This window comes from Misgurnus anguillicaudatus, chromosome 20, assembly GCF_027580225.2.
Source record: "Misgurnus anguillicaudatus chromosome 20, ASM2758022v2, whole genome shotgun sequence".
NCBI lineage: Eukaryota > Metazoa > Chordata > Actinopteri > Cypriniformes > Cobitidae > Misgurnus > Misgurnus anguillicaudatus.
This window is the reverse complement of record NC_073356.2, coordinates 8859567-9147924: the sequence shown is the minus strand read 5'-3', so window position 1 is coordinate 9147924 and position 288358 is coordinate 8859567. Positions and strand designations below refer to the sequence as shown.

Here is a 288358-nt window from a genome sequence, read left to right as displayed (position 1 = left end):
CGTGAGGCCGTGTCTTCGCAAAACTTTATTGTATCGACACGAAACTTGGTATATGTCATTACAGTCATGACATGAGGGTGCCTGCAACGTTTCGTCACAGCGCCACCTAGTGGTCACGAGATTCGAAAAATGCTTATTTTCACTTATAACTACTTCAAAGTTGAGTCTAAAATTATGAAGATGGTCTTGTTAGATTCCTTGAGGCATGCCGAGTCAAACGATACCAAACGGTTTTCGGTCGGCCATTTTGGGTGTCGGCCATTTTGAATTTTCTCATTAAGGTCAGTATTTCACAAACCGAATGGCGTATGGCTACGAAATTTGGCATGGTTCATGGGTGACATGTTCTGAGCGCACCTATAAATCTTTAGGACGGCGCCACCTAGTGGTCAGGATATGTAAATAAATTGTTTAAAATCTTTATATCATTTGATTAAATTGCCACTATGACATAAGACTTCACTCTATTGATTCCTTGGCTCATGCCGAGTCCGACTGTACCAAATATGTCTGAGTCAAACCTACTTCCTGTCGGCCATTTTGAATTATATTGAACACCTACTTTTTCGAACTCCTCCTAGAGCGCTCGTGTGATTGGCTTGATTTTTGGTATGCATCATCTAGAGACACTCTAGACAAAAAGTTATCAAAAGCTTTTCGGTAGACCTATTCGTTGTCGTATAACGCATCAAAGAATGTGAGGGCGAGCACGCCAAAATCTGTTTGAGCCTGTATCTTCGCAAAACTTTTGCGTATTAATATAGCTTGAGTGACCGGATGGAATTCAAGCGTAGTTCAGGCAGAACACTGATCGCTAACTACTCCAGCTGACGCTCAGCTGCTTAATCACTCTCACCTGCTTTAATCAACAGTATTAAAGCAGTCAATCAGACGCTCTGTAGCTACTCTGTCGCACAGACAATTTCACCGAGTCTGTCGCACAGACAGAGTCTGTCGCACAGACATTTGCATAGCAGATTGTAGACTGAGCAGTACTCATGCGATTGATATAATTTTATTCCTTACCCTTTCCGGCGTTACCATGGCTTGCTCGGATTCGGAAGATGTTGCAATACTCTCTGTGGAAGTGCCGGAAGACATCCATTCCGTACAGGTATTAAGATAATTTGTGCGTATATCTCCTGTCAAGCCCAAAGAACTTATGTTTCCGTGATCTTTGAACGCGCTTTCAGTGCGTGAGCTTTGAGTTTGTGCACGTATGCGCACTGGAAAAGTTCACTTTAGTATCTTTGTCGCTCAAATAGTCTAAAATCGCTATGTCACTGTAAACAATAACTTTCTTATCAACAGTATAGCAGGATGTTCTATTAACAGCATTTCATGCAATATTTAGCAGTTTTACCATATTTACATTTATGTATTTACAGCAGTAGGTCAGTAACGTTAGACCAATATGTGACTACAAGCAAGGAGTATGTCCGTCATTCGTTCCAATTCATTTCGATATAAAATCGTTCAGGTCACCTTGCAGTGTCAGTGTATATATGTTGTTTTAATTGATTGCCTCAAAATTCGACAGTTATAGTTTTACAGCATTTCGTGTCTTTTACTTGATTTAACGTCCCGAAGGCAGTCGCTCTACGCATCTTCAACAAGCATGTAAAGCATAAGAAACCAGTGTTGCCAACTATTTTCAATGGAAAGTAGCTAAAGCTTGCTTGGAAGTCGCTAAATGTCGCTAGAGTACGTCATCGCGTCATTTGCATAACAGTGACGTCATCACGTCACATTTGCATTTTTACTACACTGGCTTACTACATTATTTCACGTTTCTCTTTCTCTCTGAACTGTCAAAAATGTTATTTTAAGACACATGAATGCTTGGGAATGTTTTCTCGTTGTTTATCTGCTTATGTTCTCATAAAACGAAATGTGTGTATGTTCATGTTTATATGGCCAAACAGTCCAGTTTCAAACATACACCGATAAATGATGGGAAACGTGGTTTTGTAGGTAAATAGCCCATAACGCGTCAGCTCCGTACAGTTTGTCTGTTCTAATGCGCTGCTGCTCAGCTCCCTCAAGTACATTTATTTTATGTACAGTGATTCATTTTATTCAAAGACCATTTTATATTTATATCTCGCCATTAATGTAAGCCATCGCGGGATCCGCCTGCTCCGGCTTCCCGCATTGCACGATTATGCCGTCTGGACGCGGATAGATAACCACTTCTCCTGCCCTGATTGCAACTGGGAGAGAGACTCTGCTCTGCTGCGCAAGGACTAGACCGCCTGTGAATGCTTTGGGTCGGGGGTGGAGCCCACAGAAGCAGCGGTAGCTGCTCATTGAGAAGAGTGAATGTCACGTTAAAAGTCTCCAACAATGCCAAGATGTAAGAAACATCTTGCACGCGTTATCTTGTGTTGGGGGTCCGTTAATTAATGATTAACTAATGTCAGCCTCAGCTGTCCTTCATTTTATTTCTCTCCTCTGAACCTGCCTGTTCCAAATCTGATGAATATCAGGGAACCGCGTTCCCTTTTGAGGTATGCGACCCAACATGCCAGGAGCCGCGTACTCCGAGACAAGCAGTCTCTAGAAGTTATGCACTCAACTACGTTGTTGTGTTTGGGGGATACATGCAAAGGATGCATCTTAAAGGTGCAGTATGACAACCAAGCCCCTTGATTCCTCAGCCTTTGGCCAAATTCAGATATTTGTTATAATATATAATATATTATATAATTTGGTATTCTTAAGTGGTCCTGACTGAAATATAGCTTGAGTGACCGGATGGAATTCAAGCGTAGTTCAGGCAGAACACTGATCGCTAACTACTCCAGCTGACGCTCAGCTGCTTAATCACTCTCACCTGCTTTAATCAACAGTATTTAAGCAGTCAATCAGACGCTCTGTAGCTACTCTGTCGCACAGACAATTTCACCCACCACCTCCCCTTCACCTCCAATATCTCAGTTTTCACAACCATTGCACCCCTTTTTAATTATTGTATTTGTAGCATACTAAAATGTTGGTTATGCGAGGCTGGGGGATACATGCAAAGGATGCATCTTAAAGGTGCAGTATGACAACCAAGCCCCTTGATTCCTCAGCCTTTGGCCAAATTCAGATATTTGTTATAATATATAATATATTATATAATTTGGTATTCTTAAGTGGTCCTGACTGAAATATGAGACTTGGTATATGTCATAACAGTGATGACCTGAGGGTGCATGCACCATTTCGTCACACTGCCCCCTACTGGTCACGAGATATAAAATATGTCTATTTTTGCTTATAACTACTGCAAACCTGAATGTAAAATTATGAGACTAGTTTTGTTAGATTTCGTGAGGCATGCCGAGTCAAACGATACCAAATGGTTTTGGTCGGCCATTTTGTGTGTCGGACATTTTGAATTTTTTCTTTAAATTCAAGTATTTCAGAAACGCAATTGCGTATTGTTATGAAACTTGGTATGGTTCATCAGCAACATGTTCTGAGAGGACTTGTAAACTTTTCGGCGCCCCCTAGTGGTCAAGAGATTTGAAGCTATATCTCTTCATCTCTTTATCGTATTTACACCAAATTTGGTGGGTGTCATCACAATCAAGACCTGAGTCACAATTTATTGTTTGGTCAGTGCCCCCTAGTGGTCAAGTCATTTAAGGCTATATTTCCGTATCGCTTTATTGTATTTACACTAAATTTGGTATGTGTCATCACAGTCATGACCTGAGGTACCATCTATTGTTTCGGCACAGCGCCACCTAGTGGTCTCAAGATACGAAAAAATTGCTATTTTTTTCCTACAACTAATGCAAACTTAGATCTTAAATCATGACAGTCATCACGTATGAATCATTTTTTGCCAGGTTTGGCTTGACCCCGGTATCGCTGCTTGCAGCTATATTTAGGGGTCAAGCCCCGAAGGGGCGTAGAACCCTATTGTTATTGTTAGTTTTCTTATTATTATTTATCTTCCTCGTTCTTCCACCCAAAAGTCAATGGCAGCCCATAGAACCGTACATAGGAAAGTTATGAAATTTGGCACACATGTAGAGGACAGTCTCAGAAGTTACTATAGCAACATTGGTGTGTCTGACTCAAACCCTCTAGCGCCACCAACAGTCCAAAAATCCACTAATGTTCATGCTCATAACTTCTGACTCGTGAGTCCTAGAAACTAAATTCTTGTTTCCTCTGAATCCTTGGCTGATGATGATTCAATTGCACACATTGATGTCATTTGTGTCATGCACATCTTTCCACCATTTTGAATTTTTCGTAAAACCTACTTTTTCGAACTCCTCCTAGACCGTTTGTCCGATTTGCATGTCCTTTGGTATGTAGCATCTAGAGACACCCAAGACAAAAAGTTATCAAAAGCTTTTTGATAGACCAATGCGTTCTCATATAAATTGACAACATATATGGCGGCGAGCACGCCAAAACGGACGTGAGGCCGTATCTTCGCAAAACTTTTGTGTATCGACACGAAACTTGGTATATGTCATAACAGTCATGACCTGAGGGTGCCTGCAACGTTTCGTCACAGCGCCACCTAGTGGTCACGAGATTCGAAAAATGCCTATGTTCGCTTATAACTACTTCAAACTTGAGTCTAAAATCATGAAGGAGGTCTTGTTAGATTCCTTGAGGCATGCCGAGTCAAACGATACCAAACCGTTTTCGGTCGGCCATTTTGGGTGTCGGCCATTTTGAATTTTTTTATTAAGTTCAGTATTTCACAAACCGAATGGCGTATCGCTACGAAATTTGGCATGGTTCATCGGTGACATGTTCTGAGCGCACCTATAAATCTTTAGGACGGCGCCACCTAGTGGTCAGGATATGTAAATAAATTGTTTAAAATCTTTATATCATTTGATTAAATGCCACTATGACATAAGACTTCACTCTATTGATTCCTTGGCTCATGCTGAGTCCGACGGTATCAAATATGTCTGAGTCAAACCTACTTCCTGTCGGCCATTTTGAATTATATTGAACATCTACTTTTTCGAACTCCTCCTAGAGCGCTCGTGTGATTGGCTTGATTTTTGGTATGCATCATCTAGAGACACTCTAGACAAAAAGTTATCAAAAGATTTTCGGTAGACCTATCCGTTGTCGTATAACGCATCAAAGAATGCGAGGGCGAGCACGCCAAAATGTGTTTGAGCCTGTATCTTCGCAAAACTTTTGCGTATTAATATGAGACTTGGTATATGTCATAACAGTGATGTCCTGAGGGTGCATGCACCATTTCGTCACACTGCCCCCTACTGGTCACGAGATATAAAAAATGTCTATTTTTGCTTATAACTACTGCAAATTTGAATGTAAAATTATGAGACTGGTCTTGTTAGATTTCGTGAGGCATGGCGAGTCAAACGATACCAAATGGTTTTTGGTCGGCCATTTTGTGTGTCGGCCATTTTGAATTTTTTTTTAAGTTCAAGTATTTCAGAAACGCAATTGCGTATTGTTATGAAACTTGGTATGGTTCATCAGCAACATGTTCTGAGAGGACTTGTAAACTTTTCGGCGCCCCCTAGTGGTCAAGAGATTTGAAGCTATATCTCTGCATCTCTTTATCGTATTTACACCAAATTTGGTGGGTGTCATCACAATCAAGGCCTGAGTTACAATTTATTGTTTGGTCAGTGCCCCCTAGTGGTCAAGTCATTTAAGGCTATATCTCCGTATCGGTTTATCGTATTTACACTTAATTTGGTATGTGTCATCACAGTCATGACCTGAGGCACCATCTATTGTTTCGGCACAGCGCCACCTAGTGGTCTCAAGATACGAAAAAATTGCTATTTTTTCATAAAACTAATGCAAACTTAGATCTTAAATCATGACAGTCATCACGTATGAATCATTTTTTGCCATGTTTGGCTTGACCCCGGTATCGCTGCTTGCAGCTATATTTATTATTGTTATTCTTGTTCCTCGTTCTTCCACCCAAAAGTCAATGGCAGCCCATAGAACCGCACGTAGGAAAGTTATGAAATTTGGCACACATGTAGAGGACAGTCTCAGAAGTTACTATAGCAACTTTGGTGTGTCTGACTCTAACCCTCTAGCGCCACCAACAGTCCAAAAATCCACTTATGTTCATGCTCATAACTTCTGACCCGTGAGTCCTAGAAACTAAATTCTTGATTCCTCTGAATCCTTGGCTCATGATGATTCAAATGCACACATTGATGTCATTTGTGTCATGCACATCTTTCCGCCATTTTGAATTTTCCGTAAAACCTACTTTTTCGAACTCCTCCTAGAGCGTTTGTCCGATTTGCATGTCCTTTGGTATCTAGCATCTATAGACACCCCTGACAAAAAGTTATCAAAAGCTTTTTGATAGACCAATGCGTTCTCGTATACCGTGACAACATATACGGCGGCGAGCACGCCAAAACGGACGTGAGGCCGTATCTTCGCAACACTTTGGTGTATCGACACGAAACTTGGTATATGTCATTACAGTCATGACCTGAGGGTGCCTGCAACGTTTCGTCACAGCGCCACCTAGTGGTCACGAGATTCGAAAAATGCCTATTTTCGCTTATAACTACTTCAAACTTGAGTCTAAAATCATGAAGGTGGTCTTGTTAGATTCCTTGAGGCATGCCGAGTCAAACGATACCAAACGGTTTTCGGTCGGCCATTTTGGGTGTCGGCCATTTTGAATTTTCTCATTAAGTTCAGTATTTCACAAACAGAATGGCGTATCGCTACGAAATTTGGCATGGTTCATCAGTGACATGTTCTGAGCGCACCTATAAATCTTTAGGATGGCGCCACCTAGTGGTCAGGATATGTAAATAAATTGTTTAAAATCTTTATTTCATTTGATTAAATTGCCACTATGACATAAGACTTCACTCTATTGATTCCTTGGCTCATGCTGAGTCCGACTGTACCAAGTATGTCTGAGTCAAACCTACTTCCTGTCGGCCATTTTGAATTATATTGAAGACCTACTTTTTCGAACTCCTCCTAGAGCGCTTCTTTGATTGGCTTGAATTTTGGTAGGCATCATCTAGAGACACTCTAGACAAAAAGTTATCAAAAGATTTTCGTTAGACCTATCCGTTGTCGTATAATGCATCAAAGAATGCGAGGGCGAGCACGCCAAAATGTGTTTGAGCCTGTATCTTCGCAAAACTTTTGCGTATTAATATGAGACTTGGTATATGTCATAACAGTGATGACCTGAGGGTGCATGCACCATTTCGTCACACTGCCCCCTAATGGTCACGAGATATAAAATATGTCTATTTTTGCTTATAACTACTGCAAACTTGAATGTAAAATTATGAGACTAGTATTTTTAGATTTCGTGAGGCATGCCGAGTCAAACGATACCAAATGGTTTTTGGTCGGCCATTTTGTGTGTCGGCCATTTTGAATTTGTTCTTTAAATTGAAGTATTTCAGAAACACAATTGCGTATTGTTATGAAACTTGGTATGGTTCATCAGCAACATGTTCTGGGAGGACTTGTAAACTTTTCGGCGCCCCCTAGTGGTCAAAAGATTTGAAGCTATATCTCTTCATCTCTTTATCGTATTAACACCAAATTTGGTGGGTGTCATCACAATCAAGACCTGAGTCACAAATTATTGTTTGGTCAGTGCCCCCTAGTGGTCAAGTCATTTAAGGCTATATTTCCATATCGCTTTATTGTATTTACACTAAATTTGGTATGTGTCATCACAGTCATGACCTGAGGTACCATCTATTGTTTCGGCACAACGCCACCTAGTGGTCTCAAGATACGAAAAAATTGCTATTTTTTCATAAAACTAATGCAAACTTAGATCTTAAATCATGACAGTCATCACATATTAATAATTTTTTGCCATGTTTGGCTTGACCCCGGTATCGCTGCTTGCAGCTATATTTAGGGGTCAAGCCCCGAAGGGGCGTAGAACCCTATTGTTATTGTTAGTTTTCTTATTATTATTGTTATTCTTGTTCCTCGTTCTTCCACCCAAAAGTCAATGGCAGCCCATAGAACCGTACGTAGGAAAGTTATGAAATTTGGCACACATGTAGAGGACAGTCTCAGAAGTTACTATAGCAACATTGGTGTGTCTGACTCAAACCCTCTAGCGCCACCAACAGTCCAAAAATCCACTTATGTTCATGCTCATAACTTCTGACCCGTGAGTCCTAGAAACTAAATTATTGTTTCCTCTGAATCCTTGGCTCATGATGATTCAAATGCACACATTGATGTCATTTGTGTCATGCACATCTGTCCGCCATTTTGAATTTTCCGTAAAACCTACTTTTTCGAACTCCTCCTAGACCGTTCGTCCGATTTGCATGTCCTTTGGTATGTAGCATCTAGAGACACCCCAGACAAAAAGTTATCAAAAGCTTTTTGATAGACCAATGCGTTCTCGTATACAGTGACAACATATATGGCGGCGAACACGCCAAAACGGACGTGAGGCCGTATCTTCGCAAAACTTTATTGTATCGACACGAAACTTGGTATATGTCATTACAGTTATGACCTGAGGGTGCCTGCAACGTTTCGTCACAGCGCCACCTAGTGGTCACGAGATTCGAAAAATGCCTATTTTCGCTTATAACTACTTCAAACTTGAGTCTAAAATCATGAAGGTGGTCTTGTTAGATTCCTTGAGGCATGCCGAGTCAAACGATAACAAACGGTTTTCGGTCGGCCATTTTGGGTGTCGGCCATTTTGAATTTTCTCATTAAGTTCAGTATTTCACAAACAGAATGACGTATCGCTACGAAATTTGGCATGGTTCATCAGTGACATGTTCTGAGCGCACCTTTAAATCTTTAGGACAGCGCCACCTAGTGGTCAGGATATATAAATAAATTGTTTAAAATCTTTATAGCATTTGATTCATTTGCCACACTGAAATGAGACTTCACTCTATTGATTCCTTGGCTCGTGCTGAGTCCGACTGTACCAAATATGTCAGAGTCAAACCTACTTCCTGTCGGCCATTTTGAATTATATTGAACATCTATTTTTTCGAACTCCTCCTAGAGCGCTCGTGTGATTGGCTTGATTTTTGGTATGCATCATCTAGAGACACTCTAGACAAAAAGTTATCAAAAGATTTTCGGTAGACCTATCCGTTGTCGTATAACGCATCAAAGAATGCGAGGGCGAGCACGTCAAAATGTGTTTGAGCCTGTATCTTCGCAAAACTTTTGCGTATTAATATGAGACTTGGTAAATGTCATAACAGTGATGACCTGAGGGTGCATGCACCATTTTGTCACACTGCCCCCTACTGGTCACGAGATATAAAAAATGTCTATTTTTGCTTATAACTACTGCAAATTTGAATGTAAAATTATGAGACTGGTCTTGTTAGATTTCGTGAGGCATGCCGAGTCAAACGATACCAAATGGTTTTTGGTCGGCCATTTTGTGTGTCGGCCATTTTGAATTTTTTCTTTAAGTTCAAGTATTTCAGAAACGCAATTGCGTATTGTTATGAAACTTGGTATGGTTCATCAGCAACATGTTCTGGGAGGACTTGTAAACTTTTTGGCGCCCCCTAGTGGTCAAGAGATTTGAAGCTATATCTCTGCATCTCTTTATCGTATTTACAACAAATTTGGTGGGTGTCATCACAATCAAGGCCTGAGTTACAATTTATTCTTTGGTCAGTGCCCCCTAGTGGTCAAGTCATTTAAAGCTATATCTCCGTATCGGTTTATCGTATTTACACTAAATTTGGTATGTGTCATCACAGTCATGACCTGAGGCACCATCTATTGTTTCGGCACAGCGCCACCTAGTGGTCTCAAGATACGAAAAAATTGCTTTTTTTCATAAAACTAATGCAAACTTAGATCTTAAATCATGACAGTCATCACGTATGAATAATTTTTTGCCATGTTTGGCTTGACCCCGGTATCGCTGCTTGCAGCTATATTTTTCTTATTATTATTATTCAGTTTCTTGTTCTTCCGCCATTGAAGTCAATGGCAGCCCATAGAACCGTACATAGGAAAGTTATGAAATTTGGCACACATGTAGAGGACAGTCTCAGAAGTTACTATAGCAACATTGGTGTGTCTGACTCAAACCCTCTAGCGCCACCAACAGTCCAAATATGCACTTATGTTCATGCTCACAACTTCTGACCCGTGAGTCCTAGAAACTAAATTCTTGTTTCCTCTGAATCCTTGGCTCATGATGATTCAAATGCACACATTGATGTCATTTGTGTCATGCACATCTTTCCGCCATTTTGAATTTTTTGTAAAACCTACTTTTTCGAACTCCTCCTAGACCGTTTGTCTGATTTGCATGTCCTTTGGAATGTAGCATCTAGAGACACCCATGACAAAAAGTTATCAAAAGCTTTTTGATAGACCAATGCGTTCTCATATAAATTGACAACATAAATGGCGGCGAGCACGCCAAAACGGACGTGAGGCCTTATCTTCGCAAAACTTTATTGTATCGACACGAAACTTGGTATATGTCATAACAGTCATGACCTGAGGGTGCCTGCAACGTTTCGTCACAGCGCCACCTAGTGGTCACGAGATTCGAAAAATGCCTATTTTCGCTTATAACTACTTCAAACTTCAGTCTAAAATCATGAAGGTGGTCTTGTTAGATTCCTTGAGGCATGCCGAGTCAAACGATACCAAACGGTTTTCGGTCGGCCATTTTGGGTGTCGGCCATTTTGAATTTTCTCATTAAGTTCAATATTTCACAAACAGAATGGCGTATCGCTACGAAATTTGGCTTGGTTCATCAGTGACATGTTCTGAGCGCACTTATAAATCTTTAGGACGGCGCCACCTAGTGGTCAGGATATGTAAAAACAATTTTTTAAATCTTTATATCATTTGATTAAATTGCCACTATGACATAAGACTTCACTCTATTGATTCCTTGGCTCATGCTGAGTCCGACTGTACCAAATATGTCTGAGTCAAACCTACTTCCTGTCGGCCATTTTGAATTATATTGAACACATACTTTTTCGAACTCCTCCTAGAGCGCTCGTGTGATTGGCTTGATTTTTGGTATGCATCATCTAGAGACACTCTAGACAAAAAGTTATCAAAAGATTTTCGGTAGACCTATCCGTTGTCGTATAACGTATCAAAGAGTGCGAGGGCGAGCACGCCAAAATGTGTTTGAGCCTGTATCTTTGCAAAACTTTTGCGTATTAATATGAGACTTGGGATATGTCATAACAGTGATGACCTGAAGGCGCATGCACCATTTCGTCACACTGCCCCCTACTGGTCACGAGATATAAAAAATGTCTATTTTTGCTTATAACTACTGCAAATTTGAATGTAAAATTATGAGACTGGTCTTATTAGATTTCGTGAGGCATGCCGAGTCAAACGATACCAAATGGTTTTTGGTCGGCCATTTTGTGTGTCGGCCATTTTGAATTTTTCTTTAAGTTCAAGTATTTCAGAAACGCAATTGCGTATTGTTATGAAACTTGGTATGGTTCATCAGCAACATGTTCTGGGAGGACTTGTAAACGTTTCTGTGCCCCCTAGTGGTCAAGAGATTTGAAGCTATATCTCTGCATCTCATTATCGTATTTACACCAAATTTGGTGGGTGTCATCACAATCAAGACCTAAGTCACCTTCTATTGTTTTGGTCAGTGCCCCCTAGTGGTCAAGTCATTTAAGGCTATATCTCCGTATCGCTTTATCGTATTTACATTAAATTTGGTATGTGTCATCACAGTCATGACCTGAGGCACCATCTATTGTTTCGGCACAGCGCCACCTAGTGGTCTCAATATACGAAAAAATTGCTTTTTTTTCATAAAACTAATGCAAACTTAGATCTTAAATCATGACAGTCATCACGTATGAATAATTTTTTGCCATGTTTGGCTTGACCCCGGTATCGCTGCTTGCAGCTATATTTATTATTATTATTCATCTTCTTGTTCTTCCGCCATTGAAGTCAATGGCAGCCCATAGAACCGTACATAGGAAAGTTATGAAATTTGGCACACATGTAGAGGACAGTCTTAGAAGTTACTATAGCAACATTGGTGTGTCTGACTCAAACCCTCTAGCGCCACCAACAGTCCAAAAATCCACTTATGTTCATGCTCATAACTTCTGACCCGTGAGTCCTAGAAACTAAATTCTTGTTTCCTCTGAATCCTTTGCTCATGATGATTCAATTGCACACATTGATGTCATTTCTGTCATGCACATCGTTCCGCCATTTCGAATTTTCCGTAAAACCTACTTTTTCGAACTCCTCCTAGACCGTCCGTCCGATTTGCATGTCCTTTGGTATGTAGCATCTAGAGACACCCAAGACAAAAAGTTATCAAAAGCTTTTTGATAGACCAATGCGTTCTCGTATAAATTGACAATATATATGGCGGCGAGCACGCCAAAACGGACGTGAGGCCGTATCTTCGCAAAACTTTATTGTATCGACACGAAACTTGGTATATGTCATTACAGTCATGACCTGAGGGTGCCTGCAACGTTTCGTCACAGCGCCACCTAGTGGTCACGAAATTCAAAAAATGCTTATTTTTGCTTATAACTACTTCAAACTTGAGTCTAAAATCATGAAGGTGGTCTTGTTAGATTCCTTGAGGCATGCCGAGTCAAACGATACCAAGCGGTTTTCGGTCGGCCATTTTGGGTGTCGGCCATTTTGAATTTTCTCATTAAGTTCAGTATTTCACAAACAGAATGGCGTATCGCTACAAAATTTGGCATGGTTCATCAGTTACATGTTCTGAGCGCACCTATAAATCTTTAGGACAGCGCCACCTAGTGGTCAGGATATGTAAATAAATTGTTTTAAATCTTTATATCATTTGATTAAATTGCCACTATGACATAAGACTTCACTCTATTGATTTCTTGGCTGATGCTGAGTCCGACTGTACCAAATATGTCTGAGTCAAACCTACTTCCTGTCAGCCATTTTGAATTGAATTGAACACCTACTTTTTCGAACTCCTCCTAGAGCGCTCGTGTGATTGGCTTGATTTTTGGTATGCATCATCTAGAGACACTCCAGACAAAAAGTTATCAAAAGCTTTTCGGTAGACCTATCCGTTGTCGTATAACGCATCAAAGAATGCGAGGGCGAGCACGCCAAAATGTGTTTGAGCCTGTATCTTCGCAAAACGTTTGCGTATTAATATGAGACTTGGTATATGTCATAACAGTGATGACCTGAGGGTGCATGCAACATTTCGTCACACTGCCCCCTACTGGTCACGAGATATAAAAAATGTCTATTTTTGCTTATAACTACTGCAAACTTGAATGTAAAATTATGAGAGTGGTCTTGTTAGATTTCTTGAGGCATACCGAGTCAAACGATACCAAATGGTTTTTGGTCGGCCATTTTGTGTGTCGGCCATTTTGAATTTTTTCTTTAAGTTCAGGTATTTCAGAAACGCAATTGGGTATTGTTATGAAACTTGGTATGGTTCATCAGCAACATGTTTTGGGAGGACTTGTAAACTTTTTGGCGCCCCCTAGTGGTCAAGAGATTTGAAGCTATATCTCTGCATGTCTTTATCGTATTTACACCAAATTTGGTGGGTGTCATCACAACCAAGACCTGAGTCACAATTTATTGTTTGGTCAGTGCCTCCTAGTGGTCAAGTCATTTAAGGCTATATCTCCATATCGGTTTATCGTATTTACACTAAATTTGGTATGTGTCATCACAGTCATGACCTGAGGCACCATCTATTGTTTCGGCACAGCGCCACCTAGTGGTCTCAAGATACGAAAAAAGTGCTATTTTTTTTCATAAAACTAATGCAAACTTAGATCTTAAATCATGACAGTCATCACGTATGAATCATTTTTTGCCATGTTTGGCTTGACCCCGGTATCGCTGCTTGCAGCTATATTTAGGGGTCAAGCCACGAAGTGGCGTAGACACCTATTGTTTCTGTTAGTTTTCTTATTATTATTTATCTTCCTCGTTCTTCCACCCAAAAGTCAATGGCAGCCCATAGAACCGTACATAGGAAAGTTATGAAATTTGGCACACATGTAGAGGACAGTCTCAGAAGTTACTATAGCAACATTGGTGTGTCTGACTCAAACCCTCTAGCGCCACCAACAGTCCAAAAATCCACTTATGTTCATGCTCATAACTTCTGACCCGTGAGTCCTAGAAACTAAATTCTTGTTTCCTCTGCATCCTTGGCTCATGATGATTCAAATGCACACATTGATGTCATTTGTGTCATGCAAATCTTTCCGCCATTTTGAATTTTTCGTAAAACCTACTTTTTCTAACTCCTCCTAGACCGTTTGTCCGATTTGCATGTCCTTTGGTATGTAGCATCTAGAGACACCCAAGACAAAAAGTTATCAAAAGCTTTTTGATAGACCAATGCGTTCTCATATAAATTGACAAAATATATGGCGGCGAGCACGCCAAAACAGACGTGAGGCCGTATCTTCGCAACACTTTGGTGTATCGACACGAAACTTGGTATATGTCATTACAGTCATGACTTGAGGGTGCCTGCAACGTTTCGTCACAGCGCCACCTAGTGGTCACGAGATTCAAAAAATGCCTATTTTTGCTTATAACTACTTCAAACTTGAGTCTAAAATCACGAAGGTGGTCTTGTTAGATTCCTTGAGGCATGCAGAGTCAAACAATACCAAACGGTTTTCGGTCGGCCATTTTGGGTGTCGGCCATTTTGAATTTTCTCATTAAGTTCAGTATTTCACAAACAGAATGGCGTATTGCTACGAAATTTGGCATGGTTCATCGGTGACATGTTCTGAGCGCACCTATAAATCTTTAGGACGGCGCCACCTAGTGGTCAGGATATGTAAATAAATTGTTTAAAATCTTTATATCATTTGATTAAATTGCCACTATGACATAAGACTTCACTCTATTGATTCCTTGGCTCATGCTGAGTCCGACGGTATCAAATATGTCTGAGTTAAACCTACTTCCTGTCAGCCATTTTGAATTATATTGAACACCTACTTTTTCGAACTCCTCCTAGAGCGCTCGTGTGATTGGCTTGATTTTTGGTATGCATCATCTAGAGACACTCTAGACAAAAAGTTATCAAAAGATTTTCGGTAGACCTATCCGTTGTCGTATAACGCATCAAAGAATGCGAGGGCGAGCACGCCAAAATGTGTTTGAGCCTGTATCTTCGCAAAACTTTTGTGTATTAATATGAGACTTGGTATATGTCATAACAGTGATGACCTGAGGGTGCATGCAACATTTCGTCACACTGCCCCCTACTGGTCACGAGATATAAAAAATGTCTATTTTTGTTTATAACTACTGCAAACTTGAATGTAAAATTATGAGACTGGTCTTGTTAGATTTCGTGAGGCATGCCGAGTCAAACGATACCAAATGGTTTTTGGTCGGCCATTTTGTGTGTCGGCCATTTTGAATTTTTTCTTGAAGTTCAAGTATTTCAGAAACGCAATTGCGTATTGTTATGAAACTTGGTATGGTTCATTAGCAACATGTTCGGGGAGGACTTGTAAACTTTTCGGCGCCCCCTAGTGGTCAAGAGATTTGAAGCTATATCTCTGCATCTCTTTATTATATTTACACCAAATTTGGTGGGTGTCATCACAATCAAGACCTGAGTCACAATTTATTGTTTGGTGAGTGCCCCCTAGTGGTCAAGTCATTTAAGGCTATATCTCCGTATCGCTTTATTGTATTTACACTAAATTTGGTATGTGTCATCACAGTCATGACCTGAGGCACCATCTATTGTTTTGGCACAGCGCCACCTAGTGGTCTCAAGATACAAAGAAATTGCTATTTTTTTCATAAAACTAATGCAAAATTAGATCTTAAATCATGACAGTCATCACGTATGAATCATTTTTGCCATTTTTGGCTTGACCCCGGTATCGCTGCTTGCAGCTATATTTATATATTATTCTTCTTCTTGTTCTTCCGCCATTGAAGTCAATGGCAGCCCATAGAACCGTACATAGGAAAGTTATGAAATTTGGCACACATGTAGAGGACGGTCTCAGAAGTTACTGTAGCAACATTGGTGTGTCTGACTCAAACCCTCTAGCGCCACCAACAGTCCAAAAATCCACTTATGTTCATGCTCATAACTTCTGACCCGTGAGTCCTAGAAACTAAATTCTTGTTTCCTCTGAATCCTTGGCTCATGATGATTCAAATGCACACATTGATGTCATTTGTGTCATGCACATCTTTCCGCCATTTTGAATTTTTCGTAAAACCTACTTTTTCGAACTCCTTTTAGACCGTTTGTCCGATTTGCATGTCCTTTGGTATGTAGCATCTAGAGACACCCAAGACAAAAAGTTATCAAAAGCTTTTTGATAGACCAATGCGTTCTCATATAAATTGACAACATATATGGCGGCGAGCACGCCAAAACGGACGTGAGGCCTTATCTTCGCAAAACTTTATTGTATCGACACGAAAGTTGGTATATGTCATAACAGTCATGACCTGAGGGTGCCTGCAACGTTTCGTCACACTGCCCCCTAATGGTCACGAGATATAAAATATGTTATTGTTATTCTTGTTCCTCGTTCTTCCACCCAAAAGTCAATGGCAGCCCATAGAACCGTACGTAGGAAAGTTATGAAATTTGGCACACATGTAGAGGACAGTCTCAGAAGTTACTATAGCAACATTGGTGTGTCTGACTCAAACCCTCTAGCGCCACCAACAGTCCAAAAATCCACTTATGTTCATGCTCATAACTTCTGACCCGTGAGTCCTAGAAACTAAATTATTGTTTCCTCTGAATCCTTGGCTCATGATGATTCAAATGCACACATTGATGTCATTTGTGTCATGCACATCTGTCCGCCATTTTGAATTTTCCGTAAAACCTACTTTTTCGAACTCCTCCTAGACCGTTCGTCCGATTTGCATGTCCTTTGGTATGTAGCATCTAGAGACACCCCAGACAAAAAGTTATCAAAAGCTTTTTGATAGACCAATGCGTTCTCGTATACAGTGACAACATATATGGCGGCGAACACGCCAAAACGGACGTGAGGCCGTATCTTCGCAAAACTTTATTGTATCGACACGAAACTTGGTATATGTCATTACAGTTATGACCTGAGGGTGCCTGCAACGTTTCGTCACAGCGCCACCTAGTGGTCACGAGATTCGAAAAATGCCTATTTTCGCTTATAACTACTTCAAACTTGAGTCTAAAATCATGAAGGTGGTCTTGTTAGATTCCTTGAGGCATGCCGAGTCAAACGATAACAAACGGTTTTCGGTCGGCCATTTTGGGTGTCGGCCATTTTGAATTTTCTCATTAAGTTCAGTATTTCACAAACAGAATGACGTATCGCTACGAAATTTGGCATGGTTCATCAGTGACATGTTCTGAGCGCACCTTTAAATCTTTAGGACAGCGCCACCTAGTGGTCAGGATATATAAATAAATTGTTTAAAATCTTTATAGCATTTGATTCATTTGCCACACTGAAATGAGACTTCACTCTATTGATTCCTTGGCTCGTGCTGAGTCCGACTGTACCAAATATGTCAGAGTCAAACCTACTTCCTGTCGGCCATTTTGAATTATATTGAACATCTATTTTTTCGAACTCCTCCTAGAGCGCTCGTGTGATTGGCTTGATTTTTGGTATGCATCATCTAGAGACACTCTAGACAAAAAGTTATCAAAAGATTTTCGGTAGACCTATCCGTTGTCGTATAACGCATCAAAGAATGCGAGGGCGAGCACGTCAAAATGTGTTTGAGCCTGTATCTTCGCAAAACTTTTGCGTATTAATATGAGACTTGGTAAATGTCATAACAGTGATGACCTGAGGGTGCATGCACCATTTTGTCACACTGCCCCCTACTGGTCACGAGATATAAAAAATGTCTATTTTTGCTTATAACTACTGCAAATTTGAATGTAAAATTATGAGACTGGTCTTGTTAGATTTCGTGAGGCATGCCGAGTCAAACGATACCAAATGGTTTTTGGTCGGCCATTTTGTGTGTCGGCCATTTTGAATTTTTTCTTTAAGTTCAAGTATTTCAGAAACGCAATTGCGTATTGTTATGAAACTTGGTATGGTTCATCAGCAACATGTTCTGGGAGGACTTGTAAACTTTTTGGCGCCCCCTAGTGGTCAAGAGATTTGAAGCTATATCTCTGCATCTCTTTATCGTATTTACAACAAATTTGGTGGGTGTCATCACAATCAAGGCCTGAGTTACAATTTATTCTTTGGTCAGTGCCCCCTAGTGGTCAAGTCATTTAAAGCTATATCTCCGTATCGGTTTATCGTATTTACACTAAATTTGGTATGTGTCATCACAGTCATGACCTGAGGCACCATCTATTGTTTCGGCACAGCGCCACCTAGTGGTCTCAAGATACGAAAAAATTGCTTTTTTTCATAAAACTAATGCAAACTTAGATCTTAAATCATGACAGTCATCACGTATGAATAATTTTTTGCCATGTTTGGCTTGACCCCGGTATCGCTGCTTGCAGCTATATTTTTCTTATTATTATTATTCAGTTTCTTGTTCTTCCGCCATTGAAGTCAATGGCAGCCCATAGAACCGTACATAGGAAAGTTATGAAATTTGGCACACATGTAGAGGACAGTCTCAGAAGTTACTATAGCAACATTGGTGTGTCTGACTCAAACCCTCTAGCGCCACCAACAGTCCAAATATGCACTTATGTTCATGCTCACAACTTCTGACCCGTGAGTCCTAGAAACTAAATTCTTGTTTCCTCTGAATCCTTGGCTCATGATGATTCAAATGCACACATTGATGTCATTTGTGTCATGCACATCTTTCCGCCATTTTGAATTTTTTGTAAAACCTACTTTTTCGAACTCCTCCTAGACCGTTTGTCTGATTTGCATGTCCTTTGGAATGTAGCATCTAGAGACACCCATGACAAAAAGTTATCAAAAGCTTTTTGATAGACCAATGCGTTCTCATATAAATTGACAACATAAATGGCGGCGAGCACGCCAAAACGGACGTGAGGCCTTATCTTCGCAAAACTTTATTGTATCGACACGAAACTTGGTATATGTCATAACAGTCATGACCTGAGGGTGCCTGCAACGTTTCGTCACAGCGCCACCTAGTGGTCACGAGATTCGAAAAATGCCTATTTTCGCTTATAACTACTTCAAACTTCAGTCTAAAATCATGAAGGTGGTCTTGTTAGATTCCTTGAGGCATGCCGAGTCAAACGATACCAAACGGTTTTCGGTCGGCCATTTTGGGTGTCGGCCATTTTGAATTTTCTCATTAAGTTCAATATTTCACAAACAGAATGGCGTATCGCTACGAAATTTGGCTTGGTTCATCAGTGACATGTTCTGAGCGCACTTATAAATCTTTAGGACGGCGCCACCTAGTGGTCAGGATATGTAAAAACAATTTTTTAAATCTTTATATCATTTGATTAAATTGCCACTATGACATAAGACTTCACTCTATTGATTCCTTGGCTCATGCTGAGTCCGACTGTACCAAATATGTCTGAGTCAAACCTACTTCCTGTCGGCCATTTTGAATTATATTGAACACATACTTTTTCGAACTCCTCCTAGAGCGCTCGTGTGATTGGCTTGATTTTTGGTATGCATCATCTAGAGACACTCTAGACAAAAAGTTATCAAAAGATTTTCGGTAGACCTATCCGTTGTCGTATAACGTATCAAAGAGTGCGAGGGCGAGCACGCCAAAATGTGTTTGAGCCTGTATCTTTGCAAAACTTTTGCGTATTAATATGAGACTTGGGATATGTCATAACAGTGATGACCTGAAGGCGCATGCACCATTTCGTCACACTGCCCCCTACTGGTCACGAGATATAAAAAATGTCTATTTTTGCTTATAACTACTGCAAATTTGAATGTAAAATTATGAGACTGGTCTTATTAGATTTCGTGAGGCATGCCGAGTCAAACGATACCAAATGGTTTTTGGTCGGCCATTTTGTGTGTCGGCCATTTTGAATTTTTCTTTAAGTTCAAGTATTTCAGAAACGCAATTGCGTATTGTTATGAAACTTGGTATGGTTCATCAGCAACATGTTCTGGGAGGACTTGTAAACGTTTCTGTGCCCCCTAGTGGTCAAGAGATTTGAAGCTATATCTCTGCATCTCATTATCGTATTTACACCAAATTTGGTGGGTGTCATCACAATCAAGACCTAAGTCACCTTCTATTGTTTTGGTCAGTGCCCCCTAGTGGTCAAGTCATTTAAGGCTATATCTCCGTATCGCTTTATCGTATTTACATTAAATTTGGTATGTGTCATCACAGTCATGACCTGAGGCACCATCTATTGTTTCGGCACAGCGCCACCTAGTGGTCTCAATATACGAAAAAATTGCTTTTTTTTCATAAAACTAATGCAAACTTAGATCTTAAATCATGACAGTCATCACGTATGAATAATTTTTTGCCATGTTTGGCTTGACCCCGGTATCGCTGCTTGCAGCTATATTTATTATTATTATTCATCTTCTTGTTCTTCCGCCATTGAAGTCAATGGCAGCCCATAGAACCGTACATAGGAAAGTTATGAAATTTGGCACACATGTAGAGGACAGTCTTAGAAGTTACTATAGCAACATTGGTGTGTCTGACTCAAACCCTCTAGCGCCACCAACAGTCCAAAAATCCACTTATGTTCATGCTCATAACTTCTGACCCGTGAGTCCTAGAAACTAAATTCTTGTTTCCTCTGAATCCTTTGCTCATGATGATTCAATTGCACACATTGATGTCATTTCTGTCATGCACATCGTTCCGCCATTTCGAATTTTCCGTAAAACCTACTTTTTCGAACTCCTCCTAGACCGTCCGTCCGATTTGCATGTCCTTTGGTATGTAGCATCTAGAGACACCCAAGACAAAAAGTTATCAAAAGCTTTTTGATAGACCAATGCGTTCTCGTATAAATTGACAATATATATGGCGGCGAGCACGCCAAAACGGACGTGAGGCCGTATCTTCGCAAAACTTTATTGTATCGACACGAAACTTGGTATATGTCATTACAGTCATGACCTGAGGGTGCCTGCAACGTTTCGTCACAGCGCCACCTAGTGGTCACGAAATTCAAAAAATGCTTATTTTTGCTTATAACTACTTCAAACTTGAGTCTAAAATCATGAAGGTGGTCTTGTTAGATTCCTTGAGGCATGCCGAGTCAAACGATACCAAGCGGTTTTCGGTCGGCCATTTTGGGTGTCGGCCATTTTGAATTTTCTCATTAAGTTCAGTATTTCACAAACAGAATGGCGTATCGCTACAAAATTTGGCATGGTTCATCAGTTACATGTTCTGAGCGCACCTATAAATCTTTAGGACAGCGCCACCTAGTGGTCAGGATATGTAAATAAATTGTTTTAAATCTTTATATCATTTGATTAAATTGCCACTATGACATAAGACTTCACTCTATTGATTTCTTGGCTGATGCTGAGTCCGACTGTACCAAAAATGTCTGAGTCAAACCTACTTCCTGTCAGCCATTTTGAATTGAATTGAACACCTACTTTTTCGAACTCCTCCTAGAGCGCTCGTGTGATTGGCTTGATTTTTGGTATGCATCATCTAGAGACACTCCAGACAAAAAGTTATCAAAAGCTTTTCGGTAGACCTATCCGTTGTCGTATAACGCATCAAAGAATGCGAGGGCGAGCACGCCAAAATGTGTTTGAGCCTGTATCTTCGCAAAACGTTTGCGTATTAATATGAGACTTGGTATATGTCATAACAGTGATGACCTGAGGGTGCATGCAACATTTCGTCACACTGCCCCCTACTGGTCACGAGATATAAAAAATGTCTATTTTTGCTTATAACTACTGCAAACTTGAATGTAAAATTATGAGAGTGGTCTTGTTAGATTTCTTGAGGCATACCGAGTCAAACGATACCAAATGGTTTTTGGTCGGCCATTTTGTGTGTCGGCCATTTTGAATTTTTTCTTTAAGTTCAGGTATTTCAGAAACGCAATTGGGTATTGTTATGAAACTTGGTATGGTTCATCAGCAACATGTTTTGGGAGGACTTGTAAACTTTTTGGCGCCCCCTAGTGGTCAAGAGATTTGAAGCTATATCTCTGCATGTCTTTATCGTATTTACACCAAATTTGGTGGGTGTCATCACAACCAAGACCTGAGTCACAATTTATTGTTTGGTCAGTGCCTCCTAGTGGTCAAGTCATTTAAGGCTATATCTCCATATCGGTTTATCGTATTTACACTAAATTTGGTATGTGTCATCACAGTCATGACCTGAGGCACCATCTATTGTTTCGGCACAGCGCCACCTAGTGGTCTCAAGATACGAAAAAAGTGCTATTTTTTTTCATAAAACTAATGCAAACTTAGATCTTAAATCATGACAGTCATCACGTATGAATCATTTTTTGCCATGTTTGGCTTGACCCCGGTATCGCTGCTTGCAGCTATATTTAGGGGTCAAGCCACGAAGTGGCGTAGACACCTATTGTTTCTGTTAGTTTTCTTATTATTATTTATCTTCCTCGTTCTTCCACCCAAAAGTCAATGGCAGCCCATAGAACCGTACATAGGAAAGTTATGAAATTTGGCACACATGTAGAGGACAGTCTCAGAAGTTACTATAGCAACATTGGTGTGTCTGACTCAAACCCTCTAGCGCCACCAACAGTCCAAAAATCCACTTATGTTCATGCTCATAACTTCTGACCCGTGAGTCCTAGAAACTAAATTCTTGTTTCCTCTGCATCCTTGGCTCATGATGATTCAAATGCACACATTGATGTCATTTGTGTCATGCAAATCTTTCCGCCATTTTGAATTTTTCGTAAAACCTACTTTTTCGAACTCCTCCTAGACCGTTTGTCCGATTTGCATGTCCTTTGGTATGTAGCATCTAGAGACACCCAAGACAAAAAGTTATCAAAAGCTTTTTGATAGACCAATGCGTTCTCATATAAATTGACAAAATATATGGCGGCGAGCACGCCAAAACAGACGTGAGGCCGTATCTTCGCAACACTTTGGTGTATCGACACGAAACTTGGTATATGTCATTACAGTCATGACTTGAGGGTGCCTGCAACGTTTCGTCACAGCGCCACCTAGTGGTCACGAGATTCAAAAAATGCCTATTTTTGCTTATAACTACTTCAAACTTGAGTCTAAAATCACGAAGGTGGTCTTGTTAGATTCCTTGAGGCATGCAGAGTCAAACAATACCAAACGGTTTTCGGTCGGCCATTTTGGGTGTCGGCCATTTTGAATTTTCTCATTAAGTTCAGTATTTCACAAACAGAATGGCGTATTGCTACGAAATTTGGCATGGTTCATCGGTGACATGTTCTGAGCGCACCTATAAATCTTTAGGACGGCGCCACCTAGTGGTCAGGATATGTAAATAAATTGTTTAAAATCTTTATATCATTTGATTAAATTGCCACTATGACATAAGACTTCACTCTATTGATTCCTTGGCTCATGCTGAGTCCGACGGTATCAAATATGTCTGAGTTAAACCTACTTCCTGTCAGCCATTTTGAATTATATTGAACACCTACTTTTTCGAACTCCTCCTAGAGCGCTCGTGTGATTGGCTTGATTTTTGGTATGCATCATCTAGAGACACTCTAGACAAAAAGTTATCAAAAGATTTTCGGTAGACCTATCCGTTGTCGTATAACGCATCAAAGAATGCGAGGGCGAGCACGGCAAAATGTGTTTGAGCCTGTATCTTCGCAAAACTTTTGTGTATTAATATGAGACTTGGTATATGTCATAACAGTGATGACCTGAGGGTGCATGCAACATTTCGTCACACTGCCCCCTACTGGTCACGAGATATAAAAAATGTCTATTTTTGTTTATAACTACTGCAAACTTGAATGTAAAATTATGAGACTGGTCTTGTTAGATTTCGTGAGGCATGCCGAGTCAAACGATACCAAATGGTTTTTGGTCGGCCATTTTGTGTGTCGGCCATTTTGAATTTTTTCTTGAAGTTCAAGTATTTCAGAAACGCAATTGCGTATTGTTATGAAACTTGGTATGGTTCATTAGCAACATGTTCGGGGAGGACTTGTAAACTTTTCGGCGCCCCCTAGTGGTCAAGAGATTTGAAGCTATATCTCTGCATCTCTTTATTATATTTACACCAAATTTGGTGGGTGTCATCACAATCAAGACCTGAGTCACAATTTATTGTTTGGTGAGTGCCCCCTAGTGGTCAAGTCATTTAAGGCTATATCTCCGTATCGCTTTATTGTATTTACACTAAATTTGGTATGTGTCATCACAGTCATGACCTGAGGCACCATCTATTGTTTTGGCACAGCGCCACCTAGTGGTCTCAAGATACAAAGAAATTGCTATTTTTTTCATAAAACTAATGCAAAATTAGATCTTAAATCATGACAGTCATCACGTATGAATCATTTTTGCCATTTTTGGCTTGACCCCGGTATCGCTGCTTGCAGCTATATTTATATATTATTCTTCTTCTTGTTCTTCCGCCATTGAAGTCAATGGCAGCCCATAGAACCGTACATAGGAAAGTTATGAAATTTGGCACACATGTAGAGGACGGTCTCAGAAGTTACTGTAGCAACATTGGTGTGTCTGACTCAAACCCTCTAGCGCCACCAACAGTCCAAAAATCCACTTATGTTCATGCTCATAACTTCTGACCCGTGAGTCCTAGAAACTAAATTCTTGTTTCCTCTGAATCCTTGGCTCATGATGATTCAAATGCACACATTGATGTCATTTGTGTCATGCACATCTTTCCGCCATTTTGAATTTTTCGTAAAACCTACTTTTTCGAACTCCTTTTAGACCGTTTGTCCGATTTGCATGTCCTTTGGTATGTAGCATCTAGAGACACCCAAGACAAAAAGTTATCAAAAGCTTTTTGATAGACCAATGCGTTCTCATATAAATTGACAACATATATGGCGGCGAGCACGCCAAAACGGACGTGAGGCCTTATCTTCGCAAAACTTTATTGTATCGACACGAAAGTTGGTATATGTCATAACAGTCATGACCTGAGGGTGCCTGCAACGTTTCGTCACAGCGCCACCTAGTGGTCACGAGATTCGAAAAATGCCTATTTTCGCTTATAACTACTTCAAACTTGAGTCTAAAATCATGAAGGTGGTCTTGTTAGATTCCTTGAGGCATGCCGAGTCAAACGATACCAAACGGTTTTCGGTCGGCCATTTTGGGTGTCGGCCATTTTGAATTTTCTCTTAAGTTTAGTATTTCACAAACAGAATGGCGTATCGCTACGAAATTTGGCATGGTTCATCAGTGACATGTTCTGAGCGCACCTATAAATCTTTAGGACGGCGCCACCTAGTGGTCAGGATATGTAAAAAAATTTTTTTAAATCTTTATGTCATTTGATTAAATTGCCAGTATGACATAAGACTTCACTCTATTGATTCCTTGGCTCATGCTGAGTCCGACTGTATCAAATATGTCTGAGTCAAACCTACTTCCTGTCGGCCATTTTGAATTATATTGAACACCTACTTTTTCGAACTCCTCCTAGAGCGCTCGTGTGATTGGCTTGATTTTTGGTATGCATCATCTAGAGACACTCTAGACAAAAAGTTATCAAAAGATTTTCGGTAGACCTATCCGTTGTCGTATAACGCATCAAAGAATGCGAGGGCGAGCACGCCAAAATGTGTTTGAGCCTGTATCTTCGCAAAACTTTTGCGTATTAATATGAGACTTGGTATATGTCATACCAGTGATGACCTGAGGGTGCATGCACCATTTCGTCACACTGCCCCCTACTGGTCACGAGATATAAAAAATGTCTACTTTTGCTTATAACTATTGCAAACTTGAATGTAAAATTATGAGACTGGTCTTGTTAGATTTCTTGAGGCATGCTGAGTCAAATGATACCAAATGGTTTTTGGTCGGCCATTTTGTGTGTCGGCCATTTTGAATTTTTTCTTTAAGTTCAAGTATTTCAGAAACGCAATTGCGTATTGTTATGAAACTTGGTATGGTTCATCAGCAACATGTTCAGAGAGGACTTGTAAACTTTTCGGCGCCCCCTAGTGGTCAAGAGATTTGAAGCTATATCTCTGCATCTCTTTATTGTATTTACACCAAATTTGGTAGGTGTCATCACAATCAAGACCTGAGTCATAATTTATTGTTTGGTCAGTGCCCCCTAGTGGTCAAGTCATTTAAGGCTATATCTCCGTATCGCTTTATTGTATTTACACTAAATTTGGTATGTGTCATCACAGTCATGACCTGAGTCACCATCTATTCTTTCGGCACAGTGCCACCTAGTGGTCTCAAGATACGAAAAAATTGCTTTTTTTCATAAAACTAATGCAAACTTAGATGTTAAATCATGGCAGTCATCACGTATGAATCATTTTTTGCCATGTTTGGCTTGACCCCGGTATCGCTGCTTGCAGCTATATTTAGGGGTCAAGCCCCGAAGGGGCGTAGAACCCTATTGTTATTGTTAGTTTTCTTATTATTAGGGGTCAAGCCCCGAAGGGGCGTAGAACCCTATTGTTATTGTTAGTTTTCTTATTATTATTATTAGGGGTCAAGCCCCGAAGGGGCGTAGAACCCTATTGTTATTGTTAGTTTTCTTATTATTATTTTTCTTCCTCGTTCTTCCGCCGAAAGTCAATGGCAGCCCATAGAACCGTACGTAGGAAAGTTATGAAATTTGGCACACATGTAGAGGACAGTCTCAGAAGTTACTATAGCAACATTGGTGTGTCTGACTCAAACCCTCTAGCGCCACCAACAGTCCAAAAATCCACTTATGTTCATGCTCATAACTTCTGACCCATGAGTCCTAGAAACTAAATTCTTGTTTCCTCTGAATCCTTGGCTCATGATGATTAAAATGCACACATTGATGTCATGTGTGTCATGCACATCTGTCCGCCATTTTGAATTTTTCGTAAAACCTACTTTTTCGAACTCCTCCTAGACCGTTTGTCCGATTTGCATGTCCTTTGGTATGTAGCATCTAGAGACACCCAAGACAAAAAGTTATCAAGAGCTTTTTAATAGATCAATGCGTTCTCATATAAATTGACAACATATATGGCGGCGAGCACGCCAAAACGGACGTGAGGCCGTATCTTCGCAAAACTTTCTTGTATCAACACGAAACTTGGTATATGTCATAACAGTCATGACCTGAGGGTGCCTGCAACGTTTCGTCACAGCGCCACCTAGTGGTCACGAGATTCGAAAAATGCCTATTTTCGCTTATAACTACTTCAAACTTGAGTCTAAAATCATGAAGGTGGTCTTGTTAGATTCCTTGAGGCATGCCGAGTCAAACGATACCAAACGGTTTTCGGTCGGCCATTTTGGGTGTCGGCCATTTTGAATTTTCTCATTAAGTTCAATATTTCACAAACAGAATGGCGTATCGCTACGAAATTTGGCATGGTTCATCAGTGACATGTTCTGAGCGCACTTATAAATCTTTAGGACGGCGCCACCTAGGGGTCAGGATATGTAAAAACAATTTTTTAAATCTTTATATCATTTGATTAAATTGCCACTATGACATAAGACTTCACTCTATTGATTCCTTGGCTCATGCTGAGTCCGACTGTACCAAATATGTCTGAGTCAAACCTACTTCCTGTCGGCCATTTTGAATTATATTGAACACCTACTTTTTCTAACTCCTCCTAGAGCGCTTGTGTGATTGGCTTGATTTTTGGTATGCACCATCTAGAGACACTCTAGACAAAAAGTTATCAAAAGATTTTCCGTAGACCTATCCGTTGTCGTATAACGCATCAAAGAATGCGAGGGCGAGCACGCCAAAATGTGTTTGAGCCTGTATCTTCGCAAAACTTTTGCGTATTAATATGAGACTTGGGATATGTCATAACGGTGATGACCTGAGGGTGCATGCACCATTTCGTCACACTGCCCCCTACTGGTCACGAGATATAAAAAATGTTTATTTTTGCTTATAACTACTGCAAATGTGAATGTAAAATTATGAAACTGGTCTTGTTAGATTTCGTGAGGCATGCCGAGTCAAACGATACCAAATGGTTTTTGGTCGGCCATTTTGAATTTTTTTTTTAAGTTTAAGTATTTCAGAAACGCAATTGCGTATTGTTATGAAACTTGGTATGGATCATCAGCAACATGTTCTGAGAGGACTTGTAAACTTTTCGGCGCCCCCTAGTGGTCAAGAGATTTGAAGCTATATCTCTGCATCTCTTTATCGTATTTACACCAAATTTGGTGGGTGTCATCACAATCAAGGCCTGAGTCACAATTTATTCTTTGGTCAGTGCCCCCTAGTGGTCCAGTCATTTAAGGCTATATCTTCGTATCGCTTTATCGTATATACACTAAATTTGGTATGTGTCATCACAGTCATGACCTGAGGCACCATCTATTGTTTCGGCACAACGCCACCTAGTGGTTTCAAGATACGAAAAAATTTCTATTTTTTTCATAAAACTAATGCAAACTTAGATCTTAAATCATGACAGTCATCACGTATGAATCATTTTTTGCCATGTTTGGCTTGACCCCGGTATCGCTGCTTGCAGCTATATTTTTCTTATTATTATTATTCAGTTTCTTGTTCTTCCGCCATTGAAGTCAATGGCAGCCCATAGAACCGTACGTAGGAAAGTTATGAAATTTGGCACACATGTAGAGAACAGTCTCAGAAGTTACTATAGCAACATTGGTGTGTCTGACTCAAACCCTCTAGCGCCACCAACAGTCCAAAAATCCACTTATGTTCATGCTCATAACTTCTGACCCGTGAGTCCTAGCAACTAAATTCTTGTTTCCTCTGAATCATTTGCTCATGATGATTCAATTGCACACATTGATGTCATTTTTGTCATGCACATCTTTCCGCCATTTTGAATTTTCCGTAAAACCTACTTTTTCGAACTCCTCCTAGACCGTTTGTCCGATTTGCATGTCCTTTGGTATGTAGCGTCTAGAGACACCCCAGACAAAAAGTTATCAAAAGCTTTTTGATAGACCAATGCGTTCTCGTATAAATTGACAACATATATGGCGGCGAGCACGCCAAAACGGACGTGAGGCTGTATCTTCGCAAAACTTTATTGTATCGACACGAAACTTGTTATATGTCATTACAGTCATAACCTGAGGGTGCCTGCAACGTTTCGTCACAGCGCCACCTAGTGGTCACGAGATTCGAAAAATGCCTATTTTCGCTTATAACTACGTCAAACTTGAGTCTAAAATCATGAAGGTGGTCTTGTTTGATTCCTTGAGGCATGCCGAGTCAAACGATACCAAACGGTTTTCGGTCGGCCATTTTGGGTGTCGGCCATTTTGAATTTTCTCATTAAGTTCAGTATTTCACAAACATATGGGCGTGTCGCTACGAAATTTGGCATGGTTCATCAGTGACATGTTCTGAGCGCACCTATAAATCTTTAGGATGGCGCCACCTAGTGGTCAGGATATGTAAATAAATTGTTTAAAATCTTGATATCTTTTGAATAAATTGCCACACTGACATAAGTCTTCACTCTATTGATTCCTTGGCTCATGCTGAGTCTGACTGTACCAAATATGTCTAAGTCAAACCTACTTCCTGTCGGCCATTTTGAATTATATTGAACACCTACTTTTTCGAACTCCTCCTAGAGCACTCCTGTGATCGGCTTGATTTTTGGTATGCATCATCTAGAGACACTCCAGACAAAAAGTTATCAAAAGTTTTTCGGTAGGCCAATCCGTTGTCGTATAACGCATCAAAGAATGCGAGGGCGAGCACGCCAAAATGTGGTTGAGCCTCTATCTTCGCAAAACTTTTGCGTATTGATATGAGACTTGGTATATGTTACAAAAGTAATGATGTAAGGGTGCATGCACCGTTTCGTCACACTGCCCCCTAGTGGTCATGAGATATAAATAATGTCTATTTTCGCTTATAACTACTGCAAACTTGAATGTAAAATTAGGAGAATAGTCTTGTTAGATTTCGTGAGGCATGCCGAATCAAACGATACCAAATGGTTTTTGGTCGGCCATTTTGTGTGTCGGCCATTTTGAATTTTTTCTTTAAGTTCAAGTATTTCAGAAACGCAATTGCGTATTGTTATGAAACTTGGTATGGTTCATCAGCAACATATTCTGAGAGGACTTGTAAACTTTTCGGCGCCCCCTAGTGGTCAAGAGATTTGAAGCTATATCTCTGCATCTCTTTGTCGTATTTACACCAAATTTGGTGGGTGTCACCACAATCATGACATGAGTCACAATTTATTGTTTGGTTAGTGCCCCCTAGTGGTCAAGTCATTTAAGGCTATATCTCCGTATCGCTTTATCGTATTAACACTAAATTTTGTATTTGTCATCACAGTCATGACCTGAGACACCATCTATTGTTTCGGCACAGCGCCACCTAGTGGTCTCAAGATACAAAAATTGCAATTTTTTCATAAAACTAATACAAACTTAGATCTTAAATCATGAAAGTCATCACGTTTGAATAATTTTTTGCCATGTTTGGCTTGACCCCGGTATCGCTGCTTGCAGCTATATTTAGGGGTCAAGCCCCGAAGGGGCGTAGAACCCTATTGTTATTGTTAGTTTTCTTATTATTAGGGGTCAAGCCCCGAAGGGGCGTAGAACCCTATTGTTATTGTTAGTTTTCTTATTATTATTATTATTAGGGGTCAAGCCACGAAGTGGCGTAGACACCTATTGTTTCTGTTAGTTTTCTTATTAGGGGTCAAGCCCCGAAGGGGCGTAGAACCCTATTGTTATTGTTAGTTTTCTTATTATTATTATTATTATTCTTGTTCCGCGTTCTTCCACCCAAAAGTCAATGGCAGCCCATAGAACCGTACGTAGGAAAGTTATGAAACTTGGCACACATGTAGAGGACAGTCTCAGAAGTTACTATAGCAACATTGGTGTGTCTGACTCAAACCCTCTAGCGCCACCAACAGTCCAAAAATCCACTTATGTTCATGCTCATAACTTCTGACCCGTGAGTCCTAGAAACTAAATTATTGTTTCCTCTGAATCCTTTGCTCATGATGATTCAATTGCACACATTGATGTCATTTGTGTCATGCACATCTTTCCGCCATTTTGAATTTTCCGTAAAACCTACTTTTTCGAACTCCTCCTAGACCGTTCGTCCGATTTGCATGTCCTTTGGTATGTAGCATCTAGAGACACCCCAGACAAAAAGTTATCAAAAGCTTTTTGATAGACCAATGCGTTCTTGTATAAATTGACAACATATATGGTGGCGAGCACGCCAAAACGGACGTGAGGCTGTATCTTCGCAAAACTTTATTGTATCGACACGAAACTTGGTATATGTCATTACAGTCATGACCTGAGGGTGCCTGCAACGTTTCGTCACAGCGCCACCTAGTGGTCACGAGATTCGAAAAATGCCTATTTTCGCTTATAACTACTTCAAACTTGAGTCTAAAATCATGAAGGTGGTCTTGTTAGATTCCTTGAGGCATGCCGAGTCAAACGATAACAAACGGTTTTCGGTCGGCCATTTTGGGTGTCGGCCATTTTGAATTTTCTCATTAAGTTCAGTATTTCACAAACAGAATGACGTATCGCTACGAAATTTGGCATGGTTCATCAGTGACATGTTCTGAGCGCACCTATAAATCTTTAGGACAGCGCCACCTAGTGGTCAGGATATATAAATAAATTGTTTAAAATCTTTATAGCATTTGATTCATTTGCCACACTGAAATGAGACTTCACTCTATTGATTCCTTGGCTCGTGCTGAGTCCGACTGTACCAAATATGTCAGAGTCAAACCTACTTCCTGTCGGCCATTTTGAATTATATTGAACACCTACTTTTTCGAACTCCTCCTAGAGCGCTCGTGTGATTGGCTTGATTTTTGGTATGCATCATCTAGAGACACTCTAGACAAAAAGTTATCAAAAGATTTTCGGTAGACCTATCCGTTGTCGTATAACGCATCAAAGAATGCGAGGGCGAGCACGCCAAAATGTGTTTGAGCCTGTATCTTCGCAAAACTTTTGCGTATTAATATGAGACTTGGTAAATGTCATAACAGTGATGACCTGAGGGTGCATGCACCATTTTGTCACACTGCCCCCTACTGGTCACGAGATATAAAAAATGTCTATTTTTGCTTATAACTACTGCAAATTTGAATGTAAAATTATGAGACTGGTCTTGTTAGATTTCGTGAGGCATGCTGAGTCAAACGATAACAAATGGTTTTTGGTCGGCCATTTTGTGTGTCGGCCATTTTGAATTTTTTCTTTAAATTCAAGTATTTCAGAAACGCAATTGCGTATAGTTATGAAACTTGGTACGGTTCATCAGCAACATGTTCTGGAAGAACTTGTAAACTTTTCGGCACCCCCTAGTGGTCAAGAGATTTGAAGCTATATCTCTGCATGTCTTTATCGTATTTACACCAAATTTGGTGGGTGTCATCACAATCAAGACCTGAGTCATAATTTATGGTTTGGTCAGTGCCCCCTAGTGGTCAAGTCATTTAAGGCTATATCTCCGTATCGCTTTATCGTATTTACACCAAATTTGGTGGGTGTCATCACAATCAAGACCTGAGTCATAATTTATTGTTTGGTCAGTGCCCCCTAGTGGTCAAGTCATTTAAGGCTATATCTCCATATCGCTTTATCGTATTTACACTAAATTTGGTATGTGTCATCACAGTCATGACCTGAGGCACCATCTATTGTTTCGGCACAGCGCCACCTAGTGGTCTCAAGATACAAAAAAATTGCTATTTTTTCATAAAAATATTGCAAACTTAGATGTGAAATCATGACAGTCATCACGTATGAATCATTTTTTGCCATGTTTGGCTTGACCCCGGTATCGCTGCTTGCAGCTATATTTATTATTTATCTTCCTCGTTCTTCCACCCAAAAGTCAATGGCAGCCCATAGAACCGTACATAGGAAAGTTATGAAATTTGGCACACATGTAGAGGACAGTCTCAGAAGTTACTATAGCAACATTGGTGTGTCTGACTCAAACCCTCTAGCGCCACCAACAGTCCAAAAATCCACTTATGTTCATGCTCATAACTTCTGACCCGTGATTCCTAGAAACTAAATTCTTGTTTCCTCTGCATCCTTGGCTCATGATGATTCAAATGCACACATTGATGTCATTTGTGTCATGCAAATCTTTCCGCCATTTTGAATTTTTCGTAAAACCTACTTTTTCGAACTCCTCCTAGACCGTTTGTCCGATTTGCATGTCCTTTGGTATGTAGCATCTAGAGACACCCAAGACAAAAAGTTATCAAAAGCTTTTTGATAGACCAATGCGTTCTCATATAAATTGACAAAATATATGGCGGCGAGCACGCCAAAACAGACGTGAGGCCGTATCTTCGCAACACTTTGGTGTATCGACACGAAACTTGGTATATGTCATTACAGTCATGACTTGAGGGTGCCTGCAACGTTTCGTCACAGCACCACCTAGTGGTCACGAGATTCAAAAAATGCCTATTTTTGCTTATAACTACTTCAAACTTGAGTCTAAAATCACGAAGGTGGTCTTGTTAGATTCCTTGAGGCATGCCGAGTCAAACGATACCAAACGGTTTTCGGTCAGCCATTTTGGGTGTCGGCCATTTTGAATTTTCTCATTAAGTTCAGTATTTCACAAAAAGAATGGCGTATCGCTACGAAATTTGGCATGGTTCATCAGTGACATGTTCTGAGCGCAACTATAAATCTTTAGGACAGCGCCACCTAGTGGTCAGGATATGTAAATAAATTGTTTAAAATCTTTATATCATTTGATTAAATTGCCACACAGACATGAGACAACACTCTATTGATTCCTTGGCTCATGCTGAGTCCGACTGTACCAAATATGTCTGAGTCAAACCTACTTCCTGTCGGCCATTTTGAATTATATTGAACACCTACTTTTTCGAACTCCTCCTAGAGCGCTCGTGTGATTGGCTTGATTTTTGGTATGCATCATCTAGAGACACTCTAGACAAAAAGTTATCAAAAGCTTTTCGGTAGACCTATCCGTTGTCGTATAACGCATCAAAGAATGCGAGGGCGAGCACGCCAAAATGTGTTTGAGCCTGTATCTTCGCAAAACTTTTGTGTATTAATATGAGACTTGGTATATGTCATAACAGTGATGACCTGAGGGTGCATGCAACATTTCGTCACACTGCCCCCTACTGGTCACGAGATATAAAAAATTTCTATTTTTGTTTATAACTACTGCAAACTTGAATGTAAAATTATGAGACTGGTCTTGTTAGATTTCGTGAGGCATGCCGAGTCAAACGATACCAAATGGTTTTTGGTCAGCCATTTTGTGTGACGGCCATTTTGAATTTTTTCTTGAAGTTCAAGTATTTCAGAAACGCAATTGCGTATTGTTATGAAACTTGGTATGGTTCATTAGCAACATGTTCGGGGAGGACTTGTAAACTTTTCGGCGCCCCCTAGTGGTCAAGAGATTTGAAGCTATATCTCTGCATCTCTTTATCATATTTACACCAAATTTGGTGGGTGTCATCACAATCAAGACCTGAGTCACAATTTATTGTTTGGTGAGTGCCCCCTAGTGGTCAAGTCATTTAAGGCTATATCTCCGTATCGCTTTATTGTATTTACACTAAATTTGGTATGTGTCATCACAGTCATGACCTGAGGCACCATCTATTGTTTTGGCACAGCGCCACCTAGTGGTCTCAAGATACAAAGAAATTGCTATTTTTTTCATAAAACTAATGCAAAATTAGATCTTAAATCATGACAGTCATCACGTATGAATCATTTTTGCCATTTTTGGCTTGACCCCGGTATCGCTGCTTGCAGCTATATTTCATCTTCTTGTTCTTCCGCCATTGAGGTCAATGGCAGCCCATAGAACCGTACATAGGAAAGTTATGAAATTTGGCACACATGTAGAGGACAGTCTCAGAAGTTACTATAGCAACATTGGTGTGTCTGACTCAAACCCTCTAGCGCCACCAACAGTCCAAAAATCCACTTATGTTCATGCTCATAACTTCTGACCCGTGAGTCCTAGAAACTAAATTCTTGTTTCCTCTGAATCCTTTGCTTATGATGATTCAATTGCACACATTGATGTCATTTCTGTCATGCACATCTTTCCGCCATTTTGAATTTTCCTTAAAACCTACTTTTTCGAACTCCTCCTAGAGCGTTCGTCCGATTTGCATGTCCTTTGGTATGTAGCATCTAGAGACACCCCAGACAAAAAGTTATCAAAAGCTTTTTGATAGACCAATGTGTTCTCGTATAAATTGACAACATATATGGCGGCGAGCACGCCAAAACGGACGTGAGGCTGTATCTTCGCAAAACATTATTGTATCGACACGAAACTTGGTATATGTCATTACAGTCATGACTTGAGGTTGCCTGCAACGTTTCGTCACAGCGCCACCTAGTGGTCACGAAATTCGAAAAATGCCTATTTTTGCTTATAACTACTTCACACTTGAGTCTAAAATCATGAATGAGGTCTTGTTAGATTCCTTGAGGCATGCCGAGTCAAACGATACCAAACCGTTTTTGGTCGGCCATTTTGGTTGTCGGCCATTTTGAATTTTCTCATTAAGTTCAGTATTTCACAAACCGAATGGCGTATCGCTACGAAATTTGGCATGGTTCATCGGTGACATGTTCTGAGCGCACCTATAAATCTTTAGGACGGCGCCACCTAGTGGTCAGTATATGTAAATAAATTGTTTAAAATCTTTATATCATTTGATTAAATTGCCACTATGACATAAGACTTCACTCTATTGATTCCTTGACTCATGCTGAGTCCGACGGTATCAAATATGTCTGAGTCAAACCTACTTCCTGTCGGCCATTTTGAATTATATTGAACACCTACTTTTTTGAACTCCTCCTAGAGCGCTCGTGTGATTGGCTTGATTTTTGGTATGCATCATCTAGAGACACTCTAGACAAAAAGTTATCAAAAGATTTTCGGTAGACCTATCCGTTGTCGTATAACGCATCAAAGAATGCGAGGGCGAGCACGCCAAAATGTGTTTGAGCCTGTATCTTCGCAAAACTTTTGCGTATTAATATGAGACTTGGTATATGTCATAACAGTGATGACCTGAGGGTGCATGCACCATTTCGTCACACTGCCCCCTACTGGTCACGAGATATAAAAAATGTCTATTTTTGCTTATAACTACTGCAAATTTGAATGTAAAATTATGAGACTGGTCTTGTTAGATTTCGTGAGGCATGGCGAGTCAAACGATACCAAATGGTTTTTGGTCGGCCATTTTGTGTGTCGGCCATTTTGAATTTTTCTTTAAGTTCAAGTATTTCAGAAACGCAACTGTGTATTGTTATGAAACTTGGTATGGTTCATCAGCAACATGTTCTGGGAGGACTTGTAAACTTTTCGGTGCCCCCTAGTGGTTAAGAGATTTGAAGCTATATCTCTGCATCTCTTTATCGTATTTACACCAAATTTGGTGGGTGTCATCACAATCAAGACCTGAGTCACAATTTATTTTTTGGTCAGTGCCCCCTAGTGGTCAAGTCATTTAAGGCTATATCTCTGCATCTCTTTATTGTATTTACACCAAATTTGGTGGGTGTCATCACAATCAAGACCTGAGTCACAATTTATTGTTTGGTTAGTGCCCCCTAGTGGTCAAGTCATTTAAGGCTATATCTCTGCATCTCTTTATTGAATTTACACCAAATTTGGTGGGTGTCATCACAATCAAGACCTGAGTCACAATTTATTGTTTGGTTAGTGCCCCCTAGTGGTCAAGTCATTTAAGGCTATATCTCTGTATTGCTTTATCATATTTACACTAAATTTGGTATGTGTCATCACAGTCATGACCTGAGGCACCATCTATTGTTTCTGCACCACGCCACCTAGTGGTCTCAAGATACAAAAAATTGCTATTTTTTTCATAAAACTAATGCAAACTTAGATCTTAAATCATGACAGTCATCACGTATGAATCATTTTTTGCCATGTTTGGCTTGACCCCGGTATCGCTGCTTGCAGCTATATTTATTATTATTTATCTTCCTCGTTCTTCCGCCGAAAGTCAATGGCAGCCCATAGAACCGTACATAGGAAAGTTATGAAATTTGGCACACATGTAGAGGACAGTCTCAGAAGTTACTATAGCAACATTGGTGTGTCTGACTCAAACCCTCTAGCGCCACCAACAGTCCAAAAATCCACTTATGTTCATGCTCATAACTTCTGACCCATGAGTCCTAGAAACTAAATTCTTGTTACCCCTGAATCCTTGGCTCATGATGATTCAAATGCACACATTGATGTCATTTGTGTCATGCACATCTTTCCGCCATTTTGAATTTTTCGTAAAACCTACTTTTTCGAACTCCTCCTAGACCGTTTGTCCGATTTGCATGTCCTTTGGTATGTAGCATCTAGAGACATCCAAGACAAAAAGTTATCAAAAGCTTTTTGATAGACCAATGCGTTCTCGTATACAGTGACAACATACAAGGCGGCGAGCACGCCAAAACAGACGTGAGGCCGTATCTTCGCAAAACTTTATTGTATCGACATGAAACTTGGTATATGTCATTACAGTCATGACCTGAGGGTGCCTGCAACGTTTCGTCACAGCGCCACCTAGTGGTCACGAGATTCGAAAAATGCCTATTTTCGCTTATAACTACTTAAAACTTAAGTCTAAAATCATGAAGGTGGTCTTGTTAGATTCCTTGAGGCATGCCGAGTCAAACGATACCAAACGGTTTTCGGTCGGCCATTTTGGGTGTCGGCCATTTTGAATTTTCTCATTAAGTTCAGTATTTCACAAACAGATTGGCGTATCGCTACGAAATTTGTCATGGTTCATCAGTGACATGTTCTGAGCGCACCTATAAATCTTTAGGACTGCGCCACCTAGTGGTCAGGATATGTACATAAATTGTTTAAAATCTTTCTATCATTTGATTAAATTGCCACACTGACATAAGACTTCACTCTATTGATTCCTTGGCTCGTGCTGAGTCCGACTGTACCAAATATGTCTGAGTCAAACCTACTTCCTGTCGGCCATTTTGAATTATATTGAACACCTACTTTTTCGAACTCCTCCTAGAGCGCTCATGTGATTGGCTTGATTTTTGGTATGCATCATCTAGAGACACTCTAGACAAAAAGTTATCAATAGCGTTTCGGTAGACCTATTTGTTGTCGTATAACGCATCAAAGAATGCGAGGGTGAGCACGCCAAAATGTGTTTGAGCCTGTATCTTCGCAAAAATTTTGTGTATTAATATGAGACTTGGTATATGTCATAACAGTGATGACCTGAGGGTGCATGCACCATTTCGTCACACTGCCCCCTACTGGTCACTAGATATAAAAAATGTCTATTTTTGCTTATAACTACTGCAAACTTGAATGTAAAATTATGAGAGTGGTCTTGTTAGATTTCGTGAGGCATGCCAAATCAAACGATACCAAATGGTTTTTGGTCGGCCATTTTATGTGTCAGCCATTTTGAATTTTTCTTTAAGTTCAAGTATTTCAGAAACGCAATTGCGTATTGTTATGAAACTTGGTATGGTTCATCAGCAACATGTTCTGGGAGGACTTGTAAACTTTCCGGTGCCCCCTAGTGGTCAAGAGATTTGAAGCTATATCTCTGCATCTCTTTATCGTATTTACACCAAATTTGGTGGGTGTCATCACAATCAAGACCTGAGTCACAATTTATTTTTTGGTCAGTGCCCCCTAGTGGTCAAGTTATTTAAGGCTATATCTCTGCATCTCTTTATTGTATTTACACCAAATTTGGTGGGTGTCATCACAATCAAGACCTGAGTCACAATTTATTTTTTGGTCAGTGCCCCCTAGTGGTCAAGTCATTTAAGGCTATATCTCCGTATCGCCTTATTGTATTTACACTAAATTTGGTATGTGTCATCACAGTTATGACCTGAGGCACCATCTATCCTTTTGGCACAGTGCCACCTAGTGGTCTCAAGATAGAAAAAAAATGTTTTTTTCATAAAACTAATGCAAACTTAGATGTTAAATCATGACAGTCATCACGTATGAATCATTTTTTGCCATGTTTGGCTTGACCCCGGAATCGCTGCTTGCAGCTATATTTAGGGGTCAAGCCACGAAGTGGCGTAGACACCTATTGTTATTGTTAGTTTTCTTATTATTATTTTTCTTCCTCGTTCTTCCGCCGAAATTCAATGGCAGCCCATAGAACCGTACATAGGAAAGTTATGAAATTTGGCACACATGTAGAGGACAGTCTCAGAAGTTACTATAGCAACTTTGGTGTGTCTGACTCAAACCCTCTAGCGCCACCAACAGTCCAAAAATCCACTTATGTTCATGCTCATAACTTCTGACCCATGAGTCCTAGAAACTAAATTCTTGTTTCCTCTGAATCCTTGGCTCATGATGATTCAATTGCACACATTGATGTCATTTGTGTCATGCACATCTGTCCGCCATTTTGAATTTTTCGTAAAACCTACTTTTTCGAACTCCTCCTAGACCGTTTGTCCGATTTGCATGTCCTTTGGTATCTAGCACCTATAGACACCCCTGACAAAAAGTTATCAAAAGCTTTTTGATAGACCAATGCGTTCTTGTATACCGTGACAACATATACGGCGGCGAGCACGCCAAAACGGACGTGAGGCCGTATCTTCGCAACACTTTGGTGTATCGACACGAAACTTGGTATATGTCATTACAGTCATGACCTGAGGGTGCCTGCAACGTTTCGTCACAGCGCCACCTAGTGGTCACGAGATTCGAAAAATGCCTATTTTCGCTTATAACTACTTCAAACTTGAGTCTAAAATCATGAAGGTGGTCTTGTTAGATTCCTTGAGGCATGCCGAGTCAAACGATATCAAACGGTTTTCGGTCGGCCATTTTGGGTGTCGGCCATTTTGAATTTTCTCATTAAGTTCAGTATTTCACAAACAGAATGGCGTATCGCTACGAAATTTGGCATGGTTCATCAGTGACATGTTCTGAGCGCACCTATAAATCTTTAGGACGGCGCCACCTAGTGGTCAGGATATGTAAATAAATTGTTTAAAATCTTTGTATCATTTGATTAAATTGCCACTATGACATAAGACTTCACTCTATTGATTCCTTGGCTCATGCTGAGTCCGACTGTACCAAATATGTCTGAGTCAAACCTACTTCCTGTCGGCCATTTTGAATTATATTGAACACCTACTTTTTCGAACTCCTCCTAGAGCGCTCGTGTGATTGGCTTGATTTTTGGTATGCATCATCTAGAGACACTCTAGACAAAAAGTTATCAAAAGCTTTTCGGTAGACCTATCCGTTGTCGTATAACGCATCAAAGAATGCGAGGGCGAGCACGCCAAAATGTGTTTGAGCCTGTATCTTCGCAAAACTTTTGCGTATTAATATGAGACTTGGTATATGTCATAACAGTGATGACCTGAGGGTGCATGCACCATTTCGTCACACTGCCCCCTACTGGTCATGAGATATAAAATATGTCTATTTTTGCTCATAACTACTGCAAACTTGAATGTAAAATTATGAGACTAGTCTTTTTAGATTTCGTGAGGCATGCCGAGTCAAACGATACCAAATGGTTTTTGGTCGGCCATTTTGTGTGTCGGCCATTTTGAATTTTTTCTTTAAATTGAAGTATTTCAGAAACGCAATTGCGTATATTTATGAAACTTGGTATGGTTCGTCAGCAACATGTTCTGGGAGGACTTGTAAACTTTTCGGCGCCCCCTAGTGGTCAAAAGAATTGAAGCTATATCTCTTCATCTCTTTATCGTATTAACACCAAATTTGGTGTGTGTCATCACAATCAAGACCTGAGTCACAATTTATTGTTTGGTCAGTGCCCCCTAGTGGTCAAGTCATTTAAGGCTATATCTCCATATCGCTTTATTGTATTTACATTAAATTTGGTATGTGTCATCACAGTCATGACCTGAGGTACCATCTATTGTTTCGGCACAGCGCCACCTAGTGGTCTCAAGATACGAAAAAATTGCTATTTTTTCATAAAACTAATGCAAACTTAGATCTTAAATCATGACAGTCATCACGTATGAATCATTTTTTGCCATGTTTGGCTTGACCCCGGTATCGCTGCTTGCAGCTATATTTATTATTGTTATTCTTGTTCCTCGTTCTTCCACCCAAAAGTCAATGGCAGCCCATAGAACCGTACGTAGGAAAGTTATGAAATTTGGCACACATGTAGAGGACAGTCTCAGAAGTTACTATAGCAACTTTGGTGTGTCTGACTCAAACCCTCTAGCGCCACCAACAGTCCAAACATCCACTTATGTTCATGCTCATAACTTCTGACCCGTGAGTCCTAGAAACTAAATTCTTGTTCCCTCTGAATCCTTGGCTCATGATGATTCAATTGCACATGTTGATGTCATTTGTGTCATGCACATCTTTCCGCCATTTTGAATTTTCCGTAAAACCTACTTTTTCGAACTCCTCCTAGAGTGTTTGTCCGATTTGCATGTCCTTTGGTATCTAGCATCTATAGACACCCCTGACAAAAAGTTATCAAAAGCTTTTTGATAAACCAATGCGTTCTCGTATACCGTGACAACATATACGGCGGCGAGCACGCCAAAACGGACGTGAGGCCGTATCTTCGCAACACTTTGGTGTATCGACACGAAACTTGGTATATGTCATTACAGTCATGACCTGAGGGTGCCTGCAACGTTTCGTCACAGCGCCACCTAGTGGTCACGAGATTCGAAAAATGCCTATTTTTGCTTATAACTACTTCAAACTTGAGTCTAAAATCATGAAGGTAGTCTTGTTAGATTCCTTGAGGCATGCCGAGTCAAACGATACCAAACGGTTTTCGGGCGGCCATTTTGGGTGTCGGCCATTTTGAATTTTCTCATTAAGTTCAGTATTTCACAAACAGAATGGCGTATCGCTATGAAATTTGACATGGTTCATCTGTGACATGTTCTGAGCGCACCTATAAATCTTTAGGACAGCGCCACCTAGTGGTCAGGATATGTAAATAAATTGTTTAAAATATTTATAGCATTTGATTCATTTGCCACACTGAAATGAGACTTCAATCCTTTGATTCCTTGGCACGTGCCGAGTCCGACTGTACCAAATATGTCTGAGTCAAACCTACTTCCTGTCGGCCATTTTGAATTATATAGAACACCTACTTTTTCGAACTCCTCCTAGAGCGCTCGTGTGATTGGCTTGATTTTTGGTATGCATCATCTAGAGACACTCCAGACAAAAAGTTATCAAAAGCTTTTCGGTAGACCTATCCGTTGTCGTATAACGCATCAAAGAATGCGAGGGCGAGCACGCCAAAATGTGTTTGAGACTGTATCTTCACAAAACTTTTGCGTATTGATATGAGACTTGGTATATGTCATAACAGTGATGACCTTAGGGTGCATGCACCGTTTCGTCACACTGCCCCCTACTGGTCATGAGATATAAAAAATTTCTATTTTTGCTTATAACTACTTTAAAATTGAATGTAAAATTATGAGATTAGTCTTGTTAGATTATGTGAGGCATGCCGAGTCAAACGATACCAAATGGTTTTCAGTCGGCCATTTTGTGTTTCGGCCATTTTGAATATTTTCTTTAAGTTCAAGTATTTCAAAAACGCAATTGCGTATTGTTATGAAACTTGGTATGGTTCATCAGCAACATGTTCTGAGAGGGCTTGTAAACTTTTCGGCGCCCCCTAGTGGTCAAGAGATTTGAAGCTATATCTCTGCATCTCTTTATCGTATTTACACTAAATTTGGTATGTGTCATCACAATCATGACCTGAGTCACCATCTATTGTTTTGGTCAGTGCCCCCTAGTGGTCAAGTCATTTTAGGCTATATCTCCGTATCGCTTTATCGTATTTACACTAAATTTGGTATGTGTCATCACAGTCATGACCTGAGGCACCATCTCTTGTTTCGGCACATTGCCTCCTAGTGGTCACAAGATACAAAAAATTGCTATTTTTTCCTAAAACTAATGCAAACTTAGATCTTAAATCATGACAGTCATCACGTATGAATTATTTTTGCCATGTTTGGCTTGACCCCGGTATCGCTGCTTGCAGCTATATTTATTAGGGGTCAAGCCACGAAGTGGCGTAGACACCTATTGTTTCTGTTAGTTTTCTTATTAGGGGTCAAGCCCCGAAGGGGCGAAGACCCCTATTGTATTTGTTAGTTTTCTTTTTATAATAATTATTATTATTATTAGTTATTCTTCTTCCGCCATTGCGGTCTATGGCAGCCCATAGAACCGTACGTAGGAAAGTTATGAAATTTGGCACACTGATAAAGGACAGTCCAATGTGTCCCCACAGCAAATTTGGAGTCCCTATGTCTAACCCGCTAGCGCCACCAACAGTCCAAAGTTGCACTTATGTTTTTGTTTATAACTTCTGAACCGTAAGCCCTAGAAACAAAAATCTTGCTTCATCTGATTCCTTGGCTCAAGACGATTCGATTGGACCCTATGACGTCATTTTCCGTTATGATAATTTTCCGCCATTTTGAATTATTAAGAAAACCTACTTTTTCGAACTCGTCCTAGAGCTTTTGTCCGATTGCTAAGAAAATTGGTATGCATCATCTTGAGACACTCATGGCAAAAAGTTATCAAAAGAATTTCGATACAGCAATCCGTTGTCGTATACCGCCTTAACGAATTTTACGTAGAGCGAAAAAAAACAGATTTTAGGCTGTATCTTCGTCAAACTTAGGCCTATTAACACGACACATGGTACTTGTGATGCCAGTCTGGAACTATGGATGCATGCAGAGTTTCGTCACAGCGCCACCTAGTGGTCAGACTTATGCTTTACACGCCTATAACTTTGGCTCCGATTGACGTATTTTCACGGGACTTGTTTCTTTGGAGTTCTGAATAGTTGCCGAGTCCAACGATACCAAACATGCCAGAATTCGCCTTACTGTTAACCCTGCGCAGCAAAATAGCGCTTAAAAAACACGCGTGAATATCTCCGCGAGGGTTTTTCCGATCGACTCGAAAACACCATAGAAAGAAACTAACCTTACCTTCTGAACAAAAAGTTCTATTGGCATTATATTAAAATTTTCATCAGAAATGGCCGAAAATTGCAAAAAACGAAAAATTACCCTCAAATTTTGTGTTTTTTGCACATAAATGGTTGTAACTTCGTAACGAAAATATATTTTTTCACCAGAATTGAAACGCTGATGCATGAGCACATTCTGAGGCTACACAAAAAAAATTGTATTCTTGCACCACTAGATGGCCTTATAATTGAACAAAACCTTTGATAACAAGCCAGCCCTATGGTCATACAACTGTTTCTTCACTAAACTAAAGTGTATAGACATAAAACTAGCTAGATGTAACACAATCATGACCTGATGTTGCATGCACAATTTTGTCATTGAGCCACCTAATGGTTCTGAGATGGAAATATGGCATTTTTGCCTAAAACTACTGCAACAACACATCTAAAACCATGAGTCATCATGGATTATTCCTTTCATGGCTTTGACTATGATCACTGGTGGTTGCCAATTCACTCCCTAGCAACCATTGAGAATACCTTATTAACCGTTTTTGCAAAAGCTATATCTCTGCATCAGAACATTGTAAAGACACGGGGATGGTCTCTTTTGACTAATTAAACTTGTTATAACATGATGTGACCCATGTTTTGCCACTGCAAACACCACTCACATGTCCTTCAGTGCACTAATGTTCCATGATTGTCAATAACAGAAGGACGATTGCAGTAGACAAGAACTTAGATTATTTTTGTGGATAACTTTTTTGTTTTTTCATCTAAAATTATTAGGTTTACTTAGGTTCTTCAATCTGCTTATCCAATCTCAATTTTACATCCTTTTGTGCCCTTTTCGGCTTGACCCCGGCATTGCTGCTTGCAGCTATATTTAGGGGTCAAGCCCCGAAGGGGCGTAGAACCCTATTGTTATTGTTAGTTTTCTTATTATTATTATTATTATTCTTGTTCCGCGTTCTTCCACCCAAAAGTCAATGGCAGCCCATAGAACCGTACGTAGGAAAGTTATGAAATTTGGCACACATGTAGAGGACAGTCTCAGAAGTTACTATAGCAACATTGGTGTGTCTGACTCAAACCCTCTAGCGCCACCAACAGTCCAAAAATCCACTTATGTTCATGCTCATAACTTCTGACCCGTGAGACCTAGAAACTAAATTCTTCTTTCCTCTGAATCCTTTGCTCATGATGATTCAATTGCACACATTGATGTCATTTGTGTCATGCACATCTTTCCGCCATTTTGAATTTTCCGTAAAACCTACTTTTTCGAACTCCTCCTAGACCGTTCGTCCGATTTGCATGTCCTTTGGTATGTAGCATCTAGAGACACCCCAGACAAAAAGTTATCAAAAGCTTTTTGATAGACCAATGCGTTCTCGTATACAGTGACAACATATATGGCGGCGAGCACGCCAAAACGGACGTGAGGCCGTATCTTCTCAAAACTTTATTGTATCGCCACGAAACTTGGTATATGTCATTACAGTCATGACCTGAGGGTGCCTGCAACGTTTCGTCACAGCGCCACCTAGTGGTCACGAGATTCGAAAAATGCCTATTTTCGCTTATAACTACTTCAAACTTGAGTCTAAAATCACGAAGGTGGTCTTGTAAGATTCCTTGAGGCATGCCGAGTCAAACGATAACAAACGGTTTTCGGTCGGCCATTTTGGGTGTCGGCCATTTTGAATTTTCTCATTAAGTTCAGTATTTCACAAACAGAATGACGTATCGCTACGAAATTTGGCATGGTTCATCAGTGACATGTTCTGAGCGCACCTATAAATCTTTAGGACAGCGCCACCTAGTGGTCAGGATATATAAATAAATTGTTTAAAATCTTTATAGCATTTGATTCATTTGCCACACTGAAATGAGACTTCACTCTATTGATTCCTTGGCTCGTGCTGAGTCCGACTGTACCAAATATGATAGAGTCAAACCTACTTCCTGTCGGCCATTTTGAATTATATTGAACACCTACTTTTTCGAACTCCTCCTAGAGCGCTCGTGTGATTGGCTTGATTTTTGGTATGCATCATCTAGAGACACTCTAGACAAAAAGTTATCAAAAGATTTTCGGTAGACCTATTTGTTGTCGTATAACGCATCAAAGAATGCGAGGGCGAGCACGCCAAAATGTGTTTGAGCCTGTATCTTTGCAAAACTTTTGCGTATTAATATGAGACTTGGTATATGTCATAACAGTGATGACCTGAGGGTGCATGCACCATTTCGTCACACTGCCCCCTACTGGTCACGAGATATAAAAATTTCTATTTTTGCTTATAACTACTGCAAATTTGAATGTAAAATTATGAGACTGGTCTTGTAAGATTTCGTGAGGCATACCGAGTCAAACGATACCAAATGGTTTTTGGTCGGCCATTTTGTGTGTCGGCCATTTTGAATTTTTTCTTTAAATTCAAGTATTTCAGAAACGCAATTGCGTATAGTTATGAAACTTGGTACGGTTCATCAGCAACATGTTCTGGCAGAACTTGTAAACCTTTTGGCACCCCCTAGTGGTCAAGAGATTTGAAGCTATATCTCTGCATGTCTTTATCGTATTTACACCAAATTTGGTGGGTGTCATCACAATCAAGACCTGAGTCATAATTTATGGTTTGGTCAGTGCCCCCTAGTGGTCAAGTCATTTAAGGCTATATCTCCGTATCGCTTTATCGTATTTACACCAAATTTGGTGGGTGTCATCACAATCAAGACCTGAGTCATAATTTATGGTTTGGTCAGTGTCCCCTAGTGGTCAAGTCATTTAAGGCTATATCTCCATATCGCTTTATCGTATTTACACCAAATTTGGTATGTGTCATCACAGTCATGACCTGAGGCACCATCTATTGTTTCGGCACAGCGCCACCTAGTGGTTTCAAGATACAAACAAATTGCTATTTTTTCATAAAAATATTGCAAACTTAGATGTGAAATCATGACAGTCATCACGTATGAATCATTTTTTGCCATGTTTGGCTTGACCCCGGTATCGCTGCTTGCAGCTATATTTAGGGGTCAAGCCCCGAAGGGGCGTAGAACCCTATTGTTATTGTTAGTTTTCTTATTATTATTATTATTATTATTATTATTATGTTTCCTCTTCCGCCATTGAAGTCAATGGCAGCCCATAGAACCGTACATAGGAAAGTTATGAAATTTGGCACACATGTAGAGGACAGTCTCAGAAGTTACTATAGCAACTTTGGTGTGTCTGACTCAAACCCTCTAGCGCCACCAACAGTCCAAAAATCCACTTATGTTCATGCTCATAACTTCTGACCCATGAGTCCTAGAAACTAAATTCTTGTTTCATCTGAATCCTTGGCTCATGATGATTCAAATGCACACATTGATGTCATTGGTGTCATGCAAATCTTTCCGCCATTTTGAATTTTTTGTAAAACCTACTTTTTCGAACTCCTCCTAGACCGTTTGTCCGATTTGCATGTCCTTTGGTATGTAGCATCTAGAGACACCCACGACAAAAAGTTATCAAAAGCTTTTTGATAGACCAATGCGTTCTCATATAAATTGACAACATATATAGCGGCGAGCACGCCAAAACGGACGTGAGGCCTTATCTTCGCAAAACTTTATTGTATCGACACGAAACTTGGTATATGTCATTACAGTCATGACCTGAGGGTGCCTGCAACGTTTCGTCACAGCGCCACCTAGTGGTCACGAGATTCGAAAAATGCCTATTTTCGCTTATAACTACTTCAAACTTTGGCCTAAAATCACAAAGGTGGTCTTGTTAGATTCCTTGAGGCATGCCGAGTCAAACGATTTCAAACGGTTTTCGGTCGGCCATTTTGTGTGTCGGCCATTTTGAATTTTCTCCTTAAGTTCAGTATTTCACAAACAGAATAACGTATCGCTACGAAATTTGGCATGGTTCATCAGTGACATGTTCTGAGCGCACCTATAAATCTTTAGGACAGCGCCACCTAGTGGTCAGGATATGTAAATACATTTTTTAAAATCTTTATATCATTTGATTAAATTGCCATTATGACATAAGACTTCACTCTATTGATTCCTTGGCTCATGCTGAGTCCGACTGTACCAAATATGTCTGAGTCAAACCTACTTCCTATCGGCCATTTTGAATTATATTGAACACCCACTTTTTCGAACTCCTCCTAGAGCGCTTGTGTGATTGGCTTGATTTTTGGTATGCATCATCTAGAGACACTCTAGACAAAAAGTTATCAAAAGATTTTCGGTAGACCTATCCGTTGTCGTATAACGTATCAAAGAATGCGAGGGCGAGCACGCCAAAATGTGTTTGAGCCTGTATCTTCGCAAAACTTTTGCGTATTAATATGAGACTTGGGCTATGTCATAACAGTGATGACCTGAGGGTGCATGCACCATTTCGTCACACTGCCCCCTACTGGTCACGAGATATAAAAAATGTCTATTTTTGCTTATAACTACTGCAAACTTGAATGTAAAATTATGAGACTGGTCTTGTTAGATTTCGTGAGGCATGGCGAGTCAAACGATACCAAATGGTTTTTGGTCGGCCATTTTGTGTGTCGGCCATTTTGAATTTTTCTTTAAGTTCAAGTATTTCAGAAACGCAATTGCGTATTGTTATGAAACTTGGTATGGTTCATCAGCAACATGTTCTGGGAGGACTTGTAAACTTTCCGGTGCCCCCTAGTGGTCAAGAGATTTGAAGCTATATCTCTGCATCTCTTTATCGTATTTACACCAAATTTGGTGGGTGTCATCACAATCAAGACCTGAGTCACAATTTATTTTTTGGTCAGTGCCCCCTAGTGGTCAAGTCATTTAAGGCTATATCTCTGCATCTCTTTATTGTATTTACACCAAATTTGGTGGGTGTCATCACAATCAAGACCTGAGTCACAATTTATTTTTTGGTCAGTGCCCCCTAGTGGTCAAGTCATTTAAGGCTATATCTCCGTATCGCTTTATTGTATTTACACTAAATTTGGTATGTGTCATCACAGTCATGACCTGAGGCACCATCTATTCTTTCAGCACAGTGCCACCTAGTGGTCTCAAGATACAAAAAATTGCTTTTTTTCATAAAACTAATGCAAACTTAGATCTTAAATCATGACAGTCATCACGTATGAATCATTTTTTGCCATGTTTGGCTTGACCCCGGTATCGCTGCTTGCAGCTATATTTATTAGTTATTCTTCTTCCGCCATTGCGGTCTATGGCAGCCCATAGAACCGTACATAGGAAAGTTATGAAATTTGGCACACTGATAAAGGACAGTCCAATGTGTCCCCACAGCAAATTTGGAGTCTCTATGTCTAACCCACTAGCGCCACCAACAGTCCAAAGTTGCACTTATGTTTTTGCCTATAACTTCTTATCCGTAAGCCCTAGAAACAAAATTCTTGGTTCCTCTAATTCCTTGGCTCAAGACGATTCCATTGGACCCTATGTCGTTATTTTCCGTCATGAAAATGTGTCCGCCATTTTGAATTATTCGTAAAACCTACTTTTTCGAACTCGTCCTAGAGCTTTTGTCCGATTGCCACCAAAATTGGTATGTATCATCTTGAGACACTCATGGCAAAAAGTTATCAAAAGAATTTCGATACATCAATCCGTTCTTGTATACCGCCTTAACGAATTTAACGTAGAGCACAAAAAAACAGATTTTAGGCTGTATCTTCGTAAAACTTAGCCCTATTGACACGACACTTGATACTTGTGATGCCAGTCAGGAACTTAGGGTGCATGCACAGTTTCGTCGCAGCGCCACCTAGTGGCCAGAAAAATGATTTATACACCTATAACTTTGGCTCCGATTGATGTATTTTCACAGGACTTGTTTGTTTGGAGTTCTGAATAGTTGCCGAGTCCAACGATACCAAACATGCCAGAATTCGCCTTACGGTTAACCCTGTGCAGCAAAATAGCGCTTAAAAAACACGCGTGAATATCTCCACGAGCGTTTTTCCGATCGACTCGAAAACACCATAGGAAGAAACTAACCTTACCTTCTGAACAAAAAGTTCTATTGGCGTTATATTAAATTTTTTATCAGAAATGGCCGAAAATTGCAAAAAACGAAAAAATACCTTCAAATTCTGTGTTTTTTACACATAAATGGTTGTAACTTTGTAACGAAAATATATTTTTCCACCAGATTTGATACGCTGATGCATGAGCACATTCTGAGCCTACACAAAAAAAATTGTATGCTTGCACCACTAGATGGCCTTATAATTGAACAAAACCTTTGATAACAAGCCAGCCCTATGGTCATACAACTGTTTCTTCACTAAACTAAAGTGTATAGACATAAAACTAGCTAGATATAACACAATCATGACCTGTTGTTGCATGCACAATTTTGTCATTGCGCCACCTACTGGTTTTGAGATAGAATATGGTATTTTTACCTAAAACTACTGCAACAACACATCTAAAACCATGAGTCATTATGGATTATTCCTTTCATGGCTTTGACTATAATCACTGGTGGTTGCCAATTCACTCCCTAGCAACCATTGAGAATACCTTATCAACCGTTTTTGCAAAAGCTATATCTCTGCATCAGAACATCGTAGAGACACAGGGATGGTCTCTTTTGACTAATTAAACTTGTTGTGACATGATGTGACCCATAATTTGCCACTGCAAACACCACTCACATGTCCTTCAGTGCTCTAATGTTCCATGCTTGTCAATAACAGAAAGACGATTGCATTAGACAAGAACATAGATCATGTTTGTTGATAACTTTTTGTTTTTTCATCTAAAATTATTAGGTTTACCTAGGTTCTTCATTCTGCTTATCCAATCTCAATTTTGCATCCTTTTGTGCCCTTTTCGGCTTGACCCCGGCATTGCTGCTTGCAGCTATATTTATTATTAGTTATTCTTCTTCCGCCATTGCGGTCTATGGCAGCCCATAGAACCGTACGTAGGAAAGTTATGAAATTTGGCATACTGATAAAGGACACTCCAATGTGTCCACACAGCCAATTTGGAGTCTCTATGTCTAACCCACTAGCGCCACCAACAGTCCAAAGTTGGACTTATGTTTTTGCTTATAACTTCTGATCTGTAAGCCCTAGAAACAAAATTCTTGATTCTTCTGATTCCTTGGCTCAAGACGATTCGATTGGACCCTATGACATCATTTTCCGTCATGAAATTTTTTCGCCATTTTGAATTATTCGTAAAACCTACTTTTGCGAACTCGTCCTAGAGCTTTTCCCCGATTTCCACGAAAATTGGTATGCAGCATCTAGAGACACTCAAGGCAAAAAGTTATTAAAAGAATTTCGATAAACCAATCCGTTGTCGTATAGCGCGTCAACAAATTTTACATAGAGCGCAAAAAAACAGATTTTAGGCTGTATCTTCTCCAAACTTAGGCCTATTGACACAAATCTTGGTACTTGAGATGCCAGTCAGGAACTGAGGGAGCATGCACAGTTTCGTTGCAGCGCCACCTAGTGGCCAGACGAATGTTTTATAGGCCTATAACTTTGGCTATGATCATCATATTTACAAGGGACTTGTTTCCTTGGAGTTTTGAATAGTTGCCGAGTCCAACGATACCAAACATGCCAGGATTCGCCTTACGGTTAACCCTGTGCGGCAAAATAGTGCTTAAAAAACACGCGCGAATATCTCCGCGGCATAATTCTGATCGACTCAAAAACACCATAGGAAGAAACTAACCTTACCTTCTGAACAAAAAGTTCTATTGGCGTTATATTAAAATTTTCATCAGAAATGACCGAAAAATGCAAAAAACGAAAAATTACCTTTTAAATTTTGTATTTTTTACACATAAATGGTTATAACTTCGCAACGAAAAGAGATTTTTTCACCAGATTTGATACGCTGATGTACGACCACAGTCTGAGGCTACACAAAAAAAATTGCTTGCTTGCACCACTAGTTGGCGTTATAATTGAACAAAACCTGTGATATCAAGCCAGCCCTATGGTCATACAACTGAAGTTGCATGCACAATTTTGTCACAGCGCCACCTAGTGGTTATGAGATAGAAAATTGAAAATTTTGCCTAAAACTACTGCAACAACACATCTAAAACCACAAGTCATCATGGATTATTCATTTCATGGCTTGGATTATAATCACTGGTGGATGTCAATTTACTGTCTAGCAACCAATGAGAATACCTTATCAACTGTTTTTGCAAGAGCTATATCTCTTCATCAGAACAGCGTAGAGACATGGGGGTGGGCTCTTTTGACTCATTAACACCACAGTAACATTTTGTGAGCTAAGTATTACCACTGTAAGCACCACTCACATTTCCTTCAGTGTTCTAGTTGTCAATGCTCCTCAAGACGTGAGGGAGAGATTTCACTGAATAAGAACACAGCTTTTTTGCTGATTACTGTTAGATTAATTTGTCTGAAATCAGGAGGTTTTGCTAGGTTTTTTAAACTGCTCATCCGGACTCAAGTTTACCTTCTTCTGTGCCCTTTTTGGCTTGACCCCGGCATTGCTGCTTGCAGCTATATTTATTATTAGGGGTCAAGCCCCGAAGGGGCGAAGACCCCTATTGTATCCGTTAGTTTTCTTAATTTTATTATTAGGGTTTCGAGCACGAAGTGCTGAAAACCTATTGTATTTGTCTGTTTTATTATTATTATTTTTCCACGGTAAAACGCGTTGCCCAGCCCAAACCGTAAGTCGTAGAAACTTGCCACTTGGTCAACCGGTTGTATATTAGCAGGCTACTCAGATACAGTGAATCAGCCAAATCGGCCCATAGGTGGCGCTATTGCAATGCCCGACGCGTTGGTGCTCATAACTCCTAAACCGGACATCAGACAGTCAAGTGTTTGGTATCATTGTAATCCCTGGTTCCAAACTTAAAAAATGTATATCTCCGATTTTATTTCCGTCATAACAATTTTTCTGTATTTTCGATTTTGTCGAAAAAAATAAAAACGAACTAGTCCTAGGTTTTTCGCTCGATCAGAATCGTTCCAGTGCTAAAATGTTCCTTGGAGTTCGAATATCAATAATTATTAAAAAAAAGTTGAACTTTCGACTCACGGTCGATATGCCAAGCCCAAACGCCCAAAAGTGTGCGCAGCCAATTGGACTTTTTTGGCTATAACTGGGGACAGAAATGAAGTATCAACACGACACTTGGTATTTGTGATGACAGTCATGGCTTGAGGTTGCGTGCCTCGTTTCGTCACAGCGCCACCTAGTGGCCAGACAAATCATGTAAATGCTTATAACTTAGGCTGAGTTTGACGTATTTTCATGCGACTTTTTTACTATGAGTTTTGAATTGTTGCCGAGTCCAATGATACCAAACATGCCAGGTTTCGCCTTACGGTTAGCCCTGCACAGCAAAATAGCGCTTAAAAAACATGCGCGAATAACTCCGCGAGGGTTATTCCGATCGACTTGAAATAACCATAGGAAGAAATTATCTTGAACTTCTGAACAAAAAGTTCTATTGGTGTTATGTTAAAATTTCCATCAGAAATGGCCGAAAATTGCAAAAAACTAAAAATTACATTCATTTTTTGTGTTTTTTAGATATAAATGCTTATAACTGCAACGAAATGACATTTTTTCACCAAATTTGATACGCTGATGTCTGAGCAGAGTCTGAGGCAATACAAAAAAATTGTATGCCTGCACCACTAGTTGGCCTCATAATTGAACAAAATCTTAAGTAAGCCCAATGGTCATACAACTGTTTCTTTACTAAACTAAAGTGAATAGCCGTGATTCTAGCTACAAGTAACACAGTCATGACCTGAGGTTGCATGCACGAGTCTGTCATAGCGCCACCTAGTGGTTATTTGTTTTTTTCACTTAAAAATACTGCAACCTTACATCTAAAATCATGAGTCATCATGGATAATGTCTTTCATGGCTTTGAGTATAATCATTGGTGGATTGCAATTCAGTCACTAGCAACCAATGAGAATACCCTAGCAACCATTTAACAAGAGCTGTATCTCTGAATCAGAACATCGTAGAGACATGGGGTTCGGCTCTTTTGACTCATTAACACTATTTTAACATTTTGTGACCCAAGTTTTACCACTGCAAGCACCACAAACATTTCCTTCAGTGTTCTGTTTGTCAATGTTCCGTGACAAGAGAGGGAGACATTTCACTGAATGATAACACCTTTTTTGCTGACAACTTTGAACACGTGTGTCTGGTAGCTGCGAATGACTTCACATTAAGGACGTGACATGTTTGTCCTATAGGTGCACGCGTGTTTAAGCATACATAGTCTGTATGAACCGTTTCTGACCACCTCTTTTGTTTTTGTGGATGCTGGATCAGCCTGGTCGACGATGTCTGACGTCTTTGACGTGCTTTAATGCTCGAAACCCGGTAAATGCTGCTTGCAGCACGCTGAAAACCTATTGTATTTGTCTGTTTTATTATTATTATTATTTTTCCACGCTAAAACGCGTTGCCCAGCCCAAACTGTAAGTCGTAGAAACTTGCCACTTGGTCAACTGGTTGTATATCAGCTCGCTACTCAGATACAGTGATCCAGCTCAATCGGCACATAGGTGGCGCTATAGCAATGCCCGACGCGTTGGGGCTCATAACTCCTAATCCGGACATCATACACTCAAGTGTTTGGTATCATTGTAATCCCTTGCTCCAAACTTAAAAAATGTATATCTCCGATTTCATTTCCGGTATGCAAATTTTTTCGCTAATTTGCATAATATACATTTCAAGCCAAAATGAACTAGTCCTAGGTTTTTCGCCCGATCGGAACCGTTCCAATGCAGGAGAAATCTGTGAAGTGAGTAGGTAAATAATTATCGAACAGAAGTTGAAATTTCGCTTTAGGGTCACTAGGGGGCGCCAAAACTCCATACAGGAAGTAGCCTATCGTCACTGAAATGGCTATAATTGGTGAACGGTTTGAGATATCTTATCAAGGTTTGGTACACATGTGTACTAGCTCACTCCGGGGTCACAGTACAAAAGATGACGATTTTAGCCACTAGGTGGCGCTATAATAGGCTTGAGTTCGGGAATGGCTGTTATTACACAACCGTTAGCCCGATACACGTAATATTTGGTATGGTGTGTCTTTGTGTAATGTACCATGAGGGTCTAGAAGGACATTGGCATATCCCCAAAAACATGGTCGTCATCAGCCAAGGAAGGTTGAGGACCGATTTGACAGGGTTAACGGAGGTCGATCGGAACGAAACGCACTGTGCTTCTTTGTGTACTGCTCCTGACGGCTTGTAAGAATTATGGTGTCATTTGGCCACTAGGGGGGCGTTATATCGTATTTTGGTGCCTGCATCATGTGACGTTTGACATACACACACAAACATGACATCATATGATAGATCATCTCATGATGAAAAACTTTGCCACTTGAAGCATTGCTGTCAATCAAACGGTTCGTTAGTTATTGACGATAACATTCAAACATACTTTTGCGAACTAGTCCTTGGTTTTTCGCCCGATCTGAACCTAACCAAGGCAGATTGATTCTGTGGAGTGTGACTATAAATAATTATCAAAAAAAAATTGAAATTTGCATTCAATCACGCAAGGAGTGGCCAAAAACCGAACTGGGCGGAGCTTAAAACATTTAAACGGCCATAACTCGAGAGTCGTTTGAGATATCATCACGGGGCTTGAATCATATTTGTAGGCCATCGGTCTAAGGCCGTGATATAAAAAGCTCGCCGATCGGACACTAGATGGCGCTATAACGGGGAAAATGGCACTAAATACTGTGATTATGCAATGGTTACAACTTTCACGCCTATAATTTTATCTGTGGTCAAGAGATTTTCATGGGAGTTGTTTTTTTTATCATCCTGAATTGTTTCCAAGTCCTACGATACCAAACATACCAGGTTTTGCCTTACAGTTAGTTCTGCACTGCAAAAATTGTGCTTACAAAACATGCGTGAATAACTCCGCGAGGGTTATTCCGATCGACTCGAAAAGACCATAGGAAGAAATTTACTTTACCTTCTGAACAAAAAACTCTATTGGCGTTATGTTAAAATTTCCATCAGAAATGGCCGAAAATTGCAAAAAACGACACATAAATGTGTCTACACATAAATGGTTATAACTCCGCAATGAAATGACATTTTTTCACCAGATTTGATACACTGATGTCTGAGCAGAGTCTGAGGCAATACCTAAAAAATAATATGCCTGCACCACTAGTTGGCCTCATAATTGAACAAAACCTGTGACATTGAGCGAGCCCAATGGTCTTACAACTATTTTTTTAATAATCTAAAGTGTTTAGCCATGATACTAGCTAAATGTAACAAAGTCATAACCTGAGGTTGCATGCACAATTTTGTCGTAGCGCCACGCTGTGGTTATTTGTTATTTTCACTTAAAAGTGAGTAGAGAGCGGAGAGATTTCAATGAATGAGAGCCGCTTTTTTGCTGATAACTAAATGTATTAAAGCTGTGTTTGCTGTCCACTGTAGGTCCTTGCGGTCTGCTGTGCTGCTGTGTGTGTGTGTGTGTGTGTGTGTGTGTGTGTGTGTGTGTGTGTGTGTGTGTGTGTCATGTGCACGTGTGCAGTCTGTTTGCACCATTGCACCATACCACGACTCCATGGCCTTGTAGTTCAACTAAACACGGCCATTTCTGAATTGTATGTTATGGTATAAATCTGAAAAACTAAGTCTCGTTAACAAATTATCAGAAAGGGCATGTGACATGTTTGTCCTATAGGTGCACCTGTGTGTAAGCATACATAGTCTGTCTGAACCGTTTCTGACCAGCTCTTTCGTTTTTTCTGAATGCAATGTGGTGTATTAGCCTGGTCGACGACGTCTGACATCTTTTACGTGCTTTAATGCTCGAAACCCGGTAAATGCTGCTTGCAGCTTTAATTAGGGGTCAAGCCCCGAAGGGGCGTAGAACCCTATTGTATTTGTTAGTTTTCTTAATTTTATTATTAGGGGTCAAGCCCCGAAGGGGCGTAGAACCCTATTGTATTTGTTAGTTTTCTTTTTATAATAATTATTATTATTAGTTATTCTTCTTCCGCCATTGCGGTCTATGGCAGCCCATAGAACCGTACGTAGGAAAGTTATGAAATTTGGCACACTGATAGAGGACAGTCCAATGTGTCCCCACAGCAAATTTGGAGTCTCTATGTCTAACCCGCTAGCGCCACCAACAGTCCAAAGTTGCACTTATGTTTTTGCTTATAACTTCTGATCCGTAAGGCCAAGAAACAAAATTCTTGTTTCCTCTGATTCCTTGGCTCGAGGCGATTCGATTGGACCATATGACGTCATTTTCCGTCATGAAAATTTTTCCGCCATTTTGAATTATTCGTAAAACCTACTTTTGCGAACTCGTCCTAGAGTTTTTACCCGATGGCCATGAAAATCGGTATGCAGCATCTAGAGATACACAAGGCAAAAAGTTATTAAAAGAATTTCGATAAACCAATCCGTTGTCGTATAGCACGTCAACGAATTTTACGTAGAGTGCAAAAAAACACATTTTAGGCTGTATCTTCGCCAAACTTAAGCCTATTGACACGACACTTGGTACGTGAGATGCCAGTCAGGAACTGAGGGTGTATGCACAGTTTCGTCGCAGCGCCACCTAGTGGCCAGACGAATGTTTTATATGCCTATAACTTTGGCTGTGATTGACGTATTTTCATGGGACTTGTTTCTTTGGAGTTCTGAATAGATGCCGAGTCCAACGATACCAAACATGCCAGAATTCGCCTTACGGTTAACCCTGCGCAGTAAAATAGCGCTTAAAAAACACGCGTGAATATCTCCGCGAGCGTTTTTCCGATCGACTCGAAAACACCATAGGAAGAAACTAACCTTACCTTCTGAACAAAAAGTTCTATTGGCGTTATATTAAAATTTTCATCAGAAATGGCCGAAAATTGCATAAAACGAAAAATTACATTCAAATTTTGTGTTTTTTTACACATAAATGGTTGTAACTTCGTAACGAAAATATATTTCTTCACCAGATTTGATACGCTGATGCATGAGCACATTCTGAGGCTACACAAAAAAAAATTGTGTGCTTGCACCACTAGATGGCCTTATAATTGAACAAAACCTTTGATAACAAGCCAGCCTTATGGTCATACAACTGTTTATTAACTAAACTAAAGTGTATTGTCATAAAACTAGCTAGATGTAACACAATCATGACCTGATGTTGCATGCACAATTTTGTCTTTGCGCCACCTACTGGTTTTGAGATAGAATATGGTATTTTTGCCTAAAACTACTGCAACAACACATCTAAAACCAGGAGTCATCATGGATTATTCCTTTCATGGCTTTGACTATAATCACTGGTGGTTGCCAATTCACTCCCTAGCAACCATTGAGAATACCTTATCAACCGTTTTTGCAAAAGCTATATCTCTGTATCAGAACATCGTAGAGACACGGGGATGGTCACTTTTGACTAATTAAACTTGTTATAACATGATGTGACCCAGGTTTTGCCACTGCAAACACCACTCACATGTCCTTCAGTGCTCTAATGTTCCATGATTGTCAATAACAGAAGGACGATTGCAGTAGACAAGAACTTAGACTATTTTTGTTGATAACTTTTTTGTTTTTTCATCTAAAATTATTAGGTTTACCTAGGTTCTTCAATCTGCTTATCCAATCTCAATTTTACATCCTTTTGTGCCCTTTTCGGCTTGACCCCGGCATTGCTGCTTGCAGCTATATTTATTATTAGTTATTCTTCTTCCGCCATTGCGGTCTATGGCAGCCCATAGAACCGTACGTAAGAAAGTTATGAAATTTGGCACACTGATAAAGGACAGTCCAATGTGTCCCCACAGCAAATTTGGAGTCTCTATGTCTAACCCACTAGCGCCACCAACAGTCCAAAGTTGCACTTATGTTTTTGCATATAACTTCTTATCCGTAAGCCCTAGAAACAAAATTCTTGGTTCCTCTGATTCCTTGGCTCAAGACGATTCCATTGGACCCTATGTCGTTATTTTCCGTCATGAAAATTTGTCCGCCATTTTGAATTATTCGTAAAACCTACTTTTGCGAACTTGTCCTAGAGTTTTTACCCGATTGCCACGAAAATTGGTATGTAGCATCAAGAGACCCTCACGGCAAAAAGTTATTAAAAGAATTTTGATAAACCAATCCGTTGTCGTATAGCGCATCAACGAATTTTACATAGAGCGCAAAAAAACAGATTTTAGGCTGTATCTTTGCCAAACTTAGACCTATTGACACAAATCTTGGTACTTGAGATGCCAGTCAGGAACTGAAAAAGCATGCACAGTTTCGTTGCAGCGCCACCTAGTGGCCAGACGAATGTTTTATAGGCCTATAACTTTGGCTATGATCAACGTATTTTACAAGGGACTTGTTTCTTTGGAGTTTTGAATAGTTGCCGAGTCCAACGATACCAAACATGCCAGGATTCGCCTTACGGTTAACCCTGTGCGGCAAAATAGCGCTTAAAAAACATGCGCGAATATCTCCGCGAGCGTAATTCTGATCGACTCAAAAACACCATAGGAAGAAACTAACCTTACCTTCTGAACAAAAAGTTCTATTGGCGTTATATTAAAATTTTCATCAGAAATGGCCGAAAAATGCAAAAAACGAAAAATTACCTTTAAATTTTGTATTTTTTACACATAAATGGTTATAACTTCGCAAGGAAAAGAGATTTTTTCACCAGATTTGATACGCTGATGTACGACCACAGTCTGAGGCTACACAAAAAAAATTGCTTGCTTGCACCACTAGTTGGCGTTATATTTGAACAAAACCTGTGATATCAAGCCAGCCCTATGGTCATACAACTGTTTCTTCACTAAACTAAAGTGTATAGTCATAAAACTAGCTCGATGTAACGTAATCATGACCTGAAGTTGCATGCACAATTTTGTCACAGCGCCACCTAGTGGTTTTGAGATAGAAAATGGTAATTTTTGCCTAAAACTACTGCAACAAACACATCTAAAACCATAAGTCATCATGGATTATTCATTTCATGGCTTGGATTATAATCACTGGTGGATGTCAATTTACTCCCTAGCAACCATTGAGAATACCTTATTAACCGTTTTTGCAAAAGCTATATCTCTGCATCAGAAAATCATAGAGACATGGGGATGGTCTCTTTTGACTAATTAAACTTGTTATAACATGATGTGACCCATGTTTTGCCACTGCAAAACACCACTCACATGTCAATAACAGAAGGACGATTGCAGTAGACAAGAACTTAGATTATTTTTGTTGATAACTTTTTTGTTTTTTTATTTAAAATTATTAGGTCTACCTAGGTTCTTCAATCTGCTTATCCAATCTCAATTTTACATCCTTTTGTGCCCTTTTCGGCTTGACCCCGGCATTGCTGCTTGCAGCTATATTTATTATTAGTTATTCTTCTTCCGCCATTGCGGTCTATGGCAGCCCATAGAAGCGTTCTTAGGAAAGTTATGAATTTTGTAACACTGATTAAGGTCAGTCCAATGTGTCCCCACAGCAAATTTGGAGTCTCTATGTCTAACCCACTAGCGCCACCAACTGTCCAAAGTTGCACTTATGTTTTTGCCTATAACTTCTTATCCGTAAGCCCTAGAAACAAAATTCTTGGTTCCTCTGATTCCTTGGCTCAAGACGATTCCATTGGACCCTATGTCGTTATTTTCCGTCATGAAAATGTGTCCGCCATTTTGAATTATTCGTAAAACCTACTTTTTCGAACTCGTCCTAGAGCTTTTGTCCGATTGCCACCAAAATTGGTATGTATCATCTTGAGACACTCATGGCAAAAAGTTATCAAAAGAATTTCGATACAGCAATCCGTTGTTGAATACCGCCTTAACGAATTTTACATAGAGCGCAAAAAAACAGATTTTAGGCTGTATCTTCGTCAAACTTAGGCCTATTGACACGACACTTGGTACTTGTGATGCCAGTCAGGAACTGAGGGTGCATGCACAGTTTCGTCGCAGCGCCACCTAGTGGCCAGAAAAATGATTTATACACCTATAACTTTGGCTCCGATTGATGTATTTTCACAGGACTTGTTTGTTTGGAGTTCTGAATAGTTGCCGAGTCCAACGATACCAAACATGCCAGAATTCGCCTTACGGTTAACCCTGTGCAGCAAAATAGCGCTTAAAAAACACGCGTGAATATCTCCACGAGCGTTTTTCCGATTGACTCGAAAACACCATAGGAAGAAACTAACCTTACCTTCTGAACAAAAAGTTTTATTGGCGTTATATTAAAATTTTTATCAGAAATGGCCGAAAATTGCAAAAAACGAAAAAATACCTTCAAATTCTATGTTTTTTACACATAAATGGTTGTAACTTTGTAACGAAAATATATTTTTCCACCAGATTTGATACGCTGATGTATGAGCACATTCTGAGCCTACACAAAAAAAATTGTATGCTTGCACCACTAGATGGCCTTATAATTGAACAAAACCTTTGATAACAAGCCAGCCCTATGGTCATACAACTGTTTCTTCACTAAACTAAAGTGTATAGACATAAAACTAGCTAGATATAACACAATCATGACCTGTTGTTGCATGCACAATTTTGTCATTGCGCCACCTACTGGTTTTGAGATAGAATATGGTATTTTTACCTAAAACTACTGCAACAACACATCTAAAACCATGAGTCATTATGGATTATTCCTTTCATGGCTTTGACTATAATCACTGGTGGTTGCCAATTCACTCCCTAGCAACCATTGAGAATACCTTATCAACCGTTTTTGCAAAAGCTATATCTCTGCATCAGAACATCGTAGAGACACAGGGATGGTCTCTTTTGACTAATTAAACTTGTTGTGACATGATGTGACCCATAATTTGCCACTGCAAACACCACTCACATGTCCTTCAGTGCTCTAATGTTCCATGCTTGTCAATAACAGAAAGACGATTGCATTAGACAAGAACATAGATCATGTTTGTTGATAACTTTTTGTTTTTTCATCTAAAATTATTAGGTTTACCTAGGTTCTTCAATCTGCTTATCCAATCTCAATTTTGCATCCTTTTGTGCCCTTTTCGGCTTGACCCCGGCATTGCTGCTTGCAGCTATATTTAGGGGTCAAGCCCCGAAGGGGCGTAGAACCCTATTGTTATTGTTAGTTTTCTTATTATTATTATTATTATTATTATTATTATTGTTATTCTTGTTCCTCGTTCTTCCACCCAAAAGTCAATGGCAGCCCATAGAACCGTACATAGGAAAGTTATGAAATTTGGCACACATGTAGAGGACAGTCTCAGAAGTTACTATAGCAACATTGGTGTGTCTGACTCAAACCCTCTAGCGCCACCAACAGTCCAAATATGCACTTATGTTCATGCTCACAACTTCTGACCCGTGAGTCCTAGAAACTAAATTCTTGTTTCCTCTGAATCCTTGGCTCATGATGATTCAAATGCACACATTGATGTCATTTGTGTCATGCACATCTTTCCGCCATTTTGAATTTTCCGTAAAACCTACTTTTTCGAACTCCTCCTGGAGCGTTCGTCCGATTTGCATGTCCTTTGGTATGTAGCATCTAGAGACACCCAAGACAAAAAGTTATCAAAAGCTTTTTGATAGACCAATGCGTTCTCATATAAATTGACAACATATATGGCGGCGAGCACGCCAAAACGGACGTGAGGCCTTATCTTCGCAAAACTTTATTGTATCGACACGAAAGTTGGTATATGTCATAACAGTCATGACCTGAGAGTGCCTGCAACGTTTCGTCACAGCGCCACCTAGTGGTCACGAGATTCGAAAAATGCCTATTTTCGCTTATAACTACTTCAAACTTGAGTCTAAAATCATGAAGTTGGTCTTGTTAGATTCCTTGAGGCATGCAGAGTCAAACGATACCAAACGGTTTTCGGTCGGCCATTTTGGGTGTCGGCCATTTTGAATTTTCTCATTAAGTTCAGTATTTCACAAACAGAATGGCGTATCGCTACGAAATTTGGCATGGTTCATCAGTGACATGTTCTGAGCGCACCTATAAATCTTTAGGACGGCGCCACCTAGTGGTCAGGATATGTAAAGAAATTGTTTAAAATCTTTATATAATTTGATTCATTTGCCACACTGACATGAGACTTCACTCTATTGATTTCTTGGCTCGTGCCGAGTCCGACTGCACCAAATATGTCTGAGTCAAACCTACTTCCTGTCGGCCATTTTGAATTATATTGAACACTTACTTTTTCGAACTCCTCCTAGAGCGCTCGTGTGATTGGCTTGATTTTTGGTATGCATCATCTAGAGACACTCTAGACAAAAAGTTATCAAAAGCTTTTCGGTAGACCTATCCGTTGTCGTATAACGCATCAAAGAATGCGAGGGCGAGCACGCCAAAATGTGTTTGAGCCTGTATCTTCGCAAAACTTTTGCGTATTGATATGAGACTTGGTATATGTCATAACAGTGATGACCTGAGGGTGCATGCACCATTTTGTCACACTGCCCCCTACTGGTCACGAGATATAAAAAATGTCTATTTTTGCTTATAACTACTGCAAATTTGAATGTAAAATTATGAGACTGGTCTTGTTAGATTTCGTGAGGCATGCCGAGTCAAACGATACCAAATGGTTTTTGGTCGGCCATTTTGTGTGTCGGCCATTTTGAATTTTTCTTTAAGTTCAAGTATTTTAGAAACGCAATTGCGTATTGTTATTAAACTTGGTATGGTTCATCAGCAACATGTTCTGGGAGGACTTGTAAACGTTTCGGCGCCCCCTAGTGGTCAAGAGATTTGAAGCTATATCTCTGCATGTCTTTATCGTATTTACACCAAATTTGGTGGGTGTCATCACAATCAAGACCTGAGTCACAATTTATTTTTTGGTCAGTGCCCCCTAGTGGTCAAGTCATTTAAGGCTATATCTCTGCATCTCTTTATTGTATTTACACCAAATTTGGTGGGTGTCATCACAATCAAGACCTGAGTCACAATTTATGGTTTGGTCAGTGCCCCCTAGTGGTCAAGTCATTTAAGGCTATATCTCCGTATCGCTTTATCGTATTTACACCAAATTTGGTGGGTGTCATCACAATCAAGACCTGAGTCATAATTTATTGTTTGGTCAGTGCCCCCTAGTGGTCAAGTCATTTAAGGCTATATCTCCATATCGCTTTATCGTATTTACACTAAATTTGGTATGTGTCATCACAGTCATGACCTGAGGCACCATCTATTGTTTCGGCACAGCGCCACCTAGTGGTCTCAAGATACAAAAAAATTGCTATTTTTTCATAAAAATATTGCAAACTTAGATGTGAAATCATGACAGTCATCACGTATGAATCATTTTTTGCCATGTTTGGCTTGACCCCGGTATCGCTGCTTGCAGCTATATTTATTATTATTATTAGGGGTCAAGCCCCGAAGGGGCGTAGAACCCTATTGTTATTGTTAGTTTTCTTATTATTATTATTATTATTTATCTTCCTCGTTCTTCCGCCGAAAGTCAATGGCAGCCCATAGAACCGTACATAGGAAAGTTATGAAATTTGGCACACATGTAGAGGACAGTCTCAGAAGTTACTATAGCAACATTGGTGTGTCTGACTCAAACCCTCTAGCGCCACCAACAGTCCAAAAATCCACTTATGTTCATGCTCATAACTTCTGACCCATGAGTCCTAGAAACTAAATTCTTGTTTCCTCTGAATCCTTGGCTCATGATGATTCAAATGCACACATTGATGTCATTTGTGTCATGCACATCTTTCCGCCATTTTGAATTTTTCGTAAAACCTACTTTTTCGAACTCCTCCTAGACCGTTTGTCCGATTTGCATGTCCTTTGGTATGTAGCATCTAGAGACATCCAAGACAAAAAGTTATCAAAAGCTTTTTGATAGACCAATGCGTTCTCGTATACAGTGACAACATACAAGGCGGCGAGCACGCCAAAACAGACGTGAGGCCGTATCTTCGCAAAACTTTATTGTATCGACATGAAACTTGGTATATGTCATTACAGTCATGACCTGAGGGTGCCTGCAACGTTTCGTCACAGCGCCACCTAGTGGTCACGAGATTCGAAAAATGCCTATTTTCGCTTATAACTACTTAAAACTTAAGTCTAAAATCATGAAGGTGGTCTTGTTAGATTCCTTGAGGCATGCCGAGTCAAACGATACCAAACGGTTTTCGGTCGGCCATTTTGGGTGTCGGCCATTTTGAATTTTCTCATTAAGTTCAGTATTTCACAAACAGATTGGCGTATCGCTACAAAATTTGGCATGGTTCATCAGTGACATGTTCTGAGCGCACCTATAAATCTTTAGGACGGCGCCACCTAGTGGTCAGGATATGTAAATAAATTGTTTAAAATCTTTATATCATTTGATTAAATTGCCACACTGACATAAGTCTTCACTCTATTGATTCCTTGGCTCATGTTGAGTCTGACTGTACCAATTATGTCCGAGTCAAACCTACTTCCTGTCGGCCATTTTGAATTATATTGAACACCTTCTTTTTCGAACTCCTCCTAGAGCGCTCATGTGATTGGCTTGATTTTTGGTATGCATCATCTAGAGACACTCTAGACAAAAAGTTATCAAAAGCTTTTCGGTAGACCTATCCGTTGTCGTATAACGCATCAAAGAATGCGAGGGCGAGCACGCCAAAATGTGTTTGAGCCTGTATCTTCGCAAAACGTTTGCGTATTAATATGAGATTTGGTATATGTCATAACAGTGATGACCTGAGGATGCATGCACCATTTCGTCACACTGCCCCCTACTGGTCACGAGATATAAAAAATGTCTATTTTTGCTTATAACTACTCCAAACTTGAATGTAAAATTATGAGACTGGTCTTGTTAGATTTCGTGAGGCATGCAGAGTCAAACGATACCACATGGTTTTTGGTCGGCCATTTTGTGTGTCGGCCATTTTGAATTTTTTCTTTAAGTTCAAGTATTTCATAAACGCAATTGCGTATTGTTATGAAACTAGGTATGGTTCATCAGCAACATGTTCTGAGAGGGCTTGTAAACTTTTCGGCGCCCCCTAGTGGTCAAGAAATTTGAAGCTATATCTCTGCATCTCTTTATCGTATATACACCAAATTTGGTGGGTGTCATCACAATCAAGACCTGAGTCACAATTTATTGTTTGGTCAGTGCCTCCTAGTGGTCAAGTCATTTAAGGCTATATCTCTGTATCGCTTTATCGTATTTACACTAAATTTGGTATGTGTCATCACAGTCATGACCTGAAGCACCATCTATTGTTTCGGCACAGCGCCACCTAGTGGTCTCAAGATACGAAAAAATTGCTATTTTTTTCATAAAACTAATGCAAACTTAGATCTTAAATCATGACAGTCATCATGTATGAATCATTTTTTGCCATGTTTGGCTTGACCCCGGTATCGCTGCTTGCAGCTATATTTAGGGGTCAAGCCCCGAAGGGGCGAAGACCCCTATTGTATTTGTTAGTTTTCTTTTTACAATTATTATTAGTTATTCTTCTTCCGCCATTGCGGTCTATGGCAGCCCATAGAACCGTACGTAGGAAAGTTATGAAATTTGGCACACTGATAAAGGACACTCCAGTGTGTCCCCACAGCAAATTTGGAGTCTCTATGTCTAACCCGCTAGCGCCACCAACAGTCCAAAGTTGCACTTATGTTTTTGCTTATAACTTCTGGTTCGTATGTCCTAGAAACACAATTTTCATTTCCTCTGATTCCTTGGCTCAAGACGATTCGAAAGGACTCTATGACGTCATTTTCCGTCATGAAAATTTTTCCACTATTTTGAATTATTCGTAAAACCTACTTTTTCGAACTTGTCCTAGAGCTTTTGTCCGATTGCCACGAAAATCGGCACGTAGCATCTAGAGACACTCATGGCAAAAAGTTATCAAAAGAATTTCAATACACCAATCCGTTGTCGTATACCGCCTTAACAAATTTTATGTAGAGTGCAAAAAAACTGATTTTAGGCTGTATCTTCGTCAAACTTAGGCCTATTGACACGAAACTTGGTACTTGTGATGCCAGTCAGGAACTGAGGGTGCATGCACAGTTTCGTCGCAGCGCCACCTAGTGGTCAGATTAATGTATTACACGCTTATAACTTTGGCTGCGGTCAATGTATTGTCACGGGACTTGTTTCCTTGGAGTTTTGAATAGTTGCCGAGTCCAACGATACCAAACTTGCCAGAATTCGCCTTACGGTTAACCATGCGCAGCAAAATAGCGCTTAAAAAACACGCGCGAATATCTCCGCGAGCGTAATTCTGATCGACTCAAAAACACCATAGGAAGAAACTAACCTTACCTTCTGAACAAAAAGTTCTATTGGCGTTATATTAAAATTTTCATCAGAAATGGCCGAAAAATGCAAAAAACGAAAAATTACCTTTAAATTTTGTATTTTTTACACATAAATGGTTATAACTTCACAACGAAAAGAGATTTTTTCACCAGATTTGATACGCTGATGTACGACCACAGTCTGAGGCTACACAAAAAAAATTGCTTGCTTGCACCACTAGTTGGCGTTATAATTGAACAAAACCTGTGATATCAAGCCAGCCCTATGGTCATACAACTGTTTCTTCACTAAACTAAAGTGTATAGACATAAAACTAGCTCAATGTAACGTAATCATGACCTGAAGTTGCATGCACAATTTTGTCACAGCGCCACCTAGTGGTTTTGACATAGAAAATGGTAATTTTTGCCTAAAACTACTGCAACAAACACATCTAAAACCATAAATCATCATGGATTATTCATTTCATGGCTTGGATTATAATCACTGGTGGATGTCAATTTACTGTCTAGCAACCAATGAGAATACCTTATCAACCCTTTTTGCAAAAGCTATATCTCTGCATCAGAACATCGTAGAGACACGGGGATGGTCTCTTTTGACTAATTAAACTTGTTGTAACATGATGTGACCCATGTTTTGCCACTGCAAACACCACTCACATGTCTTTCAGTGCTCTAATGTTCCATGATTGTCAATAACAGAAGGACGATTGCAGTAGACAAGAACATAGATTATTTTTGTTGATTACTTTTGCATTTTTTCATCTGAAATCATAAGGTTTACCTAGGTTCTTTAATCTGCTTATCCAATCTCAATTTTACATCCTTTTGTGCCCTTTTCGGCTTGACCCCGGCATTGCTGCTTGCAGCTATATTTAGGGGTCAAGCCCCGAAGGGGCGTAGAACCCTATTGTTATTGTTAGTTTTCTTATTATTATTATTATTATTCTTGTTCCGCGTTCTTCCACCCAAAAGTCAATGGCAGCCCATAGAACCGTACGTAGGAAAGTTATGAAATTTGGCACACATGTAGAGGACAGTCTCAGAAATTACTATAGCAACATTGGTGTGTCTGACTCAAACCCTCTAGCGCCACCAACAGTCCAAAAATCCACTTATGTTCATGCTCATAACTTCTGACCCGTGAGTCCTAGAAACTAAATTATTGTTTCCTCTGAATCCTTTGCTCATGATGATTCAATTGCACACATTGATGTCATTTGTGTCATGCACATCTTTCCGCCATTTTGAATTTTCCGTAAAACCTACTTTTTCGAACTCCTCCTAGACCGTTCGTCCGATTTGCATGTCCTTTGGTATGTAGCATCTAGAGACACCCCAGACAAAAAGCTATCAAAAGCTTTTTGATAGACCAATGCGTTCTCGTATACAGTGACAACATATATGGCGGCGAGCACGCCAAAACGGACGTGAGGCCGTATCTTCGCAAAACTTTATTGTATCGACACGAAACTTGGTATATGTCATTACAGTCATGACCTGAGGGTGCCTGCAACGTTTCGTCACAGCGCCACCTAGTGGTCACGAGATTCGAAAAATGCCTATTTTCGCTTATAACTACTTCAAACTTGAGTCTAAAATCATGAAGGTGGTCTTGTTAGATTCCTTGAGGCATGCCGAGTCAAACGATAACAAACGGTTTTCGGTCGGCCATTTTGGGTGTCGGCCATTTTGAATTTTCTCATTAAGTTCAGTATTTCACAAACAGAATGACGTATCGCTACGAAATTTGGCATGGTTCATCAGTGACATGTTCTGAGCGCACCTATAAATCTTTAGGAGAGCACCACCTAGTGGTCAGGATATGTAAATAAATTGTTTAAAATCTTTATATCATTTGATTAAATTGCCACTATGACATAAGACTTCACTTTATTGATTCCTTGGCTCATGCTGAGTCCGACTGTACCAAATATGTCTGAGTCAAACCTACTTCCTGTCGGCCATTTTGAATTATATTGAACACCTACTTTTTCGAACTCCTCCTAGAGCGCTCGTGTGATTGGCTTGATTTTTGGTATGCATCATCTAGAGACACTCCAGACAAAAAGTTATCAAAAGCTTTTCGGTAGACCTATCTGTTGTCGTATAACGCATCAAAGAATGCGAGGGCGAGCACGCCAAAATGTGTTTGAGCCTGTATCTTCGCAAAACTTTTGCGTATTGATATGAGACTTGGTATATTTCATAACAGTGATGAGCTGAGGGTGCATGCATCATTTCGTCACACTGCCCCCTACTGGTCACGAGATATAAAAAATGTCTATTTTTGCTTATAACTACTGCAAACTTGAATGTAAAATTATGAGAGTGGTCTTGTTAGATTTCGTGAGACATGCCGAGTCAAACGATACCACATGGTTTTTGGTCGGCCATTTTGTGTGTCGGCCATTTTGAATTTTTTCTTTAAGTTCAAGTATTTCATAAACGCAATTGCTTATTGTTATGAAACTTGATATGGTTTATCAGCAACATGTTCTGGGAGGACTTGTAAACTTTTCGGCGCCCCCTAGTGGTCAAGAGATTTGAAGCTATATCTCTGCATCTTTTTATCGTATATACACCAAATTTGGTGGGTGTCATCACAATCAAGACCTGAGTCACAATTTATTGTTTGGTCAGTGCCCCCTAGTGGTCAAGTCATTTAAGGCTGTATCTCTGTATCGCTTTATCGTATTTACATTAAATTTGGTATGTGTCATCACAGTCATGACCTGAGGCACCATCTATTGTTTCGGCACAGCGCCACCTAGTGGTCTCAAGATATGAAAAAATTGCTATTTTTTTCATAAAACTAATGCAAACTTAGATCTTAAATCATGACAGTCATCACGTATGAATCATTTTTTGCCATGTTTGGCTTGACCCCGGTATCGCTGCTTGCAGCTATATTGGCAATTGTTTCTGTTAGTCAATTTTTCTTCTTCCGCCATTGCGGTCTATGGCAGCCCATAGAACCGTACGTAGGAAAGTTATGAAATTTGGCACACTGATAGAGGACAGTCCAAATAATATCCATAGCAATTTTGGAGTCTGTATCTCAAACCCGCTAGCGCCACCAACAGTCCAAATTTGCACTTACGTTTTTGCTTATAACTTCTGATCCGTAAGTCCTAGAAACGAAAATCTTGTTTCTTCTGATTCCTTGGCTCAAGACGATTCGATTAGACTACATTACGTCATTTTCCGTGATGAAAAGTTTTCAGCCATTTTTAATTATTCGTAAAACCTACTTTTGCGAACTCGTCCTAGAGTTTTTACCCGATTGCCACGAAAATCGGTATGCAGCATCTAGAGACCCACGTGGCAAAAAGTTATCAAAAGAATTTCGATACAGCAATCCGTTGTCATATACCAACTTAACGAATTTTACGTAGAGCTCAAAATAACAGATTTTAGCCTGTATCTTTATTAAACTGAGGACTATTGACACGACACTTGGTACTTGTGATGCCAGTTAAGAACTGAGGGTGCATGCACAGTTTCGTTGCAGCGCCACCTAGTGGCCAGACGAATGTTTTATACGCCTATAACTTTGGCTGTGAGCAACTTTTTTTCACGGGACTTGTTTCTTTGGAGTTCTGAATAGTTGCTGAGTCCAACGATACCAAACATGCCAGAATTCGCCTTACGGTTAACCCTGCGCAGCAAAATAGCGCTTAAAAAACACAAGTGAATATCTTCGCGAGCGTTTTTCCGATCGACTCGAAAACACCATAGGAAGAAACTAACCTTACCTTCTGAACAAAAAGTTCTATTGACGTTATATTAAAATTTTCATCAGAAATGGCCGAAAATTGCAAAAAACGAAAAATTACCTTTAAATTTTGTGTTTTTTACACATAAATGTAACTTCGTAACGAAAATATATTTTTTCACCAGATTTGATATGCTGATGCATGAGCACATTCTATGGCTACAAAAAAAATTGTATGCTTGCACCACTAGATGGCCTTATAATTGAACAAAACCTTTGATAACAAGCCAGCCCTATGGTCATACAACTGTTTCTTCACTAAACTAAAGTGTATAGACATAAAACTAGCTAGATGTAACACAATCATGACCTGATGTTGCATGCCCAATTTTGTCATTGCGCCACCTAGTGGTTTTGAGATAGAATATGGTATTTTGCCTAAATCTACTGCAACAATACATCTAAAACCATGAGTAATCATAGATTATTCCTTTCATGGCTTTGACTATAATCACTGGTGGTTGCCAATTCACTCCCTAGCAACCATTGAAAATACCTTATCAACCGTTTTGCAAAAGCTATATCTCTGCATCAGAACATCGTAGAGACATTGGGATGGTCTCTTTTGACTAATTAAACTTGTTGTAACATGATGTGACCCATGTTTTGCAACTGCAAACACCACTCACATGTCCTTTAGTGCTCTAATGTTCCATGATTGTCAATAACAGAAGGATGATTGCAGTAGACAAGAACTTACATTATTTATGTTGATAACTTTTTGTTTTTTCATCTAAAATTATTAGGTTTACCTAGGTTCTTCAATCTGCTTATCCAATCTCAATTTTACATCCTTTTGTGCCCTTTTCGGCTTGACCCCGGCATTGCTGCTTGCAGCTATATTTAGGGGTCAAGCCACGAAGTGGCGTAGACACCTATTGTTTCTGTTAGTTTTCTTATTATTATTTATCTTCCTCGTTCTTCCACCCAAAAGTCAATGGCAGCCCATAGAACCGTACGTAGGAAAGTTATGAAATTTGGCACACATGTAGAGGACAGTCTCAGAAGTTACTATAGCAACAAAGGTGTGTCTGACTCAAACCCTCTAGCGCCACCAACAGTCCAAAAATCCACTAATGTTCATGCTCATAACTTCTGACCCGTGAGTCCTAGAAACTAAATTCTTGTTTCCACTGAATCCTTTGCTCATGATGATTCAATTGCACACATTGATGTCATTTGTGTCATGCATATCTTTCCGCCATTTTGAATTTTCCGTAAAACCTACTTTTTCGAACTCCTCCTAGAGCGTTCGTCCGATTTGCATGTCCTTTGGTATGTAGCATCTAGAGACACTACAGACAAAAAGTTATCAAAAGCTTTTTGATAGACCAATGCATTCTCGTATAAATTGACAACATATATGGCGGCGAGCACGCCAAAACGGACGTGAGGCCGTATCTTCGCAAAACTTTATTGTATTGACACGAAACTTGGTATATGTCATTACAGTCATGACCTGAGGGTGCCTGCAACGTTTCGTCACAGCGCCACCTAGTGGTCATGAGATTCGAAAAATGCCTATTTTCGCTTATAACTACTTCAAACTTGAGTCTAAAATCACGAAGGTGGTCTTGTTAGATTCCTTGAGGCATGCCGAGTCAAATGATACGAAACGGTTTTCGGTCGGCCATTTTGGGTGTTGGCCATTTTGAATTTTCTCATTAAGTTCAGTATTTCACAAACAGAATGGCGTATCGCTACGAAATTTGGCATGGTTCATCAGTGACATGTTCTGAGCGTACCTATAAATCTTTAGGACAGCGCCACCTAGTGGTCAGGATATGTAAATAAATAGTTTAAAATCTTTATATCATTTGATTAAATTACCACACTGACATGAGACTTCACTCTATTGATTCCTTGGCTCATGCTGAGTCCGACTGTACCAAATATGTCTGAGTCAAACCTACTTCCTGTCGGCCATTTTGAATTATATTGAAGACCTACTTTTTCGAACTCCTCCTAGAGCGCTTTTTTGATTGGCTTGAATTTTGGTAGGCATCATCTAGAGACACTCTAGACAAAAAGTTATCAAAAGCTTTTCAGTAGACCTATCCGTTGTCGTATAACGCATCAAAGAATGCGAAGGCGAGCACGCCAAAATGTGTTTGAGCCTGTATCTTCGCAAAACTTTTGCGTATTAATATGAGACTTGGTATATGTCATAACAGTGATGACCTGAGGGTGCATGCACCATTTCGTCACACTGCCCCCTACTGGTCACGAGATATAAAAAATGTCTATTTTTGTTTATAACTACTGCAAACTTGAATGTAAAATTATGAGACTGGTCTTGTTAGATTTCTTGAGGCATACCGAGTCAAACGATACCAAATGGTTTTTGGTCGGCCATTTTGTGTGTCGGCCATTTTGAATTTTTCTTTAAGTTCAAGTATTTCAGAAACGCAATTGCGTATTGTTATGAAACTTGGTATGGTTCATCAGCAACATGTTCTGGGAGGACTTGTCAACTTTTTGGCACCCCCTAGTGGTCAAGAGATTTGAAGCTATATCTCTGCATCTCTTTATCGTATTTACAACAAATTTGGTGGGTGTCATCACAATCAAGGCCTGAGTTATAATTTATTGTTTGGTCAGTGCCCCCTAGTGGTCAAGTCATTTAAGGCTATATCTCCCTATCGGTTTATCGTATTTACACTAAATTTGGTATGTGTCATCACAGTTATGACCTAAGGCACCATCTATTGTTTCGGCACAGCGCCACCTAGTGGTCTCAAGATACGAAAAAATTGCTATATTTTTCATAAAACTAATGCAAACTTAGATCTTAAATCATGACAGTCATCACGTATGAATCATTTTTTGCCATGTTTGGCTTGACCCCGGTATCGCTGCTTGCAGCTATATTTAGGGGTCAAGCCCCGAAGGGGCGTAGAACCCTATTGTTATTGTTAGTTTTCTTATTATTATTATTATTATTAGGGGTCAAGCCCCGAAGGGGCGTAGAACCCTATTGTTATTGTTAGTTTTCTTATTATTATTATTATTATTATTGTTATTCTTGTTCCTCGTTCTTCCACCCAAAAGTCAATGGCAGCCCATAGAACCGTACATAGGAAAGTTATGAAATTTGGCACACATGTAGAGGACAGTCACAGAAGTTACTATAGCAACATTGGTGTGTCTGACTCAAACCCTCTAGCGCCACCAACAGTCCAAAAATCCACTTATGTTCATGCTCACAACTTCTGACCCGTGAGTCCAAGAAAATAAATTCTTGTTTCCTCTGAATCCTTTGCTCATGATGATTCAATTGCACATGTTGATGTCATTTGTGTCATGCACATCTTTCCGCCATTTTGAATTTTCCGTAAAACCTACTTTTTCGAACTCCTCCTAGACCGTCCGTCGGATTTGCATGTCCTTTGGTATGTAGCATCTAGAGACACCCCTGACAAAAAGTTATCAAAAGCTTTTTGATAGACCAATGCGTTCTCGTATAAATTGACAACATATATGGCGGCGAGCACGCCAAAACGGACGTGAGGCCGTATCTTCGCAAAACTTTATTGTATCGACACGAATCTTGGTATATGTCATTACAGTCATGACCTGAGGGTGCCTGCAACGTTTCGTCACAGCGCCACCTAGTGGTCACGAGATTCGAAAAATGCCTATTCTCGCTTATAACTACTTCTAACTTGAGCCTAAAATCACGAAGGTGGTCTTGTTAGATTCCTTGAGGCATGCCGAGTCAAACGATACCAAACGGTTTTCGGTCGGCCATTTTGGGTGTCGGCCATTTTGAATTTTCTCATTAAGTTCAGTATTTCACAAACAGAATGGCGTATCGCTGCAAAATTTGGCATGGTTCATCAGTGACATGTTCTGAGCGCACCTATAAATCTTTAGGACGGCGCCACCTAGTGGTCAGGATATGTAAATAAATTGTTTAAAATCTTTATTTCATTTGATTAAATTGCCACTATGACATAAGACTTCACTCTATTGATTCCTTGGCTCATGCTGAGTCCGACTGTACCAAGTATGTCTGAGTCAAACCTACTTCCTGTCGGCCATTTTGAATTATATTGAAGACCTACTTTTTCGAACTCCTCCTAGAGCGCTTGTTTGATTGGCTTGAATTTTGGTAGGCATCATCTAGAGTCACTCTAGACATAAAGTTATCAAAAGCTTTTCGGTAGACCTATCCGTTGTCGTATAACACATCAAAGAATGCGAGGGCGAGCACGCCAAAATGTGTTTGAGCCTGTATCTTCGCAAAACTTTTGCGTATTAATATGAGACTTGGTATATGTCATAACAGTGATGACCTGAGGGTGCATGCACCATTTCGTCACACTGCCCCCTACTGGTCATGAGATATAAAATATGTCTATTTTTGCTTATAACTACTGCAAACTTGAATGTAAAATTATGAGACTAGTCTTTTTAGATTTCGTGAGGCATGCCGAGTCAAACGATACCAAATGGTTTTTGGTCGGCCATTTTGTGTGTCGGCCATTTTGAATTTTTTCTTTAAATTGAAGTATTTCAGAAACACAATTGCGTATTGTTATGAAACTTGGTATGGTTCATCAGCAACATGTTCTGGGAGGACTTGTAAACTTTTCGGCACCCCCTAGTGGTCAAAAGATTTGAAGCTATATCTCTTCATCTCTTTATCGTATTAACACCAAATTTGGTGGGTGTCATCACAATCAAGACCTGAGTCACAATTTATTGTTTGGTCAGTGCCCCCTAGTGGTCAAGTCATTTAAGGCTATATCTCCATATCGCTTTATTGTATTTACACTAAATTTGGTATGTGTCATCACAGTCATGACCTGAGGTACCATCTATTGTTTCGGCACAGTGCCACCTAGTGGTCTCAAGATACGAAAAAATGGCTATTTTTCATAAAACTAATGCAAACTTAGATCTTAAATCATGACAGTCATCACGTATGAATCATTTTTTGCCATGTTTGGCTTGACCCCGGTATCGCTGCTTGCAGCTATATTTAGGGGTCAAGCCACGAAGTGGCGTAGACACCTATTGTTTCTGTTAGTTTTCTTATTATTATTTATCTTCCTCGTTCTTCCACCCAAAAGTCAATGGCAGCCCATAGAACCGTACGTAGGAAAGTTATGAAATTTGGCACACATGTAGAGGACAGTCTCAGAAGTTACTATAGCAACAAAGGTGTGTCTGACTCAAACCCTCTAGCGCCACCAACAGTCCAAAAATCCACTAATGTTCATGCTCATAACTTCTGACCCGTGAGTCCTAGAAACTACATTCTTGTTTCCACTGAATCCTTTGCTCATGATGATTCAATTGCACACATTGATGTCATTTGTGTCATGCAAATCTTTCCGCCATTTTGAATTTTCCGTAAAACCTACTTTTTCGAACTCCTCCTAGAGCGTTCGTCCGATTCGCATGTCCTTTGGTATGTAGCATCTAGAGACACCACAGACAAAAAGTTATCAAAAGCTTTTTGATAGACCAATGCGTTCTCATATAAATTGACAACATATATGGCGGCGAGCACGCCAAAACGGACGTGAGGCCGTATCTTCGCAAAACTTTATTGTATTGACACGAAACTTGGTATATGTCATTACAGTCATGACCTGAGGGTGCCTGCAACGTTTCGTCACAGCGCCACCTAGTGGTCACGAGATTCGAAAAATGCCTATTTTTGCTTATAACTACTTCAAACTTGAGTCTAAAATCATGAAGGTGGTTTTGTTAGGTTCCTTGAGGCATGCCGAGTCAAACGATACCAAACGGTTTTCGGTCGGCCATTTTGGGTGTCGGCCATTTTGAATTTTCTCATTAAGTTCAGTATTTCACAAACAGAATGGCGTATCGCTACGAAATTTGGCATGGTTCATCAGTGACATGTTCTGAGCGCACTTATAAATCTTTAGGACAGCGCCACCTAGTGGTCAGGATATGTAAATAAATTGTTTAAAATCTTTATTTCATTTGATTAAATTGCCACTATGACATAAGACTTCACTCTATTGATTCCTTGGCTCATGCTGAGTCCGACTGTACCAAATATGTCTGAGTCAAACCTACTTCCTGTCGGCCATTTTGAATTATATTGAACACCTACTTTTTCGAACTCCTCCTAGAGCGCTCGTGTGATTGGCTTGATTTTTGGTATGCATCATCTAGAGACACTCCAGACAAAAAGTTATCAAAAGCTTTTCGGTAGACCTATCCGTTGTCGTATCACGCATCAAAGAATGCGAGGGCGAGCACGCCAAAATGTGTTTGAGCCTGTATCTTCGCAAAACTTTTGCGTATTAATATGAGACTTGGTATATGTCATAACAGTGATGACCTGAGGGTGCATGCAACATTTCATCACACTGCCCCCTACTGGTCACGAGATATAAAAAAAATTCTTTTTTTGCTTATATCTACTGCAAACTTGAATGTAAAATTATGAGATTGGTCTTGTTAGATTTCGTGAGGCATGCCGAGTCAAACGATACCAAATGGTTTTTGGTCGGCCATTTTGTGTGTCGGCCATTTTGAATTTTTTCTTTAAGTTCAAGTATTTCAGAAACGCAATTGCGTATTGTTATGAAACTTGGTATGGTTCATCAGCAACATGTTCTGGGAGGACTTGTAAACTTTTTGGCGCCCCCTAGTGGTCAAGAGATTTGAAGCTATATCTCTGCATCTCTTTATCGTATTTACAACAAATTTGGTGGGTGTCATCACAATCAAGGCCTGAGTTACAATTTATTGTTTGGTCAGTGCCCCCTAGTGGTCAAGTCATTTAAGGCTATATCTCCGTATCGGTTTATCGTATTTACACTAAATTTGGTATGTGTCATCACAGTCATGACCTGAGGCACCATCTATTGTTTCGGCACAGCGCCACCTAGTGGTCTCAAGATACGAAAAAATTGCTTTTTTTCATAAAACTAATGCAAACTTAGATCTTAAATCATGACAGTCATCACGTATGAATAATTTTTTGCCATGTTTGGCTTGACCCCGGTATCGCTGCTTGCAGCTATATTTATTATTGTTATTCTTGTTCCTCGTTCTTCCACCCAAAAGTCAATGGCAGCCCATAGAACCGTACATAGGAAAGTTATGAAATTTGGCACACATGTAGAGGACAGTCACAGAAGTTACTATAGCAACATTGGTGTGTCTGACTCAAACCCTCTAGCGCCACCAACAGTCCAAAAATCCACTTATGTTCATGCTCACAACTTCTGACCCGTGAGTCCTAGAAAATAAATTCTTGTTTCCTCTAAATCCTTGGCTCATGATGATTCAATTGCACATGTTGATGTCATTTGTGTCATGCACATCTTTCCGCCATTTTGAATTTTCCGTAAAACCTACTTTTTCGAACTCCTCCTAGACCGTCCGTCGGATTTGCATGTCCTTTGGTATGTAGCATCTAGAGACACCCCTGACAAAAAGTTATCAAAAGCTTTTTGATAGACCAATGCGTTCTCGTATAAATTGACAACATATATGGCGGCGAGCACGCCAAAACGGACGTGAGGCCGTATCTTCGCAAAACTTTATTGTATCGACACGAAACTTGGTATATGTCATTACAGTCATGACCTGAGGGTGCCTGCAACGTTTCGTCACAGCGCCACCTAGTGGTCACGAGATTCGAAAAATGCCTATTCTCGCTTATAACTACTTCAAACTTGAGCCTAAAATCACGAAGGTGGGCTTGTTAGATTCCTTGAGGCATGCCGAGTCAAACGATACCAAACGGTTTTCGGTCGGCCATTTTGGGTGTCGGCCATTTTGAATTTTCTCATTAAGTTCAGTATTTTTACAAACAGAATGGTGTATCGCTACGAAATTTGGCATGGTTTATCAGTGACATGTTCTGAGCGCACCTATAAATCTTTAGGACAGCGCCACCTAGTGGTCAGGATATGTAAATAAATTGTTTAAAATCTTTATATCATTTGATTAAATTGCCACTATGACATAAGACTTCACTCTATTGATTCCTTGGCTCATGCTGAGTCCGACTGTACCAAATATGTCTGAGTCAAACCTACTTCCTGTCGGCCATTTTGAATTATATTGAACACCTACTTTTTCGAACTCCTCCTAGAGCGCTCGTGTGATTGGCTTGATTTTTGGTATGCATCATCTAGAGACACTCCAGACAAAAAGTTATCAAAAGCTTTTCGGTAGACCTATCCGTTGTCGTATAACGCATCAAAGAATGCGAGGGCGAGCACGCCAAAATGTGTTTGAGCCTGTATCTTCGCAAAACTTTTGCGTATTAATATGAGACTTGGTATATGTCATAACAGTGATGACCTGAGGGGGCATGCAACATTTCGTCACACTGCCCCCTACTGGTCAGGAGATATAAAAAATGTCTATTTTTGCTTATAACTACTGCAAACTTGAATGTAAAATTATGAGACTGGTCTTGTTAGATTTCTTGAGGCATGCCGAGTCAAACCATACCAAATGGTTTTTGGTCGGCCATTTTGTGTGTCGGCCATTTTGAATTTTTTCTTTAAGTTCAAGTATTTCAGAAACGCAATTGCGTATTGTTATGAAACTTGGTATGGTTCATCAGCAACATGTTCTGGGAGGACTTGTAAACTTTTCGGTGCCCCCTAGTGGTCAAGAGATTTGAAGCTATATCTCTGCATCTCTTTATCGTATTTACACCAAATTTGGTTGGTGTCATCACAATCAAGGCCTGAGTTACAATTTATTGTTTGGTCAGTGCCCCCTAGTGGTCAAGTCATTTAAGGCTATATCTCCGTATCGGTTTATCGTATTTACACTTAATTTGGTATGTGTCATCACAGTAATGACCTGAGGCACCATCTATTGTTTCGGCACAGCACCACCTAGTGGTCTCAAGATACGAAAAAATTGCAATTTTTTTCATAAAACTAATGCAAACTTAGATCTTAAATCATGACAGTCATCACGTATGAATCATTTTTTGCCATGTTTGGCTTGACCCCGGTATCGCTGCTTGCAGCTATATTTAGGGGTCAAGCCACGAAGTGGCGTAGACACCTATTGTTATTGTCAGTTTTCTTATTATTATTATTCATCCTTGTTCTTCCGCCATTGAAGTCAATGGCAGCCCATAGAACCGTACGTAGGAAAGTTATGAAATTTGGCACACATGTAGAGGACAGTCTCAGAAGTTACTATAGCAACATTGGTGTGTCTGACTCAAACCCTCTAGCGCCACCAACAGTCCAAAAATCCACTTATGTTCATGCTCACAACTTCTGACCCGTGAGTCCTAGAAACTAAATTTGTGTGTCCTCTGAATCCTTTGCTCATGATGATTCAATTGCACACATTGATGTCATTTGTGTCATGCACATCTTTCCGCCATTTTGAATTTTCCGTAAAACCTACTTTTTCGAACTCCTCCTAGACCGTTTGTCCGATTTGCATGTCCTTTGGTATGTAGCATCTAGAGACACCCCAGACAAAAAGTTATCAAAAGCTTTTTGATAGACCATTGCGTTCTCATATAAATTGACAACATATATGGCGGCGAGCACGCCAAAACGGACATGAGGCCGTATCTTCGCAAAACTTTATTGTATCGACACGAAACTTGGTATATGTCATTACAGTCATGACCTGAGGGTGCCTGCCACGTTTCGTCACAGCGCCACCTAGTGGTCACGAAATTCGAAAAATGCATATTTTTGCTTATAACTACTTAAAACTTGAGTCTAAACTCATGAAGGTGGTCTTGTTAGATTCCTTGAGGCATGCCGAGTCAAACGATACCAAACGGTTTTCGGTCGGCCATTTTGGGTGTCGGCCATTTTGAATTTTCTCATTAAGGTCAGTATTTCACAAACAGAATGGCGTATCGCTACGAAATTTGGCATGGTTCATCAGTGACATGTTCTGAGTGCACCTATAAATCTTTAGGACGGTGCCACCTAGTGGTCAGGATATGTAAAAAAAAATTTTTTAAATCTTTATATCATTTGATTAAATTGCCACTATGACATAAGACTTCACTCTATTGATTCCTTGGCTCATGCTGAGTCCGACTGTACCAAATATGTCTGAGTCAAACCTACTTCCTGTCAGCCATTTTGAATTATATTGAACACCTACTTTTTCGAACTCCTCCTAGAGCGCTCGTGTGATTGGCTTGATTTTTGGTATGCATCATCTAGAGACACTCTAGACAAAAAGTTATCAAAAGCTTTTCGGTAGACCTATCCGTTGTCGTATAACGCATCAAAGAATGCGAGGGCGAGCACGCCAAAATGTGTTTGAGCCTGTATCTTCGCAGAACTTTTGCGTATTAATATGAGACTTGGTATATGTCATAACAGTGATGACCTGAGGGTTTATGCACCATTTCGTCACACTGCCCCCTACTGGTCACGAGATATAAAAAATGTCTATTTTTGCTTATAACTACTGCAAATTTGAATGTAAAATTATGAGACGGGTCTTGTTAGATTTCGTGAGGCATGGCGAGTCAAACGATACCAAATGGTTTTTGGTCGGCCATTTTGTGTGTCGCCATTTTGAATTTTTCTTTAAGTTCAAGCATTTCAGAAACGCAATTGCGTATTGTTATGAAACTTGGTATGGTTCATCAGCAACATGTTCTGGGAGGACTTGTAAACTTTTCGGTGCCCCCTAGTGGTCAAGAGATTTGAAGCTATATCTCTGCATCTCTTTATCGTATTTACACCAAATTTGGTGGGTGTCATCACAATCAAGACCTGAGTCACAATTTATTATTTTTTGGTCAGTGCCCCCTAGTGGTCAAATTATTTAAGGCTATATCTCTGCATCTCTTTATTGTATTTACACCAAATTTGGTGGGTGTCATCACAATCAAGACCTGAGTCACAATTTATTTTTTGGTCAGTGCCCCCTAGTGGTCAAGTCATTTAAGGCTATATCTCTGCATCTCTTTATTGTATTTACACCAAATTTGGTGGGTGTCATCACAATCAAGACCTGAGTCACAATTAATTTTTTGGTCAGTGCCCCCTAGTGGTCAAGTCATTTAAGGCTATATCTCCGTATCGCCTTATTGTATTTACACTAAATTTGGTATGTGTCATCACAGTTATGACCTGAGGCACCATCTATTCTTTTGGCACAGTGCCACCTAGTGATCTCAAGATAGGAAAAAAATGCTTTTTTTCATAAAACTAATGCAAACTTAGATGTTAAATCATGGCAGTCATCACGTATGAATCATTTTTTGCCATGTTCGGCTTGACCCCGGTATCGCTGCTTGCAGCTATATTTAGGGGTCAAGCCACGAAGTGGCGTAGACACCTATTGTATCTGTTAGTTTTCTTATTATTATTCTTCTTCCTTCTTCCTCCATTGAAGTCAATGGCAGCCCATAGAACCGTACGTAGGAAAGTTATGAAATTTGGCACACATGTAGAGGACGGTCTCAGAAGTTACTATAGCAACATTGGTGTGTCTGACTCAAACCCTCTAGCGCCACCAAAAGGCCAAAAATCCACTTATGTTCATGCTCATAACTTCTGACCCGTGAGTTCTAGAAACTAAATTGTTGTTTCCTCTGAATCCTTGGCTCATGATGATTCAATTGCACACTTTGATGTCATTTGTGTCATGCATATCTTTCCGCCATTTTGAATTTTCCGTAAAACCTACTTTTTCGAACTCCTCCTAGAGCGTTTGTCTGATTTGCATGTCCTTTGGTATGTAGCATCTAGAGACACCCCAGACAAAAAGTTATCAAAAGCTTTTTGATAGACCAATGCATTCTCATATAAAGGGACCACATATTCGGCGTATCTTCACAAAACGTATGTGTATCGACACGAAACTTGTTATATGTCATTACAGTCATGACCTGAGGGTGCCTTTCGTCACAGCACCACCTAGTGGTCACGAGATTCGAAAAATGCCTATTTTCACTTATAACTATTACAAACTTGAGTCTAAATTCATGAAGGTGGTCTTGTTAGATTCCTTGAGGCATGCCGAGTCAAACGATACCAAACCGTTTTCGGTCGGCCATTTTGGGTGTCGGCCATTTTGAATTTTCTCATTAAGTTCAGTATTTCACAAACCGAATGGCGTATCGCTACGAAATTTGGCATGGTTCATCGGTGACATGTTCTGAGCGCACCTATAAATCTTTAGGACGGCGCCACCTAGTGGTCAGGATATGTAAATAAATTGTTTAAAATCTTTATATCATTTGATTAAATTGCCACTATGACATAAGACTTCACTCTATTGATTCCTTGGCTCATGCTGAGTCCGACGGTATCAAATATGTCTGAGTCAAACCTACTTCCTGTCGGCCATTTTGAATTATATTGAACACCTACTTTTTCGAACTCCTCCTAGAGCGCTCGTGTGATTGGCTTGATTTTTGGTATGCATCATCTAGAGACACTCTAGACAAAAAGTTATCAAAAGATTTTCGGTAGACCAATCCGTTGTCGTATAACGCATCAAAGAATGCGAGGGCGAGCACGCCAAAATGTGTTTGAGCCTGTATCTTCGCAAAACTTTTGCGTATTAATATGAGACTTGGTATATGTCATAACAGTGATGACCTGAGGGTGCATGCACCATTTCGTCACACTGCCCCCTACTGGTCACGAGATATAAAAAATGTCTATTTTTGCTTATAACTACTGCAAATTTGAATGTAAAATTATGAGACTGGTCTTGTTAGATTTCGTGAGGCATGGCGAGTCAAACGATACCAAATGGTTTTTGGTCGGCCATTTTGTGTGTCGGCCATTTTGAATTTTCTTTAAGTTCAAGTATTTCAGAAACGCAACTGTGTATTGTTATGAAACTTGGTATGGTTCATCAGCAACATGTTCTGGGAGGACTTGTAAACTTTTCGGTGCCCCCTAGTGGTCAAGAGATTTGAAGCTATATCTCTGCATCTCTTTATCGTATTTACACCAAATTTGGTGGGTGTCATCACAATCAAGACCTGAGTCACAATTTATTTTCTGGTCAGTGCCCCCTAGTGGTCAAGTCATTTAGGGCTATATCTCTGCATCTCTTTATTGTATTTACACCAAATTTGGTGGGTGTCATCACAATCAAGACCTGAGTCACAATTTATTGTTTGGTTAGTGCCCCCTAGTGGTCAAGTCATTTAAGGCTATATCTCTGCATCTCTTTATTGTATTTACACCAAATTTGGTGGGTGTCATCACAATCAAGACCTGAGTCACAATTTATTGTTTGGTTAGTGCCCCCTAGTGGTCAAGTCATTTAAGGCTATATCTCTGTATTGCTTTATCGTATTTACACTAAATTTGGTATGTGTCATCACAGTCATGACCTGAGGCACCATCTATTGTTTCTGCACCGCGCCACCTAGTGGTCTCAAGATACAAAAAATTGCAATTTTTTTCATAAAACTAATGCAAACTTAGATCTTAAATCATGACAGTCATCACGTATGAATCATTTTTTGCCATGTTTGGCTTGACCCCGGTATCGCTGCTTGCAGCTATATTTATTATTATTCTTCTTCCTCGTTCTTCCACCCAAAAGTCAATGGCAGCCCATAGAACCGTACATAGGAAAGTTATGAAATTTGGCACACATGTAAAGGACAGTCTCAGAAGTTACTATAGCAACATTGGTGTGTCTGACTCAAACCCTCTAGCGCCACCAACAGTCCAAAAATCCACTTATGTTCATGCTCATAACTTATGACCCGTGAGTCCTAGAAACTAAATTCTTGTTTCCTCTGAATCCTTTGCTCATGATGATTCAATTGCACACATTGATGTCATTTGTGTCATGCACATCTTTCCGCCATTTTGAATTTTCCGTAAAACCTACTTTTTCGAACTCCTCCTAGACCGTTTGTCCGATTTTCATGTCCTTTGGTATGTAGCATCTAGAGGCACCCCAGACAAAAAGTTATCAAAAGCTTTTTGATAGACCAATGCGTTCTCGTACAAATTGCCAACATATATGGCGGCGAGCACGCCAAAACAGACGTGAGGCCGTATCTTCGCAAAACTTTATTGTATCGACACGAAACTTGGTATATGTCATTACAGTCATGACCTGAGGGTGCCTGCAACGTTTCGTCACAGCGCCACCTAGTGGTCACGAGATTCGAAAAATGCCTATTTTCGCCTATAACTACTTCAAAGTTGAGTCTAAAATCATGAAGTTGGTCTTGTTAGATTCCTTGAGGCATGCCGAGTCAAACGATACCAAACGGTTTTCGGTCGGCCATTTTGGGTGTCGGCCATTTTGAATTTTCTGATTAAGTTCAGTATTTCACAAACAGAATGGCGTATCGCTACGAAATTTGGCATGGTTCATCAGTGACATGTTCTGAGCGCACCTATAAATCTTTGGGACGGCGCCACCTAGTGGTCAGGATATGTAAATAAATTGTTTAAAATCTTTATATCATTTGATTAAATTGCCACTATGACATAAGACTTCACTCTATTGATTCCTTGGCTCATGCTGAGTCCGACTGTACCAAATATGTCTGAGTCAAACCTACTTCCTGTCGGCCATTTTGAATTATATTGAACACCTACTTTTTCGAACTCCTCCTAGAGCACTCGTGTGATTGGCTAGATTTTTGGTATGCATCATCTAGAGACACTCTAGACAAAAAGTTATCAAAAGCTTTTCGGTAGACCTATTTGTTGTCTTATAACGCATCAAAGAATGCGAGGGCGAGCACGCCAAAATGTGTTTGAGCCTGTATCTTCGCAAAACTTTTGCGTATTAATATGAGACTTGGTATATGTCATAACAGTGATGACCTGAGGGTGCATGCACCATTTCGTCACACTGCCCCCTACTGGTCACGAGATATAAAAAATGTCTATTTTTGCTTATAACTACTGCAAACTTGAATGTAAAATTATGATAGTGGTCTTGTTAGATTTCGTGAGGCATGCCGAGTCAAACGATACCAAATGGTTTTTGGTCGGCCATTTTGTGTGTCGGCCATTTTGAATTTTTCTTTAAGTTCAAGTATTTCAGAAACGCAATTACGTATTGTTATGAAACTTGGTATGGTTCATCAGCAACATGTTCTGGGAGGACTTGTAAACTTTCCGGTGCCCCCTAGTGGTCAAGAGATTTGAAGCTATATCTCTGCATCTCTTTATCGTATTTACACCAAATTTGGTGGGTGTCATCACAATCAAGACCTGAGTCACAATTTATTTTTTGGTCAGTGCCCCCTAGTGGTCAAGTTATTTAAGGCTATATCTCTGAATCTCTTTATTGTATTTACACCAAATTTGGTGGGTGTCATCACAATCAAGACCTGAGTCACAATTTATTATTTGGTCAGTGCCCCCTAGTGGTCAAGTCATTTAAGGCTATATCTCCGTATCGCTTTATTGTATTTACACCATATTTGGTGGGTGTCATCACAATCAAGACCCGAGTCACAATTTATTGTTTGGTCAGTGCCCCCTAGTGGTCAAGTCATTTAAGGCTATATCTCCGTATCGCTTTATTGTATTTACACTAAATTTGGTATGTGTCATCACAGTCATGACCTGAGGCACCATCTATTGTTTCGGCAAAGCGCCACCTAGTGGTCTCAAGATACAAAAAATTGCTATTTTTTCATAAAACTAATGCAAACTTAGATCTTGAATTATGACAGTCATCACGTAGGAATCGATTTTGGCCATGTTTGGCTTGACCCCGGTATCGCTGCTTGCAGCTATATTTATTATTATGTTTCCTCTTCCGCCATTGAAGTCAATGGCAGCCCATAGAACCGTACGTAGGAAAGTTATGAAATTTGGCACACATGTAGAGGACAGTCTCAGAAGTTACTATAGCAACATTGGTGTGTCTGACTCAAACCCTCTAGCGCCACCAACAGTCCAAAAATCCACTTATGTTCATGCTCATAACTTCTGACCAGTGAGTCCTAGAAACTAAATTCTTGTTTCCTCTGAATCCTTTGCTCATGATGATTCAAATGCACACATTGATGCCATTTGTGTCATGCAAATCTTTCCGCCATTTTGAATTTTCCGTAAAACCTACTTTTTCGAACTCCTCCTAGAGCGTTCGTACGATTTGCATGTCCTTTGGTATATAGCATCTAGAGACACCCCAGACAAAAAGTTATCAAAAGCTTTTTGATAGACCAATGCGTTCTCGTATAAATTGACAACATATATGGCGGCGAGCACGCCAAAATGGACGTGAGGCCGTATCTTCGCAAAACTTTATTGTATCGACACGAAACTTGGTATATGTCATTACAGTCATGACCTGAGGGTGCCTGCAACGTTTCGTCACAGCGCCACCTAGTGGTCACGAGATTCGAAAAATGCTTATTTTCACTTATAACTACTTCAAACTTGAGTCTAAAATCATGAAGGTGGTCTTGTTAGATTCCGTGAGGCATGCCGAGTCAAACAATACCAAACGGTTTTCGGTCTGCCATTTTGGGTGTCGGCCATTTTGAATTTTCTCATTAAGTTCAGTATTTCACAAACAGAATGGCGTATCGCTACGAAATTTGGCATGGTTCATCAGTGACATGTTCTGAGGGCACCTATAAATCTTTAGGACGGCACCACCTAGTGGTCAGGATATGTAAATAAATTGTTTAAAATCTTTATATCATTTGATTAAATTGCCACTATGACATAAGACTTCACTCTATTGATTCCTTGGCTCATGCTGAGTCCGACTGTACCAAATATGTCTGAGTCAAACCTACTTCCTGTCGGCCATTTTGAATTATATTGAACACCTACTTTTTCGAACTCCTCCTAGAGCGCTCATGTGATTGGCTTGATTTTTGGTATGTATCATCTACAGACCCTCTAGACAAAAAGTTATCAAAAGCTTTTCGTTAGACTTATCCGTTGTCGTATAACGCATCAAAGACTGCGAGGGCGAGCAAGCCAAAATGTGTTTGAGCCTGTATCTTCGCAAAACTTTTGCGTATTAATATGAGACTTGGTATATGTCATAACAGTGATGACCTGAGGGTGCATGCACCATTTCGTCACACTGCCCCCTACTGGTCACGAGATATAAAATATGTCTATTTTTGCTTATAACTACTGCAAACTTGAATGTAAAATTATGAGACCGGTCTTGTTTGATTTCGTGAGGCATGCCGAGTCAAACGATACCAAATGGTTTTTGGTCGGCCATTTTGTGTGTCGGCCATTTTGAATTTTTTCTTTAAATTCAAGTATTTCAGAAACGCAATTGCGTATTGTTATGAAACTTGGTATGGTTCATCAGCAACATGTTCTGGGAGGACTTGTAAACTTTTCGGCGCCCCCTAGTGGTCAAGAGATTTAAAGCTATATCTCTGCATCTCTTTATCGTATTTACACCAAATTTGGTGGGTGTCATCACAATCAAGACCTGAGTCACAATTTATTGTTTGGTCAGTGCCCCCTAGTGGTCAAGTCATTTAAGGCTATATCTCCGTATCGCTTTATTGTATTTACACTAAATTTGGTATGTGTCATCACAGTCATGACCTGAGGCACCATCTATTGTTTCGGCAAAGCGCCACCTAGTGGTCTCAAGATACAAGAAAATTACTATTTTTTTCATAAAACTAATGCAAACTTAGATCTTAAATCATGACAGTCATCACGTATGATTCATTTTTTGCCATGTTTGGCTTGACCCCGGTATCGCTGCTTGCAGCTATATTTAGGGGTCAAGCCACGAAGTGGCGTAGACACCTATTGTTTCTGTTAGTTTTCTTATTATTATTTATCTTCCTCGTTCTTCCACCCAAAAGTCAATGGCAGCCCATAGAACCGTACGTAGGAAAGTTATGAAATTTGGCACACATGTAGAGGACAGTCTCAGAAGTTACTATAGCAACAAAGGTGTGTCTGACTCAAACCCTCTAGCGCCACCAACAGTCCAAAAATCCACTAATGTTCATGCTCATAACTTCTGACCCGTGAGTCCTAGAAACTAAATTCTTGTTTCCACTGAATCCTTTGCTCATGATGATTCAATTGCACACATTGATGTCATTTGTGTCATGCAAATCTTTCCGCCATTTTGAATTTTCCGTAAAACCTACTTTTTCGAACTCCTCCTAGAGCGTTCGTCCGATTTGCATGTCCTTTGGTATGTAGCATCTAGAGACACCACAGACAAAAAGTTATCAAAAGCTTTTTGATAGACCAATGTGTTCTCGTATAAATTGACAACATATATGGCGGCGAGCACGCCAAAACGGACGTGAGGCCGTATCTTCGCAAAACTTTATTGTATTGACACGAAACTTGGTATATGTCATTACAGTCATGACCTGAGGGTGCCTGCAACGTTTCGTCACAGCGCCACCTAGTGGTCACGAGATTCGAAAAATGCCTATTTTTGCTTATACCTACTTCAAACTTGAGTCTAAAATCATGAAGGTGGTTTTGTTAGGTTCCTTGAGGCATGCCGAGTCAAACGATACCAAACGGTTTTCGGTCGGCCATTTTGGGTGTCGGCCATTTTGAATTTTCTCATTAAGTTCAGTATTTCACAAACAGAATGGCGTATCGCTACGAAATTTGGCATGGTTCATCAGTGACATGTTCTGAGCGCACTTATAAATCTTTAGGACAGCGCCACCTAGTGGTCAGGATATGTAAATAAATTGTTTAAAATCTTTATATCATTTGATTAAATTGCCACTATGACATAAGACTTCACTCTATTGATTCCTTGGCTCATGCTGAGTCCGACTGTACCAAATATGTCTGAGTCAAACCTACTTCCTGTCGGCCATTTTGAATTATATTGAACAACTACTTTTTCGAACTCCTCCTAGAGCGCTCGTGTGATTGGCTTGATTTTTGGTATGCATCATCTAGAGACACTCCAGACAAAAAGTTATCAAAAGCTTTTCGGTAGACCAATCCGTTGTCGTATCACGCATCAAAGAATGAGAGGGCGAGCACGCCAAAATGTGTTTGAGCCTGTATCTTCGCAAAACTTTTGCGTAATAATATGAGACTTGGTATATGTCATAACAGTGATGACCTGAGGGTGCATGCAACATTTCATCACACTGCCCCCTACTGGTCACGAGATATAAAAACATTCTTTTTTTGCTTATATCTACTGCAAACTTGAATGTAAAATTATGAGATTGGTCTTGTTAGATTTCGTGAGGCATGCCGAGTCAAACGATACCAAATGGTTTTTGGTCGGCCATTTTGTGTGTCGGCCATTTTGAATTTTTTCTTTAAATTCAAGTATTTCAGAAACGCAATTGCGTATTGTTATGAAACTTGGTATGGTTCATCAGCAACATGTTCTGGGAGGACTTGTAAACTTTTTGGCGCCCCCTAGTGGTCAAGAGATTTGAAGCTATATCTCTGCATCTCTTTATCGTATTTACAACAAATTTGGTGGGTGTCATCACAATCAAGGCCTGAGTTACAATTTATTGTTTGGTCAGTGCCCCCTAGTGGTCAAGTCATTTAAGGCTATATCTCCGTATCAGTTTATCGTATTTACACTAAATTTGATATGTGTCATCACAGTCATGACCTGAGGCACCATCTATTGTTTCGGCACAGCGCCACCTAGTGGTCTCAAGATACGAAAAAATTGCTTTTTTTTCATAAAACTAATGCAAACTTAGATCTTAAATCATGACAGTCATCACGTATGAATCATTTTTTGCCATGTTTGGCTTGACCCCGGTATCGCTGCTTGCAGCTATATTTATTATTCTTCCTCTTCCGCCATTGAAGTCAATGGCAGCCCATAGAACCGTACGTAGGAAAGTTATGAAATTTGGCACACATGTAGAGGACAGTCTCAGAAGTTACTATAGCAACATTGGTGTGTCTGACTCAAACCCTCTAGCGCCACCAACAGTCCAAAAATCCACTTATGTTCATGCTCACAACTTCTGACCCGTGAGTCCTAGAAACTAAATTCTTGTTTCCTCTGAATCCTTTGCTCATGATGATTCAATTGCACACATTGATGTCATTTGTGTCATGCACATCTTACCGCCATTTTGAATTTTCCGTAAAACCTACTTTTTCGAACTCCTCCTAGAGCGTCCATCCGATTTGCATGTCCTTTGGTATGTAGCATCTAGAGACACCCCAGACAAAAAGTTATCAAAAGCTTTTTGATAGACCAATGCGTTCTCATATAAATTGCCAACATATATGGCGGCGAGCACGCCAAAACGGACGTGAGGCCTTATCTTCGCAAAACTTTATTGTATTGACACGAAACTTGGTATATGTCATTACAGTCATGACCTGAGGGTGCCTGCAACGTTTCGTGATGGCGCCACCTAGTGGTCACGAGATTCGAAAAATGACTATTTTCGCTTATAACTACTTCAAACTTGAGTCTAAAATCATGAAGGTGGTCTTGTTAGATTCCTTGAGGCATGCCGAGTCAAACGATACCAAACGGTTTTCGGTCGGCCATTTTGGGTGTCGGCCATTTTGAATTTTCTCATTAAGTTCAGTATTTCACAAACAGAATGGCGTATCGCTACGAAATTTGGCATGGTTCATCAGTGACATGTTCTGAGCACACCTATAAATCTTTAGGACGGCGCCACCTAGTGGTCAGGATATGTAAAGAAATTGTTTAAAATCTTTATATCATTTGATTAAATTGCCACAATGACATAAGACTTTACTCTATTGATTCCTTGGCTCATGCCGAGTTCGATTGTACCAAATATGTCTCAGTCAAACCTACTTCCTGTCGGCCATTTTGAATTATATTGAACACCTACTTTTTCGAACTCCTCCTAGAGCGCTCATGTGATTGGCTTGATTTTTGGTACGCATCATCTAGAGACACTCTAGACAAAAAGTTATCAAAAGCTTTTCGGTAGACCTATCCGTTGTCGTATAACGCATCAAAGAATGCGAGGGCGAGCACGCCAAAATGTGTTTGAGCCTGTATCTTTGCAAAACTTTTGCGTATTAATATGAGACTTGGTATATGTCATAACAGTGGTGACCTGAGGGTGCATGCACCATTTCGTCACACTGCCCCCTACTGGTCACGAGATATAAAAAATGTCTATTTTTGCTTATAACTACTGCAAACTTGAATGTAAAATTATGAGACTGGTCTTGTTAGATTTCTTGAGGCATGCCGAGTCAAAGGATACCAAATGTTTTTTGGTCGACCATTTTGTGTGTCGGCCATTTTGATTTTTTTCTTTAAGTTCAAGTATTTCAGAAACGCAATTGCGTATTGTTATGAAACTTGGTATGGTTCATCAGCAACATGTTCTGGGAGGACTTATAAACTTTTCGGCTCCCCCTAGTGGTCAAGAGATTTGAAGCTATATCTCTGCATCTCCTAATCGTATTTACACCATATTTGGTGGGTGTCATCACAATCAAGACCTGAGTCACAATTTATTGTTTGGTCAGTGCCCCCTAGGGGTCAAGTCATTTAAGGCTATATCTCCGTATTGCTTTATTGTATTTACACTAAATTTGGTATGTGTCGTCACAGTCATGCCCTGAGGCACCATCTATTGTTTTGGCACAGCGCCACCTAGTGGTCTCAAGATATGAAAAAAATTGCAATTTTTTTCATAAAACTAATGCAAACTTTGATCTTAAATCATGACAGTCATCACGTATGATTCATTTTTTGCCATGTTTGGCTTGACCCCGGTATCGCTGCTTGCAGCTATATTTAGGGGTCAAGCCCCGTAGGGGCGTAGAACCCTATTGTTATTGTTAGTTTTCTTATTATTAGGGGTCAAGCCCCGAAGGGGCGTAGAACCCTATTGTTATTGTTAGTTTTCTTATTATTATTATGTTTCCTCTTCCGCCATTGAAGTCAATGGCAGCCCATAGAACCGTACGTAGGAAAGTTATGAAATTTGGCACACATGTAGAGGACAGTCTCAGAAGTTACTATAGCAACATTGGTGTTTCTGACTCAAACCCTCTAGCGCCACCAACAGTCCAAAAATCCACTTATGCTCATGCTCATAACTTCTGACCCGTGAGTCCTAGAAACTAAATTCTTGTTTCCTCTGAATCCTTTGCTCATGATGATTCAAAAGCACACATTGATGCCATTTGTGTCATGCAAATCTTTCCGCCATTTTGAATTTTCCGTAAAACCTACTTTTTCGAACTCCTCCTAGAGCGTTTGTCCGATTTGCATGTCCTTTGGTATATAGCATCTAGAGACACCCCTGACAAAAAGTTATCAAAAGCTTTTTGATAGACCAATGCGTTCTCGTATACAGTGACAACATACAAGGCGGCGAGCACGCAAAAACGGACGTGAGGCCGTATCTTCGCAAAACTTTAATGTATCGACACGAAACTTGGTATATGTCATTACAGTCATGACCTGAGGGTGCCTGCAACGTTTCGTCACAGCGCCACCTAGTGGTCACGAGATTCGAAAAATGCCTATTTTTGCTTATAACTACTTCAAACTTGAGTCTAAAATCATGAAGGTGGTCTTGTTAGATTCCTTGAGGCATGCCGAGTCAAACGATACCAAACGGTTTTCGGTCGGCCATTTTGGGTGTCGGCCATTTTGAATTTTCTCATTAAGTTCAGTATTTCACAAACAGAATGGCGTATCGCTACGAAATTTGGCATGGTTCATCAGTGACATGTTCTGAGCGCACCTATAAATCTTTAAGACAGCGCCACCTAGTGGTCAGGATGTGTAAATAAATTGTTTAAAATCTTTATTTCATTTGATTAAATTGCCACTATGACATAAGAATTCACTTTATTGATTCCTGGGCTCATGCTGAGTCCGACTGTACCAAATATGTCTGAGTCAAACCTACTTCCTGTCGGCCATTTTGAATTATATTGAACACCTACTTTTTCGAACTCCTCCTAGAGCGCTCGTGTGATTGGCTTGATTTTTGGTATGCATCATCTAGAGACACTCTAGACAAAAAGTTATCAAAAGCTTTTCGGTAGACCTATCCGTTGTCGTATAACGCATCAAAGAATGCGAGGGCGAGCACGCCAATATGTGTTTGAGCCTGTATCTTCGCAAAACTTTTGTGTATTAATATGAGACTTGGTATATGTCATAACAGTGATGACCTGAGGGTGCATGCACCATTTCGTCACACTGCCCCCTACTGGTCACGAGATATAAAAAATGTCTATTTTTGCTTATAACTACTGCAAACTTGAATGTAAAATTATGAGACTGGTCTTGTTAGATTTATTGAGGCATGCCGAGTCAAACGATACCAAATGGTTTTTGGTCGGCCATTTTGTGTGTCGGCCATTTTGAATTTTTTCTTTAAGTTCAAGTATTTCAGAAACGCAATTGGTTATTGTTATGAAACTTGATATGGTTCATCAGCAACATGTTCTGGGAGGACTTGTAAACTTTTCGGTGCCACCTAGTGGTCAAGAGATTTGAAGCTGTATCTCTGCATCTCTTTATCGTATTTACACCAAATTTGGTGGGTGTCATCACAATCAAGACCTGAATCACAATTTATTTTTTGGTCAGTGCCCCCTAGTGGTCAAGTCATTTAAGGCTATATCTCTGCATCTCTTTATTGTATTTACACCAAATTTGGTGGGTGTCATCACAATCAAGACCTGAGTCACAATTTATTGTTTGGTTAGTGCCCCCTAGTGGTCAAGTAATTTAAGGCTATATCTCTGTATTGCTTTATCATATTTACACTAAATTTGGTATGTGTCATCACAGTCATGACCTGAGGCACCATCTATTGTTTCGGCGCCGCCCCACCTAGTGGTCTCAAGATACAAAAAATTGCTATTTTTTTCATAAAACTAATGCAAACTTAGATCTTAAATCATGACAGTCATCACGTATGAATCATTTTTTGCAATGTTTGGCTTGACCCCGGTATCGCTGCTTGCAGCTATATTTATTATTTATCTTCCTCGTTCTTCCGCCGAAAGTCAATGGCAGCCCATAGAACCGTACATAGGAAAGTTATGAAATTTGGCACACATGTAGAGGACAGTCTCAGAAGTTACTATAGCAACATTGGCGTGTCTGACTCAAACCCTCTAGCGCCACCAACAGTCCAAAAATCCACTTATGTTCATGCTCACAACTTCTGACCCGTGAGTCCTAGAAACTAAATTCTTGTTTCCTCTGAATCCTTGGCTCATGATGATTCAATTGCACACATTGATGTCATTTGTGTCATGCACATCTTTCCGCCATTTTGAATTTTTCGTAAAACCTACTTTTTCGAACTCCTCCTAGACCGTTTGTCCGATTTGCATGTCCTTTGGTATGTAGCATCTAGAGACACCCAAGACAAAAAGTTATCAAAAGCTTTTCGGTAGACCTATCCGTTCTCGTATAAATTGACAACATATATGGCGGCGAGCACGCCAAAACGGACGTGAGGCCGTATCTTCGCAACACTTTGGTGTATCGACACGAAACTTGGTATATGTCATTACAGTCATGACCTGAGGGTGCCTGCAACGTTTCGTCACAGCGCCACCTAGTGGTCACGAGATTCGAAAAATGCCTATTTTCGCTTATAACTACTTCAAACTTGAGTCTAAAATCATGAAGGTGGTCTTGTTAGATTCCTTGAGGCATGCCGAGTCAAACGATACCAAACGGTTTTCGGTCGGCCATTTTGGGTGTCGGCCATTTTGAATTTTCTCATTAAGTTCAGTATTTCACAAACAGAATGGCGTATCGCTACGAAATTTGGCATGGTTCATCAGTGACATGTTCTGAGCGCACCTATAAATCTTTAGGACAGCGCCACCTAGTGGTCAGGATATGTAAATAAATTGTTTAAAATCTTTATATCATTTGATTAAATTGCCACTATGACATAAGACTTCACTCTATTGATTCCTTGGCTCATGCTGAGTCCGACTGTACCAAATATGTCTGAGTCAAACCTACTTCCTGTCGGCCATTTTGAATTATATTGAACACCTACTTTTTCGAACTCCTCCTAGAGCGCTCGTGTGATTGGCTTGATTTTTGGTATGCATCATCTAGAGACACTCCAGACAAAAAGTTATCAAAAGCTTTTCGGTAGACCTATCTGTTGTCGTATAACGCATCAAAGAATGCGAGGGCGAGCACGCCAAAATGTGTTTGAGCCTGTATCTTCGCAAAACTTTTGCGTATTAATATGAGACTTGGTATATGTCATAACAGTGATGACCTGAGGGTGCATGCACCATTTCGTCACACTGCCCCCTACTGGTCACGAGATATAAAAAATGTCTATTTTTGCTTATGACTACTGCAAATTTGAATGTAAAATTATGAGACTGGTCTTGTTAGATTTTGTGAGGCATGGCGAGTCAAACGATACCAAATGGTTTTTGGTCGGCCATTTTGTGTGTCGGCCATTTTGAATTTTTCTTTAAGTTCAAGTATTTCAGAAACGCAACTGTGTATTGTTATGAAACTTGGTATGGTTCATTACCTACATGTTCTGGGAGGACTTGTAAACTTTTCGGTGCCCCCTAGTGGTCAAGAGATTTGAAGCTATATCTCTGCATCTCTTTATCGTATTTACACCAAATTTGGTGGGAGTCATCACAATCAAGACCTGAGTCACAATTTATTTTTTGGTCAGTGCCCCCTAGTGGTCAAGTCATTTAAGGCTATATCTCTGCATCTCTTTATTGTATTTACACCAAATTTGGTGGGTGTCATCACAATCAAGACCTGAGTCACAATTTATTGTTTGGTTAGTGCCCCCTAGTGGTCAAGTCATTTAAGGCTATATCTCTGCATCTCTTTATTGTATTTACAACAAATTTGGTGGGTGTCATCACAATCAAGACCTGAGTCACAATTTATTGTTTGGTTAGTGCCCCCTAGTGGTCAAGTCATTTTAAGGCTATATCTCTGTATTGCTTTATCGTATTTACACTAAATTTGGTATGTGTCATCACAGTCATGACCTGAGGCACCATCTATTGTTTCTGCACCGCGCCACCTAGTGGTCTCAAGATACAAAAAATTGCTATTTTTTTCATAAAACTAATGCAAACTTAGATCTTAAATCATGACAGTCATCACGTATGAATCATTTTTTGCCATGTTTGGCTTGACCCCGGTATCGCTGCTTGCAGCTATATTTATTATTATTATTATTATTATCTATTATTCTTCTTCTTCCGCCATTGCGTCTATGGCAGTCCATAGAACCGTACGTAGGAAAGTTATGAAATTTGGCACACTCATAGAGGACATTCCAAATAGTCACCACACCAAATTTGGAGTGTCTATGTCAAACCCAATAGCGCCACCAACAGTCCAAATTTTCACTTACATTTTTGGTTATAACTGCTGACCCGTACGTCATAGAAACGCAATTCTGGTTTCTTCTGATTCCTTGGCTCATGCCGATTCGATTGAACCATATGACGTCATTTCCGTTATGCTAATTATTTCGATATTTTGAATTGTTTGTAAAACCTACTTTTTCGAACTCGTCCTAGAGCTTTTGTCCAATTTGCGTAAAGAATGGGTGTGTAGCATCTAGAGACACTCATGGCAAAAAGTTATGGAATTCGTGTCGATTCACCAATCCGTTACCGTATAACGCGTCAATGAATTTTACGTAGAGCGCGAAAAAAACGGATTTGAGGCTGTATCTTCACCAAAGTTAAGAGTATTCATACGAAACTTGGTAGTTTTGATGGCAGTCATGACCTGAGGGTCCATGCCCAGTTTCGTCACAGCGCCACCTAGTGTTCACGAGATTTGAAAAATGGCTATTTTTGCTTATAACTACTGCAAACTTGAGTCTAAAATTATAAAAGTGCTATTGTTAGATTCCTTGAGGCATGCCGAGTCAAACGATACCAAAAGGTTTTCGGTCGGCCATTTTGGGGGTCGGCCATTTTGAATTTTAACTTTTTTTGTAGGAAAGTTATGAAATTTGGCACACCCAAAGAGGACATTCCAAATAGTCCCCACACCAAATTTGGAGTGTCTATGTCAAACCCGATAGCGCCACCAACAGTCCAAATTTTCACTTACATTTTTGGTTATAACTGCTGACCCGTACGTCATAGAAACGCAATTCTTGTTTCTTCTGATTCCTTGGCTCATGTCAATTCGACTGCACCATATGACATCATTTCCGTCATGCTAATTATTTCGATATTTTGAATTGTTTGTAAAACCTACTTTTTCGAACTCGTCCTAGAGCTTTTGTCCAATTTGCGTAAAGAATGGGTGTGTAGCATCTAGAGACACTCATGGCAAAAAGTTATGGAATTCGTGTCGATTCGCCAATCCGTTTCCGTACACCGCGTCAACAAATTTTACGCAGAGTGGGAACAAACGGATTTGAGGCAGTATCTTTGCCAAAGTTAAACATATTCACATGAGATTTGGAAGTTTTGATGGCAGTCATGACCTGAGGGTGCGTGCACAGTTTCGGTACAGCGCCACCTAGTTTGAACATGTTGATGAGCATGCCGCAATGGATTTGCGGCTATATCTTCGCAAAAGTTTTGCACATTGGCAGTGGTTCAGTGGTTCAGGGGTTAGTGGTGGTTGTCTACAAATCGGAAGATTGGTGGTTCAAACCCCAGCTCCACCTGACCAAGTGTCAAAATGTCCATGAGTTATATGTCATAAAAGTCATTGAAAAGTGATTTCTTTTGCTTATAACTACTGCAAAATTGAGTTTAAATTCATGAAAGTGCTATTGTTAGATTCCTTGAGGCATGCCGAGTCAAATGATATCAAAACGTTTTCTGTCTGCCATTTTCAATAACAAAGCATACCAACTTTTTCAAAACTCATCCTACAGCGTTCGTTTGATTGGCTTGGATTTGGTACACACAATCTAGACTCTAGAGAAAAAGTTTTTGTCAGTTGTTGTATAGCACATCAACAAATATAATGGCGAGTACGAAAATGGATTTGAGGCTATATCTTCGCAAAGGTTTTGCACATTGATGTGTGTATTGGCAGTGGTTCAGTGGTTAGTGTAGGTTGTCCACAAATTGGAAGGTTGGTGGTTCAAACCCCAGCTCCACCTGACCAAGTGATGAGGTGTCCATGAGTGAGACATCTAAGCCCAAATGCTCCCGATGAGCTGGATGGCTCTTGTGTGGCTGACACTGTATGAATAGGTGAATGTTTCACAACTTGTAAATGTCATGAACTGAGGGTGTATGGAATGTTTTGTTACAGCACCACCTAGTTCATCAGTGACATTTTTTGAAAGCCCTTGTAAACTTTTTTTAGTGCCCCTACTGGTTAAGAGTTTTGAGGCTTTATCTCCAGATCACCTCATCGTATGTACACAAAATTTGGCACCATATTGTTTCGGTGCAGTGCCCCCAGTGGTCAAGTCATTTGAGGCTATATTTCAACATTGCTTAATCATATGTATATCAAATTTTGTGGGTGTCATCACAATCATGACCCAAGGCATCATCTATTGTTTCGGTGCAGTGCCACCTAGTGGTCAAGTCATTTGAGGCCATATCTCCACATTGCTTAATCGTATGTACACCAAATTTGGTGGTTTTCATCACAATCATGACCTGATGCACCATCTATTGTATCGGTGCAGTGCCTCCTAGTGGTCAAGTCATTTGAGGCTATATATCAACATTGCTTAATTGTATGTATATCAAATTTGGTGGGTGTCATCACAATCATGACCTGAGGCACCATCTGTTGTATCGGTGCAGTGCCTCCTAGTGGTCAAGTCATTTGAGGCTATATATCAACATTGCTTAATTGTATGTATATCAAATTTGGTGGGTGTCATCACAATCATGACCTGAGGCACCATCTGTTGTATCGGTGCAGTTCCCTTCTAGTGGTCAAGTCATTTGAGGCTATATATCAACATTGCTTAATTGTATGTATATCAAATTTGGTGGGTGTCATCACAATCATGACCTGATGCACCATCTATTGTATCGGTGCAGTGCCTCCTAGTGGTCAAGTCATTTGAGGCTATATATCAACATTGCTTAATTGTATGTATATCAAATTTGGTGGGTGTCATCACAATCATGACCTGAGGCACCATCTGTTGTTTCGGGGCAGTGCCCCCTCGTGGTCAAGTCATTTGAGGCTATATCTCAACATTGCTTAATCGTATGTATATCAAATTTGGTGGATGTCATCACAATCATGACCTGAGGAACCATCTATTGTTTCGATGCAGTGCCCCCTAGTGGTCAAGTCATTTGAGGCTATATCTCCACATTGCTTAATCGTATGTACACCAAATTTGGTGGGTGTCTTCACAATTGTGACCTGAGGCACCATCTATTGTTTTAGTGCAGTGCCCCCTAGTGGTCAAGTCATTTGAGGCTATATCTCAACATTGCTTAATCATATGTATATTAAATTTGGTGGGTGTCATCACAAACATGACCTGAGGCAAAACCCATTGTTTCTACACAGCACTCAAGATTTGAAAAATTGCTATATTTGCCTTAATCTACTGAAAACTTCTTAAATCTTAAATCATGACGGTCATCAACCAATACTTCATTCTGTGCCCTTTTCGGCTTGACCCCGGCATCGCTGCTTGCAGCTATATTTACTTTAGTTACTCTAATTGCAATGTTGAATGGGAAAATATTTGGAATTAGGGCTGTCAATTGATTAAAATATTTAATCTAGATTAATCACATAATTGTCATGTGTTAACTTGTGATTAATCACAACTTCATCACACATTTTTATCTGTTCTATAACTAAATTTAACACTTTTCAAGTTTTTCAAACTCTAATCAATATGGACAGCATAGACAAATATGGATGCTTTATGCAAATATGTGTTTATTATGAGAAAGTTAGGAAAATAAATTCAGTTAAAGATTTTTTTAAGGTTTAAAAACAAAATCAGAGCATCCATACCTTAAAATTACTGGTAAAAATAGATTTGGCATACACAAAATAAAAAAACTATATTAATATATGATAATTAAAAATATTAAAGTTAAAGTAACAAAAATATATGTTGATTTTACAAAAAGGCTGTATGTAATTGAATTAAAAATAAATGGAATAATAAAATGAAAGAGGCTTTTCAATTAAATAAAAAAACAGAGATTTTGAATGTATATGGGTGTTTTTATGAAATCTGAGCAAACACGGCCCAATCAATGAGAAAAACAAGTTTAACATTTCTATCAAACATATCTTGGATAAATCAGGGAAAGAGTTGAGACAATAAAAATAAACACTGAACTTTTGTGACCTAAGAGGACGAGGAGGCAATCCCGCCCTCCTGTGCTTCCCAGGCCAACCCTCCTGCGGCCTTACCTCAGTCCGTTTTCCTTGACGTGTCTGAGCGTGCGGCCACACGGCTCAAAATCGAGTGGCCGGCTCCACAGAGCGCCAACGACCAGGAGAGGGACATTTATGATGGGAAAGTGCTGGGACCCCCTCCCGGCCTGAGGAAACAACTCTTTCCTGTTCATTCTTCGTGCGCTAAGCACACAAGACATTATTGGAACGACCCGCTAGACTTGAAACAAGGTATCGCAGGGCTCGAGTTCAAGGACATGGTGGCTCTCGGCTTGGGCGACCCACCCGCGATCGAGCCGTCGATCGCCAGACACCTCAACCCGTCCAGGGTGGGCTGCTTGCCCCCCAAAGCCGGTCTTGCCTAGCTAGATGGACTGCTTTTCTCCCTCGGTTCTACAGGCCTCATATAAGTCCTCGACTTTGGCGGTAAGGGCTCTTAATGTTTCCTCGCTCCTTTCCGCCTACCAGGCAGAGAATTTGGATGACTTGGGGGCTCAGCTGGTGAGCTGGACAAGGGGGCCCCCTCGCCGACTTTGTGAAAGGAGATCCTTACGGTAAACGACCTGGTTTTACGCAATGCTCGACAGGCCGTCCAGGTTTGCGGGCCTTCGATGGCGCTTTCTGTGGCGGGGGAGCGTGCGCTTTGACTCAACCTGTCGGGCCTTCTAACCCTCCTAACCCGACCCCCAAGATCCCGAAACGTAATAAGCATGCCACCTCGTTTGTCCACTAGATGGTGCCATTGCTAGCCTGGTTAGCCAGACCTACATCAAGATGTAAGGTCTGGCAACTCTTCACACAAACGGCTCAATGCAAGGGGCGGGATATAAGGTTGTCCCTCAAAATGCCTCTGTACGCAATAGGATAGCGCTATGACCAATCAGAGCAACGAAGAAGGTGACGTATGAGTCCCCTGCGTTTCCCCACCGGTGGAGCTAATTGGTATATCAAACTTTTACCGTAACCAGTCGGCAAAACTCCAAACACATCTTTCTTGCTTAAAAAGGACTTCAGTAGGGTTATTTGCTCTTCTCTCAAAGAAAAACATAAGTCTAAGTCCTCCAGAGTCGCGGCCAAAGCCGCTTCAAAAGAAAGCTGTTCGCCAGCAGCAGCAGCCATTCTTTGTTTTCAAGTAGGAACCGTCGCAGGCAGCTCTGTCGTCATCATGTTAAGCCCGCCCCACAGACGCTACACACGATGTGATTGGCCTGACCAAATTTTGGTTTTTGGAGCTGTTAAGTGTATTGTGAGTGCCTAGACTAAACCCTGGCAGCAAATATATTTTGCGGCCGCTAGGGTGCGTCTAGATTTCTAGGCTATGCCATTGCATCATAAATGAGTCAACCGGACGCCCCCGAGTTGAGCTCCGCGTCCCCTCTCGCAAGTCACGAGCCAGCCTGGCAGACTGTAGCAGCGCCCGATTGGGTCATGCGAACAATCACGCAGGGCTACAGACTACATTTTGTCAGAAAACCCCCGCTTTTCAATGGTACTCTCTTCTCTCACACAGAGGAGAATTCCGCTCACATTCTGAAAGAGGAAATCTCCTCTCTCCTAATAAAGGGAGTGATTCAGGTGGTGCCCCCCGATCTGATAAATCAGGGGTTTTATTCACGTTATTTACTGGTTCCAAAGAAGGACAGCTCTCTTCGCCCCATCTTAGTCTTCCAAGTGTTGAACTAACATAAGGAAATTCAATTTCAGAATGTTAACCCACGGCTCTCTGGCCCGAGCCATAAAACAGAATGACTGGTTAACCTCAGTCGATCTGAAGGATGCACATAAGGATTTATCCGCCTCACAGGAAGTTTTTGCGTTTCTCGAATCAGAACATATGTTACGAATTCAAAGTTCTTCCTTTCGGTCTCTCTCTCAGCCCACGGACATTCTCTTTGTGCACGGAAGTGGCCCTTGCACCTCTAAAGCCGAAAGTATACTAGGGACGTCCGCGTATGCGCGCCGTCCGCATGACGTCATTTTCGTCATCAGGAGGGTCCGCGGCCGGCCGCGCGGACCGTCCGCGTGCCGCCCCAAAATTGAGACCGCGCGGACAGTGCGCGTACAGTCCGCGTACGACAGCGCATGCGCGTGAAAATATTTAGACAGGACACTCCACTATAAACAATTATACAAAGGAAATAGACAGCATTTGCACACACACACTATCGTTTTTCTTCTTTAACTTTTACTTCTTCCAAGAACAGAAAGCTGTGGAGCATGTTTGTTTGATTCCTGTTCTTTGTTGTCTTGTTGTTTGTTCTAAACTGTGTTTGCAATTGTGGATCAGTTACTTTTCTTCACCTATCCTAATGTTTTAATTTACTGTAAATGTCTCCAAATCAGTGCTGCCCTGACAGCCTGTTAGACTAATAATTTGAATAAGAAATCATTTGTATTGCGTATAGTGTCGAACGCGGCCATCCGCGTGTAGTCGCGGGGACTATACTCGGAAAGCTGCGCAGACGCGGAAAAAAGTATACCCGGGCCTTAAGAATGTCAGGTCTACGGATTTTGACATACATGGACGATTGGCTCATCATAGCCAAGTCGAAAGAGAAAGTGCTGCGGGAAACCCACAATATGCTTTCTCATATCACGTCCCTTGGTTTGAGTGAATGTGAACAAAAGCAATTTTACACCCAGACAGAGTGTGATTTTTCTGGGGTTGGAACTGAACTCGGTCTCCATGCGAGGGCGTCTTTCTCAGGAGCGCGTCTGCGCTTTAATGAATTGTGTGTCACAGTTCAGAGGGGTGTGGGGGGGGGCGTGGAGTATCATTCATGCCTCAGATTACAGGGTCTTATGGCCTCAGCTATTCAGGTTTTGTCCCTTTTTTGTACTGGCTGTCATACCTCACTGCGAGTGTGCTGTGCAATCGGGGAGCTGTCCATGTCTGTCCCATAGGTGGATCTCGAACACAAGATGATGAAAGAGAACAATAGGTTACTTTCACAACCCCGGTTCTCTGAAACATCGAGTGGAGAGATCCACCAGCTTTGCCCCACTTACTGAGGAGCAGCAGTGCGGATTGGCCTTATATGGAATCAGGTAAGAAGGTGTGATCCTACCTGGCATTGGCTGCACACTTATGTCTGTCTAGCCAGACTTTGTGCAATTGGATGCTTCTGTAGAGGTCAGGTAAGGATGCCCTTCCCGTAGGTGGATCTCTCCACTTGATGTTTCAGAGAACCGGGGTTATTAAAGTAACCTTTTGCTTTGTCCATGTGCGCATGTCTCCGCGTGTGAAAGATAAACGTCAGACGCGGAAGCGCAAAGTAATGCATAAAAATAATTTTTTTGGGGAAAGCCCATAAACGGCTTAAGCAAGTTTTTTGCTCATTACCCCGCTTTCACGTGGCATGCAAACAACTTAACCGTCTTTCTCGCGGTTTTGTCCATGTGCGCATGTCTCCAAGTGTAAATGATAAACGTCACACGCGTAAGTAAGCGCAAAGTAATGCATAAAATCTCCGCTCAACTGAAGCAGTTGGCAGAGAAATTGGGAAAATAGAAACTTGTGTTATATTAACAGATTCTGCAGACACGAGAGGAGATACAACAGTACAGCTTGAGACAGATATGCCATTGGCTTTTTGAACGACTATTATGTACTATAGGCTGTGACATCACTGCCTGCGAGAAACCTGACAAATCGTCAAGTCCCGTGTAAATGCAGTTGTCTGCATAGACGGTTTATTGATTTGCATGTAAACGCATGAAAACAGTTTTTTATAATAAGCAGATTTTTGATAGATATCCGCTTATTCTGTGCATGTAAACATACTCAGTAATTCTCGCTAGCAATCAGCTAACGCATTACACTCCTGTTTGCTGCAACTATATGTCAGTTGACCAATCACAGCATTAGTACGCTACTGTAAGGTGGGGTTAAGGTAGACTGAATCTTTGAACAGCTTCGCACGAAAAAGTTTAGGGATCTCTGAGAAATTGGGCAATATAAAAAATATATATTTTGAGAATATTACAGTGTTTTTTGACCTTTCTTATTTATTAAGGTTACACAAGGTCAAAAACAACAAATATAGAATAGGCCTTTTTCGAGATGTCACTGAAAATTCTGACTGGGCAAGTAAAATCAGATTTTTTTTAACAAAATTTTTTTCTTATTTTCTGAGCGGTCTGACTAAACCACATATACTGTTACAAGTTTGCAACTTTTCAGGTTATGGGATTGCCATGGAAAACAATGTTCCTGAATCATTATGTGTAACAAAGTGCCCTGTATTTTGTGCATAAAACTGTTAATATAAGAAAGCTTTCTTCCTCACTTTTTACAAGCGCGAATGCAGCCTACATCACACGATTAGCGAGTGAACAAAACCAATGAAGCAACATGGCGAAACTCAAGAAAAGTTAACAATGTGAGTCACAAAGATGGGACACATCTACCGTTTGTGCACCACAAATAGCTCTATTTTAAAGAATGTGTTTCTTGAAAATAAATCTTGATTAGAAATATATTTTAGCAGCACTTCAGGTCAATTTGTACACAAGCGACAAGACTTTGTCAGGGAGTGTATTACTGTTATTTAACTTCTTACACTCTGAGGCTATTTTGGGGATTTCCGCCTGGATTTGGCCTACCCAATTTCAAAAGCTTCCCATACCCACAAGCAGAGGTGCACATACAAAAGTTTGGTATCATTTTACAGGAAATCCTTTGAAATTAAATAAAACACTGTTAAAAGTGCTCAACATGGTTGTATGTGTTGTCAGTCCTATAAGTAGGCGCTTTTTGATGTTTTTTTCCTAAAGTCTGTATTTAAAAGTGTATAACTCTGGCCCTGTTTGGTAACGAAACCTGCAGTTTTGTTTGATTCCAGCAATTGCCAGCTAACAGAGGAAAAAGGAATTTTTTCTCTAATCATAATAAATGCAAAAGTTATTTTACTCCAACTGATGGGAGGAATAATACCCTTTTTGTATTTAATTTCCGCCTAAAATATTTGAAGTGGTCCCATAACTACATACAGTGGAATAAATGCAAAATCTTTCAAAAAACCCTTTGAAGTTACATAAAAGCTGCTGTTTGTGACAAATATTGTTATTTATGTTGTTTTTCATATGATGAAACACCAAATTGCAGACAGTTCTGGTTGTTAGCAGCAGCAGACAGTAAACGAATGAAAAAGAATGAACTCTTTAGCATGTCGCATTCAAAAGTTATTCTTATTTTACTGAAGTGTGTGAAAATAAATTTTTCATATAAATATAATTTTTTTTGTTTTGCACATAAAATAAATAGCAAGGGATTATTCATGCACACAACAAAAGAAAATGCCGTGAATGGACTAATTTTTTTAGAGTATGATCTAAGATAAAAGATGGTGCTATCTGAGGCAGTTCACACTCAAGTTTCCCATATGTTTACATAAGACGATTTTTTATTCATTATTCATTCGACGATTGTTGGATTTGTGATGACAATAGAACAAAAATGTAGCCGTATTCCTGAGAGTGAGAGCTTTCATTTGATATAAGACTTGTCCATGTTTGTCATACTTGAAAAATATGAAATATGTGAATATTAAATCATATAAAAAATTGTGTGGGGGGTGATAGTGTAAATTAAGTGTAAATAACTTTCTTACAGTAAAACATATCTCAAAGTGATGCATATCTGCAGAGAGTCTACGCTTTCAAACAGTATCTCATATGTGGTACTGGGTCCATGACAGACCATTAAAAATTAAAGGAATATTTTATATTAAGTCAAAATAAGATAATTCTGGACCCGGTACAGGGTCCACAGAGTCAAACAATTTAAAGACAGATATTGTGAACAGATATTGAATTGATTAAATGCTGTTTTATTGACAATTTTAAATATACTGCTTATGTTTAATTTTTTATAAAGAAATATATTTAAAAATATTTTAAGCTGTGCTTATTAACCTTTTCATTTATCTGTTTTTGGCTTACTTCCTGCTTTGCTACTGTTCAGGCACTTTTACTTGCGCTTTGTGCTTTTCCGCTGTTATCTTTTTAACTACCAGCAGTTCAGCAGTTCAGTTTATATCTGTTTGAAAGACGGGGAAGTGCACCTGTCAATCAGCACTATTAGATAACAGAGCAAGGCCAGAGACGAACGTGCTCATATTTCTTTGAATATATTTTTTGTTATATAAAGTTTTGAGAGATAATAATGTTTTTTTTCACTGTTATTGAGCTATTTAGACTTGTTAGTGCGTTAAACAGCGTGTTTGGCGCATTTAGACTACCTCAGAGTTTATTTTAGTAATATTGCTGTTTTTCCAATTATAATAATACAATTTGCATGTCAATCCTGCTGCCTTTTCTGTTTATTCATGTCATTATGCTGTAATGTTAAGTTATGTGAGGATATTTATAGCCATATGAGATGTTTATTGCCATTGAATACTGTTGTCTTTGCAAATCATATATACTTAGTAAGAAATTGAAGAGTTTGGTTCCAAAACGCAATAAATCCATTTTGACAAATTTCGGTAAAAACTTGTTTTCTATACCAAGAAAGTGACAAGATGAAAACAACTATTTTCTGTTACAAACTTTCACATAGCATCGTTAGGTTATAAAAACATAAAAAATCAAATCCATATCTTGATTTCCAAAGATTTATTATAAAAACGAATTATTTTTTCCACAAAATGCAATAAATCCATTACAAGGTTTTTTTCATGCTATAGATCTATTCAATCAATGTATAAATGTGCATTCATCTTTACCATGTTATACTCATTTAGTTGACTAGTGGTATACACTTATTAAAAAAATAAACATTAATGTCATTAATCAAAACACTTACTTTGTCATATTAAGAACACTGTAATTGCTGCGGTTATACTTGACGTCGTTGCTTAGCATTGTTTACAGCGATCAGCTGTAAAATGTTTTTGGTCCTGCTCGATTTTCGTTGACTTTGAGTAAAATAATGGAAAGTTTTTCAAAAGATCCCCTGGGGTCAATGTGTTAGCATGAGAGAAACTTGAAGCTGTCGGGAGAACAAGCACCCGTCTCCCGAGTGCCTCTCACATAAATTATTAGATGTTGATGTCTTACATTTCTTTCCCGAAAACCACCACAGGTTTATCAATGCCATTAAAGTATTATTTTGTTTTTGTTTGTTTGTTGATCATGAAGTACAAAGTAGATGAGGAAAACTAGGACTCTGTGTACTCAACACGCTGCCATTGTTTGTTTACAATGCGTGGAATGGTGCGCTGTGATTTGTGGAGCGGATTTATTGCATTCTGTAAAAAAGGAGGAGTGTTGTTTATCGCGTTTCGGGGAAAAAGGGAGAAAAGATGACAGAATAACACGGCGGATATTGGATTTTGCTTAAAATTAAGAATTTACTTTAAATATTGACCTGATATGATAATAATTTTGGCAGTAACTCTTTTTTTTAAATGCCGTTTATCGCGTTTTGGAACCAAACTCTTCATATATTATAATCTAGTATACTGCAAAACCTTATACAACCCTGCCTGTCACCTACATTTTCTCTTCAGCAAGTAATCCTGCTAATTTATATTTATGATATATGTCCAGATAAATTGCAAAACTTTAAGGCACTAAGGCACAATGATGATTTCAATGTCCTTGTGTTTCTTCTGATGATACTGAAGACTTCCATGATGAGTGAATCTCTCTCCACAGATCAAGCAGACGTAAGGTTTCTCTCCTGTATGAAGTCTCTCATGGGCTTTTAAGTTACTTGACTTATTAAACGTTTTGTCACACTTTGAGCATTTGTAAGGTTTGTCACCTGTATGAGTATTCTGGTGCATTACGAAACTATAACGCCGCCCAAAACTCCTCCCACAGAGACTACAGTGATAAGGTTTCTCTCCGGTGTGAATTCTCTCATGGACTTTTAAATTACTTGACTGAGTAAACGTCTTTTCACACTGAGAGCATTTGTAAGGTTTTCCAGTGTGAATCCTCTTGTGGCATATAAGATTAGAGTTATGACAGAAACGTTTATCACAGTGTGAACATTGATAAAGTTTCTCTTCAGAATGATATTTCTGGTGTAAATTTAATGAAGCTGAATTCTTAAAGGCCTTGTCACATTTACTGCACTGATACGGTCTCTCATTGGTGTGTATAAACACATGTCTCTTCAGATTGCTTTTATCTCTGAATCTCATCTCACAATGAGGACACTCGTATGGTTTTTCTCCTGTGTGAATTCTCTGATGAGCATCAAGACTTTGTTTGGTGGTGAAGTTATTTCCACATTCAGTGCAGGAGAAAGACTTTTCACCACTGTGTGACCTCATGTGAACTTTCAGCTGAGATAAGAAGTCAAAATTCTTCCCACACTGCTCACAGTGAAACAACTTCTTTTTCTTCTTCTTCTTCTCTTTTGAATGATGAAGTTTCTTCTCTTGTAAGGTAGTAAAGCTGAGTTTCTGTTCTGTGTGTTTTCTCTCATGTGTCTCTAAATGTCTCTGTGAGCTGAATGTCTTTCCACAGGTGATGCAGGAAAGAGTTTGTGCTGTCAGTCGCTCTTCTGATGTTGAGGACATTTCTCCATCACATGGTTCACTCTTCACATCTGAAAGAAACATGATAGAGTTTAATTCTCATTACTCTTATTTACACAAAGCAGCATGAATTGAGATTCTGTATCTTTTTCTATATTCACACAGAGACAGAAGACAGATGTCAGTGCTGTTATTAAAGCTGAGTCACTGCACATTAGAAAACAAATCTAATTTTGGAAACGACCACATCTAATTTTTTTTATAACTTTGCTAATATCTTATTAGAAGAATAAAGACAAACATAACTATTGATCAAAGACAAAATATTAAATGCAATGGAGTGAGCGTTTAATAAAAATTCACTAGCTGTGTCTCATTTAAATTAATTTAGAAAGTTGTATCCTCACGAGGACTAGGGATGTCCCGATCCCACTTTTTCATTTCCGATCCGATTCCGATACCAGAATTCCGTATATCAGCCGATACCAATATCTGCCCGATACTTTTGTAATTAAATGTGTATAGCGCTTTCTGCTACATCTAGTATCATTTTAAGTGTTAAAATCAATCATTTAAAATGATTTACAAGTAGGGATGTGCAAAAATATCGATACAGCTAACTATCGTGATACTTTTTCCCCACGATAGTGTGCCAGTATTTCAATCCAGGCCCGGATTGGCCATAGGGAGAACCGGGAGGATTCCCGGTGGGCCGGTCTGTTTTTTTTGGCCACGAGGGCCGGTGTTGTCATGCCACCGGGATGACGCGTATTTGCGGGTGAGAGATGTCCCCGCCGCTTTATGCACAAGTTGATTGTGTCCCGAGTCCCGACCACTTATTGGAAGAATTCTTGCATTAGGGTTCATTGACATCTAAAACGCATGGGAAACGCAGGACGTGCCGCTGTCTTCTGGTTTTCAAAGCGCTTACTTGGACACGAGTTTTGTTTCAGACGCATATTGATTGCGCTTGCCGGCCGCGCGTCTATTTAAAATAAACTTGAGCCCGTCTTTTGAGTGCGCTTGCCGGCCGCGCGTCTATATTTTAAATAAACTTGAGCGCGTCTTTTGAGTGCGCTTGCCGGTGTTGTGTCGAACTCAGTTCCCCCTATGTTTCCCTTTAGTGTAGTGCTTTTATAGCGTTTTCATCACGTTACATTTAGAAAGATTAAAGATTTGAATTGGTTATACTAAAAAGGCATAATATCATGTATTTTATAATTGAATTTATTAAATATTTCATGCATTTGACAGTTTTCTATTAGGGTATTTCTTTTAAAATATAGCCTGTCTTTTTCTTTTTTTTTTCCTTTACTGGTTGTTTTAAAAATGTAATGTTTGCATACATAATTAAATAAATATTATACATATAATATGATTCATACTGTAAAAATAATTGACTTACCATTAAGAACAATACAGATACATTACAGAAATGCACACATATACATCTCAGTAGCCATTAAAACTTTAAATATATAAATAATAAAACCTATAACGTGATAAAAACGCCATAAAAACACTACACTGAAGGGAAAAATAGGGGGAACAGACTTCGACAAAACACCGCGCGTCTATTATATTTTAAATAAACTTGAGCGCGTCTTTGGAGTGCGCTTGCCGGCCGCGCGTCTATTATATTTTAAATAACTTGAGCGCGTCTTTTGAGTGCGCTTGCCGGCCGCGCGTCTATTATATTTTAAATAAACTTGAGCGAGTCTTTTGAGTGCGCTTGCCGGACGCGCGTCTATTATATTTTAAATAACTTGAGCGCGTCTTTTGGGTGCGCTTGCCGGCCGCGCGTCTATTATATTTTAAATAAACTTGAGCGGGTCTTAATACAAACGGGCTGGCCTCTTAAAGGAAAAGAATTTACAAAACGTATTTTTTATCCAAGTCAGATGAATTCTCTATGAATAGTCTATGAATTATTGCAAGAGGAACAAACATCTATTTGATGCAAAACTCATTAGTTTATTTGAAAAAAGTAGTTTTAAAAGTATATCCATGATGTTTTCTTTTTTTTACCACAATGTAGGCCTACGTTATTTAGCAATAGACATGATCTAAGTACTAAAATACTTTTTTTCCATTTGTTTCCAATGCATACTTGATAAATCTTGCTTGTGTATTGTATATCAGGGGTTTCCAAACGTTATCAACCCAACAGTTAATCTCAAGACTCACCATTTTTTAGAAATAGAAATATAGAGGAAAACACAAACCCATTTGTTTCCTTTAGTTTTTGAATAAGTTTACTTTAGTAATATTATGGTGTTATGGTAGGGCTGCATGATTATGGCAAAAATTATAATTGTTTACTGCATTTGCACGGAATATGAAATTATATATTTGAAAAATACAGTGAATTGCAAGGCTGCAGAGAACAGTGCACTACTGCAGACTTATACTAGTACTGAGGGTTTAAAGATATTATTTTAATAGTCAGTCGTGAACTAAAGTGGGCCGGTCTAAGGCATGAAACTCCAGGGCTGAAAATGAGTCCCACTCCGGCCCTGTTTCAATCTCTACTGTCAATATTTTTTGGGGGGTAATAATTCCTCTGTGTGCGTCAAACGACCTCCTCCGCCGCTGTCTCAGAAGTTAGCAAGAGTGAAAATAAGCAGAAAATTTAAAAACACCTGCAGCTTTTGTGTGGACACACTTTGGCTTTAAACATTTTTTTTTTTAAATCAGCTCTATTTTTTACATTTTTAATAAAAAATGTTTATTTTGGAAATTATGCGTTTGACCTGACTTTTTATGCACATTCCGGGTGCAGAATTGATGCACCTAAGTCATAACACGCTACGTTCATGCATTTCTGGGCGCAGAATTGATGCCCTTGAAGCATCCTCTCATGGGAATCCTCGCATCTCAATGGAAAGTTTATAACTGTTAAAACACAAAGAGAATAGATGCATCGTGTGCTCAGCACAAAGGGAATTGCATCCATCCAACGGCTTACTGAAACTTTATAAAATCAGATCTTTAAAATAGCCTACAGTTATCTTGTGTGTGCATGTGTAAATGACGTGTTTCATCCGTCTGCTTCACCAGTGGATTAACCCAGTTTGCGAGTAAGTTACAGTGTTTCTGTGAACTAAAATAAGTTTAAATGTGCATTGTTCCACATGAAGCAATTGAGTGTATTAAAAGACTTTGAATATAGTGCATAAAACATTTATGGTGCTTTTATAATACGTTGTCATTTTCCTTTTAATAGCTTGTCAGTAACAACCACGGCTATTGCACATATCGGAATTGGATCGGTCATGTTGTTGGTCCTCGATCCGATGTCCGATCCAGCCAAAAAGCCTGGATCGGTTTTTTTTAAATACATTTTTTTAATATAAATTTTGAAAAAAATTTCACACGAAATTGTGTTTGCTTGAGGAGTTGAGGCAAATGCACAACAGATATCTGTTACAGAGGAATATAATTATTATAACTTACATTTATTTTTCAAATAAACGGTTATTGACATCAACGCAAAGAATTGTGGGCTGTCTGCAACAGCAAAGGATACACCTCATGTATCCTCTGAATTCCTGTGAAAAAACAGCACTTTCAAAGTCGCCTTCAACTCCCCTACTTACATTTCTGAAATGAGACAATCTCAATGACGTATGCAACCTTAGAATGCGACCTCTAAAGGGCACAACCTGTGAAACAAGACACTATTTTGTGGAAGGGTAGTTTGTATTTTGCAGATGAACCATTTTTATTTGTACAAAGACTTTCACAATCCTTGTAGCTTTGAATGGCTTGTAAGTGGAAAAATTATTTCACCCATCCATCCGTTGGCCCAAATGGCGGAAACCAGCGGCATGGTGAAGGATTCGCGTTCAGTCTTTTCCGACACTTGCAGATGACTCCAAGGATAAAGATCTCATTTCTATTATAATAAAAATCAGATTGATTATTACTTTACAGAATTAGATGGATGTTTGTTTATTCCGATTAAGCTCTGGTATTACACTTGTTCATTCGGTTCTCATGGTCGCACTTGATTCTAGTATGGGCCTTATAATTAATATACTGGTCAACGGTCATAAGTGAATCAGTGTTGGTTGTTGCCAGAGGTTGGACTATACCCTTAAGCGGCCGCTCTATGCTTGCTCAACTTTAAAACTTACTTTATTTAGTCCCCTTAGAGGTGACACCATTTATTTTTATTGACTACTTTATTGTCTGGCACCTTATTGATCGTGAGTGCGGTGTAACTCTTCTTATTATTCTTATTATTATTTGTTTATTGTACATTGAATAAGCAGTGTTGTAACAGTTGTGTTTTTGCCATTCATTTATTAGCTATAAGAAATACTTAAAGAGCCACACAGATCCAAAATCAAAACTAACCTTTATTGCAGTGTGTCATGTAGCTGTTCATCAATGTAAACAACGTGTAAAGTAGTTGAACCAAAAAGTGCACGATTAATAAAGTTATTGGCTTCTAAAGCAGGAAGTCGGCTCTGAATCGCTGAAACGAGTCGTTATAGGGAGTGAGTCTTCTTCCTGATATTTGCCTCGTCACACGAACGCATCCACGTCACATGAGATATAATCTCCGCCTACAGCCTTGCCCGCGGGAGAAACGAAAACTATGACCCGCCCACACCTAGTTAGTGTTTGTAAACGTCAGCTCACGCTGTGCTTTTAGTTTGTGTTGTTTTCACTACCAAAGGAGACTTTTTCAAGGAGGGATATACTAAACGTGTCTGGCTGTGAAGAATCAGTGGTTAAAATTAATTTTTAGACGTTTGGCAATGAAAGATGGTTCAGTACCCACTTTATTTGGAACAACATGCGTCTCCTAACCACAACCTGTAAGTATGATTATAGCTACATACTTGCTTAAATGAGTTTAAAATGTCTATCATCATTTTTATTGCTTGGATTAATGATGAATGATGTTGTTGTCAGAGAGTCACGTTAGCAAGCGGTTAACGCATGCTGCACTTTCAGTTTTGCTATGACCCGGTTATTTTACATAAATGATTAAATGAGTGTAAAATGTCTATAGTCATTTTTATTGCTTGGATTAATGATGAATGATGTTGTTGTCATAGAGTCACGTTAGCAAGCGGTTAACGCATGCTGCACTTTCGGTTTTGCTATGACCCGGTTATTTTACATAAATGATTAAATGAGTGTAAAATGTCTATAGTCATTTTTATTGCTTGGATTAATGATTAATGATATCGTTGTTTAAACTCTATATGTTGTCAGAGTCACGATAGCAAGCGGTTAACGTAACTCATGCGCACTAAGGGTTTTGCTATGACCCGGTTACTTTACATAAATGCTTAAATGAGTGTAAAATTGTTAGTTTCGATCATCGTTTGAATTGCTTGGATTAATGATGAATGATGTTGTGTGTTTAAACTGTTAATTTACTGTCAGAGAGTCACATTAGCAAACGGCTAACGAATGCTCACTTACGGTTTTGCTATGACCTGGTTAGTTTACATAAATGCTTAAATGAGTGTAAAATGTTAGTTTCAATCGTCGTTGTTATTGCCTTGATTAATGATGAATGATGTGTATTGATGTTGACAATGTCTTCTCAATAAATCATGTTAGCACGAGGTCAATACATGTTGCACTATTGTTGGTCTGTGCCACTGATCTGTGCGACGGATCTGTGATCTGTGCAAAGACACTCTGTCAGTTGACCAATCAGAGCAGAGTAGGCTACTGAAAGGTGGGGTTTAGGGCAGACTTGAGTCGTTGAACGGCTTCACACGAATCGTTTGGGGATCTTTGAGAAATGGGGTAATTTTAAATTTATATTTTGAGGAAATTACAGTGTTTTTTGACCTTGCATGCATTTAAACCTGTTGTCCGGGACTTATAAACAGTGATAGGATGCTTAAAATTATCATCTTAATGGCTCTTTAAAATCCCAGAGTTAGTACTTAAAGCTCCACTGTGTAGGATCTACTCCCATCTAGCGGTGAAATTCTATATGACAACCAACTGAATATTACTTTCTAGCCCCCCCCACCATTCGGAGCGCGTTTTAACTTGTACGGTGGCCGTGTCATGCCAAGGTTAACATGGCTTCCAGTACAAAGCAAAAGCAATGAAAAAAATTAACAATTTGCAATGTCCATTGCCTGTGATCCGTCATAGCACACAGATTTATGTTAAACATGGAAAAAGTCAGATTGTCATGATATGTCCGCTTTAAATCACAAACAAAAAGCAACCATAAACGTATGTAACACTGTAACACTGTACAAAGAAGAATAACTGAATTTGTACTCAAGAGTTCAAAGGTAAATTAGGTTCGACTCAAGGAGGATAGAATGACACTGAGCCAAGTTATAAATGAAATTTAACAGCCGGCATTTTAATTGAAAATTCAAAAAAACCTTAGAAATAACTATACCCACAATTTAAACAGATACTCTTAATACCACAATTAAGAGTGGGAGAAAGTGCTTGATATTGAGCTCAAGATAGAATAAAGAGGAAATAAAAATAAAATAAAATGTCCCAAAGTCTCTTGTATCCTGTGTATATATACGGTCCTCAGATATCCATGTGTGTTGAAACAGTTCTCAAGTATCCATGTGTGTAAATATAGTTCTCAATGTGAATGTGTGTAAAGGCCTTTTTGTATATTTTTTCTACCCGGGTAGTGTGTACAAAGTGTGTGAGATCACAGCTTAGCTGTTATATCCCGTAAATCCACAAGGGGGCCTGGGTTCACTCCACGTGTGTAGATCAAAAAGGGCTCTGGCTCGCCAATCAAAAGTAGGTCACGATGCAGAATCAAAATCCACTCATAAAACCCAATCTGCACAAAATAATGCAGATAACATTAAGCAGATCTCTTCATATTAACATTTAAACACATATGTTTACCTTAAGCAACATGAAATGCTCACCAGTACAAATATAAACGCAATGTATGACAATGTGAACACTTAAAACAGCCAAAAGTATACAAATATGTGAAAATATTGTTATATAACAACTTTCTTTCTCTCATTTCCATGTATATACTCATAAATGATGAAATCATTTAACCAACAAAGACTTATTAGCTTCGTTCACAAATTAACTCTCTTAATATACATAAAAATGCTTCTCAAACTTCATAGGTAACTCTAATTGGGTTTTAAAACACATATAGAGAAGGATTGATATTAGATTAACTAAAATAGTTAATAAACAACAAACTCACCAGAGTTCTCATAAAGAAACACGGTAAATCAACCGAAAAAATCAAATCTTTTATCAGATCTGGGATGCATCTCCAACCTGAATGATTTATAACATCATTAAGTAGAGAATTAACACATTTTAACATAAAAAATATTAAGATTACCGTAAATCCTCTAATATTGGCCTGTATTCCATTAGCGGCCAGGTCTCTAACATTGGCCAGTCTCGTTGTCAGCGGAGGTAAATAAAGGCCGGTCTCTAATAGTGGCCGGGGCTATTATTAGAAGTAACATTTTTCTGGGCAGGTCACAACATTATGCTTGTCATACATGCAAATACCACAGGGGGGCAATGTTTGCTCACGAATGCAAGCCATCGCTACGGTAGCCTGGTCATGTCAATCAATCAATCACTTCGCTTTTGACTCGCACGTGAGACTTCAGTCACCATTATTTACCATGGCAGCTGTGGAGCCAAAGAGGAGACGGAAATTTGACATTAAGTTCAAGGACGACGTGCTGGAATATGCTGCAGCGCACTCAGGGGAGCAAGCTGCTAAACATTTTAACATTGACCCGAAAAGAATAAGATACTGGAAAAAACAGAAAATGGATCTAGCCGCAGCAAACAAAAAGAGAGCAAGATTGCCAGGAGGAGGGAGAAAAAAGGTTAGTGAGGAGTTGGACACAAAACTCTCTGAGTGGATTCATTCAATGAGGGACAGTCATAACCGAGTGTCGAGGAAAATGATCCGAAACAAGGCTCTGGAAATCTACCCTACAGTGAGTGATAGAGGGGCGCGATTTGTGGCTAGCAGGGGTTGGCTGCAAAAGTTTTTAAACCGAAATGGCTTCGCATTGCGACGTCGCACCACAATGGCTCAGAAGGACCCAGATCTCCTCACAGAGAAACTTGTCTCATTCGTCGACTACGTGAGCAAGACTGTCGTCTCGAAATTAATTTCAGAGAACGATATAATTGCAATGGATGAGACAGCCGTCTGGTTTGATATGGTGTCTCCCAGTACTATTGACGTAAGAGGGACGAAGAGTGTTGCGCTCAAAACAACAGGCCACGAAAAAAGCCACCTCACTGTTGTCCTTGCTGCCAAGGCTGATGGCACTAAACTCAAGCCTTTTGTAGTCTTCCGGGGGGCCATACGTGAAGTAAAGGCAATGCAGCAAGAGATCTCAAGAGCAGTCATTGCCACATCTGCCAACGGCTGGATGAATGACGACTTGACCACGGCATGGCTCAGATCAGTGGTAGGCAAATTCAGTTTTCGCCCGCGCCTCCTGGTGTGGGACGCCTACCGCTGTCACATCAGCACCTCTACCAAACAGGAATTGAGGTCGTACAACATCACAACCGCGGTGATCCCAGGAGGCTGCACTAAGTATGTCCAAGCCCCCGATGTCATGTGGAACCAGCCCTTCAAAGCGAGCTTACATGCTTCTTATGATGAGTGGATGGCTGGGGACGCAGACAAGCAATACACAAGTGGAGGGAACCTAAAAGCACCATCTCGCCGTCTGCTTGTGGAATGGGTTCTCGCTGCTTGGGACAAGCTGGACAAAGACCTGATCATTAAGTCCTTTAAAGTGTGTGGGCAGTCTGTGAAACCCGACGGGAGTGAGGACGACCTCATACTGTGCTTCCGAGAGGGACAGGTATGTTGAAATTAGCACTCAAATTTATCGCTATCACTCGCTCTCTCTTTCGCTTTTCCTGTCGCTCTCTACTATTAGATAAATTCCATTTGTGAGTGAGCCTGTCCACTGTATATATAACGGCCAAACGAATTAATTAATGTATTGTTTATTAATGTATCGTTTTTTACAGCCCTGCGCTGCTGGACGAGAGGCTCTGACTGCTGCCCGCCTGCGTGAGGAAGAGAACAGACGCGCAGCGGAACATGAGGAGGACGAAGAGGAACTGTATAATAATGAACTTGTTGTAGAGGCTAGCGCAAGTGATGAGGAAATTACAGGGAGAGATGAAGAGGAGGAAACTGAGGAGGAGGAGTATTAAACAGGAGTATTAAACAGAATTGTTTTTTTTTTTTTACTTTAAACCAAACGAAACCGGACACACAACAACACGACATAGGACTATAATTGAACAATCTGAGGATGGTTAAACTTTGGAGTGGTAAGGTGTCTAAACCAGTAAGTTGCCTTTTGTTATGAATAGCCTACGGTAATTATCACAGTGTATGGTTAAATGTTTAAAATGCACTACCGTTATGTTTGCTATGTCTTCTGCCCACTGGGAATGGTACTGCACCAATTACATGAGTCTCTTTCAAAATGTACAAATCAAAAATGTTTCACAAATTAAATTACACATGAAAGTAGTGTTCAATTTAAAGGGGTTACACGTAGCTTTGACACTACTGTTTCATCGACGCGAGGAAAAATATCACAGGGGCTGTTAAACTTGGTATTTTCGTCAATCGGATCACAAGTGGATGAGAGAGACACATCACGTTTACACTTGGTATTTAAATCCGTCTCTTTTTGTCCATTTTCGACCGCTTCTCTCCAGATTACTGAGGAGATGGTCTGTGGACGAGTCCCTCTCCTGTGATTTAATCATGAGCGGGAGTAATGACGGGTTTAAATGGACGCAAACTAATATTATGTCAGAGTCCAATGCTTATGTTTTAAGTAAACATGTTACATGTCCGTGTATATGTAAGAGCTTTAATCTCTGATATTGGTGAAAAAAAGATCGCGCAACTTTCACACGCTTGTAAAATGAAACGAAAGACGCGCAGATCAAGCACTTTTATCAATGAAAGGCTAAAAATAGTGCTGTACACCGTGTTTTTGTGCTGGAGGTCAGAAAAGAGGAAAAACATTTATCTCAGTACCTCAGATTACATAAATGGGCAGAGAGACGGCGTGTGGCTGATCGAACACATTAAACCACATGCGTGTTTACACTAACAAGAGTTATGCATAACCATGCTATAGTTACACAAGCAACTATAAAACTTCGAGTTTACACCACTGTATAGATTTAAACAAATATGCTGAATTACCTGTGGAGAAGATAACTTCGGTGTCCCGTGAGCCTCATGATCTTGGAAAACTAACATTACTCCAATATTGACTTTGGTCTTGTTGTTTTCCTGTTGCGTTGTCATTTTAAATCCCCTTTTCGCTTCCTTGCCGACTTGTTTTAATGTCCTAGATAATAGGTCTTCAACAGGCTTTCAAATCTGCCTCAAATCAAGGCATTAGATCGCGGGATCATCACGTTATGCGGCTGTTGTAAAATCCGAAGGATTCAGTCTACACAGGTCGCATATCCGGGCTGCATACGTCATCAAACCCTGGTTTATTTACGTTAACTGAGCATTACATTAACAAGTCATAAGCAGATTACATACATTTACAATTAACTAAGAATAATTATCAGCTTTATAATTGTTAATATTCTGAAATAAGACTGTCTCTATGACTTATACCGCCTACACATGCAACGGGAGGCTTCAGCAAGCGGCCAGCGTGAGTGTAGTCTGAAAGCGCGAAAGACGGAGCTTGAATTTCAGGAATGTCCCTCGTCGGCGAATGTATTTCAAAGATGGAGGCACAACATGGATGCGCCAGTCGAGCGACTCGAATGTATGTATTTTAAATAGCAGATTCTACACTTACGAGAATACTTTGATTAGTGGGGTGGAAGTAATTACACATGAATGAGTACATACTTTTGAAAGAACACATGGATTTTTGCTAAGAATTAATTCAAAAAAGTACACAGTGGAGCTTTAACTTATGTTTTTTAAAAGCAGTTTTACAAAGATGGTGCCTTACTCTTGTCTCTCATTATTCTACATCTATGAATATATCTATAAACATGCAGTCAGACTTCATACTATTTAATAGAAATCTGATTATTATGTGACAGTTATAGTTTGAAGTAGCTCGTATCTCTTCTCTAGACCTACACTTTTCATCTTTGTCGCGTTTCTTCTCAAATGCGTTAGTACTGTTTTATAAGAGTGTGGCTAATAAAGCCCTTGCAGTAGTATAGGCTAAGATATCTGCGCTTTCATACTGAACTCATTGACATTAATGCGCGCGCGCGAGAGAGAGCACGAGTACGCGGCTCACTAGTGCAGACACGTGCGCCAGCGAGACAGACACGCAAAGTGAAAGTATACCCCGCTACCTTTAACTCTATGTACTCCACGGGACACATGCGTCCTTTCCATTTGGATCACAGATCAACAGCAATTCGTCACGTTACTTTCAAAAGTGCATCTGAATCGATACGGAAGGTGCTGTATCGATGCGCGCATCGTCAGGCGTCCATGACGATGTATCGTCGTATCGATATTTTGAACAAAGCACTAGCTATAACGGCAATATATTTTTTAAATAATATGGGGAAAAGAACTATTAATTAGTTAATTTTTGGAACTGTGAACTTGATCAAAATTTGAAGTATGAACTATAAACTGAACTAGTTAATTTTAAAATTTGTGAACTGAACTTTGAACTAGTTCATGTAGAAAGTGAACTTTCCCAACACTGGTAGTCTCCACACTTCTAAGTACACTTAAACTAATGCCAAGTGCTAGTCGTATCTCTCAAATCCTCAGCTGATGTATTATTCACTATCTAACTTGGATTTAGGCCGACCCTAGCCTGATTTCAGTCCTTACGGTAACTACGGATACATCGTTATTACTAGTCTCAACATTACCGAGCAACACAGAATAAAATCAAACATAACAATTTATAAACCAGGTAGGAAAAAACATAATTCTGAAGCCAATTTACATTCCAATTCAAATACGAAACAATCAAACAAAAAACCATTGCATACCTGGTAAGGATGAAGATCTGGTTACAGATTCCTCAAAATAAAATAAAATACATGATGCTGTATCATGGGGTGTATTTCCAAGTACAGAAAATCCCCCTGAAACCATTTACAACATTTCCTTAAATATCCAGAGAGAACAAAGCATATAGGAATTTGGTACTGATTAGTTGTTGTAAAACTCAGGGATGTCCTTAACTTGCATACAGTGGGTGATTGGTTTATGTTTAAGATGGGAGGTATCTATCAACATTGAGTGAAGTTTGCTTAAACTTTTAACATTGAATTCTGTTTTCATATGAGTAAGACGATTGTAGCCACTTGCATTTAGTGAAAACAAATAAGATCAGTTTCAATTTTGTTTTGCATGTAATGTAGCATTTCATATACAGTTTGCTTTGAGAGAATGGAAATACAGATGTATGACACTCTAAAGGTGTGATCTTTGAAAACCAAATGTGTCTCATGATAAGTCCACTGTGAATCATAGAGAGTTGTTTTCCCGGGCACTCACTGTGCGCCAATGCTTGCATGGCTTAAATATGGACAAAAACATGGAGAAACCTGTATATTAAATAACCTCATTAAGCAAATCTAAAATCTAACCCTAAACCCAAGCGAAAATGGTTTAAAAAACAGAAAAAATTGAGAAACCAATAAATAAAACGACAAAAAAAAGATACACCGTTTAAGTGAATGGGAAGGGACTGGCATATCATATGCACGCCAAAGTGGAATTTGGCGTATGTATTGCACGAGTTGTACACTTCGTGCTATTTATACGCATCCTCAGGAGACTGGGTAGGTCAATCAGACACTTAAAGCCAGGTAAAAAAAATCACAGCTTTTTTGCAAAGAGGTGAAATGAGTGCAGGTATATGTGTCTAATAAATGCATATTGTGGTGGAGATTGTAAAACTCTTTATCTAAAAATGCCTCTAATTTTCTTACCTGCACAATGAAGGATAACAGAACATTTTGAGTGTAGGGGAGACCGGGGTTGGTTGTCACAATTTTTACTCATGCATGAATTGCTCATCTTCAAAAAATCTTTCAGCAGTAATTCCTACATGAAATGAAACTTTGGAGTCTTGGCTTTAAATGTGTATACTTTTTACTTTTCAATTGTATTGTAACAGGAAGTAATTAACCATCAAAGACACTCTAACACAATGTGACAACCAACCCCATCACGGGGTTGGTTGTCACGGGGTATGGGGTTGGTTGTCCCTATAGAGGTTCAATAGGACTTCATTGATAAATTGGGATCTGAAAAGATAATGTGTAACTTTTTAGTTTTTTAAGCTAGAAACTCCAAATAAGTTTTAATATGAATCCACCCCTATGATAGTTGTTATTAATGCCCCTCATGTTTAAACAATGAGATTAAAGTGAGTGATCAGTTACTTGAACAGGCTTTATGCCCAGCTGCACTATGAACTCCAGCCAGCTCCTTGTTTCCTGTCTGCCATTATTGGACAAACTGATTAATCCAGGTGTGTCTGATTATTGTTGTTGTGACTACTGAGGTCAGGCACACCTGGATTAATCAGTTTGTCCAATAATGGCAGACAGGAAACAAGAAGCTGGCTGAAGTTTAGGAAGTAGTGCAACTGGGCATAAAGCCTATTGTCTACTGTGTTGAGAAATAAAAAGAAAAATTTTTTGTGTTAAAACCTCTTTATTTAATGTTTTATTTATTGTATTTTAACAGCAAACAAAAACAAACAAACAGACAAACAGTCTTAAAAGGTCTACATGTCCAATTCTTATGTGACAACCATCCCCAACTGACTTCTTGACAAACATGATAAGCTAGCTGCCACACGGCTTTAACTTGATCGCTAAAAGATGACTCAAAATAAAGCTACTACTTTTAGCTTTTAATGAGTGTTTTGTTTTTGAATGACTAATATCCTACAAGATCTCAACACAAAAACAACACCAACATGAAAATTTACTCTGACCCATAAAAATAAAAAATTGTCTCCTAACCTCAATGTTTTCTGTCTGCTCAGCAAAATTTCCAGTGCAAATGAGTAAGCTATTAAAGGCTAACAAATTGATATCAAAATTGTACCACAGTGCCATGTAGTATGTCTGGAATAAGCAGTGTGACAACCAACCCGTGAGACCAGCCCCGGTCTCCCCTACTCACATACAACCCAGCCAACATTGACATGTGGGCCCCACGTGGGTCCCATCTGGGCAGCATGGGTTACATGTGGGCATGGGCTTCACATGGGCAATATATGTGGGTCCCATGTGGGTTTCCTATGTGGGCCCCATACGGGTTTGCCCATGTGGGATAATAATGTGGGCCCCTCATGGCATATGTGGGCAAAACATTTTTATGCTTGAAATACATCTTTATACATTTACAATCTTAAAATAATAACTTTTGGTTGATTGTCACTTTTAAACAAATAGCAAATAATATAACAGATATGATTTGATCAGTATAAAACATTTTAAATAAAAATGCATTACTTTTTACATTTAATTAACATTGATATGTGGGCCCCACATGGGTCCCATATGGGCAACATGGGTTTCATGTGGCCATGGGCTTAACATGGGCCATATATATGGGTCCCATGTGGGTTGACTATGTGGGTCCCATGTGGGTTTCCCTATGTGGGCCCCATATAGGTTTGCCCATGTGGGATAATAATGTGGGGCCCTCATGGCACCTATGTGGGCAAAACATTTTTATGCTTGAAATATATCTTTATACATTAACAATCTTAAAATAATAACTTTTGGTTGATTGTCACTTTTAAACAAATAGCAAATAATATAACAGATATGATTTGATCAGTATAAAACATTTTAAATAAAAATGCATTATTTTTTACATTTAATTAACATTGATATGTGGGCCCCACATGGGTCCCATATGGGCAACATGGGTTTCATGTGGCCATGGGCTTAACATGGGCAATATTATGGGTCCCATGTGGGTTGACTATGTGGGTCCCATGTGGGTTTCCCTATGTGGGCCCTATATAGGTTTGCCCATGTGGGATAATAATGTGGGGCCCTCATGGCACCTATGTGGGCAAAACATTTTATGCTTAAAATACATTTTATATACATTTAAACTCTTAAAATTATTACTTTTTGTTTATAGTCACTTTTATACAAAAAACAAATAATACCACAGATAGGATATGATCAGTATAAAACATTTTAAATAAAAATGCATTATTGTTAACATTTATTTGTGATATTTGTAATGTTTACCTGCCAATTATTAATTTTAATTTGCACAGCTATGCATGATTGAAAATAAGAAATTTCAGAAAGTTCATCAGTTTGATAAGTGTGTTAATTAAAGAAATGTTTCAAACATTCTGAAAGGAGTCTGATTAGTGGAGTCAGGTGTTTCATATAAGGAGACCTCATTACGATCTGCTCACTGCAACGACACATTACGCTTGACAAAGCAGTCCTGCTTCAAATGTTTTTAATTGTGATTTTTATCACATAATATAATATCATATTTTAAATAATCTTTGCTAAAATAGGCAGACTTTTAAAATTACAACTACAAAGATGATAAACATTTAAACTACAAGAATTTCCGCTCAGGCGCAAGGATACGGTTTCTATCAGAGCAGCAGGAGTCTCTCACAACTGTTACACTTGTAATTTATCCTGAGTTGTGTTTTTAGAAAATGTAATACTACGGTACAAGTTCACGGAGTGCACAGGGATGAATCAAAGCAAACGTGCAAGGACATTTAATGAGTTTGGCTGTGGATGCTTTGGAAGTTCTTCATAAAATGTTTGAGCAAAGATTAATTGATGATCAGAAGACCATCTCCAGAAGAGTGAGCAATGTTTGTGTTGTTTTTGAGTTTGAAGTATTTTAAGAGTTTGACTTCTTTCAATGCTTATTTTAAGTATTATGTTAAATTGTTAGTCATTACCTGCCTTAGCAGTTTTGAAATGTTCATGATTATTTTAGCATTGTATTGTTATAAATTGACAATAAAGTATTTTGATATATTGAACCTTTACAGTTTTTTAATTTGATTTCTCATGTTGCACCTCCTTCATGTTTTGTGATGTTACAGATGAATGAACTGTTGAATATTTATGCTGAAATCTGATATTTACTGAACTGAAATGATTGGCTTTTATCGGTTTTCAATTTAAAACAAATATATTATTTAAGTAAATTACAATTAAGCATTAAAAGTATAATTATTTCATAATAAGGGACCAGTCCAGTACCCATTAAGAATCCATTCTGGGCCCTGATATGTAACGTGGGCTTCCTTACGTGGGTGCAATATGGGCCCTATGTGTGTTGCCCACGTGGGCCCCACATAGGCCCCACTCAGTTACTATATCAAATTCATGTGGGCAACCCAGGTGGGGCCACAGTGGAACCCATGGACAAACCCATGTACAGCCCACATTGGAAGCCCATATGGGGCCCATATAGGGCCCACATATGCCCCATGTGTGTTGCCCAGCTGGGCCCCACATAAGCCCCACTCAGTTTCTATATCAAATTCATGTGGGCAACCCACGTGGGGCCATAGTGGAACCCAAGGACAAACCCATATAGGCAGGGGCGGACTGGCCATCGGGAGTTCCGGGAGCAATCCCGAACGGCCGGTCCATTTCAGGCCGAACCGGCCGGAGGTCAAAAAGTTTTTTTTTTTAATGCCTGACCAGGCGCTCAGCTGCAGCGGAACGCTGTGTCTGTTTCAGACCGGGCCAAACCAATTCTTCAAATCTTGAGGGGAGATAAGAGCGGCCCCTCCCAACTTGGACTGATCCTCGGTTTTCCTCACATCCGATTGGCTCAAAGGCGCCGATCAAAAGAGTTTACTTTTGGTCAGGTTTGGATTCGTGTGAATGCAACATAGACAAGACGGTAAAAATTGTGAAAAGAAGAGAAAGAAATGGGTGGGGCCTAAAACATAAAAATGTTGGCACAAGAGGCAGCTAAATGCGCCAAATTAACAGACCTTTTTCGCAGTCAAAAGGATGCTGTGGCAGGAGGTGCAGATGAGGAAGGACCAGCAGCATGGACAGGACAGGTGCACAATTAGTGATGCATCTATTATACACTGAAATCATTTATATTTGCATTTAAATATAGGCATATATAAGGGATAATGTAGAGCGAGGCGGTTGTTATAGCGAATTCAACCCCGACAGGCTTATCAGGACCCCACGCAAAGCGGAGCTTGGCTGTATTCGCTATAAGAACCGCCTCGCTCTACATTATCCCGCTTATGAAATTGATGAAATAGCCTGCGTGCGTATTTTGGCAACAGAAGTGGTGTTGTTCCCCAGTGGTTTTAACGTGTTAGCAACTCAGTAAGTTTATCAAAACAGTTTCCCAGCATCAAAATGTCTGGTAATTGCGTTTGGTTGCACTAATAATATACTAATACGTATATATGGTCACTTTATATTTGGCCATCTGCTAACGTCTTCTATTCATTCCACTATAGTACACGGATCTGGTAGCTGTGTTGAAAAACTTGATAAAGTCAACTTTTAAATATATATTTCTCTGTCTGTGTTGCTTCACTGCTGATTCTTGCCATACTTCCATTGCCAACATGCACGTGCATACGTTTCCACGTCATCATTGTGTTCAAACAGTAAAATGGTCTAAGGAATCCCTGTATGTCTATATATTAGCTGTTAAGGTCACTGATGGAGAGAGACAGGTTGATGATGACTCTTGCAGTCATATTGATGAGGAGGAGGAAGGAAAGCAGAACAAGAGGAGGAGGAGAATGGAACCAGTACAAAAACAGTGATGGGTCAGTGTGCAGGGCAGGGTAGGCAATCATATTACCCTGCTGGAAAAACCAGCATACCAGCAAGACCAGCATATGTTGTGTTTTGGTGCTGGTATGCTGGTGACCACCAGCTAATCCAGCATCAACCAGTATAGACCAGCATAATTCTCATGCTGGTTTGATGCTGTTTTATTTTCAGCAGGGTAGGCATATCAATCAATCAAAGCTTTATTAAGGACACACAAATAGAACAATACAGCACAATATTACATATTTACATATAGGATAAAATGCAATAGTCCATTTACTAGATTATAACCTGACTAAAGCACAGATTGAATTAAAAAAAGGAATTATTATTAGTCATATTTATGACTGATGTTCTTCTCATGCATATGTAGCTGTACAATCAGTAAGCAGAGGCAGGGTCCAGCACAGGGGAAGTGGAGCCTGGGAGAGTTGAAAGTGAGTACGTACACACACAATCTCTATTTTATAGGACTGTATTGTAGTTTTTGATTATCTGAGTGGGTATGTGTGAGTAATTGTAACAATTTTATCACTCCAACTGACTGTACACATGACATGCTGGTAGTTAGCAGTATACTGTGACTTATGTGTTCGAGATTAGGTTTTGCTGACCTGGTTGTGTTTAGTGCAGTGGTGACTTGCTTATACAACCTGAGGAGGCAGGTGTTATCCTAAAGTTTCTTTTAGGTCTTCAGCATAATCTGATTCTCTTCATACCATAAAAACACTACTAGAATTAAAATAACTGCAAAAAATCCTGCTCGTGCACTCGCGTAAAAGGCCTCTCCATCTTAAAGTCCCGGGCTGAATTTCAGTCCCAGTACGTCCCTGCATATAGGGCCCACATAGGAAGCCCATATGGGGCCCACATGGGCCCCACCTTGCAATGTTGGCTGGGAACATGTGTTTTTGTCACCACAATTATTTTTAAAATAATCTGTAGAATAGTTGTACTCTATACCAGGGGTTTTCAAACCTGTCCTGGAGGACCACTAGTAGTGCACAATTTGCATGTCTCCCTCATTAGACACACCTGGTTTAAATCTTCAGCTCATTAGTAGAGACTGCAAGACCTGAACTGGGTGTCTAAGGTAACTGAATGAGGTGTGTCACAAAAGGCAAACATGCAAAATGTGTAGTACTAGTGGTCCTCCAGGACAGGTTTGAAAACCCCTGCTCTATACAATTTGTAATTATTTCTACTTTCAAAGCTAGGTATTAATTTAGTTATTAACAAAACCAATAGTAATCAAATGCAGAGAGAATTATGCAATGTACAGTAATAATACATTCATATAGTCGTTCAAATACAACCGGCCCTTTGAGAGAAACCGTAATGCTGATGTGGCACGGGATGAAATTGAGTTTGACACCTCTGGTCTAGAGGGTGTTCGGGTATATATTGATGATATTGTGGTGTGGGGGTCCACCCTTTAACAACATAATCAGCGACTAGTAAAAGTGATGGAAAGAATTCGGGCACATGATTTAAAGCTCAATCAGAAAAAGTGTCAATTTGGAGTCACCGAGATCATGTTCTTAGGTGACAAGCTATCTGCAAAAGGTGTGGAGCCACATCCAGCAAAAGTACAAGCTTTTTGATCACACATGACCAACTAAGATCTCCACAGGATGGATAGGGAGCGGTGCTTCTTCAGGCTTTTGAGGATTCCTGGAGACCTGTGGCCTATGCTTCTCGATCTATGACAGAGACTGAAAGACGATATTCACAAATAGAAAGGGAGACCTTGGGTTTAGTATTTGGCTAAATTTCATGGATATGTATATGGATTACCTACTTTTAGAGTAGAGACAGATCACAAACCATTAATCTCTATCATTCAAAAGAACTTAAATGATATGTCACCTCGAAGTCAACGCATGATTATGAAATTACAAAGATATGATCTGAATCTAGTTTATACACCTGAAAAGTATATCATTGTGGCTGATGCACTGTCTCGAGCACCAGTAGCTTCGGAGACCAGCAAAATGGACGAAATTGAGAGACATGCGAGTATGGTGTATTCAGCTTTACCAGTTTCAGATGAGATGCTAAAGTTTATCGCAGAGGAAACCGCAAAGGATACTGAACTACAGAAGGTTATTGCATACCTTCAACATGGATGGATCAAAGGCAAGTGTCCACAATACTTTCCTTTAAGGGCAGAATTGAGTGTGGTTGAGGGCATGCTGTTGAGAAAAAACAGAATTGTCATTCCAGTATCAATGCGTCAAGACATGTTTCGTCAAATTCAAATTCAAATAAATCATCATTATACACAGGCTAAAGAACTATGATGACAGTTGCTCATCCTACTGAACCTTGGCAAAAAGTAGGAACTGATCTTTTGACAAGATGGCGCAGGTGTATAGGGCATGCCGTCGGTCTCTGAGCCTTTTATTTGTTTTGGGTATGTTATGTGGTTTTATGTTAAAGGTAACGCAATGCGCAAGATTTGTCTATGATAAATCAACTCTCTTAAACCTTCGGACCTGTCCGAACAATCTGCTGAACTATGATTCAAATGGTTCATATTATCCACCTCCTCCTTTTTTATCATCGATACCTGTCTTTCTCCAGCGATGGCCTTGCTCGTTGCCAGTTGAGAGACGGAGCAGGAGACGTGGAAAACGTGGCGGCTCGGCGGTTAGGCTGAAGTTTTGCCTGGCTTTGCAGTCTGGTGTGCAATCCCCGTGTCGTCGAGAGAGATGGTTTGCCGGTGACCATTTTGTCCGCAGGCGTTACTTGGATCTTCTATATGAGCGGAGTGCTCCCCTGGTTCTAGGGTGGCCATTCGTGGCAGTTCCGCTGGACACGTCCCGAACATGTTTTCGGGTTCGTTCTCCGGAAGTTGCGTTGCTCGACCGCATACGTCATCGAGGTTCTCACATTTCAGTTAATGGAATAGTCTACTCATTTTCAATATTAAAATATGTTATGACCCCAACCAAAAATTGCCGATACATCCCTCCACCATCTGTGCGCGCGCACGCAAGCGCCGGAGCGCGCCGCGACGCCTCGACAGCATTTAGCTTAGCCCCATTCATTCAATAAACATCTTGGATTTGGAAAGCACGTCCTGGCTGCTACCTTAATTCATTCACATGTGTATAGCGAAGCCAGAAAGTATAATAAATTGGCACTCAAGACGCAACGGAGCCTCGCACTAATAATCACCATCTGCCTTTTGTTGTCCGGGGACATCCACCAATGCCCCGGTCCGATAAATGGTTCAACATCAGATAACCACCATATCATCACATCTAACTATTGTGGGAGTATTCAGAGAAACTTGCAGGGATCGGTGTTTGAAATGGATGTTGTCGCCGGCTGGGCGGATCCATTGGGGATTGGCGGTGGCGGATTTACTGGCTTTGATGTGCTGTCCCCTCCGTCGTATGGGATGCCCCCGTCGGCTGGGTGTTTGTGTCACAAGCCAGGGGCTGGCTACTAGTGGTTAAGCCACGCCCCTTCTCAATTTCCACCTCGAGGAGGTCCCCAAGACCAACCCAATGACCAAACAACAACGAGGAACAGGTAAGTATAAAAATTTCTTTATTTATTTAAATATTTAAAAAGTACTGGGGAATGGGGAAAGGGAAATTTAAAACTAATGTCCGGCTCTGCCCTCCAGGGGGGCCACGAGCAAGTGAGTGACAGGAGGTGGGGGTAACGTCGGGGAACGGGCTCCCGCCTCGGATTCCCTCTGCCCGTGGCGCGCTCCTCTTCCTTCCTGGAGGCAGAAATAAATCAAAGTCAGTGTTGGTATAAACTTGTTCGTATCCGTGTACCTGTAGTTAGCTCGAGGCGGTTCGCCGCCTGTCTCACACAGCTCCTCGCTGGTCGACTCAACTCTCCTTCCCTGTTCTCTCTTTCTCCACAGACTACAGCCGGGGCACGAGGACACGATGGATCGGCCTCTAAGGGTTCTCTCACCTCCTCACCGACTACGGCTTTTGGTAAGTATGGATTTCTTTCCTTACTCGCTCCTTCTACACTCACACTGGTTCTCTCTACTTCTCCACAGGTGACTGCTGGGACACAAAGGCACAATGAATCGGTCTCCAATGGTTCTCTCACCTCTGCGCTGACTACAGCGTTTGGTAGGTAAGGCTCTCTTCACAGTTCGGTATCTCAGTGCTCACGCTGGCTCTCTCTCTCTTTCCACAGATGACTGCTGGGACACAAAGGCACAATGAATCGATCTCCAATGGTTCTCTCACCTCTGCGCTGACTACAGCGTTTGGTAGGTAAGACTCTCTTCACAGTTTGGTCTCTCAGTGCTCACGCTGTCTCTCTCTCTCTTTCCACAGATGACTGCTGGGACACAAAGGCACAATGAATCGGTCTCCAATGGTTCTCTCACCTCTGCGCTGACTACAGCGTTTGGTAGGTAAGGCTCTCTTCACAGTTCGGTATCTCAGTGCTCACGCTGGCTCTCTCTCTCTTTCCACAGATGTCTCTGCGCTGACTACAGCGTTTGGTAGGTAAGACTCTCTTCACAGTTTGGTCTCTCAGTGCTCACGCTGTCTCTCTCTCTCTTTCCACAGATGACTGCTGACTACCGCTTCGAGGTAGGTATGGCTCTCTGCACAGCTCTCACAACACACTCCTCTTCCCTGTTGATTTAGCAGGTTTTAACAGATCATGCTTTACTTAACAGGGTGGCGGACTTACGATGGCTGGCTATGCGATGCGTCAACTGGACAGTGGTTTCCTAGGTGGCGCCGGGGGCCAAAACCCTCTCGGCGAGCTCGTTTGTATACAGAGGGGTGAGAACGTCACGCCGGCACACCGGGTCGAGCGCTGCCCTTTCCTCGAGACCCTTTGGTCGATCGAAAACTGGACCGGGGCGCCCTTTCGTCGAGACCTCGGGGCGGCGGATCTCCTTCGCCTCAAGCTCTGCGATGATAAGAAGACACAAGTAAGGTAGCAATATTGTAGATAATACTCACGCACCGTCAATAGCACAGTTCTTCACCGCCACTCCTAAACTCAAGTCCGCCGAGCGTTTAGCTGGGAAAATACTTCGAGATGCCACTTCGTGATTTTAAGACTGAAACACACTCACAGCATAATCATGTACAGGTCTTACTCTATGACCGTTTTTCTCTTCGTCGTCTCTGGAGCGAGTGACTGGAGGCGGGGGTACGTCAGACACGACCACAGCAATCCCACTGCAATACACAGCATTACACAGCACCACTTCAAGTGAATATTTCTACATCCAAGACTCACCCACCACTCAGTGCACACAATAGACGCCCGTCTTCCTTTCCTTCGCTCTGGACGGAGAGATAGAGATGGCAACTCGGCCTAGTGTTTGCTTTCCGTCACTGGAGCTGTTTCACAAAGACCCTTCGGCTCACCCACCGCGCTGGCTCAGGGGTAGGGCCGCCCACTCTCTTTTGAAAGACACTCAAAGAGATATACGGGTCAAACATATGCACAATACTTCTATAAGAAGACTTCGTTACTCACAACTGTTGTGCTTTCTTTGTCCTAGGTTGACTTCACGCTGTGATAATTCCAAATGCACAGACAGGGCGTTTCTTCCAGCCGCCAACACTACTTTTCCACAGTCATGTACTCACAACGTGCGTCTTTCCTTCCTTCGTTGCTTTCATCCAAGGTCAGTATTCGTTTACCTCTTCTACCTTTAAGGTCTTCGGTATTTCCCTCCACGTAAGTCTATAATCCAGACGAGAGAGAGAGCAGTACAGCAATCCAAAATAGCGTACCCGGTGAGCCCAACTCAGCGCTACGACACACACCAACAACAGGAATAATCGACGTCAAACTGTGTTTCAAACTGATCTAAAATACTCTCCTGAGTGTTCTCCTCGCCCAATCACCCGGCGCTCCTCTTAATAACTCTCAGCTGCATATAATTCGGCTGATTACAGCGTTCGCGGCGCTACCGGATGTCCGGTGTTTTCTCTTACCGGTCCGGGCGGAAACATCCGGGCGGAACCAAACTTGCCCAATTTTTGGTTCCGCCTAAAAGATCGTCACTCCTGTGACATCCTCCCCCGCCAATGCATTCTAGTCCCTGGAATGCCTCGGCGTCGCCCACTCACCGTACCGGGTAGGGGGGCGTCCTCGGCTCTCCCGTTGGGAGCGTCTCACGGGTGAATTGGGTTCGACTGGTTCGGGTACTACCTCTGGTTGCATCTGGGCCGCCGGGGGTTCAACCGGCTCAGGTACCAACTCAGGCGGTATCTGGGCCACTGGGGGTTCAGCTGGCTCGGGTGCTATTTCTGGCTGCCTCTGGGCGGCCGGGGGTAGCGCCGCCACGGGTCGACCTGGTACCACAGCCCATCCTTCCATCCAGGGGGCCGCCGGTACTGGCTCTGTGGGCCCTTCTATCACAGCCTCGGGGTAATTCGGACAGGGGCGGAGCATGTTCCGATGTACTACCCGCTCGGGGCCAGGTTTTCCCTCGGGCCGGATGGTGTACACCGGCTGTCCCGGTCTCTGCTGCTTGCAAACCACATACGGGATAGCCTCCCAGCGGTCGCTTAGCTTTCCCTTTCCTTGCCGCCGGTTATCCCTCGCCAGGACCCTCTCACCTGGTAACAGGGGGGCATCTCGAGCAGTCCGATCATACAATCGTTTGTTCCTTTCTCCTGCCGTCTGTATCTTCCTAGAAACTTGTTCGTACGCGAAGTGTAAGCGCTGGTGATGGCGCCCCACCCACTCCGTCACACTCACTTCTTCCCGGTCTGCTGCTACTCCCAGGACCAGGTCAGTGGGCATCCGTACGTGCCTGCCGAACATCAGGTAAGTAGGGGCATACCCCGTCGTGCTATGAACACTGTTGTTATATGCTTGCAAAAGGTTTGGTAATGCACTCACCCAATCGCTCTGCTGTCGTTGATCTAGGGTCCCCAGTAGCCCCAGTAGGGTTTGGTTGAACCTCTCACAGCTTCCGTTCCCCTGGGGGTGATACGACGTGGTGTGGGTCTTGGTACATCCATACAACTGGCATAACTCACGGATTACCTTGGATTCAAAATTTGCCCCCTGGTCGGAGTGCAGAAACTCGGGACATCCAAATGTCTGGAACACATTTCGCCATAGAGCTGCGGCGGTAGTGTTGGCGGTCTGATCGAGCGTCGGGACTGCCCAGGCGTATTTAGTAAATAGGTCAGTGATTACCAGAATGTTTTGATAACGGTCCTGAGGGCGGCCCAGCGTCAGGAAGTCCATTGCCATTATGTGGAGGGGGGCTTTCGCGTGGATGGGTACCATCGGTGCTCGGGCCTCTCGTCTAGATTTAAACAGCGTGCATCGGGGGCAAGCTTGAATTAAGTTGTGCACAGACGCCTCCAATCCCGGCCAGTAGAAGAATCTACGCAGTAGGGATACGGTCCTCTCCTGTCCCTGGTGTCCCAACTGGTCATGATAGGCCGAGACCAATGCGTTTACCTGGTTGGCAGGCACCACGATCTGGCACACTTCCTCGCCCTCTTTTGGATCGCAGGTCTTCCTGCAGAGCACTCCCTCCTGTATCTCCAGCTTCTCCCACTGTCCCAATAACTTCTTCTCCGTCTCTGTCTGGGCTAGCCTTTCCGCTGGCATGGGCCGTCGGCCCTGTTCTACCCACGTCCTCACCTGACACACGTCCCGGTCCTGGGCCTGCCTCTCTATCCAACGGCGGGGGTCCCACCCCCAGTTCCCCGGTACAGCTTCCTGCTGGCCTCCTGGCGCCTCCACGGCCCCTATCATGTAGCCCTCCTCACGGCTATCCTCCCTTCGATACCCCCGGTGTCTGGGGCTCTTTCCCTCTGGCAGTCTTGAGAGGACGTCCGCGTTCGTATGTTCTCGTCCAGGCCGATACTGCAGCTTATAATCGAAGTTGGCCAGCTGAGCCACCCATCGCTGTTCCACGGCCCCCAGTTTCGCCGTCTGTAAATGTACTAGAGGGTTGTTATCTGTGATGACTGTTACCTTAGCTCCCCAAAGGTAGTCCTTGAACTTTTCGCTCAAGGCCCACTTCAGGGCCAGCAGTTCCAGCTTGAAAGAGCTGTAGTTCGCGTCGTTCCTCTCTGCCGGATGGAGACTCCGGCTCGCATAAGCGATCACCCGCTCTATTCCTTCTTGCCGTTGGGCCAATACTGCCCCCAATCCCAGGTTGCTCGCGTCTGTATATAAGACAAAAGGTTCAGAAAAGTCAGCATACGCCAAGATGGGGGCCTGTAACAACTCCTGCTTCAACCTCTGAAAAGCCATCTCACACTCATTGTCCCAATTAATAGGGGGCGACCCACGGCCCCGGCTTCGTCCCGTGCCAACCAGCAACTGGTTAAGGGGCTTGGCAATCTTCGAGAAATCTTTAATAAATCTCCTATAATATCCCACGAACCCCAGAAAGGATCGTACTTGCCTCACAGTCTTAGGCGCGTCCCAATCTTTCACTGCCGAGACTTTCTCGGGGTCCACGGCCACCCCTGCTGCGCTGACCACATGGCCCAGGAACTTCACTTCCCGCCGCAGCAGGTGGCATTTGTCCGGCTGCAGCTTCAGCCCGTACCTTTCCATGGCTCGGAAGACTTCCTCTAGGTGCCGGAGGTGGGAATCGAAATCTGGGGAATACACAATCACATCATCCAAATATACCAATACTGACTCCATCAACTGACCTCCAAGGCAGCGTTGCATCAAGCGTTGGAAGGTGGCCGGAGCGTTGCATAGCCCGAAAGGCATCCGGTCCCACTCAAACAGTCCAAACGGGGTCGTGAAGGCGGTCTTCTCCCGGTCCGCCTCGGCTACTTGCACCTGCCAATATCCACTGGCCAGATCTAAGGTGGAATACCAGGCCGACTGCGTGAGGCTAGCAAGGGAGTCTTCGATTCGTGGTAAGGGGAAGGCGTCTTTCTTAGTTACCAGGTTCAGCTTGCGATAGTCCACACAGAACCTCCAGGCTCCCGTCTTCTTTTGTACGAGCACGATGGGGGCCGCCCAGGGACTGCTACTCTCTCGGACAATGCCCCGGCCCAACATGCCCTGCAGGAGTGTACGCACTTCCGCATACAAGGTAGGTGGGATCGGTCGATATCTCTCCCTGCTTGGCCCTGCGTCCCCAGTGGGGATGTGGTGTTCCACCACCCTGGTGCACCCGTAGTCCTCATCGTGCCTTGCAAACACATGTTGCCACTTCCGAAGGAGTGCCTGCAGTTTTTGTGTCTGTACCTGACCCAGGTCGTCTCCTTGCAGTGACTCACCCACTAGGTGTTTTGGCACACCTCTCCCCTGGTTACTCGCCGGGGCATCCATTTGGGTCAGGGCCACCTCGATCACAGTGGGGCACACCTGACGGAAACTGACGTCCCTCTCTTCCCTCACCTGGTGGGGTGTGACCGTCGTCAGTCGGGCCAGTCGCTGATGCCGGTATAACTGTACTGCATAGGGGTGCTCGTTTCGTACCCTCACTGGGACTCTCCCCCGGCGGACCGCCGCTAGTCCCCGTGCTATTTCCACTTGTGGGCAATCTGTATGTGGCTCTACCAACACCCACTCCTCTGGGCTCGCTTCCCGAAGGGGCACTCTCGCCCATACGATAGCCTCACTCCTAGGGGGAATAGACAAGGCAAAACGACACATTACTCTTCCCACTTCCTCCCGATCTCTACGAACCTGGTTCATTTGGACCCGGCGGCAGTCGGCCACTACACGCTCCCACTTGGGTCTCTCAGTAGGTGAGATCCTCGAACCAGGCCTAGCCTGGAATATCTCCTCCCAGCATTCAGAGAGGACATTCATGCCCAATAGGGCTCGGTGGGCACCCAAACACCTATCTTCGACAATGATCACACCTTTTTGGGGGACGACTACCCCATGCACTTCAAGATCCGCCAGGCGATAGCCAATGTAGGGGATTTCTAGGCCGTTAGCACCCTTCAACGTCAGCCAGGGGGCCTCTGTTCCTCGTGTTCCTTCCTGTCCGAATATCTCCTTAGAGAGGCTTTCTGCGAACATCGTTACCTGTGAGCCCGTGTCTACCAGGCACTGAATCCATTTGCCACACACTCTTACTTCCGCCACCGGGCTATGCCCGACCATCTGTTGCCTAGAGCTGTCCCTTCTTCCCGGGTCTTCTCGAGGGGTCCCGGCCACACGACCCACTGTGGCCGGTCGTCCTAAAAACCCCCTTCAGATGCCCTGCGGGGCCCACACTGACGGCTGTAATGTCCTGGCTCACCACACCGGTTGCAGATCGGCCGTCCCTGGTCATCCCATTCGAAACGAGGCCGAATATAACGGTTTGGACGTCCAGGTGGCTCTCGGCTCCTCTCCGAGTATACTCGCTCTCGGGGTGCCGGCCTTGGTTCCTCCCGCGCCCTACCTTGGCGCAGCTCTCCCAACAGAGTTTTAGATAATTCTGACATCTGCTCCCGGACATCCTTCAAAAGTTCGGCTTTCAGAGCCTGCTTCCAATCCGTGCGTTCTGGTTGTGTCGGCACATTCTCACTTACAGCTGCGCATACTGGGGTCTCACTTACTTCCACCTCATCGCCCTCCAGAGCTAGTGCCTCCTTCCTTAGATCTTCAAATGTGAGGTCAGGGTCCCTCCGAAACTGTACCCTCAGACTCTGTCTCACGGGGCCCTCTTTCATCCCCAGAAGGAATTGGTCACGCAGCAAAGTCTCTCCGTCGCCTAGCCCATGATCGCGGCGGGTCTGTAGCCGGGTGAACTGCTCACGCAGTCTCAGGGCAAATGCTCTAATAGGTTGTCGGGGGCCTTGTTTAATGTTAAAAAATTGGGAACGGAGGACGGCTACGGGGGTGTGGTCACCGTATTGCTCGGTGAGAAACTGGAATATCGTTTGGGCATTGGTTCTGACAGCTTCCGGGGCGGCCTGTACTTCTCGCCGCGCTTCTCCCTCTAGGGAGTTCAGCACGAACTGGAGCCGCTGGGCTACACTAAGGCCTTGTAGGTCGGCTAGATACTCTAACTGGGCCTTCCATTCTGTTAGCCGTATTCCTGACTCGGTCCCTCCATACTTTTGGACCCAAGGGCTGCCCATAAAGACAGGCACCGCACGGGGTTGGGCTGCGGGCCCCGCGTTGTCGGTCATTGGGCTAGTCTGGTTACTCAACTCGAGGTGGAACCCTGCCGACTACGCCAAAATCTGTCACAAGCCAGGGGCTGGCTGCTAGTGGTTAAGCCACGCCCCTTCTCAATTTCCACCTCGAGGAGGTCCCCACGACCAACCCAATGACCAAACAACAACGAGGAACAGGTAAGTATAAAAATTTATTTATTTATTTAAATATTTAAAAAGTACTGGGGAATGGGGAAAGGGAAATTTAAAACTAATGTCCGGCTCTGCCCTCCAGGGGGGCCACGAGCAAGTGAGTGACAGGAGGTGGGGGTAACGTCGGGGAACGGGCTCCCGCCTCGGATTCCCTCTGCCCGTGGCGCGCTCCTCTTCCTTCCTGGAGGCAGAAATAAATCAAAGTCAGTGTTGGTATAAACTTGTTCGTATCCGTGTACCTGTAGTTAGCTCGAGGCGGTTCGCCGCCTGTCTCACACAGCTCCTCGCTGGTCGACTCACTCTCCTTCTCTGTTCTCTCTCTCTCCACAGACTACAGCCGGGGCACGAGGACACGATGGATCGGCCTCTAAGGGTTCTCTCACCTCCTCACCGACTACGGCTTTTGGTAAGTATGGATTTCTTTCCTTACTCGCTCCTTCTACACTCACACTGGTTCTCTCTACTTCTCCACAGGTGACTGCTGGGACACAAAGGCACAATGAATCGGTCTCCAATGGTTCTCTCACCTCTGCGCTGACTACAGCGTTTGGTAGGTAAGGCTCTCTTCACAGTTCGGTATCTCAGTGCTCACGCTGGCTACCTCTCTCTTTCCACAGATGACTGCTGGGACACAAAGGCACAATGAATCGGTCTCCAATGGTTCTCTCACCTCTGCGCTGACTACAGCATGTGGTAGGTAAGGCTCTCTTCACAGTTTGGTCTCTCAGTGCTCACGCTGGCTCTCTCTCTCTTTCCACAGATGACTGCTGGGACCCAAAGGCACAATGAATCGGTCTCCAATGGTTCTCTCACCTCTGCGCTGACTACAGCGTTTGGTAGGTAAGGCTCTCTTCACAGTTCGGTATCTCAGTGCTCACGCTGGCTCTCTCTCTCTTTCCACAGATGTCTCTGCGCTGACTACAGCATTTGGTAGGTAAGGCTCTCTTCACAGTTTGGTCTCTCAGTGCTCACGCTGGCTCTCTCTCTCTCTTTCCACAGAGGACTGCTGACTACCGCTTCGGGGTAGGTATGGCTCTCTGCACAGCTCTCACACACTCCTCTTCCCTGTTGATTTAGCAGGTTTTAACAGGTTATGCTTTACTTAACAGGGTGGCGGACTTACGATGGCTGGCTATGCGCTGCGTCAACTGGACGGTGGTTTCCTAGGTGGCGCCGGGGGCCAAACCCCTCTCGGCGAGCTCGTTTGTATACAGAGGGGTGAGAACGTCACGCCGGCACACCGGGTCGAGCGCTGCCCTTTCCTCGAGACCCTTTGGTCGATCGAAAACTGGACCGGGGCGCCCTTTCGTCGGGACCTCGGGGCGGCGGATCTCCTTCGCCTCAAGTTCTGCGATGATAAGAAGACACAAGTAAGGTAGCAATATTGTAGATAATACTCACGCACCGTCAATAGCACAGTTCTTCACCGCCACTCCTAAACTCAAGTCCGCCGAGCGTTTAGCTGGGAAAATACTTCGAGATGCCACTTCGTGATTTTAAGACTGAAACACACTCACAGCATAATCATGTACAGGTCTTACTCTATGACCGTTTTTCTCTTCGTCGTCTCTGGAGCGAGTGACTGGAGGCGGGGGTACGTCAGACAAGACCACAGCAATCCCACTGCAATACACAGCATTACACAGCACCACTTCAAGTGAATATTTCTACATCCAAGACTCACCCACCACTCAGTGCACACAATAGACGCCCGTCTTCCTTTCCTTCGCTCTGGACGGAGAGATAGAGATGGCAACTCGGCCTAGTGTTTGCTTTTCGTCACTGGAGCTGTTTCACAAAGACCCTTCGGCTCACCCACCGCGCTGGCTCAGGGGTAGGGCCGCCCACTCTTTTTTGAAAGACACTCAAAGAGATATACAGGTCAAACATATGCACAATACTTCTATAAGAAGACTTCGTTACTCACAACTGTTGTACTTCCTTTGTCCTAGGTTGACTTCACGCTATGATAATTCCAAATGCACAGACAGGGCGTTTTTCCAGCCGCCAACACTACTTTTCCACAGTCATGTACTCACAACGTGCGTCTTTCCTTCCTTCGTTGCTTTCATCCAAGGTCAGTATTCGTTTACCTCTTCTACCTTTAAGGTCTTCGGTATTTCCCTCCACGTAAATCTATAATCCAGACGAGAGAGAGAGCAGTACAGCAAATCCAAAATAGCGTACCCGGTGAGCCCAACTCAGCGCTACGACACACACCAACAACAGGAATAATCGACACTAACTGTGTTTCAAGCTGATCTAAAATACTCTCCTGAGTGTTGTCCTCGCCCAATCACCCGGCGCTCCTCTTAATAACTCTCAGCTGCATATAATTCGGCTGATTACAGCGTTCGCGGCGCTACCGGATGTCCGGTGTTTTCTCTTACCGGTCCGGGCGGAAACATCCGGGCGGAACCAAACTTGCCCAATTTTTGGTTCCGCCTAAAAGATCGTCACTCCTGTGACATTTGGACGAGGACGGACTCCGGGTTGGCCGGGGAGCGTCGTTTTACCGGAGTCCACAAGTTGACACGGATCTTGCCGGAGCGGCTGGCTCGCTGGTCTCTACCAGCGGCTGTCAGACACTATCTGCATTGGCAAGTAAGGTTCAGGTTCCATCTTTTCTTTCGGTTGGGAGCCGTGTAACGGGTGAGAGTGCAGAAGTTGGGGAGTTAACTGCGATTAACGTCAACAATGGAAACAGGAAACTGCCAAATCCAGCGATAATAAAACACCGGAAACTTGGAGTATTTCAGACAGTTAATAATTCCAAATTAATTTGGGACTCAAGATTTAAACCGAAAGGCATTCTGTGTGCACATTTGAATATACGAAGTATTACGTTAAAAAGTGATCAAGTCCGCCACCTACTTATTGATTCTAATATTGACTTCTTATGCCTTTCTGAGACATGGCTTAAAGAAACTTCACCCTCTGCAATTATATCTATACCTGGTTATGATTTATGCTAAGGACACTTTTAACTGTAATGAAATTTATGTCACAGATGAGAATGATTTGGAATTTATTGGTCTGAATGTAACTTTGTCACCGCAAATGTCTTTTATTCTTGTGGTTATTTATAGACCTCCTTCATCTAATGCAGATTTTTATGAAAAGCTGGATAGTTTATTAAACCAACTTAATCCTGCAAAAGAACTTATAATGTTAGGTGACCTGAATGTTAATTGGGAAGTCAAGCAAATCAGGAAAAACTTGAAAAAGGTAATGGATAAAATGGATATGTCTCAGGTGATTAATGGTGCTACGAGAATTACAAATTCTACGAGCACTCAAATTGATTTAGCTTTTACAAACAGGCCAGAAAGAATTTTGAAATCATATAATATGCTTACTGGATTGTCTGATCACAATCTCATAATGGTCACAAGAAAATTAAATAACAAGCGTTTTAAACCTTTGCCAGCCACAGAATCCTTTAGGATACCAAAACAGGAACAACAAAATTTCATAGATTCAATTGATGATGTAAATTGGGATGAACTACTCTCTGGCATAAACTTGGAAAAGGATTGTTTTCTTTTTTCTAATAAAATACAGCAAATTGTTTATCAATTTACACGGAAAATTAGATTAAGAGCTAAAAAAAATGTCTTTCCATGGCTAAATGAATCTGTTCTAAAATTGATGAAAGAACGAGATCATTCTTTGAAGTTGGCTGTAAAATCAGGATATAATAGGCATCATTTTATCTCTTTAAGAAATAGAGTAGTGAGAGAAATAAGGAGATCTAAAGCTGACTTCTTTATAACTGCTTTGAATAGTGCACGTGGGAATTCTAAAATGACCTGGCATTATATAAAAAAATTGACAGGTGAGTCCCATAAAAGTAAGACAAAACAAATACAAATTGAATTAAATGGAGACATTTTGGTAGAACCCAAGGTATTAGCTGATGCTTTTTAACAACTATTTTATTAAATCGGTGGCAGAAATTTCTAAGAATTTTATAATAAACAAAAAAAAAAGAACACTTAGTGTCTGCAACACAGTCTTTCTCCATAGCAAACATCACTGAGACTAAAGTCACTGATATAATTAAAACACTAAAACCATCTAAGGCCAGGGATGTATTTGGTATGGATACGAACATGCTTAAAGATTTAGGATCTGGTCTGGCTACTCCCATTGCTTCTATTATTAATCTATCTATTTCCAGTGGTCACTTTCCAAAGGCCTGGAAATCTGCTATTGTTACGCCAGTTTTTAAGTCTGGATTGTCTACCTCCATGAATAACTATCAACCAATAAGTATTCTTCCGGCCATTTCTAAAATTGCAGAAAAATGGGTGGCTGAGCAGATTGTCAAGTATTTAAACAGTAGCTCCCCCTCTTTTCACACCATGCAGTTTGGTTTTAGATCAAAACATTCTACTGAAACGGCGGCGTGCCTTTTTATTGAGAAAATAAAATTTTCTCTTGACAAGGGGGGAGTAGTAGGGGCGGTATTCTTGGATCTCAAGAAAGCCTTTGATACAGTGAACCACTCAGTTCTACTTAACAAGCTTCCACTGTTTAAATTTTCTTGTGACACTATAAGTTGGTTTGAATCTTATTTGCATGATCGTACACAATCTGTACTAATTAACAACTGTAATTCTGAGTCGCTTAGGCTAACTACTGGGGTTCCTCAAGGCTCAATATTAGGGCCCCTTTTATTTAGCCTTTATATCAATGACTTGCCTAATGTTTGTTCTGAAGTAGAATGTTTAATGTATGCAGACGATACCGTTCTATTTGTTCATGGTCGGTCTAAAGACATTGTTGCAGATAAACTAACAAAAGCAATGACTTGTGTTACATCTTGGCTGCAGGAGAACTGCCTGCAGTTAAATATTTCAAAAACTGTAGGTATGTTCTTCAGCAAAACTAATAGAGCTTCATTTAATCCTGACATAATAGTTAATGGAGAAAAATTACAAATCGTAAATAACTATAAATATCTTGGCTTAATAATAGATTCAACTCTTTCATTTAAAGCCCATATTGAAAAATTATGTAAAATAATCAAGTTTAATCTTGCCAATTTCCACTCAATTCGAAATGATATGTCAACTGAAGCTGCACAATTTTTTTTACATTCAATGATTTTCAGCCATTTTAATTATTGCTTTACAAGTTGGTCTCAAGCAAGTCAGAGCGTAAAAAGACCATTGGAATCATTATACAAACAAGCCATTAAAATTATGGATAAAAAACCAAGGCACTATCATCACTGTGCAATTTTAGAAAAATATAGCCTTTTAAACTGGGACAGTCTTCATAAGTTTTTAAATCTAAATCTTATATATAAAGTGACACATGATTTGGCTCCAGCTCCTCTGGCTGAGTTCGTCAGCCAATGAAACAGATCTGAGCGCGTTACTCGAGGCTCTGCCAGAGGGGACTGTGTCATCCCTCTGCGCAGGAGCGCTTTCAGTCGCTCGGCCTGGTCAGTGAGGGGTGCCACTGAATGGAATTTTATACCTGAGGAGGTTAGACAGCTCAACACTTATAAGGCTTTTGCAAAACAACTGAAAATTTGGCTTATTAACAATTATGTCTGTCATCATTAATAGCCGAGCCCATTGAGATGTACTACATATTTGAAATATTATAGTTTTTTTGAAAAATGTGTATTACGTGTGTCTTACTACTGTAATAGGTACAGTGTACCTTATGTTATTTTATCGTGTAATTACAATTGTAGTTAGTCAATTTCCCATATATTTGTAATGTATTTTCTTGTTTGTATTTTAATGCCTTTTTTACATCTTGGCCAGGGGACTACAGATGAAAAATAGCCTTTTGGCTAATTCTGGCTTTTTTTAACCATGTCTGTACATGTGTTTTATGAAATTGCGCTGTCCCCTTTTAAATAAACCATTAAATCAAATCAAATCAAATCAATGGTACCATTTAGAGATAAAGTTAGAAGTGACCAAACACATCTACGTTTTTCCTATTTAAGACGAGTAGTTATACGAGCAAGTTTGGTGGTACAAAATAAAACGTAGCGCTTTTCTAAGCGGATTTAAAAGAGGAGCTACATTTTATGACGTAAAAGCACTTTTGGGAGTACTTTGACTCGGCGCAGTAACACCCTCCCCTCTCCCATTATGAGAGGGAGAAGGGGAGCGGACTTTTCAGGTGAGTCGAAGTACTCCCAAAAGTGCTAGTACGCCATAAAATATAGTTCCTCTTTTAAATCCGCTTAGAAAAGTGCTACGTTTTATTTTGTACCACCAAACTTGCTCGTATAACTACTTGTCTTAAATAGGAAAAACGTTGATGTGTTTGGTCACTTCTAACTTTATCTCTAAATGGTACCATTGAATGAATGGGGCTAATGCTATCGAAGCGTCGCAGCGCGCTCCAGCGCTTACGTGCACGCACACAGATGATAGAGGGATGTATCAACAATTCTTAGTTAAGGTAATAACATATTTTAATATTGAAAATAGACTATTCCTTTAAAATACATTAGAAAATTAAGATTTATTTCTTTTAAGACATACAATCATTGTAGTTTCATTCTTACCTTGAAATGTAACGGTTGTTTTTCTGAAATTAAACCCGAAATATTAAACATTGATGATGTCGACCAACGCGACTTCCGGAGAACGAACCCGAAAACATGTTCGGGACGTGTCCGGCGGAACTGGCACGAACGGCCACCCTACCTGGTTCCAGCAACTGTGATTTCTGGTGTGACGGAGTTGTATAGCCCGCGTTTATTCAAGCTGGGTCTTTTCGAGATAGGTGGTAAACAAGACTTTTATTATAAATTACTTTTATTACTTCGCGTGAACTGGACTGCCTATTTATTACTGAAACCTGGCTTACCGTTGAGGATTTAAGCCCTCTGTCGGAACTTTTGCCTTCAAACTGTTTGTTTTTAAATTTGCCTCGGTTGATTGGCAGGGGTGGCGGATTACTCTCTATTTTTAAAGATATTTTCTCATATCACCAAATAGTACAAAATGACTATAGAAGTTTTGAGCTACAATTATTTGTAATTCAATTAAGTAGTCAATTGTTGATTGCTTTGATATACCGCCCAAACACAATGCAGATTTTTTAAATGAACTTGCAGATTTTTTGGGTCAGTTTGTACCAAAATATGATAAATTGCTAATTTTAGGAGATTTTAATGTGCATGTGTGTTGCCCAACAGACTCCTTAGCTAAAGAGTTTATTACCTTGATAAATGCCTTTGATTTAGATCAGCATGTTAATGATCCTATAAGGGTGGACATACACTAGATCTTGTGTTATCATATGGTATCTCTTTGTCTACTCTGGAGATAGTGGAAAATGGGTTTTCAGATCATAAATGTGTTTTATTTTCAATGCCCACAACTTCAAGTTCTTTGAACCCCAAAAGACAAGTACGTAAATCGCGATTAAATAATTCAGATACTTGTACAATTTTTTCATCAGCCTTCTGTGATACTAATCACATTATGAATACTAACCAGTATGCATTAAGTGCAGAGAAGCTTTTGTATGAGTTTAATTCTAAATGTGTGGATGTTTAAAATACAGTAGCTCCAGTGAAGACTTTAAAATCTAAACCAAGAGTCGACCCGTGGGTTGACGATAATATACGCTCCTTGAGACAGTCTTGCAGGAAAGCGGAGCGCAGATGGAAGAAGGATAAACTTCATGTTTCTTTTGAAATGCTAAGTGATTCGTTGTTAAACTACCAAAAGGCCTTGAGAACAGCAAGATCTGACTATTTCACAAAACTAACTACAATTACCACAGACCAAGAACACTTTTTACTGTTTTTAATTCTGTTATTAATCCACCTGTTTATGAGTATTCTAATGTATCAAGGACCCTGTGTGATGACTTTCTGATATTCTTTGTGAATAAGATCAATGACATAAGAATGGGGATCTGTTGTCCGTCCTTTGATCCGTCGACCTTGGTGGCTTGTTCAGCGGAGCTGAACAAATTTGAACCTGTCTCTCTTTCTCATCTGCAGGATATAGTGAGCCAGTTAAAGCCATCGGGCTCCTCTATGGATGCCATCCCGCCCCTGCTGTTGAAAAAAGCTATGGAGACTTCAGGGCCCTACTTGTTAATTATTATAAATCAATGTCTGGAAACCTGTGTGGTACCAGACTCATTGAAACATGCTGTAGTTCAGCCGCTGTTAAAGAAACCCAACCTAGATTTAAATGTTGTGGACAATTTTAGACCTGTTTCAAATTTGCCTTTTATTTCAAAGATTTTAGAGAAGATAGTTTTGAAACAATTGCAGAGTTTTTTAGATGAAAATAAGATATTTGAGTGTTTTCAATCTGGTTTTAAAAAATATCACTGGACAGAGACTGCACTTTTGAAAGTTTTAAACGATGTGTTGATAGCTGCTGATTCTGGGGTTTCTACTGTATTATTATTACTAGATTTGAGTGCGGCTATCAATACAGTAGATCATTTTATTCTTCTTGCCCGTTTGGAGCATTGGGTAGGTATTAAAGGTCCTGCCTTAGAATGGTTTAGGTCTTATTTGTCAAACAGGACGTTTAGTGTTAACATTGGGGAACATATGTCGAAGGCTGCTTCTCTGTTCTGTGGTGTTCCGCAAGGATCCATTTTAGCTCCAATTCTTTTTACATTATACATGCTTCCATTAGGGTCTATTCTCAGGAAACATGGGTTGTTGTTTCACTGCTATGCAGGCAACACTCAAGTTTATTTACCCCTAAAACCAAACTGTAATGGACTGGAACAAATTAAGGCGTGTATATCTGATGTGAAAGCTTGGTTAGCCCTAAATTTTCTTAATTTTAATGAAAATAAAACCGAAATTATAGTGTGTCACAGGGTGACTATTGTAGGGCGGAATCAAAAGTGGCAGAGATTGGTTCCGCCTGAAGATGGTTTCCTGCCAGACCTTCCTTCACAAACACCTCTCTACTTCCTGGTTTCCCGGGGCAACACAATCGGGGCTTATGAGAAACAGGTGTGCGGATTGGGAAGTGGCAATCTGTGATTGAAGCATGCATGAAGAGAAGACATATAAATAGGCCCAGAGAAACACAGTATGGTGGCGATCAACTGAGAGTTGAATTTCGGGGCAAGCTCCGCTCCGCCAAGGGCGGATTAAACACCCCCTCCTTAGAAGGCGCCGTTGATCCGGGGATCGCTAAAGCGAGCGGAAAGAAGATGGCTGGAGCCAAAAGAAAGGAGTGGAGGTCGTTTTCATTAAAGGAGCACCACAGACGAGGACACGAGAACCAAAGGTTGATTTTTGCCCATCGGGTTTGTGGTGTTGACTGGGTTCCTGGTTTACGGTAGTGAAGCGGATGCTGTGTTGTGGTGGTGTGTAAACGGAGGATTAAAGGAGAAAACGAGTTGGAAACGGAAGAAGAGGAAATCGGCGGCTGAGTATATTGGAAGTTTATTGATGCTGTGAGAAGTTTGAAATGCATGTCTTCAATATAGTAGTCGGATGAATGCGATCTGAATACGCACACCAAGAATGAAACTAGCCCGTGTGGATATCACGGAGGCTTGAACGAGAGAGTGACAACGTATCGTGAGTACAAGGAATTTACAGTTGGATGTATTATCTGGAAGTGCATTGTTTCATGTGTGTGTAAGCCCAGGTGAGTGAAGATAGCGGCCCTGTCACGGAGCAGAGTGGTAGGCGAGCCGGCCGTGTAGCATCGTAAGGAAAGAGGATCATTGTACCAATTCAATTCAATTCAATTTTATTTATATAGCGCTTTTCACAATTTGGTAATTGTATCAAAGCAGCTTTACATAATAGATGCAGTGAAAAGCACAGAAAATCGACAGATAGCACAACATAATAAACAATAGCACAAGCAGTTAAATTTGCTACGGCTATAAATCAACATTATAAACAAACGTATTACTAATGTAACGTATAGAAGTTAAGCCCAAAAAGGCTGCCTCCCCGGGTTGAAAAACCCCCTAGGAGAAAAAAACCCCGGAATTTTAGCCGGGGAAGTAAAAAAAGTCATAGGAGGAAAAAACCCTTGGGAGGTATATATATATATATATCTACACATTGAAACGGAAGGAGATTGAGCGGAGATTAAGCGGAGATTAAGCGGAGATTAAGCGGGTTCTGCCGGTGGTCTTTGGTCAGGCATCAGCTGGACATCACGTTGAAGAACAGCTAGTAGATCAGTTGTGTGACGACTTTCACATGTACCGGAACTGGATCTGTTTGTCTCGTCCTCGGGATCAAGGACGAGACAGGGAGAGAGACACAAAATCTTATTAGCGTAGGGGCCGTTCACATAGAAAACAAGTGTCACACAGTAATGTGGTTTTAGTCAGCTCGGTTCCGGACAGGCTAACTATTGCTGGTTAAGTGTATTACATATAGTTAATGATTTTAGAAACGGAAACAGAACTCGTTTGACTAAGGCCAGAGGCCCCACTGCCGTCGTTAATGCTAACGTACAGTGGCAAACGGTTCTGTATGACATACTATTTTAAGGTCATGGGAAAAGGCCAAAATTGCAAGCCGGCCATATTTGGCAGTTAAGACTCAGTCGAAAACCAATTCAAAGTTTCAGCATATTACTAAAGAGTATTAATGAGATTTACCATGCTTTGAAGTGTTGACGAAAAAAAAAAGGTTTTAATTTATTCATTAATTAATTTATTTATTAGGTTGTACAAGCTAGCTATTAGGAGATAAGTACCATTGTTAAAACAACTATTTGAAAGCCTTGTTAAAGAGAAAAGTTTTAAGTCTAGATTTAAAGTTATCTACTGTCTCTGATTTTCGGACGTCGGTTGGTAAATCATTCCATAGCTTAGGGGCTAAGTAGGAAAAGGATCTGCCACCTTAAGACACTTTTGATATTTTAGGGATAATTAAGAGGCCAGAATTTTGTGACCGCAATGCACGTGATGGATTGTATTCTGATAAGCGCTCCACCCACCGCACGCTCCACCCACCGTACCAGCCAGCTTCAACTATCAGCCTTCATTACAATGCCCCGCCAGCCCATCGCTGACTCCGGGAAGATCTTGGCCTGACCTTAATAATTGTCACTAGAAGTGTCGTGGGTGAGTCTTGACTTGTTGAGTGTGTACACTTGATGTCGTGCAGTGTCGTGCTGTGTATCCGTTGTCAGGAGCCATTACAGTGAGTCGGCCGTAAGAGAAGACGCTGTGCGGTGGGTGGAGCGCTTATAAAATCATACGCTGTGCAGTGGAAACCGAATGGAGACGGGTGTGGTGTCCAGAGCCCCTGTTGTGTAGACGGTGAAGTCGGTGGTGGGTTGTACAGAAGATCCAGACCTAGGTGTGAGTAGAGATTTAATGCTCATGTCCCTGTAAACAAAGTCACAGTGTGTTGTGGAAGTCTAGAGTGTAGTAACATGTCTGTCTGTCACGGAGCCTCTTCAAAGGTGCTCCCCTGTCCAGATCTCTGGAGCTACACATACGGAGAGGAGAGGGCAGCGTTCGGCTTGGCGGTGACAGTACTCCATCCCCAGGGCGGTGAAGAGGCCTAGGGAGCAAAGATCACAATTAACCATCTCATCACAAAAGGTCTGTGAGTTACACCCATTCACTGCACACCCCATAGGATATCGAAAGGTCTATGCTAACACGAACCCCATACCAGTATCTGCTGAAGCCAGTCCACCTGTAAGAAAGAGAGAGGAATCCACAGTGAGTTGTGAAAGCGTTGATTCTGTGTTATAGCCCCGAACCTCTAAAGGAGGAGAAAACCACGAACCAGCGACCTGAAGTGACTGCAGTTAAAGGTGAAGTGTGAAACTGTAAAAAGGCAAAGAGACCCTAAAGCCGAAAGTATACTAGGGACGTCCGCGTATGCGCGCCGTCCGAATGACGTCATTTTCGTCATCAGGAGGGTCCGCGGCCGGCCGCGCGGACCGTCCGCGTGCAGCCCAAAATTTGAGACCGCGCGGACAGTGCGCGTACAGTCTGCGTACGACAGCGCATGCGCGTGAAAATATTTAGACAGGACACTCCACTATAAACAATTATACAAAAGGAAATAGACAGCATTTGCACAAACACTATCGTTTTTCTTCTTTAACTTTTACTTCTTCCATGAACAGAAAGCTGTGGAGCATGTTTGTTTGATTCCTGTTCTTTGTTGTCTTGTTGTTTGTTCTAAACTGTGTTTGCAATGGTGGATCAGTTACTTTTCTTCACCTATCCTAATGTTTTAATGTACTGTAAATGTCTCCAAATCAGTGCTGCCCTGACGGCCTGTTAGACTAATAATTTGAATAAGAAATCATTTGTATTGCGTATAGTGTCGAACGCGGCCATCCGCGTGTAGCCGCGGAGACTATACTCGGAAAGCTGCGCGGACGCGTGCGCGCGCGAGCCGGACGCGGAAAGAAAGTATACCCGGGCCTTAAGAGCCCCCTTCCCTTACTGCAGCATCTGTCGAGGCCAGAAGAGGCCCTTATTTTAAGTCCCCCTTCCCTTCCCTTGTTGCAACGTCTGTCCAGGCCAGAGGAGGCCCTTCTTTTTAAGTTCCCCTCCCCCTTCCTGACTATTCTTTTTAAATAATTTAAATAAAGTTTCATTTTAATTTACTTGTACCATGTGTGTCTGGTCATTGGGGTGGCTTTGGGAACCTCCTCGAGGTGAAAATTAGAAAGGGGCGTGACCTCATAGCATCTGGGTCCGCCCCGACCTGTGACAAGTGTTTGGCTCATCAAATTCTCCAACTCAAATAACCCTAGGTAATTTAACCCTACCTGCAAAGACTTGGGTTAAGAATTTGGGTGTTGTTTTTGATGATGGCCTGAAATTCGACAAGCAGATAAGTTCAGTAGTCAAATCCTGCTTTTTCCAGCTTCGTCTTTTAGCCAGAGTAAAACTAATTTTATCCTTTAATAATTTCGAAAGATTAATACATCGACTATTGCAACTCACTGTACTACGGGATCAGCCAGTCAGCTTTATCCCGGCTACAAATTGTTCAAAATGCAGCAGCAAGACTCCTAACAGGCACTAGAAAATGGGACCACATTACTCCAGTGTTACGTCAGTTGCACTTGCTGCCTGTACGATATCGTGTAGATTTTAAAATTCTTCTTTTGGTTTTTAAATCTTTAAATGGGTTGGCCCCTACTTATCTTTCAGATCTATTGATAGAACACTGTCCAGTTATGTCTCTAGGGTCTTCAAACCAGAAATTATTATTTATACCGAAATCGAAGTTGAAAAGTAGGGGTGATCTCACTTTTTCAAATGTGGGGGATGATTGTGGAATGCGTTACCTTTTACTATTAGATCGGCTCCATCCTTGTCTGTTTTTAAATCTAGGTTAAAAACCTATCTTTTTGATTTGGCATACGCCTAAGGGATGAAATGTATTGTAGGTATTGTGTATTAATGTATTTTTATTGTTGTTATTTATGTAAAGCACACTGTTCAACTGGTGTTGTGTTTAGTAGTGCTATAGAAATAAATTGACATTGACATCTTTTCCAGTTGAATGGTAAGGCTTATTTGGTGGTTATATAGATTATTATTCAAATTATCCTGAAGTTGAACAGCTCCATCACACAACATCGAATTACGTGATTCAATGCATGAAAAGCATCTTTGCAAGGCATGGAATTCCTCATATTGTGCAAAGTGACAATGGTCCTCAGTACACTAGTCGTGAATTCCAACTGTTTGCAGAACAGTATGGCTTTAAACATACTACTTTAAGCCCCCTTTGTCCAAAGGCAAATGGCAAAGCAGAAAAAGGGGTACAAATTGTAAAAAGACTTTTGAAAAAAAGCTGCAGCAAGCAGTTCTGATGTAAATCTGTCTCTCTTGAGTTACCGTTCTTCTCCACTCAGTTGTGGATTATCTCCTGGTGAGTTGTTGATGAACCGAAAACTGCGTGACACATTGCCAAAGTTATCCTTGAAAACAGAAAACAACAGTCTATCATTGAAAGAGATGCAACATTTTAAAGAGAAGCAGAAAGAACATTATGACAAGGGAGCTCGACATCTGACATCTCTTTCTGAATGAGATACAGTTAGAATTGAGGAGCCTACTGGATGGAGAAAGAAAGCTACAGTCCTAAAAGAGGTAAATCCAAGATCATATCTGGTTCAAACAGAAGATGGACAGACATTGCGGAGAAATCGACAGAGCTTGCTTAAGACTCCAGAGTAGGGCTGCACGATTAATCGTATTTTTATCATGATAACGATATGCGTGCTCCGCGATTAATTAATGACAATCGTCGCGATTAATGTGCAAAGACCAAGCACAAAACACACGTCTAGAATCAAGCAATGTGTTTGTTATAGGCGGAGTCAGAGTAAACGGAGTGTTTCTTTGCAAGTTCAGTCTGTGTTAAGGTAGAAATACGTTAGCATCACGAGATTTACAGTTATTCGAACATAATGGCAGAGCAACAAGAAGAAAGTGCAGAAATATGTATGTTTAATTCCCAAAAAGGGTCATATAGGCCTACTCCATTGTTTTGATAATTCGGATTTGAGGAAAGTGATGTTGATCAAGTCATGAGTCTTGTGCAAACTGTGCTCCTGTTCCATCCAAACGTGAAATATCAAGAGTTTCAAAAGCTGAAGACACAAATCCCCAACCATCCACGACACAGACAACAATAACGGATCGCGTATCATGTAAGTTATAGCCAAAGATATGTGTCCAATAAGCACCGTGAGCAGCAAGGTGCTTAAAAAAAATATTGCCACATAAAAGGCATATCATAGGCATTTTTTTATTAAAAAATGTTTTGTTTTTATTTTAGTTTAATTCTAATTTGATATAAATATATATTAGAGCCCTGCATTTCAGCCTTTTTACGCCCATTGGGTCGGGTTTCGGACCAATTTTAACATCATAGTTGATATGCGGCCAGGCCTCTGGATTTTTAGGCTTCTCCACCTTTATATATAATAATTTAATTAAAAGAAATGTTGAGACATTGATAAATTGTAAAAGAAATACGTTTAACCTATTGCACGAGTCCACTACGCACATTTACAACGCACCTGTTGCAACGGTGTTTAGCGTCTCCGCCAGCAGCAGGACCTTCAGCGCATCGGGGAATATGGAGAACTGAATAAAAACCTTAAATACTGTGCATAATCTATAAAAGACTTCTTTCGGTAGTCATGTAAAAAATGCGCTGTAAAGCCTTGAATTTTAATTGATGCATAGCGTACGTGTAAGGTAAGGCAACCTGCATGTTTATTTCGTTTCATGTTTATTTCGTTTTGTTTTGATTCATTATTTTTCTGCACCCCGCCGCGACTGCGAGCAACAGAGCAGCCCCCCTCCGCTTTTTAAAAATAGTGTGCTGATAATAAACATTTAAACTAACATTGTTATATGCTGAAAATATACATATTACATAGACTTTATTGTAGGCAAGTGAATTGTTGATTTGAGAGGCTCATTTGATCAAACAAGTCGTCAACATGACGTTAGCTGTCTGCCGCTAACCGCTTGGTCATTATCAAAAACCTTAATTTAACAAACAAAAAAGGCTCTAAAATAAATAAAAGATATTTTATAATTTTGACAGTTAAAACTGAACTGCTTTAATTGCTGCAATAGTCGTACAGCTGTAAGGAATCTGTGTAAGGAGTTATTTTTGTTATTTCTGCGGATTTCTTTTTGCGGAATTATTTTAAATGTTTTAAAAAGATCTAAGAGAATTGGAGCTGTGGATATTACAAAACAATAAAATATTTTATAATATAGGAATATAAAATGTATATAATATTATATACATGGCTGTAAAGTGTAATAAAAATACTGAAGTAAATAGAAGTTCTTCACTAAAAGAATGATCGTATTTTTAATCGTGATCAAAAGTTTGAGCAAAACAATCGTGATCATCATTTTTCCTGGAATCGTGCAGCCCTACTCCAGAGAAATGTCCTCTTGTTTATGAGCCAACCCTGTCTGCAGAACTGCAGTCTTGTGAAATGCCTCTTATTGATCTGCAATGTCATGAAATGCTAACTCCGGGTATGTTAAATTCTGCTGAACAAATTCCTGAACTCAAGTTATCTGTACCAAAGACTGACATGCCTCTATTACGGATAACTAATCGAATTTCGAAAAGTTCCTGTTTGAATGGACTTATGATAATGAACTGATTGTAGATTTTTTACATATATTGATGAATTGATTGCTGATTTTTTTTACAGTTGGGCTGATGTGAATTATTAGTAATTGTGAATCTAATGTGTTGTTAAAAAAGGAAGATGTAATAAGTATCTATTGTGATGAGTACTGATTGATGCCTGCAGGTGGCAGTAATGTGATATAAGATGACGTGCATTCCCTAGAGGGAGGTTGTTGTAATGGAGACATGCATTGTGTGCTGGACTAAATAAAGACGCCAGTACCATATATTCTCATTATCTTTATTTGTTATCTCTGGAACAATAAAACTGATATGTGTTGGGTCCCCGCTACGAAAGCAGTAACAACTAGAAAATGCATTTCCGGAGGAACTGCAAAAGTGTGCTTGCTCTGGTGCCGCAGATTTAGTTTGTGCATCCTCATATTGGAGTCCCAAGTTCATGTACGAAGTTTGGTTTCAATACGTGAAAGCGTTCTTGAGATATAAACTACTTCCTGTTTGGCGGCGTAAAATTTTAGAAAAAATGTTTTTTCTTTTGATGTTGTTCATCCTCACATTGGAGACCCAAATTAATGTACAAAGTTTGGTTTCAATACTTGAAAGCATTCATGAGATATAAACTACTTCCTGTTTGGCGGCGTAAAATTTTAGAAAAAAAAATTTCTTTTGATGTTGTGCATCCTCACATTGGAGACCCAAATTCATTTACAAAGTTTGGTTTTAATATATGAAAGCGTTCCTGAGATATAAACTACTTCCTGTTTGGCGGCGTAAAATTTTTAGAAAACAAAATGTTCTTTTGATGTTGTGCATCCTCACATTGGAAACCCAAATTCATGTACAAAGTTTGGTTTCAATACATGAAAGCGTTCCTGAGATATAAACTACTTCCTGTTTGGCGGCGTAAAATTTTAGAAAAAAAATGTTATTTTCATGTTGTGCATCCTCACATTGGAAACCCAAATTCATGTACAAAGTTTGGTTTCAATACATGAAAGCGTTCCTGAGATATAAACTACTTCCTGTTTGGCGGCGTAAAATTTTTGAAAAAAAAAAGTTCTTTTCATGTTGTGCATCCTCACATTGGAAACCCAAATTCATGTACAAAGTTTGGTTTCAATACATGAAAGCGTTCCTGAGATATAAACTACTTCCTGTTTGGCGGCGTAAAATTTTAGAAAAAAAATGTTATTTTCATGTTGTGCATCCTCACATTTGAGACCCAAATTCATGTACAAAGTTTAGTTTCAATACGTGAAAGCGTTCCTAAGATATAAACTACTTCCTGTTTTGGCGGCGTCGACGCACATTTAGTTTGAGCTGTGACGGGCAAACGCTTCCGAAAATCAAAAATCCTTCTAGTAACTTTTGTGAGGCTTGGTCCAAGGATCGTGTACGTGGATTTTCGTAAAGTTTGGACAAAATTTGTGACCTGTGAACCTTTTTTAAGGTTTTGTGTTCTATCCAATATGGCGGAAGAACGACATTGATCTGTGACCTTATCTTCTCAAGCAACTTACACCGGTACTGCCCGAACATTTTAAAGTTTGAACGGTGTCTCTGTGTCAAACGGTCTAATCGCTAGAGCTGGCCAAAAAAATCTACCCGGGAAAAATAATAATAAAACTTAAGAAGAACAATAAGTGTGCTTTTGCAAGCACACTTAATCATAGTTATTTACAGAACAAGCGGGAGCCCAATGTCCCTTTAGCTTTTCCTATCTCTGTCCTGACATGTGATAGAATTGCTGTGTGGCTGGAGAGTGCCGCCTTCTTTCTAATCTACTGCCTATTTGACGTCATTCTGAGATTGACACAGGGCCAAAACCAGTTACTGTTAAGTTAGCACTTCTGAACATCCGTTCACTAAAGAACAAATCAATGTGAAGTAATTCATAGAAATGCATTGTTTTTGTTCTAGCATATTATCAAGGCGAACATTCAGGTGGAATATACGCAGTCAGTGTGTAAAGCGTTTAAGGCACTGTGACAATTTCAGTGTAGTTTGTTCTTCAGTGTGTTTCTTCTGATGATACTGAAGACTTCCAGACTGAGTGAATCTATCTCCACAGATCAAGCAGACATAAGGTTTCTCTCCTGTGTGAACTCTCTCATGGATTTTTAAGTGACTTGACTGATTAAATGTCTTATCACAATGAGAGCATTTGAAAGGTTTTTCACCTGTATGAGTTCTCTGGTGCATTACAAAATTATCACGCCGCCCAAAACTCCTCCCACAGACACTACAGTGATAAGGTTTCTCTCCAGTATGAATTCTCTCATGGGCTTTTAAGTTACTTGACTGATTAAACGTCTTCTCACACTGAGAGCATTTGTAAGGTCTTTCAACTGTATGACTTCTATGATGCCTTACTAAACTATTATGCCGCCCATAACTCTTCCCACAAACACTACAGTGATGAGATTTCTCTGCAGTGTGAACTTTCTGATGAACTCTGACATTAGATAGATAAGCGAATCTCTTTCCACATTCAGAGCAGGCGTAAGGTTTCTCTCCAGTGTGAAGTCTCTCATGGATTTTTAAGTGACCTGACTGAGTAAACGTCTTCTCACACTGAGAGCATTTGTAAGGTTTTTCAGTGTGAATCCTCTTGTGGCATATAAGATTAGATTTATGACAGAAATGTTTATCACAGAATGAACATTGATAAAGTTTCTCTTCAGAGTGATTTTTCTGGTGTGATTTTAATGAAGCTGAAAACTTGTAGGCCTTGTCACATTTACTGCACTGATACGGTCTCTCATTGGTGTGTTTAAACACATGTCTTTTCAGATTGCTTTTTTGTCTGAATCTCATCTCACAGTGAGGACACTCGTATGGTTTTTCTCCTGTGTGAATTCTCTGATGAGCATCAAGACTTTGTTTGGTGCTGAAGTAATTTCCACATTCAGTGCAGCAGAAAGATTTTTCACCACTGTGTGTCCTCATGTGAACTTTCAGCTGAGATAAGAAGTCAAAATTCTTCCCACAATGCTCGCAGTGAAACTTCTTTTTCTTCTTCTTTTCTCCGTGCACTTTTGAACGATGAAGTTTCTTCTCTTGTAAGGTAGTAAAGCTGAGTTTCTGTTCTGTGTGTTTTCTCTCATGTGTGTCTAAATGTCTCTGTGAGCTGAATGTCTTTCCACAGGTGATGCAGGAAAGAGTTTGTGCTGTCAGTCGATCTTCTGATGTTGAGGACGTTTCTCCATCACATGGTTCACTCTTCACATCTGAAAGAAACATGATACAATTTTATTCTCATTACTTTTATTAACACAAAGCAGCATAAATTTAGATTCTGTATCTTTATCTATATTCACACAGATACAAAAGACAGCTCTCAGTGCTGTTATTATAGCTGGGTCATTGCACATTAGAAAAAATAACATTTTGGAAACGACTCCATCTAATTTTTATATCATTTTGTTAATATCTTATTAGAAGAATAAAGAAAAACATAAACATAGTGATCAAAGACAAAATATGAAATGCAATGCAGTGAGTAATTCACTAGCTGTGTCTCATTTCATTTAATTTCGAAGGTTGCATCCTCATGAGGACTCATCCTCTGAAAGATGTGGTCTACAGAGAGTCCTTAACCAGAATTAAACGAGACGTCTTTCAGAGGACACACGGGCAGGAAATGAAACAGGAAGTATCACGTTGCTATGCCAACATGTTTACAGCAGTATTGTTGAGCTGTAAATGAATAAGTAAATAATTTTTTTATATAAATTTGGAAAGAAATTTCACACGAAAATGTGTTTGCTTGTTTTATTTGGGCTAATGCTTGAGGAGTTGAGGCGAATGCACAACAGATATCTGTTACAGAGGAAAATGAGGAGGATATTAAGAAGAACCAAATTTATCAGTTTTTAATCTGAGATTTAAGGCGATAATTATTATAATTTACATTTATTTATTTATTTTTCAAATAAACGGTTGTTGACATCAACGCAAAGAATTGTGGGCTATCTGCAGCAGCAAAGGATACACCTCATGTATCCTCCGAATTCCTGTGAAAAAAGAGCGCATTCGAAGGTCGCCTTCAGAGTCCCCTACTTACATTACTGAAATGAGACGGCCTCAATGACGTATGCAACCTTAGAATGCGACCTCTAAAGGGCGCAACCTGTGAAACGAGACACAGACACTATTTTGTGGAAGGGTAGTTTGTATTTTGCAGATGAACCATTTTTATTTGTACAAAGACTTTCACAATCCTTGTAGCATTGAATGGCTTGTAAGGGGGAAAATTATGTCACCCATCCATCCGTTGGCCCACATGGCGGAAACCAGCGGCATGGTGAAGGATTTAAGCGTGTTCGGTCATTTCCGGCTCTTGCAGATGACGTTTTGGCGTTACGTAATTTAGGCAGATTTATCTGACTCCAAAGATAAAGATTTAGTTTATATTATAATACAAATCGGATTGATTATTACTTTTAACACTTACAGAATTTGGATGGATGTTTGTTTATTCTGATTAAGCTCTGGTATTACACTCGTTCATTCAGTTCTCATAGTCGCACATGATTCTAGTATGGGCATTGGGCCTTATAATTAATATTATGGTCAATGGTCATAAGCAAATCAGTGTTGGTCGTTGCCAGAGGTTGGACTATACGCTTAATCGGCCGCTCTCTGCGTGCTTAACTTTAAACATAATTTATTTAGCCCCCTTAGAGGTGACACTTAATTATTACAATAATTATTTCTAACCAGAGGTAATGAATAGAATAATATTGAAATAATCAGAGGTTGAGGCTGACCCTATTTAGAGTGATCAGAAATGTTACTCTAAACGGAATTACGTATTGTAGCCTCCACGCTTTTAAGTACACTTAAACTAACACCAAGTGCTAGTCGTATCTCTCAAATCAAAGATACAGCATCATGGGGTGAATTTCCAAGTACAGAAAATCCCCTAAACCATTTACAACATTTCCTTAAATATCCAGAGAGACAAAGCATAAAGGAATTTGGTACTGATTGGTTGTTGTAAAACTCAGGGATGTCCTTAATTTGCATACAGTGGGTGACTGGTTTATGTCTATGATGGGAGGTATCTATCAACATTGAGTGAAGTTTGCTTACACTTTAACATTGAATTCTGTTGTCATATGAGTGAGACGATTGTAACCACTTGCATTGAGTGAAAACAAATAAGATCAGTTTCAAATTCTTTTTGCATGTATAATGTAGCATTTCATATACAGTTTGCTTTGAGAGAATGAGAATACAGATGTATGACACCCTAAGGGGCTGGACACACCAAAACTTTTAAACGCGGCTGAAAACGCCTTGAGGATGCTGAATGCCAGCTGTTTTTCAGCTGAGTGCCAGCTTTCTTCAGCTCAGCGCTTTGGTAGCTGTGATACTTCAGCTGTGAGCCTTGTTGTTGCTAGAGGTCAGAAGAGAATGGGCCGACTGATTCAAGCTGATAGAAGAGCATAATAACTGCTCATTACAACCGAGGTATGCAGCAAAGCATTTGTGAAGGCACATTACGCACAACCTTGAGGTGGATGGGCTACAACAAATAGGAAAAAGAGGCTACAATTTGCACAAGCTCACCAAAATTGGACAGCTGAAGAGTGAAAAAATGTTGCCTGGTCTGATGAGTCTCGATTTCTGTTGAGACATTCAGATGGTAGAGTCAGAATTTGAAGTAAACAGAATGAGAACATGGATCCATTATGCCTTGTTACCACTGTGCAGGCTGGTGGTGATGGTGTAATGATGTGGGGGATGTTTTGTTAGCACACTTTAGGCCCCCTAGCGCCAATTGGGCATCGTTTAAATGCCACGGCCTACCTGAGCATTGTTTCTGACTGTGTCCATCCCTTTATGACCACCATGTACCCATCCTCTGATGGCTACTTCCAGCAGGATAATGCACCATTTCACAAAGCTTGAATCATTTCAAATTGGTTTCTTGAACATGACAATGAGTTCACTGTACTAAAATCGCCCCCACAGTCACCAGATCTCAACCCAATAGAGCATCTTTGGGATGTGGTGGAACAGGAGCTTTGTGCCCTGGATGTGCATCCCACAAATCTCCATCAACTGCAAGATGCTATTCTATCAATATGGGCCAACATTTTTAAAGAATGCTTTCAGCACCTTGTTGAATCCGTGCCACATAGATAGGGATGCACCGATCCGATATTCTGGATCGGTATCGGACTAACCGATACCGATCCAGACTAACAGGACCGATCCAATTCCGATACTGCACGTTACCCATGGTTGTCACTGACAAGCGATTAAAACGACAAAGTATTATAAAAGCACCATAAACGTTTTTATGCACTATAATCAAAGTCATCTTACACTCAATAGCTTCATGTGAAGGAACAAATGCACATTTAAAGATATTAATGTTCACAGAAACACTGTAACTTACTTGTAAACTGAGTTAATCCACTGATGAGAAGCGGATGGATGAAAACGCGTCATTCAACACACGCACACACACAATAATTGTAACGTTAGGCTTTATTAAAGATCTGATTTTATAAAGTCTCAGTAAGCTGTTGGATGGATGCAATTCAGTATGTGCTGAGCACACGATGCATGAAATCTCTTTGTGTTTTAATAGTTATGAACGTAACTTTCCATTGCGGAGCGAGGATTCCCATGTGAGTGTGAGGACGCTTCTAGAGCATCAATGCTGCACCTAGGAAGCACAGTATTGCGCAGAATGCGCACTCAATATGATTTAGGCGCATCAACTCTGCACCCGAAATGTGCATAAAAGGTCCGGTTAAGTGCATAATTCCCAAAATAACCATCTGCACACTAAAGCTTTTTTACTGTGACTTTTTGCGCAATTAAGGAAAATATATTTAGCATTCTTATTTGATCAAACGTGCCTATTTTATTTTCTCCTAAACACTGCCATGATAAATAATTACTAATGTTCTTGTAACTTGTAAATCATTTTTAATTATTGGTTTTTAATATTATAATTATGTATTATATAATTATATTATGCTAGATTTAGCAGAAAGCACTATACACATTTATATATAGTGTGCGTGTGTCTGTGTGTGTGTGTCTGGGTGTAATTTAAATTGCTCAAAAAAAAATACATGGTATCGGTGCATCCCTACCCCAGAGTGTTAAACGGATGAGTTACAAAAAAATGAACCCCCTCACTTTTGTCATGAAGGGCAAAATTAAACAAATAAAAATGTCACTTAACTTGTAATTGTAACAATGAGCACTCAAATGGTATAAATACAATAATAGTTAAGGAGACTTACCTGATGGATTTAAATCATCTGCACGATTGTCTTCATCTTTTTCAGTGTGATCTTCCTCTTCTGTGGGTTCTGTTTTAATCTTCATCATCAGGTTCCTGCAGTCGATCAGTTTGACTGAACACATCTTCAGTGTGGTCTGCAGGATCTGCTGCTGTTCTCCAGCGTTACAGACAGAATCCAGAGACTCTGTGGAGGTTTGATCAGTAGATTCCTCATCCTGTAAGCCCTGATTACTGTCACACACAGTGTCCTGAGCGTCTGTGGGCTTTGACTCAGTATAAGAGAGTAAAGTGAGACTGAGCTCTGAGTCCTGTGTGTGTCTGGATTTCTCTTCAGAGAGTTTAGAGTCCAGCAGTGGCTGTGGTGTGCGGCTCTGATCTCTGCTCATCCACACTGAATCCAGACATCCATCAGTCACATACACTGAAGATTCACAACAAACCACATCCACATCCTGACAATACAACACAACACACTCAGTGTAAGATTATAAATGATTTAATGTTGTCAAACAGACAGAGTGATTCATGTAAAGGATGTTTAAGCTGTACAAACCTCTCTCTTCACTCCTTCATCTCCTCTTGACCTCAGCTTTGTCTCCAGTAACGCCACCTCTTTCTTCAGCTGAGAGATTTCTGTGATGAAATCATCAATATCCAGCATGGACAGATCAGTTCCTACTGATTTACAGCACATCTCATCTGTCATCATCAACATCTCAACACTAAAATACACAGAGACAAGACTCTGTTTACACTCAATAAAACACTAAAGAAGAGAGAAAACACTGATACACAAACACATCACACGTGAGCTCTTTCTTTCTTTCTTTCTCTCTCTCTCTCTCTCTCTCTCTCTCCCTCTTTCTTTCTTTCTTTAGTGGGTTTATCGGCGGACTAAAGAGCTGCAGAGCGCCTCCTGCTGTACTGGAGAGAGAAAAATCATGACAATAGAAAAGCAATATTAAAGAATGGCAATATCAGTGCGATTTATAATTAAAAGGAAGACACTGAGTGAGGAAAATCTATCTATCTATCTATCTATCTATCTATCTATCTATCTATCTATCTATCTATCTATCTATCTATCTATCTATCTATCTATCTATCTATCTATCTATCTATCTATCTATCTATCTATCTATCTAAAACACATTTCCATATAATAAGGATTAAATCAATTAAAAATCTCTATGATAATAAAAATTTTCTATGAATGTATTATAACAGGTTATTTTTTATAAAATACATCATCACAAATTTATTATATAAAGTTTAAACAATGACTTCAACACAATATAAAATTTAAAACAGATATTTATTGAAAACTTAATAAACATTTAATTCATCTTAGGTGTTAAATTTGACAAAACTTTAAGACATGTTTTATGATTAAAAGTTTAAATGTCTAACAAAAGTATAAAGGGATGCAAACATTCATTATTATATTATTGTCCATGTGAAGAGACAATAATTATTAAATTAACTGTTTTTAATATATTAGGCATATAAGATTAAGAATGATGTGAGCATATTATTAAAAAGTAAATAACCTGGTTACTTGATGTTCGTGATGTTAGGACATTTATTTTTAATTAATAGTATTTTAATTTTTTTTACAGTTAAAATTTTTGGTGGAAAAACTAAATATCTGCAAAATAATTACTTTAGTTACTCTAATTGCAATGTTGAATGGGAAAATATTTGGAATAAGGGCTGTCAATCGATTAAAATATTTAATCTAGATTTATTGCAGGATTGTCATGTGTTAACTTGTGATTAATCACAACTTAATCACACATTTTTATCTGTTCTATAACTTAATTTAAAACTTTTCAAGTTTTTAAAACTCTAATCTATATGGACAGCATAGACAAATATGGATGCTTTATGCAAATATGTGTTTATTATGAGAAAGTTAGGAAAAGAAATTCAGTTAAAGATTTTTTTAAGGTTTAAAAACAAAATCACAGCATCCACACCTTAAAATTACTGGTAAAAATAGATTTGGCATACACAAAATAAAAAAAACTATATTAATATATGATAATTAAAAATATTTTTATAAGTTAAAGTAACATAAAAATATATGTTGATTTTACAAAAAGGCTGTATGTAATTGAATTAAAAATAAATGGAATAATAAAATGAAAGAGGCTTTTCAATTAAATGAAACACAGAGTTTTTATGAAATCTGAGCAAACACGGCCCAATCAATGAGAAAAACAAGTTTAACATTTCTGTCAAACATATCTTGGATAAATCAGGTAAAGAGTTGAGACAATAAAAATAAACACTGAACTTTTGTGCCCTAAGAGGACGAGGAGGCAATCCCGCCCACATGTGCTTCCCAGGTCAACCCTCCCGCGGCCTTACCTCAGTCCGTTTTCCTTGACGTGTCTGAGCGTGCGGCCACACGGCTCAAAATCGAGTGGCCGGCTCCACAGAGCGCCAACGACCAGGAGAGGGGCATTTATGATGGGAAAGTGCTGGGACCCCCTCCCGGCCTGAGAAAACAACTCTTTCCTGTTTATTCTTCGTGCGCTAAGCACACGAGGCATTATTGGAACGACCCGCTAGACCTTAAACAAGGTCTCGCAGGCCTTGAGGTCAAGGACATGGTGGCTCTCAGCTTGGGCGACCCACCCGCGATTGAGCTATCGATCGCCAGACACCTCAACCCGTCCAGGGCTGCTTGCCCCCCAAAGCCGGTCTTGCCTAGCTAGATGGACTGCTTTTCTGCCTCGGTTCTACAGGCCTCATATAAGTCCTCGACTTTGGCGGTAAGGGCTCTTAATGTTTCCTCGCTCCCTTCCGCCCACCAGGCAGTAAATTTGGACGACTTGGGGGCTCAGCTGGACAAGGGGGCCCCTTCGCCGACTTTGTGAAAGGAGATCCTTACGGTAAACGACCTGGTTTTCTGCAATGCTCGACAGGCCGTTTGCGGCGCTTTCTGTGGCGGGGGAGCGTGCGCTTTGACTAAACCTGTCGGGCCTTCCCGACAGCGAGAAGAGGCAAATCACTGGTGCTCCAGTTGAGCCTGGTCAGGCTCTTTTCGGTGTGACAATAAGAGGAAAGAGAATGAGGCTTTCAAGCTCTGCCTTCCCAGGAAGCCAAACCCACGTCAGGTGCCCCCTGTATGTTTGCCTAACCCCCCTGCCTGGGTTGGAACCCGCATCACAGCAAGGAGAGACCCCGCCACAAACCCCCTCCATTGCAGGTTAACCCACCGCCTGCTAAACCCTGGGGGAAACCGCCCCTGCCGCGACTGCAGCAAGAAAACCTCCTAACCCGACCCCCAACATCCCGAAACGTAATAAGCATGTCACCTCTTGTTTGTCCACTAGATGGCGCCATTGCATCATAAATGAGTCAACCGGCCTCTCACGAGTCACGAGCCAGCCTGGCAGACTGTAGCAGTGCCCGTTTGGGTCATGCGAACAATCACGCAGGGCTACAGACTACAATTTGTCAGAAAACCCACGCTTTTAAATGGTACTCTCTTCTCTCACACAGAGGAGAATTCCACTCACATTCTGACAGAGGAAATCTTCTCTCTCCTAATAAAGGGAGTGATTCAGGTGGTGCCCCCTGATCTGATAAATCAGGGGTTTTATTCTCATTATTTCCTGGTTCCAAAGAAGGACGGCTCTCTCCGCCACATCTTAGACCTCCAAGTGTTGAACAAACATTTAAGGAAATACAATTTTTAGAATGTTAACCCACGGCTCTCTGGCCTGAGCCATAAAACAGAATGAATGGTTAACCTCAGTCGATCTGAAGGATGCTTTTTTTCCACATAAGCATTTATCTGCCTCACAGGAAGTTTTTGCGTTTCGCATATCAGAACATATATTACGAATTCAAAGTTCTTCCTTTCGGTCTCTCACTCAGCCCTAGGACATTCTCTCTGTGTACTGAAGTGGCCCTTGCCCCTCTAAGAATGTCAGGTCTACGAATTTTGACATACATGGATGATTGGCTCATCATAACCGAGTCGAAAGTGCTGCGGGAAACCCACCGTGTGCTCTCTCATATCACGTCCCTTGGTTTGAGTGAACAAAAGCGATTTTACACCCAGTCAGAGTGTGATTTTTCTGGGGTTGGAACTGAACTCGGTCTCCATGCGAGGGCGTCTTTCTCAGGAGCGTGGGGGGAGTGGAGTATCGTTCATGCCTCAGATTACAGGGTCTTATGGCCTCAGCTATTCAGGTTTTGTCCCTTTTTTGTACTGGCTGTCATACCTCACTGCGAGTGTGCTGTGCAATTGGGGAGCTGTACATGTCTCTCCCATAGGTGGATCTCGAACACGAGGTGATGAAAGAGAACAATAGGTTACTTTCGTAACCCCGGTTCTCTGAAACATTGAGTGGAGAGATCCACCAGCTTTGCCCCGCTTGAAGCACGAGAAGCGAATACACTTACTGAGGAGCAGCAGCGCGGATTGGCCTTATATGCCATCAGGTAAGAGGGTGTGGTCCTACCTGGCATTGGCTGCACGCTTCTGTCTGTCTAGCCAGACTTTGTTTTATGTTAAAATTTAATTACAAATTATGCAAAACCACATGTGTTAATAATTTTAAGACAGGTCAAATTTGTTGTGGATGCAGTAATTTATTTAAAACGTCGCATTTTTGTGATAACACATCAAAACACAAACACAACACTAAGACAACACATTGCAAAAACCCTAACTGTAAAAAACTACAGATAAACACCTCCTAGAAAACGTTTTTTTTTTTTAGCGGGGTATGAAGAGGACTTCCCCTCTTACTGAACCAATATATAAAGTTATCTATTAGACTATGGATATATTTCTATGTCAATACCTTTTTATACCATCATGTGCTGCACTGTCTTTGCATGCTGCTTTTGCTAAGCAGGAATCAAAGGACAAGATAACCACTTTCAGCGTCACGCAAAGTCGGTCAGCTGCAGAGATTTGAATGCTGTTCATCTAGGCTTCTTTAACTTTATGAGGTACTCCAAGAACCGACAGTGGATGATATCAAAACACTGCGAGAGCGAATCAAGAAATCATATAGAAGAGTCTGCTTATCAGTTGTTCTCTTGATGTCATCTGCCTGCGGTTCCTGCAGCGGATGCTCCGCATAAAGTCGAACTCACCTTAAAACTTTATTTAATGCTGTCAGTAGTGACAAGCGCACATGGATTTAGCAGTTATGGAGGCCCCCTTCCAAACTTGAGGCCCTAGGCATTTGCCTACTCTGCCTATAGGTAGCGCTGGCCCTGGTTGTAAAACATTATTTTTCTCATCCATTCTTGTTTTCAACAGGTTAAAACTTGGGATCAAAATGGTTGTGTTGCAGACTGGGGTGGATAAACCCTTCATGTCCGTATCAACCCTTTGTTATTGTTCTTCTTCCTCTTTATTTTATTTTGTAAGCCTTATTTTTGTAGCCTTATATTAATATAGTGCTGAAACATATTTACACTCCCTGACAAAATCTTGTCGCCCTGCAATTAACCTGACTTTTAATTAATCAATTGGTGTTAGAAATAGCTCATATGAAAAGCTAAAACCCTCCCAAATGATGTTTAATGCACTAAAATAAATTAATTTCACTGAAAAAAAAATGTATCATTTAATCAAGACAGAAAGGTAAAATTTTGGTGCCTATACAGAAATTGAACAAATTTACTGCAAATTCAAAAATATGTCAGCAAATTCAGTAGTGGTGCTGTTAGAATCAAATGTAATATCTTGTATGACTTCCATGAGCTTGAAGGACTGCATCCATGCGGTTTGACAAGGATTCATACAATGCATAGATGAAGTCATCAGGAATAGCAAAGAAAGCAGTCTTGCATACCTCCCAGAGTTCATCAATATTCTTTGGTTTCATCTTCCATGCTTCCTCTTTCATCCTACCCCACATATGCTCAATGATGTTCCTGTCTCGTGACTGGGCTGGCCAATCCTGGAGCATCTTGATCTTCTTCCCCTTGAGGAACTTTGATGTGGAGATGGAAGTATGCGATGGAGCACCATCCTGCTGCAGAATTTTGCCTCTTTTATGGTTTGGAATATAAGAGGTAGCTAAGATTTCTTGGAATTTTGGACTATTGATGTTGCCTTCCACCCATCAGATCTCTCGCACAACCCCATACTGGATGTAACCAGACCATGGTTTTTCCGCCACCAAACTTCACTGTTTTCTGGGTAAATCCTCAATCCATGCAGGCTCCAGTAGGTCTCCTACAATATTTGTGGTGACTGTGGTGTAATTCAACAGAAGATTTATCTGAAAAATCCACCTTCTGCTTTTTCAGCATCCATCCTTTTAGCAGGCTGTGGGCCTTGGCAAATGCCCATGCGGGTAATTTGCACGGGGGTTACGGGGGTCATGACCCCCTCAAAAATCAAATACAGCTAATTTAACCCCCCCCCCCCAATATCATCACATCATTCAGATTAAATATGAAATGTTCCGAATAAACACTTTTGTTTGTTTTCTTTATTAAATTTCATTTACCAGCTAGAAAGATTATATTTTAAATACTCTATAACGTGCCCCCCCCTCGCCAACCGCACCGACTACTTGGTATGACCCAGTGCTGTAGTCCAGGGTATACGCAGGTATACAGCATATTCCCACTTATTTTTCAGTCGGATTTGCGTATACCCACTTCTTAACAGTAGTGCAGGGTATACGCAGGTATACGGCGTATTTCCACTTCTCTTGTATCTTATCCAATCACATGATGTGAATAAACGGAATTATACCCTAAAACACTCAGGGGCGGTTTCCCGGACAGGGATTAGACTAGTCCTAGAGTAAAACATTTTTAAGAGCTGTGCAAACTGAAAACAACTTGCACTGACATATCTTAAAATACATCAGGGCCCTTTGTTTGCCTCACAATGCACACAGGTAATGTTTTTAGTAAGGCATGTTTGTTAAAACTAGTTATATTTCCCAAGTAAACTAAGGCCTAGTCCTGGATTAAGCTAATCCCTGTCCGGGAAACCGCCCCTAAGTAAAATAAGTTACTATGCGATAGGAGGACAGAGGCAACGGATTCCTTTGAAATATGATTCGCCTAAACGCCATTGGGCTAGGTTGCCGTCAATCTGACAATGCCCAATGCAATTGAATTAGAGAATGGTCAATCACTACCTGGTTCACTGCCTGCCATCATTAGAGAAGCGAACTACTGAAACCATTTTTTTCAGATTTACAAAGAACCTTGCAATGCTACATCCCCGTTTTTAGCTAGCAGTTCAAGCTAACGATAGTAATCAACATCAGTGTTGTTAGCCAGCAGCTCAGCTAACGATTGCCAAGCGCCCTTGTCCGCTCCATTATGAATAGTCATTATGCTGTCCGCTCCAGTCATTATGCTGTAATGTTAGGTTATTTGAGGATATTTATAGCCATATGAGATGTTTATTGCCATTGAATACTATTGTCTTTGCAAATCATATATACATAGTAGGAAATATGAAGAGTTTGGTTCCAAAACGCAATAAATCCATTCTGACAACGTGTTTTCTATCCCAAGTGACAAGATGAAAACCACTATTTCCTGTTACAAACTTTCACATAGCATCTTTTATGTTATAAAAACATAACAAATTCAAATCCATAACTTGATTTTCAAAGATTTACTATAAAAACGAATTATTTTTTCCACAAAATGCAATAAATCCATGACTTTTTTAAATCCAAGTTTTTTTCATGCTATAAATCTATTCAATCAATGTATTAATGTGCATTTATCTTTGCCATTTTATATTCATTTATTTGACTAGTGGTATACACTTATTAAAAAATAAACATTAATGTCATTAATCAAAACACTTACTTTGTCATATTAAGAACACAGTCATTGCTGCGGTTATACTTGACGTCGTCGCTTAGCATTGTTTACAGCGATCAGCTGTAAAATGTTTTGGTCCTGCTCGATTTTTGTTGACTTTGAGTAAAATAATGGGAAGTTTTTTAAAAGATCCCCTGGAATCAATGTGTTGGCATGAGAGAAACTTGAAGCTGTCAGGAGAACAAGCAACTGTCTTCCGAGTGCCTCTCAAATAAATTATTAGACGTTGATGGCTTACATTTCTTTCCCGAAAACCACCACAGGTTTATCAATGCCATTAAAGTATAATTTTGTTTTTGTTTGTTTATTGATCACAAAGTACAAAATAGATGAGGAAAACTAGGACTCTGTGTACTCAACGCACCGCCATTGTTTGTTTACAATGTGTGGAATGGTGCGCTGTAATTTGTGGAGCGGATTTATTGCATTCTGTAAAAAAGGAGGACTGGCGTTTATCGCGTTTCGGGAAAAAAGGGAGAAAAGATGACAGAATAACACGGTGGATATTGGATTTTGCTTAAAATTAAGAATTTACTTTTAAATATTGACCTGATATAATACTGATATTGGCAGTAACTATTTTATTTTTCAAAAATGGTGTTTATCGCGTTTTGGAACCAAACTCTTCATATATTATAATCTAGTATACTCCAAAACCTTATACAACCCTGCCTGTCACCTACATTTTCTCTTCAGCAAGTGATCCTGCTAATTTATAGTTATGATATATGTAAGGGATAATGTAGAGGCAGCCGGTAGTTATTGGGAAATAAGCCCCGACAGTGTGATCAGGACCCGACGCGAAGCGGAGGGTCTTGTATCACACTGAAGGGGCTTATTTCCCAATAACTACCGGCTGCCTCTACATTATCCCGCTTATAACACGGCTACTTGCCACATAAGAAAAAAAACTGGACATGAATATGAATTTGAAACATTTTATTAGCATATTTTTTTTATTCACATGTTTATCCTTCCGCGAAACGATATAGTACCACCACCTGACTAACATTCAAAGGAATTACATAAAAAGACAGAAAATACAGAAGGACTATTTATAAACATCAACATATGAATATATATATATATTTGAGTATGTTATTTATTTACAAGTATTAAATTGCACATTTCCATTAATTGTGAACTGTGACATTGTAAATGTGGTCCCGGTGGGATGTTGAAGTTGATGTTTTTGGTAGAGTCAGCGGAAGTTTCCTCTATGGACGTTGTGTTGATTGCACCTAAAATCACACTCATCATTAAAATATGTTGGTGATTGCATTTTATGATAAAGGTATATATTTAATACGAACACTTACTGCTTGCCAAGCTGTTGTGAGGATTTGATGAGAGTATACTGCTCCATTTCTGTCTGTCAGCGGTGGTCGGAGTCCAGTAAGTCTTTAGACTGCTTTCACATCTATGTCCGGTCACAGTCATAATCTCTCTTGTTTCCAATCCGGCACGCGAGAGAAGTTGCACAGCCGTGCTTCTTAAACTGTGGTTTGTGTATCTTCGTGAGAGGCCAGCTGCTTCGCTGATTGTGGGCATCATCTTGGCAAGGTAGTTATGTCCCATCGGCTCTTTAGAGTACCAGACTGTTCTTTTGTTCAGTGTTTCCTGGTTTTGTCGTAGTGGATGAAGATAAAATGCGTCTGCGTCTGACGGACAGAGTGCCAGGTATTTTTTGAAAGTAGCAACAGGACACTTGGGGTTGTTGGGTTCAGCGAAGATGCAGCCTCTGTAATTTTCTTTACATGGATCTTTCGGGTCTTTGTGGTTTTTAGTCTCTGCATTGTGGGCCAGAGTAATGTATTCGGTGCCATTGTCGTCCCATTTCATGGTAAAAGAATCCCTTCTTAAATCTCGGTTCCCTTCTCTGCCTCGTCTTGCTAGATGTAGCTGTACATCAAACCACACTTTCCGAACTAGACCAGTTGCTGTGTCTGGCGACAGCACATCAGAGTTTCGTATTAGATGCATGTCTGCTGGCGAGATCGGTGGATGATGGTGACTAGTGTCTTTATCAGCTTTACGAATGGCTTTAATTGTAGATTTAAAAACTGCATTGCTGGAGTTTAAGGTTGGACTTTTCAGGATATCAAACTTTTTAAAATATCTGGCAATGCCAGTCCTGATGGCCATATAGCTGGCTATTGAATAAGTCTGACCGTTCGCACTTTGCACAGATGCATAAAATGATCTTAACACCTTATTTAGATCCTCTGCTTCATACTTGTCTGACTCGGTCTCCATTTTTTTTCTCTTTTAGCCAGTCTTCGAGAAGTTTTATTGCCCATTCTGTATTTTTTTTGTGTTTGCTTCATAGCTGTCATGCTCTATTTGGTCAAGTTCCGTCTCAGAAAGCTCTCTGTGTCTTGTCGTTGTTTGTTCTTCGTAGTTACATTTTCGTTTTTTCTTCTTAATAGGGGAGCCATCTGAATCGTCATCTATCCACTGTTCAAACGTTTTGTTTTTACCGTACATGTTAAAATTAATGTCGAAATTTTCCATTGTGGTTGTCAATGTCCAGTGTTTGTCAGAAGATGGCGCCAGACGGTAATCTTTGTTGGCGCGGAGGGATTTTACGCGTGCAAGTAGTGCCGGCTATGCGTTATTATTTTGGAGCGGTTATTATTTGAAAAGAACGAACCTGCAAATGTCTCAACTGACCAATCAGAATCAAGCATTCAAGAGAGCCGTGTAATAAGTCCAGATAAATTGCAAAACTTTAAGGCACTAAGGCACAATGATGATTTCAATGTCCTTGTGTTTCTTCTGATGATACTGAAGACTTCCATGATGAGTGAATCTCTCTCCACAGATCAAGCAGATGTAAGGTTTCTCTCCTGTATGAAGTCTCTCATGGGCTTTTAAGTTACTTGACTTATTAAACGTTTTGTCACACTTTGAGCATTTGTAAGGTTTTTCACCTGTATGAATTCTCTGGTGCATTACGAAACTATTATGCTGTCCAAAACTCCTCCCACAGAGACTACAGTGATAAGGTTTCTCTCCGGTGTGAATTCTCTCATGGACTTTTAAATTACTTGACTGAGTAAACGTCTTTTCACACTGAGAGCATTTGTAAGGTTTTCCAGTGTGAATCCTCTTGTGGCATATAAGATTAGAGTTCTGACAGAAACTTTTATCACAGAATGAACATTGATAAAGTTTCTCTTCAGAATGATATTTCTGGTGTAAATTTAATGAAGCTGAATTCTTAAAGGCTTTGTCACATTTACTGCACTGATACGGTCTCTCATTGGTGTGTTTAAACACATGTCTTTTCAGATTGCTTTTTTGTCTGAATCTCATCTCACAGTGAGGACACTCGTATGGTTTTTCTCCTGTGTGAATTCTCTGATGAGCATCAAGACTTTGTTTGGTGGTGAAGTAATTTCCACATTCAGTGCAGTAGAAAGGCTTTTCACCACTGTGTGTCCTCATGTGAACTTTCAGCTGAGATAAGAAGTCAAAATTCTTCCCACACTGCTCACAGTAAAACTTCTTCTTCTTCTTCTTCTTCTCTCCGTGCACTTTTGAATGATGAAGTTTCTTCTCTTGTAAGGTAGTAAAGCTGAGTTTCTGTTCTGTGTGTTTTCTCTCATGTGTCTCTAAATGTCTCTGTGAGCTGAATGTCTTTCCACAGGTGATGCAGGAAAGAGTTTGTGCTGTCAGTCGCTCTTCTGATGTTGAGGACGTTTCTCCATCACAACATGATTCACTCTTCACATCTGAAAGAAACATGATTGAGTTAAATTCTCATTACTCTTATTTACACAAAGCAGCATGAATTGAGATTCTGTATCTTTTTCTATATTCACACAGAGACAGAAGACAGATGTCAATGCTGTTATTAAAGCTGAGTCATTGCACATTAGAAAACAAATCTAATTTTGGAAACAACCACATCTTTTTCTTTTATAACTTTGTTAATATCTTATTAGAAGAATAAAGACAAACATAACTATTGATCAAAGACAAAATATTAAATGCAATGGAGTGAGCATTTAATAAAAATTCACTAGCTGTGTCTCATTTAAATTAATTTCAAAAGTTGTATCCTCACGAGGACTAGGGATGTCCCGATCCCACTTTTTCATTCCCGATCCGATTCCGATACCAGAATTCCGTATATCAGCCGATACCAATATCTGCCCGATACTTTTGTAATTAAATGTGTATAGCGGTTTCTGCTACATCTAGTATCATTTTAAGTGTTAAAATCAATAATTTAAAATGATTTACAAGTAGGGATGTGCAAAAATATCGATACAGCTAACTATCGTGATATTTTTTCCCACGATAGTGTGCCAGTATTTCAATCTCTACTGTTGATATTTTTTGGGGGGTAATAATTCCTCTGTGTGCGTCAAACGACCTCCTCCGCCGCTGTCTCAGAAGTTAGCAGGAGTGAAAATAAGCAGAAAATTTAAAAACACCTGCAGCTTTTGTGTGGACACAGTAAAAAAAGTAAAAAAAAATTAGCTCTATTTTTTACATTTTTAAAAAAAATGTTTATTTTGGAAATTATGCGTTTGACCCACTGGTCTATATAAATGACTGGATTGCGCATAGAACGCTTAACGTAACAGCGTGAGGTGAAGCCAGCGCAGAGTTCGAGCCGCCATCTTGGTATACCCAACCGGCAGACGGCGTCATTGACTTCCATTCAAAATCATGTTTTAAATTCACCCGCTTTACAGCGTATCAGTCACGCAAGATTATTTTTAGGATATGTGTACGTAAATTAACTGTTAATTTACGAGTTCGCCTCACTGACAATAAAGTGGGACTGCTAATATGCGTGAGTGGCGTGCTGTCCCGGGGCGAAGGTTCCGAGCTCAGGAAATACCCCCCGAGTTCGGAACGTTCGTCCCTTGACCGGGGAAGGAGCCCCGGGCCTGGGGCGTGCCCTGACCCGGGTTATCCCCGGTGCTGAGCTAAATGTACGTAGTGAGGCAAAGGGGTGGAGGTGGGTTTGCAATAATTTCCCAGAGAATTGAGGGTAAGGACTCTATAATTATTTATAGAGCTGGTACTAAGTTGTTGTGTTGATTAGTGATTGATAACCAGCCGTGTTCATTGCTTAATCATCGAGAGCCAGCCGTGTTCATTGATTAGTGATTGAGAGCCAGCCAAGTTCATTGATTAGTGATTAAGAGCCAGCCATGTTCATTGATTAATGATTGAAAGCCAGCCGAGTTCATTGACTGATCAGCTCCTCCCAAACCTTGTTTATATAAAACATCATTTTACGAGTTCGCCTCACTGACAATAAAGTGGGACTGCTAATATGCGTGAGTGGCGTGCTGTCCCGGGGCGAAGGTTCCGAGCTCAGGAAATACCCCCCGAGTTCGGAACGTTCGTCTCTTGACCGGGGAAGGAGCCCCGGGCCTGGGGCGTGCCCTGACCCGGGTTATCCCCAAAAAGAGCAGGTGGTGCAGGACAGCCGCCTGAACAACAATTCCCCAAAGAAGGCTGGCTTGAGAAGGCGAGGTGCTGGCCCTCATTGGGGAAAATGCTGAAGTAGAGGGTAGAATTGAAAAAGGCAGCTCTGGAGAGCGGGCACTGTTGAGAAGTGCTGTGAAGAGGTTGAGAAGGATAGTATGAGGTGGGGCAGAGGCCTGGACCCAAAGGCTGTAGTTTGAAGAATATAGGGGGCTCCGGGGGAGCAAAATCTGCTGCTGCCAATATGTAGGGATGGGAGAAAATTGTGCTCTGAAGAAGAGCGGGGAGTTTTTAAAGGTAATAGGGGAGGTAGTGCTGTAAGGAGCAAGGTAGGACTCCAGGGGAGCGAAGGAAGCAGTTTGTGCCCTGAGATGGGCTGTGCTCTAGAGGAGCCAGACATGAGGTAGTTGGGGAAGAAGAAAACTCCAGAGGGAGCAGTACTGCTTAGGCAGCGATAGATGCATAGATTCTGCTCGGCAGAAAATGTGAAGGAAGCACGGGCCCCTGTGGGGGCGGTCGCGCTGCGCTACGGGCTTCGAGGTTGAAATAATCTGCTGCGGCAGATCGAGGAAAGGCACGGGCCCCTGCGGGGGCGGTCGCTGCTGCGATACTGGCCTGAGTTGGAAAGGGAAGGTTTTATTGGCAGAGCATGTGAAAGAAGCACGGGCCCCTGCGGGGGCGGTCGCTGCTGCGATACTGGCCTGAGTTGGAAAGGGAAGGTTTTATTGGCAGAGCATGTGAAAGAAGCACGGGCCCCTGTGGGGGCGGTCGCTGCTGCGATACTGGCTTAAAAAGGCATCTGCTGTGGCAGAGAGTGAAATAAAAGCTTGGGCTTCTGCAAGAGCGGTCGCGCTGCGACAGTTGTTGTTATCTGAGAAGGAATCTGTTGCGGTAGGGCTGTGTAAGATTTTGATGAGGGTGTCAGCTTGAGTTGCCGGTATTAGCTTCTGCGGAGGCAGGGAAGTGGATCGAGGGTGATGATGGGTTTATGTGTGACGGTGTGATCTTATGTCCGTTTGCTGGGCCGTGAGTGTTTGGTGGGCTTTTTTTGATGGAAGCACGGTCTGCCCTGATGTAATCTTTGAATGCTTCCGAAGACCAGCGGCCTAGGGTTTGTATCTGGGAGTCAGGGAGTCCGTTTTTTGGCAGCTGTTATGGCTGCTCCAATGCGTAAGGAATGACTTGAAAATTCATGGGGGGGGACCCGGATGTTAGCAGAACTTGTTTTAGGTGCTTCTGAAACCAAAAGCGGGTTAATTTGCGGTTGAATTCATCCCCAAAAAGTGGGTCGGAAGAGGATTTGATCTGGTGGCAACGGAAGGAAGTGTAGGCTTTGAGAACTTGGTATGGTTGGATGGGAGTTTGAATTTTGAAAATGTATATGTGGTGTCCTTTTCTCATTTGGTCCGTCTTGCTGTGTTTGATAAAAAATGAGATGGTTTCGTCATCTATTATGGCTAGATCAGAGATGGTTGGGTGTAGGTTTGGGTCAAAGGTGGCTGAAGCAGTGAATTCTGAACAGCGGAGGAAACCTAAAAAGCCTAACATGAACATGGCGTCTAGGGTTCGGGCAGTATGTACTGAGGAGTAGCCTTTGCGAAGAGTGGCTAGACATTTTGAAAGGGTTTCTATGGTTATGGGTAACCTGGGATCTGGACTCTTGGGTTGGGTTTTTTCAATACCTTTTAAAAGCATGGCGGTCTGGGGATTAGTGATAGCAGTTGAGGGTGAACCTAACATTAGTTTGTGAAAAAAAATTGGATTCCGCTCATATACCCTTTAATTGTGCTGATTCGAAGGTGTTTGACTTTATGCAGGTACGATATGAATGATGTTATGGTAAGTGGCTAAAGGGATCTGGTGTAAATGATGGAAAGTTCTGAAGCTTCTCCAAGCTGTCAGATAGGTTTGAAGAGTTCCCATTGAGACTGCTTGGAGTATAGTATCTAGAGAGGCGGTAAGAAGGTCTTTGAGTGGATGATTTAAGGGAATATTATAGTTGAATAGGGAGGCACTAGTGTTGGGTGAAGATCCGCTTCTGATGCCGGCTGCCTCAATTTCTGCGAGGATCTGTTGCCTGATGGAATTGATGACAGGGGGAGGTTCCAAGGCCAATGCGTTGGGTGGGATGGGCATTGGTGCTGCGGTAGCCAGCGTGAAAGGCTGACGGGTCTGGGGAACAGAATCAACAGAAAAAGAAGCCGCTGGGGCCGCTTGCGGAGGCAGCCTCACGCTTTGGGTCGATCCGTGGGCGAAAATATCAGGTTGAAAAGTCATAGAGGGTGCCGGGGCCTGACTCGTTAGCGGAGGCATCCTCACGCTCGTGTCGGCTCCTGCGGCAAAAACCGGGGCCTGACTCGTTAGCGGAGGCATCCTCACGCTCGTGTTGGCTCCTGCAGCGAAAACCGGGGCCTGACTCGTTAGCGGAGGCATCCTCACGCTCGATTCGGCTCCTGCTGCAAAAGTGGGAGAAATGTGAGAAAGAAAAATAGATGTGGCCGGCGCTGCTGCTGAACGCAACCCCGTGTGATAGAGAGACGGAGGGGCAGCAGGCCATTGGCCGGGAGAAGGAAGCAGCAGAGGTAGGAGCGAAGACGTTGCCGCGCTCGGGTCAGCTCCTGCGGAAACAATGTGATAAATGTGAGAATGAAAAATAGATGCGGCTGGCGCTGCTGCTGAACGCAACCCCATGTGATAGAGAGACGGAGGGGCAGCAGGCCATTGGCCGGGAGAAAGAAGCGGCAGTGGGAGGAGCGAAGCCGTTGCCGTGAGCGGAAGCATGTTCGCGCTGTCTGGCTGGCTTGCTAGCTGACTCGCTTGTGAGCTGGCTGCTGGAGACATCGGCGGGCGACCCAGGCTAGCTGATGGCTTCATGCGGTGTCTTTGAGACCTCCGTGTTTTCTCTGGTGTCTTTCGGGAGTACGGTGTACTCCGTGCTTGCAGAGACGAGGAGTCAGAGCTTGCTGTCACGGCTGTTTGCGGGGGTTGAGTAGCCCTCCGGCTATCGCGGAGTAGGCTGAACAGTTGCGCCTTTGTTTGTTTACGTGAGAATGGAATATCTGCATTTTCAAGAGCTAGTTCGAGGCCTAGGGTGGACCATTTATTGATGTCGGGGATTCCTGGAGAAGCAGAAGCGTATGAAGATGCCTGTGATGGTGGGGAGCGCCTCTGCGGGGTGCGAGGAGACGGTTCTTTTCTCCTCGGGATTCGTGTAGCAATGCGGGAAGATCGCCCGGCCTGTGGGGAGGCCTCGGGCTTGATTGAAACATCCCGACCGCTGTCGGAAGGCCCGAGATAATCCTGTGTGGTATGGTGAATTTCCTGTGCTGGGTTTGTTTGACTGGACATCTTGCAATAATGTCCCAGAGAATTGAGGGTAAGGACTCTATGATTATTTATAGAGCTGGTACTAAGTTGTTGTGTTGATTAGTGATTGATAACCAGCCGTGTTCATTGCTTAATCATCGAGAGCCAGCCGTGTTCATTGATTAGTGATTGAGAGCCAGCCAAGTTCATTGATTAGTGATTAAGAGCCAGCCATGTTCATTGATTAATGATTGAAAGCCAGCCGAGTTCATTGACTGATCAGCTCCTCCCAAACCTTGTATATATAAAACATCATTTCTGTTGTTATTTGAAATGTTTATGCTTTAATCGGGCAGGAAAATGGATTTATAAAAAAACGTTAAGGTGAGTGGGTCTGCTGCGTTCTGTTAATGACACGGGTATAAATAACGTTTTTTTTTGACATTCAGCTAAACGGTCAGTGTTATTTCTCTTAATAAGTTTAGCTAACTTGTAAGTTTAGATAACATAAAACCAGCAAATTATTGCATGCACATACGGGTCAAAGTATGATCATTTATTTAGATTTCAGAATGAGCACGTTTGTCATTAATTCTAAATATGCTGCGGTCTGTCTGCTGATCTATTACCGTAATGAAGATGAATGTATAATTACTGATTAAAAACTAAAATGTACAACTTTCAGTAAATAACTATGTACATGCTTAGGACGTTTGTGTTGTAATAATGTACAGGGTAACTTCAGATATAAAAACGAAGACTATTAAAGTGGTGTTTTATCATTAAAATCTGATCGCGTCCATTGATTTAATAGAACGTTTGGGTATACCAACATGGCGGCGCGGTGGCTTCACAGTTGTGACGTCATGCGCAGTCCAGTCATTTATATAGATCAGTGGTTTGACCGGACTTTTTATGCACATTCCGGGTGCAGAATTGATGCACCTAAGTCATAACACGCTATGTTCATGCATTTCTGGGCGCAGAATTGATGCCCTTGAAGCATCCTCTCATGGGAATCCTTGCATCTCAATGGAAAGTTTATAACTGTTAAAACACAAAGAGAATAGATGTATCGTGTGCTCAGCACAAAGTGAATTGCATCCATCCAACGGCTTACTGCAACTTTATAAAATCAGATCTTTAAAATAGCCTACAGTTATCTTGTGTGTGCATGTGTGAATGACGCGTTGTTTCATCCGTCCGCTTTACCAGTGGATTAACCCAGTTTGCGAGTAAGTAACAGTGTTTCTGTGAACTAAAATAACTTTAAATGTGCATTGTTCCACATGAAGCTATTCAGTGTATTAAAAGACTTTGCATAAAACATTTATGGTGCTTTTATAATACGTTGTCCTTTTCCTTTTAATAGCTTGTCAGTAACAACCACCGCTATTGCACATATCGGAATTGGATCGGTCATCTTGTGGATCGGCTTTTTTTAAATACATTTTTTTAATATAAATTTGGAAAGAAATTTCACACGAAATTGTGTTTGCTTGAGGAGTTGAGGCAAATGCACAACAGATATCTGTTACAGAGGAAAAGGAGGAGGATATATTAAGAAGAACCAAATTTATCAGTTTTTATCTGAGATTTAAGGCGATAATTATTATAACTTACATTTATTTTTCAAATAAACGGTTGTTGACATCAACGCAAAGAATTGTGGGCTGTCTGCAACAGCAAAGGATACACCTCATGTGTCCTCTGAATTCCTGTGAAAAAACAGCACTTTCAAAGTCGCCTTCAACTCCCCAACTTACATTTCTGAAATGAGACAATCTTAATGACGTATGCAACCTTAGAATGCGACCTGTGAAACAAGACACTATTTTGTGGAAGGGTAGTTTGTATTTTGCAGATAAACCATTTTTATTTGTACAAAGACTTTCACAATCCTTGTAGCTTTGAATTGCTTGTAAGGGGAAAAATTATTTCACCCATCCATCCGTTGGCCCAAATGGCGGAAACCATCGGCATGGTGAAGGATTCTAGCGCGTTCAGTCTTTTCCGACACTTGCAGATGACTCCAAGGATAAAGATCTCATTTCTATTATAATAAAAATCAGATTGATTATTACTTTACATAATTAGATGGATGTTTGTTTATTCCGATTAAGCTCTGGTATTACACTTGTTCATTCGGTTCTCATGGTCGCACTTGATCCTAGTATGGGCCTTATAATTAATATACTGGTCAACGGTCATAAGTGAATCAGTGTTGGTTGTTGCCAGAGGTTGGACTTTACGCTTAAGCGGCCGCTCTATGCTTGCTCAACTTTAAAACTTACTTTATTTAGTCCCCTTAGAGGTGACAACATTTATTTTCATTGACTACTTTATTGTCTGGCACCTTATTGATCGTGAGTGCGGTGTAACTCTTCTTATTATTCTTCTTATTATTTGTTTATTGTACATTGAATAAGCAGTGTTGTAACAGTTGTGTTTTTGCCAATCATTTATTAGCTATTAGAAATACTTAAAGAGCCACACAGATCCAAAATCAAAACTAACCTTTATTGCAGTGTGTCATGTAGCTGTCCATCAATGTAAACAACTTGTAAAGTAGTTGAACCAAAAAGTGCACGATTAGTAAAGTTTTTGGCTTCTAAAGCAGGAAGTCGGCTCTGAATCGCTGAAACGAGTCATTATAGGGAGTGAGTCTTCTTCCTGATATTGGCCTCGTCACACAAACACATCCACGTCACATGAGATATAATCTCCGCCTACAGCCTTGCCCGCGGGAGAAACGAAAACTATGACCCGCCCACAGCTAGTTAGTGTTTGTAAACATCAGCTCACGCTTTGTTTTCAGTTTGTGATGTTTTCACTACCAAAGGAGACTTTTTCAAGGAGAGATATACTAAACGTGTCTGGCTGTGAAGAATCAGTGGTTAAAATTAATTTTTAGACGTTTGGCAATGAAAGATGGTTCAGTACTAGGGCTGTCACTTTTGTAAAAAAATCATTTTCGATTTTTAATATATAAGTGTTCATTGAATCGATTGTAAAATCGATTTTCCATGTCTAAAAAAGACGTTTCCATTTAACGCCAAATAACAGACAAATGTAAAGAGAGCGCCTGAAACGCACAAGTCAGCAATATTTCTTATTCATTGTCATTAAGTTTCGTGCAGAATAAAAAACAGCAACAGTAGTGCAACATTCTCTAAAAAATATGCAGAGCGGACTGCTGCCATAAATGAAAAACATTACTGCAGGTTCAACCGGCTGCTTTTATGATTTAGGCAATTCAAAATATATTTTAAATAATGATTCGATCCATTTCAAACAACTGTTCAAAAATGAAACTTTAAATAGACTTACTTGAAGTTGAGAACATGCTGTGTATTTTTTTATTAAACGTAACCGACACTTAGGCGGCACTAGGCAGGCATAATGAAATGCGCAAAAAGACTAGGGCCATTACAAATTATTGGTGAGGAAAACAAGTCGATCAATATTTTAGGGGTCAAGAACAGAGCGCTTTTCATTTACTATATGTCCATCTGTTCAGAAGACGCACTCCGACCGCACTGATGTCCCAGGGAAACTCGGGTGCTTCGTTGCCAGCTGCATATTTCGTACTGCCAATCTTCCATCTCAAAAGCGGGTCTCTGTCAGCTCGCAAGGGTGGCTCCGTGTCATAACTCATCATCTCCTGTAAGGTCACAATTACGACGCTCTCTCGTGTTGCACAGGTTTATTGACGTTGTCCTCCATTTTCTTTGCAAAACACTAGATGCAGCGATTGAAAGCGTGAACATATAGGTGCGTAAAATTGCTGGGTATTTTCTGTCTAGCTTTCGCACATCTACTGCACTTTCGGAATTCTTTATTTTCTTTTTCTGCTTGTTTGTGAGTTTTGTTACATCTATATTTTTTACTGTTTAATTATTTTAAAATTAATAGTGTACATATTTGGTTAAAATCGATTGCCTATTTTCGTTTTCGAAACTTTTTTTGGTTGGTCCGATCGATTGTGCAATCGATTTTCGAACGAAAAGTGACAGCCCTATTCAGTACCCACTTTATTTAGAACAACATGCGTCTCCTAACCACAACCTGTAAGTATGATTATAGCTACATACTTGCTTAAATGAGTTTAAAATGTCTATCATTATTTTTATTGCTTGGATTAATGATGAATGATGTTGTTGTCATAGAGTCACGTTAGCAAGCGGTTAACGCATGCTGCACTTTCGGTTTTGCTTTGACCCGGTTATTTTACATAAATGATTAAATGAGTGTAAAATGTCTATAGTCATTTTTATTGCTTGGATTAATGATGAATGATATCGTTGTTTAAACTCTATATGCTGTCAGAGTCACGATAGCAAGCAGTTAACGTAACTCATGCTCACTAAGGGTTTTGCTATGACCCGGTTAGTTTACATAAATGCTTAAGTAAGTGTAAAATTGTTAGTTTCGATCATCGTTTGTATTGCTTGGATTAATGATGAATGATGTTGTGTGTTTAAACAGTTAATTTACTGTCAGAGAGTCACGTTAGCAAACGGCTAATGCATACTCACGGTTTTGCTATGACCCGGTTAGTTTACATAAATGCTTAAATGAGTGTAAAATTGTTAGTTTCGATCGTCGTTTATATTGCTTGGATTAATGATGAATGATGTTGTGTGTTTAAACTGTTAATTTACTGTCAGAGAGTCATGTTAGCAAACGGCTAATGCATACTCACTTACGGTTTTGCTATGACCTGGTTAGTTTACATAAATGCTTAAATGAGTGTAAAATGTTAGTTTCAATCGTCGTTGTTATTGCCTTGATTAATGATGAATGTTGTGTATTGATGTTGACAATGTCTTCTCAATAAATCATGTTAGCACGAGGTCAATACATGTTGCACTATTGTTGGTCTGTGCCACTGATCTGTGCGACTGATCTGTGATCTGTGCAAAGACACTCTGTCAGTTGACCAATCAGAGCAGAGTAGGCTACTGAACGGTGGGGTTTAGGCAGACTTGAGTCGTTGAACGGCTTCACACGAATCGTTTGGGGATCTTTGAGAAATGGGGTAATTTTACATTTATATTTTGAGGAAATTACAGTGTTTTTTGACCTTGCATGCATTTAAACCTGTTGTCCGGAACTTATAAACAGTGATAGGATGCTTAAAATTGTCATCTTAATGGCTCTTTAAAATCCCAGAGTTAGTACTTAAAGCTCCACTGCGTAGGATCTACTCCCATCTAGCGGTGAAATTCTATATGACAACCAACTGAATATTACTTTCTAGCCCCCCCCCCCCATTCGGAGCCTTAGGTTAACATGGCTTCCAGTACAAAGCAAAAGCAATCAAAAATAATGAACAATTTGCAATGTCCTTTGCCTGTGATCCGTCATAGCACACAGATTTATGTTAAACATGGAAAAAGTCTGATAGTCATGATATGTCCGCTTTAAATCACAAACAAAAAGCAACCATAAACGTAGCTTTGACACTACTTTTTCATCGACGCAAGGAAAAATATCACAGGGGTTGTTAAACTTGGTATTAAGATGTATTTTCGTCAATCGGATCACAATTGGATGAGAGAGACACATCACGTTTACACTTGGTATTTTAATCCGTCTATTTTTGTCCATTTTCGACCTCTTCTCTCCAGATTACTGAGGAGATGGTCTTTGGACGAGTCCCTCTCCTGTGATTTAATCATGAGCGGGACTAATGACGGGTTTAAATGGACGCGAACTAATATTATGTCAGAGTCCAATGCTTATGTTTTAAGTAAACGTTACATGTCCGTGTATATGTAAGAGCTTTCTCTGATATTGGTGAAAAAAGATCGCGCAACTTTCACACGCTTGTAAAATGAAACGAAAGACGCGCAGATCAAGCACTTTTATCAATGAAATGCTAAAAATAGTGCTGTACACCGTGTTTTTGTGCTGGAGGTCAGAAAAGAGGAAAAACATTTATCTCAGTACCTCAGATTACATAAATGGGCAGAGAGACGGCGTGTGGCTGTTCGAACACATTAAACCACATGCGTGTTTACACTAACAAGAGTTATGCATAACCATGCTATAGTTACACAAGCAACTATAAAACTTCGAGTTTACACCACTGTATAGATTTAAACAAATATGCTGAATTACCTGTGGAGAAGATAGAAAGTAGGTAACTTCGGTGTCCCGTGAGCCTCATGATCTTGGAAAACTAACATTACTCCAATATTGACTTTGGTCTTGTTGTTTTCCTGTCGCGTTGTCGTTTTAAATCCCCTTTTCGCTTCCTTGCCGACTTGTTTTAATGTCCTAGATAATAGGTCTTCAACAGGCTTTCAAATCTGCCTCAAATCAAGGCATTAGATTGCGGGATCATCACGGTATGCGGCTGTTGTAAAATCCGAAGGATTCAGTCTACTCAGGTCGCATGCAGGCTGCATATGTCATCAAACCCTGGTTTATTTACGTTAACTGAGCATTAAATTCACAAGTCATAAGCATATTACAATAATTTACAATTAACTAAGAATAACTATCAGTTTTATAATTGTTAATATTCTGAAATAAGACTGTCTCCATGACGTACACCGCCTAAACATGCAACAGGAGGCTTCAGCTAGCGGCCAGCGTGAGTGTAGTCTGAAAGCGCGAAAGGCGGAGCTGGAATTTCAGGAATGTCCCTCATCGGCGAATGTATTTCAAAGATGGAGGCACAACATGGATGCGCCAGTCGAGCGACTCGACCGAATGTATTTTAAATAGCAGATTCTACACTTACGAGAATACTTTGATTAGTGGGGTGGAAGTAATTACACATGAATGAGCACATACTTTTGAAAGAACTATCAATATGGGCCAACATTTCTAAAGAATGCTTTCAGCACCTTGAATCCGTGCCATGTAGAATTAAGGCAGTTCTGAAGGCGAAAGGGGTCAAACACAGTATTAGTATTAGGGGTGGAACGGTACACAGAAGTCCCGGTTCGGTTCGTACCTCGGTTCAGGCGCCACGGTTCGATTCACTTTCGGTACAATGGAGGGAAAAGCAAAACAAAAATGAAGAAGAGGAAACTATATTTTATGGCGTAATAGCACTTTTGGGAGTACTTCGACTCGCCGCAGTAACACCCTCCCTCTCCCATTATGAGAGCGGACATCTCGACTTTTCAGGCGAGTCGAAGTACTCCCAAAAGTGCTATTACGCCATAAAATATAGTTCCTCTTTTAAATCCGCTTAGAAAAGCGCTACGTTTTATTTTGTACCACCAAACTTGCTCGTATAACTACTCGTCTTAAATAGGAAAAAACGTTGATGTGTTTGGTCACTTCTAACGTTATCTCTAAATGGTACAATTGAATGAATGGGGCTAAGCTAAATGCTATCGAAGCGTCGCAGCGCGCTCCGGCGCTTACGTGCACGCACACAGATGATAGAGGGTGATGAAGTTTGTTTTAATCCGAATATAAAGGAATTAAGTATAATTTTACTTTACCATTATGTTTTTCTATATGAATATAATCATAGTTTACTAGTGTGTGTTTACCATTATGTTTTCTATACCACCATAGTTCACCATTGTGTGTATGAAATTTACCAGCATGCATTGCAGTATGTTCTTATACATGGCGAAGGTTGTTACATGTTGAAGGCTAAGACAAAAGACGTACTGTACTCTTGACAAAGTGATGCCATATGTTTTCCATATGATACAAACCATATGTTACTGAATATTAGACCATATATGGAGTACATGGGGTGGGGAGGCCAGCTTATATATACCACTTGGGGTACAGTAAAACTTTAGTGGATCTTGCAAGATCTCCTCACGGCTTTATTTTGCTGACAATAAAGTCCATCTTTGAAATCAAAACCTAAGATTGAAGATTGTTTCATCTGAAAAAGGGAAACCACAACATTTTGGCGTCACGAACAGGATAGAAAAGGGCTGAAGTACCGAACCACCTGGGCGGACCTGACGAACAACACAAACAAGAATGGCCATATACTAAGGTAAGCACTTTTTGCTTATTAAATTAGGTTTGTGTTGTTTGACAGAACTGCCCAAAGTGGTGAGACATTTAAGCTCTTCTAAATTTAAGAACCATATATGTGAAAGGGGTTTTGATTTCAAGGGTACAATTTAACAAAGGCATGCATGCATGAATCTGTATTGACTTACTGATGGGTTGGCTATTAAGACCATAGTGATTTGACACAGATTTGTAAGTGAAGAGAACGCGTGTAAGGTGATATACAGTGTTTATCTGTATATTGTTTATGTGTCCTGTCGAGGAAGTGTTATGGACACATAAGGTAATATTGTGTGGAGGAAGTGTTATCAATATTACGAGTTGATATACAGTGTTTATCTGTATATTGTTTATGTGTCCTGTCGAGGAAGTGTTATGGACACATAAGGTAATATTGTGTGGAGGAAGTGTTATCAATATTACGAGTTGATATACAGTGTTTATCTGTATATTGTTTATTAATCATGTGGATGAAGGTGAAATGATTAATGGGTTTTAATGCATAAGGTAAACTGTGCGGTTTTTTGGTTTTAAGTGTTGGAGTACTCTGTGTCTGTGTCTGTGTCTGTGTCTGTGAGCGTGGGAATTTTGAGTGAGGCTGCAAGCTGCTGTGAGACTGTTAAAATAAACTCTGCATCTGGCAGACGGTGAGAGCGTTTCCCTTGGACAGGCCTTTGGGCTGAAAAAGGGGGGTGTAATTACTGTCTGGTGGGTGTAGAGTGAATGTTTGATAAGCCCTATTAAAAGGGATACTTATGAATGTTTAATAGGCCCTATATTCATAGGGATACTGATGAGTGATGAGCCCTGTAGATAAAGGGACAAAAGACTGAATGTATAAGCCCTAAAAATAATAAAGGGTTAGAGTGTGCGTTATGAGCCCTAAAAATGAAGGGAGCCCAAAGATAAATAAAGGGATTGATACGAATGCGAGTTTCTTACTGAAGGTTTGGTCAAAACAAAGTTTCTGTATGAAAAATAAAGGTTTAACTAAGAAATAAAGATGGCTGATATTGTTGTTTGATATGTTTTGGATTTGAAAACATTTTATACAATCTCCTTTCAAAGCATAAAAACCTGTGGGGACATATAGGAGAATAAACAATTGAACGTATAAAATTCAATAAACCCACAAAGTGTACTAAGGGTTTTTGTATTATGAATAAAGACATGGCATTCAGTCCTGTTGAAACTTTGGGATCAAAGTATCCATTGTGTAAGGATCTTATAAATAAAGTGTCTAAAAAATGGCAAAAACGTACAAAAAATATGGTCACCAGATGGCCAGAAGAGGGGACTTTTGATGTGGCATTGTGTGAGGAGATGGAAACATTGGTTAAAAATTACAAAACCAAAGAGATGAGTAAGAAAAACAAAAAAAGAGAAGAAAAACGTGAAAGGGAACAGGAGATTTTAGCATTGTTCAAAAAAGAAGGGGAAAGTCTGCGTAAACATTTAAAGCAGGCCAGAAGGCTGTTGAAAGACTTGGAACAAGAAACCAAGGCTAAGGAACAAAAATATGCAGACCCCCCTCCTTATTTGAGCTCTGAGGGTCAGTTTCCATTGCTCAAGGGAACTGTTGGGATTTTGGGTGAGATGCAGATGAAAGGAACTGTGGAAATAGAAGATGATGAGGAAGAGGAGGAAGAGGAGAGAGAGCCAGTTGTAAGACCTAAAACCAAATCTGCTATTGCAACAAAAGAAAAAACATTACAGTTAGACTGTTACAAACAAGCACGAACAGCACTAGAAAAGATGAAAACGCAGTATAATATAAAAACACCAAGTGTAAAGCAATCATATGAGCAGGCAGAAAAAGAAAAAGAAGAGAGTAAAAAAGAGAAATTACTAGAAAGAGCAGTAATTGAAAAAGAATGTTTATTTGATGAAACATATGAAAAAAGCAGGGAGGGCGAAGAAAGAGCGGAGTCCCTGGTTGATGTGGGGAAATGGTCACGCGGGGAAGAAAAATCACTTAGACCTTTAACAAAACAGCTCCCCATATTAATTAAAGGAGCTCAAGGTAATTACGTCCCCTGGGCTTCACAGGATCTTCAAGGACTCGTCAACCGACTCCCGGATATCCACGAGGGGGCTAGCAAGTTCATCAGGATTTTGGAGGAGGAATTAGCTGGAAAGCTGATTGCAGTTGGAGACATCAAAGCCCTTCTAGCGAAGATCGTGGGGGGAGCTAAGACTGATCAGATCCTCCAAGACGCTAATCTACACAGAGCCGTGAATTCCTACGACATGGATGGAATTGTTTTTGATGCATACCGCCCCGAAGTGTGGCGAGTTTTACGAACTGAGTATGAAACCAGAATCGACCCCAAGGCACTGAAGGGGGAGGAACTGGGGGACACAGAAAATCCCCTCACTTACGTTCAAAGGCAATTAAAGAGATGGAAACAAGAGACTGAGGGAGACCCCGAGGGGGATCCTCTTATGACCACCCTTTTTAGAAATGCCATAGTGGATGCTATGCCACAGACTGTAAAAAGCAAACTAGAAGATGTGGTAGGTCTAAACTCTAAATCACACAAAGAGTTTTGTGACCATGTGTCTCATGCTGTGGACTTATTCAGAAAAAATGAACAGAAACTGAAAACTCAAGAGAAAGAACTGCGAAGAAAACTGACACAGTTACAGCTGGAAGAACTTTCAAACAAAAACAAGAGAAAGATTCAAGCAGCCGTGCAGAAAGACGAACACAACCAGATGTCAGTGATGGCTCCGGTTACTTCTCCTCCACCAGCTGTTCAGCTGACCCCTCCCGCAACAAACCCTCCTAATGCACACCAGACCCCCGTGCCCATCATCAATGTATACAATCAACAGCCAGGGCCGATGGGGTGGACAAAAAATCCACCACAAGGGGACAGGAGAGGAGCAGAAAGACTTTCTGACATCATCTGTTGGGGGTGCAAAGAAAAAGGTCATTTGAAGCGTGCTTGTCCGAGCCATTCATGGACCCAGTCCCCCGGGGGTAGAAGGGGGAAGAATTGGCAGAAGTCTGTGAGGGGTCCTGTGAATCCATGGGTAGGGACAAATCCAGATTTTTAGGGATGCCCAGAGAATCCTATTGGGGAGAGTCAGTTACCAATTTTAACCACTAATGCAAATCAAGAACCAATTTTACAGGTTAAAGTAGAAGGAAAAAACATACCCATGATGGTAGACACAGGAGCGGTTTATACATGTGTAAATTCAAATTATGCATCACATCTCCCCATGTCTGGCAAATTTGTAAAGACAATAGGATTCTCGGGACAAACTCAGTTAATTCCAATGACCGCTCCGATTTGTCTACAAACTAAAAACAACCGTGTGACCTTACCAATCCTGATATCAAACCAGACTCCTATTAACCTTTTAGGAAGAGATGCTTTGTGTAAATTGGGTCTTAAAATTTGGTGTTCTGCAGAGGGAGTGTATGTGGATATAAAAGGAACTCAAATGATGATCTCTGAGCCAAAAGCTAATGTGTACTGGTTAGGACAGATTGAGAATGAGGTTAAACAAGCACTTGATAAATGGGGTAAATTCATTGAAGCACAGATTCCTGATGCACAAATACCAAGGTCACAGTTCCATTGTGCAATGATGTATGATCCTTTAAGAGGTACAGAACTTGAAACGAGATGGCAGGAAGAAACCAAAGGGCAACAAATTGAGTTAATCTCAGATTCCATCATAATAGGCAAACAGGGAGCAGCTATAACCTTAAAGGAGAATGACTTCACAAACAAATGGTTTACTATAGCTGATTCTGTACCACATATATCTCTGTATGTAGGGGAAAATTGGAAATCAAAAGATGTTGGGCCTATGCTGAAAAAGGCTTCACAAAGTCAATGGGAGATAACAGAAAATCCATTGATTTTTCATTCTGCTGATAAAAATTACATTAAAATTCTGTATGGAACCTCACTGTTAGGAATTCCTCAGGAAGTAATTATTAATCAGCAGAAACAAATTCAAATGATGACAAAACTTGAAACAGAAGAGAGTTATATTGCTGAATTACTACAGGATGTGGAACGACAAGTCCCACCAGAGCTGTGGTCCAAATGTGAAACAGATGTGGGCTTGGTAAAATCAGCCAGCCCAGTGAAAGTGAAACTTAAACCAAACATGTGCCTTCCCAGGAAAGCACAATACCCATTACGCCCAGAGGCTGAATTGGGAATAAAAGCTACTATTGAAGGATTATTGAAAGCTGGGGTACTTTTTGAAACAAGCAGCTATTGTAATACTCCAATTTATCCTGTACTTAAAGCAAACAAAACTAAATGGCGCCTCGTACATGATCTACGAGCAATAAATGACATAGTAGAGGATAGTGAAGTTGATGTGCCAAACCCACACACTCTGCTAACAAATGTCCCCCCTGATGCCAAATACTTTACTGTGATTGATCTATGTTCTGCTTTTTTCAGTGTACCAATTGCTGAGGAAAGTAGATATTTGTTTGCATTTACTTATGCTGGTAAACAATATTCATATGCAAAATTACCACAGGGTTTTAAAATGTCACCAACAATATTTAATCAGGTACTCAAAGCTGATTTGGAAGATCTCATAATAGACAGCACTTTGCTGCAATACATGGATGATTTGATGATTTGTTCAACATCACTGGAACAATGCCATAGAGACTCAATAACGGTACTGACTAAACTAGCTCAAGGAGGTCATAAAGTATCCAAAACCAAACTACAATATTGCCAGCCACAGGTTGAATATTTAGGGAGGTTAATCTCATATGGAACAAAGGCCATAGCCCCAGCACACCTAGAAGGCATAAGTAAAGCACCATTGCCACAAAAAGTAGGACAGATGATGACTTTTTTGGGCATGACAGGTTTCAATGCTGATTGGATAGAAGATTATGCAATCAGAACAGCACCATTGAGAGACATTATGAAACAGGCTGGGCTACAAAATCTTAGTGCTCCCTTAAAGTGGACTACAGATGCATTAGCAGCCTTTGAGTCAATTAAACAGGAGCTTCAAAAAGCACCTGCTTTAAGTACACCTGATTATACTAAACCCTTCCACCTGTTTGTTGCTAACAGAGCTGATGGATATGCTTCTGCAGTATTAATGCAAGAAACCTGCAGTGGTAGGAAAAAGCAACCAATAGCATACTACAGTACTAAACTAGACAATGTAGCACAAGGATATCCACCTTGTTATCAGCAAGGTCTGGCAGCAGTATTTCAAACATATGAAAAGGCCTCTTCAATAACTATGGGGTATCCAGTTATCATATATACCCATCACAAAATTGCAGAGTTAATTGAACAGGGAAAATTTGTTTTGACACAAGCCCGTATTTTGGCATATTCGTTACTACTGACACATCCAGATGTAACAATTAAACGGTGTAACACGGTGAATCCTGCAGAGTTGATTCCTTTGGCTTATGAAGGTGAGCCACATGAATGTGTTGCTGACTCGTTAGCATTCACCAGGTTACGACCCGATCTCGAATCTGTCCCAATTACTGAAGCAGAAGTCACTTACTTTGTGGATGGATCAAGTTTCAGGGATCATTCAGGAATTCACACTGGTTATGCAGTAGTGAAAAAAGAGGGAGAGGATTTTGTGTCTGTACTGTCCCAACACTGCGCACAGCCGTGCTCAGCTCAATTGGCAGAATTAAAAGCTCTTACAGCAGCATGCAAATTGGCAAAAGGGCAAACAGCAAACATTCTGACAGACTCAGCCTATAGCCATGGCGTCTGTCACCACTATGGGGCAGTATGGAAACAAAGAGGTTTTAAAAGAAGTGATGGCACTCCTATTCAACATGCTGAACAGATAGTTGAATTAATCTCAGCTATGATGTTGCCAAAAAGACTGGCCATTATCAAATGTCAAGCTCACAAAAAAGGAAATAGTTATGTCATCAAGGGTAATAATGCAGCAGATTTAGAGGCTAAAAAGGCCTCCGGGTGTCAGGTGGCAATAATAGCTCCAGAAGTTCTTATTGAACCCAACCCAACCATTGATGATATTGCTCGGATTCAACAACAGGCAGGACCATATGAGCAATCTATGTGGCACCGAAGAGGGGCCACAAAAGACTCCCAAAACATTTGGCGGTCGCATGAAGGTCACATTGTTGCACCAACAGCACTGTTAAATGTTCTAATCACGGACGCACATGGATTTGACCATTGTGCTCGAGCAGAAGTGATTAGAAAAATTAAAGAACAAGGATATTGGTCTCCCTATTTGTATGCAACAGTAGAGGAGTTTTTGTCAACATGTGAAATTTGTGCCAAGTACAATGTCAGAAAAGGAATAGCAACAGCAATAGGTCATATTCCTGTACCAGAGGGACCATTTAAACACTTGGTTATGGATTATGTGGATATGATCAAGAGAGTGCAGGGTAAGAAATATTTGCTTGTTGTTATTTGTAGGTTTAGTCGTTGGGTGGAGGCTGTACCGTCGGCTGACGAAGGAGCCGGAACAGTAATCAAATTTCTGACAAGAGAGGTTATTCCTAGATTCGGAATACCATCAGAAATAAGTTCAGATAATGGATCAGCGTTCATTCAAAAAACAGTAAAACAAGTACTACAACATTTAAGAATAAAGCAAAGATTGGGATGTGTTTATCATCCACAATCTCAAGGGATGGTTGAAAAAGCCAATGGAATCATTAAGGCAAAACTCAACAAAATATGTGCTAGTACTAAACTTAACTGGATTGATGCTTTACCTCTTGCACTAATGAGCTATCGCATGCAAACTAACAGAACTACACATCTAACACCGCATGAAATGCTTACAGGTCGACCTATGCCCGCTCCACACTGCAGAGGTCCATATACTGGGCCTCCATTAGAGCAATTGCAAATGGAATTAAGGTCATACATGAAAAAGCTAACTGCTATCCATAAAGCTATTTTTGTGCAGGAAAGGAGAAAGCAGCCTTGTGAGGAGACGGAGACCACATGTCTAATTGTCCCAGGGGACCAAGTCTATCTGAGGGTTTTCAGGAGGAAATGGAACGAAGCCAGAAGGGAAGGACCATATAAAGTGGTGGCCTCTACCCCAACAGCAGTCCGAGTGGAAGGCAGCAACACGTGGTACCACTTAAACCACTGCACTAAAGCTCATAAAGAAAAAACAGTGACTGGAGAGGACAGCCTTGGAACAACCAGCCAAGAAACTTCTGCTAAAAGCAATGAGGCACAAGATGCGGCATCAGGAAATGACCATGGACAGAACACATCTGACGACATGCCTGATCATCATATGCTTGTGGCCAGTTCATGCTTTAAACAACACCACGACTCCGCCTCCAGTTATTCAGGCCCGGAATCACACCACCCTGCCATTGACTTCAACACCTGTAACTCCAACGCTGAACCACACTTCCCTGTCATCAACTTCACTTTCAACCACACAGCCTTTTAATCTTACAACTTTTAAAGCAACGGAGCGTGCAACCGCACAGACTCTGAACCATACCTCCTTTACATCAACTACATTTGCAACCATACAGACTCTGAACCATACCTCCTTTACATCAACTACATTTGCAACCACACAGACTCTGAACCCTACATCCTTTACATCAACTACGTTTGCAACCACACAAACTTTGAACTCTACATCCCTTACGTCAACAGCGCTTGCACCCACACAGACTTTGAATCACACATCCCGTATGTCAACGCCATATACAAACACAGAGACTTTGAATAACACATCCCTTAAGTCTTTAACGTTACTACCGTCAACACAAACGTTCAACCAAACGAACTTGCCATTGATTGTTGAACCCTCAAAAGGACTGAGGAACAATACAATCTCAAATACAACTGAACTAACATGGAGAGGAAAACAACGTAGAGATATTGAGGATGATTACAGTATGTACGGAGAAGATGCCCAACTAGACATTTTATGGGAAACGGCAAAAAGTAATCAATGGTATGAATGGGCAACCTTTACAGCAACAGATTTACAAGGAAAAAACTGTTTGTTTTGTTCTAAATCACCTGCAAGTCAAGTAATAGTAGTGCCAAATCCATTTGATTTTGAAAAATGTGCGGAGATGAATAGACTCCATTGTAAAATGAAACTGCACAGACCTATTTGTCCAGCAGAATGTTTGAGTTCTCTAAGTAATAGTAGAGAAAGACTTATGTATCGACACATACGATCATTTGCATCTAGATGCAGAGGTATTGATGTATCAAAAATTCTGCAAGTAGGAAATGACCAAATAGAAATCCCACAATGGTACATCATAGATTATAGTAAGGAATATGAGTGTTTTGTAAAAACCACAGGGAATATTAATATGGGACAATTTAAAGGAAAATGCAAAGTAATTTGGATGTTAGATAAGACAAAAGTTCGACAAGCCAGTGATACTTTAGATCTCCCACCTATGAGGTCATCAGGAATAAGAAATGGGAAGAAAATGATTCCAGAAAAAATCTGTGAAAATCAAACTATAGCATTCCCCGATGTAGACACCCATACTGATCAAACACAAGCAATAGCAGATTTTTTCTGGATTTGCGGACATAGAAAACTTTTACCTTCTTTGCCATTAGGATGGAAAGGAAAATGTACAAGAGTACGACTAATACAGGAGATTCATATAATGGAATGGGATTTCGATTACAAATCAGAACCAAAGGACACAAGTAACCATAGAGTTAAGAGAGGTTACGAATCAGATCCTACAGTATACATAGACGCAATAGGTCAACCCAGAGGTATACCAAATCAATTTAAGGCCCGAGATGAAGTTAAAGCAGGTTTTGAGTCAATATTCATTTGGATTTCACAAAATAAAAATACAGAATGGATCAATTATATATACTATAACCAGCAGAGATTCATTAACCACACCAATGAAGCTTTAACTTCACTTGGAGAGCAACTAGATGCAACCAGTAAAATGACATGGCAAAATAGACTTGCGCTTAATTGGATATTAGCGGATAAAGGAGGAGTGTGTATTTTATTTTCTAATTACTGCTGTACTTTCATACCTAATAATACAGCACCAGAAGGTACGTTTACAAAAGCTATGACAAAACTCAAAGAGTTACAGATTGAAATGGCAACTAATGCCGGAAGGGATGAGAAAATGTGGGATTGGTTCGATTTAAAACTAGGAGCATGGGGAGCTTGGTTAGCAAAATTAGGAATATTTGTAGGAGTAGCGATCGGCATCGGAGGATTATTATTTTGTTGTGTCATACCGTTATTAAAATCCCTCGTTATCAAAGCTACTGTTAAACAAATGGAAATGACAACTTATCAGGATGATAAAAAACTAAAGGCACAAAATGATCAGTCCATGCATTACCAGGACTTACTTTACAGAACAGTAATGAACCTACAGTTAGTAAATGAATATTCAAGCACCTCTGAGGAGGATGAAAACGAGGAATAAAAGCCAATCTCAAGCGCATGTAGGTTAAGTATAATCAAAACGTATTACACGAATCTTACTTAAAATGTATTATTAGGTAGTACTTTTGTTTTATTGATTTGAGTTTAGTTTATATTGGGTTTTATATGTATGCTTAGCTTTAGTTTATATTGGGGAATTTTATATTCACTTGTGTTATTCAATTTAATGTCTCTCGTGTTTATCATGCATACATAACTTAGATTGTAGTATCAATTATTTCAATTTACTTATTTTATTTGGTTTGATTTAAATTTACATTTTACTTTATGGTTATCATACATACTTAGTTTTGTTGATTATTTCTGGTTACTTATTTTTTGATTTAACTTTATATTTACTTTATAATTATTATGCATGCTTTACTTAATTTTGTTTATTTCTACTTACTTGGTTTGATTTTACTTTACAGTTATTTGTTCTCTATGCATACTTTATTTTTGTTTTAATTACTTACTATATTATTGCTTTTCATTTGCCAACATTTATATATACGGTATAATTATCATATATTTTGTACCATGTATTTACCCAGTTTTACCACATATGTTCAATATAACTACAACAGCCGCAGACAAGTGCAGAACCAATTGCACACAAACTGTTTATGTAGGACTTAAGTTCTTTTACTTTTACATTCAAAGACAAAATAAGAATGGAAAGATGTTTGCTCTTATTGTCCATAGTTCGAAGTGCAGTGGCATAATTTAGTAATTGGTAATGTATAGTGGTTTTCTTTAACCACGATGTATAGTGATAACTGAGAAACTGAATTATGAAACGGCACTCCGGATTAAAATAAATAAACAGGAAAGTGAGGCTAAATAAGCCTCAGAGCGGGGATTATGATGAAGTTTGTTTTAATCCGAATATAAAGGAATTAAGTATAATTTTACTTTACCATTATGTTTTTCTATATGAATATAATCATAGTTTACTAGTGTGTGTTTACCATTATGTTTTCTATACCACCATAGTTCACCATTGTGTGTATGAAATTTACCAGCATGCATTGCAGTATGTTCTTATACATGGCGAAGGTTGTTACATGTTGAAGGCTAAGACAAAAGATGTACTGTACTCTTGACAAAGTGATGCCATATGTTTTCCATATGATACAAACCATATGTTACTGAATATTAGACCATATATGGAGTACATGGGGTGGGGAGGCCAGCTTATATATACCACTTGGGGTACAGTAAAACTTTAGTGGATCTTGCAAGATCTCCTCACGGCTTTATTTTGCTGACAATAAAGTCCATCTTTGAAATCAAAACCTAAGATTGAAGATTGTTTCATCTGAAAAAGGGAAACCACAACAAGGGATGTATCAACAATTCTTAGTTAAGGTAATAACATATTTTAATATTGAAAATGAGTAGACTATTCCTTTAAGATAATCTTAAAACCATAGGTGTCCTTATCAGTGTTATTTTGAGATGTCATGAATATGAACTGAAATGCATTTAACATACTAATCTCGTATTTCAAAAATGTATACCACTTTAAGTAATCTTGTACTCATCTTTCATACAAATATGGGTTCAAATGTATTACAAGTGTTACCTAAATACATTTTAAAATTACATTTTGGCCTTATTTCATACCAATGTACTAAAGAACAAAAAAATAGGCTTGTAGGATGAATTAATAAGTGTGTACGACTTCACGAGGCGGTGCAAGAAACGACAAGTGGATGATGTCAGAGTAACGCGAGAGCGATTTGAAATCAGCCTCCTCCACAAGATTTCTCATGGTACTCTGACGCTGATGGCGCTGCGTAAAGTTGAGCACCCTTAAAAAACTGAAAGCAGCTGAACTCGACAGAACTGCCCTGCGTATGCCTGTGGTATATAGCAGAACAATTTATCTCCTACTTCTCAGCGTGAGAAATACGAAGTATGGCGTGTGAGCGTGTGAACTGACTGAACTGAAATGCGTGTGTGTCAAGGTAAATGCGTGAGACTTGAGAGCCCTGATTAGATGTATTTCCACTCACATACCTAACAACTGCTGAACAACGCCGAGTCGCAGACGCAAAGTTCTCGTCTTTTCCACCACTCTCTCGCCTGTACTATTGTAACTGACTGGAAAACTGAAGTTTTGCCAAACTTGCGATCTTAAAGAGGCTGGCAGAGCGTCTAACTCTTGTGGAACACCACTTGCCATCCTCGCTATCGCTGCTCACTAACTGACTGGAGCGGCGTCGACCTGACAAAAAAACTGCAGAGTGCCAGAGAATGTAGACGGGCTCTGATAAAGCGCATACATAGGCGGAGCTCTGATGCATCGGCGCCAATCAGAGCTTCAGAGCTAAAGCGGGGCAACAGATTAGCTGTCCATAAAGAACCCGCGTATCTAACAGTAGTTCCGCATTACATTACGTAATTATTTTGCACGCAAGTTTTTTTTACTTTCATACCGTGTATTCTCCATTTAAATTCATGCACCGAACTGTGATCCCCATACCGATTCGGTTCGAAACGAATACATGTACCGTTCCACCCCTAATTAGTATGGTGTTCCTAATAATCCTTGTATATACAAATTGTAATTGTCACAGTGCCACTCAATGGTCAGAGAGAAAACCACATTATAAAACGAGCAGTTCTAGTCCTTCATTCTGATTGGTTGAAACGCATTCTAAGCTGTGACAAAATACATAAGTATCACTGTGCCAGTGTTGCTATACGTACTGATTTATGAAAATAAACAACACAGGCTTTAATCATATATTTTTTTTTAAATCTACAATTGCACAATTGATGGCAATATCTAGATAAATGTCAATAAATATTGTTGAGTTATCTTGTAAATTAAGAGAAAACTCCTCCATTAGGAGTTTCTACCTCAAATCCATATTTCCGCTATTATCCACTAAGCCAGGGGGTTTCAAACATGTCCTGGAGGACCCCTAGTACTGCACATTTGTTTCCCTTTTGTGACACACCTCATTCAGCTACCTTACAAACACATTTCAGGTTTTTCAGTCTCTACTAATGAGCTGAAGATTTGAAACCAGGTGTGTCTAATGAGAGACACATGCAAATTGTGCACTACTAGTGGTCCTCCAGGACAGGTTTGAAAACCCCTGCAATAAGAGGCGATCTTACCCAACTTAAACACTGACACATTCACTCAACACTTAAAACTCGTGTAAGTTGTGAATCAGGGCCCGTATTCTTAAAGCATCTTAAAATCCTTTCAGAAAGCTCATAATTTAGCTTAAAACGTGTATGTAGGAGTCTTAGCTTAGAAGTGATTCATAACAAAAACTTTTATCTCAGTGAGAAGGCAGGGCTGACCCCGTTGCTATGTCTTTGGAAGACTGTGATTGGTTGGTTGTCCAAGAAGGAAGAAAAAGAGTGCTTTTAAGTATTCACTTGATGTGATTTATTTTCCTTCATTGTGTGAGACGTACATTTCAATAACCAGCCAGAAGAAAACAGTTAATATTTACTACACCTGCCATGTATGACCCAGTGTGAGGATGAAATTAAGAAGTGGCTTAATATGTAAAGATATTTTCAATCATTTTGTGTTGTTGATCGGGTGTGACGGGTCTTCAATGCACAGATATAAAAGCACAGAGACATATCAGTATCTTTACAATGGGAAAGTTGGTCGAGTGTTTGTACCATAGACTGTAAAAAAAGATGGATGTTAGGGCTGCACGATAAATTGCATGTGTTTGTCACGCACATCTCGTCAGTAATGCCGGTTCCTTGATTAGTATAAAATCGCCATCAGCTGTTTTCAGATGGAGCAGCTTTAACTGCACAGAGCCGTAGTTCCCTGACAATCGGGGCAATTTCGCATTAATTATCGCGGACGTATCGCCTGCGATATGTATGCGATATGGCCCAAATTGTCAGGGAACTACGGCTCTGTGCAGTTAATGTCGCGCCATCTGAAAACAGCTGATGGCGATTTAATACTAATCAAGGAACCGGCATTACTGACGTGATGCGCGTGGTATCGCATGCGATTTATCGTGCAGCCCTAATGGATGTAGTGTCCATGAAGTCACCCATAGGTTTCTGAAGATCGTTTTTGAAGCTTAAAGTAGACGGTGCCTGCTGTCGCCATCTTTGCCGCACGTCAGCGCGCATCACTCGTGGATATCCGAAAATGGGTAAAATGTCGGGACGTGGGTGAAGCTGTCCAGGCTGCTAACACTATCCATTTTTATTGTATGTGATTATGTCATTATCAGTATTTTCTTTCTACCATGCACAAATAAAAATGTCACTGAACTTTTGCTGTGTAATTGTAACAATGAGCACTCAAACCAATTACTAAACAATTACTAAAAACACACACACAAAAACAGATTATATCCACGGGCACTGCACTACTGCTTCTAATGACAGCTGGACAGCTGTCACACAAGTTTGCAATGCAGATCAAGATGCATTTACTAAACAAGAAAAATGTCATGAGAAATTTTGAAAAATTGATTGTTTGAAGTGATTGTTTGCTCAAAACAAGCAAAATTATCTGCCAATGGGGTAATAAAAATAATCTTGTTTCTGTTTGATTTTATATTTCATTAAGATTATTTTTCTTACCCCATTGGCAGATAATTTTGCTTCTGATTTGTATTGTTCTTTATTTTTTATAAATTATTTATTGTTCTGGCAGCTTAGGTGCACTTAATTTTTTTTTTAAAGTCTATATATTTGGCAAATATAAAGCATACATGTGTATTGTTTTTTGTGTTAGTCCATTTTTATTTAATTTTATTATTATTACTTTAACAACTCAGGGATGTTCAAGAAACAACATTTTTGTGCACTTTCTGAAGATTTCAGTTTTGTTTATGAATAAAGGGTTGAAAATTAAATGCTTTTTATTATCCAATTCATTGATTATTAAAATAATCGTTAGTACTTGCAGCCCTAAACAAAAGAGCTCAAAGATGGCGGCGCCCACATTTCAAAAAATGGTGGATAGGGTCTATTATCTATTATCCTTGAACATTTGTGAATCTAGGGCAAAAAATTCAAGGTCCTGGGAAGTTTTTGAGAATATACAAACACAGTGCTTGAATAATATATATATATATATATAAGCAATATCGCTCGAGTAGGAGCGGCACTTGGCCTACGGCCTCGTGCCTCTGGCCTAATCACAGCCGTGATGATATAGAGCTATATCACACGACTCCGAGAGCGATATTGCTTTTATACAACAGTTCGACTGCATACGTTTGAAAAACGAAAACTAGAAAACAACAACGGAGTTATTTTAAAAGCCTCTTTGTTTGAGAACTACTTCTTCCGCCACGGATTTGAGGGCTGCCAGAATGACAGGTAACACTTTCGGCTGCTTTGAATCTCATAATAACTCAATGGACGGATAGGCGTTTCTTTATATTAACGTTTCTTGGTCACAAAGTGTAGTTTTAAGATTAGTTCAGTCGAGAATATATATTTATTATATTTAAATCTACAGTCGATTAGTAAAGATAGCGCCTGTTTGAAAGTTTGCTTAGTGAGATTTGGTAAGTATGAGAACCAAAGCATGAGCGGACGTCAGTGTTCACTCGCCCCGCTGACCACCGCCCTCCCTGGGCTACATCTCTGACAGGGATTCCCTGGCTCTGATATTCGCCTTGTTTGTTTTTGATGGTCAAAATGAAATCAAATCATCAGTATTTGGTGTCATGTTAAAACTATTACATGTTTTCTTAGTCATATTTAGTGTCTTTTGTGTTGTTATTGTTTTGGCGTGAGGTAAAAGTTAATAAAACTATACTTATATAATGTTACTATTAGTTTCCCATTTACTCTTAACGCGATACAAGCACTCGATTATTATTAAACTTTGTTCTTGTCAGTACTATATAAAACTGTTTTTTATAAGTGTCAGAGAGATGTTTTTGCATGCTGCTTATAAATATACCAGTGGCGATATTCTCATAACATGTTTTAATAGTCACGTCGCGATTAAATAAATGATCAATGTCCACATTTAAAAGCTGCGGTGCTTACCTGCAGTTCCACTGTGTTTTCGCGTTCTGATAAGAGATATAGCTCCAGAAGAAAAACAGAGTGCTTACATTCCTCTTTCCAAGTGTCCACACGATGTGACAAGACATTAATCCCATTAAGTTTAACGTAACATCCAAGAGCGCTGATCTTTAACGTAATAATAACTTCCGATTGGGATTCACCGACTGATTTACGAGCTAGTGAACTAATAAGACACACGGAGAGTGTTTAAAAACAGCGCGTCTGTGTTTTTCCATTCAGAGATGAGCCTGTTTAGGACCTCCATTCACTAGGTGGCGGAATGATACGAAAGGTGAAGCGGTTACAGTGCCGTTATCAGTACAATATTGCATAGCTCTTAGCCAATCAGATTCGAGAACCAGAAAGAACTGTTGTATAAAGTTTGTGTGATCACTTTGCTTATAGAAGTCCGTTACAGACCCAAATCTCTGCTGCATACAGTAGTTGCATTTTTTCTAGTCCCGAATTGGTAACTATTAATGTAGTGATTACTTTAATTTCTGGCGCAATGGCATTTCTGTGCTGTGTCGGAGATTGCACGATCTAATGTGTTGTATTGCTATTAACTTACATGCATTGTGTGCACCAATTTTCTCGTTTTGTCCACTTTCCCACTTGCTAAAGAAACTCTTAAGCCCCTTAAACGTCCTAACAATTTTGGACCTCAAGACCTCTTTTAAGGGTTGAGATGCTTTTATAAATTACTCCTTTCTTTACTAGGGATCTGTTTTAATATTAGAGGGAAACCCACATTTCTAAAACTTTTCTTAGTAACTCTTTGCGCTGAAATGTTTCATGAATATGAGCCCTGATCTCTAACAAAAATTTAATTATCTTAAGTATTAGCTAAAAATTTGAGAGGTGATAAGAGAACAAACAGGGTTTCCACACCTTAGTTAAAGGCGGAGTCCACGATGTTTGAAAAACCCGTTGGAAAAGGAGACGGGCCGACTACCAAAACACACTTATAGCCAATCAAATCAAATCAAATGCCGGGTTGCGTATGTGTGGGGTGGTCTATCAACAGAAGGTCCAGATTCTATTGGGGTAGGGGCGTGTTTGTTTAGGTGATTTCCAATAGCAACATTGGCTTTCAAACATCATGGACTCCGCCTTTAACTTCAAATTCAAAGACCTTTCAATGACGTTCCAGGTCCAATACTCTCAAATTCAAGGACTAAATGTGGGGACACATTTCAAGTAAAAGCAAGGTTACATCGTGTTACCTTTTAAGACACAGTGTTACAGTTCCCTTTGAGGAAACTCGTGCTGCGTAACTGGAGTGACACATTGGGAACGCCTCCAGGGGTAAGGATTTTTTTCCAGAAAACTTTTTGCATAAAATGGAATTCAAGCACTTTCAATGACCTGTGTTTGTATATTCTCAAAAACTTCCCAGGACCTTGAATCTTTTGTCCTAGACTCACAAATGTTCAAGGATTTCAAGAACCTGTGGGAACGCTGAACAAATGAAGGCAGGATGAAACTTCTTTTTTGTTAATGTATAAATTAGATGAATGTTAATTTATGAAAATAAACACCACAGTCTTTAATCATATTTTCATTGTCTTTGCTGCATCTGTGTTGGAGTAGTGCTGGATTAATCTAAACTCTGTCTTGAAAACTGTCCCTATAAGTATTAAAGATATCCTGATATCCTTTCTGATTTTAGTACTTACATTTTTTTTTTGCATTTTTTGACTGAAAACTCCCTTTAATAAAACAATTTACAAAAATGGTATGAATACAACAATAGTTAAGGAGACATACCTGATGAAATAAAATCATCCGCACGATTGTCTACATTTTCTTCAGTGTGATCTTCCTCTTCTGTGGGTTCTGTTTTAATCTTCATCATCAGGGTCGTGCAGTCGATCAGTTTGACTGAACACATCTTCAGTGTGGTCTGCAGGATCTGCTGCTGTTCTCCAGCGTTACAGACAGAATCCAGAGACTCTGTGGAGGTTTGATCAGTAGATTCCTCATCCTGTAAGCCCTGATTACTGTCACACACAGTGTCCTGAGCGTCTGTGGGCTTTGACTCAGTATAAGAGAGTAAAGTGAGACTGAGCTCTGAGTCCTGTGTGTGTCTGGATTTCTCTTCAGAGAGTTTAGAGTCCAGCAGTGGCTGTGGTGTGCGCCTCTGATCTCTGCTCATCCACACTGAATCCAGACATCCATCAGTCACATACACTGAAGATTCACAACAAACCACATCCACATCCTGACAACACAACACACACTCAGTGTAAGATTATAAATGATTTAATGTTGTCAAACAGACAGAATGATTCATGTAAAGGATGTTTAAGCTGTACAAACCTCTCTCTTCACTCCTTCATCTCCTCTTGACCTCAGCTTTGTCTCCAGTAACGCCACCTCTTTCTTCAGCTGAGAGATTTCTGTGATGAAATCATCAATATCCAGCATGGACAGATCAGTTCCGATTGACTTACAGCACATCTCGTCTGTCATCATCAACATCTCAACACTAAAATACACAGAGAAAAGACTCTGTTTACACTCAACAAAACACTAAAGAAGAGAGATAAACAAACACATCAGACGTGAGCTCTTTCTTCTTCTTCTTTTTCCTTTCGTTTACTGGCTGCTCACTCCTTGGGAGTATTACTGCCACCTACTGCATAACTTGCGCATATGTGTAATGGATCTGAATTGTGAAAAAAAAAAAAAAAAACCCTTTTGACACCCCAGAGGATCCGAGCCCAAGCTTCAGCTGACGCTGCGTGTTCAGCTCCTCCAACGTGAGCTCTTTCTTTCTTTAGTGGGTTTATCGGCAGATTAAAGAGCTGCAGAGCGCCTCCTACTGTACTGGAGAGAGAAGAAGCCAAATCATGACGATACATTATATAGAAAAGCAAAATTTAAGAATGGCAATATCAGTGGGATTTATAAATAAAAGGAAGACACTGAGTGAGGAAAAGAGCTTGAAGAAACACTGAAGAAATTGAAGAAATTATGACCAGAATATGACACATGCAGTCAACGAAATAGCGCACGTCATATCTGAGATCAAACTGGTCTTTGTGAAATTTGTCAGCTAACAAAAACTGCAGAGCACGTGAAAAAAACACAATGTCAAATGTATGGGAATAACAGAAAAATGTATCTGTTCTGGTTTTTAATAAAACGAGGTTTATGACAAGAAGACATTACTACGTTCAGGAGTAAACATCTCCAGACGATGGCAATGTCACACTGTGAATACATTACAAGCCGCCGTTTAAACCCACAAAGAGAGAGATTATGAGGAATCTATTCAATTCAATTCAATTTTATTTATATAGCGCTTCTCACATTTGTTAATTGTTTCAAAGCAGCTTAACATGAATAGATGTAGGGGAAATCCAAAATAAGTAAAAAATTTCTATATAATGAGGAGGATTAAATCAATGAACAATCTATAATAAAAATGTTTCATTACTGGAATAATTGTTTATTGAAATATTCTATGAATGAATGCATTATAACAGGTTATTTTTCATAAAATAAATCATCACATATTTCATTTATAAACAACTAATAACTTCAACACAATATAAAAGTTTTAATTTATTGAATATATTTATTGAAAACTTAATAAACATTTAATTCACCTTTGGTGTTAAATTTGCCTAAACTTTAAGACATTTTTATGATTGAAAGTTTAAATGTCTAACAAAAGTATAAAGGGATGCAAACATTTGTTATATAATGTATTATTGTCCATGTGATGAGACAATAATTATTAAATTAACAGTTTTTAATATATTAGGGATAAGATTAAGAATGATGTGAGCATATAATTAATGAAGTAAATGAACCTTACCTTATCTTCATGATGTTAGGACATATATTTTTAATTAATAGCAATTTATTTATTTTTTTACAGTTTTAAAAGTTGTAACATTTTTGGTGAAAAAAAACCTAAATATCTGCAAGAGAAATACTTTAGTTACTCTAATTGCATTGTTGAATGTTTCTGTAGATAACAACAAGAAAAGACAAGAAAACACTCTCCAGCCTCCAGGAACACCAGAATCACAGCTGATGTCATTGCTTCATTTTTTATGTGCTCATATTAACAGTTAGAGCTTTTACACAGCATATGTAGGCGGTCCGTCCGGTCCGTTGCAGATGTGGTGCAGCAGTGCTGCTATCATTTTTCCTGTACTTCACGCCGGGGCGTAGCCGGAATTTTATTTTTGGGGGGTCCTATTCTAAAATGAGGGGGCAACTCAATATATATATATATATAGTCGCAGATGTGTTTTGAAAAGATAATCATTCAATTTTGTCCGTATTTGGGTGCACACATTATCTGATCTAGGCCTAACAGCTTTCTCCCAATATATTAATATACAGCATATTATGATGCAAATAATATGTGAAGAAGTAGCTTTAAATAAATATTTTTATTTATATAATGCGTTAATAAATGCAACAACCCCTGTGACGGGGCTATGTTAAGGAAGCGTTGCCTCTTTGTTTCTACATTTAAAAGACAAAGCTGGCAATTCTGGTTATACTTTCGTTCTTTTAATAATTTCTTTATTTTATTTTATTTTATTTTATTTATAAATCACTCGGGGTTATCCGATTTAACTATTTGGCTTGTGTTTTGTTTCCGTGCACTTCAGGCATTTTGCACATCATTTGTTCTGCACCTTGTTACTTCTGATCTTATTTTATAAAAAAAAAATGATTTATTATAAACTTAAATTCTGATCTAATTTAAGTCTGTACATTTTGGATTGCTTCTCGTTGCATTGATATTGCACTGTTTGTGTTCTGGCCATGAGGCTGGCGCATGCAATTTAGCCGAACACGCTATGTGCTCTGCGTCTAGGAGTTCATCAAACTAAACATAAAAAAATGATGTTTTTCGACGGGTATAAGTTTTTAAAATGTATTTAAAACAGGGTGGTTTTCTTGTCAAAAGTTAAACTACAAAACAGGTAAGCCTTTTCTTTAAATTTCAATTATGACACGGAAAATATCTGCACAGAACCTAATTTATTCCTGACACTATTGTCTTTCTTGTGATTTTAATATTATGGTCGGTGTTCACTTTCAAATGATAGAAAAGAGATTCTTGAAATAAATAATATAAGAATCATCAGTTGTTTCTGTACCTAAAGTGAATAGAGATGATCAAAGTCAAAGCAAGCAAGCAAGCAAGCAAGCAGGTATTTCTGTGCTAAATAATAATGCGTAGTGTCTATAAAACAATACATTTCAGCGTTTTTCTTGTTATAAATTAACATTTAATAAATTGTATATAAAGCTTAGTTTTTATTACTTACAGAAACAATCACAAAATGTCATTTGTCGTTTTTTTTGTCATGACTGCTTTGACGCGCTAAATCGTAAAATTAAATAAAAACACTGAATTGTAGCCATGGTTTCCAAGGCAGGATCACATTTATAATATTTTTTAGGATTAATAATCCAATTATTTTGTTATATCTTTGTGTGATGTTCTGTAGATCGTGGCTTTAAAATGTTATGAGGAATGATTAAACAAATGTTTATGTTGCCTTACATTTTACCTTAAAAAATGATTGTCACCGAATATTAATGAACTCTCATGAAGATGACAGCGTAAGTTACGCACAACAACATTTTACCGCGCAGCATTTTGATTGGTCAATCTATCAATCAGACTAAGAAATCAAAATTTTCTCTTTTTAAGCAATTGGAAATCTGAGGGGGCCGGACATGTAAATGAGGGGGCCAAGGCCCACTCAGGCCCCCTCGTGGCTACGCCCCTGCTTCACACAAGCTGTACATGCTGATTTAAAGTGATATCGCATGTTTAGTCTTTGAAATGAGCATGAATTGACATGATGCAGCAGTTTCACCATAAATGCATACATAAAGTATGTTTGTACATTGTTTAATTATACTAACGTAGTCTTTTAGTTTTTATTTGCAGTAAAACAACAGTAACCATAAATTTACTATGGTATAACCAAATTAACAATGGTATTTAAACTGTAGCGTAATATAAAACATAACTAATCTGTCAAAATTACATTTTTTATTTTCTAAGGGAGTAACTATACAAAATTATATCTGTTTGAAAGACGGGAAGCGCACCTGTCAATCAGCGCTATTACATAACAGAGCAAGGCCAGAGACGAACGTGCTCATATTTCTTTGAATATAATTTTTATTATATAAAGTTTTGAGAGATAATGTTTGAGCTATTTAGAATTGTTAGTGCGATAACAGCGTGTTTGGCGCATTTAGACTACCTCCGTGTTTATTTTAGTAATATTGCTGTTTTTTTCCCTTTATAATAATACAATTTGCATGTCAATCCTGCTTCCTTGTCTGTTCATTCATGTCATTATGCTGTTATGTTAAATTATATGGCTATAAATATCCTCACATAAGACGTTTATTGCCATTGAATACTCTTGTGTTTGCAAACCATATACATAAGATAGGAACTATATAATAGTATACTGCAAAACCTTATACAACCCTGCTTGTCACCTACATTTTCTCTTCAGCAAGTGATCCTGCTAATTTATATTTATGATATATGTGGAGATAAATTGCAAAACTCAAGTCTCAATTTATTTATAAAGCACAAATAAAAACAACTACAGTTGACCAATGTGCTGTACAACTCTAAAAACAAACGGTGCTATATAGCACCAAAAGTGGTTCCTTGCTCGCAACCATAGAAGAACCATCCTTAGTGCCATATAGCACCGGTGAAGCACCAGTGAAGCACCTGTGTAGAACCATATAGTGCTATGTAGAACCATATGTGGTGCTATAGTGGTGCTATATGGCCCCTATATGGTTGTACACAGGTGCTACACAGGTGCTTCACCGGTGCTACATGGCACCAAAAATGGTTCTTCTATGGTTACGATCCAAAGCAACAGTTTTGGTGCTATATAGCACCGTTTGTTTTTTTAGAGTATAAAAGACTTAAATATATATATATATACACACCACATAAAAATCCGACAAACAACATCACAAGTCATAGGTCTTAATAAAAAATGTTTTTAACTTTCATTTGAAATTCTAATATGGAGCGGTTTAGATTATGCGGCTATGGCGAAAGCTCAATCCCCCCTAGATTTTAATTTAGACTTTGGAACAGTTAACATCTGCTGATTTAATCCATTCCTGTGCCCTGACCACCAGACTAAAGACAGACTAGAGATTTTAAATATCCACACTTCTTATCTAGTCTATCAATATCTATAGTATATTGTTATGTGGAAAACAAACACAGGAGGCTATTTTATATTGTTTATGGAAAAGTTTCCGCAGAAAGTGTCAAACATGATCATTTTATGTTTACAGACCGCGCGGAGGCCAATGTCCCTTTAGCTTTCCCTATCTCTGTCCTGATATGTGATAGAAAGATTACCTACTATTCTACCTACTGCATCTTAGAAATCATTTTGAGATTGACACAGGGCCAAAACCAGTAACTGTTAAGTTAGCACTTCTGAACATCCGCTCACTAAAGAACAAATCAATGTGAAGTAAATCATAGAAATTAATTGTTGTTGTTCTAACATATTATCGCGTCAAACATTCAGGTGGAATATACGCAGTCAATGTGTAAAGAGTATAAGGCACTGTGATGATTTCAATGTAGTTTGTTCTTCAGTGTGTTTCTTCTGATGATACTTAAGACTTTCAGGATGAGGGAATCTCTTTTCACAAATCGAGCAGGCGTAAGGTTTCTCTCCTGTGTGAAATCTCTCATGAATTTTTAATTTACATAACCGAGTATACGTCTTTTCACATTGAGAGCATTTGAAAGGTTTTTCACCTGTATGAGTTCTCTGATGCCTTACTAAATTTTCACGCTGTCTAAAACTCCTCCCACAGATACTACAGTGATAAGGTTTCTCTCCGGTGTGAATTCTCTCATGAGTTGTGACATTAGATAGATGAGTGAATCTCTTTCCACAGTAAGAGCAGATGTAACGTTTCTCTCCAGTGTGAAGTCTCTCATGGACTTTTAAATTACTTGACAGAGTAAACGTCTTCTCACAATGAGAGCATTTGTAACGTTTTCCAGTGTGAATTCTCTCATGGTTTATCAGACTAGATTTATAACAGAAATGTTTATCACAGTGTGAACATTGATAGAGTTTCTTTTTAGAGTGAATTCTCTGGTGTGAATTTAATGAAGCTGAATGCCTAAAGGTTTTGTCACATTTACTGCACTGATACGGTCTCTCATTGGTGTGTTTAAACACGTGTCTCTTCAGATTGCTTTTATCTCTGAATCTCATCTCACAGTGAGGACACTCGTATGGTTTTTCTCCTGTGTGAATTCTCTGATGACCATCAAGACTTTGTTTGGTGCTGAAGTAATAGCCACATTCAGTGCAGTAGAAAGGCGTTTTACCACTGTGTGTCCTCATGTGAACTTTCAGATGAGATAAGAAGACAAAATTCTTCCCACACTGATCACATTGAAACTTCTTCTTTTTCTTCTTCTTCTTCTCTCCGTGCTCTTTTGAATGATGAAGTTTCTTCTCTTGTAAGGTAGTAAAGCTGAGTTTCTGTTCTGTGTGTTTTCTCTCATGTCTCTCTAAATGTCTCTGTGAGCTGAATGTCTTTCCACAGGTGATGCAGGAAAGAGTTTGTGCTGTCAGTCGCTCTTCTGATGTTGGGGATGTTTCTCCATCACGACATGAATCACTCTTCACATCTGAAAGAAACACGATACAATTAAATGATCTTGTCACTCTTATTTACACAAAGAAGGATAAATTTAGATTCTGTATATTTAAGCAATATCGCTATATATATTTAAATCTGCAGTCGATTAGTAAAAGTAGCGCCTGTTTGAACGTTTGCTTAGTGAGATTCGGTACAAATGAGAACCAAAGCATGAGCGGACGTCAGTGTTCACTCACCCCGCTGACCACCGCCCTCTCTGGGCTACATCTCTGACAGAGATACCCTGGCTCTCATGTTGGCCTTGTTTGTTTATGATCGTCAAAATGAGATCAAATCAGCAGTATTTGGTGTCATGATCAAAACTATTACTTGTTTTTTAATTCATATTTAGTGTCTTTTGTGTTGTTATTGTTTTGGCGCGAGGAAAAAGTTAATAAAACTACTTGTAGCCTATAAAGTTACTATTGCTTTTTCATTTATTCTTAACGTGATACGAGCACTCGATTATTATTATTAAACTTTGTTTTTGTCAGTACTATATAAAACGTTTTTTTATAAGTGTCAGAGAGATGTTTTTGCATGCTGCTTATAAATATATCAGTGGCGATATCTCATAACATGTTTAATAGTCACGTCACGATAAAGTAAATGATCAATGTCCACATTTAAAAGCTGCGGTGCTTACCTGAGGTTCCACAGTGTTTTCACGTTCTGATAAGAGATATAGCTCCAGAAAAAAAAACGAGTGTTTATATTCCTCTTTCCAAGTGTTAATCGTCCACACGATGTGACAAGACATTTCTCCCATTAACTTTAACGTAACATCCAAGAGCGCTGATCTTTGACAGACTGATTTATGAGCTAGTAAACTAATGAGACACACGGAGAGTGAGAGTCTGTGTTTTTCCATTCAGAGATGAGCCTGCTTAGGACCTCCATTCACTAGGTGGCGGAATGATACGAAAGGTGAAGCGGTTACAGTGCCGATATCAGCACAATATCGCATAGCTCTTAGCCAATCAGATTCGAGAACCAGAAAGAACTGTTGTATAATTTTCTATGTTCACACAGAGACAAAAGACAGCTCTCAGTGCTGTTATTATAGCTGGGTCATTGCACATTACAAAATCAAACGCTTAAAACGACCACATCTATTTTTTTTATCATTTTATTAATATCTTATTAGAAGAATAAAGACAAACATAACTAGTGACCAAAGACAAAATATTAAATGCATCTAGTGTATATATCTATGAGGGAAGTTTACAGTTGCTTTGAAGAACCGGACCCCACTAGCTCACTCTTTCCTGCATGTTTGTGCGCCTCTCACCCTCAAACAAGTTCAGAGCAAGTGCCCTCCATTTAAAATTTCTGCTAATATAACAGCAAAAGAGTGCACACACTTCAATATTTGATTGACAAGACTCGGTGGTTGGTTAGCCATATAAAAAGCTGCTCTTTTGTTAAAGGCAATGCGTCGCGCCTTGCGTTTCTAAGCGTTTTAAGTGCTTTTGTTGTGATCAGCCCCTTAGAATGCAACCTCTAGAGGACGCAACCTGTGAAACGAGACACAGCCACTATTTTGTAGAAGGGTGTCAGATAACCCATTTTTATTTGTGCAAAGACTTGTAGCATTGAATGGCTCCACATGACAACACCACACATATAAGGTCCAATTTCATATCCAGAATACATACAGGGAGGGAAGTTTATGTCCACCATCCTGCGCTGTTCTGCAGTCAAAAACTACCACAGTAGAAAAACCTATATACTAATTGTAATGGTCACAGGGACCCTCAATAGTCAGATTGAAAAACACATTATAAAACGGGCAGTTCTGGTACTGATTTATGAAAATAAACACCACAGTTTTAATCATATTTTAAATTTTTCTACAATTGCACATTTAATGGTGATATCCAGTTATCTTGTCAATTAAGAGAAAACACCTCCCTGAGGAGTTTCTACCTCAAATTCGTATTTCCGCTATTATACACTACCCAACATAAACACTGACGCATTCCCTCAACACTAAAAACTCTGTGTATGGCTAGGGTGACCATACGTGCCATTCTTCCCGGACGCATCCCATCCAGGATTTTTGTCGACCGCATACGTCATAGAGGATTATTATTATTATTATTATAACAGAAAAGCAACCGTTACATTTTAAGGTAAGAATGAAACTACGATTGTATATCTTATGTTTTTAACTGAATGGCGTATGCGGTCAACAAATACGACTTCCGGAAGACGCACCGAAATCCTGGACGGGATGCGTCCGGGAAGAATGGCACGTATGGTCACCCTATGTATGGCCCTGTCCCAAATTGCACACTCTGATGACATCATGTAGTGCAGATCTTAGGGACCCTTGATGCGAGTACAAGAGGGTGCCCGAAGTTGTATTTTGGGACAGACTCTAGCGTCACACCAGAAATAGGAAGAGATGTTGCCCATCAGTGTGAACTCCTCCCTTCAGTCATCTGATTGGTCTGATTTCTCTTTCGCAAGGACTTCTGCGTTGGTAGAGTGCGTGAAGCCTGCTGCAGTGGGCTTCACCACAGCCGCATCAAGGGTTCAAAGGGGGCGTTGATGGTATACTTTTTCCTATTTTAATTTATAAATTTATATAAATATACATCCCTATAATTAATTTATAAAATAATATAAATATATAAATTGTGTTGTGGGAAACCTTTTTGTCTCCCTCTTCACGTTTTGTCTAAAGAAACACTTAAAAGTCCTTGTCGGTACTTCTAACAATTTTGGACATTAAGACCTCTTTTAAGGGTTAAAAGAAGTCTTACTGCGGGAGAGTAATATTTGTACAAATATAATTTCCACTTATTTGCTGTATTTTATTTTATGAAATCCTGCTATGCATATAAAATAACCGTTGGTAACCCACTGCTTCTTGGGGCTTATTACTTTATTTTAACATATTTTGGCTCCTACATTAAAAATAACTTATATCAGTGCCATTGTTTTGTCTCAAGATGCACAGATGTAGTTTTTTTTTTAAGAATAAAAACTACTTAAATGCCCTTATATAACTAAGGAAAAGTCCTGGATTAATCTAAACTAATGAAAACTTCCCCATAAGTATTAAAGATATCGTAATATCCTTTATGATATTACTCCTTAAATTTTTTTTTGCATTTTTTCTTTTTGACTGAAAGCCCCCTTTAATAAAACAATTTACAAAAATGGTATAAATATACAACAATAGTTAAGGAGACTTAATACCTGATGGATTTAAATCATCTGCACAATTGTCTTCATCAGTGTGATCTTCCTCTTCTGTGGGTTCTGTTTTAATCTTCATCATCAGGGTCGTGCAGTCGATCAGTTTGACTGAACACATCTTCAGTGTGGTCTGCAGGATCTGCTGCTGTTCTCCAGCGTTACAGACAGAATCCAGAGACTCTGTGGAGGTTTGATCAGTAGATTCCTCATCCTGTAAGCCCTGATTACTGTCACACACAGTGTCCTGAGCGTCTGTGGGCTTTGACTCAGTATAAGAGAGTAAAGTGAGACTGAGCTCTGAGTCCTGTGTGTGTCTGGATTTCTCTTCAGAGAGTTTAGAGTCCAGCAGTGGCTGTGGTGTGCGGCTCTGATCTCTGCTCATCAACACTGAATCCAGACATCCATCAGTCACATACACTGAAGATTCACAACAATCCACATCATGACAACACAACACACTCAGTGTAAGATTATAAATGATTTAATGTTGTCAAACAGACAGAGTGATTCATGTAAAAGATGTTTAAGCTGTACAAACCTCTCTCTTCACTCCTTCATCTCCTCTTGACCTCAGCTTTGTCTCCAGTAACGCCACCTCTTTCTTAAGCTGAGAGATTTCTGTGATGAAATCATCAATATCCAGCATGGACAGATCAGTTCCTACTGATTTACAGCACATCTCATCTCTCATCATCAACATCCCAACACTAAAATAAACAGAGACAAGACTCTGTTTACACTCAATAAGTCACTAAAGAAGAGAGAAAACAATGAGGATACATAAACACATCACACGCGAGCTGTCTTTCTTTCTTTCTTTCTTTAGTGGGTTTATCGGCGGACTAAAGAGCTGCAGAGCGCCTCCTACTGTACTGGAGAGAGAAGAAGCCAAACTTAAAATCATGACGATAGGACATTATATAGAAAAGCAACATTAAAGAATGGCAATATTAGTGGGATATATAATTAAAAGAAGACACTAAAAAAAGACACTAAGTGAAGGAACATGAGAGAAAATATGACTAGAATATAACACATTTAATTAAATAGCACACGTGAATGTAAAAGTCATATTTGAGATCAAACTGGTCTTTGTGAAATTTGTCAGCTACCAAAAACTGCACAGCATGTGAAAAAAACTCGACAGGTGAAATGTATAAAAATAACAGGAAAACATCTTTTCTGAGGCTTATCTCGGACAGGGATTAGATTAAAATAAATGTAAGAGCTGTCCAAACTGAAAACCACTTGCACTGACATATTTTAAAATACATCAGTGCTCTTTGTTTTGCCTCAAAATGCACACAAGTAATGTTTTTAGTAAGACATGTTGGTTAAAACTAGTCATGTCTCCTTATTAAACTAAGTTCCTGGCTTAAACTAATCCCTGTCCGGGAAACCATCCCTAAAAAATTTTTATGATTGAAAATTTAAATGTCTACAAAATTATAAAGGGATTCAAGCATTCACATAATTTATGTAATGTGACACATTTAATGTATTGTTTTATTGTCCGTGTGAAAAGACAAGAAATATTAAATGAGCTGTTTTCAATATATTAGGCATAAGATTATTAAGAATGATTAAGCATATTATTATGAAGTAAATTAACTTGTTTATCTGATCTCCTGATGTTAACATTTATTTTATTTTATTATTTTATGGGGCGGTTTCCAGGACAGGGATTAGCTTAATCCAGGACTAGCCTTAGTTTAATTAGGAAATATAACTACTTTTAACAAAAATACCTTACTAAAACATTACCTGTGTGCATTTTAAGGCAAAACAAAGGCCACTGATGTATTTTACGATATGTCAGTGCAAGTTGTTTTCAGTTTGGACAGCTCTTAAAAATGTTTTAGTCTAATCCCTGTGCGGGAAACCGCCCCTATAAGTAGTATTTTGATATGTATTTCTTTAACGTTTTAAAAGTGTGTTTGTAAACATAACATTGTAAAAAACACAAATATGTGCAAGCATTGTTTTGGAGAAAATGTGTCTGTCACATTTGTGCTAATCAAGACAGGAAGACTTGAGAGTGGGGCAAAAGAAGGATCATGGGGTGTAATTTCCAATAGACACTTAAAACATTAAAGCTGATGAATACAGAGAGCTGGACAGTGGATTCATTATTAAGGTGAGTAAGAACTGACCGTATCTAGCATTAGTTACTCGAGTTGCATTGTTGAATAAGAAAATGGGAAAAATACAAATATTTGGATTTGGAATTAAGGCTGTCAATTAATAAAAAAATGTAATCTAGATTAATCACATGATTGCCACGCGTTAACTTGTGATTAATCACAATTTAATCACACATTTTATTGGTTCTATACATTAATTTAACAATTTAAGTTTTTTATACTCTAATCATCATGGGCATGGACAAATATGGATGCTAAATGTATGTTTATTATTAGAGAAAGAGTCAGCAAAAAAAAAAAATCCAGTTGAAGATTTTTTTAGGTTCAAAAACAAAATCACAGCATCACTGGTTAAAATCATTGGTAAAAATATATTTGCACACAAAAAGTAAAAGAATGCAGCTTGAAGTTAAAACAACTTGGTTTTGCAAGTCAATTCAACCTACTGTTTTAAGTTTTGGCTTGTTATAAGTTGACATAACTCATAAAATCAAGTTGAAATTAACTTTTTTTAAGTTAAAGTAACATAAAAATATATGTTGATTTTACAAAAATGCTGCATATTTTTACAGTGTATCCATCATTTAATTAATAATAATGAACTAATGAAACGAAACACAAAAATCTGAGAAAAACACGACCCAATCAAGAGAAAAACAAGTTTAACAAAATTACTGTCAGACATATCTTGTAGTTGAGACAATAAAATTAAACAAAGAGTAGACTTACCTTAAAAAAAATACAGAAAAAAGTTGACGTTCCAAATCAAAAATATGAAAACAAAAGATTGTCTAAAAACAAATAAGAACATCTAAGCATAGTGAAAGCGTTTAATAATGATCATAGTTTGTTTACATAACAAGGGATGGAAGATTGCACTGTATTTTTAGTACTTAAAACAAACAGTCAGCATGCAGAAATTCTTTCTGTAGCCAATCTGTTTATTACTTGGGTGTATTCAAGAAAGTGGGGTTAAGACCCTGAGTGTTTTCAATGTCTTATCAGTAATTCGCACTAGCAATCGGCTAACGCATGTTGCAGTTCCAATCCTGTTTGCTGTTTAGCTGTAGCCCGGTTAGCTTACATACTTTCCCACTTGATTGTAAAAATGTTAGTGTCTGTTGTCATTTTTATAACTTGGATTAATGATGAATGATGTGTATTGATGTCGGTTTTTAAACTCTTAATGTCTTGTCAGTGCATGTTACACTATTGTTGGGCTGTGCGGAGACTGTGTCAGTTGACCAATCAGAGCAGAGTAGGCTACTGAAAGGTGGGGTTTAGGCAGACTGGGTCATTGAACAGCTTCACACAAATCGTTTGGGGATCTCTGAGAAATGGGGTAATATTAACAAATATATTTTGAGAAAATGATTGTTTTTTGACCTTGCATGATTTTAAGCCTGTTGTCGGAAACTAATTAACAATATCAGGAAGCGTAGAAATGAAACCTAACTGGCACTTTAACGCGTGCACGCAGAAAATACATAAAGACATTTTCAATTTCAAACATAAAAAAACGGTCATCAGTCAACATTATAAAGTAAAAAACACATTACTAAAAGATCCTACAAAATTAGAAAAAGTCAAAAAACATAAGAATAAAAATAGGAGGAGGGTCTGGGGGTCATACAGAACCCAAACATTTTCTCAATGTTTCTCCACACTCAAAGCAAATCAAGATCTCAAATCAACATGTAGGCTATTTCAACAACCATAAACACTTTAAAACAAACACAACTAAGATTTCACATTTGCATGAACACTCATGTGTCTCCTCAGATGTGCACTCATCACATTTAAATGTCTTTTTTTACCAGAATGAGAGCGCAGATGTCCCTTTAGCTTTTCTTATCTCTCTCCTGATATGTGCTAGAAAGATGAAGGCCCTCTCCAGAAAAACACAGCAATTCTACCTACTGCCTATTAGACGTCATTCTGAGATTGATACAGGGCCAAAACCAGTTACTGTTAAGTTAGCACTTCTGAAAGATCGTTCACTAAAGAACAAATCAATGTGAAGTAAATCATAGAAATGAATTGTTTTTGTTCTAGCATATTATCAAGGCGAACATTCAAGTGGAATAAACGTGGTCAGTGTGTAAAGAGTTTAAGGCACTATGATGATTTCAGTGTAATTAGGGCCCGAGCACCGAGGGTGCAAAGCCCTATTGTTTTTGCTCAGTTTCTTCTTTTTTTCTCCGAAATGAATCGCATTTTTGAGGGCCTAAACATGCCCAAAAACTTGATGAAACTTTGCACACACGTCGGAAGTGACGGAAATTTACATGTGGTATAGGCTTTAGAAGTGGGTGTGTAGAAATGACTGGATAGCACCACCTGCAAAATTACAGATTCAAAATTTGGTAGGGTCATCTATCACCCCAAGACCTACAAAAAAGTTCCTTGGAACCACGCTCACAGGAAGTCAGCCATTTTTAATTTTCTCTGTGATTTCTGTGCAAATTTTGCCATTTCCAGGCTTCATATTCATACTTTAATGAAATACTACTAGAGATTTAATCAGATCATCATCATATTTGGTCAGTCTCATCTAAAGGCTTTTGGCTTTTCGTTTGAGGGTGTGTCCGTGGCAGCCTGACAAATTTAGGCGTTTTCGCCATGAAACAGGAAGTTGTTCTTACTCATGCTTACAATTTCCAATGTGACCCACGCTTAACATGTTTGATAAGTGTCCTTACCTGAACACATCAACATGGCAATATTCAGTAAAAGCTACCACCTGCTGGCAGCAGGAAATTTCAGGTTTTACACTGTGATTTACTGCTCATAGAGTTTTTTTCAGATCATCATCATATTTGGTCAGTCTGAACTTAAGGACTTCACAATGATACATTGTGAAGATCTTGACATTTCGTTAAAGGGGCGTGTCCGTAGTGGCCTGGCAAAATTTGATGTTTCACCATGAGAAAGCTGTTGTAACTCAGGCATACAATGTCCGACCTTTCACAGACATCATACGTTTGACAAGAGTCCTGGCCTGAACACATCAATGTAACAACAATCAGTTACAGTCATAGCGCCACCTGCTGCACACAGGAGGTGTGGCACATCAAAGTTCCTTTGAATATCCACCTATCTATATACCCACTTAAATTTAAATCCCCCTGGTTCACTGTTTTACTAAGACCATAGGGTGGCGGTGCACATGCATGCGAGGGCCCTTCCATCCCTGCTTGTTTCTTCTGATGATACTGAAGACTTCCAGGATAAGTGAATCTCTCTCCACAGATCAAGCAGGCGTAAGGTTTCTCTCCTGTGTGAAGTCTCTCATGGATTTTTAATTTTCTTGACTCAGCAAACGTCTTGTCACACTGAGAGCATTTGAAAAGTTTCTCTCTTGTGTGAAGTCTCTGATGGCTTACTAAATGTTCACGCTGCCCAAAATTCTTCCCACAAACACTACAGTGATAAGGTTTCTCTCCAGTGTGAACTCTCTCATGAACTTTGACATTAGATGTACTATTGAATCTCTTTCCACAGTAAGAGCAGACATAAGGTTTCTCTCCAGTGTGAAGTCTCTCATGGATTTTTAAGGTACTTGACCGAGTAAACGTCTTGTCACACTGAGAGCATGTGTAAGGTTTTTCAGTGTGAATTCTCTCGTGGCCTATAAGATGAGATTTACGACAGAAACCTTTATCACAGAGTGAACATTTATAGAGTTCAGAGTGAATATTCTGGTGTCTTTTTAATGAAGCTGAATGCCTAAAGGTTTTGTCACATTTACTGCACTGATATGGTCTCTCATTGGTGTGTATTAACACATGTTTCTTCAGAGTGCTTTTATGTCGGAATCTCATCTCACAGTGAGGACACTCGTATGATTTTTCTCCTGTGTGAATTCTCTGATGAACATCAAGACTTTGTTTGGAGCTGAAGTTATTTCCACATTCAGTGCAGTTGAAAGGCGTTTCACCACTGTGTGTCCTCATGTGATCTTTCAGCTGAGATAAGAAGACAAAATTCATCCCACACTGCTCACATTGAAACTTCTTTTTCTTCTTCTTTTTCATCTTCTTCTCTCCGTGCTCTTTTGAATGATGAAGTTTCTTCTCTTGTAAGGTAGTAAAGCTGAGTTTCTGTTCTGTGTGTTTTCTCTCATGTCTCTCTAAATGTCTCTGTGAGCTGAATGTCTTTCCACAGGTGATGCAGGAAAGAGTTTGTGCTGTCAGTCGCTCTTCTGATGTTGAGGATGTTATGTCTATATCCAAATATGACTCAATCTTCACATCTGAAAGAAACATAATACAGTATAATTCTCTTGTCACTCTTATTTACACAAAGAAGGATAAATTGAGATTCTGTATCTTTTTCTATTTTTACACAGAAACAGAAGACAGCTGTCAGTCCTGTTATTATAGCTGGGTCACTGCACATCAAATAAAAAACGTACGCATCTACATTTTTATAATTTTGTTAAAGGAGCAGTATGTAAGAAATGTATATAAATTAATCATAAAATGGCTCTTATATGTCACTAGACATTAAGAAATCATTTCAATTTCAAATACTTATATCACTGACAACAGTGGTCTGCCCTCAACTGTTGTTTATGTTGTCATGCTGTGTATTGGCCACCAGTTGTGTGATTGCAATACCAGTTTTGGCCACAATCCTACATACTGTTCCTTTAATATATTATTAGAATAAAGACAAACATAACTAGTGATTCAAACTTTTTTTTTTTAAATGCACTACAGCGAGTTATCCACTATTTTGTAGAGGGGAGTCAAATTAACCATTTATATTTGTACAACGACTTTCACAATCATTATAGCATTTAATTGCTCCACATGACAACATCACACACATAATGTTACATTTCATATCCAAAATACATACAGGGAGGGAAGTTTATGATGTCCACCATCTTGCGCTGTTGCAGTCAAAAACACCTAACTACCACAGTAGAAAGACCTATATACAAATTGTAATGGGCCACTCAATGGTCAAACTAAAAAACACACATTTTGGCTCCTACACTGACATAACTTATAATATCAGTGTCACTGTTTTGTCTCAAAATGCACACTTGTATCGTTTCTTCGTAAAAACTACTTAAATGCCCTAATATAACTAAGGTCTAGTCCTGGATTAATCTGAAACTCCCCCTATAAGTACTAAAGATATCTTAATATCCTTTTAGATTTTAGACCTTACATTTTTTGCTGCTTTTCTTTTTAGCTTTTATAAAACACTTGCTCACATGACAGTTAAAAAAAATCGGATGAATACAACAATAGTTAAGGGACATACCTGATGGAATAAAATCATCTGCACGATTGTCTTTATCTTCTTCAGTGTGATCTTCCTCTTCTGTGGGTTCAGTTTTAATCTTCATCATCAGGTTCCTGCAGTCGATCAGTTTGACTGAACACATCTTCAGTGTGGTCTGCAGGATCTGCTGCTGTTCTCCAGCGTTACAGACAGAATCCAGAGACTCTGTGGAGGTTTGATCAGTAGATTCCTCATCCTGTAAGCCCTGATTACTGTCACACACAGTGTCCTGAGCGTCTGTGGGCTTTGACTCAGTATAAGAGAGTAAAGTGAGACTGAGCTCTGAGTCCTGTGTGTGTCTGGATTTCTCTTCAGAGAGTTTAGAGTCCAGCAGTGGCTGTGGTGTGCGGCTCTGATCTCTGCTCATCCACACTGAATCCAGACATCCATCAGTCACATACACTGAAGATTCACAACAATCCACATCCTGACAACACAACACACACTCAGTGTAAGATTATAAATGATTTAATGTTGTCAAACAGACAGAGTGATTCATGTAAATGATGATTAAGCTGTACAAACCTCTTTCTTCACTCCTTCATCTCCTCTTGACCTCAGTTTTGCCTCCAGTAACGCCATCTCTTTCTTCTTCAGCTCTTTCAATCGTCAATATCCAGCATGGACAGATCAGTTCCTAACAGTTACTGATTTACAGCACATCTCATCTGTCATCATCAACATCTCAACACTAAAATACACAGAGACAAGACTCTGTTTACACTCAATAAAACATTCGAGAGAGAGAGAAACACAGACACAAACACATCACACGTGAGCTTTCTTTCTTTCTTTCTTTAGTGGATATATCGGCGGACTAAAGAGCTGCAGAGCGCCTCCTGCTGTACTGGAGAGAGAAGAAGCCAAACGATAGGACATGATAGGACATCATATCATTTCAAAAGATGTAAACAACAATGGTCCAGAAACACTTCCTGTTTCAGATTGTGACTGTTTTTTTATTTCACATAAATCATTACTTTAAGATGTTTGTTTAACTTTTTGATTCAGTTATATGTTCTGTTGGTTGTATTTTATCCCAACGTTTATCTGTTAAAAAACTGATTGTTTGCATCTTTTGAAATGGTCTATAAAAAGCAATATTAAAGAATGGCAATATTATTTGGATATATAATTAAAAGAAGACACTAAGTGTGAAAAGAGCTTGAAGGAACATGGGAGAAAATATGAATATGTTAATTAAATAGCACACGTGAATGTAAAAATCATATTTGAGATCAAACTGGTCTTTGTGAAATTTGTCAGCTACCAAAAACTGCAAAGCATGTGAAAAAAAACCGACAGGTGAAATGTATAAAAATAACAGGAAAACATATTTTCTGAGGCTTATCTCGTAGGCTACAGGGATTGGTCCTATATATTAAAATAAATGTAAGAGCTGTTCAAACTGAAAACCACTTGCACTGACATATCTTCAAATGCATCAGTGCCCTTTGTTTTGCCTTAAAATGCACACAATGTTTTAAGTAAGACATGTTGGTTAAAACTAGTCATGTCTCCTAATTAAACTAAGTTCCTGTCTTAAGATAATCCCTGTCCGGGAAACCACCCCTAAAATATTTAAATGAATCCAAGCATTTACATAATTTATTTAATGTATTGTTTTATTGTCCGTGTGAAGAAACAAGAAATATTAAATGAGCTGTTTTCAATATATTAGGCATAAGATTATTAAGAATGATTAAGCATATTATTATGAAGTAAATGAACTTGTTTATCTGATCTCCTGATGTTAACATTTATTTTATTTTATTATTTTATGGGGCGGTTTCCCGGACAGGGATTAGCTTAATCCAGGTCAACAAAGTTAATATTTAGTACTGATTTAGTGATTTTCTGACAGGGAGAGAGATCAAGTGAAACTGGACTATACAATTTATGAAGGCTTTGCACTTAAAGCATACGTTTGGTCTCATTTTAAAAGCTGACAATTTGAAGTTTATTGTAAAGTCAAAATTAACTGATGTTATAATAAAAAAGTTATGAAGAGTTTAATAAACATTTCTTTACAAAAAACTTTACAAAGCTTATATGAAATATATTTATGAAAATAAAGTTGAAATTGGCCTAGAAATGCACTTCAGCTAAAGCCACAGGTTCGGCCATGTTTTGTTTCAAATCCGAAGATGATAACTGTATGGGACATGTGAGTATTCTTCTTAGATATTCCAAGTTTTGACGCATATCTTATCCTATATTCATCACTAAAAGTTTGTACGATTTATTCTTCCAAGGCAATAAACAATCACGTTTCTCAATTATGTACTAAGAGTAAGAACTCGTGGCTGTGTCCGCAAACTCTAAATTGCTACTTTCAGCAGCAGCTTTCCAAGGCAAGAAGGCTTCAAGGCATGCTCAAATACAATGTTAGGTTTACTTCCTGACTCCTGAGAAATTGTCCCACAATTTCTATGCATGGGGAATATGATTGGTCGAGCCTGGTCGAGTTCGAAAAAATTAAATGGCGGCCAAGAAAGCGGCTGGAGCACAAATTTAGTGTAAATAAATGTATATGTTCCATTTTTACACATTTTTATTGCATTTCTAGTAAGAAATTAGTATTGTAGTTTTTTAAATATGTGATTAACTATCACAAAGGCGCTCTCTGTTTATATTTCAAACACGCTGAAGTGTGTCTGAAAGCATTTCTCTGAGCTGCTTTTATGTCTCCGAAGTCATAGCCTCTTGAGGCAGAAAGGAAACAAGTCAGCTGCCTAAGTTTTCAGGCCAGACAGTGTATGTTTTGAGGATCCAGCTGAATCTGATCTCTATCAAAAGTCCTTAACGAAAATGCAATTATCTCAGCTTTTTGCTCAACATTTGGTGTTTTTGAAGAAACCTACCCATATTTGAGAGGTGATTAAGAGAACTAATGAAGGTAGGATGAAACGTTTTTGTTTTGTTTGAAAGCAGAGGGTCTGTTCTTTCATTTTTGTATGTTTATATATTTAAAGAAGAACTTTTTCTGGAAGGCATTAAACTTTAGTGAAAAACGTGAAAATGCTGCTGGGGCTGGCAAAATTCAGAAATAGATAACTTAAAGGGAAATTCATAAGTAGCTAGCCTAACAAATGGAAAGTGGCATGGAAATGTGATAGCAAGGGCAGGATTATGTGTAATATTCAACAGCAAGTAGGAAATGAAAGAAATGTTGTTAGGAACAGAAAATAATTATTTCATGCTTCTGAATAGGGCACACTAGCTACTAAATCCCTCTCTGTTTTAATAGGAAAACATGAATCAGGTCAATGGTTGTATTGTAATCAACCAGAAACTATAGAACATGTATTAATAGAATCTAAAAAAAAGGATAAAGAAAGGTCTCATTAATGAATTTAGAAACATATGGGTTGAATCATTCAATTTGCTAAGTGTTTTAAAAGAAAATGCAGAACAAAGTAGAATATATGATGCTAGTATAAAATATATTAAAGAAATGGGAATCATTAATAGAATTTGATTTGTTTGCGCATGCCATCTACTTACTTGTGCTTCACGCTCCAGTCCAGTTGGTGGCGGTAAATGCATCAAAGTTGGTTTGCCATCCGCCATAAAAAGTCATTAGAAGAAGAAGAACGCTTTCCCGTCCTCTCTTTATTGTTTTATTGAGTGTAAACAGAGCCTTGTCTATGTGTGTTTTAGTGTTGAGATGATGATGATGACAGACGAGATGTGCTGTAAATCAGTAGGAACTGATCTGTCTATGCTGGATATTGATGATTTCATCACAGAAATCTCTCAGCTGAAGAAAGAGGTGGCGTTACTGGAGACAAAGCTGAGGTCAAGAGGAGATGAAGGAGTGAAGAAAGAGGTTTGTACAGCTATAAACATCATTTACCTGAATCACTCTGTCTGTTTGACAACATCAAATCATTTATAATCTTACACTGAGTGTGTTTGTGTTGTCAGGATGTGGATTGTTGTGAATCTTCAGTGTATGTGACTGATGGATGTCTGGATTCAGTGTGGATGAGCAGAGATCAGAGCCGCACACCACAGCCACTGCTGGACTCTAAACTCTCTGAAGAGAAATCCAGACACACACAGGACTCAGAGCTCAGTCTCACTTTACTCTGTTATACTGAGTCAAAGCCCACAGACGCTCAGGACACTGTGTGTGACAGTAATCAGGGCTTACAGGATGAGGAATCTACTGATCAAACCTCCACAGAGTCTCTGGATTCTGTCTGTAACGCTGGAGAACAGCAGCAGATCCTGCATAACAAACTGATCGACTGCAGGAACCTGATGATGAAGATTAAAACAGAACCCACAGAAGAGGAAGATCACACTGAAGAAGATAATAATATCATCATGTCAGATGTGTCCTTAATTATTGTTGTATTTTACAGTTTTTACCTGTCATTGGGTATGGAAGAGTAGTTCTGCCACATAAGAAAAAATCATTGTCTGGTAGATGATAATTATGCAATATAAATTATGACATACTAAATCGAAATTATGAGAGAGTCATTCTTATGAGATGTAAATGTGAATAGGTAAAAGACAAAGAAAGTCTTATCACCCAACTAAGTTATAAATGATTACATTTTACTAATGAATGAATGAATGTTCTTGCATCTGAGGTGTTTTGGGTAAAAGTTGTAGAGAAAATTTCTAATAATATTTCGTTTTTGTTTTATTAAATTAGGATGATTATTAGGGCCCATGCACTTTTGGGGCCCCAGAGCTAATTTTTATTAGTATGAGCAATAGTAGTAATGTAATAGAAATTATAAATGTATCTACCAAAGAGGCAAAAACACATACCCACCCTATCCATGAATTTGTTTTAAACTTGAAATTAAGAAGTTTATTCTGAACTCTGTCCATACGACTCACTATCAACAGTCTGCCTTTATCTAAAAACCACTCAAAAATGCAACAGCAGCGCAAAACGCCAATATCACACATACTTTGTATGGAGTACGTTTGCGGTGCGTATTGCAGTATGCGGTGGGATCCGTCAAGCATCCGTTGTGCTTTCACACATACTCTGTTTGCAGTGCATTGCTGACCCGCTACTTCTGTGTATCAAATGATCATGTGATTAGCACCTTTTGTGAAAAAGCAGTTTCTCAAAAAAATATATATATATGTATACTTTAGATATAATTTGATAGACTAGTATGGATTAAGGATGTTCAAAATCTATAGTGTCTCTTGTCTATTGGTCAGGACACATGAATGCATCAAAGGTCTATCTATATCCACATATAAATTAGCAGGATAACATGAGAAAATGTAGTTGACAGGGAGGGTTGTACATTATACATTTCCTATTATATATTTGGATAGACGACAGAATTTATACACTCACCGGCCACTTCATTAGGTACATCTTGCCTGTACCGGGTTGGACCCCCTTTTGCCTTCAGAACTGCCTTAATCCTTTGTGGCACAGATTCAACAAGGTACTGGAAACATTCCTCAGAGATTTTGGTCCATATTGACATGATAACATCTTGCAGTTGATGGAGATTTGTCGGCTGCACATCCAGGTCACGAAGCTCCCGTTCCACCTAGGGGTGGCCGGTATGAGCAAAAATTCATATCAAGGTATTTTTCACTCTTCAGCCGGTATAACGATATTACGGTATGTTGCCATATGAGATAAAACATTTTGAAAACACTGTAGTAAACCTTAGTTAAATTACTGGCAAAATTTGTATTTTTAACTTTATGTTACTAATAAGTGAGGGATTGGACATAGACATTTTTCCTTTAAAAGTGCCATTGTGTGGATGGGTGGACTCATCTTCTTATGCATATTGTCACTAATATGGGAAGTATGAAAGTATGGAAATTAGTATGGTCATTTGCTGGTAGGCTATGTGCCTTATTACAATGTTTTACGCTACATCCAACAACTTTAAAGCTGTGTGCTGTGTATATCTTGTGTGTTTGATTTATAAATATACAAAGAACAAGATGTTCTTTTTGTTGTTAATATGAACATCTGATGGGAGATGCCATCTCACTTTAAATTATTATTAATCCCTGAACGGTTTATTAATACAAGTTAGTTATATTAATAAATGTATTTGTTGCATTTTATTTAATTAACCAGCAGATTAACAGTGACAAAAACACTCCACTCATACGTTTTTATGCGTAAATATGTATTGTTTAATAGCCTCTCTAATTAATAAATCTGCATTAAGAAAAGGAAATTTACCATTAAAGGCTGTTTTTAATGTGTTTGGTATGTTGCTTACGTTATCCGCTAAAGGACTCTGAAAGCGCTATTCATTTAATGGTAACTCCTCAACCATTTGCGCTATCAAAAAAGGAATGGTTCCTAAAAGAAGATAAATTGCACTTTTTGGCAAATTATGGTTTATTACGGTAATTTTTTGCTTTCAGGAGTGACACCCAGTGTGGTCTTCTGCTGTTGTAGCCCATCTGCCTCAAGGTTCGACGTGTTGTGCGTTCAGAGATGCTCTTTTGTATATATTGGTTTTAACGAGTGGTTATTTGGGTTATTGTTGTCTTTCTATCAGCTCGAATCAGGCTGGCTATTCTTCTCCGACCTTTGGCATCAACAAGGCATTTGCGCCCACAGAACTGCCACTCACTGGATATTTTCTCTTTTTCGGACCATTCTCTGTAAACCCTTGAGATGGTTGTTCGTGAAAATCCCAGTAGATCAGCAGTTTCTGAAATACTCAGACCGGCCTGTTTGGCACCAACAACCATGCCACTTTCAAAGTCACAAAATCACCTCTCTTCCCCATTCTGACGCTCGGTTTGAACTGCAGCAGATCGTCTTGACCATGTCTACATGCCTAAATGCATTGAGTTGCTGCCCTGATTGGCTGATTAGAAATTTGCATTAACATGCAGTTGGACAGGTACACCTAAAAAAGTGGCCGGTGAGTGTATAACAGCAATGAATGTCTCATATGGCTATAAATATCCTCACATAACTTAACATAACAGCATAATGACATGAATAAACAGACATGGAAGCAGGATAAACATGCAAATAGAATTATTATTACCGGAAAAACAGCAATTACTAAAATATTACTGAAATAAACTCTGAGGTAAATACGTCAAATAAGCTGTATAACTGCACTAACAATTCTAAATAGGGCTGGGTTTCGATTCAAATTTCAAGAATTGAAGAATTGATTCGATTCCGATTCTCAAGATCTTAAATCGATTATCATTGTTCGGTTCGATCCGATCTGATCCGATCTTCGAGATTTAGATAAGTGTTTTTGAAAAAAGCCTGAAATGGTGCCAGATAGGGGTGCGCGGAATAACCAAAAATCTATTCCACGGAATGAGTCATTTTATTTCATTTTATTTCACTGTAATGGTATATTTCATGGAATACATGTTTTTTCAGTTTATATTGTTTTTGGATTATAAAAATGTGCAGTTATTTGCCACTCACTATAGCTTTTAACTGCTCACCACAGTTTTAAAATATGGACAATTTAAAGTTAATAATGTTAAAGTGAAAATGCCCAGAGGATAACAACAGATTAAGTCTTGATAGACAGAATCTTGTTTTTAATCGAGTTATTAATTTTATAGACTATTGAAGCTATAGTATGCATTGTATTTTGTATTTATGCATACATTACATTAAAAATAAGCAGTATGTAAAATGAACAGGTATAAATATATGCACAAACCTACAGACAGGATAAATATCTGTATATGAGAGACGGAGCTTTAGATATAGATATTATGACGGGTGCTATGATGTGATGAAGTCTGTTTTAAGGTCTTGACGCTCTTTACTTTCTATTAGACATTAACATTTGCGTCTCTTACTCGTCTTTCAGATCAAAGATGTTTGTACTATAAGCGAATTAGGCGTCAAACTACATCGCTCCAGCAGCGCACGTGTAACTGATATAAACGATGGTTTTGTCTTAGCTTGCTTAAAGTTCAGAAAACTTTACAACTATTAGCATTATGTGCAAGAAGAACTCTTTATTTGGCGACGCGTTGGCCCGCGCCTCAAGAAACCTCTGCCCGTGAGAGACCAGCTGCATGAGCACAGAGGGAGGGAGAGAGTTTTGCTGGAGACCCGCGGTGGATTCACTGCATGGCGCTTATTATAAAAATTACACAAATAACTCATTCATTTGTTATGAGTGAATTATTTTACATGTAGATCGCAGCTTTGAGCGTTTCAAAACAACCACTTGCTTAATGTTACTCTGTCCGCCACGTTCGCAGTCTTAAGCTTTGTTTCAGAATGTTGCATTTTTTTATGAATATTAGATTACTGCGCTGTATTTTTGTATAAAATTTACATTTGCACAATAAATGTATGGAGGGTTTTTTTCAGCCAATTTAAAATGAATTGACTAAATGAACTAAAAATTTATAAATTAAAACATTAAATGAAAGTACTTCATTTTCAAGGTGATAATGCATCTTTCCTGGCAAATTGAAAAAATTGAGGGGTGGTTTCCAAGACAGGCTTTAGATTAATCTGGGACTTTTTTGGACATTTAAGTAGTTTTTTTAGCATACCTTACAACAAACAATACTGGTGTGCATCTTGAAACAAAACAATGGCACTGATATATGTTAAGATATGTCGGAACAAGTTTTTTAAAATTTAGTCTGGGACTAGGATAAGCCCTGTCCAGAAAACCATTTGATGGTTTGACATTTCATTTTCAATACAACCTAGAGGCAAGACAGCCAATATTAAAATTAAATATTGGCAGTGTAAATCCTTGGTGTTTCAAGTCGTTCAGTAGTACCATTTCAGTACTGTTCGATCTTACAGAAATTACAATATAGCACATATTATACCCTTAGTGGACGTGCACACCAATGCATTTATGCCGGTGTATGTTTTCAATTGTTTCCAATGGAAGCACATTGCTTTTCAAAAAAAGCCACCAGCTGGCAGGTTTTCTTCGCCTTGAGCGCTTAAAAAAATAATACCTTGGGCGAAAAAAGCTCAGCTTGTCAATGCCACTTCTCATTTGGCCATCCAATCACAGTGTGAAGGACAAATATCACAACAACCAACCTGTGCATCGTTCAGTGACTGATAATATCATAACAACCAAAGAGCTCCGCTAAAAATGTTGGCAAGCGTCTACAGTTGGCGTACCGTCTGTCATTTTCAGACGCATTTTAATGCTTTGGTATTGAATGCTACATAACAGACTGCACAGTCGGCATGTGCACAGTATTTCGTTTGACAATTTTTTTCTGAATGTAACATTATTTTACAAATAACGTAAGCTGATTTGATACCTTATTGACTTCACCTTATTTCATTCTGGAAGTGTCAGCATATAATGCAACAGTGGATTTCTCACTGCGTTGCACTTAATCTTTTGTCTTTGATCACTAGTTATGTTTGTCTTTATTCTAATAAAATATTAACAAAAATCTTGTAAATATAGAAAAAGATACAGAATCTCAATTTATTGTAAATAAAGAGTGAAAAGAGAATTAAAATGTATTGTGTTTCTTTCAGATGTGAAGATTGAATCTTGTTCTGAGGAAGAAACGTCCTCAACATCAGAAGATCGACTGACAGCACAAACTCTTTCCTGCATCACCTGTGGAAAGACATTCAGCTCACAGAGACATTTAAAGACACATGAGAGAAAACACACAGAACAGAAACTCAGCTTTACTACCTTACAAGAGAAGAAACTTCATCATTCAAAAGAGCACGAAGAGAAGCAGCAGTTTCACTGTGATCCGTGTGGGATGAATTTTGTCTTCTTATCTCAGCTGGAAGATCACATGAGGACACACAGTGGTGAAAAATCTTTCTGCTGCACTGAATGTGGAAATTACTTCAGCACCAAACAAAATCTTGATGCTCATCAGAGAATTCACACAGGAGAAAAACCATACGAGTGTCCTCATTGTGAGATGAGATTCAGCCTTAAAAGCTGCCTGAAGAAACATGTGTTTAAACACACCAATGAGAGACCGTATCAGTGTAGTGAATGTGACAAAGCCTTTAGGGATTCAGGTACATTAAAAAGACACCAGAATATTCACTTTAAAGAGAAACTCTATCAATGTTCACACTGTGAAAAACGTTTCTGTCAGAAATCTAATCTTATATGTCATGAGAGAATTCACACTGAAGAGAAACCTTACAAATGCTCTCAGTGTGAAAAAACGTTTACCCGGTCAAGTAACTTAAAAGCCCACCAGAGACTTCACACTGGAGAGAAACCTTATCACTGTAGTGTCTGTGGGAAGAGTTTTAATCAACATAATGTTTTAGTGAAGCACCAGAGAACTCATACAGGTGAAAAACCTTACAAATGCTCTCATTGTGAAAAGACGTTTACTCAGTCAAGTAACTTAAAAGCCCATGAGAGACTTCACACCGGACAGACAGAAACCTTATCACTGTAGTGTTTGTGGGAAGAGTTTTAATCAACAAAACATTTTAGTGAAAAAGCCCATGAGACAATTCACACTGGAGAGAAACATCATCACTGTAGTGTTTATGGGAAAAGTTTTTATCAAAATAACAATTTACTAAATCACAAGTGAACTCATACCGGTAAAAAGGCTTCATAAATGCTCTCAATGTGAGGAGATGTTTGCTCAGTCAGATGCCCTGATCCATCAGAGACTTTATACTGGAGAGAAACCTTTCGTCTGCTGTCACTGTGGAGAGAGATTCACTGATTTAAGAGGTTTTCAGACTCCCAAGAAGAAACATTCTGAAGAACAAACTACAATGAAATCATAATAGCATCTCAATCTGTGGGGAAAATGTCTGTTTTATGTTTATGTTTCAGTATTGTTGTGTTTGAATATTGTTGTGATGATGTTTATGTTTTTGTAAATGTTTTTCAATCTTATTTCCAAAAGACAGACAGTAATTTTAAACATCATATATAAGCCGTTGTAATAGATTGAAGGTCAATATGACCGGAGAAAAGGAGTAGGTTCAGACATAACTTTTGACCACTTAATAAGTTTGCTGCTTTAACGCTAATTTCATTTCATATAATTTTTTTCTTTTTTTTAATCAATGTTTTCTTGAACTGTGAATATAAATAAACAAGAAGGGTGTCAGACTCATAGATTTGCATAATTTAAAGTTCAGGTTTTAAAGTTTGGGTCAACCTGTGGCACAGCTTTAAAGCTAAAAGTTATAAAATCCTATCAGAGGTACAAAATGTCATTAAAACACACCAGTGGCTTTGCTGTCCTCAGCAGCATGTTACCCCTCGAACCCTCCCTCCTAACAGAGCATCCCCACAAAACAAACCCCAATTTAACCTCTGAACATATATAATATTCTAATTTTTTTAAAACACATCAATAGTTATGCGCTGGCACAGAGTTAGACCCTTTTGACTCCACACAGAAACAGCAATGCGTGCGGCATGACATAAGGAACATCCTGGATCTGTTATTTCGCTCTTCTTTATTCTTTTTTTGTATTATAGAAGTATCAGATCGGGACTCTGTATCGGCAGATACTCAAAATCAAATGACTCGGAGGCAAAAAAAGGAAGGAAGTCATTGTTTTACTTGTGATGTTAACACTGCGAAACGAGCTGAAATTACTTTAATATCTGGTTTGATAAATATTGATTAGTATCTGATTAATAAGTATTCAAAATCATTTATAAGGATATGATGAAGAGATATCAGGAATCCAATTCGTCATAACACTTGCTGCTTTAGGGTTGTGCAAGATATATAATTTGCGAGAATAGGAGCCATATTTTAGCTTATTCAACTTTTGTTCAATTTGTTGATTTAAATATAATTCTGTTGTTTTGTCATTAATGGTTTATTTCTTTGAGTGTTTGCCTTCTATAGGTGAAAGAAATTTTTAAAAAGTTATGCCACCCCTGACAGGAAGGATGCGCTGTTGCAAGAGCCTACATTGTTTTTTGTTTTTTATACCATACACATGGCTGAAAGTGGTGTTTGTTTGTTTGTTTTATGCTATAATGTAGCCTGACGTTGTTATACTCTGATACCGCTCCATTGAGCTATAATTATGAGGCGTGTCTCAACCGAAAAATGCCTCTGCACTCAATTGGATAGACCTACGACCAATCAGAGCAACGGAGTGTGTGACGTATGTTGAAATTACGTCTTTGCAGCCTGACCGAACTGCTAGTTATTTCGCTACAATGACACTAACATTGTGATTATACTGAGTTAGCGAATGTACATCAACACCTATTATGTTTACAACATTTTGTTTATATCACAACATGAAGTATTTACTAAGTCATAGAGTAAGACTATCTCTTACCATTTGTACGTTAGGTGAACTTCATCCACGACGATACCCATTACGTTTGCTTGAAAATATTGGAGCCTAGCATGTCCCTACACTTATTCAGCAACCACGATTCCGGGCTTCCGAAAAGAAGCTGGCAACGACCGCTAATTATATCCATCTCGTCTTGCACGCTGAGTTGCATCGCCATGATAACGTTAGCCATTTCAGTTGCGACCAACTTTTGCCGAATAGGAAGGACGGCAAAAACATCAACAAATGCCCTGCTCGCGTTTCTCTGTTCCTCTTTTAAAATCAATGCTCTGTCGATATCTTTTAGAACAGACTCAATGTCAGAATCCACACAGCTGAACTCTACAGCGGCAGCCATTCAACACACGCGCTCTTTGGTGACGTGGTTCATTACGTTACTGTTCATTATCTGTCCATCATCGTATAAAGCCCGCCCTGACAATTTGATTGGTTCGACCAGCATTTGTCTTAGCATAGTAGCTCCTCAACGGAGAAACGCCAGATACAAATTGTGATACATTAAACTTCAGTTATTATCATTAAGAAACATCAACAATGTGTGCTCGACTTCATGCTGAGCATACTGTATGATATTGAAGTAACATGACAGGGATTCTCGGTGCTTTGGCAGTACTTTGATGTCACATGCATGCTTTTTGGCAAACATTTGGTTGGTGAAGTTTTATTTTGCCAGTTACATAAACAGTCACATATTCTTCATAAAAATATGACTTAAACGTGCATCATTTGTCTTATTTTTTTCTGTGTACTTACAGTATGAGACGTGATGTATAATAAATGTCTTATAACAAAAAAATTCGCGACGTCCTTTAAAGAGACCGATAGAATTTGCGCAATATCATTAACTAGTTTATCTGAAATTAATTTAGTTTCCCTTTGCATCCGAACGTTTTTAATAGCTTGAACATGATGTACTTTTCTGCATTACTGTACAGTATTTATGTTATAATGTTTCCCTTTGTGGTATGAATGAAACACGATATAAAGTGTGCGATGGTGTTAAATACATTTCCCTGAGAATTTGTATAATATGTTATACTTTTGTAGTAAGGAAATAAAATCATATTGTGAGTGGCAATATTCATAAATTCGAGGAGTTTCTGAGGTGTTTTCCTTTCGCAAAAGGCGCAGTTTCACTTTTGCTGGTTAAAAACCGTTGGCTATGGGATTTTTTTAAATTAACATTTGTTCTACTTGTTATTATTTTATTTTTTGGCTAAATTTACTTAAAAAATATCAATGTAAAAATAGTAGGTAAATCATAGTTCAAGTTAGGCGTAAAACTTACTTATTTTTTAAGTTGATGTTAAATACAAATAATATTAATTTGAAGTAAGCAATTATGAAAGTTTAAGTTGATGTTAAATACAAATAATATTCATTTGAAATAAGCAATTATTACAGTTTAAAAAACTTAAATAACTCTGACCTTCTCAAATATTTTGATTAAAATACTCTGTAAATTAAATACTTATATTATTAAGGCGTATACATCAAATAAAATAAATTGTATACAAAATATCTTTATTTTAAAAAACATAACTCACATTAAGAGATTTTATTAAGTTACTTTAATCATTTATAATCTTACACTTAGTGTGTTGTGTTGTCAGGATGTGGATGTGGTTTGTTGTGAATCTTCAGTGTATGTGACTGATGGATGTCTGGATTCAGTGTGGATGAGCAGAGATCAGAGCCGCACACCACAGCCACTGCTGGACTCTAAACTCTCTGAAGAGAAATCCAGACACACACAGGACTCAGAGCTCAGTCTCACTTTACTCTCTTATACTGAGTCAAAGCCCACAGACGCTCAGGACACTGTGTGTGACAGTAATCAGGGCTTACAGGATGAGGAATCTACTGATCAAACCTCCACAGAGTCTCTGGATTCTGTCTGTAACGCTGGAGAACAGCAGCAGATCCTGCAGACCACACTGAAGATGTGTTCGGTCAAACTGATCGACTTCACGAACCTGATGATGAAGATTAAAACAGAACCCACAGAGGAGGAAGATCAAATTGATGAAGATGATGATAATATTATGTCAGGTACAGTATGTGTCCTTAATTATTGTATTTTACAGTTTGGAAAAGGTATTTTCCACTCTACATGCGGTATAGCGGTATTACAGTGTGTTGTCATATGAGATAAAACATTTTGGAGTCACTCTGTAGTAAACCTTAGTTAAATTACTGGGAAAATTTGTATTTTTTAACCTTAACCAAAAAGTGAGGGATTGGACTGGACATACGGTAGACATGATTTTTTAACCTTTACCATTTTATGATAGCCTACATGTGCATCCTCTATGATAATTAAAAATGGATTGAAGTGCGATCGGAGCTTTTCGTTTTGAGTTTCTGTGGACATCGCATCTCGAGAACGGAGGTATGACTTTTAAGACTTGGGTAAACTCCCGGGGGTCTTACAAAACTAACATTCAGAAAGTTCTGGGCGTTTTAAGGTTTTAAATATAACTTTCTGAAGGTTAGTTTTTTAACACCCGGCGGGAACCCTGATAATTGCAAAAATAGAATTTATAAATATGTAACGAAGGCGTCAATAGTTTTGCAAAATCCATATAATCAATACCGGTAATTATCATATCGGTTTATCGCCCACCACTAGAAGAGGTTAGTTTCAGTCATGTAAATATCTTACTGCGATTAAGTGCTTACTCTTATTATTAAAAATAATCGCATTTTGGTGTACATGTAAACAAAGTCATTGAGTGAGTGTTAAACTACCAAATTAGAGATACCTTTGATGAGGAAGTAACTTAAGTCTGTACATTAGAAACTTGCAGAGGTAAGAGAGAGAAAATGATTGACAATTAATTGTTTTTTTTTTAAAGAAAGGTATATATAATTTACTCACAGAGCTTCCTGCGCACTTTTAGCGTCAATTATAGACAATGATAACAGTTATAGTCAATTCAAAACGTTTATCACCGCTTAAGATGAGAAGGATATAGTTTTGTCCAGAAATAGATCTTCTGTTAGCAAATTATGCTAGCAGACTCGTACACATTCAAGACTGCCAGTCAATGCCATAGTCTCAAATCTAACGTTAAGTGTGAAATAAACAGTGTTGTTTTTGGCAGCCCTTTTAGTTTTTTTGTTTAAGTATTAGTCTTTTGGACGAAAATGCTTTTAGTTTTAGTCACATTTTAGTCACTTGTAAAATTTATAGTTTTAGTCAAGTTTTAGTCGACGAAAACGCAAAAAGGTTTTAGTCAAGTTTAAGTCAATTTTAGTAAAAAAAGTATTTCTTAACCAATGAATTTAGGTTAAAAAGTGTGGTGTATTTAATACAATTAAAATGTGCATTAAGGTTGTCCCTGAGGGCTTGCCGTTGTTTTAGTCGGTGTGCCTTCTGCGCATGTCATAACAAAAACTTATGAAGAAAAAAGTTTAGCCTAATATTCATTCGTGTTGAGTTTGTGTGTTACGCTGAGACCTCGCTTATAAAGTTGAGAAACGCATGCCTTGCCTTATTTAAATACACCACAAAAAGAATTGGAAATGGGCTTAGGTTTTACAAGCAGATGAGATGCATGTAAAACCTTAAGCTTACCATGAAATGTGTCACAAGCCGATTGTCGAGTTAAATTTAATGTATATGATATGTTAACAGCGTGACTTGTTAGTTACCTTTAAAAAATATTAGCGTGATGAGCCTTCAGGTGCCGCTTGAGATTGGTGGTATTCTTCCCACCTAGTTTGTGGCCACATTTACTATCGTCTCCCAATATGCATTCAGTTTTGCATAAAAGTATGTCCATAAATCATCTCGTCGTTTCCGTTTATTGGCGTCACCGCTACGGTCCTGCAAACTCGCCACAGCCGCGGTGTGTTGTTGTTTGAAAAATCTGGTGCGCGGCATGGCGGCAGCCGGGTGGTGGGCGTGAGCGTGAGTGAGACTGTGTTGACCCAAAACAAGGATAGAAAGTGGCAGCATGTAGCTAAAAACAGACAGATTTCACGCAAAATAGGCAGAAATGACATGCATTATGAAGATGAGACTTATAATCATTTTCGTTCCGTCTCGTTTTGTCAACGAAAACTCGAAAGCGTCTCGTCATGTTTTTGTCACCTTAGAGACATTTTTAGCTAGTCATCGTCGCGTTAGCGTCATAAAAAATATGTGGGTCAACGAAATCATTTCGTTATCGTCATCGTTGATGAAAACAACACTGGAAATAAAGAGCACCACATTTTGATTTTAAACATTTATTTTACTATGATTTCAATTGCTGCCATGACATTAATCATTTATTTATATTTATATAAAATATATATTTTCACAGAATGTTTTTACATTATGAATGATTTTATGTAGAAAACAGTAAACCGCTATTAAATACTTTAGCTGGGTTTTCGCAATTATCTCGTCTAATGTATGGAAAAAGTTTTTGAGTTAAGGTTCTTAAACAACATATCATGCTTAAAAAGTAAAATGGTCAAAATCTCTCTCACATTTATAAATTAAAACATTAAATGAAAGGTGATAATGCATCTTTCCTGCCAAATTGACAAATGGAGGGGTGGTTTCCCAGACAGTTTTTGTCTAACATACTTTACAAAAAACTATACTGGTGTGCATCTTGAGACAAAACAATGGCACGAGCGATTGTAAGAACAAAACAATCTGTAAGAATGAGCGAGGTCTAAAGATTCACCAAGGAAGGATGAAGTGTCTGGTGGGGACAGGACCAACACAACGCACAGGTATACCACCTGGTGAGACGCAGGAGGAGCCGAACCCGGAGTCACCCCACAGTGCCTGGAACCTCCAAGTGTTGCAAATGAATCCCCCTAGCATTAAGTCTAAAAGGAAGTGGATCAAGTGGCCAGCAGCTAACATGACCTCATTATGGATGCAGTTTGACAACGGTGTCAACCAGATTCTGGAGACCACCAGGGGAGACGTTGACAGGAAACTGCAAACCATGACAAAGATCATTACTAGCATCGCAGCCGAACGGTTTGGCGAAGAGTCGAAGGAAGGAGGCTCCAAAGGACCTTACTCAAAGAACCATCAAGAAGTGAGAATCCACAACATCAGACAGGAGATGAAGACTCTGAAGCAACAGTACAAGCAGGCAGGAAAGGAGGAAAGGATCGGCCTGGCACAGCTGATGAGCATCCTACGAAAGAAGATCAGGATCCTCTGGCGGGCAGAGTGGCATCGGAGGCGCCGCCGTGAAAGGGCACAGAAGCGAGCAGCATTTATTGCCTACCCTTTTAAATTTACTAAGGAGCTGCTAGGACAGAAGCGTAGTGGCCAGCTGGTCTGCTCTCAAGAGGAGATGGATCACCACCTGAAGGAAACATACAGCGACCCAGAGAGAGAGCAAGAACTGGGGGAGTGCAAAACCCTGATAGACCCTCCTGAGCCAAGTGTACAGTTCAATATGTCAGAGCTGCAGCTAAAGGAGGTTCGAGAGGTTGGCGGGAAGGCGCGAGCGAGTTCCGCTCCAGGACCAAGCGGCACTTCTTATAAAGTTTACAAGAACTGTCCTAAACTCCTACTGCGCCTGTGGAAGATCCTGCGCGTCATCTGGAGGAGGGGTAGGATTCCTGAACAGTGGAGAGTTGCCGAAGGGGTTTGGATTCCAAAGGAGGAGAACTCCAAGAAGATAGACCAGTTTCACATCATCTCCCTGTTATGTATTGAAGCCAAGATCTTCTTCACTGCTATCTCCAACCGACTGAGCTCCTTCCTCTCAAAGAACAGGTTTATCGACACATCAGTACAGAAGGGTGGAGTCGCAGGAATACCTGGGTGCTTGGAACACACAGGAGTGGTAACACAGCTCATCAGAGAGGCCAGAGAGAACAAGGGCAATCTGTCAGTGCTGTGGCTCGATCTGGCAAATGCATATGGTTCAATACCACACAAGCTGGTGCAGCTCACTCTGACAAAACATCATGTCCCCAGCAGAGTCAGAGACCTCATCGCTGACTATTATGACAATTTCAGGATGAGAACCTCTGCAGGAGCAGTGACATCAGGCTGGCATAAGATAGAGATTGGAATTATCACAGGCTGTACCATCTCTGTAATTCTGTTTTCCCTGGCTATGAATATGCTCACAAAGTCTGCTGAATCAGAGTGTAGAGGGCCCAAGACGAAGTCAGCTCAACGTCAGCCACCGATCAGAGCTTTTATGGATGACCTCACTGTCACCACAGAATCCGTCCCAGGCTGCCGGTGGATTCTTAAGGGTCTCGAAAAGCTAATGGAGTGGGCAAGGATGCATTTTAAACCAGCCAAGTCAAGATCAATGGTGCTGAGAAGAGGAAAGGTGGACAATGAATTTGGTTCAGCGTCGCAGGTGTAACAATCCCAACCATCACTGAGAAGCCTGTCAAGAGCCTAGGCAAGGGGTTTGACAGCACCATGAGGGACTCTGCATCCATCCAGGCAACCTGTACTGAGCTGGACAGATGGCTAAAGTCAATGGACCGGTCTGGTTTGCCAGGGAAGTTTAAAGCTTGGTTATACCAGCATGGCATTCTCTCTAGGATTCTGTGGCCACTACTTGTCTATGAGGTACCAATTTCAACTGTGGGAACCTTAGAGAGGAAAGTCAGCAGCCACCTCAGAAGATGGTTGGGGCTTCCAAAAAGTCTGAGTAGCATCGCACTCTACGGGCAACGTAACAAGTTTCAACTGCCGCTCAAGTCCTTGAAAGAGGAGTTCAAGGTAACAAGAGCGCTAGGGAAGTGTTGCTATACAGAGACTCGAGTGATTTAATGGTGGTAACGGCTGGGATTGAAGTGAGGACTGGCCAGAAGTGGAAGGCTGAGGAAGCTCTTCGACAAGCAAAGGCAAGATTACACCACAAAAGGCTAGTGGGGGTTGTAACAAGAGGTAGGGCTGGGCTGGGTTCCTTTCCAACTCCCCACATAGGTACCATCAACAGAAAGGAGAAGCGCTGCCAGGTCCAGGAGGAGGTGAGAGCAGCAATTGAGGATGAGAGAACCAGCAGGACAGTAGGAATGAGGCAACAGGGTGCCTGGATACGATGGGAGAATGCGATTGAGAGGAAAGTGACATGGGCAGAGCTGTGGAAGGGAGAGCCACAGCGGATCAAATTCCTCATCCAGGCGGTATATGATGTGCTTCCCAGCCCATCAAACCTTCACATATGGGGCAAGGTGGAGTCACCAGCATGCCCACTGTGCTCCAAGTGTGGAACCCTAGAGCACATTCTGAGTTGCTGCTCAAAGGCACTGGGAGAGGGAAGGTACCGGTGGAGGCATGACCAGGTGTTAAAGGCCATCGCTGAAGCCACTGCTATAGGAGTCGAGGGGGCCAAGCTCTCCCTCCCCCTCTAGGCAAGCCATTGCCTTTGTCAGAGCGGGAGAGCAGCCAAAACCAGCTGTGAAAACAACTGCAGGCATTCTGGCCACTGCGCGGGATTGGGAGCTGTTGGTGGACTTGGAGCCAGTGTTGTTTTTGGCAGCCCTTTTAGTTTTCGTTTTAGTCTTAGTCTTTTGGACGAAAATGCTTTTAGTTTTAGTCACATTTTAGTCACTTGTAAAATTTATAGTTTTAGTCAAGTTTTAGTCGACGAAAATGCAAAAAGGTTTTAGTCAAGTTTTAGTCGACGAAAATGCAAAAAGGTTTTAGTCAAGTTTAAGTCAATTTTAGTAAAAAAAAGTATTTTTAACCAATGAATTTAGGTTAAAAAGTGTGGTGTATTTAATACAATTAAAATGTGCATTAAGGTTGTCCCTGAGGGCTTGCCGTTGTTTTAGTCGATGTGCCTTCTGCACATGTCATAAGAAAAAGTTATAAATGAAAAAGTTGAGCCTAATATACCCTCATGTTGAGTTTGTGTGTTACGCTGAGAGCTCGCTTCTAAAGTTGAGAAACACGTGCCTTGCCTTATTTAAATAAATACACCACAAAAAGTATTGGAAATGGGCTTAGGTTTGACAAGTAGATACATGTAAAACCTTAAGCTCACCATGAAATGTGTCACAAGCCGATTGTCGAGTAAAATTGAATTTATATGATATGTTTACAGCGTAACTTGTTAGTTACCTTTAAAAAATATTAGCGTGATGAGCCTTCAGGTTCCGCTTGAGATTGGTGGTATTCTTCCCACCTAGTATGTGGCTACATTTACCGTCGTCTCCCAATATGCATTCCGTTTTTCTATCTGATGGATTATACTGAAAGTATGTCCATAAATCATCTCGTCGTTTATGTTTATTGGCGTCACCACAACGGTCCTTCGAACTCGCCACAGCCGCAGGTGTGTTGTTGTTGTTGTTTGAAATCTGGTGCGCGGCATGGCGGCAGCCGGGTGGTGGGCGTGAGTGAGACTGTGTTGACCCAAAACAAGGATAGAAAGCGGCAGCATTGCTGATACTTTTGAGCTAAAAACAGACAGATTTCACACAAAATAGGCAGAAATGACATGCATTATGAACGTCAGACTTATAATCATTTTCGTTCCGTCTCGTTTCGTCAACGAAAACTCAAAAGCGTCTCGTCATGTTTTCGTCAACTTAGAGACATTTTTAGCTAGTCATCGTCGCGTTAGCGTCATAAAAAATATGTGCGTCATCGAAATCATTTCGTTATCGTCATCGTTGACGAAAACAACACTTGGAGCGGCAACTCAAGTTCCCTGGCCACGTTGTGACTACCACCTTAAGGCCAGATGTTGTTCTTTTGTCTAATTCCACCAAACAAATAGTTCTGCTGGAGCTTACAGTCCCTTGGGAAGACCGACTGGAAGAGGCCTTTGAGAGGAAGCTCACCAAGTATGAGGGACTGGTCAGAGAGTGTCGACAAGCTGGGTGGAGAGCACGGTGTCTCCCAATAGAGGTAGGATGCAGGGGCTTTGTAGCACGATCCTTGTACAGAGTCTTCAGTCTTTTAAGCATTAATGGAGTGAAGAGAAGAAGAGCCATCCGTAACACCACTGAAGCAGCAGAGAAAACCTCGAGATGGATATGGCTCAAGAGAGGAGATCCATGGGGGTCAATGTAGCTCGATTTGCCAACTGGACACAAGCTGGGGTCTGATCAGCCACAGCTGGGTCACCTGGATGAGGGTGTCTGATGTTGAAAGACCCGAAACACCCAATGATTCCAGGAACATCACTGAAGATGTGTCCAGTAGCATCAGTGGATGTATTTGCACAGCCACGGATGTATGTTAAGATATGCCGGAACAAGTTTTTTTCAAAATTTAGTCTGGGACTAGGATAAGCCCTGTCTGGAAAACCATCCCAAAATGCATTTGATGGTTTGACATTTCATTTTCAATGCAATCTTGAGGCAAGACAGCCAATATTAAAATTAAATATTGGCAGAAATCCTTGGTGTTTCAAGTCGTTTAGTAGTACCATTTCAGTATTGTTCGATCTTACGGAATAGCACATATTATACCCTTAGTGGACGTGCACACCAAGGCATTTATGCCGGTGTATGTTTCAATTGTTTCCAATGGAAGCGCAATGCTTTTCAGAAAAGCCAGCAGCTGGCGGGTTTTGTTCGTGTTGAGCGCTGGCGCTCTGCAGTTTTTCCACAATGAGTGCTGAAAAATATTAAACTTTGGGTGAAAAGCTCAGCTTGTCAATGCCACTGCTCATTTGGCCATCCAATCACAGTGTGAAGAAGGACAAATATCACAACAACCAACCTGTGCATCGTTCAGTGACTGATAATATCATAACAACCAAAGAGCTCCGCTAAAAATGTTTGCCAGCGCCTACAGTTGGTGTACCATCTGTCATTTTCAGACGCGTTTTAATGCTTTGGTATTAAATGCTACATAACAGACTGCACAGTCGGCATGTGCACAGTATTTAGTTTGACAATTTTTTTCTGAATTTAAGCTGATTTGATACCTTATTGACTTCATTCTGGAAGTGTCAGCATATAATGCAACAGTGGATTTCTCACTACATTGCACTTAATATTTTGTCTTTGATCACTAGTTATGTATTGTCTTTATTCTAATAAAATATTAACAAAAATGATAAAATAAAGTGTAGATGTGTATGTTTCAAAATTTTGATTTACTTGATGAAGCTTTAATAACAGCGCTGACAGCTGTCTTCTTTCTCTTTGTAAATATAGAAAAAGATACAGAATCTCAATTTATCCTTTTTTGTGTAAATGAAGAGTGAAAAAGTGAATTAAATTGTATCATGTTTCTTTCAGATGTGAAGATTGAATCTTGTTCTGAGGGAGAAACGTCCTCAACATCAGAAGAGCGACTGACAGCACATACTCTTTCCTGCATCACCTGTGGAAAGACATTCAGCTCACAGAGACATTTAGAGACACATGAGAGAAAACACACAGAACAGAAACTCAGCTTTACTACCTTACAAGAGAAGAAACTTCATCATTCAAAAGAACACGAAGAGAAGAAGAAGAAAAATAAGTTTCACTGTGAGCAGTGTGGGATGAATTTTGTCTTCTTATCACATGAGGACACACAGTGGTGAAAAATCTTTCTGCTGCACTGAATGTGGAAATTACTTCAGCACCAAACAAAATCTTGATGCTCATCAGAGAATTCACACAGGAGAAAAACCATACGAGTGTCCTCATTGTGAGATGAGATTCAGCCTTAAAAGCTGCCTGAAGAAACTGTCTGTATTTGTGGGAAGAGTTTTAGGCAATCGTCTACTTAACTAAATCACAAGTGAACTCATACCGGTAAAAAGACTTCATAAATGCTCTCAATGTGAGAAGATGTTTGCTCAGTCAGATGCCCTGATCCATCAGACTTTATACTGGAGAGAAACCTTTCGTCTGGTCTCATTGTGGAGAGAGATTCACTGATTTAAGAGGTTTTCAGACTCCCAAGATGAAACATTCTGAAGATAAACTACAATGAAAAAAAGTAGTGCACTTCCATAGTGTACTAAAAGTGCTTTATTTTCGCACACTAAATTTGTACTTAACATACGAAAAATGCATCTTTATAAAGTTACTATAGCACTTCTTAAAGATGTTCTTAAGATCATCTAAGTGTATTTCACTGTGCTATTTTGAGATACCATAAATATGAACTAAAATGTGCTAAAAATGTATTTAAAAGATGTATTTAGGTACCACTTGTAGTAAACTTAAACCCATCTTTGTATGAAAGTTGAGTTCAAGTTTAGTACAAGTTTTAACTAAATACATTTTTAATTCAGAGATAGTATGTTAAAAGTCCATTTTAGTTAATATTCATGGTGTCTCAAAATAGCACAGAGAACTTAAGTACACTTAGATAATCTTAAGAACATCTTAAGACGTACTAAAGATGAATTTTGTACAAATATTAGTGTGTAAAAATAAATCACTTTAAGTACACTATGGAAGTGTACCAAAAGACAGACAGTAATTTTAAACATCATATATAGGCCGTTGTAATAGATTGAAGGCCAATATGATGGGAAAAATGGAGTAGGTCAGACATAACTTTCGACCACTTAATAAGTTTTGTTTTAATTCTTTAACGCTAATTTCGTTTTGTATATATATGTTTTTGGTGGCGCGTTGGGTTGCAGCCCGGAGGGTGCTGTGCGGGTGCAGCGAGTTTGCAGCGTATGTTTCTGTAATTATAGTATACTTATGAAGTACATATGTGTAATTAATTATAAGGGAACAATTTATAATATTTGGGGAATAAAGGGGTAACAACCAGGAAAAATACAAATAATATATACAGTAAAGTACTGCGTAAGTACAGCAAATTTACAGCGTATGTTTCTGTAATTATAGTATACTTATGAAGTATGTACGTGTAATTATAAGGGAACAATTTATAATATTTAGGGAACAAAGGGGTAACAACCAGGAAAAATACAAATAACATATGCAGTAAATATTTTATAACTTAAGGGCTAACTATTTTAATATTACATGGTATGTATGACTTATATGCTAAAAACGTGGGGAATTACAAATTATTAATAAAGTAAGTAATTCATAACTTTGGACTAACGATTCAAATATTAGGCCTACGTGATATAGCGTAGGCTACATGCAAAACAATCTTATGTTTGAGAGTAATTTAGCGAGAACACACACATTCACCGAATTGGCTCAATCACACTCCTCTTCACATATAGCTGGTGTGTGGTGATCGCACTGGCATCATACCATGGCTGCTTCCATGGATTCTGCAAACTGTGGGTCTTCATTCAATCATAGTCATACACCACATATATTTTTGGAATAATATAGGTAGGCTATTAAAAAATATTTAGGCATAGGCTAAGTATTTTTTTAAACACGTGGGGTACATATTTTATCATTTTATGATGCATGATGATGGAGATTACTTAACAACAAAACTTGAAATACAGTTAATGGGTTTATGCTATTTATTAGTACAATACAATTTATTTAGAATTTTCAATAAAGGTTACTTACCTTAAGAAAGAAAAAGAGTACAGGAATTTGTTAGGTCATCAACAAAATTAAAAATAGGCAAGGCAATTATGGTGAAAACAAAGCAAGCAAAACTAGAACTATTTTGTGTAGTTACTGTGTAAATATACCATTGTTTTGTGTTGTTACAGTCTAAGTCAAATTTTTTACCCCCTTGTTTCACGTAGTTACAGAGTAAATATAGCATCTGCAGGCTGTAAATTAAAGTGGCACTTGTTACCCCCTTGTTTCACATAGTTAAGAGTAAATACAACATCTACGGGCTGTAAATTAAAGTGGCACTTGTTACCCCTTTGTTCCCAAAATATTATAAATTGTTTCCTTAAAATTACACGTATGTACTTTATATGTACACTATAATTACAAAAATGTATGCTGTAAATTCGGTGTACTTACGCAGTACTTTAGTGCATATATTATTTGTATTTTTCCTGGTTGTTACCCCTTTATTCCCCAAAAATATAAATTGTTTCCTTATAATTACACATACGTACTTCATAAGTAAACTATAATTACAGAAACATACGCTGTAAATTCACTGTACTTACGCAGCACTTTCCGGGCTGTAATCTAAAGCGTTACCGTTTTTTTAAATCAATGTTTTGTTGATGCTTTGAATATAAATAAACAAGAACACTAAAAGGAACACTGTGCATTTCATTGATGTGTGAAATGAATAGAAAAATTTTTACTGAAGAGAATTCTTTGCAGTTCACTCAGCGGAAGTCAGCCGCAACCATTGGTCAGTTGAGACATTTGCAGGTCTGTCTTTTCAAATAATAACCGCTCCAAAGAAATAACGCATAGCCGGTGCTACTTGTAAGATTTAATCGCTCCGCGCCAATAAAGATTACTGTTTGGCGCCATCTTGTGACAAACACTGGACAACCACAATTAAGAATGGATAATTTTGACATTAATTTTAACATGTACGGAAAAAAACAGAACATTTAAACAGTGGATAGAAGAACGAACAACGACAAGACACAGAGCTTATTGAACTTGACAAAATAATAGAGCATGACAGCTACGCCAACACACAAAAAAATAATGGGCATTAAAATTTCTCAAAGACTGGCTAAAAGAGAAAAAAATGGAGACAGACAAGTATGAAGCAGAGGATCTTAATAAGGTATTACGAACTAAAAATAACGTTATTCTAACGTTAAGGGACCGTTAAACTAACCTAAAAATAATGAATGAATACACTCAGTTCATAAGAATATTTTCAAATGGACTATAAGATCTCTAATATAAACTTTAATAATAACTCCTTGAAGAACAATAGGGTCCTCACAATACAAACCATAGCGTGAAATGGCTCAAGAGGAACTCGGTCCATTAAAGCAATCCCCCTGCTAAAAAAAATAGAAACCATTACAGAAATTTGATTGTATTTAATGGTTTTAATGGGAATTTTATTGGATGTAATGGAAACTATGGTCCATCTCTGTTTTTTATGGATACTGGACTGGTCCCTATTATGTAATAATAATTATACCGTTAATGCGTAATTGTAATTTATATTTATTTAAATATATTTGATTAAAATTGATAACCGATTTAAATTGATAACCGATAAAAGCAACATCATTTCAGTTCGGTAAATATCAGTTTTTAGCATTAATATTCAATTGTTCATTCATCTATAACAGCTACAGATGGGAGAGTAGGAGATAAAACGATAAAACTTGAAGACAATAAAATAAGGTTAAAAAATATCTATGGGCTTAAAGCCCATGTCATGGGTGCGTAGTTGTTTTGCGATATATGGGAGTTTTAGTTTTAAATTGATGTGTTTCAATTGGCCATATTTTCATGAGCGATCATAGCGCATTCAATATATATAGCCTATTCACTATAGCAACATTAGTAATTTTACGAAATAGCTACGTTTTTGTAAACAAAATTCTCAGAACCCTTTTTCCACTCTCACAACACACAATTATCGGATTAACACTAATATCTGCAAAAACTACTTAATGTGAATCAATGAGATTTAAAACTTTATCAACAAAACAGTTTATTCATATCGTTCTGTACAACAGTATGGACATACAAGAGAAAGACACTGAAAGTCACAATATTAAAAAGACATGAAACAACATACCATCTGACCATTATGTGAGCTCAAAGTCAAAGTACACAAGAGCTTAAGTTAGCAATATATCTAGCCATGCACATAAAAAGATGCTTAATGGGGGAAAACAATGCACTTGCAGTACAAGTAAAAAACTACTAAACAATCAAATGAACCACTGCACTCAGATCACAATATACTAGACCCTTTAAATATTTAAGTTATACTTAAAGTATACTCAAACTGCAAGGGCACATCATAATGAGACACTGGTCAAGTAAGTAGGGAAATTCTGGCCAATACCAATGCAACATTGCTTAGAAAAATACTCTATAACATAGTACAAAATGTCTGATGGTGGTATAGTCGATTATTCCTTTACTTGGGGTAGAGAGCACTTCAATTCTTCACTACTGTGTAGACCGACAGTCTTGAGAAGAGTTTTGTTTTATACAGAGAGTGCGAAAGAATATGAAGGGTAGTTTCTTTATCCCTGGACTTCAGTGTCTGCTGCCCCTTCTGGGTCTTCATCATTGTAAATGTTTTCAGCCTAAACAAAACACAAACTATTTAACAACCAGATGATAAAAGGACATTTATAATGAAACTTTCTCCTTTAATATACTTATTAACAGACAGCACACACTAAGAGTAGGCTGAGTGGTTAAATCATTGCTCATTTAAGTAAAAGCTGATAGGGTCCATACCATTTGCCAGACTTGCATGATATTGTCCTCAGACACCGAGCAAATCACCCATGGTTCATTCGGATTCCAGGAAAAGTCTGAAATCTTAGCAGTATGGCCTCCATGGATGAACTAAAAAAAAAAAAAAAGTATTGCATTTAGATTAATGCAGACTACAAATAAATAAATACATTTAAAAACTGATCAGTACTAACCAATAGCTCTGGAGGACCATCCTCTGCATCTTCTGGTGATTGTTCCTCACCAATTTTACTGTAAAAGTAAATGCTTGTTAACGTACAACAACAAAAAAGTTTTTTAACAGCACAAGTAGAGTAAAATCTAAATGAGATGACCCACCTGAGGTCCCAGACATTGAGCCTCCTGTCTGTTCCGCTAGAAGCCAGGATGGTCTCATTATGGGGTGACCACTGAACCTGTGGACACATTTAGAGAAGTCTTAAAAAAAGTGGGTTCAACAGTCTCCATTTATAATTTTAACTAATGGGGAGTTAATACCTGGAAGATTTCGTCTTTGTGCGACTCAAAAGAGTGAAGTTTCAGCTTGAGGTTTCGCAGATCCCACAATGCGACAGTCTGTAACAGAAGTAAAAGCGCAGCTTTGAGGCACAAGTCTTAATAGAAACCACATTTAACAAATACCTGAAGAATATATGTAGTTCTCACTTTGTCAGCAGAACCAGTGGCCAGAATAAATTCGCTGTAGGGGTTAAATGACAAGCAGTTGACCTCTGCAGTGTGGGCATCCACTGCATGACTGGGTTTGGATGTGTTATTGGACCGTGTGTCCCAGCTAAAGAAAGAGAAAAGATATATACTCACATTAGATCTTATCAAACAAAGGTAAATATCATGAGGGAAGGGTAATGAATTAGAGATTATCTTGACTTACATCATTAGCTTCTGATCATCAGCGACTGACCCAAACAGTGACTCGTGCAGCAAATGCCAAGACACGTCTTCCACTACAGCAGTGTGACCAGTGAAAATGGTCTTGGCGTCCACTATCTTTCCCTCTTTTGGCACCGTGCTGATGTCCCACAGACAGATAGTCTATAAAGCATAAAGGAGAAACCATAAGAACATGACTAAAAGGAAAGATCCAAATCTAGAGAAAAAAAACTAAAACTTTCTTAAAGTCCCCCTGTGGTGAAGATTAAGTCTTATTGTTGTTTAGATGTATATTTGGTGTTTTAATATGGTTTAAGACAAACCATGTGCAAATTTATCATTCAAAACAATTGCTGAGTATTTTTTTCATAAAGTTTGAGTTTTCTCAAAGACAACAGTTTTCTACATCACAAACATGTCACCAATCACATCACAGTTAAACAAGTGGAGCAGTAGTTCGAGCCATAGATATATTATATATGGATGATGCATAGATGCTAAACCGATTGCAGCACTGGTGCTTCAGCTCAACTTCTGTGTCTGAAACTGCCAAATGTGGGACATATTTGCATATTCATATCTATGGTCCAAGCTGTGCGATTGAGTAGAGGCAGGTTTGATTTGCATATTTATAGATCCACGCATACTAAATGAGGCAAGGGTGGAGTTACATGTAAGCATAAAGAAATTACTATCACAGGAAAAACTTTAACATAAGCTATCATGATGCTCAAAGACGAATCATAAAGTGATAAAATTATTGACTACAGGGGGACTTTAACTAAATCGGTGATAATGACTGTACAAATGTCTGACATGGTCATCAGATGCACTCAGCAAGCAACCGCTCAAGTTGGGGTTCCAGGATAGGCCGTAACCCTCTTTCTGATGCCCTCTTAAACGCAAGTCAGGGGTGCATTCTCCAGAGGGGTCTACAGGTGCAAAGAAAAATATGTAAATGTTTTGTATTTAAATTAAAGTTCCAAACAACACCAGCAAATATAAAATTCCCCCATAATCACTTTTATCCCAAAAAATGCGCAAACGTTTCTAGAAGCGCTCATACCTGGTTTAGAGGGGTGCTTTGTGTAGTCAAAGACCAGCACATCACTAGTTGGGGTTTTGGTGGCAATAATGCAGGGGTTCTGTGGCATGTAGCGAGCCCGGTTCACCTCTCCCTCGTGATTAATCTTAATCTCAATCTCTATTTTGCCACTCACTGAGCCAAAACCACCAAATTCTAAAAAAAAAAAAAAACAGATTGAATGACTTATACATCATATACATGTTTTAATTCTTACCTAAACATATTGAAAAGAGCAACTCACCTCCTTTTTCACTGTCATAATGTGAGGCATCAAATTGGGCATCATCATTGGGCAGCTGAACGCTGGCAATAACCAGGTGGTTCTGCTCATCTGAGGTATGTGTGCCGAGAACAAGACGATGCACACTAAAATCCTTTCCTTCAGGTCTGTAAAATATTGACAAAGTTATTTACAATGACCAACAGTATGGATGAAAATTCAACACCTTTATCATACAAGTGTGATTAAATTATTTGCGATAGATAAATATAGTCAATCGACCAATTCAATCTTTCTGTTCCTTACAATATTTGTTTGTATTGAAAAACACTGACAGACAGTAAATGACCAATCATTATACGCTTTTTAACATGGTGTTAGATACAACAAAATTCTGGTATGCAGTAAAATTGTGTTGAAACGAGGTGTCGGACTTGGAGTAAATATGTCTTGTAAATATTTTTAGTGGCCTTGGAATGTGCAGCATTATTTGATCAGTTTAATTAAAACCAATAGCTAATAAAATAACCAATAGCTTTTTTTTGGCATAGTCCAGCAAAGACGTACTGTAACAAAACAGAGGGCGGGACGCTGCAGCATCTAAAGAGGATTTGATTGGACAGGAAATTTGATGAGAAGTTTATTATTATTAGCGCATGTGCCAAAATGTAGGCTTTGAATGCTTATATCTTCTGTGTGAGAATTCTGTCAGTGTTTTGGACCATACCAGTTCATATTTATTCTTAAGCCTAATCTATTTATACTAAAAGGAAAAATGTTTATGGAGGCTTTATTTAGTGTTACAAATTTTCCATTTGCCTCTCATTTACTGTAATTACATTTGTGCTATATCAGCTTTATTAGGTACATTTCCATGCAACCAAATAATCTATTTGTAATCGTATTGATGGCTCAATCGAATTAACTTTTTCACCGCCATTGACGAGTTATCTTGTCAATTATGAGTTAATATTTAACTGATAAATATGCCTTTCAGGACGAATTTTAAAGTGAAAGTGTAATACCGCTTTTATCCACTAGATAAACCGAATTTATCAAAAACGGAAGTTAAAAAGATTTAATGATTTATTTTAACTGCCTTTATGTTTGATAGTCATTCTGAGTCTGATCGCTAACATAAATTCCTTTACAAAAACGCACTTTTTTAAGTTTTTTTGCTCAAAATGTTTTATTTTTGAAGAGAAATATCCATAATTCAGTGGTTAAATTAAGTGGAAAAAGTACATATATAATGAAACGTTTTTCCCCATTGTGTTTGTTTGTTTGTTTGAAAGCAGAGGGTGTGTTCTTTCATTTGATATATTTGTATGTTTATATATTTATAGAAGATAATGTTGCCTGCAAGGAATTTTGTGAAACTTTTGTTAAAATCACAAAAATGCGGGTGGGCAACTTTTCTTAAAAAGGCTGGTGGCGAACGAGTTAAAAAGTCTTCATGTAAACACCTTAATCAATACGATTGAGGACGATCAGATGTAAATTTGGATTTGAAGGGGGTGGTGTATTACTATGTGATCCGATCAGCAGAAGAAAAGTATGCATGTAAACGCGTGAATCGTAGTATTTTCTCAATCGGATGCAAAAAATACGTTGTGCACATGTGCGGAACATTTGTGCTCCAAGTTCACATATTATATTTATGAATCTCATCACATAAACACGCAACAAAAACGCATCACACATTATTAAGGTAACGTTATTGGGGTCACGTGCTGTACACGCGATGAACTAAATTCTGCAGCGTTTAAGTGTACTTTTGAAACATTAGGCTACTTAAAGTAATAAAATAGCATTGAGCCTTTTGAAAAGTGTGTTTTCATTACCTATATCTGAAAATATCTTAACAACTCCAACTCAATTTTGACTTTTATACAGAGCAAACCATGAACTCCGAGAGATGCTGTAGCAAGCGTAGCCAAGTCCTCTGCTTTTTTCGAGTTTAGATTTTGGATACTGTTTAAACTGTTTCCACAAGTTGTTTTTTTCTGCGGGTTAGAGATTAAATGATTTTGTTGATAAGTTATTGGTATTCGGGCTGTGAATAGTCATTGGGATGCTTTTGGGCTAGTTTTAAACGTCCAGTCGGATGGTTTTGATACACGAGTCTGGCAACCCTGTCAGACCGCAGACTTTCGGTTCGGATGCTATATAATGTACATGTAAACGAACATTTAAATCAGATTGCAATGTTTATGGTGCACGTAAACTTTATCGTCGTAACCTTCGATTGGATTAAATTCTAGTCGGATTGACAAAATTTTGTGCATGTAAACGTAGTCATTGAGTTCTTAATATCCGTATCATGTAGTAGTTTCCATGCACTTCTAAAAACCAGACCCTACCCTTTGGTCTGCATAATGCTTTGCTCACATGAAGAATAAATATTTAAAAGGCCCATAATGATAATTTTGAGTGAATAGATGTGAATAAGGTCTGGTGACATCTGGCAACCACTGAGCAGTAAGACTGGGCCACTCCAAAGCGTGGGTCATCACCAGATCATATAGAAACGGAGTGTTTTTCTTCCATATTTTGTATTCTTCATTGATCACCCTCTCCTCCACCGCGTCATCAAATGCAGCTGTAACACAAGGGGGCGGGGGGGAGAAGAAGAAGAGGGATCTGTCAAACCGGCTATAACAAAGTAACTTTACCTACAGCCTGTTAAATTAGTTTTAAAGTCACGCGATTTTTATTAAATTGCGGTGAGATTACTCGAATGTACTCTTTTGTTTGTAGGTATAACCAAATGAAAGACTATACCAGTTCCATTCAGCAGTGCCTCTGTTATCTGAACTATCTAGAAAATTAACGTTACATGAGTTTTTGAGTACAGCTGATAAATAAATATTACGCCTTTATCATCCAATATCAGTGAGGTACACAACAACACTTCAAAGCAATAGCGAACATTCCCTGATACGCAAATACATTCACTGAATCCACACGCGACTCCAACTTTAAAGCCAAACAAACTAGCCGCAGCTAATTCTCCGCTAAATCAACTAACGTTACACATGCGTATTATTGCCTATCAAGTTCCCATAGTAGAAACTATTTTGATTACAAATGCACTGCTGAATAAATAAGAAGCTCTTGGATATTAAAGTATATGACAGTAGCAAGCAATGCTGTGTGGTTATGGCGGGATTCGGCCTGCGCTGAATGAACAGACACCACAACCAGCTAACAAAAACCTGCCGGCTTCATTTAACTACCTACCGCAACACAACTAGCAAAATGAAACATTACTGACCTTCTTTGTCAGCCATAACCAGTCGTAGAACAGATACCGCTCGTACACTGAACGGATAACGATTTTAACGCCGGTGCTGTTTCCGCGGGAGTACAGGATGCTCTTTGTCTCGCGCCAGCGTGCACGTTCGCGCCAACTCCGACAGACAGAGCCGAGCACGCGCAGCCAATGAACAGCGAGATGGGGAAAGCCGCTTCTTCTGCTGGTGATGACACTTCACACTGACACCTCTATACTGCCATCTATTGACACAATGCGTACATCTACACCGGTGTTTGTCAACAATGTTCCACTGGGGGGACTCATAACCTTCCAAAATGACACAGTTATTTAAAATACGATTAAACAAACATGACAGAAGCTATAATAACAACAAGCTATTAATTACAAAAATGCATTTTTCTAGTTATGCATAGCCCAGCTCTAGAATATTTTATTGCATTACTAAATAGTTATCAATACACAAACACACAAAAAAAACCATGGCTGCTATACGTTCACCACAAAAACATGGTTAAGAGTTAAACCCCCCCCCCCCTCTTAGTGATTGGTGAAAAGTTGATGTGCACCTTCAAATGAATATAAGCCTAAGCTTGGTCTTGTTTTAAAGAAAAATAATGCAATAACATATTTTTTAAATAAAATTGTAACAATGTAAATGTTTCATGAAACATGAAGCAATGATTCGATAATATTTACATCCAAAATATTGTTGTAAACTCAGCATTCTGTATACGTAACGAGTGACAGTATATTACATATCAATAATAATTTTAAGGAAATGGCATCAACACATCTCAAAAAGGTTGGGACAAGGCCATGTTTACCACTGTGTGGCATCCCCAACCCTTTTGAGATGTGTTGATGCCATTTCCTTAAAATTATACACTTTCTCAGTTTAAACATTTGATATGTCATTTATGTTGTATTCTGAATAAAATATTGAAATTTGAAAACTTCCACATCATTGCATTCTGTTAATTGTACAGTATCCCAACTTTTTTGGAAAGCAAAGGTTTATGTTTTACACAGATTTATTTTATTAAATATTATCGAATCTTCTTTTTATAATAGTCTGCAATAGACAAGAATTTTTCCAACATGACAATGCTAGACCACATACGGCATCAATTACAACATCATTGCTGTGTAGAAAAAGGATCCGGGTACTGAAATGGCCAGCCTGCAGTCCCACCCATAGAAAACACTTGACCGTTGAGCAACTAGAAGCCTAAACTTGAGCAACTTGTCTGCAGACTTCAAAACGTCTGGGGACTGAGGAGACAAGTTGCTCAAGTACAGGCTTCTAGTTGCTCAACGGTCAAGTGTTTTCTATGAGTGGGACTGCAGGCTGGCCATTTCAGTACCTGGATCCTTCTTCTACACAGCCATGATGTTGTAATTGATGCAGTATGTGGTGTAGCATTGTCATGTTGGAAAATGCAAGGTCTTCCCTGAAAGAGACGACGTCTGAATGGGAGCATATGTTGTTCTAGAACTTGGATAAACCTTTCAGCATTGATGGTGCCTTTCCAGATGTGTAAACTGCCCATGCCACACACACTCATGCAACCCCAAACCATCAGAGATGCAGGTTTCTGAAACGGTTACTCTAACAAAGAGTATAGAAGCACAAGAGGGGAAACTCAATAGAACGTTCCATTGCAACACCAGCGCCCAGCAGCAGCCCTACAAATCCGCCATTTTGGAATGAAAGCGACTTGAGAGCCAACTAGAAATTATGGCAATATCAGCTACTTTGTACATTAAAAGATCAAATTCAAACTGAATGATAATAACACAGAATAACATACAATCAGACCAGTGATCATTAATCCCTTTTTACAGCTTATTTTCAGATATTTAGACAAGTCTTCCACTTTTATATTGGCTAATTTTACATACAAACATACCGACATAAACTCATCCACACATAATATTTTGGCTCCATATACATACAAATATACACACATATACATCTGAATTGCTCGAAATGGATTAAGTAAAAAAAAAACACAGTTTTAGGATAACAGACAGAGCATCATGTTCTATAAGATTATCATGTTTGTAGCGGGATCCAGGGGATTAATATGTACAAAATATATTTCATACCTAGTGGAGTAACTAATAATAGTATATGTGTAAAGTAGCATAAAATAGAATTACATAATAAAGCAAGAAAACTACCTCAAATGTGTATCTATTTAATGATTGGATTCCACAACTGATAACAACAACAACACAACAAATACAAGACAGAATTTCGTGTAGGTGTAGCAAGTGAACAAAATTTGAATTTAGGAAACTTACTATTGCGCTTCTGATTTGGCTGTGAGATTCACTGAGAACGAATTGAGAATGAATTGGCTGTGAGAATTTTCATTCCAAAATGGCGGCCGCGCTACTGAAGCTCCACTCAGTGACTGTTGCCAAAAACGAATGAGAGTTTCCCCTCTTGTGCCTCTATACTCTTTGGCGCTAATAACAGCTTAGGTTGTCCTTGTCCTCTCTAGTCCGGATCAAATGGCGTCCCAGTTTTCCAAAAAGAACTTCAAATTTTGATTCATCTGACCACAGAACAGTTTCTGGATCATGTTTAGAATGGGCCAGTGACTTTTTTTCGGGGGTGCTCGATGCAAAGTTCTTCACAACATGTATGTAGCCAGTCATGTGTGTGGTTCATAATTTCAGAATATGTGTTCTGCGCATCGAGTGGTCCTATGCTCTTTAAATTGTCTTGTCAAAATAAGTGCATGCTGCAGACGAGTCTAAACAGTTTATGGAGACGCTTGCGTTTGCCAGATACTTGCATAATCTCATGCATAATCAGAGTTTACTGTTAAGGGAGTGTCTTGCATGTATTTTGTATACGTGAGCATCTCTTTAATCATAAACATTTTGACGCGTGTGCAGCAGGCACTTATTTTGACAAAACACCTAATGCACATGGTTCACATGACGCAACAAACACATATTTTGAAAACACAAGCAACACACATGACACTCCAAACACTTATTTTGAAGTTGCGCCCCTTAAATGGGCAGTCATGAGCCACCACTGGATATGGCTTCTTTTTGACCTATAGAGTTTTAGCCGGCAATGGCGAATGGCACAGTGGATTATGTTCACCGACAATGTTTTCTGGAAGTATTCCTGAGCCCATGTTGTAATTTCCATTACAGTAACATTCCTCTATGTGATGCAATGCTGTCTAAGGGCCCGTCTAAGGTTTTTCGGCCTTGACCCTTAACCACAGAGATTGTTCCAGATTCTCTGAATCTTTGGATGATTTTATGCACTGTGGATGATGATAATTTCAAATGCTTTGCAATTTTTCTCGGAGAAACTCTTTTTTGATATTGCTCCACTATTTTTCGCCGCAGCATTGGGGGAATTGGTGATTCTCTGCCCATCTTGACTTCTGAGAGACACTGCCACTCTGAGAGGATCTTTTTATACCAAATCATGTTGCCAAATGACCTTATAAGTCCAGCTGTTCCTTATATGTACATTAAACTCCTCTTATTGCCTGTCCCAACTTTTTTGGAATGTGTAGCTCTCATGAAATCCAAAATATCTCACTTTCAACATTTGATATGTTATTCATTTTTTTTATTGTGAATAAAATATAAGTTTATGAGATTTGTAAATTATTGCATTTCTTTTTTTATTCACAATTTGTACAGTGTCCCAACTTTTTTGGAATTGGGTTTGTAGTAAACATGCATCAAAAGCAAATGGTTGCCTGCCCACAAGAACACAACCAAACCAATATGTGTTTAGGCAATTTATTTATGTAATGCATTATACATTTTACACATAGGATGCATGGTTATAGTTCAATCAAAATGTATTATTTTAATTATTGTGAAAATGCTCTGTAATGTAACAGAACCTGCTACATTACAAAATCATAACATTTGTTTCACCATGCTTTTGTCAAAAAGGGTGTATATAGTATGGCATCTCCAAATTTTTTGTGTTTATAGTTGAATTATTTATATACACAGGTTTTCTGTGGTAAAACACTACCATATGTTATTAAGGTGCATATTTTCCTTCAAGATTATACTGCAAATGTAATAACCTTTGACATATTTCCACTGTTGCAATGTTTTAAAATATTATTTTACATTTAGCAATTTTATATCACTCTGTCAGTGTTTGAACTGTTAGATCAGGTCTCCACACCAAACAAAAAAAACTTATGATCCAGCCCTGGACACCAGATCAAGTTAGAAAATATAAATGTACTTGTTTAACAGGCTTCTGTCAGTTAAGAGGTTGATCGATTGTTGCTAGAGAAGAGCACAAGCAGAGGACACGAGACAAAGGTTTTGATGACATAGCACCGAGTTTTATTGGCGGACAGTTTCAGTTGCATATGTCTCAATGTTCAAACCTCGTCTAACAAGCATTATATCAAAAATTGTTTAATAGCAACATCCCACAAACCTTGAGCTTCCATAAACATTTTCTTTATCTATCTCTGTTTACAGAGAGACAGGACAGCTCGTGAAACTTCACAAATGTGAGACCACTATAAGACTAAACAACAATGAAATCAATAAGACATATACATACAAATATAATGAATGAATAAATGAATAAAATATAGAAATATAATAATGAATGAATAAATGAATAAACAATAATATAATGATAAAAATGATAATAATGAAATGGATAATAATAAAAATAAAATTAAATAATCAAATAAACAATTATATGGATAACTAATGATTTCAAAATGATTATGATGATTATGTAAATAAATGATTAGGAATAAACTAAAAAAAAACACAATAAAATATTCTGCACATGATGATCTACGGTAGGATCCTTCAAAATGAAACATCTAAATGTCTCACACTTCCTTAATGCAAATAACACTAAATGCAAATATATACTGTAAATACTCCCCTCATTCAATCAATCAATCAATCAATCAATCAATCAATCAATCAATCAATCAATCAATCAATCAATCAATCAAAAAGACACAAAACAATCACATTTCCACTCCACTTATTTATCAAATATTTTGTTATTTGACATTGTAAATTAAATATACAGTACATAGCTTAGACCTCCATAGATATGCAATTTTTTTATTATATATATTAACAAAACAATTTTCTGTTTTTCTTTGCTTTTGTAAGTCACTTAGCATGCAAAGGCATTTTTCCATAGTTAAAGCAACACTATGTAGTTTTTTACCTTTAAACTGGACAAATTGTACTGTTGCTGCAACCTGAGCAGCCTCCTAGCTGCTACAAGCACACTCTGAAAGTGGCGGTGGAGAGTAGGAAACACAGCCCCGCCCCTCCCCCTGCCTGCAGAAGAGTGTCTGATACCAGACACTGTTGCTCTTTTCAACCACATGGGGGAGACGTAATTCATTTTTACATGGAAACTACATAGTGTTGCTTTAAGTGCAAATTTTAGAATTGTCATACGTCCATAACGGAGAAATATCATGGCCATAACATTGTTTCTTCCTCAGATATGTGTAGAAATAAAAAATATAAACAGATCAAGTTCAATATATTGGTAATAAGTGCATTCTCTGACGAATTCATTATTTTAGTTTTGAGTGCAAACGTCACATCCATAATGCTGGAATTAGCCTTTTGCTGAGCCCCGCCCCCCTTAGTTACTGTTGCTACTTCTGACAAACAAATGACCAGCGCGACAGATTGCCATGACGGAAAGCGGTATACCCGTGCGTGTCAGTGACCTTTTTTGGAGCAATACCTCCGCGATATCCGTATGGTATGGTCTTGCGAGTAGCTATTTTGTTAAAATACAAGGGTATGTTAGCTAGCTAAACCTACATGTGCTTCAAAGCCATTCAAAGCTAACTAACATTTCTCTGTCGTTTTGAGAATCATAATGTTTTATTTCCTTTGGTGATAACCAGAATTCACAAATAGGAAATTGCTTTGGCTTAAAAGTTGCGGAACAGATAATATAATAAATAAAATGTATAATATAATAAAATTGCACAGCATTTACAGGATTATGAAACTCAGGAGTAGGTTTTCAGTTCATAAAATGCTACACGAAAGATAAAAACAAATTATTTAAAGTTGTTAGGGCGCTATGTTTGACTGTAAACTGACGAAAAATAAAGTTGGGGAGCTGAAAGTCCCAACACAACCGCAGATAATGTAGCTAGCGTTAGCTAACATGTTAACTAATGTTGGCTAAAGAAGTCATTAAACCTAGCTTGGAGAGTAGGTTAACATTCTGGCAATTATATTCATGGTAATTATAACTTTGGTCCAATTTGTGTTCTTGCATGTAGTTAGATCTAGACAACACTGTAACTAGTTAGCTGTAAGCCTAACCTTTGTGCAGACGTATTTATACTTCGTAAATGTTCGACACATTTAACTGGGAGTGGGGCCATCCACACTGTTTTATCAATTGTATGCACCGCTCACGTTGTGTTTTCGGCTTTGGGAATGGAAAGAACACAACTCCCCCATACAATCTCTGGGGGTAACTTATGTCCGATTTACAAACGCCGCGGGTGTTAATGTTTGTCGGACGTGCTCGCATAGTAACGGTTGCTGTGGTGTGTGATTGGACAAGTGCAAATACTAAATACTTTTTTTTCTATATTTTCACATATGTTAAAATTTCCTACACACACATGTCTAAATCTAAAGAATAAAGGGTTGCTCCAACACTTTCAGGCTCTTCCTTAACCTCCATATTCCTATGCATAAGGAATCATTAATTTTCTGCCAGGCCTCAAGCTCAGATTTCCACAGAGCTGCTCTGGAGCGGATGAGCTTAGATGTTTCATTCTTGCTCCCTTTTGCCAGACTTATACTGTTACTGCAAATGAAAATGGCATCCAAGCCAATAAACAGGGCATTTAAAGTGATGAATCCAGCTCTAGCTCCTTTCGAGAGTGCTAGTGGTGTCCCTTTTGCCAGCTGCCCAATGTCAGGCAGGTCTGCAGCCAGTTTGGGAATGCTACGGGTATTTTGTGCCTCCTGCAGCCCTATCCTGGTTGCAGTGGCAACTATCTCCTCACTTTTAAGGACTTTAATAGCTGACGCTGTGTCCACAATGGCATCAATACTTTTGCCTACTCCTCCAACACGGACTATCAACTTCCCAGCTGTGATCGCTGTTGTAATATCCACCACATCAGGCCCTTCTACACCCTCCTCTATTGCCTGCTCCAAGCAACCTTGAATCTTTTCCACATCATCCACGTACATCTGGAAAATGTTTTGTGCATTTTTACCATGGTGAATGTTGACTGCTGTTTCAGTGATACCCGTGACCAAGCTATTGACTCCGCTGGTCACCCCCAGACCGACTCCTGTCAAAGTGAGAGCTAAAGACACTCCTGCAGTGACAGGAGCAAGAGCGAGGCCGACAATGGACAAGACGCCACCTGCTAACCCCACTGAACTACCAGCTACAGTGGAGATATTGGCCCCAAATTTCATCCTGTCCAGCTGAACTGCACTTTCCTCCAAATCTGACAGGAACTGCTCCATCCTAGAGTGACGCTGACTGAACAAACCAATAAATTTCAAAGCATTTTCCTTAAAAAGAAATGCCAACTTGGTGTGACTGTCCATCCTGGACAAGGAGAGAAGGGAGTTTGAGATTAATGGCAGAGTTGTAATTCATCTAGAGTAAAGGTCTGATAATATCTTACCTTATTATGCTCAACTGGGTCAAATGATCAAGCAGTTTTTGCATAGAGGTCTCAAGTATGTTCAAATTAAACTTGACTAAATGATCAGCCTTCCTACAACTTTAAAGAGATTAGGTGTAAAGATCAGGTACATGTTATTGTGACATTTTGTAAAGGCACTATATGTGCTTTTGACAACCAGTAGCTGTACCTCGTACCACAGTCCAAATTCTAAATATCGGATAGGGTTTTAACTCTGGCCCCCACCTCAGACTCGAAGCCAGACGCCAATGCAACCTCATGTACGCATTTTACAAGGTGGCTAATTCGTATTAATTCATACAACCACAATTGTACGTTTGTGTGTGGTGTTGTGGTTAGGGGTGGGGTTTTATAAAGCAAATAAGCCCCGCGAAGCAGTGGGTCACCAGTGCACTCTAAAACAGCCAAGGGGCGTTGTTAGGCACGACGCAAAGGGGAGTGCCTAAAACCCCTTAGCTGTCACAAAATGCACCGCAACGCCACTGCCTCGCGGGGCTTATTGCTTTAATTAAACAGTTACCTTATATGCAAAGCAGAATTTCATAAAATAAAACACAAATCAGTTGAAATTATATTAGTACAAATATTACTCTTCCGCCAAACAAAGTAGTTCCTCAGAATCAAGTGTGTCTGCAACAGAGCGCAGTTCCCAAGAAACACAAATGTAGCAAAGACACAATGAAAATATGATTAAGACTGTGGTGTTTATTTTCATAAATCAACATTCATCTAATTTATACATTAACATTTATAACGTGCAACTGTTGAAGTGATGATCAAATATGCTTGGAAGCATGCTAAACTCTTGTCAGCGTTTGTTTTTTAAAGTTGCCACCCAGTTTCAATTTAATGCCTTCCAGGAAAATTATCTTCTTTAAATAAACATAAAATATAAAATCAAAGAACAGACCCTCCGCTTTCAAACAACAAAAAACCTTTTTCATCCTACCTTCATTTGTTCTCTTATCACCTCTCAAATTTTCAGCTAAACGCTGAGATAATTATGTTTTTTTGAAGAGCTTTTGAGAGATCAGATTCAGAGCCTGATCAAAACTTACACAGTGTTTTTAATGTTGAGTGAATGCTTCAGTGTTTAAGTTGGGTAAGATCGCCATCTAGTGGATAATAGCGGAAATGCGGATTTGAAGTTAAAGAACAATAAAGAGAAGCGTTTTCTCTTTATTGACGAGATGGCTCAACAATATTTATTGACATGTATCTGGATATTGCCATTAATTGTACAATTGTAGAAAGATTTAAATATGATTAACTCTTTCACCGCCAGCGTTTTTAAAAAAAGTTGCCAACCAGCGCCAGCGTTTTTCATGATTTTCACAAAAGTTTAAGGCCTTCCAGGAAATGTTCTTCTTTAAATATATAAACATACAATATACCAAATGAAAGAACAGACCCTCTGCTTACAAAAAAAAAACGTTTCATCCTACCTTCAGTGGTTCTTTTGTAATCAGCTTTTGAATATGGGTAGGTTTCTGCAAAAACACCACATTTTGAGCAAAAAGCAGAGATAATTTCATTTTTGTGACGGACTTTTAATAGAGATCCCATTCAGAGCGATCTTTAAAACAAACACAAACATGCAGCCGCTTGCCATAGGGCAATACTTCCGGGTTTAAAAAGTTGCGGAATATGCCACCTGGTGGATAATAGCGGTATTCTCGTCAATGGCGGTGAAAGAGTTAAAGACTGTGGTTTTTATTTTCAAAAATCAGTACGCAGCAACAGTGGCGCAGTGATACTTATGTAATGAATGAAGAACCAGAACGGGCTGTTTTATAATTATTGTTTTATTATTTCATTAATGATTATCATACATTTTATATGATTCACTTCATACAAATTCACACGAATTAGCCAACTCGTAAAATACGTATGAATTTTAATGAGATCAGGCTGCGAATTTAACTATGCTGTACATACAAAGTCAATGCAATGATGTGAACAGACGCAAACTTGCGGGGGGCGATGTGAATGATCCAAATTGGGCGGCATGATTGCTGCAAACATGTGCCATTCGTCTTCTGTGCAAGTTGAAAATATTAAAGGGATAGTTCACCCAAAAATGAAAATTCTGTCATCATTTATTCAATCTCATGTTAAATTGATAAATTTCGTTGTTCTGATAAACACAAAGATATTTTGAGAAATGTTTGTAACCAAACCATTCATGGACCCCATTTACTTCCATAGTATTCTTTTTTCCTACTATAGAAATCAATGGGGTCCACGAATGGTTTGGTTACAAACATTTCTCAACATATCTTCATTTGTGTTCATCAGAACAACAAAATTTACCAATTTAACATGAGATTAGGTGAATGATGACAGAGTTTTCATTTTTGGGTGAACGATCCCTTTAAACTAAAGTGGATAATTCGCATGACACAAAGTTATATCCCACAAGTAATCTAAAGTAAGGAATGCGATGCTTCACATTTTGTGTGTACGTACCATAATTTTATCAAACTTACACATTTTAGTGTGGCTTTTAATAGCGTTTATAACAATAATTTTTATAACTTTCAGTGGTTGCGTGCTACGTAATTATAATAAAATGTTATGATATTCCTCATAAGTTGTAAAATAGTGTAAATTGTTAGTTTGCAAAGTAATAGTACGGGGACAACAAATATGTAGTAGCCTATAGTTTATTTCTCTTGGACCTGGGTAAATGTGCAGTGGGTGTGATCACACAGACCAAAAACAAAAGCAGGCATTCTTATACAGAACCCACATTTCAAAGTAGACTGGTTATAGCATTGTAGCTTTGTGAACTAAGCATGTTTCCTAAATATCTACAAACTAGGGCTGTAAAAAGATTAATCGCATACAAAATATAAGTTTGACTTTGCAAAATATACATCTGTGCACTGTGTAATTATTCTGTATAAATACACACATACATGTACACATTTAAGAAAAATGTTATGTATGTATATATATTTTTAATCTATATATAATACAAAATATATCAAAATCGATATATATATATATATATATATATATATATATATATATATATATATATATATATTTAAGCAATATCGCTCGAGTAGGAGTGTGATATAGCTCTATATCATCACGGCTGTGATATAGAGCTATATCACACGACTCCGAGAGCGATATTGCTTTTATACAACAGTTCAACGGCACACGTTTGAAAAACGAAAACTAGAAAACAACAACGGAGTTATTTTAAAAGCCTCTTTGTTTGAGAACTACTTCTTCCGCCACGGATTTGAGAGCGGCCAGAATGACAGGAAACACGTTCGGCTGCTTTGAATCTCATAACAACTCATTGGACGGAAAAGCCGTTTCTTTATATTCCACGGTGTTTTCGCGTTCTGATAAGAGATATAGCTCCAGAAAATGAGTGTTTACAATCCTCTTTCCAAGTGTCCACACGACGTGACAAGACATTAATCCCATTAAGTTTAACGTAACATCCAAGAGCGCTGATCTTTGACGGAATAATAACTTCCGATTGGGATGCACAGACTGATTTACGAGCTAGTGAACTAATGAGACACACGGAGCATGATTCAAAACAGCGCGTTTGTGTGTGTCCAGGTCCGTGTGTGGGTGCAGTTTCTCCATTCAGAGATGAGCCTGCTTAGGACCTCCATTCACTAGGTAGCGGAATAATACGAAAGGTGAAGCGGTTACAGTGCCGTTATCAGCACAATATCGCATAGCTCTTAGCCAATCAGATTCGAGAACCAGAAAGAACTGTTGTATATATATATATATATATATATATATATATATATATATATATATATATATATATATATATATATATATATATATATATATATATAATTTCTTAAATACATACATGCATGTGTGTGTATTTATATATACAAAATAATTACACACAGTGCACACACATATATTATGCAAAAACAAACTTTTATTTTGTATGGGACTAATTGCGATTAATCTTTTGACAGCCCTACTACAAACATATTGTGGTATTTTTTGCTTTAGTACAGTCAAAAACATACAGGGAAAACAATAACATGCAATCATTTTTTAAAATACTCACCCATGTATGTCTCCAGACCATAATACACTCTTAGACCTGTAAAAAATAAAACAAAATCGGAAACAGGTTCACAAAGATTTCAGAATAAGATTTAGAATATTTAGAAATAAAAGGTATTACTTTTGTTGTAAAATTAGTTTTTAAATATTTTATAATCATCACAGAAATGTCACAAACTAACTTTTTCTCCATTTTCATACAAAGCTGTTGTGTAATGTTTATGTATTTGTCTAGCTGAAAGGCCAAGACCTCTACATTATTGAGAATGGGAAGAAAAAATGTTTCATTATTTCGTTTAAAGTGAATAAGTAGAGAAGAGGCCATTCTTGCAGCTGTGATGACCGATCGCACACATGCAGGACTCTCGCCCATTGGCAGGAAACTTTGTTCAGTGAAAACAAATAGCGAGGTAACAGCTAGTTTCTCTACTGCATCCAGGAAGTGCTCAAGTTTCTCCAGCCCCTCAAAAGTGTCCTTCAGGACAGCACCCAGCGTCTTCTCCAGTGTTTGACGTCTGGAGTCAGCTGTCACCTGAGTCAAACCATTCCACAGGTACTCGCCAAAACCCTTGACTTTATTCTCTGAGCTCTTAACATGGTCAAACTTAAGACTGATTTTGTCTGCCTGATCTTTAATATCTCTTATCGTGTCCAGCTCCGTCTCTCTCTGAAGGATCCATTTGTCCACTCTGTCACAGAAGTCTCTGACTGTCTGAATGTAGCCGAGGGTGTCCACAACATACTCAGACAGTAACTCCTGTAGTTTATCCCTAAAATAAAAAATGGCAGGCCAAGAAAAAAATAATTAGTAGGGGAGAGCGCTTTTTGACTTTGGCTCTATAATTCAAAACATATTTATGTTAGATTAATCTTTTATTTACACAGTCAACACACACCTCTTTGCTACAAATGAACACTTAGGGCCCTATTTTAACGATCTAAACGCATTGTCAGGCTTGTAATTGCTTTAAATGTATGGCTATCCAATATCATCAAAAAATAATTTACAAGTATGTAAGATAAGGTTTGTACTGTAAAAATACTTTATTTGTAACAAACAGGAGATAAAGAATTTACAAACGGAGTCATCATATAATAAATCCGTGAGGTAGCATTTAAAAAAACATTTAAAAACAGATACATTTGTTTAAAGCAAAGCATTTATTTACTTACCAGGCTATAGGTAAAGCAGCTCTTTGCGCCTTCTAACGTCTCATAATTAGTCCTCATTTATGTCCAAGAGACTCAATAATAATCTTTTACATTGAATCCTTTAATCTTTCATATTTAAAAGCATTTTTGTGCTGCTGCGCATTCATGTACTTTGTGATAAGCAAACCCGCATTGTCGTCCCGTTTATAGGCGCATATTACTAATGCGCTCTTTAAATAACAAAAAACATATTGCGGCATTGACTTTAGACTTTAGACCAGGTTTTTGTTGGTCAATGGCGTAGTCTATTAGTTGCTTAAAAATAGCAACGCGCTAACAATGAGCCTGAACACACCTCGTTTTCAGACCAGAACGCCCATGGGCGCAAAAGGGGGCGCAAATGCATTTGCTATTTAAACAACGCGGCGCTAAACGTGAAAATTAGGGTGGAAACTAGCGAAAGACGCTTGCGTCGCGCATTGCGCTGCATTGCGCCGGGTGTAAGATAGAGCCCTTAAAGTTTGTTTGTGCGACCTACCGTTATTGTAGGGGAGAGCAAACATTACTACTTATCCAATGGGTGGGGTTCATTGTAACAAACAGAGGGTTTGTTGAAACACCTGCTAGAAAATTTGAAACACAAATAATTCAATAAAATTCTGTCTATATACTAAATGTGGATATTGTTTATATATCTGCCTATAATATATAGATGTCCACAAATTCATCCATCCATGATCCTTCATTTAACCATCCTTGTGTTAAGCATCAATGCATATAAATGTTTTCATTTCACTGGAAATACTGGAGGTTTAACACCGCATGACAACTAACCCTGCTGTGTAAAAATGTTTTTAATCCCAGCTATAATTTACTAGGAGTTGCTGACATGTTTCAAAATGCTTTGTTTTAGATAACAAATCAGTAATTAAAATAATATAAGGTTGTATTTTGTGTCTTACACACCCAACTCAGAAATCGGAAAAAAAATAAACATAAGAAGAAGAAATTTACTTTTATGCCCCCAAAACACTCTTTTTTCAAAATCTTAACCAAAACACATCAAAACTTTTTACAAATTCACAGGAGATCATCCTCCGGACAGTAAGAGAAAAAGACCAAAAACACAAATTGCTCTGTAAAGTAACTGCATTACAATTAACCCCACGTTAGTTTGTGCCCCGCTCACCCCTAGAAGTAGAAGTCTACATATCAATCACATTTTTTAGTAAATATATTATAAGTGGTGATATTGATATGAAATTTTTACCAGGTGTTGATAAGAACCCATGCAAGAAATCAAACCATATGTCCATATTGAAACCCTGAAGCAAAGAATGGTGCAAAAAGGCATGAGACAGTGACCTTTGTCAGTGCAAATCATAACAGCTGGTTCAGTCCCAACTGATGGCAAATATTAACTTTTCCCCTGTGTCATTTTACACTACACATAACTTTATTCATGTACATCTATAGTTTGATTTCTTTGAATGTGTGGATTGCATGAATTGTTATCAACATATGGTAAGAAGTTTTATGTCAATATGTAAACTGTGATTAACAATGTTAATACTTATTTTAACAGCTGTATCTTTGTACACAATGATATGCAAATCCACTCACCTTGTGTCCATTTTAATTTCGATGACTCAAATCGACAGCTTTAAATGTCTGACAGTAACATTCACTGAATCAAACTCAAAGGAGATGCCACAACAAAACTTTTCTTTTTGTGTTCCTGGAGTCAGGGTGTTTAACTTTCATTTTCTCTTCATCGCCCCGCCTTTTGCCCCAGATATTAAGGACTTCCTGAAGCAACTGTTCCTATTTCGCAAGTTATAATCACAGTATTAGATCCCAGTGTTTTCTGCTGCTGTGTATCAGCTATGGAAACATCAGTTCTCATGCGTTTGAAAGAGCTTTGTGTTGTTAAAAACCCAACAAAAGACCCATTGTGTGGTTATACTGATGTCCAAAAACCCCCACAAGCTGCTATTTATGAATATGTGGTATTTTGCATGTCCACATAAGGGCGCTGTAACAGAAATCTAAAATGGCATCATATTTTAGGGGTTCTCACCTAAAATGGGCACAAACACATTTGTTCCCTTTCTTTAGAGTTTAGGTTTTGTTTGGGAATATATAAGAGTAAGGAGAATAGATTCCTGCTGATGTTTTGACTACTTTAAACAATATATGAACTCTTTACAATTTCAGGGCAGGTAAAAATACTGTACTATGGTCTGTGCATGCACACATGGTTCCTTTTTGTCTATTACTATGCCTTGTCTAGTGGATACAGTTGCCAAGCTGAACCTTACTACTTCTTTTCTTCTTTCTCTACACTGTTCTTACCCATTTTTAAAAAAAAGTTTGGTCATAGATCCTATCAATTCCAGCTTATTGAAGTCAAACTATGTTAATCAAGTGCATAAAAATAAACTCTTTTATCTAATTACTTTTTATAGATAAAATTATAAAGAAAGCAGTATTAGTACAGTTGCAGAGTTTTATGAATTCAAACAACCTCCTTTAAAAAGTTTCAGTTTGGTTTAAGAAATAACCTGCACTATTAAATATTATTAGTACTAAATGACATTCTGCTATCTGTTGAACCTGTGATCATTTTAATACTTTAAGATTTAAGTGCATTGTTTGACAGTTGTTCATGGAATTCTGTTGTCACACCTGGAAAAGTTTGTTGGCATTCGAGGAAATGCCCCTTAGTCTTTTCTTACAGACAGAACCTTTTTCGTAGGCATTGGAGGCTCTGTGTCATCCGTAGTGTAATGATAGTCATCATGGCTCCCTCTGCTGGCCTTCAGAGGTTCCATCCATTCATCACCCTCAGGACTCAATTACCCATCATCCCTTGCACTAGCCGGCTCATCACCACAACTGTTTCCTGTTTGTAATTATCCGGACTATATAAACCATGCTCTTACTCTCACATGTTGCAAAGTATTGTGCTTAAAATGTCTGCACTGCTGAGCATTATTCTGTCAGCCAGTCATTCTGTTCTGTGTCTTTCTTTGTTTTTGACCCGTGCCTGTATATCGTTTGTGATTGTTTGCTGCCTGCCCTGACATACTGATTTAGATTACCTATGCTGTTTATGTTTGCTTGGTGGTTGACTCTTGCCTGTATGTGGATAATTCTTAATAAAACCTGATTTTGGATCTAACCTGTGTATCACTGAGCATGACACATAGATCCTCTTATTTGTGGTGTTCCTCAAAGTTTCATTGTCCTCAAGGTTTTCATTCCTACTCTTTTCTCTCTACAGGCATGGCTCGTACACTGAAAAAATGATTCATTGAATTTAATCAATTTTTTTTAAGGTAAGTGGTTGCAACATTTAAACAAAAAAGATAAAATAAAATATAAAATATAAAACTTTTGTTTAAATGTAGCTTAAATAAATTGATTGCAACCACTTACCTTAAAAAAATTGATTAAATTCAATAAATCATTTTTTCAGTGTAGGAGGCATGGCATGTCTTTACATTTATAAGTGGAAGATACTGTAACACTTTACTTGAATGGGGGTTCATAAGACTGACATGACACCTTCATAATCATCACATGACAAGTGTCATGAACATGAAGGAGATTTTATGCACATTTATGACAACTGTCATCAAGTGTCATTCGCTCAATTATGTCATTTTTAATGCAAAGATACTCATATCTATCTGACTTTGAAGCAAAATAACAAGAAAGGGTTAAAACCTTGCGTGGTTCCTTTGCCAATATAAGGTCCAATATAAGATCCTGGATGTAATTTTCTACATTTAAATGCAAGTAAGACATTTTAATACTAGAAAAAAATTGGCGTGTATGTAAAGTTGTAATTAGATTCTAAGATCTAATTAGATCTTATTAGATTTTTTAGGTTTGTAAGCAAAAACGCTGTTTTTTTTTGAGTGCTGGTCATGATATGGTTTTGTTGATTTGGACTGTAATGCATGGCAGTTATAAGATTAATCTACATTTCTTTTCCCTATTAAATGTTTAAAGAATATTTATTAATAAAAAAAGCATAGAAAAACTTTATATTTGGTATCATTTGTTGAATAGTTTTAATCCTAATTAGCATAAAAAATGGTGACAATCAAGTGACGTTTTGATTTACAATTAGGTGAGGGCACAATTCATGTATGTTTGTCAGGCAAATTAAACAGGCATGCTATTATAACAGAGTACATATAAAACACCTTTATTCATAAAAAGATTTAAAACCACTCCTGGATGACACACACACATGAGTTTCAAAAAATGAAAAATCTGCAGGAAACTGATAACTATCAGCACAGTAACTGAACATCATTATTATAAAATTTATGTCAAAGTGTTTTATATTAAAGGCTGTCTATATGTATCCTCCTGGACTCTTATCATAGAGCTCAGAAACCTTCCCCTGGATTTTGTCTCAGTGTCTGTGAATGTTTCTCTGGACACAAATGCAGTGACATGGAGCCTACAGTGCTAAAAGCTTTGCACCAGACACCTGTCAGTGTAAAACCACTAAAAACTTCAGAATGCACAATATATTTAATCTTCTTCCCCCTCTGACTCAGACTCTGTTGAAAAGAATAAAAAATGAAGGTATTTGTATTAGCACTAGAGCTAAACTTATTTATCATTGCTACTAAAGCTGCCTGATATCAGTTTTAATATTTCTCACCTTCCTCCGCATTCTGAAGCCACTCCACAAAATTCTTCATTTGCTCCAGAAATACACTTTTTCCTTTGGCAGCATGAGCGTCTTTGTACCATTTTAAAATAGCTTCTTCGCTAAGGACATCAGCTGTTGCAACAAGAGACACCATGTTACATTTATGTCCACAATATATTTAAAATACATTTGGTCTATAGGTACCTTTGTAGAAGAGCACCACTATTTTGGAGAAGGATTTCATGAAGTGGATGTTGTCATAGCAGTACTCCTGAATCTTATGCAGTAAGACCAGCTCTGATTGGCCCTGACTAGTGAACACAGCCAGAAGAGGCGCATAGTGCTACAAAAGAAAGTACATAATGATTACAATCCCAACATTTGTTTGATCTTTATGTCATGTCTACACTGAACGAGACCAGTGACAGTTCATATTGAGGTTATCTACTCTGGAAAGGACCATAACATGTCCCTTTAAGATTGTCTATGCTGGACGTGACCAATGACACGTCACATTGAGGTCGTCTACGCTGAAAGCGACCAATGACACGTCACGTTGAGGTCGTCTACGCTGGAAGCGACCAATGACACGTCACGTTGAGGTTTTCTATGCTGGAAGCGACCAATGACATATCACGTTGAGATTGTCTACGCTGGAAGGGACCAATGACATATCACGTTGAGATTGTCTACGCTGGAAGTGACCAATGACACGTCACGTTGAGGTTGTCTATGCTGGAAGTGACCAATGACACGTCACATTGAGGTCGTCTACGCTGAAAGCGACCAATGACACGACCCATTGAGGTCGTCTACGCTGAAAGCGACCAATGACACATTCCGTTGAGGTCGTCTACGCTGGAAGCCACCAATGACACGTTCCGTTGCGGTCGTCTACGCTGAAAGCGACCAATGACAAGTCACGTTGAGGTTTTCTACGCTGGAAGCGACCAATGACAAGTCACGTTGAGGTTGTCTGCGCTGGACGTGACCAATGACACGTCACGTTGAGGTTGTCTACACTGGACGTGAACAATGACACGTCACATTGAGGTTGTCTACACTGGAAGCGACCAATGACACGTCACATTGAAGTTTTTTACGCTGGAATAGACCAATGACACGTCACGTTAAGGTTTTCTACACTGGAAGCGACCAATGACACGTCACGTTGAGGTTGTCTACACTGGAAGCGTCCAATGACACGTCATGTTGAGGTTTTCTACACTGGAAGTGACCAATGACACGTCACGTTGAGGGTGTCTAAACTGAAAGTGACCAATGACACATCACATTGACGTTGTCTAAGCTGGAAGCGACCAATGACATATCACGTTGAGGTTGCCTACACTAAAAGTGTCCAATGACAAGTCATGCACTGAAAGCGACCAATTGAATGTGACAAATAACATGTTGTATTGAGGTTGTCATCACCACTACCTTTATGGCTTTACCTTATAAACAGTAAAAAATGAACAGATACTGTGCCTTCAGGTGTTTGAGTGCCTGTTCAGTGACCAGCTCCTCTTTCTTATTCCATTCAACAGCATTCATGAGGCAGGTCCACAGTAAACCAATCACAGCTTGCTCCTGGAGATCGTTCTTCTTCATCTCTTCTTTCACATACTCCACAATCTGAACACCATTTACAAGCTTTAATATCTTTTGTATTTATTGTATGGATAATATGTTTTTGCACAGTGATCTATGATGTTTAATATAAGCAGATTCACCTCTTTAATGGGACACTGCTGGGACAGACGCTCCTGTAGCTCTTTCTGTAGTTCCTTGCGTGTACCAAGAGACTGTTGCGTGCGCAGAAAGTCTGACAGCTCTTTCAGTCCTGCATCTGTAAAGTACTTTGAAAAGTGCTCCACATTCTGCTTATTGGCAGGGAACAGTTCCTGAAATTGGATCAGATTATACAGTTAGATTACATACAGGAGGACCTCACTAAGACTTAAGCATAAGTACTTTGGGAAAACAAATAATCTTTCCAAACAACCCACATCCACTCAATATTTTAAACCCAATTTAAGTCTTTCTTAAAAATTCTTTAAAATTGTAAAAAAATACAAATACTCCAAAAATAGTAATACACCATCAGAAAAAATGGTCCCTAGCTTACACTGGGTGGTACTCTTACTCTCTTAGTATTTCATATTGGTACCAAATGTATACATATCTCTAACTAAATTGTACATATTAAGGCCTTTTTTTGGGACCATTATTTGACTATTTTTCCTGACAGTGTATGTAGTTCATATAATGATGACAATGTTCATTTTGCGATGTTCATTACTCTATGAATGAGTTTAGAGATGTTAGAGCACATGCGTTATGCCAGGTCATGAATATCTCCATGGAAACATAATTCATCATCATGACAGCTCATAGTCCACTCTTCATGTTCAGGGTTAATACATTCAGTATTAAAACGAACACACACTGCAGACCTCTACACGCTACAAGCCTGCAAATAATATACCAAGAGCTTCTTATCCAGGTTGGCTTTTCTAAGTGCAGATGTTACAGCATTTGCGTCCTTTTCTGCTATCCACGCTTTAAACATCTTCACCGCGAAGGAAGCAGATATGCCTACAAAACAGATAGTGGGGAAAAATTTTAAATAGTCACAGATATCTGGATAATATAAAACCTTTAAAAAATGATGCATGCATGTAACAATGTAATTTTATTTATTCAAAGAAAAATCACCCTTGCACAGATTTAGTGCATAATAATAGTATTATGGGGCATACACACCAAAAGCGAATTCAACGATTTGCATGAGTAGATTATATAGTAGTCAACATTTGAAGTGGATCAAAAAGTTTACCAAAGTTGTCCTAAGACAAAAACGGGTATTGGGTATTGATTTTAAGGCAGCATTTATGAAAGGATTTGATCCACTTAAAATGTTGACTAATGCAAAGACCCAAATAGACGCGTCTTCACAGGTTTTTTACGCATCTACAGTATTGTTCAAAATAATAGCAGTGCAATGTGACTAACCAGAATAATCAAGGTTTTTAGTATATTTTTTTATTGCTACGTGGCAAACAAGCCACCAGTAGGCCCAGTAGACTCCCAGAAAACAAACGAGACCCAGCACTCATGACACGCACGCTCCCAAGGCCGTGCAATTGGGCAATTAGTTGAATACGTTGAAAGGGGTGTGTTCAAAAAAACAGCAGTGTGGCATTCAATCACTGAGGTCATCAATTTTGTGAATAAACAGGTGTGAATCAGGTGGCCCCTATTTAAGGATGAAGCCAACACTTGTTGAACATGCATTTGAAAGCTGAGGAAAAAGGGTCGTTCAAGACATTGTTCAGAAGAACAGCGTACTTTGATTAAAAAGTTGATTGGAGAGGGGAAAACCTATAAAGAGGTGCAAAAAATGATAGGCTGTTCAGCTAAAATGATCTCCAATGCCTCAAAATGGAGAGCAAAACCAGAAAGACGTGGAAGAAAACGGAAGACAACCATCAAAATGGATAGAAGAATAACCAGAATGGCAAAGGCTCAGCCAATGATCACCTCCAGGATGATCAAAGACAGTCTGGAGTTACCTGTAAGTACTGTGACAATTAGAAGACGTCTGTGTGAAGCAAATCTATTTTCAAAGTCCCTCTGTTAAAAAAAAGGCATGTGCAGAAGAGGTTACAATTTGCCAAAGAACACATCAACTGGCCTGAAGAGAAATGGAGGAACATTTTGTGGACTGATGAGAGTAAAATTGTTCTTTTTGGGTCCAAGGGCCACAGGCAGTTTGTGAGACGACCCCCAAACTCTGAATTCAAGCCACAGTACACAGTGAAGACAGTGAAGCATGGAGGTGCAAGCATCATGATATGGGCATGTTTCTCCTACTATGGTGTTGGGCCTATTTATCGCATACCAGGGATCATGGATCAGTTTGCATATGTTAAAATACTTGAAGAGTTCATGTTGCCCTATGCTGAAGTTGCCCATGCCCTTGAAATGGTTGTTTCAACAAGACAATGACCCAAAACACACTAGTAAACGGGCAAAGTCTTGGTTCCAAACCAACAAAATTAATGTTATGGAGTGGCCAGCCCAATCTCCAGACCTTAATCCAATTGAGAACTTGTGGGGTGATGTCAAAAATGCTGTTTCACCAAGAAATGTGAATGAATTGTGGAATGTTGTTAAAGAATCATGGAGTGGAATAACAGCTGAGAGGTGCCACAAGTTGGTTGACTCCATGCCACACAGATGTCAAGCAGTTTTAAAAAACTGTGGTCATACAACTAAATATTAGTTTAGTGATTCACAGGATTGCTAAATCCCAGAAAAAAAAATAGTTTTGAGTTTGTACAATCAAAGGTAGACACTGCTATTTTTTTGAACACACCCCTTTCAACTAATTGCCCAATTGCACAGCCTTAAGAGCGTGCATATCATGAATGCTGGGTCTTGTTTGTTTTCTGAGAATCTACTGAACCTACTGGTAACTTGTTTGCCACGTAGCAATAAAAAATATACTAAAAACCTTGATTATTCTGGTTAGTCACATTGTACTGCTATTATTTTGAACAATACTGTATAAGAGGAAAATTGCCATGACAAGTAGCCTCATTTATAAATTGCTGCATAGAAACCATCTGATCTCATGATCATTTATCAAAAATGCGTACATGTGATTCATAAAAGAAATTTACGCACATTTTAGATGTGAAGTCTATCAATCGCAAATTATCTTGAACTTGTGCACAGCTGAGCAGTTTCAGATCTCCAACTTTAAAAGATGCCTAATTAGTGTCATAGACATAAAAAGAGCGCTTGTCAATGTTTAAACCCTTTTCGAGCTGCAAGAATGGCTTATATTTCCAAAAACCTGCAGCAATCCGAAAAGCAAAAGTGCGTACGCCTGCTCAGACCCTGACATGGCGCTAAGCACTTTGCCGTTGGATTTTGCGTACACACACTTTACAATTAAATCTGTGCGTACGCACACTTTATCAATAAGGAAATAAAAACAACAGCAATCTAAGATACTCAAAAAAATTACATTCCAGCCATGTGTAGGCACAGTTTGCTGTTTTGAGACATGAAAACAGACACAAACCTTCTTTGACAACATTATCGCTGAAGAGGCTGGTGAGGATTGCTGGCGGCAGCGTGACATTGGCCAACAGCATCCCTGTTAGCATGGCCAGTTTGGTCTGTTCAGACTCAGTAAAGCCCTTCAGGAAGAGAAGAAGCTACGCAGGGGTAGAAAAAACACATCTGTCTATTAAGCCTGCAGCAACACTGATTACGATTTGATAAAATGGCGTGATGGCATCACATTTGTTTGTTCTGGAGCATCCTCCACGATAACACACATCATCATGATGTGATTCGATTAGTAGCACGAACATGATGTGCACATCAAGTACCTTTTTGATTTCCTCTTCGAAGGCCTTCTCCAGATACTTGTACCTTCTGATGAGTTTATTAAACACCTGCATGTAGACATATTTATCAGTCAATGTGTTGCTATATCATGCATTTGTTTATTATCAGTTACTTGTCGACTTTATAATGCTATTGCCTGCATGACTGGGAGGGGCTGGGGATGAAGTTTTAAAAATGTGGACAAAGACATAATTTGTAAATCAAATAATAGGCCTATACTTGTAAATTCACAGTGACTAGTGATGGGGGACATTATCCAACTGGATTATTTTGAAGTGACATGGTATAAGTGACATAATGTTGTGCTGAATTTTGAATCCCCGTCAAAATAAAAACTCCCCTTGTTGAAACAGCTACCTGATTTGCTAATCCTAATCCCACACCTAACCCCAACCACACAGAGGAACGAGTGGTGTCATAATTTGGCAGGAGTCATTTTCGGCACCACACCTGCTCTACTTGAGGGATTTGGAGCTTTAGTACTTCTAATGCGACTTTAAAACAGAATTCCCCCACCTGTTGTTAGTTTCAGATGCTATTTTTCATAACAATGGAGAACTCCTCCCCATTAAACACATTGAAGTGGGATATTCACCTGAGCATAGCTGCGAACAGCAGTGTGGTTTTCCTCTGTCCTGAACACACAATGTTCTGTCACCTTGGTCTTGTCCCCGTCGTCGATACGCGTTCCCCCAGGAGCTAAGAGAGGGAAAGTGAGGTTGTATGTTAAGGAGTAAATCAGTGTGAGTAAATTGAGTGTGCTATCATTGTTAAGCCTGGCCGAGGAAGTCATCTGCCTGTTAAATTATTATTTATTAACACCCTCATTTACATAACTTTATACACTTGGAATTGATTGGAAAATAAAAAATAGGTTTTATGCTGATGAAGTTGAAAAGAGGCCTTTGTGGCATAAGCAGAAAATGGAAATCATTTGAAATTGAAAGCACATTACACACAATTTTTTTTTCTTTAAAATATCATGCACCATGTCTAATTTTCTACTGACTTATGCTGCGTACACACCAAACGCGAAGCATCGTGTTCCTCGCTCTACATTTCTCGCGGGATTTAACTTCGTGTCACTCAAATTTTTCAATTGAGTTTTTTTACTTTTGCGAATAGCGCGTGTTTTTGCAGCAATCACACCGCCCAATTCTCGTCATTCACATCGCCCTGCGTGAGTTCGCATCTGTTTGCGTCTTTGCGTTGACTTTGTATCTAATCTGCTTGCGCAAATCGTTGAAGCTGTTTTTGGTGTGTACACCCCATTAGTATCAACACATGTTATGCAACAGTTTACTTTCGCTTTGTACAAATCACCACATTACAGTGAGGCAGGGCATAAATGAGAAACAATAATGTGCGGTATGTGGAAAATAATCTGTTTTTTAACCACAAACCACGCAAACAAATTGTACTACACCAAATAGACAAAACAGTGTTAGTTTTTAGCAATTTAATAGGTCCTTTTTAAACACAAAAAGATATTCTAACAAATGACGGTAAGCACACATCTACAGTTTTTCAGAAAAACTTTTTTTTATATTTTTTTGCTGTGGTCAATAACTCACAATTGTGGTCTATAAATACCAGGTGGAATTTTTAAAAAATGTTAAACGACTTCCGTATAATTTCACTTTAAACATAAGTAGTGAATTGTTTCTTTCGTCCCCACCTGCAGGGACGAAAGTAACACAACAAGACAAGATAGATTTTTGTGTTACACTTGTTTCTATTAAATATACATGACTATGACCTTGTTAATATGTATGTAACTGCAAACTTATTTTGTCATTTATCTTTGTAAAAAAGTAATGAAATTACATTTTCATTTTGAATTTCAGTTTTATCAAATGTTTCAAATGCAACCAACAGTACAAACTTAAATGGTTGAGAATAAAACATTTTTAACAGTATGAACACTATGAAAATGAAATTAAATCAAATTAGAATAACATACATTTTCATCATATACAACAGTATTAGAAGCGGGACAAAAGAAACAAGTGTTACTTCGTCCCTCCAGGATCTCCTCACATTTAAACACAATTTACTTTTATTTTGAAAAATTCTAAGAAGTCAAACTTTAGGATGTGTTATGGCGCTTTTCCATTGCATAGTACTCCACGGTTTGGTTTAGTTTGGGTCGGGTCAGCTTACTTTTGGGAGCTTTTCCATTAGGTGCAGTATGTGGTACCCGTTACTTTTTTCGTACCACCTCGGTTGGGGTTCCAAGCGACCCGAGCTGATACCAAACGTGACGCGAAAACACTGTAGATCACTGATTGGTCTGAAAGAAACGTCACTAACAGCGTCATCGCTATAATGTAAAAGATTAGATTTACCTTTAGTGCTAGCTTGCGCTGTCTCGAGCAAACATGTTGTCATCTGTGCTCTGCTATAAGTTCCTAAACTCCCTTTTAGCGATGAAAAACATCCAGATGTTGAGAATCAGGGACACCATAACAGTTTTTTCCAGACTTGCAGTTTGTGGTGGCACATTCGCGACGAGCACGTCAGTATTATAGGCTTAAATGCAACTTCAGTGAGGCTGTGTTTGAACAGAAACTGTCATGTGATACAGAGGTAGTGATAAACGCGATGTGCAAACATCTATTTGTGGTGGCCAATTTTAATTTTGTAGCGGACTGAGAAATAAATAAACGTATGGGAATATACAGCGACACTCTCCTCTCACTTGTATGATGTCACAGCTGTAGGCAGCGCAAATATAACGACACGCCTAAAATCCCTTACACTGCGAAGTGATACTAAACTCAATGGAAAAGCCAACCACACCAAAGTGAGGTGAGCTGACCCGACCCAAACTAAACTAAACCGTGGGGTACTATGCAATGGAAAAGCGCCATTAGAGTACTAAATAATCTGTAGATTGACCACATAAAACGAAAAACACAACACGTTATAAGAAAACAATGGCGGCTTTAGGAATTTACTTATCATGGTTGAAAACACCTTTCTGGATTTACACGCGGAAACGGTGAGCAAATAACGCGATATTTGTCAACTCTGTCAAGGGTTGTGTGCCTAAAATGTCGTCATAGTTTGGGATGCAAATGTTATCAGGGCTCGGAGAAAGTCGCTTTGTTACTTTCGTCCCGTGTTACTTTTGACCCCGCTCTCCCCTACTCATTGACTAACATAGTATTTGTTTTTTCTACTGTGGAAGTCAATGGGTACTACCAAATGCGTGGTTACCGTCATTAATCAAAATATCTTCTTTTGTGTTCAACAGAATAAAGAAACTCCTACAGGTTTTGAACATTTTTTCATTATTTTTTTGCATGAACTATCCCTTTAAGAGCTTATAATGGCAAAGGTCACCTACAGGAAGTCCAGTAATGCATAACAAAGGATTTGGACTTAATCTTGATTTAAACTAAGTTAAGGGGAGTCTCCTGCACACTTCTGCTCATATGGAGTAATCTGATTGCTAACTAGACGCTTGAGTAGACCGCTCTCCTTCTCTCTCATGTGTTCAAAACAGTACTCTGGAGGCTTTTTATAGTCCCAGTGTAAACCTTTTAGCTGTAATTGGGTTGACAAAGACAGACCTATCCTGAAAATATCTCTGAGCTGGAACAAATACATGATAGATTAAACAGAACGTGCGCAATGTGCAAGAGGGAGAATGTAAACAAGTTAAGTGAAATGGACACCTTCACATCTTAGGAATCAAGAAAACAGGTTAATGTTAATTCAAGCATTTTTTTCAAGCATTAAACATTTAAGGGTATAAACAGCTATGCATAGTTATAAGGACTGCATTTGGTATGTTATAGTATAGTATAGTACAGCATAGTGTATTATAATATAGTACAGTAGTATGATACAGTACAATACAGTGTACTGTAGATGCACCCTATACTATACTATACTGTACTATACATTCCCTCTTTCTTCCGTTGGACAATTTTTTGATCAGATTTGTATTCAAAACAAAAATAAATATTCTTCAAAAAACCAAACATTAAGATATTTGAGATGCACAAGCTTTTGAGTTCTCACCAAGCATGCTCCCGGCGATGAGGATGTCAAACAGGGTGTCGGCATAGCGACGGTAGTCTAGTCTCGACCCAGTGACATCCAGGAACTTGGCTACAGCATCAAGATCACCACCCGCTTCGTTGAGGCCTTGAACAATTGTGTCTCGGAAAACCGTAGGCTCAAACTTCTCCTTTTCATCTGCAGTACAGAAAACAATAAAAAAAAAACACCGCATACAGAGCCATCACAGTTTATGTTTTGTCACATTTGGTTCAGACTGCAAGCTTACAATTCCAATGAAACACCTTTTTGCCAGGGCTGTAGATTGAAAAGTGGCACAGAAAAAGTCATCAGCAGAATGCAAAACTTCCAACTAAATCAAGTCCAGTGTTTTTGTAAAAAAAATTTTGTAAAGCTTAAAAAAAAGATTAAGTTGAGTTGATTTTTAATCTGTTTCCTGGAGCCGGTGATTACACAGTATAATGTAATACAGTCACAATTATACATAATATTATGTAAATGAGTTTCCTCGTCTAGCTGATTGCAATCCACTCGAGAGCATGTTGAGTGTCTTCCTGTGAGATCTCAGATTTGAAAAGCCAATCACACCTACCACGCAAGCCAGGGAAGCATAAAGCTAATGCAATGTCATAAAACATCCTCACATTTGTCACAGTCAAACGCCATAAAGAAGCATTCCCAAGCTCCTAAATCGGTAAAAAAGTATAAAGTATAACTCCTAAAAAGTGATATACTTTTACCCATATGTGGTCAAAGATTCAACTTAAAATTGTATGATGCAAGCTGTTCATACAACTTATTACAAAAGTGCAGATGGGTGTGAAAATATCTGCAGATGATAAATCGAAGGTTAATAACACAGGCAAAGAAAATTATTTGAATAATTTTAGACAGGCCTTTTTGGTCATTAAATATTGGCACAAATACCCATAAATTAACGAGTGCAAATGGTGTGCTAAATACAGAGCCCCTAAGGGGACATGGAGAAAAAAATTAATTAAACTTTCGCATGAAAGTTCACGTGAAACTAAACTCTAGATTTTTTTCACTCCAATGTCACCCCAGGGGCTCGGTAACATCAAACCATTTACGTGTTTAAAAACATTAAAAGAACAGAGTTCAAGACATCATTTCTGGGTTGAGATGGGAAATATCTGAGTTGTCTGGAACGTATATAGCTGCCGAGTTTAGTTTCATGTGCTCACGTGAATTTTTTAAAAAAGTTTCGCTTTCGTGTGTGCACGTGAAACTGAACGCGATAGTTAACTTAACTATAATTTTTGCTCCATGTGCCCTTAGGGGCTCCATATGATGTTACTAAACTATTTGTAAAAAAAATACGTTTTGATGTTACTAAATACTTTTATTGTTACTTAATTCAGATGTTTTTCTATAGACATTTTGAGATGGGAAATATCCTGACTCTGAGTTGTCTGGAACGTGGCATTATTCAAATGAATAATTCCTTTAAATACCCTCTTCTCATATATTTTGCGTCTGAAAGGGAAACTCGTACAAATGCATACGATAAGGTCAGTAACAAAAACAACTATTTTCATTTTTTCAGTAATAGTAGTTTTTAACGCCAAAAGATGCTTTGCACTATTGTAAGCTGTTAGTAAATCTGGATCATAATATATAAGTATTGAACAAAATTGTTTTTTTGTCAATTCTGTTTCTGCAGAATAGCTATTCAGATACACTTGTTTATTAACTTTGACTTGGCATAAGGACTACTAGAGAAATATCAGTGTGTCAGTATTGTGTAAGGTATGAAGTACACAGTAGTACATAAACAGGCTATTAATGGAAAGAGATCTGAGCACTTGCCATTGCATTGCTGAGTGCAATGTGGCACATGTGTTTAGGTGGATGCCTAGGTAAATGTGTGGGTATTTGGATGAGTATTAAAGATATAATTTAAAATTGCTATTTTTTAAGCATTCAACATTTTTAGCATTCAAATTTTAAACCACACAGCTCTTTCCAAGCCTCTTCTTGCGTACTTTACTTGCATACTTTACTATTCTTACAAATTAAACAACCTCTTTACATTAATCATTATATTCAGTTACCCATCCCACCTCTCCGACGACCCAGCCCCAAATGTACAGTATATCATTTACACATTTGGTAGACCCTTTCTTACAGTGTATTACAAAGTATACATTTATTAAGTGATGTGTATTAATAAAATTTTAAAGGACTCACCCCTTTTCCTGGTCTTAAACCTCTGGCCTGTAAGCACTGGCTTCTGTTGCTTACCGGTATTCATAAAAGTCCTTTGCATGCAAAGAAACAGACCTTAGCATAAGCAGTCAAAGATGCACACAATACATTCAGGAATAATGATTGCGTGTGATCCATCACTGAATTAGAAAGATGCGACACAAGACAAAACAAATCCTGACATAGTAATCTGTCCTTTACCCAACACATATCTCTCCTAATCACACACACCTTGTTTACAACAGCACACCGTATTGGGGAAAAGGCTCCCGATCTAAAATCTCATCAGCTGAGAGGTCCTGTCAAGCGCGGAGTGAGAGCTCGAGCCGAAAGCGAGCGCTCCTGCAGCCTTTCACTGCCCTGTGCTAAATATAGAGGGGCTCATCCCCGACAGAGTAAACTTCAGTCATCCAGCCCTGGGACACGTGTCGTATTACAGCAAGGGCATGTCTGATCACAGCTTACAGCCCTCTGTGTCTGTGTGTGTACAAGCAAACACAAAGCAGGCATACACACATAGAAACACATGCACAAACAAAGTGCCTGACATATAGAAATTATGTTATGTGGGCACAGATTTTGGAAACTTTGAAACCAATATGGGGGGTCTTGTATAACCACAAAAAGATGTCCCATAATGTCCATTACTGACATATCAAGGCTTAGACCACAAAGATGTTCATGATCTCACGGGACTTTGTACGCAATTTACAGGGTGTCCAATTTGTACAAAGTAAATTGTAAAAAAAATGTACAATTATTAGGAAAAAGGCATAAATGATAACTCAACCCTAACCCTGCCCTTAACTCTTTCCCCGCCATTGATGAGTTATCTTGTCAATTAAGAGAAAACGCTTCCCTGCCAATGACAAGTTTTTACAGCAATCCATATTTCCCCTATTATGCACTAGGTGGTGCTCTTACACAACTTTTAAAACACTGAAGCACCAACTGATCCAAAACCAGAAAAACTCAGTGTATGTTTTGATCATCATTCTGAATCTGATCTCTAACAAAAGTCCTTTACAAGAATGCAATTATCTCAGCATTTTTAACACAGTCTCACACCCATGGCGTCAATATTTGATGACACTTGACCATGCGTCAATATGTTGACGCGGAGGGTATACCTTTCGCGTCATTTTTTGACGAACTGGGGACTTCAATACTATTAGGTACGCGAAACTAAACAGTTGTCACCTGGCATTGGGGTTAGGGTTAGGTTTGGGTAGGGATGTCATTATGTAAATCTAACCCTAAACCGACGCGAAAATGGTAGAAAATGGTAAGAAAATAGGAAAGAGAATGCAACGGACTTAATAGTATTGAAGTCCCCAGTTCATCAAAAAATGACGCGAAAGGTATACCCTCCGCGTCAACATATTGACGCATGGTCAAGTGTCGTCAAATATTGACGCCATGGGGTGAGACTGGGTTGGCATTTTGCTCAAAATTTTGTATATTTAAAGAAACCTACCCATATTTGAGAGGTAATAAAAAGAAAACAAAGAAATATAGGATGAAAGTTTTTTGTTTGAAAGCAGATGGTCTGTTCTTTCATTTCATACATATTTAAAGAAGAACATTTTCTGGAAGGTTTTAAACAAGCAGATACGGCGCATGCTGCTGACATAACCTGCTGACGTAGTTGCCAGCGTACAGATGCAGAATATGCTGGCAAGTAATTTGTGCATTTATACGGGCTGTTTAAGTGTTGTTCACAATATTTGCATAATAGCTTATATAAAAAGCGGAAAAAACGTTGGCAACTACGTCAGTAGGTCATGTCAGCAGCATGCACCGTAGTCTGTTCATGAATGCGCATTAAAGGACCAAGGAAGGAACTAATTATGAATAAAAAAAATAAAGAATAAAATAATTTGTTTTGTTTTCTTTGTGCACATAAGTGTTCTGATGGCACATGGACCTTTTTGGCAAAGTCTTTCAAACTTTTCTGGACTTGATTTGGAAAAATCAAACTGCAGTATATGGGACAGGCACAAGTCTTCCCTGAAGACAATCAAAAAACTTGGTGGATTAGATTGACACAGTAAGTAATTTATGATAAAATTACAATTTTGGGGTGAACTAACCCTTTAACGCAACACATTCTCACTTTCCAAGGCGTCAAAATCTGAAGCATGTTCAAACGCCCTCAGCGTCAGCACGAAGACACGAAGGGCGCCCCTATGCGTCACTATATCAACGAAATGGGAACTCCGTTGCTTTCATGCTAATCCCTCAGCGTCGGATATAGACGAAAGGGAATCCCGGAAGGTGATGCCGTCACGTTGTGCGACGATTGGCGGGATCATGCCGCTTCTGGATGGTAACTACTCAATTTTTTTCCAATTTTTAAACCATTGTCACTTGGTGTTAGACTTGGGGTTTGGATGTCAGTTTGTTTATACTTTTTGTCTTCTGATTTTTAAGCCACTGTTGCTTGGGGTTAGAGTTCGGGTTAGGATGTCTGTATTGGTTTATAATTTTTGTCTTCTGATTTTTAAACCATTGTCGCTTGGGGTTAGGGTTAGAGTTGGGTTTGGGTTAGGATTTAATTTTATGTAACAGAAAGTCGTTCTAGCCCCAACCCCAAGCGACAATGGTAAAAAATTTGGAAGGAAGGTTGAGTGGTTGCCGTCCGGAGGCGGCGTGATCCTGCCGATCGTCGCGTGGCGTGGCGGCGTCGCCTTCCGGGATTCCCTTTCGTCTATATCCGATGCTGAGGGATTAGCATGAAAGCAACGGAGTTCCCATTTCGTCGATATAGTGACGCATAGGGGCACCTTTCATGTCTTCATACTGACGCTGAAGGCGTTTGAACATGCTTCAGATTTTGACGCCTTGGGAAGTGAGAATGGGATGTTTAACTTCAGTGTCACTCTTCTGAAATAATTTACACAGCAGAATTGCTCACAAATTTTTTTTGTTTGTTCTAACACTGAGTGTTTTTACACTGAACAATATGTAAGACCCATGTGAATTATAAATGGTATCAACAATCACGTTCACCAGGGAAGAGCCCACAAAGGAGATGATGTAGCTGACTGTCACCGAACCTGTAATCCATTGCCTCGGACAAAAAGTAAACTGTCCTTACATGATCCAAGAGAGAAGATGTCCAGAACACAACCTGACAGAACAAGTTAGCACCAGTGTAATGGAAAATTAAGAGAGGAAGAAAGTAAGTAACTAATGTAAGTCAGAGGTTGACTATAAATAAGATTACAACAGAGAGTTCATGTGGTGTGAACAAGGTATACACAAAGTCACTCCTTTCACACTCACATCCCTGTTACTACAGTTCGCTGTTAGTATAAGTGTTATTACCAATCAGCTAGGTCTAACTGAACTATGGACAGAAATCATCAATGGCAACCACAACAAAACATGTTTTAGGTTAGACGTGTGCTGTCAGATAGCTGAATGTTTATACTCAATAACACAGACACAAACACTTTATCTAGTGTCGCTGGTCTCAATTTATAAGGGCTTCAGCACCAAGAATAACACACTGGCTATGACATTCCTGGAAAAGAATGTAACCTGGTTTCAAAGCTTTAATGAAGTGTTGGGGACACTGCATAAAGTTTTGATAGCACATAAATAACACAACTACATGTGAAAATATTACAAATATTAATGTATGTGTTACAATGAATTGAATAAATCCAGTCCATCCATAGATAAATTATTTGAAATGCAATGTTGCATACTTTTATTAATAACATTTAAAAGGTAAGAAACACAAGTATGGTTTCATAGATTAACACTGGGATTGGCAATATGAAAAAAAGTAAAAAAACAGTATAAATGTCATAGTTTTAATGAACTTAGAAAATATATTTTTTAATAGGACATTCCAATGCCATTTTGTTTTTCATCACTATGTCAAATGATTGCAATTAAACCCGTTCTATTAAAGGGCACCTATGGTCTGATTTACAATTTGACGTGTACAAGACCGACATTGTCATAATTCCTCCCACTTCTAACTCAGCCTGTAAGTTAACTCCTGTCAGTATTGCATTGTGAGTGAATCTTTCAAACATGGTAAGGAGGGTCACATTTCCGACTGACGTCCGAGGTATTCTGGGACACAATGCTTTTCAGATCG

The 288358-nt window shown here is 39.4% G+C and overlaps 8 protein-coding genes and 1 long non-coding RNA gene across 13 annotated transcripts; 2 read left to right on the top strand and 7 right to left on the bottom strand.

Annotated features, from left to right (window-relative positions):
- Nucleotides 1–107640: 107640 nt before the first annotated feature.
- On the bottom strand, nt 107641–163365 carry LOC129454481 (uncharacterized). 4 transcript variants are annotated; one of them, XM_073858067.1, is made up of 6 exons: nt 163064–163364; nt 162509–162962; nt 160812–160868; nt 157415–158464; nt 152939–153021; nt 150480–150626 (listed from the first exon to the last, which is right to left on the bottom strand). In XM_073858067.1, the coding sequence occupies exons 1-5, from the start codon at nt 163223–163225 to the stop codon at nt 153017–153019; spliced, it is 1728 nt and encodes a 575-aa protein (XP_073714168.1). In that variant the 5' UTR covers nt 163226–163364; the 3' UTR covers nt 150480–150626; nt 152939–153016. The 4 variants fall into 4 exon arrangements, with proteins under 4 accessions (XP_073714169.1, XP_073714168.1, XP_055074994.2 ...); XM_055219019.2 differs by lacking the exons at nt 150480–150626; nt 152939–153021 and having other exon boundaries at nt 156754–158464; nt 163064–163365; XM_073858068.1 differs by lacking the exons at nt 150480–150626; nt 152939–153021; nt 157415–158464; nt 160812–160868 and adding an exon at nt 107641–110092 and having other exon boundaries at nt 163064–163365.
- On the top strand, nt 126160–129403 carry LOC141351402 (uncharacterized). The gene is made up of 3 exons (XR_012359661.1): nt 126160–127099; nt 127713–127837; nt 128218–129403. It is a non-coding gene; the product is annotated as an uncharacterized lncRNA (long non-coding RNA).
- A 7865-nt stretch (nt 163366–171230) lies between the features above and the next one.
- LOC129454488 (uncharacterized) lies at nt 171231–205171 on the bottom strand. The gene is made up of 4 exons (XM_073858074.1): nt 204919–205171; nt 204367–204820; nt 171672–174089; nt 171231–171593 (listed from the first exon to the last, which is right to left on the bottom strand). Exons 1-3 carry the CDS (start codon nt 205078–205080, stop codon nt 173092–173094), a joined length of 1614 nt encoding a protein of 537 aa, XP_073714175.1. The 5' UTR covers nt 205081–205171; the 3' UTR covers nt 171231–171593; nt 171672–173091.
- A 4692-nt stretch (nt 205172–209863) lies between these two features.
- LOC129454485 (uncharacterized) lies at nt 209864–214959 on the bottom strand. Its single transcript, XM_073858075.1, has 2 exons — nt 214522–214959; nt 209864–211300 (listed from the first exon to the last, which is right to left on the bottom strand). Exons 1-2 carry the CDS (start codon nt 214901–214903, stop codon nt 210189–210191), a joined length of 1494 nt encoding a protein of 497 aa, XP_073714176.1. The 5' UTR covers nt 214904–214959; the 3' UTR covers nt 209864–210188.
- A 2626-nt stretch (nt 214960–217585) lies between these two features.
- LOC129454486 (uncharacterized) lies at nt 217586–222761 on the bottom strand. Its single transcript, XM_055219026.2, has 3 exons — nt 222492–222761; nt 221946–222393; nt 217586–220920 (listed from the first exon to the last, which is right to left on the bottom strand). The coding sequence occupies exons 1-3, from the start codon at nt 222546–222548 to the stop codon at nt 219701–219703; spliced, it is 1725 nt and encodes a 574-aa protein (XP_055075001.2). The 5' UTR covers nt 222549–222761; the 3' UTR covers nt 217586–219700.
- A 2775-nt stretch (nt 222762–225536) lies between these two features.
- LOC129455157 (uncharacterized) lies at nt 225537–246590 on the top strand. Of its 2 annotated transcripts, none has more exons than XM_073858077.1 (3): nt 225537–225798; nt 235869–236307; nt 244453–246590. In XM_073858077.1, exons 1-3 carry the CDS (start codon nt 225637–225639, stop codon nt 244740–244742), a joined length of 891 nt encoding a protein of 296 aa, XP_073714178.1. In that variant the 5' UTR covers nt 225537–225636; the 3' UTR covers nt 244743–246590. The 2 variants fall into 2 exon arrangements, with proteins under 2 accessions (XP_073714178.1, XP_073714177.1); XM_073858076.1 differs by lacking the exons at nt 235869–236307; nt 244453–246590 and adding exons at nt 225897–226313; nt 231462–234975 and having other exon boundaries at nt 225540–225798.
- A 2100-nt stretch (nt 246591–248690) lies between these two features.
- rbbp4 (retinoblastoma binding protein 4) lies at nt 248691–255131 on the bottom strand. The gene is made up of 12 exons (XM_073858062.1): nt 254947–255131; nt 254122–254271; nt 251691–251834; nt 251429–251602; nt 251179–251294; nt 250364–250524; nt 250138–250264; nt 249970–250047; nt 249811–249887; nt 249666–249723; nt 249472–249582; nt 248691–249314 (listed from the first exon to the last, which is right to left on the bottom strand). Exons 1-12 carry the CDS (start codon nt 254960–254962, stop codon nt 249252–249254), a joined length of 1275 nt encoding a protein of 424 aa, XP_073714163.1. The 5' UTR covers nt 254963–255131; the 3' UTR covers nt 248691–249251.
- Nucleotides 255132–259273: 4142 nt separating this feature from the next.
- Nucleotides 259274–269916, bottom strand: LOC129455700 (apolipoprotein L2). The gene is made up of 5 exons (XM_055220455.2): nt 269499–269916; nt 266906–267493; nt 266725–266760; nt 262638–262736; nt 259274–262558 (listed from the first exon to the last, which is right to left on the bottom strand). Exons 1-5 carry the CDS (start codon nt 269507–269509, stop codon nt 261619–261621), a joined length of 1674 nt encoding a protein of 557 aa, XP_055076430.2. The 5' UTR covers nt 269510–269916; the 3' UTR covers nt 259274–261618.
- A 2162-nt stretch (nt 269917–272078) lies between these two features.
- bzw2 (basic leucine zipper and W2 domains 2) lies at nt 272079–284624 on the bottom strand. The gene is made up of 12 exons (XM_055220508.2): nt 284473–284624; nt 284224–284294; nt 282013–282189; nt 278576–278679; nt 277962–278027; nt 277649–277784; nt 275042–275151; nt 274287–274457; nt 274042–274188; nt 272758–272896; nt 272563–272685; nt 272079–272458 (listed from the first exon to the last, which is right to left on the bottom strand). The coding sequence occupies exons 2-12, from the start codon at nt 284285–284287 to the stop codon at nt 272430–272432; spliced, it is 1266 nt and encodes a 421-aa protein (XP_055076483.1). The 5' UTR covers nt 284288–284294; nt 284473–284624; the 3' UTR covers nt 272079–272429.
- Between the last annotated feature and the right edge of the window lie 3734 nt (nt 284625–288358).

Bases quoted from the DNA above. Each gene is read 5' to 3' on its own strand.
- LOC129454481 (XM_055219019.2), bottom strand. From the start codon at position 163,225: ATGTTGATGATGACAGATGAGATGTGCTGTAAATCAGTAGGAACTGAT. The intron at 162,963-163,063 runs GTTTGTACAGCT...TTGTATTGTCAG, and splicing joins ATGAAGGAGTGAAGAGAGAG to GATGTGGATGTGGTTTGTTG. The intron at 160,869-162,508 runs GTAAGTCTCCTT...ATGTCTCAACAG, and splicing joins AGATGATTTAAATCCATCAG to AAATCGAGACTCATCAGACC.
- LOC129454488 (XM_073858074.1), bottom strand. From the start codon at position 205,080: ATGTTGATGATGACAGACGAGATGTGCTGTAAGTCAATCGGAACTGAT. The intron at 204,821-204,918 runs GTTTGTACAGCT...TTGTGTTGTCAG, and splicing joins ATGAAGGAGTGAAGAGAGAG to GATGTGGATGTGGTTTGTTG. The intron at 174,090-204,366 runs GTATGTCTCCTT...TGTTTCTTTCAG, and splicing joins GGATGATTTTATTTCATCAG to ATGTGAAGAGTGAATCATGT.
- LOC129454485 (XM_073858075.1), bottom strand. From the start codon at position 214,903: ATGAGCAGAGATCAGAGCCGCACACCACAGCCACTGCTGGACTCTAAA. The intron at 211,301-214,521 runs GTATTAAGTCTC...TGTTTCTTTCAG, and splicing joins AGATGATTTAAATCCATCAG to ATGTGAAGAGTGATTCATGT.
- LOC129454486 (XM_055219026.2), bottom strand. From the start codon at position 222,548: ATGGCGTTACTGGAGGCAAAACTGAGGTCAAGAGGAGATGAAGGAGTG. The intron at 222,394-222,491 runs GTTTGTACAGCT...TTGTGTTGTCAG, and splicing joins ATGAAGGAGTGAAGAAAGAG to GATGTGGATTGTTGTGAATC. The intron at 220,921-221,945 runs GTATGTCCCTTA...TGTTTCTTTCAG, and splicing joins AGATGATTTTATTCCATCAG to ATGTGAAGATTGAGTCATAT.
- LOC129455157 (XM_073858076.1), top strand. From the start codon at position 225,637: ATGATGATGATGACAGACGAGATGTGCTGTAAATCAGTAGGAACTGAT. The intron at 225,799-225,896 runs GTTTGTACAGCT...TTGTGTTGTCAG, and splicing joins ATGAAGGAGTGAAGAAAGAG to GATGTGGATTGTTGTGAATC. The intron at 226,314-231,461 runs TCCTTAATTATT...CTTTCAGATGTG, and splicing joins ATATCATCATGTCAGATGTG to AAGATTGAATCTTGTTCTGA.
- rbbp4 (XM_073858062.1), bottom strand. The intron at 251,603-251,690 runs GTGAGTTGCTCT...TTTTTTTTTTAG, and splicing joins TTATGACAGTGAAAAAGGAG to AATTTGGTGGTTTTGGCTCA. The intron at 250,525-251,178 runs GTCAGACATTTG...TATGCTTTATAG, and splicing joins TGAGTGCATCTGATGACCAT to ACTATCTGTCTGTGGGACAT.
- LOC129455700 (XM_055220455.2), bottom strand. The intron at 266,761-266,905 runs GTTAGTTTGTGA...TATTTTTTACAG, and splicing joins TGTATGAAAATGGAGAAAAA to GTCTAAGAGTGTATTATGGT. The intron at 262,559-262,637 runs GTAAGATATTAT...CTCCTTGTCCAG, and splicing joins ACCCAGTTGAGCATAATAAG to GATGGACAGTCACACCAAGT.
- bzw2 (XM_055220508.2), bottom strand. From the start codon at position 284,287: ATGAATACCGGTAAGCAACAGAAGCCAGTGCTTACAGGCCAGAGGTTT. The intron at 278,028-278,575 runs GTGAATATCCCA...GTCTACATGCAG, and splicing joins CTGTTCGCAGCTATGCTCAG to GTGTTTAATAAACTCATCAG. The intron at 274,189-274,286 runs GTGAATCTGCTT...AATGGTGTTCAG, and splicing joins AGCAGTGTCCCATTAAAGAG to ATTGTGGAGTATGTGAAAGA.